General features: G+C 45.8%; 3 protein-coding genes across 6 annotated transcripts; 1 reads left to right on the top strand and 2 right to left on the bottom strand.

Annotated features, from left to right (window-relative positions):
- Positions 1-27,098: 27,098 nt before the first annotated feature.
- LOC115126695 (cytoplasmic FMR1-interacting protein 1 homolog) lies at positions 27,099-156,702 on the top strand. Its single transcript, XM_065009462.1, is given in 27 exon segments — positions 27,099-27,262; positions 30,449-30,545; positions 39,530-39,658; positions 41,981-42,085; positions 43,245-43,336; positions 44,141-44,258; positions 53,488-53,610; positions 59,693-59,818; positions 61,636-61,802; positions 61,985-62,132; positions 84,000-84,153; positions 86,223-86,379; positions 93,299-93,395; positions 94,118-94,194; positions 95,716-95,824; positions 96,971-97,090; positions 97,408-97,607; positions 110,708-110,795; positions 112,216-112,359; positions 117,106-117,196; positions 117,364-117,494; positions 124,559-124,631; positions 124,702-124,796; positions 127,270-127,357; positions 127,360-127,501; positions 155,655-155,802; positions 156,004-156,702. Coding segments are annotated over 27 exon segments (3,255 nt in total). The 5' UTR covers positions 27,099-27,191; the 3' UTR covers positions 156,169-156,702.
- A 3-nt stretch (positions 156,703-156,705) lies between these two features.
- On the bottom strand, positions 156,706-171,032 carry nipa2 (NIPA magnesium transporter 2). 3 transcript variants are annotated; one of them, XR_010461061.1, is made up of 7 exons: positions 170,282-170,376; positions 169,707-169,949; positions 164,773-164,829; positions 164,505-164,595; positions 158,512-158,672; positions 157,598-158,321; positions 156,706-157,550 (listed from the first exon to the last, which is right to left on the bottom strand). XR_010461061.1 is itself a non-coding variant. In XM_065009464.1 (6 exons), exons 2-6 carry the CDS (start codon positions 169,843-169,845, stop codon positions 157,669-157,671), a joined length of 1,101 nt encoding a protein of 366 aa, XP_064865536.1. In that variant the 5' UTR covers positions 169,846-169,949; positions 170,881-171,032; the 3' UTR covers positions 157,579-157,668. The 3 variants fall into 3 exon arrangements, 2 of the variants coding, with proteins under 2 accessions (XP_064865536.1, XP_064865535.1); XM_065009464.1 differs by lacking the exons at positions 156,706-157,550; positions 170,282-170,376 and adding an exon at positions 170,881-171,032 and having other exon boundaries at positions 157,579-158,321; XM_065009463.1 differs by lacking the exon at positions 156,706-157,550 and having other exon boundaries at positions 157,579-158,321.
- Positions 171,033-193,642: 22,610 nt separating this feature from the next.
- Positions 193,643-203,580, bottom strand: nipa1 (NIPA magnesium transporter 1). 2 transcript variants are annotated; one of them, XM_029656960.2, is made up of 5 exons: positions 203,515-203,580; positions 201,968-202,015; positions 201,675-201,765; positions 195,857-196,017; positions 193,643-194,286 (listed from the first exon to the last, which is right to left on the bottom strand). In XM_029656960.2, coding segments are annotated over exons 2-5 (768 nt in total). In that variant the 5' UTR covers positions 201,969-202,015; positions 203,515-203,580; the 3' UTR covers positions 193,643-193,771. The 2 variants fall into 2 exon arrangements, with proteins under 2 accessions (XP_029512820.2, XP_029512819.2); XM_029656959.2 differs by lacking the exon at positions 203,515-203,580 and adding an exon at positions 202,300-202,607.
- Between the last annotated feature and the right edge of the window lie 17,454 nt (positions 203,581-221,034).

Genomic DNA, 221,034 nt, shown 5'->3' on the forward strand with positions numbered 1-221,034 from the left:
CCTCCGTCTGTGATTGGTCAACAGGGATTCTTCAATTAAGTATTTGTCATTCAATGAGAGACGGCTCATTTTCATGCACATGTTTTCATTGAGAAATACTGAACCACACATTACTAGTTAGATGTAAAATTGAGCAACTAAGATCTCCTTGGCAAAAAGTTTTAAATGAATGGCAAATTTCCCCAGAGCCTGTCTGGGTTATCTTAGATTAATTCAGACTATTTTGGCTACGGTGTCTCAAAATGGACAAACGGCTTGAAAAACAACAAACTAACTAAGGTCTTTTGAGGTAGTATGCAAGCACATTCGTTCAGGTCGCCAGCTGAACTGAAGCATGAGGACGCCTTTACTCTGCTCTGGGGCTGCTTTCCAAACTGCACGCTATTCCCTATATAGTGCACTACTTTACACCAGAGTCTTCTGTGTCCACAGAGCCTGTCTGTCTCAGTTAGGGCTAGCTGTGTCCCCAGAGCCTCTTTGTCTGTCTCAGTTAGGGCTAGCTGTGTCCCCAGAGCCTGTCTGTCTGTCTCAGTTAGGGCTAGCTGTGTCCCCAGAGCCTGTCTGTCTGTCTGTCTCAGTTAGGGCTAGCTGTGTCCCCAGAGCCTGTCTGTCTCAGTTAGGGCTAGCTGTGTCCACAGAGCCTGTCTGTCTCAGTTAGGGCTAGCTGTGTCCCCAGAGCCTGTCTGTCTCAGTTAGGGCTAGCTGTGTCCACAGAGCCTGTCTGTCTCAGTTAGGGCTAGCTGTGTCCACAGAGCCTGTCTGTCTCAGTTAGGGCTAGCTGTGTCCCCAGAGCCTGTCTGTCTCAGTTAGAGCTAGCTGTGTCCCCAGAGTCTGTCTGTCTCAGTTAGGGCTAGCTGTGTCCACAGAGCCTGTCTGTCTCAGTTAGGGCTAGCTGTGTCCCCAGAGCCTGTCTGTCTCAGTTAGGGCTAGCTGTGTCCCCAGAGCCTGTCTGTCTCAGTTAGGGCTAGCTGTGTCCCCAGAGCCTGTCTGTCTCAGTTAGGGCTAGCTGTGTCCCCAGAGCCTGTCTGTCTCAGTTAGGGCTAGCTGTGTCCCCAGAGCCTGTCTGTCTCAGTTAGGGCTAGCTGTGTCCCCAGAGCCTGTCTGTCTCAGTTAGGGCTAGCTGTGTCCCCAGAGCCTGTCTGTCTCAGTTAGGGCTAGCTGTGTCCCCAGAGCCTGTCTGTCTCAGTTAGGGCTAGCTGTGTCCCCAGAGCCTGTCTGTCTCAGTTAGGGCTAGCTGTGGCTCTCTGTTTCCTGTGCTGCTTGCTCTCCCCCTCCTAGGGCTATTCCTGGTACCAGGGCAGTTAAGCCTCTTATGGGGGTGAATCCATTTGAATTCAATCACCTTTTTGACAGCACCCCTTTTGATTTGAATGAAACCTTCCAGATATATTTGCTCGTTGTAGAAGTGCACAGAAAGTGACTAAAACATTCAGGAGATCAAGGGGACCTATGGCACACCATGATATTTGGGGGCGGCAGGGTAGCCTAGTGGTTAGAGTGTAGGGGCGGCAGGGTAGCCTAGTGGTTTGAGTGTAGAGGAGGCAGCGTGGCCTAGTGGTTAGAGTGTAGGGGCGGCAGGGTAGCCTAGTGGTTAGAGTGTAGGGGCGGCAGGGTAGCCTAGTGGTTAGAGTGTAGGGGCGGCAGGGTAGCCTAGTGGTTAGAGTGTAGGGGCGGCAGGGTAGCCTAGTGGTTAGAGTGTAGGGGCGGCAGGGTAGCCTAGTGGTTAGAGCGTTGGACTAGTAACCGGAAGGTTGCGAGTTCAAACCCCCGAGCTGACAAGGTACAAAATCTGTCGTTCTGCCCCTGAACAGGCAGTTAACCCACTGTTCCCAGGCCGTCATTGAAAATAAGAATTTGTTCTTAACTGACTTGCCTTGATAAATAAAGGTAATAAAAATAAAATATCCATGTCTTCATCACTGGAAAAGATACATGGTTGTGTTTGATATCATTTAAAAGCTTACAGACAGGGCTGTCGAACTATCTTATCATTTATATATATAATATATAAATATATACATTTTATTTGTCACATGCCCCATATACAACAGGTGTAGTAGACCTTACAGTGAAATGCTGAATACAACAGGTGTAGTAGACCTCACAGTGAAATGCTGAATACAACAGGTGTAGTAGACCTTACAGTGAAATGCTGAATACAACAGGTGTAGTAGACCTCACAGTGAAATGCTGAATACAACAGGTGTAGTAGACCTTACAGTGAAATGCTGAATACAACAGGTGTAGTAGACCTCACAGTGAAATGCTGAATACAACAGGTGTAGTAGACCTTACAGTAGAAATGCTGAATACAACAGGTGTAGTAGACCTTACAGTGAAATGCTGAATACAACAGGTGTAGTAGACCTTACAGTAGAAATGCTGAATACAACAGGTGTAGTAGACCTCACAGTGAAATGCTGAATACAACAGGTGTAGTAGACCTTACAGTGAAATGCTGAATACAACAGGTGTAGTAGACCTTACAGTGAAATGCTGAATACAACAGGTGTAGTAGACCTTACAGTGAAATGCTGAGGTGTAGTAGACCTTACAGTGAAATGCTGAATACAACAGGTGTAGTAGACCTTACAGTGAAATGCTGAATACAACAGGTGTAGTAGACCTTACAGTGAAATGCTGAATACAACAGGTGTAGTAGACCTCACAGTGAAATGCTGAATACAACAGGTGTAGTAGACCTTACAGTGAAATGCTGAATACAACAGGTGTAGTAGACCTCACAGTGAAATGCTGAATACAACAGGTGTAGTAGACCTTACAGTGAAATGCTGAATACAACAGGTGTAGTAGACCTCACAGTGAAATGCTGAATACAACAGGTGTAGTAGACCTTACAGTGAAATGCTGAATACAACAGGTGTAGTAGACCTCACAGTGAAATGCTGAATACAACAGGTGTAGTAGACCTTACAGGTGTAGTAGTAGTGAAATGCTGAATACAACAGGTGTAGTAGACCTTACAGTGAAATGCTGAATACAACAGGTGTAGTAGACCTTACAGTGAAATGCTGAATACAACAGGTGTAGTAGACCTCACAGTGAAATGCTGAATACAACAGGTGTAGTAGACCTTACAGTGAAATGCTGAATACAACAGGTGTAGTAGACCTCACAGTGAAATGCTGAATACAACAGGTGTAGTAGACCTCACAGTGAAATGCTGAATACAACAGGTGTAGTAGACCTCACAGTGAAATGCTGAATACAACAGGTGTAGTAGACCTTACAGTGAAATGCTGAATACAACAGGTGTAGTAGACCTTACAGTGAAATGCTGAATACAACAGGTGTAGTAGACCTTACAGTGAAATGCTGAATACAACAGGTGTAGTAGACCTCACAGTGAAATGCTGAATACAACAGGTGTAGTAGACCTTACAGTGAAATGCTGAATACAACAGGCGTAGTAGACCTTACAGTGAAATGCTGAATACAACAGTTGTAGACGTTACAGTGAAATGCTGAATTACAACAGGTGTAGTAGACCTTACAGTGAAATGCTGAATACAACAGGTGTAGTAGACCTTACAGTGAAATGCTGAATACAACAGGTGTAGTAGACCTCACAGTGAAATGCTGAATACAACAGGTGTAGTAGACCTCACAGTGAAATGCTGAATACAACAGGTGTAGTAGACCTTACAGTGAAATGCTGAATACAACAGGTGTAGTAGACCTTACAGTGAAATGCTGAATACAACAGGTGTAGTAGACCTTACAGTGAAATGCTGAATACAACAGGTGTAGTAGACCTCACAGTGAAATGCTGAATACAACAGATGTAGTAGACCTCACAGTAGAAATGCTGAATACAACAGGTGTAGTAGACCTCACAGTGAAATGCTGAATACAACAGGTGTAGTAGACCTCACAGTGAAATGCTGAATACAACAGGTGTAGTAGACCTTACAGTGAAATGCTGAATACAACAGGTGTAGTAGACCTTACAGTAGAAATGCTGAATACAACAGGTGTAGTAGACCTTACAGTGAAATGCTGAATACAACAGGTGTAGTAGACCTCACCGTGAAATGCTGAATACAACAGGTGTAGTAGACCTCACAGTGAAATGCTGAATACAACAGGTGTAGTAGACCTTACAGTGAAATGCTGAATACAACAGGTGTAGTAGACCTCACAGTGAAATGCTGAATACAACAGATGTAGTAGACCTCACAGTGAAATGCTGAATACAACAGGTGTAGTAGACCTTACAGTAGAAATGCTGAATACAACAGGTGTAGTAGACCTTACAGTGAAATGCTGAATACAACAGGTGTAGTAGACCTTACAGTGAAATGCTGAATACAACAGGTGTAGTAGACCTTACAGTGAAATGCTGAATACAACAGGTGTACTAGACCTTACAGTGAAATGCTGAATACAACAGGTGTAGACCTCACAGTGAAATGCTGACACTCAAGCCCTTAACCAACAATGCAGTTTTAAGAAAACTAAGAAATAAAATTAACATAATTAAAGAGCAGCAGTACAATGGCAATAGCGAGGCTATATACAGGGTGTTACGGTACAGAGTCAATGTGGAGGCTATATACAGGGTGTTACGGTACAGAGTCAATGTGGAGGCTATATACAGGGTGTTACGGTACAGAGTCAATGTGGAGGCTATATACAGGGTATTACGGTACAGAGTCAATGTGGAGGCTATATACAGGGTGTTACGGTACAGAGTCAATGTGGAGGCTATATACAGGGTATTACGGTACAGAGTCAATGTGGAGGCTATATACAGGGTATTACGGTACAGAGTCAACGTGGAGGCTATATACAGGGTATTACGGTACAGAGTCAATGTGGAGGCTATATACAGGGTATTACGGTACAGAATCAATGTGGAGGCTATATACAGAGTATTACGGTACTGAGTCAACGTGGAGGCTATATACAGAGTATTACGGTACATGGTATTACGGTACAGAGTCAATGTGGAGGCTATATACATGGTATTACGGTACAGAGTCAATGTGGAGGCTATATACATGGTATTACGGTACAGAGTCAATGTGGAGGCTATATACATGGTATTACGGTACAGAGTCAATGTGGAGGCTAAATGCAGGGGGTACCGGTACAGAGTCAATGTGGAAGGCTATATACAGGGGGTACCGGTACAGAGTCAATGTGGAGGCTATATACAGGGTATTACGGTACAGAGTCAATGTGGAGGCTATATACAGGGGTACAGAGTCAATATGGAGGCTATATACAGGGGTACAGAGTCAATGTGGAGGCTATATACAGGGGTACAGAGTCAATGTGGAGGCTATATACAGGGGTACAGAGTCAATGTGGAGGCTATATACAGGGGGTACAGAATCAATGTACGGGGGTACCGGTTACTCGGGGTAATATGTACATGTAGCTAGAGTTATTAAAGTCACTATGCATAGATAATAAACATTTGATTAGCTGTTCAGGAGTCTTATGGCTTGGGGGTAGAAGCTGTTGAGAAGCCTCTTGGACCTAGACTTGGCGCTACGGTACCGCTTGCCGTGCGGTAGCAGAGAGAACAGTGTATGACTAGGGTGACTGGAGTCTTTGACCATTTATTAGGGCCTTCCTCTGACACTGCCTGGTATAGAGGTCCTGAATGGCAGGAAGCTTGGGCCCAGTGATGTTCTGGGCCGTATCCACTCGAGGTCATGTTTATGATTTTCAATGCCGAGTAATCGGCCGATTTTGACATGTATTTGTAATAATGATACTGAATGAATGAACACTTATTTTAACTTAATATAATACATCAATAAAATCAATTTAGCATCAAGTAAATAATAAAACATGTTCAATTTGGTTTAACTAATGCACAAACAGTGTTGGAGAAGAAAGTAAAAGTGCAATATGTGCCATGTAAAAAAGCTAATGTTTAAGTTCCTTGCTCAGTTATTATAGTAAATATGATGACGCTTCGACTATTTCTCTCTGTACCATTTGTATTTAATTAACCTTTGACTATTTTGACTATTGGATGTTCTTATAGGCACTTTAGTATTGCCAGTGTAATCTCAGGTGTTGATAGGCTTGAAGTCATAAGCTGGAGACTCAAATCTCGTCGCCAAACCCACCAGGTCATCTACAAGTCTCTGCTAGGTAAAGGCGCGCCTTATCTCAGCTCACTGGTCACCATAGCTGCACCCACCCGTAGCACGCGTTCCAGCAGGTATATCTCACTGGTCACCCCCAAAGCCAATTCCTCCTTTGGCTGCCTTTCCTTCCAGTTCTCTGCTGCCCATGACTGGACCGAACTGCAAAAATCCCTGAAGCTGGAGACTCATATCTTCCTCACTAACTTTAAGCATCAGCTGTCAGAGCAGCTTACAGATCATTGCATCTGTACATAGCCCATCTGTAAACCGCCCGCCCACCCAACTACCTCATCCCTATATTGTTATATATTGTTTTTGCTCCTTTGCACCCCAGTATCTCTACTTGCACATTCATCTTCTGCACATCTATCACTCCAGTGTTTAATTGCTAAATTGTAATTATTTTGCCACTACGGCCTATTTATTGCCTCACCTCCCTAATCTTACCTCATTTCCACACACTGTATAGACTTTTCTATTGTGTTAGTGACTGTATGTTTGTTAATTCCATGTGTAACTTTGTGTTGTTGTATGTGTCGAACTGCTATGCTTTATCTTGGCCAGGTCGCAGTTGCAAATGAGAACTTGTTCTCAACTGGCCTACTTGGTTAAATAAAGGTAAAATAAATAAATAAACTATGCTGTGCTTCAGGCATTGCTAAGAGCTGCTCGCAAACGCAGTAAAGTGCTGTTTGAATGAATGCTTACGAGCCTGCTGCTGCCTACCACCGCTCAGTCAGACTGCTCTATCAAATCATAGACTTAATTATAAAATAATAAACACAGAAATACAAGCCTTTGGTCATTAATATGGTCAAATCCGGAAACTATCATTTTGAAAACAAAACATTTATTCCTTCAGTGAAATACGGAACCATTCCATATTTTGTCGAACGGGTGGCATCCATCAGTCTAAATGTTGCTGTTACATTGTACAACCTTCAATGTTTTGTCATAATTATGTAAAATTCTGGCAAATTAATTACGGTCTTTGTTAGGAAGAAACAGTTCGCAACGAGCCAGGCGGCCCAAACTGTTGCATTTCCCTGACTCCGCACATCCAACCCGGAAGCCAGCCGCACCAATGTGTTGGAGGAAACTGCGCCTGGCCCGCCACATGAGGCGCTGCTGCGCGATGAGACAAGGATATCCCTACCGGCCAAGCCCTCCCTAGCCCGGACGACGCTTGGCCAATTGTGCGTCGCCCCACGGATCTCCTGGTCACCGCCGGTTACGACAGAGCCTGGGCGCGATCCCAGAGTCTCTGGTGGCACAGCTCTGTATTTATTTTTGATGTTGATGTTTATGGTTTTTTCCGCTAATGTGCTTTTGTTAAATCATCCTCCGTTTGATGAAGTAGGCTGTGATTCGATGATAAATTAACAGGCGCCTCATTGATTATATGCAACGCAGGACAAGCTAGTTAAACTAGTAATATCAGCAACCATGTGTAGTTAACTAGTGATTATGTGAAGATTGATACTTTTTTATAAGATAAGTTTAATGCTAGCTAGCAACTTACCTTGGCTCCTTGCAGCCACAAGGTCCTTTTGACGCTGCACTCGCATAACAGGTGGTCAGCCTGCCACGCAGTTTCCTCATGGATTGCAATGTAATCAGCCATAATCGGCGTCCAAAAAGGTTACCGATTGTTACCGAAGGTTACCAATTGCAATGAAAACTTGAAATCAGCCCTAATTAATTGGCCATGCCAGGCAGTTGCCATACCAGGCAGTGATGCAACCAGTCAGGATGCTCTCGATGGTGCAGCTGTAGAACTTTTGAGGATCGAAGGCCCATGCCAAATCTTTTCAGTCTCCTGAGGGGGAATAGGTTTTGTCGTGCCCTCTTCTGTCTTGGTGTGTTTGGTGTGTTTGGACCATGTTAGTTTGTTGGTGATGTGGACACCAAGGTACTTGAAGCTCTCAACATGCTCCACTACAGCCCCATCGATGAGAATGGGGGCGTGCTTGGTCCTCCTTCTCCTGTAGTCCACAATCATCTCCTTTGTCTTGATCACATTGAGGGAGAGATTGTTGTCCTTGCACCACCCTGCCAGGTCTCTGACCTCCTCCCTATAGCCTGTCTCGTCGGGTTCTTAGCTTATTGATGAGCTTGGAGGGCACTATGGTGTTGAACCCTGAGCTGGAGTCAATGAAGAGCAGTCTCACATAGGTTTTCCTTTTGTCCAGGTGTGAAAGGGCAGTATGGAGTGCAATAGAGATTGCGTCATCTATGGATCTGTTGGGGCAGTATGCAAATTGGAGTGGGTCTAGGGTTTCTGAGATAATGGTGTTGATGTGAGCCATGACCAGCCTTTCGAAGCACTTCATGGCTACAGACGTGAGTGCTACGTGTCGGTAGTCATTTAGGCAGGTTACCTTAATGTTCTTGGGCACAGGCACTATGGTGGTCTGCCGCCTCTGGATGAGCGTTTTCCTGTTTGCCGGAATACAGCTCATTCAATGCTGTCTTAGTGCCTCTGACTGTGGTGGTATGTAAACAGCTACGAAAAATAGAAGAATACAGATGAAAACTCTCTCGGTAGATAGTTGGTCTACAGCATATCATTAGCTATTCTACCTCAGGCAAGCAATAGCTTGAGACTTCCTTAGATATCGTACACCAGCTGTTATTTATAAAAATACATAGACCGCCGCCCCTCGTCTTACCAGACGCCACTGTTCTATCCTGCCGGTGCAGCATATAACCAGCCAGCTGTATGTTGATAGTGTCGTCGTTCAGCCACGACTCCGTGAAGCATAAGATGTAACAGTTTTGAATGTCCAGTTGGTAGTTTAATCTTCCGAGAGAAAGCAGTATATCTATCCTTCTCGTCGGGCTCGTCAGAGTCGTGAAAGGAAAAAAAGGATTCTGCTAGTCCGTGGTGAGTAATCACAGTCCTGATGTCTGGATGTTATTTTCGGTCGTAAGAGACGGTCACTTCAACATTATGTACAAAATAGTAAAACAATAAGTTGCAAATAAACAAACCAAAAACCGTCTTATCTGTGTGTTGTTGCAGCGGCATCATATCTCTAACTCCTATATCTGTGTGTTGTTCCAGCAGCATCATATCTCTAACTCCTATATCTGTGTGTTGTTGCAGCGGCATCATATCTCTAACTCCTATAGCTGTCTTGTTCCAGCAGCATCATATCTCTAACTCCTATAGCTGTCTTGTTCCAGCAGCATCATATCTCTAACTCCTATATCTGTGTGTTCCAGCATCATATCTCTAACTCCTATATTGTTTTGTTCCAGCAGCATCATATCTCTAACTCCTATATCTGTGTGTTGTTGCAGCAGCATCATATCTCTAACTCCTATATCTGTCTTGTTCCAGCAGCATCCTATATCTAACTCCTATATCTGTGTGTTGTTGCAGCATCATATCTCTAACTCCTATATCTGTGTGTTGCAGCAGCATCATATCTCTAACTCCTATATCTGTGTTGTTCCAGCGGCATCATATCTCTAACTCCTATATCTGTCTTGTTCCAGCAGCATCATGTCTTTAACTCCCATATCTGTGTGTTCCAGCATCATATCTCTAACTCCTATAGCTGTGTGTTGTTGCAGCAGCATCCTATCTCTAACTCCTATATCTGTGTGTTCCAGCATCATATCTCTAACTCTTATATCTGTGTGTTGTTGCAGCAGCATCATATATCTAACTCCTATATCTGTGTGTTGTTGCAGCGGCATCATATCTCTAACTCCTATATCTGTGTGTTGTTCCAGCAGCATCATATCTCTAACTCCTATATCTGTGTGTTGTTGCAGCGGCATCATATCTCTAACTCCTATAGCTGTCTTGTTCCAGCAGCATCATATCTCTAACTCCTATAGCTGTCTTGTTCCAGCAGCATCATATCTCTAACTCCTATATCTGTGTGTTCCAGCATCATATCTCTAACTCCTATATTGTTTTGTTCCAGCAGCATCATATCTCTAACTCCTATATCTGTGTGTTGTTGCAGCAGCATCATATCTCTAACTCCTATATCTGTCTTGTTCCAGCAGCATCCTATCTCTAACTCCTATATCTGTGTGTTGTTGCAGCATCATATCTCTAACTCCTATATCTGTCTTGTTGCAGCAGCATCATATCTCTAACTCCTATATCTGTGTTGTTCCAGCGGCATCATATCTCTAACTCCTATATCTGTCTTGTTCCAGCAGCATCATGTCTTTAACTCCCATATCTGTGTGTTCCAGCATCATATCTCTAACTCCTATAGCTGTGTGTTGTTGCAGCAGCATCCTATCTCTAACTCCTATATCTGTGTGTTCCAGCATCATATCTCTAACTCCTATATCTGTGTGTTGCAGCATCATATCTCTAACTCCTATATCTGTGTGTTATTCCAGAAGCATCATATCTCTAACTCCTATATCTGCGTGTTCCAGCATCATGTCTCTAACTCCTATATCTGCGTGTTCCAGCATCATATCTCTAACTCCTATATCTGTGTGTTGTTCCAGCAGCATCATATCTCTAACTCCTATATCTATGTGTTGTTGTAGCAGCATCATATCTCTAACTCCTATATCTATGTGTTGTTGCAGCAGCATCATATCTCTAACTCCTATATCTGTCTTGATCCAGCAGCATCCTATCTCTAACTCCTATATATGTGTGTTGTTGCAGCAGCATCATATCTCTAACTCCTATATCTGCGTGTTCCAGCATCATATCTCTAACTCCCATATCTGTGTGTTGTTGCAGCAGCATCATATCTCTAACTCCCATATCTGTGTGTTGTTGCAGCAGCATCGTATCTCTAACTCCTATATCTGTGTGTTGCAGCGGCATCATATCTCTAACTCCTATATCTGTGTGTTGTTGCAGCATCATGTCTCTAACTCCTATATCTGCGTGTTCCAGCATCATATCTCTAACTCCTATATCTGTGTGTTGTTCCAGCAGCATCATATCTCTAACTCCTATATCTATGTGTTGTTGCAGCAGCATCATATCTCTAACTCCTATATCTGTGTGTTGCAGCAGCATCATATCTCTAATTCCTATATCTGTGTGTTCCAGCATCATATCTCTAATTCCTATATCTGTGTGTTCCAGCATCATATCTCTAACTCCTATATCTGTGTGTTGTTCCAGCAGCATCATATCTCTAACTCCTATATCTGTGTGTTCCAGCATCATATCTCTAACTCCTATATTGTTTTGTTCCAGCAGCATCATATCTCTAACTCCTATATCTGTGTGTTGTTGCAGCAGCATCATATCTCTAACTCCTATATCTGTGTGTTGTTCCAGCAGCATCATATCTCTAACTCCTATATCTGCGTGTTCCAGCATCATATCTCTAACTCCTATATCTGCGTGTTCCAGCATCATATCTCTAACTCCTATATCTGTGTGTTCCAGCATCATATCTCTAACTCCTATATCTGTGTGTTGTTGCAGCATCATATCTCCACGGTGACCCTGGAGGATGTCTTGTTCCAGCAGCATCCTATCTCTAACTCCTATCCCAGATCCAGCAGCCCTGCATCGAGCCTAACTGCCCTGCTGTCATGTACCAGCAGCAACTGTTCTCTAACCATATCCCTGTGTTCGAGCATCTATCTCCACCAGGTAATTACAGTTTTTTCCAGCAGCATCATATCTCTAACTCCTATATCTGTGTGTTGTTGCAGCAGCATCATATCTCTAACTCCTACATCTGTCTTGTTCCAGCAGCATCAACACTAACTCCTATATCTGTAATGTTTTGCAGCACGGGATCGCTAACTCCTATATCTGTCTTGTTGCAGCAGCATCATATCTCCACTCCTAGCATCTGTCTTGTTCCAGCCATCCCACTCTAGCTGGTAAGTACCAGGTTCCAGACACATTGCAGCAGGCCATCGTCTAACTCTATCTGTCTTGTTCCAGCAGCATATCTCTAACTCCTGGATAGATTGTGTTGTTCCAGTTATGCATCATATTTAACTGAATAAACTCTGTTCATGAACATCATATCTGTTGAACTCCTATCTCTGTGTTCCAGCAGGGACAAACTGAGAGCTAGAGTTGCAGCAGCATCATATCTCTAACTGGTTTCTGTCTTGTTCCAGCAGCATTTCTCTAACTTATATTTGTCTTGTTCCAGCAGCATCCTATCTCTAACTCCTATATCTGTGTGTTGTTGCAGCATCATATCTCTAACTTTATCTGTGTGTTCCAGCAGCATCATATCTCTAACTCCTATCTAGTGTTTATCATGTCTTTAAGGGTCAAATCTGGATTTATTAGGGTTTATAGCTGTGTCAAATAAGGATTTATTAGTGTTTCCAGTCAAATAATATTTATTACTGTTTATATCTGTGAAATAAGGATTTATTAGGGCATCATAGGGTCAAATAATATTTATTAGGGTTTATAGGGTCAATCTCTAATTTATTAGGGTTTGCATGTTCAAATAAGGATTTATTAGTGTTTATATGGCTGAAATCAGGATTTATTAACTTATATCAAATAAGGTTTATTAGGGTTGTTATAGGGTCAGCATCATATTATTAACTTTATATCAAATAAGGATTTATTAGGGTTTGCAGCAGCATAGGGTTTATCTCTAACTCCTATATATGTCTTGTTCCAGGTCATAAGGATTTAACTCCTATATCTGTGTGTTGTTTAGCAGCATCAATCTCTAAGGATTTATTGTTTATAGGGTGCAAGCATAAGGATTATTAGGGTTTATAGGGTCAGCAAGGATTTATTAACTTTATAGGGTCAAATGTGATTTATTAGGGTTTATAGGGTCAAATAAGGATTTATTAGGGTTTATAGCATCAAATAAGGATTTATTAGGGTTATAGGGTCAAATAAGGATTTATTAGGGTTTATAGGGTCAAATGTGTTAGGGTTTAGCAGCATCAAATAAATTTATTAGGGTTTATAGGTCAAATAAGGATTTATTAGGGTTTGTTGCAGCAGCATTTCTCTAACTCCTATATCTGAAATGATTTATTAGGTTTATCTCTAAATAAGGATTTATTGTGTTTATATGGCAGCAAATAAGGATTTATTAGGGTTTATATCAAATAAGGATTTATTAGGGTTTATAGGGTCTAACTCCTATTTATGTTCCAGCATTATAGGTCTCTAAGGATTTATTAGCGTTTATAGGGTCAAATCAGGATTTATTACTTTATATCAAGTTAGTGTTTATAGGGTCAGCATCAGGATTTATTAGGGTTTATATCTGAAATTGGATTTATTAGGTTTATAGGGTCAAATAAGGATTTATTAGGGTTTATAGGGTCAAATAAGGATTTATTAGGGTTTATACTCAAATAGGATTTATTAGGGTTTATAGGGTCAAATAAGGATTTAACTCCTTATAGGGTGGTTAGGGTTTATAGGTCAAATAAGGATTTATTAGGTTTATAGGGTCAAATAACTTTATTAGGGTTTATATGGCAGCAAATCTCTAATTTATTAGGGTTTATAGGGTCAAATCTCTAATTTATTAGGGTTTCCAGCATCAATCTCTAACTTTATTAGGGTTTATAGCAGCATGAAATAACTTTATTATGTGTTTTGCAGCAGCATCAATCTCTAATTCCTATATCTGGTGTTCCAGCATCATATAAGGACTTTATTAGGGTTTATAGGTTCCAGTTAGGTTTATAGGGTCAAATAAGGATTTATTAGGGTTTATTCCAGTCAAATAATATTTATTACTTATAGGGTCAGCATAAGGATTTATTACTTTATATCTGTGTGTTGTTTAGCAGCATCATATCTCTAACTTAGGTTTATAGGGTCAAATAAGGATTTATTAGGGTTTATAGGGTCAAATCCAGATTTATTAGGGTTTATAGGGTGTTAAGCATTTATTAGGGTTTATATCTGTGTGTTCCAGCATTTATTAGGGTTTATATGGGTTGAAATAAGGATTTATTATGTTTATACTCCTAAATCTGTGATTTATTAGGTTTATATCAAATAAGGATTTATTGGGTTTTGCAGCATTATAGGGTGAAATAACGATTTATTAGGTTTATAGGGTCAAATAAGGATTTATTAGGAGTGCCTCTCCCAGACCAGCAGCCCTGCATCAAATAAGCCTTAGGGCTTATAGGGTACCAGGTAAGGATTTATCAGATTTTTACCAGCAGGGTCAAATAAGGATTTATTAGGTTTACAGTCAAATAAGGATTTATTAGGGTTTATAGGGTCAAATAAGGATTTATTAGGTTTTTGATTCCAAATAAGGATTTATTAGGGTTTATAGGGTCAAATAAGGATTTATTAGGGTTTATAGGGTCAAATAAGGATTTATTAGGGTTTATAGGGTCAAATAAGGATTTATAATATAAATATAAATAAGGCCAGGAGACTTGGCTTAGCATGGTGACAGGTTCCAGGACCGGGACTGGGGTCCATCAGCAAATGGCACCTATTATAGCCCCTAGGGCTCTAGATTGAAAATGTATCAGTTATGCCTTTTGGAATGAATAAACTCTGTTCATGAACTTCCTCTAAATTCTCTGTTGATACTTCATGTGGGAAATGTAGTCCCCAGAACAGGGACAAAAGAGAGGGCTAGAGTTAGAGAGAGAGAGCTGGTGGGATGGTTTATAGGGTGAATAAGGATTTATTAGTGTTTATATGGGTGAAATAAGGATTTATTAGTGTTTATATGGGTGAAATAAGGATTTATTAGGGTTTATAGGGTGAAATAAGGATTTATTAGGGTTTATAGGGTCAAATAAGGATTTATTAGTGTTTATAGGGTGAAATAAGGATTTATTAGGGTTTATAGGGTCAAATAAGGATTTATTAGGGTTTATAGGGTCAAATAAGGATTTATTAGGGTTTATAAGGGTCAAATAAGGATTTATTAGGGTTTATAGGGTAAAATAAGGATTTATTAGGGTTTATAGGGTAAAATAAGGATTTATTAGGGTTTATAGGGTAAAATAAGGATTTATTAGGGTTTATAGGGTCAAATTAGGGTTTATTAGGGTTTATAGGGTCAAATAAGGATTTATTATATAAATATAAATAAGGCTGAGGAGACTTGGCTTCCTGTGACAGGAACGAGGACCCAGACTGGGGTGCATCACAAATGGCACCCTATTCCCTATATAGACCCCTAGGGCTCTGGTCTAAAGCAGTGCACTATATAGGGAATAGGGCTCTGGTCTAAAGTAGTGCACTATATAGGGAATAGAGTTCTGGTCTAAAGTAGTGCACTATATAGGGAATATGGCTCTGGTCTAAAGTAGTGCACTATATAGGGAATAGGGCTCTGGTCTAATGTAGTGCACTATATAGGGAATAGGGCTCTAGTCTAATGTAGTGCACTATATAGGGAATAGGGCTCTGGTCTAATGTAGTGCACTATATAGGGAATAGGGCTCTGGTCTAATGTAGTGCACTATATAGGGAATAGGGCTCTGGTCTAATGTAGTGCACTATATAGGAATAGGGCTCTGGTCTAAAGTAGTGCACTATATAGGGAATAGGGCTCTGGTCTAATGTAGTGCACTATATAGGGAATAGGGCTCTGGTCTAAAGTAGTGCACTATATAGGGAATAGGGCTCTGGTCTAATGTAGTGCACTATATAGGGAATAGGGCTCTGGTCTAATGTAGTGCACTATATAGGGAATAGGGCTCTGGTCTAAAGTAGTGCACTATATAGGGAATAGGGCTCTGGTCTAATGTAGTGCACTATATAGGGAATAGGGCTCTGGTCTAATGTAGTGCACTATATAGGGAATAGGGCTCTGGTCTAATGTAGTGCACTATATAGGAATAGGGCTCTGGTCTAATGTAGGGAATAGGGCACTAATATAGGGAATAGGGCTCTGGTCTAATGTAGTGCACTATATAGGGAATAGGGCTCTGGTCTAATGTAGTGCACTATATAGGGAATAGGGCTCTGGTCTAATGTAGTGCACTCTATAGGGAATGGGGTGCCATTTGGGTGCCACACATACCAGGTCACTCTGCTGCACTGTGACATGTCTGCTTTAGTAGGGGAATAGTGGTGAATAGTGGTGCTTTGTACTCAATTAGTGAGGGGTAATTGATGTTGTAGAGCGCCTGCCCACCTGCCAAGGCTCTATCAAACAGCACTTTGTATGCAGCCAGCCAACCAACCAGGGACCAAGGCTGCTCTGAATGCACTGAAGCACTACAATACCTCAGCAACCTCTGAGAGAGAGGCTAGAATCGGTATTGTACCTCAACAACCTCAGAGAGAGAGAGGGAGAGGCTAGTATCTGTATTGTACCTCAGGACCCTCTGAGAGAGGCTAGTATCTGTATTGTACCTCAGGAACCTCAGAGAGAGGCTAGTATCTGTATTGTACCTCAGGAACCTCAGAGAGGCTAGTAGTTGTATTGTACCTCAGGACCCTCTGAGAGAGGCTAGTAGCTGTATTGTACCTCAGGAACCTCTGAGAGAGAGAGGCTAGTAGCTGTATTGTACCTTAGGAACCTCTGAGAGAGAGAGAGAGAGAGAGGCTAGTAGCTGTATTGTACCTCAGAGAGAGAGGCTCTAGTATCTGTATTGTTCCTCAGGAACCTCAGAGAGAGGCTAGTAGCTGTATTGTTCCTCAGGAACCTCAGGAACCTCAGAGAGGCTAGTATCTGTATTGTTCCTCAGGAACCTCTGAGAGAGAGAGAGAGGCTAGTAGCTGTATTGTACCTCAGGAACCTCAGAGAGGCTAGTATCTGTATTGTACCTCAGGAACCTCAGAGAGAGGCTAGTATCTGTATTGTACCTCAGGAACCTCAGAGAGGCTAGTATCTGTATTGTACCTCAGGAACCTCAGAGAGGCTAGTATCTGTATTGTACCTCAGGAACCTCAGAGAGGTTAGTAGATTGGCTGAGTAGCCTGTAAATTGTTCCTCAGGAACCTTAGAATGAGATGCTGGAGGAGGCTAGTAGCTGTATGCTGAACAGAGAGAGAGAGGCTCAGGAGGAGGCTCTGTATTGTACCTCAGGAACCTCAGAGAGGCTAGTATCTGTATTGTACCTCAGGAACCACAGAGAGGCTGAGATATAGCTGTATTGTATCAGGAACCTCAGGAACCTCTGCATGGCTGACTGAGAGAGGCTAGCTCTGTAACCTCAGAGATGCTGTCCCTCAGGAACCTGCAGAGGCTAGTATCTGTATTGTATCCCTCAGGAACCTCAGAGAGAGGCTAGTATCTGTATTGTACCTCAGGAACCTCTGAGAGAGGCTAGTATCTGTATTGTACCTCAGGAACCTCAGAGAGGCTAGTAGTTGTATTGTACCTCAGGAACCTCAGAGAGGCTAGTAGTTGTATTGTGTTTGAGAGCCTTTTAAATGTCTTCCTTTAGAATGAGATGCTGGAGGAGGGCCAGGAGTATGCTGTGATGCTGTACACGTTGAGGAGCTGCTCTCGAGCTATCCCACAGGTAACCACTGCATGGCTGACTGATATACTGCTCTCATGCTATCCCACAGGTAACCACTGCATGGCTGACTGATATACTGCTCTCATGCTATCCCACAGGTAACCACTGCATGGCTGACTGATGTACTGCTCTCATGCTATCCCACAGGTAACCACTGCATGGCTGACTGATATACTGCTCTCATGCTATCCCACAGGTAACCACTGCATGGCTGACTGATATACTGCTCTCATGCTATCCCACAGGTAACCACTGCATGGCTGACTGATATACTGCTCTCATGCTATCCCACAGGTAACCACTGCATGGCTGACTGATATACTGCTCTCATGCTATCCCACAGGTAACCACTGCATGGCTGACTGATATACTGCTCTCATGCTATCCCACAGGTAACCACTGCATGGCTGACTGATATACTGCTCTCATGCTATCCCACAGGTAACCACTGCATGGCTGACTGATATACTGCTCTCATGCTATCCCACAGGTAACCACTGCATGGCTGACTGATATACTGCTCTCATGCTATCCCACAGGTAACCACTGCATGGCTGACTGATATACTGCTCTCATGCTATCCCACAGGTAACCACTGCATGGCTGACTGATATACTGCTCTCATGCTATCCCACAGGTAACCACTGCATGGCTGACTGATATACTGCTCTCATGCTATCCCACAGGTAACCACTGCATGGCTGACTGATATACTGCTCTCATGCTATCCCACAGGTAACCACTGCATGGCTGACTGATATACTGCTCTCATGCTATCCCACAGGTAACCACTGCATGGCTGACTGATAGACTGCTCTCATGCTATCCCACAGGTAACCACTGCATGGCTGACTGATATGCTATCCCACAGGTAACCACTGCATGGCTGAGGCTGATCTGATACTCCACATAACTCTAACATTACAATCCATTTTTTCATTGTAGTTGCAAACTATTGTAGGTCTTTATGCAATGTATTGCTCCTGATCCCCCCCTGATCCCCCATGTGAATTGCTCCTGATCCCCCCTCCTTCCCCCATGTGAATGGCTCCTGATCCCCCATGTGAATTGCTCCTGATCCCCCATGTGTATTGCTCCTGATCCCCCATGTGTATTGCCCTGATCCCCCCCCATGTGAATGGCTCCTGATCCCCCCTGATCCCCCTGATCCCCATGAATTGCTGATCCCCCCTGATCCCCCATGTGTATTGCTCCTGATCCCCATGTGAATGGCTCCTGATCCCCCTGAACTGATCCCCATGTGTATTGCTCCTGATCCCCCATGTGTATTGCTCCTGATCCCTGATCCCCCATGTGAATATTGCCCTGATCCCCCATGTGTATTGCTCCTGATCCCCCTGATCCCCCATGTATTGCTCCTATTGCATGTGAATCCTGGTCCCCCATGTGAATTGCTCCTGATCCCCCAGAGTGGAGCTCCTATGAGAAGACAGTGGAGGTGCTGGAGCCTGTCAAAGCTCCTGATCCCCCATGTGAATGCTCCTGATCCCCCATGTGTATTGCTCCTGATCCCCCATGTGTATTGCTCACCCTGATCACCCCCATGTGTATTGCTCCTGATCCCCCTGATCCCCCACTGTGTATGGCTCCTGATCCCCCATGTGTATTGCACCCTGATCCCCCATCTGAATGGCTCCTGATCCCCCATGTGAATGGCTCCGGATGGCTCCTGATCCCCCACCAGCCAGAGGCACCCTCATTGCTCCTGGTCAACCCCATGTGAATGGCTCCTGACCCCCTCACCCCCATCTGTCCCACCAACCAGCCAGAGGCTCTCTGATCACCCCTGATCCCCCATGAGGAATGGCTCCTGATCCCCCTGATCTGTCCCACCCCATGAGGTACCTCTCTCACACACCCTCACCTCCTCACACACCCTCACCCCCACTCTGTCCCACCAACCAGCCAGATGGCACCTGATCCCCATGTCACATTGCTCCTGATCCCCATGTGTCTCTCCTGATCCCCCACCCTGTGTATTGCTCCTGATCCCCCATGACCCTCTCTCTGTCACACCAACCAGCCCTGATCCCCCTGATCCCCATGTGACATTGCTCCTGATCCCCCTGATCCCCCTGTCACACCAACCAGTATTGCTCTGTCACATCCCCCATGCTCTGTCCACCAACCAGCACCCTGACCCCTGTCCCACCAACCCATGACCTCTCTGTCCCATTGCACCCTGATCCCCCAGACCCCCATGTGACACCCTGACCTCCTCACACCCCAGACATGACCTCTGTCCCACCCCATGCTCTGTCACACCAACCAGACATTGCTCCTGATCCCCCATGTCCCACCAACCAGACATTGCTCTCTGTCCCCATGTGACACCCTGCTCCTGTCCACCAACCAGACACCCTGACCCCTCCTGACCCCCCTGATCTCCACCAGTGTAATTGCTCTCTGTCCCCATGTGAATGGCTCTCTTCTCCAGACACCCTTCCTCTCCTCTAACCAGGTGAAGTGTAATGACCTCAGCCCAACAGACAGTGGAGATCTGTCCCAGACCAGACACCCTGGAGGTGCTGTCCCACCCACCAGAGCCTGAGGTCACCAAGCTCATGAACTTTATGTACAACCAGGTAACACCAACCAGCCAGAGACACCCTCCCTGACCTCTCTGTCCCACCACCAGACACCTCACCTCTCTGTCCCACCACCACCCTCACCTCTGTCCCACCAACCAGACACCCTCACCTCTCTGTCCCACCAACCAGACACCCTCACCTCTCTCACTGTCCCACCAACCAGCCTGGAAACCACCCTCAGACCTCTCTCACACACCCTCACCTCTCTGTCCCACCCTCACCCCTGACCTCACTGTCCCACCAACCAGCCGGAGGCACCCTCCCTGACCTCTCTGTCCCACCACCAGACTCCCTGACCTCTCTGTCCCCACCAGACACCCTGACCTCTCTGCACCAACCAGACACCCTCTCTCTGTCCCACCAACCAGCCTGACCTCTCTGTCCCACCAACCAGACACCCTCTCTGTCCCACCAACCAGACACCCTGACCTCTCTGTCCCACCAACCAGACTCTCACTCTGTCCCACCAACCAGCCTGACTTTCTCTCTGTCCCACCCACCAGACCTGACCTCTCTGTCCCACACCACCCTCACCTCTGTCTGACCACTCTGTCCCACCAACCAGACACCCTGAGTCCCACCAACCAGACACCCTGACCTCTCTGTCCCACCCACCAGACACCCTGACCTCTCTGTCCCACCCCCAGACCCTGACCTCTCTGTCCCACCAACCAGCCAGACCTCTCTGTCCCACCAACCAGACTCCCTGACCTCTGTCCCACCAACCAGACACCCTCACCCTCTGTCCCACCAACCAGACTCTGACCTCTGTCCCACCAACCAGCCTGACCTCTCTGTCCCACCAACCAGGCACCCTGACCTCTCTGTCCCACCAACCAGACTCCCTCTCTGTCCCACCAACCAGACACCCTCTCTCTGTCCCACCAACCAGACACCCTGTCCCACCAACCAGACTCACCCTGACCTCTCTGTCCCACCACCCTGAACCTCTCTCTGTCCCACCAACCAGACACCCTGACCTCTCTGTCCCACCAACCAGACACCCACCCTGTCCCACCCCCAGACACCCTCTCTGTCCCACACCAGACCAGACACCCTGACCCCTGACCTCTCTGTCCCACCACCAGACCTGAACCAGACACCCTGACCCCTCTCTCTGTCACACCAACCAGACACCCTGACCGTTCTGTCACACCAACCAGACACCCTGACCTCTCTGTCCCACCAACCAGACACCCTGACCGTTCTGTCCCACCAACCAGACACCCTGACCTCTCTGTCCCACCAACCAGACACCCTGACCTCTCTGTCACACCAACCAGACTCCCTGACCTCTCTGTCCCACCCACCAGACTCCCTGACCTCTCTGTCCCACCCACCAGACTCCCTGACCTCTCTGTCCCACCCACCAGACTCCCTGACCTCTCTGTCCCACCCACCAGACTCCCTGACCTCTCTGTCCCACCAACCAGACACCCTGACCTCTCTGTCCCACCAACCAGACTCCCTGACCTCTCTGTCCCACCAACCAGACTCCCTGACCCTCTCTGTCCCACCAACCAGAGACTCCCTGACCTCTCTGTCCCACCAACCAGACACCCTGACCTCTCTGTCCCACCAACCAGACTCCCTGACCTCTGTCCCACCCACCAGACACCCTGACCTCTCTGTCCCACCAACCAGACACCCTGACCTCTCTGTCCCACCAACCAGACACCCTGACCTCTCTGTCCCACCAACCAGACTCCCTGACCTCTCTGTCCCACCCACCAGACTCCTTGACCTCTCTGTCCCACCAACCAGACACCCTGACCTCTCTGTCCCACCAACCAGACACCCTGACCTCTCTGTCCCACCAGACCAGTCCCACACCCTGACCTGACCTCTGTCCCACCAACCAGACACCCTGACCTCTCTGTCCCACCAACCAGACTCCCTGACCTCTCTGTCCCACCCACCAGACTCCCTGACCTCTCTGTCCCACCCACCAGACTCTCTGACCTCTCTGTCCCACCAACCAGACTCCCTGACCTCTCTGTCCCACCAACCAGACTCCCTGACCTCTCTGTCCCACCCACCAGACTCCCTGACCTCTCTGTCCCACCCACCAGACTCCCTGACCTCTCTGTCCCACCCACCAGACACCCTGACCTCTCTGTCCCACCCACCAGACACCCTGACCTCTCTGTCCCACCCACCAGCAACACCATGTCTGTGTGTAGATGTTCTGTCACTGCAGTGTCTTCCAGAAGTACACAGAGTAGCCAGCACATTGATAAAGTAGGCTGCCAGGGAGTTGTTGTTGAACAAGCTCTATTCTGGTGGCTTCTGGTACTTTCTAATGGCTTGATTCCATCCGAAATACACAGTTAAATGATTGAATAAGACTTAACCTGCCCACCGACTTTACATTTGGTGTGTTATTGAGTAGAAATGACTTTACAGTTAAAATTACTGAACATTTCTGTTTTCAGTGTGTTAGTTGTTTTGGATATGAACTAGGCCCAGATATGATCAGGACTATTCTCTATGATCGCCTTTTAACCTGTTTTTTACTTGAGATTTAAGTCCTATTTGCCCTATGAATTGCCCCAATGACGTCTGTTCTTCAAATGATGTATTTGATTGGCTCTGCTGCTGTCGACACTTAGGATAAGGAAACCAGGGTGGCATTTTGTATTGGGTGAATTATAGTTTTAACAGTTTGGCCTGATAACCATTCACTGTGGATGGGATTGTCAGGGGAGGGGCAGGATGTTTTTGAGACCGAGTTGGTAGGGTTTCAGAGCTGTCAATCAATCACTGTGGGTGGGACTTGGAGAGGAGGTAGGTTAGTGATCTAGTCAGAAAAACTCTTTCAATTTAGTTTGTGGCAAAAACCTAAGAGAAAGGTTGTTCTGTCTGGTCAACATGGATTCCCTGTTGAGAAACAATATAGATTTACAGGAAAATAGTTTAAAAAAATTCTAACATTTTCAGACCCCCAGCCAGACCTTCCAGATAAAACCCTCTTGGGCCTCACTCCCCCCCTATCTGAGAAATCTACTGTAGCCCTCATTCTCCACATTACAACCCCCGTTCTGCCAGTCACCTTCTGTTAAAGGTCCCCAAAGCACACACATCTCTGGGTCAAAAATGCAAGCCCTCGCATAATATATGGACAATTGTCGATTTTGCTAAAATAATTCTGTTATTGGTGCTGCAGAATGAGGCTCTTCTCTCATGCAGTGAGAATTCAACATCTTCATCGAATGTTTTTGAATTTATCTGCAGAGAATCGGCAAAAAGCAGTATCAGTATTTGTGAGCCAGACGCCGGATTGAGACATCATAGAGCCTTTATTTGTTTCCCTGGAGTTCTCCATGATCCAGGATACGAACAGGGGTTCAGTTCAATGTTTTAAATCGATTGTTAAATGCTTTATTGACAAATAACACTGTCATTCATGTAAGGAAAGATGGGTAGTGTTTAATGATCTGTGAAGACTTATATTGAATGTAGGCGACCTGTTCGGTGGTGTTGGCGACCTGTTCTGTGGTGTTGGCGACCTGTTCTGTGGTGTTGGCGACCTGTTCGGTGGTGTTGGCGACCTGTTCTGTGGTGTGGGCTGGGCGACCTGTTCTGTGGTGTTGGCGACCTGTTCTGTGGTGTTGGCGACCTGTTCGGTGGTGTTGGCGACCTGTTCGGTGGTGTTGGCGACCTGTTCGGTGGTGTTGGCGACCTGTTCTGTGGTGTTGGCGACCTGTTCTGTGGTGTTGGCGACCTGTTCGGTGGTGTTGGCGACCTGTTCGGTGGTGTTGGTGACCTGTTCTGTGGTGTTGGCTACCTGTTCGGTGGTGTTGGCGACCTGTTCGGTGGTGTTGGCGACCTGTTCGGTGGTGTTGGCGACCTGTTCGGTGGTGTGGGCTGGGCGACCTGTTCTGTGGTGTGGGCTGGGCGACCTGTTCGGTGGTGGGGCTGGGCGACCTGTTCGGTGGTGTTGGCGACCTGTTCTGTGGTGTGGGCTGGGCGACCTGTTCGGTGGTGTGGGCTGGGCGACCTGTTCGGTGGTGTGGGCTGGGCGACCTGTTCGGTGGTGTGGGGTTGGCGACCTGTTCTGTGGTGTGGGCTGGGCGACCTGTTCGGTGGTGTTGGCGACCTGTTCTGTGGTGTGGGCTGGGCGACCTGTTCGGTGGTGTGGTGTTGGCGACCTGTTCTGTGGTGTGGGCTGGGCGACCTGTTCGGTGGTGTGGTGTTGGCGACCTGTTCTGTGGTGTGGGCTGGGCGACCTGTTCGGTGGTGTGGTGTTGGCGACCTGTTCGGTGGTGTTGGCGACCTGTTCGGTGGTGTGGGCTGGGCGACCTGTTCGGTGGTGTTGGCGACCTGTTCTGTGGTGTGGGCTGGGCAACCTGTTCGGTGGTGTTGGCGACCTGTTCTGTGGTGTGGGCTGGGCGACCTGTTCGGTGGTGTTGGCGACCTGTTCTGTGGTGTGGGCTGGGCGACCTGTTCGGTGGTGTGGTGTTGGCGACCTGTTCTGTGGTGTGGGCTGGGCGACCTGTTCGGTGGTGTGGTGTTGGCGACCTGTTCTGTGGTGTGGGCTGGGCGACCTGTTCGGTGGTGTGGTGTTGGCGACCTGTTCTGTGGTGTGGGCTGGGCGACCTGTTCGGTGGTGTGGTGTTGGCGACCTGTTCGGTGGTGTGGGCTGGGCGACCTGTTCGGTGGTGTGGGCTGGGCGACCTGTTCGGTGGTGTTGGCGACCTGTTCTGTGGTGTGGGCTGGGCGACCTGTTCGGTGGTGTTGGCGACCTGTTCTGTGGTGTGGGCTGGGCGACCTGTTCGGTGGTGTTGGCGACCTGTTCTGTGGTGTGGGCTGGGCGACCTGTTCGGTGGTGTGGTGTTGGCGACCTGTTCTGTGGTGTGGGCTGGGCGACCTGTTCGGTGGTGTGGTGTTGGCGACCTGTTCTGTGGTGTGGGCTGGGCGACCTGTTCGGTGGTGTGGTGTGGGCTGGGCGACCTGTTCGGTGGTGTGGTCTGGGCGACCTGTTCGGTGGTGTGGTCTGGGCGACCTGTTCGGTGGTGTGGGCTGGGCGACCTGTTCGGTGGTGTGGGCTGGGCGACCTGTTCGGTGGTGTGGTCTGGGCGACCTGTTCGGTGGTGTTGGCGACCTGTTCTGTGGTGTGGGCTGGGCGACCTGTTCGGTGGTGTGGTGTTGGCGACCTGTTCTGTGGTGTGGGCTGGGCGACCTGTTCGGTGGTGTGGTGTTGGCGACCTGTTCGGTGGTGTGGGCTGGGCGACCTGTTCGGTGGTGTGGTCTGGGCGACCTGTTCGGTGGTGTGGTCTGGGCGACCTGTTCGGTGGTGTGGGCTGGGCGACCTGTTCGGTGGTGTGGGCTGGGCGACCTGTTCGGTGGTGTGGTCTGGGCGACCTGTTCGGTGGTGTGGTCTGGGCGACCTGTTCGGTGGTGTGGTCTGGGCGACCTGTTCGGTGGTGTGGTCTGGGCGACCTGTTCGGTGGTGTGGTCTGGGCGACCTGTTCGGTGGTGTGGTCTGGGCGACCTGTTCGGTGGTGTGGTCTGGGCGACCTGTTCGGTGGTGTGGTCTGGGCGACCTGTTCGGTGGTGTGGTCTGGGCGACCTGTTCGGTGGTGTGGGCTGGGCGACCTGTTCTGTGGTGTGGGCTGGGCGACCTGTTCTGTGGTGTGGGCTGGGCGACCTGTTCGGTGGTGTGGGCTGGGCGACCTGTTCGGTGGTGTGGGCTGGGCGACCTGTTCGGTGGTGTGGTCTGGGCGACCTGTTCGGTGGTGTGGTCTGGGCGACCTGTTCGGTGGTGTGGTCTGGGCGACCGGTTCGGTGGTGTGGGCTGGGCGACCTGTTCGGTGGTGTGGTGTGGGCGACCTGTTCGGTGGTGTGGGCTGGGCGACCTGTTCTGTGGTGTGGGCTGGGCGACCTGTTCTGTGGTGTGGGCTGGGCGACCTGTTCTGTGGTCTGGGCGACCTGTTCGGTGGTCTGGGCGACCTGTTCGGTGGTCTGGGCTGGGCGACCTGTTTGGTGGTGTGGTCTGGGCGACCTGTTCGGTGGTCTGGGCTGGGCGACCTGTTTGGTGGTGTGGTCTGGGCGACCTGTTCGGTGGTGTGGTGTGGTGTGGTCTGGGCGACCGGTTCGGTGGTGTGGGCTGGGCGACCTGTTCGGTGGTGTGGTGTGGGCGACCTGTTCGGTGGTGTGGTGTGGGCGACCTGTTCTGTGGTGTGGGCTGGGCGACCTGTTCGGTGGTGTGGTCTGGGCGACCTGTTCGGTGGTCTGGGCTGGGCGACCTGTTCGGTGGTGTGGGCTGGGCGACCTGTTCGGTGGGCTGGGCTGGGCGACCTGTTCGGTGGGCTGGGCTGGGCGACCTGTTCTGTGGTGTGGGCTGGGCGACCTGTTCGGTGGGCTGGTCTGGGCGACCTGTTCGGTGGTCTGGGCTGGGCGACCTGTTCTGTGGTGTGGGCTGGGCGACCTGTTCGGTGGGCTGGGCTGGGCGACCTGTTCGGTGGTCTGGGCTGGGCGACCTGTTCGGTGGTGTGGGCTGGGCGACCTGTTCGGTGGGCTGGGCTGGGCGACCTGTTCGGTGGGCTGGGCTGGGCGACCTGTTCTGTGGTGTGGGCTGGGCGACCTGTTCGGTGGTGTGGGCTGGGCGACCTGTTCGGTGGTGTGGGCTGGGCGACCTGTTGGGTGGTCTGGGCGACCTGTTCGGTGGTGTGGGCTGGGCGACCTGTTCGGTGGTGTGGGCTGGGCGAACTGTTCGGTGGCGAATTGCAAGTTTTAAATGAAAAGAAGCTGAGTTAAGTCATGAAGTGGAAAACACTGGTCACTGTGTAACATTTTATTAACATTATTACAGATTTTTTCATGTTGCAGTTCTATTTTTCTCAGTGGCCTTTTAAAGCAGTGCATATTTAATGTGCTCTCTTTTGACATTGATATCGACCCACTGTTTCTCCTCCTTCAGCGAACGGCTATAGACCGGTTCTGTGGGGAGGTGCGTCGTCTCTGCCACGCTGAGAGGAGGAAGGACTTTGTCTCCGAGGCCTATCTCCTGACCCTGGGGAAGTTCATCAACATGTTCGCTGTGCTGGATGAACTCAAGAACATGAAGTGTAGCGTCAAGAACGACCACTCTGCCTACAAACGGTACCACACACACACACACACATATATCCAGGGAGACTACAGTAGTGAGTCATTTAGCAGACTCTTATCCAGGGAGACTATAGTAGTGAGTCATTTAGCAGACTCTTATCCAGGGAGACTACAGTAGTGAGTCATTTAGCAGACTCTTATCCAGGGAGACTACAGTAGTGAGTCATTTAGCAGACTCTTATCCAGGGAGACTATAGTAGTGAGTCATTTAGCAGACTCTTATCCAGGGAGACTATAGTAGTGAGTCATTTAGCAGACTCTTATCCAGGGAGACTATAGTAGTGAGTCATTTAGCAGACTCTTATCCAGGGAGACTATAGTAGTGAGTCATTTAGCAGACTCTTATCCAGGGAGACTACAGTAGTGAGTCATTTAGCAGACTCTTATCCAGGGAGACTATAGTAGTGAGTCATTTAGCAGACTCTTATCCAGGGAGACTATAGTAGTGAGTCATTTAGCAGACTCTTATCCAGGGAGACTATAGTAGTGAGTCATTTAGCAGACTCTTATCCAGGGAGACTACAGTAGTGAGTCATTTAGCAGACTCTTATCCAGGGAGACTATAGTAGTGAGTCATTTAGCAGACTCTTATCCAGAGACACTACAGTACTGTGTGCATACATTTTCATTCATACTGGTCCCCCGTGGGGGTAGAAGCTGTTCAGCAGTCTGATGGCTTGGGGGTAGAAGCTGTTCAGCAGTCTGATGGCTTGGGGGTAGAAGCTGTTCAGCAGTCTGATGGCTTGGGGGTAGAAGCTTTTGAGGAGCCTTTTGGTCCTAGACTTGGCCCTTCGGTACCGCTTGACGTGCGGTAGCAGAGAAAACCGTCTACAACTTGGGTGACTGGAGTCTCTGACAATTTTATGGGTTTTCCTCTGACACCGGCGGCCGTTAGCCTAGTGGTTAGAGCTTTGGACTAGCATCCGAAAGGTTGCTAGAATGAATCTCCGAGCTGACAAGGTCAATAAGAATTTGTTCTTAACTGAGTTGCCTAGTTAAATAAAGGTAAAATATAGAGGTCCTGGATGTCAGGAAGCTCGGCCCCAGTGATGTACTGTAGTGCCTTACAGTCAGATGCTGAGCAGTTGCCATACCAGGCGGTGATGCAACAGGTCAGGAGGCTCTCAATGGTGCAGCTGTAGAACCTTTTGAGGATCTGGGGACCCATGTCAAATAATTTCAGTCTCCTGAGGGGGAAAAGGCATTGTTGTGCCCTCTTCACAACTGTCTTGGTATGTTTGGACCATGATAGTTTGTTGGTGATGTGGACACCAAGGGAAACTCTTCTGTCTGCTCTGTGTATGGCCAGGGACTTGTCCTGCTCTGTGTATGGCCAGGGACTTGTCCTGCTCTGTGTATGGCCAGGGACTTGTCCTGCTCTGTGTATGGCCAGGGACTTGTCCTGCTCTGTGTATGGCCAGGGACTTGTCCTGCTCTGTGTATGACCAGGGACTTGTCCTGCTCTGTGTATGGCCAGGGACTTGTCCTGCTCTGTGTATGGCCAGGGACTTGTCCTGCTCTGTGTATGGCCAGGGACTTGTCCTGCTCTGTGTATGACCAGGGACTTGTCCTGCTCTGTGTATGACCAGGGACTTGTCCTGCTCTGTGTATGACCAGGGACTTGTCCTGCTCTGTGTATGGCCAGGGACTTGTCCTGCTCTGTGTATGGCCAGGGACTTGTCCTGCTCTGTGTATGGCCAGGGAGTGTTCTCCCTCCCTCTCTGTGTATGGCCAGGGACTTGTCCTGCTCTGTGTATGGCCAGGGAGTGTTCTCCCTCCCTCTCTGTGTATGGCCAGGGACTTGTCCTGCTCTGTGTATGGCCAGGGAGTGTTCTCCCTCCCTCTCATGCCCCCTGGAGGTGTAGCAGTGGTGATGCCACTCTAGTTTATGCAGTTTGATAAAAGGAGGAGGCCATTTTGTCTGCTAAGTGGCAGTGTTGCAGCATTTTTGGTAGGTAATGCACAGAGTTCCTGTAATGATAAGAGGCCTGTCATTTCTCAGAGTCCGGGTCACCCTGTCTCCTCCATGTCCTTCTGTTCATCAGATAAACTTTCACGTCGGGGCGGTTCTCAGAGGCCCTGTCTCCTCCATGTCCTTCTGTTCATCAGATAAACCTTCACGTCGGGGCGGTTCTCAGAGGCCCTGTCTCCTCCATGTCCTTCTGTTCATCAGATAAACCTTCACGTCGGGGCGGTTCTCAGAGGCCCTGTCTCCTCCATGTCCTTCTGTTCATCAGATAAACCTTCACGTCGGGGCGGTTCTCAGAGGCCCTGTCTCCTCCATGTCCTTCTGTTCATCAGATAAACCTTCACGTAGGGGCGGTTCTCAGAGGCCCTGTCTCCTCCATGTCCTTCTGTTCATCAGATAAACCTTCACGTCGGGGCGGTTCTCAGAGGCCCTGTCTCCTCCATGTCCTTCTGTTCAGCAGATAAACCTTCACGTAGGGATGGTCTTTTGGAACGTAGTCTTGTCCAGACAGAATGCAGGTGGATGTTCTCCACCCATCAGGCAGGAATGAAGAATTGTTATTTGAGTGTTTCCTGTAACTGGTGTCGGTCCTCTCATTGGTCCATCCATACCTCCATCTAGTGGTCCCATTCGCTCCCTACAACTACAATCCTGTCGTGATTATTCTGAGGAAATGCTCACATGGTTCATGTAAAAGCAATAATTTATGATATTTCTCTGTCCGCTTTTGTATATTTGGTATTTAATCGAGGTTATGCGCTCTCTTCTACTAGGTACTGATTCATAGGTTTTCTGTTTTTTTCTTGCTTAATCGTGTGCATTTCTCCTTGAAACAGAAGCCAGGTGTGTGTGCTGATTATGGCCTGAGGACTTTTGGATGTATTCCTTGTTTTTTGTCTCCATGTGGTGATTTCAATGACATGTATGTGTCTGTGTTGGTTGAATAACCTCCCTCTGGGCTGATCTCTCTGTTCTCTATCACTCTCTCCCTCTCCCCTTCCGCTCTCCTCTCCTCTCCTCTCCCCTTTCGCTCTTCCTCTCCCCTTTCGCTCTTCCTCTCCCCTTTCGCTCTTCCTCTCCCCTTTCGCTCTTCCTCTCCCCTTTCGCTCTTCCTCTCCCCTTCCCTCCTCTCCTCTCTCCTCTCCTCTCCTCTCCTCTCCTCTCCCCTTTCGCTCTTCCTCTCCCCTTCCCTCCTCTCCTCTCCATAGAGCTGCCCAGTTCCTCAGGAAAATGTCAGAACCCTCATCCATCCAGGAATCTCAGAACCTCTCCATGTTTTTGGCCAACCACAACAAGATCACTCAGGTAACACACACACCTGGCCAACCACAACAAGATCACTCAGGTAACACACACACCTGGCCAACCACAACAAGATCACTCAGGTAACACACACACCTGGCCAACCACAACAAGATCACTCAGGTAACACACACACACCTGGCCAACCACAACAAGATCACTCAGGTAACACACACACACACCTGGCCAACCACAACAAGATCACTCAGGTAACACACACACACCTGGCCAACCACAACAAGATCACTCAGGTAACACACACACACCTGGCCAACCACAACAAGATCACTCAGGTAACACACACACACCTGGCCAACCACAACAAGATCACTCAGGTAACACACACACACCTGGCCAACCACAACAAGATCACTCTGGGACATTCTACTCGACAATGCTAATTAAATGATGTTCTCTTTCTTTGTACCTGTAAATCAGTTTAATTATTTCATTGAATCTCTTGATCTCCATGACATCACAAGCCAACGTTACTGTTTTTTTTAGCTAACAATAATTACATACATATTTGAGTAGGGTTGGCTACACTTCCAGTATTAATAGCTAGTAATAGATAGCTAGCTATACTAAACACAAATCTAAACGCAACATATAAAGTGTTGGTTCCATGTTTACTGAGCTGAAATAAAAGATCACAGAAATGTTCCATACGCACAAAAAGCTTAGTTCTCTCAAATCTTGTGCAAAAATTAGTTTACATCCTTGTTAGTGAGCATTTCTACTTTGCCAAGATTATCCATCCATCTGACAGGTGTGGCATATGAAGCTGATTAGACAGCATTCTCATTACACAGGTGCACTTTGTGCTGGGTACAATCAAAGGCCTATGCCCTCCCAGGCTCCCCAGTGGGTGGGCCTATGCCCTCCCAGGCTCCCCAGTGGGTGGGCCTATGCCTTCCCAGGCACCCCAGTGGGTGGGCCTATGCCCTCCCAGGCTCCCCAGTGGGTGGGCCTATGCCCTCCCAGGCTCCCCAGTGGGTGGGCCTATGCCCTCCCAGGCTCCCCAGTGGGTGGGGCCTATGCCATCCCAGGCTCCCCAGTGGGTGGGACTATGCCCTCCCAGGCTCCCCCCCAGTGGGTGGGCCTATGCCCTCCCAGGCTCCCCAGTGGGTGGGCCTATGCCTTCCCAGGCTCCCCAGTGGGTGGGCCTATGCCCTCCCAGGCTCCCCAGTGGGTGGGCCTATGCCCTCCCAGGCTCCCCAGTGGGTGGGCCTATGCCCTCCCAGGCTCCCCAGTGGGTGGGCCTATGCCCTCCCAGGCTCCCCAGTGGGTGGGCCTATGCCCTCCCAGGCTCCCCAGTGGGTGGGCCTATGCCCTCCCAGGCTCCCCAGTGGGTGGGCCTATGCCCTCCCAGGCTCCCCAGTGGGTGGGCCTATGCCCTCCCAGGCTCCTCAGTGGGTGGGCCTATGCCTTCCCAGGCTCCCCAGTGGGTGGGCCTATGTCTTCCCAGGCTCCCCAGTGGGTGGGCCTATGCCTTCCCAGGCTCCCCAGTGGGTGGGCCTATGCCTTCTCCCAGGCTCCCCAGTGGGTGGGCCTATGCCTTCCCAGGCCCACCCATGTCTGCGCCCCCCTGCCCAGTCATGTGAAATCCATAGATTAGGACCTAATGAATTTATTATAATTGACTAGTTTCCTTATATGAACTGTAACTCAGTGAAATTGTTGCTTGTTGCGTTTATATTTTTGTTGGGTATAATTAACTTGGAGGTTTCGTGGCCGATCTGATTAAGATATGAGGGGTGTTACGGGACAGAGTCAATATGAGGAAGATATGGAAGTTGTTTTAACTTGTCACTCTGACCAAATTAATATACGGGAAACACTGTGGCTGGTCGTTCTGGCGTGTTCCATCCCAACTCGACTGAGGAAACTGAATCACTGTGGCTGGTCGTTCTGGCGTGTTCCATCCCAACTCGACTGAGGAAACTGAATCACTGTGGCTGGTCGTTCTGGCGTGTTCCATCCCAACTCGACTGAGGAAACTGAATCACTGTGGCTGGTCGTTCTGGCGTGTTCCATCCCAACTCGACTGAGGAAACTGAAACACTGTGGTTGGTCGTTCTGGCGTGTTCCATCCCAACTCGACTGAGGAAACTGAAACACTGTGGTTGGTCGTTCTGGCGTGTTCCATCCCAACTCGACTGAGGAAACTGAAACACTGTGGTTGGTCGTTCTGGCGTGTTCCATCCCAACTCGACTGAGGAAACTGAAACACTGTGGTTGGTCGTTCTGGCGTGTTCCATCCCAACTCGACTGAGGAAACTGAAACACTGTGGTTGGTCGTTCTGGCGTGTTCCATCCCAACTCGACTGAGGAAACTGAAACACTGTGGTTGGTCGTTCTGGCGTGTTCCATCCCAACTCGACTGAGGAAACTGAAACACTGTGGCTGGTCGTTCTGGCGTGTTCCATCCCAACTCGACTGATGGAACTGAAACACTGTGGCTGGTCGTTCTGGCGTGTTCCATCCCAACTCGACTGAGGAAACTGAAACACTGTGGTTGGTCGTTCTGGCGTGTTCCATCCCAACTCAACTGATGGAACTGAAACACTGTGGCTGGTCGTTCTGGCGTGTTCCATCCCAACTCGACTGAGGAAACTGAAACACCAGTTACTAATAAACACCTATTCAGAAAAGGACTGTAAAAACGGTTAAATCCCCGTGGATTTGGCAAACGTACTGTACATTTAGAAATCATGCGGCCAAACAAAGATACATTATATTTAAAGTATAGTAAAAAGCTTTGTAGCACCATAAATGTTGGGCAAAAAGGCTAACTCAGCTCCATCTTTCATTGAATCGGATGGCTCATCACAAAACCCACTGATATTAAGTATTTTAATGATTTGTTTTTCACATTTACATTACATTTAAGTCATTTAGCAGACGCTCTTATCCAGAGCGACTTACAAATTGGTGCATTCACCTTATGACATCCAGTGGAACAGCCACTTTACAATAGTGCATCTAAATCTTTTAAGGGGGGGGGTGAGAAGGATTACTTTATCCTATCCTAGGTATTCCTTAAAGAGGTGGGGTTTCAGGTGTCTCCGGAAGGTGGTGATTGACTCCGCTGTCCTGGCGTCGTGAGGGAGTTTGTTCCACCATTGGGGGGCCAGAGCAGCGAACAGTTTTGACTGGGCTGAGCGGGAACTGTACTTCCTCAGTGGTAGGGAGGCGAGCAGGCCAGAGGTGGATGAACGCAGTGCCCTTGTTTGGGTGTAGGGCCTGATCAGAGCCTGGAGGTACTGAGGTGCCGTTCCCCTCACAGCTCCGTAGGCAAGCACCATGGTCTTGTAGCGGATGCGAGCTTCAACTGGAAGCCAGTGGAGAGAGCGGAGGAGCGGGGTGACGTGAGAGAACTTGGGAAGGTTGAACACCAGACGGGCTGCGGCGTTCTGGATGAGTTGTAGGGGTTTAATGGCACAGGCAGGGAGCCCAGCCAACAGCGAGTTGCAGTAATCCAGACGGGAGATGACAAGTGCCTGGATTAGGACCTGCGCCGCTTCCTGTGTGAGGCAGGGTCGTACTCTGCGGATGTTGTAGAGCATGAACCTACAGGAACGGGCCACCGCCTTGATGTTAGTTGAGAACGACAGGGTGTTGTCCAGGATCACGCCAAGGTTCTTAGCGCTCTGGGAGGAGGACACAGTGGAGTTGTCAACCGTGATGGCGAGATCATGGAACGGGCAGTCCTTCCCCGGGAGGAAGAGCAGCTCCGTCTTGCCGAGGTTCAGCTTGAGGTGGTGATCCGTCATCCACACTGATATGTCTGCCAGACATGCAGAGATGCGATTCGCCACCTGGTCATCAGAAGGGGGAAAGGAGAAGATTAATTGTGTGTCATCTGCATAGCAATGACCATGTGAGGGCACTGCGTTCATCCACCTCTGGCCTGCTCGCCTCCCTACCACCTCTGGCCTGCTCGCCTCCCTACCACTGAGGAAGTACAGTTCCCGCTCAGCCCAGTCAAAACTGTTCGCTGCTCTGGCCCCCCAATGGTGGAACAAACTCCCTCACGACGCCAGGACAGCGGAGTCAATCACCACCTTCCGGAGACACCTGAAACCCCACCTCTTTAAGGAATACCTAGGATAGGATAAAGTAATCCCTCTCACCCCCTTAAAAGATTTAGATGCACTACTGTTCCACTGGATGTCATAAGGTGAATGCACCAATTTGTAATTCGCTCTGGATAAGAGCGTCTGCTAAATGACTTAAATGTAAATGTATGACAGAGCCAAGTGACTTGGTGTATAGCGAGAATAGGAGAGGGCCTAGAACAGAGCCCTGGGGGACACCAGTGGTGAGAGCACGTGGTGAGGAGACGGATTCTCGCCACGCCACCTGGTAGGAGCGACCTGTCAGGTAGGACGCAATCCAAGCGTGGGCCGCGCCGGAGATGCCCAACTCGGAGAGGGTGGAGAGGAGGATCTGATGGTTCACAGTATCGAAGGCAGCCGATAGGTCTAGAAGGATGAGAGCAGAGGAGAGAGAGTTAGCTTTAGCAGTGCGGAGCGCCTCCGTGATACAGAGAAGAGCAGTCTCAGTTGAATGACTAGTCTTGAAACCTGACTGATTTGGATCAAGAAGGTCATTCTGAGAGAGATAGCGGGAGAGCTGGCCAAGGACGGCACGTTCAAGGGTTTTGGAGAGAATAGAAAGAAGGGATACTGGTCTGTAGTTGTTGACATCGGAGGGATCGAGTGTAGGTTTTTTCAGAAGGGGTGCAACTCTCGCTCTCTTGAAGACGGAAGGGACGTAGCCAGCGGTCAGGGATGAGTTGATGAGCGAGGTGAGGTAAGGGAGAAGGTCTCCGGAAATGGTCTGGAGAAGAGAGGAGGGGATAGGGTCAAGCGGGCAGGTTGTTGGGCGGCCGGCCGTCACAAGACGCGAGATTTCATCTGGAGAGAGAGGGGAGAAAGAGGTCAGAGCACAGGGTAGGGCAGTGTGAGCAGAACCAGCGGTGTCGTTTGACTTAGCAAACGAGGATCGGATGTCGTCGACCTTCTTTTCAAAATGGTTGACGAAGTCATCTGCAGAGAGGGAGGAGGGGGAGGGGGAGGAGGATTCAGGAGGGAGGAGAAGGTAGCAAAGAGCTTCCTAGGGTTAGAGGCAGATGCTTGGAATTTAGAGTGGTAGAAAGTGGCTTTAGCAGCAGAGACAGAGGAGGAAAATGTAGAGAGGAGGGAGTGAAAGGATGCCAGGTCCGCAGGGAGGCGAGTTTTCCTCCATTTCCGCTCGGCTGCCCGGAGCCCTGTTCTGTGAGCTCACAATGAGTCGTCGAGCCACGGAGCGGGAGGGGAGGACCGAGCCGGCCTGGAGGATAGGGGACATAGAGAGTCAAAGGATGCAGAAAGGGAGGAGAGGAGGGTTGAGGAGGCAGAATCAGGAGATAGGTTGGAGAAGGTTTGAGCAGAGGGAAGAGATGATAGGATGGATGAGGAGAGAGTAGCGGGGGAGAGAGAGCGAAGGTTGGGACGGCGCGATACCATCCGAGTAGGGGCAGTGTGGGAAGTGTTGGATGAGAGCGGGAGGGAAAAGGATACAAGGTAGTGGTCGGAGACTTGGAGGGGAGTTGCAATGAGGTTAGTGGAAGAACAGCATCTAGTAAAGATGAGGTTGAGCGTATTGCCTGCCTTGTGAGTAGGGGGAAGGTGAGAGGGTGAGGTCAAAAGAGGAGAGGAGTGGAAAGAAGGAGGCAGAGAGGAATGAGTCAAAGGTAGACGTGGGGAGGTTAAAGTCGCCCAGAACTGTGAGAGGTGAGCCGTCCTCAGGAAAGGAGCTTATCAAGGCATCAAGCTCATTGATGAACTCTCCGAGGGAACCTGGAGGGCGATAAATGATAAGGATGTTAAGCTTGAAAGGGCTGGTAACTGTGACAGCATGGAATTCAAAGGAGGCGATAGACAGATGGGTAAGGGGAGAAAGAGAGAATGACCACTTGGGAGAGATGAGGATCCCGGTGCCACCACCCCGCTCACCAGAAGCTCTCGGGGTGTGCGAGAACACGTGGGCGGACGAAGAGAGAGCAGTAGGAGTAGCGGTGTTGTCTGTGGTGATCCATGTTTCCGTCAGTGCCAAGAAGTCGAGGGACTGGAGGGAGGCATAGGCTGAGATGAACTCTGCCTTGTCGGCCGCAGATCGGCAGTTCCAGAGGCTACCGGAGACCTGGAACTCCACGTGGGTCGTGCGCGCTGGGACCACCAGATTAGGGTGGCCGCGCCACGCGGTGTGTGGAGCGTTTGTATGGTCTGTGCAGAGAGGAGAGAACAGGGATAGACAGACACATAGTTGACAGGCTAGAGAAGAGGCTACGCTAATGCAAAGGAGATTGGAATGACAAGTGGACTACACGTCTCGAATGTTCAGAAAGTTAAGCTTACGTAGCAAGAATCTAATTGACTAAAATGATTAAAATGATACAGTACTGCTGAGGTAGGCTAGCTGGCAGTGGCTGCGTTGTTGACACTACACTAATCAAGTCGTTCAGTTGTGTAAAGTTTCTACAATGCTGCTATTCGGGGGCTAGCTGGCTAGCTAGCAGTGTTGATTACGTTACGTTGCGTTAAAAGAACGACAATAGCTGGCTAGCTAACCTAGAAAATCGCTCTAGACTACACAATTATCTTTGAAACAAAGACGGCTATGTAGCTAGCTATGTAGCTAGCTACGATCAAACAAATCACACCGTTGGGACTGTAATGAAATGAAATGAAAATGTGATACTACCTGTGGAGCGAAGCGGAATGCGACCGGAATGCGAAAGTTCTATTCAGTAGACGTTGGCTAGCTGTTGGCTAGCTAGGAGTGACTCCTACGTTAAGGACGACAAATAGCTGGCTAGCTAACCTCGGTAAATTAAGATAATCGCTCTAAGACTACACACTCTAAACTACACAATTATCTTAGATACGAAGACAGCAAAGACAACTATGTAGCTAGCTAACACTACACTAATCAAGTCGTTCAGTTGAGTGTGGTAGTTACTACAGTGCTACGGTAGACGGTGAACGTTAGCTAGCTGGCTAGCTGCTGGGCAGATAGGAGGACGACGAAATACGATAATTACGCAATTATCTTTGATACAAAGACGGCTATGTAGCTAGCTAAGAAGAAATTGCTAAGATTAGACAAATCAAACCGTTGTACTATAATGAAATGTAATGAAAAGTTATACAACCTGCAGACCGAAGCAGACCGAAGCGCGGATGCGACCGCTCGCTCCAACCAATCGGCAACATTAGCGAACTTACCCCAATACATGCTAGCAACAAACTCTAAACCTACACATTCATGCATAACTGACCAAATTAATTATTTTGAATTCCGTAAACTGAAAGAGGTGAAACTATTATTGTCTATCAGCAGTGACAAATCATCTGTGACTGACAACCTGGATGGAAAATGACTGAGGATAATAGCGGACGATATTGACACTCCTATTGGCCATCTCTTCAATTTAAGCCTAGTAGAGATTGTGTGCCCTCAGGCCTGGCGCTCGTCATCAGATGAAAAACAAAGAACACGAACCGATCGTAAAGCTAGTCGTGCAACAAACAAAGACAAGATCCCACAAAACCCAAATGGAAACTGACAACTTATATCTGATTCTCAATCAGAGACAACGATAGACGGCTGCCTCTGATTGGGAATCAAACACACCAACATAGAAACAGAAAACATAGAAGGCCCACCCTAATCACACCCTGACCTAACCAAATAGAGAAATAAAAAGGCTCTCTAAGGTCAGGGCGTGACACCTAGAGGGTAGCAAAGTCATTCCGCTACCCAAGAATAGTAAAGCCCCCTTTACTGGCTCAAATAGCCGACCAATCAGCCTGTTATCACCAACTCTTAGTAAACTTCTGGAAAAAATTGTTTGACCAGATACAATGCTATTTTACAGTAAACAAATTAAGACTTTCAGCACGCTTATAGGGAAGGACATTCAATAAGCACAGCACTTACACAAAATACAGATGATCGGCTGAAAGAAATTAATAAAAATATTGTGGGAGCTGTTTTGTTAGACTTCCGTGCGGCTTTTGACATTATCGATCATAGTCTTCTGCTAGAAAAATATATGTGTTATGACTTTACACCCCTTGCTATATCGTGGATTGAGAGTTACCTGTCAGAACACAGAGGGTGTTCTTTAATGGAGGCCTCTCCAACATAATCCGGGTATTCCCCAGGGCAGCTATCTAGGCCCCTTACTTTTTTTTCAATTTTCACTAATGACCTTCCACGAGCACTGAGTAAAGACAGTGTGTCTATGTTTGCGGATGGCTCAACACTATACACGCCAGCTACTACAGCAAGTAAAATCACTGCTATACTTAACAAAGAGCTGCAGTCAGTTTCAGAAGGTAATAAGAGTCCTAAATATTTCAAAAACTAAAAGCATTGTATTTGAGACAAATCCTTCACTAAACCTCATTAAATCTTGTAATGAAAAATGGATTGTAAACTGTCATGGTCAAAACAAATTGAGCACATTGCTAAGATGGGGGGAGGTATGTACGTAATAAAACGCTGCTCTACTGTCATGACATCGCTATCAACAAAACAAGTCCTACAGGCCCTAGTTTTATCACACCTGGACTACTGCCTAGTCATATGGTTTCACAGAGGGCATTAGATATATTACAGTTGGCCCAGAACAGAGCAGTACGGGCCATTAACTCTTTTCCCTCTGAAATTGAATTAACGTAATACAAAAATCTCCGTCGATATGGCCCTTCCGCATCTGCGGTGAAAGGCTGCCTTGACAGGAACTAATGGGATCCATAACAAACCCCAGGAAGAGTAGCTGCTGCCTTGACAGGAACTAATGGGGATACGTAATATATAATACTGAAGTCATCTAAACATCTCACTCTCTCTCTCTCTTTCTCACTCTGTCTCTCTCTCTGTTTCACTCCTGCTCTGGCTCTCTCTCTCTCTCTCTCTCTCTGTGTCTCCAGTCTCTGCAGCAGCAGTTGGAGGTGATTAACGGCCACGATGAGCTGCTGGCTGACATAGTCAACCTGTGTGTTGATTACTATGAGAACAGGATGTACCTGACCCCCAACGAGAAACACATGCTGCTCAAGGTACGCTACCGTCTGGCTGGCATGCTGGGTCGCGTTCCAAACGGCTCCCTATTCCCTATATAGTGCACTACTTATGACCAGGGCCTATAGGGAATAGGGTGCCATTTGGTATATTGGATAACATCATTTAAGTATTAATTATCTTCAATGTGCTGTACCTGTCTGTTATCTCTAGGTGATGGGGTTAGGTCTGTACCTGTCTGTTATCTCTAGGTGATGGGGTTAGGTCTGTACCTGTCTGTTACCTCTAGGTGATGGGGTTTAGTCTGTACCTGTCTGTTATCTCTAGGTGATGGGGTTAGGTCTGTACCTGTCTGTTATCTCTAGGTGATGGGGTTAGGTCTGTACCTGTCTGTTACCTCTAGGTGATGGGGTTAGGTCTGTACCTGTCTGTTACCTCTAGGTGATGGGGTTTAGTCTGTACCTGTCTATTACCTCTAGGTGATGGGGTTAGGTCTGTACCTGTCTGTTACCTCTAGGTGATGGGGTTAGGTCTGTACCTGTCTGTTACCTCTAGGTGATGGGGTTAGGTCTGTACCTGTCTGTTACCTCTAGGTGCTGGGGTTTAGTCTGTACCTGTCTGTTACCTCTAGGTGATGGGGTTAGGTCTGTACCTGTCTGTTACCTCTAGGTGATGGGGTTTAGTCTGTACCTGTCTGTTACCTCTAGGTGATGGGGTTTGGTCTGTACCTGTCTGTTACCTCTAGGTGATGGGGTTTAGTCTGTACCTGTCTGTTACCTCTAGGTGATGGGGTTTAGTCTGTACCTGTCTGTTACCTCTAGGTGATGGGGTTAGGTCTGTACCTGTCTTACCTCTAGGTGATGGGGTTTAGTCTGTACCTGTCTGTTACCTCTAGGTGATGGGGTTTGGTCTGTTACCTCTAGGTGATGGGTTAGGTCTGTACCTGTCTTACCTCTAGGTGATGGGGTTTAGTCTGTACCTGTCTGTTACCTCTAGGTGATGGGGTTTAGTCTGTACCTGTCTGTTACCTCTAGGTGATGGGGTTTAGTCTGTACCTGTCTGTTACCTCTAGGTGATGGGGTTTAGTCTGTACCTGTCTGTTACCTCTAGGTGATGGGGTTAGGTCTGTACCTGTCTGTTACCTCTAGGTGCTGGGGTTTAGTCTGTACCTGTCTGTTACCTCTAGGTGATGGGGTTTAGTCTGTACCTGTCTGTTACCTCTAGGTGATGGGGTTTAGTCTGTACCTGTCTGTTACCTCTAGGTGATGGGGTTAGGTCTGTACCTGTCTGTTACCTCTAGGTGATGGGGTTAGGTCTGTACCTGTCTGTTACCTCTAGGTGATGGGGTTAGGTCTGTACCTGTCTGTTACCTCTAGGTGATGGGGTTTGGTCTGTACCTGTCTGTTACCTCTAGGTGATGGGGTTAGGTCTGTACCTGTCTGTTACCTCTAGGTGATGGGGTTAGGTCTGTACCTGTCTGTTACCTCTAGGTGATGGGGTTTAGTCTGTACCTGTCTGTTACCTCTAGGTGATGGGGTTAGGTCTGTACCTGTCTGTTACCTCTAGGTGATGGGGTTAGGTCTGTACCTGTCTGTTACCTCTAGGTGATGGGGTTTAGTCTGTACCTGTCTGTTACCTCTAGGTGATGGGGTTAGGTCTGTACCTGTCTGTTACCTCTAGGTGATGGGGTTAGATCTGTACCTGTCTGTTACCTCTAGGTGATGGGGTTTAGTCTGTACCTGTCTGTTACCTCTAGGTGATGGGGTTTAGTCTGTACCTGTCTGTTACCTCTAGGTGATGGGGTTAGGTCTGTACCTGTCTGTTACCTCTAGGTGATGGGGTTTGGTCTGTACCTGTCTGTTACCTCTAGGTGATGGGGTATAGTCTGTACCTGTCTGTTACCTCTAGGTGATGGGGTTTGGTCTGTACCTGTCTGTTACCTCTAGGTGATGGGGTTAGGTCTGTACCTGTCTGTTACCTCTAGGTGATGGGGTTTAGTCTGTACCTGTCTGTTACCTCTAGGTGATGGGGTTAGGTCTGTACCTGTCTTATCTCTAGGTGATGGGGTTTGGTCTGTACCTGTCTGTTACCTCTAGGTGATGGGGTTTAGTCTGTACCTGTCTGTTACCTCTAGGTGATGGGGTTAGGTCTGTACCTGTCTTATCTCTAGGTGATGGGGTTTGGTCTGTACCTGTCTGTTACCTCTAGGTGATGGGGTTAGGTCTGTACCTGTCTGTTACCTCTAGGTGATGGGGTTAGATCTGTACCTGTCTGTTACCTCTAGGTGATGGGGTTTAGTCTGTACCTGTCTGTTACCTCTAGGTGATGGGGTTTAGTCTGTACCTGTCTGTTACCTCTAGGTGATGGGGTTTGGTCTGTACCTGATGGATGGCAGTAACAGCAACATCTACAAAATGGACGCCAAGAAGAGGATCAACCTGATCAAGATTGACAAGTTCTTCAAGGTGAAAGTTTGAGACATATTGATGATGCTGTATGTGTGTGGGTGTTTATCGTTTTGCAGAGTTGTACGTTCTCTAAAAGAAAAGTTTAATGTTGAGACTGGGATGGTCTCAAATGCCTCTGACTAACTGACTGGTCTTCATGTATCTGAAATGGCTCTGACTAACTGACTGGTCTTCATGGCTCTGACTAACTGACTGGTCTTCATGTATCTGAAATGGCTCTGACTAACTGACTGGTCTTCATGGCTCTGACTAACTGACTGGTCTTCATGGCTCTGACTAACTGACTGGTCTTTCACGGCTCTGACTAACTGACTGGTCTTCATGGCTCTGACTAACTGACTGGTCTTCATGGCTCTGACTAACTGACTGGTCTTCATGGCTCTGACTAACTGACTGGTCTTCATGGCTCTGACTAACTGACTGGTCTTCATGGCTCTGACTAACTGACTGGTCTTCATGGCTCTGACTAACTGACTGGTCTTCATGGCTCTGACTAACTGACTGGTCTTCATGTATCTGAAATGGCTCTGACTAACTGACTGGTCTTCGTGGCTCTGACTAACTGACTGGTCTTCGTGGCTCTGACTAACTGACTGGTCTTCGTGGCTCTGACTAACTGACTGGTCTTCGTGGCTCTGACTAACTGACTGGTGTTCGTGGCTCTGACTAACTGACTGGTCTTCGTGGCTCTGACTAACTGACAGGTGTTCATGGCTCTGACTAACTGACTGGTGTTCATGGCTCTGACTAACTGACTGGTCTTCATGGCTCTGACTAACTGATTGGTCTTCATGGCTCTGACTGGTCTTCATGGCTCTGACTGGTCTTCATTGCTCTGACTAACTGACTGGTCTTCATGGCTCTGACTAACTACCTGGTCTTCATGGCTCTGACTAACTGACTGGTCTTCATGGCTCTGACTAACTGACTGGTCTTCATGGCTCTGACTAACTGACTGGTCTTCATGGCTCTGACTAACTGACTGGTCTTCATGGCTCTGACTAACTGACTGGTCTTCATGGCTCTGACTAACTGACTGGTCTTCATGGCTCTGACTAACTGACTGGTCTTCATGGCTCTGACTAACTGACTGGTCTTCATGTATCTGAAATCGCTCTGACTAACTGACTGGTCTTCATGTATCTGTCCCCAACAGCAACTGCAGGTGGTGCCTCTGTTTGGTGACATGCAGATTGAGCTGTCCAGGTACATCAAGACCAGCGCACACTTTGAAGAGAACAAGAACCGGTGAGGCCTTATCCCTCTATTCCTCCACCTCATCTCTCCTCTCTTCTCTATTTCTTTCTCTCCTCTCTCTTCTCCATCCACCTCCTCATCTCTCTTCTCTATTTATCTCTCTCTATCCTTATCTATCCTCTCTCTATCCTCATCTCTTCTCTCTCGCTTCTCTCCTCTCTCTATCCTCATCTCTTCTCTCTCTCTCTTCTCTCTCTCCTCGCTCTATCCTTATCTCTCCTCTCTCTATCCTCATCTCTTCTCTCTCTCTCTTCTCTCTCTCCTCTCTCTATCCTCATCTCTTCTCTCTTCTCTCTCTCCTCTCTCTATCCTCATCTCTTCTCTCTTCTCTCTCTCCTCTCTCTATCCTCATCTCTTCTCTCTCTATCCTCATCTCTTCTCTCTCTATCCTCATCTCTCCTCTCTCTATCCTCATCTCTCCTCTCTCTATCCTCATCTCTCCTCTCTCTATCCTCATCTCTTCTCTCTCTCTCTCTTCTCTCTCCTCATCTCTTCTCTCTCTCTCCTCTCTTTATCCTCATCTCTTCTCTCTCGCTTCTCTCGCTCTATCCTCATCTCTCCTCTCTCTATCCTCATCTCTTCTCTCTCGCTTCTCTCCTCTCTATCCTCATCTCTTCTCTTCTCTCTCTCCTCGCTCTATCCTCATCTCTCCTCTCTCTATCCTCATCTCTTCTCTCCCGCTTCTCTCCTCTCTCTATCCTCATCTCTTCTCTCTCTCTCCTCTCTCCATCCTCATCTCTCTCCTCTCTCTTCTCCATCCACCTCGTCTCACCTCTCTCTCCTCCCCGTTCCCAGGTGGTCATGTACCTCAACAGGCAGCAGTCCTCAGTATAATATCTGTGAGCAGATGGTTCAGATCAGGGAAGACCACATGAGGTTCATCTCTGAGTTGGCTCGCTACAGTAACAGTGAGGTGAGCACCTAGCAACACACCTTGTCCTGTCTGGGTCTGTCAACCTGTTCTGTCCTAATAAAGATGTCTCTCTCTAGGTGGAGAGAGTACCTAGTCCTGTCTCAATCTCTACACCAAACACAACTAACACACCTAGTCCTGTCTCAATCTCTACACCAAACACAACTAGTCCTGTCTCAATCTCTACACCAAACACACCTAGTCCTGTCTCAATCTCTACACCAAACACAACTAACACAACTAACAACTGAAGTTAGTGAGGTAAGAGTCCAACTTCAGTGATTTTTGCAGTTAGTTCCAGTCATTGGCAGCAGAGACCTGGAAGGAAAGACGACCAAAGGAAGAATTGGCTTTGGGGGTGACCAGTGAGATATACCTGCTGGAGAGCGTGCTACGAGTGGGTGCTGCTATGGTGGCCAGTGAGCTGAGATAAGGCGGGCCTTTACCTAGCAGAGACTTGTAGATGACCTGGAGCCAGTGGGTTTGGCAACGAGTATGAAGCGAGGGCCAGCCAACAAGAGCGTACAGGTCGCAGTGGTGGGTGGTATATGGGGCTTTGGTGACAAAACGGATGGCACTGTGATAGACTGCATCCAGTTTGTAGAGTAGAGTGTTGGAGGCTATTTTATAAATGACATCACCAAAGTCAAGGATCGGTAGGAGAGTCAGTTTTACGAGGGTATGTTTGGCAGCATGAGTGAAGGATGCTTTGTTGCGAAATAGGAAGCCAATTCTAGATTTAATTTTGGATTGGAAATGCTTAATGTGAGTCTGGAAGGAGAGTTTACAGTCTAACCAGACACCTAGGTATTTGTAGTTGTCTACATACAGTGGGGCAAAAAGTATTTAGTCAGCCACCAATTGTACAAGTTCTCCCACTTAAAAAGATGAGAGAGGCCTGTAATTTTTTATCATAGGTACACTTCAACTATGACAGACAAAATGAGAAAAAAAAATCCAGGAAATCACATTGTAGGATTTTTATTTAAAAAATAAAATTCAAATTAAAGTTTTCTTGTTTTTCAATCAACCAACAAAACATTCACAGATGTGACAGGCTTAAAAAATAAATTTAAAAAAAGTTTAAAAGTATAGTAATAATAAATTTGAAAAAAAAGAAAAATTAAAAGAAAAAAAAACGTTTTTTATTTATTAATATTTTTTTTCTCCCTTGGTGCATTTTGCTCAAAAAAATAAAGGGAACACTTAAACAACACAATGTAACTCCAAGTCAATCACACTTCTGTGAAATCAAACTGTTCACTTAGGAAGCAACACTGATTGACAATACATTTCACATGCTGTTGTGCAAATGGAATAGACAACAGGTGGAAATTATAGGCAATTAGCAAGACACCCCCAATAAAGGAGTGGTTCTGCAGGTGGTGACCACAGACCACTTCTCAGTTCCTATGCTTCCTGGCTGATGTTTTGGTCACTTTTGAATGCTGGCGGTGCTTTCACTCTAGTGGTAGCATGAGACGGAGTCTCCAACCCACACAAGTGGCTCAGGTAGTGCAGCTCATCCAGGATGGCACATCAATGCGAGCTGTGGCAAGAAGGTTTGCTGTGTCTGTCAGCGTAGTGTCCAGAGCATGGATGCGCTACCAAGAGACAGGCCAGTACATCAGGAGACGTGGAGGAGGCCGTAGGAGGGCAACAACCCAGCAGCAGGACCGCTACCTCCGCCTTTGTGCAAGGAGGAGCAGGAGGAGCACTGCCAGAGCCCTGCAAAATGACCTCCAGCAGGCCACAAATGTGCATGTGTCTGCTCAAACGGTCAGAAACAGACTCCATGAGGGTGGTATGAGGGCCCGACGTCCACAGGTGGGGGTTGTGCTTACAGCCCAACACCGTGCAGGACGTTTGGCATTTGCCAGAGAACACCAAGATTGGCAAATTCGCCACTGGCGCCCTGTGCTCTTCACAGATGAAAGCAGGTTCACACTGAGCACGTGACAGACGTGACAGTCTGGAGACGCCGTGGAGAACGTTCTGCTGCCTGCAACATCCTCCAGCATGACCGGTTTGGTGGTGGGTCAGTCATGGGGTGGCATTTCTTTGGGGGGCCGCACAGCCCTCCATGTGCTCGCTAGAGGTAGCCTGACTGTCATTAGGTACCGAGATGAGATCCTCAGACCCCTTGTGAGACCATATGCTGGTGCGGTTTGCCCTGGGTTCCTCCTAATGCAAGACAATGCTAGACCTCATGTGGCTGGAGTGTGTCAGCAGTTCCTGTAAGAGGAAGGCATTGATGCCATGGACTGGCCCGCCCGTTCCCCAGACCTGAATCCAATTGAGCACATCTGGGACATCATGTCTCGCTCCATCCACCACAGACTGTCCAGGAGTTGGCGGATGCTTTAGTCCAGGTCTGGGAGGAGATCCCTCAGGAGACCATCCGCCACCTCATCAGGAGCATGCCCAGGCGTTGTAGGGAGGTCATACAGGCACGTGGAGGCCACACACACTACTGAGCCTCATTTTGACTTGTTTTAAGGACATTACATCAAAGTTGGATCAGCCTGTAGGGTTTTCCACTTTAATTTTGAGTGTCACTCCAAAACATTGAGTGGCTGCTGCCAACACACTGACACTGACTCAACTCCAGCCACTTTAATAATGGGAATTGATGGGAAATGATGTAAATATATCACTAGCCACTTTAAACAATGCTACCTTATATAATGTTACATTATTAATCTCATATGCATACGTATATACTGTAGTCTATATCATCGACTGCATCCTTATGTAATACATGCATCACTAGCCACTTTAACTATGCCACTTTGTTTACATACTCATCTCATATGTATATACTGCACTCGATACCATCTACTGTATGCTGCTCTGTACCATCACTCATTCATATATCCTTATGTACATATTCTTTATCCCCTTACACTGTGTATAAGACAGTAGTTTAGGAATTGTTAGTTAGATTACTTGTTGGTTATTACTGCATTGTCGGAACTAGAAGCACAAGCATTTCGCTACACTCGCATTAACATCTGCTAACCATGTGTATGTGACAAATACAATTTGATTTGATTTGAAAACCAGACCTCCATGGGTTGATACATTTGATTTCCATTGATAATTTTTGTGTGATTTTGTTGTCAGCACATTCAACTATGTAAAGAAAAAAGTATTTAATAAGAATATTTCATTCATTCAGATGTAGGATGTGTTATTTTAGTGTTCCCTTTATTATTTTGAGCAGTGTATATATACACATACACACCCATATCCCCATATATATACATACGCACACGTACTCAAAAAATAAATAAAATAAAAACATATATAACACTTTCAGCATCACTATCAAAGTTCTTATTTCTAGCCTTCGCTGAGACGACGGGCCGATAATTAGTTTTTAGTTTTTACAGTACCTTACACAACATGTATCTGCACATTTCCCTAGTCACCCCGTTCACTCTGTCCAGTTTGAAATATAGTTGAATTAGTGGAGACCAGAGTCTATCAAACTTGGGCTGTCTCTTGTGGAGGTCATAAGTGAGCTTTTCAAGAGGAAGAAAGTCAACAATCTGGTCAATCCACATTTTAAATGTAGGAGGGAAGGGCAAGACCACCTTTAGATTCAGGTTTCGATAGAGTGGAAAACTTGATCCTAGGTTTTTTATTGTCCCATATAAATTTGGTGATGCTTTGGTTAGTTGTTTTGAAGAAGGAAACTGGGAGATGGCATGGGAGCATCTGAAATAAGTAGTTCAGTCTAGGGAGGACGTTCATACGGATTACATTAATTCTTCCTACTAAGCTAATTGGGAGGGAGATCCAGGTTTGGAGATCGTTCTTGATTTGATTCAGGAGTGGAAGATAATTTTCCTTGAAAAGGCTATTCAGATGTGGTGTTATGAAGATCCCGAGGTATTGAAACCTCTGTGTTTTCCATTGGAAAGGACAAAGTGTCTTCATAGAGCTGGTGAGTGTAATATTGAAAGGGCAGACAGTGGATTTGTTCAAATTGATCTTATAACCTGAAAACTTGCCATACTGAGCAATTGTGTCTAAACTGAGAGGGAGGGATTTCTCAGGGTTGGATATGTAGAGCAAGACATCATCTGCGTAAAGCGAAATCTTGTGCTGCAGGCCGCCTGCAGAAACACCCATAATACTTGGATTGCTCCTGATCAGCTCTGCCAGAGGCTCCGCCCCCAACAAGTAGAGCAGCGGGGACAGCGAGCACCCTTGTCTTGTGCCCCGTTCCAGAGGGAATCTGTCAGAGTTCAGTCCATTAGTAGTCACCATGGCATTTGGATGAGAGTATAGTGATTTGATCCATTTAATAAAATTTGGGCCCATATTGAACTTTTCTAAGACTGAAAACAGAAAGCTCCACTCCATCCTGTCAAACGCCTTCTCAGCATCCAGTGAAGCCAGCAGGACAGGGGTCTTCTGTGCGTTTACTTGATCAATAATATCAAAAAGACGGCGAATGTTATCAGAAGAGTATCTGTCTCTAATAAATCCAGTTTGGTCCGCTTTTATTATTTTTGGAAGAAGAGTGTTTAGTCTTTTGGCGAGCAATTTGGTAATTATTTTATAGTCGAAATCCAACAAGCTTATGGGCCGGAAGGACGAGCAGGATAGGGGGTCCTTGTCCTTTTTTGGCAACACTGTAATGCGAGCTGTGTGCATTGAGTCTGGGAGAACTCCGTTTCTGCAATGTATGGAACGCTTCGTTTGATGGAGGTGTTGAATTTCCAGCTCTTTGACCTCGGGATGTTTTTGCAGAGGTCAAAGCGGAGGTGGACAAAGGCGTGATCTGAGAGTGCTATGGGTCCGATTGTACAAGTGGCTGAATTTATGAAACTCTTTGGGATAAAAATGTAATCTATACGGGAGTAGGTGTTATGGACATTAGAGTAGTATGTATAGTCCATAGATGAGCTATTATTCTCTCTCCAGATATCTATCAGTCCCATCTCTTTAGTAAGAGAGTTCAACATCTTTGCAGATCTAGGATTTGTGGTGGGGACTTGAGATGATTTGTCTAGGGTTGGGTTAAGGGTACAATTAAAATCTCCGGCCACCACGCCAAAGTAGACTACATCTCATGTGTTTTAATGGGTGAGCGACTAGACTACATCTCGTGTTTTTAATGGGTGAGATACTAGACTACATCTCATGTGTTTTTAATGGGTGAGATTCTAGACTACATGTCATGTGTTTTTAATGGGTGAGAGACTACATCTCATGTTTTTTTAATGGGTGAGATACTAGACTACATCTCATGTGTTTTTAATGGGTGAGCGACTAGACTACATCTCATGTGTTTTTAATGGGTGAGATATAAGTGATACTAAGAGCTGTTTTGTAAGGACTCTCAGAGAATTCATTTATAGACACTGAATTGATCTGAGAGTCACAGGGTTGTGATAGAGCTCATAATAATTAAAGATGGACTTTATGATAACTCTGTGTGGTGGTTTGCTCTCATGATTTGGTAAATACAGGAAACTTACACTACAATGTTCACATTGTTGACATCAGCGAACTGCCCGCCCACACGTCTGCGGCCAGTTGGACGTACTGCCAAATTCTCTAAAACGACATTGGAGGTGGCTTATGGTAGATAAATGAACATTCAATTATCTGGCAACAGCTCTGGTGGACATTCCTGCCGTCAGCATAACAATTGCACGCTCCCTCAACTTGAGACATCTGTGGCCTTGTGTTGTGACAACTGCACATTTTACAGTGGCCTTTTATTGTCCCCGGCACAAAGTGCACCTGTGTAATGATCATGCTGTTTTAATTAGCTTCTTGATAGGCCACACCTGTCAGGTGGATGGATTATTTTAGCAAAGGAGAAATGCTCACTAACAGGGATGAAATACAAATTTGTGCACAACATTTGGGACATTTCTGGGATCTTTTATTTCAGCTCATGGAACATGGGACCAACACTTTATGCACAGCTGGAGCCCTGAGCTGGAGATATTTTATTTGGCACATCTTAGATAGTAACTTAAAGTTATAAGCAGTGGCGTAGGACTATGAGGCGAGGGGGCCATGAGCTTTAGGGCCCCCCCCAATAAGACACAAAACATGGGTTGTTGACAGTATTGAAAATCATACCGTGTATATTTCAGAATACCTCGGCATACAGTATACCGCCCAAGCCTAATGTCAAGTGTAACCTGTAATATGAAGGGTTAGGGTTAGTTAACCTGTAATGTGAAGGGTTGGGGATACACGTTCCCATTTAGGAACCCCCCCCCCCACCCCCTCAGCTGGAATGTGGCGCATGGAACGCAAGAAATATTCCTAAAAATATTTAACCTCCACACATTAACAAGTAAAATAGCTCAAATGAAAGATAAACAAGTTGTTTATCTACCCAGCAAGTCAGATTTCTAAAATGTTTTACGGCGAAAACATAGCACATATTTATGTCCAACCACCACTGCAGACATACCTCATTAGCATAGCCAAGTAGGAAAAAATATGCAATCAACAAACGCAGGATTAAAAGAAAAATCATTTCACTAACCTTTTGAAATCTTCATCAGATGACAGTAATATAACATGTTACACAGTACATTCATTTTTTTTTCAATAATCTGCAATATATATCCATAAATCTCTGTTTACAATGACGCATCGTTCAAAAAATGCTACTAAAATGTCAGGAGAAATGCCGATAGCTCCGGCAGATAACGTCAGCTAACAAGGAATACACATCATAAACTTTGACTAAATATGCATGTTTTACATATGTATGGCAAGATACACTTCTTCTAAATGCAATCGCTGTGTTACATTTATTTTTAACGTTACAGGTTGCGTTCACTAGGCTATACTAGGAGTCGGCGCTCCAAAGGTAGCATTATGGCTCCTCTATCTTGGAGTCGACAGAAACCCAAATTTACCACATAAATATTCCCTTACCTTTGCTGTTCTTCCATCAGAAGACCTGGAAGGGATTATACTTACCAAAACAGCGTTTAGTTTTCAAGTCTGTGTCTTTCGGTTCTCAAAAACGACACATTTCGGTCGAAATGTAGCCAAAATTCAAGTGGATGCGCACCAAAACGTCGAAATTACATATTATATGTCGAGTAAACTTGTCAAACTGTGTTCATAATTAAGCTTTAACATGTTATAAAGGTGCACAGAAATCGTGAGGACGAACAGAAACACACTCGTCGTTTAATCGATCCTGAGGAAAAGACATCACCCGACCAGAGCGCGCATAAGCGTAACCATTTTTTTCGCGTGACCGAGACCTTTCGGCACGCTCAAACTCTCGTGAGCGCGCGATTCTCACAATGAGAAGCCCCATTGAAAGCAGGATCCGCGCTGAACACGTACAGACTGTTCCCAGAGCTGTAACTGTTTGGGAAGTGCGTATGCGATGACGTCAAAGTTGGGCCAACTTTTTCCATGACAAGAGAGAGTTTGGGAGAATGCATGCCCTGGGACTTCTGCTTTACATAGAGACAAAATTTAAACGGTTTTAGAAGCTTTAGAGTGTTTTCTATTCGATAATATTTTTTATATGCATATATTAGCAACTTTTGACAAAAATGTATCCTGTTTAATATGGGTACCCAATTCCTCCAGAAGGGGCAGTAATCAGCCCTAGCCCTTTAACCTGTAATGTGAAGGGTTAGGGTTAGTTAACCTGTAATGTGAAGGGTTATGGTTAGTTTACCTGTAATGTGAAGGGTTATGGTTAGTTGAAGGGTTAGGATTATGGTTATGGTTAGTTAACCTGTAATGTGAATCAAATCAAATCAAATTTATTTATATAGCCCTTCGTACATCAGCTGATATCTCAAAGTGCTGTACAGAAACCCAGCCTAAAACCCCAAACAGCAAACAATGCAGGTGTAAAAGCACGGTGGCTAGGAAAAACTCCCTAGAAAGGCCAAAACCTAGGAAGAAACCTAGAGAGGAACCAGGCTATGTGGGGTGACCAGTCCTCTTCTGGCTGTGCCGGGTAGAGATTATAACAGAACATGACCAAGATGTTCAAATGTTCATAAATGACCAGCATGGTCGAATAATAATAAGGCAGAACAGTTGAAACTGGAGCAGCAGCACAGTCAGGTGCACTGGGGACAGCAAGGAGTCATCATGTCAGGTAGTCCTGGGGCACGGTCCAAGGGCTCAGGTCCTCCGAGAGAGAGAAAGAAAGAGAGAATTAGAGAGAGCATATGTGGGGTGGCCAGTCCTCTTCTGGCTGTGCCGGGTGGAGATTATAACAGAACGTGGCCAAGATGTTTAAATGACCAGCATGGTTGAATAATAGTAAGGCAGAACAGTTGAAACTGGAGCAGCAGCATGGCCAGGTGGACTGGGGACAGCAAGGAGTCATCATGTCAGGTAGTCCTGGGACATGGTCCTAGGGCCCAGGCCAGTTGAAACTGGAGCAGCAGCATGGCCAGGTGGACTGGGGACAGCAAGGAGTCATCATGTCAGGTAGTCCTGGGGCATGGTCCTAGGGCTCAGGTCCTCCGAGAGAGAGAAAGAAAGAGAGAAGGAGAGAATTAGAGAACGCACACTTAGATTCACACAGGACACCGAATAGGACAGGAGAAGTACTCCAGATATAACAAACTGACCCTAGCCCCCCGACACATAAACTAATGCAGCATAAATACTGGAGGCTGAGACAGGAGGGGTCAGGAGACACTGTGGCCCCATCCGAGGACACCCCCGGACAGGGCCAAACAGGAAGGATATAACCCCACCCACTTTGCCAAAGCACAGCCCCCACACCACTAGAGGGATATCTTCAACCACCAACTTACCATCCTGAGACAAGGCCGAGTATAGCCCACAAAGATCTCCGCCACGGCACAACCCAAGGGGGGGGCGCCAACCCAGACAGGCCGACCACAACAGTGAATCAACCCACCCAGGTGACACCCCCCCCCCCAGGGACGGCATGAGAGAGCCCCAGTAAGCCAGTGACTCAGCCCCCGTAACAGGGTAGAGGCAGAGAATCCCAGTGGAAAGAGGGGAATCGGCCAGGCAGAGACAGCAAGGGCGGTTCGTTGCTCCAGAGCCTTTCCGTTCACCTTCCCACTCCTGGGCCAGACTACACTCAATCATATGACCCACTGAAGAGATGAGTCTTCAGTAGTTAACCTGTAATGTGAAGGGTTAGTTAACCTGTAATGTGAAGGGTTAGGATTATGGTTATGGTTAGTTAACCTCTTGTCCTAATAAAGGTGTCTCTCTCTAGGTGGTGACGGGGTCCGGTCGTCAGGAGGCCCACAAGACAGACCATGAGTACAGGAAGCTGTTTGACTTGGCTCTGCAGGGGATGCAGCTACTGTCCCAGTGGAGCGCACACGTCATGGAAGTGGTGAGTGACCTCTAACCTTAACCCTGTCCATAACCTGTTGTTTAGAAAACGATTGTGTTATGGGTTTTCAACCTCTGCCATATTGTGGATTCAGAGCTATCTATCTAATAGAACTCAAATGGTTTTCTTTTATGGAAGCTTCTCTAATGTCAAACATATAAAGTGCGGTGTACCGCAGGGCAGCTCTTTTGGCCCTCTACTCTTTTCACCAATAACCTGCCACTGGCATTAAACACAGCATGTGTGTCCATGTATGCTGATGATTCAACCATATACGCATCAGCAACCACAGCTAATGAAGTCACTGAAACCCTTAACAAAGAGTTGCAGTCTGTTTTGGAATGGGTGGCCAGTAATAAACGGGTCTTGAACATCTCTAAAACTAAGAGCAGTGTATTTGGTACAAATCATTCCCTATGTTGTAGACCTCTGCTGAATCTGGTAATGAAGGCTGTTGAACAAGTTGAGGAGAGTAAATTACATGGGGTTTTATCTGTCTTTTTCGTTATGTGTTGGACCCCAGTAAGACTAGCTGTCGCAGTTGGCTAATGGGGATCTTAATAAATCAGATCACACCCTAACCAACACACTTCATGGAAGTGGTGAGGTCCTACATCCCAAGTGATGGTGCCTTTGACGACAAAGACTATAGTGGAGACGACCCTCACAGACAGACACCTGCCAGAGACTTACTATCAGGGTGGGCAAACTGATTTCTCTCCCATATCATCCCAGTTCACACTGTGACTACTGTCAGAGAGGAAGAGGAAGAGAGAGGCGCAAAATCTGTCTCCCTGCGGCAGGTGACATTGTTTCGCCCACCAAGCAAGGAGTTTTTGTATGGAGGACAATGAAAGAGTGTCGAATTTGGCCAACAAACTGAATGGCTTATTTGATTGAATACAAGTTTAGTAAATCTTAAGTTGTTACGAGTGTATTGATATACAGTAAGTGGGACACGTGACATCCCGGAGTTATCTTAATGGCTATGCATATTCATGACATGACATGAGGCTAGGCATAGCATCTCTTTCCAATGAATACAGGCAGTTGATAGCAACAACCCTCATCGAATATTCAAAAAAGGATTACAAAAATGAGCTATCCACCAATCCAAAGAAAGGATAGGCGAGAGCTAGACCGCCTTCCATGCTGTCTTGTGGACAACTGCTCCCATTTTTAGGGCGCAGAGACATCTTGTCAGTATATCCATAATCTTTCCTATTGTCTTCCCTGTTGCCCACAGTCTCTCCTCAAGGTCTTTAAACACACATTTTTTTTTTCAGTTCTCTCTTTCTGCTCTCTCTCTTTCTGCTCTTTCTCTCTCTCTTTCTCTCTTTCTCTCTTTCTGCTCTCTCTCTTTGTGCTCTTTCTCTCTCTCTTTCTTTCTGCTCTCTCTCTTTCTGCTCTTTCTCTCTTTCTGCTCTCTCTTTTGGCTCCACACTGACTCTGTACCGTAACACCCTGTATTTAGCCTCCACATTGACTCTGTACCGGTACCCCTTGTATATAGCCTCCACATTGACTCTGTACCGATACCCCTTGTATATAGCCTCCACTTTGACTCTGTACCGGTACCCCCTGTATATAGCCTCCACATTGACTCTGTACCGGTACCCCCTGTATATAGCCTCCACATTGACTCTGTACCGGTACCCCCTGTATATAGCCTCCACATTGACTCTGTACCGGTACCCCCTGTATATAGCCTCCACACTGACTCTGTACCGGTACCCCCTGTATATAGCCTCCACATTGACTCTGTACCGGTACCCCCTGTATATAGTCTCCACATTGACTCTGTACCGTAATACCCTGTATATAACCTTCACATTGACTCTGTACCAGTACCCCCTGTATATAGCCTCCACATTGACTCTGTACTGGTACCCCCTGTATATAGCCTCCACATTGACTCTGTACCGTAACACCCTGTATATAGCCTCCACGTGGACTCTGTACTGTTACCCCCTGTATATACCCTCCACATTGACTCTGTACCGTAACACCCTGTATATAGCCTCCACATTGACTCTGTACCGGTACCCCCTGTATATAGCCTCCACATTGACTCTGTACCGGTACCCCTGTATATAGCCTCCACATTGACTCTGTACCGGTACCCCCTGTATATAGCCTCCACATTGACTCTGTACTGGTACCACCTGTATATAGCCTCCACATTGACTCTGTAACACCTGTATATAGCCTCCACATTGACTCTGTACCGTTACACCCTGTATATAGCCTCCACATTGACTCTGTACTTTAACACCCTGTATATAGCCACCACATTGACTCTGTACCGGTACCCCCTGTATTTAGCCTCCACATTGACTCTGTACCGGTACCCCCTGTATATAGCCTCCACATTGACTCTGTACCGGTACCCCCTGTATATAGCCTCCACGTTGACTCTGTACCGGTACCCCCTGTATATAACCTCCACATTGACTCTGTACCAGTACCCCCTGTATATAGTCTCCACGTTGACTCTGTACCGGTACCCCCTGTATATAGCCTCCACATTGACTCTGTACCGGTACCCCTGTATATAGCCTCCACATTGACTCTGTACCGGTACCCCTGTATATAGCCTCCACATTGACTCTGTACTGGTACCACCTGTATATAGCCTCCACATTGACTCTGTAACACCTGTATATAGCCTCCACATTGACTCTGTACCGTTACACCCTGTATATAGCCTCCACATTGACTCTGTACTTTAACACCCTGTATATAGCCACCACATTGACTCTGTACCGTTACACCCTGTATATAGCCTCCACATTGACTCTGTACTTTAACACCCTGTATATAGCCACCACATTGACTCTGTACCGGTACCCCCTGTATTTAGCCTCCACATTGACTCTGTACCGGTACCCCCTGTATATAGCCTCCACGTTGACTCTGTACCGGTACCCCCTGTATATAACCTCCACATTGACTCTGTACCAGTACCCCCTGTATATAGTCTCCACGTTGACTCTGTACCGGTACCCCCTGTATATAGTCTCCACATTGACTCTGTACCGGTACCCCCTGTATATAGCCTCCACATTGACTCTGTACCGGTACCCCCTGTATATCGCCTCCACACTGACTCTGTACCGGTACCCCCTGTATATAGCCTCCACATTGACTCTGTACCGGTACCCCCTGTATATAGTCTCCACATTGACTCTGTACCGTAATACCCTGTATATAACCTTCACATTGACTCTGTACCAGTACCCCCTGTATATAGCCTCCACATTGACTCTGTACTGGTACCCCCTGTATATAGCCTCCACATTGACTCTGTACCGTAACACCCTGTATATAGCCTCCACGTGGACTCTGTACTGTTACCCCCTGTATATACCCTCCACATTGACTCTGTACCGTAACACCCTGTATATAGCCTCCACATTGACTCTGTACCGGTACCCCCTGTATATAGCCTCCACATTGACTCTGTACCGGTACCCCCTGTATATAGCCTCCACATTGACTCTGTACCGGTACCCCCTGTATATAGCCTCCACATTGACTCTGTACTGGTACCACCTGTATATAGCCTCCACATTGACTCTGTAACACCTGTATATAGCCTCCACATTGACTCTGTACCGTTACACCCTGTATATAGCCTCCACATTGACTCTGTACTTTAACACCCTGTATATAGCCACCACATTGACTCTGTACCGGTACCCGCTGTATTTAGCCTCCACATTGACTCTGTACCGGTACCCCCTGTATATAGCCTCCACATTGACTCTGTACCGGTACCCCCTGTATATAGCCTCCACGTTGACTCTGTACCGGTACCCCCTGTATATAACCTCCACATTGACTCTGTACCAGTACCCCCTGTATATAGTCTCCACGTTGACTCTGTACCGGTACCCCCTGTATATAGCCTCCACATTGACTCTGTACCGGTACCCCCTGTATATAGCCTCCACATTGACTCTGTACCGGTACCCCCTGTATATAGCCTCCACATTGACTCTGTACTGGTACCACCTGTATATAGCCTCCACATTGACTCTGTAACACCTGTATATAGCCTCCACATTGACTCTGTACCGTTACACCCTGTATATAGCCTCCACATTGACTCTGTACTTTAACACCCTGTATATAGCCACCACATTGACTCTGTACCGTTACACCCTGTATATAGCCTCCACATTGACTCTGTACTTTAACACCCTGTATATAGCCACCACATTGACTCTGTACCGGTACCCCCTGTATTTAGCCTCCACATTGACTCCGTACCGGTACCCCCTGTATATAGCCTCCACGTTGACTCTGTACCGGTACCCCCTGTATATAACCTCCACATTGACTCTGTACCAGTACCCCCTGTATATAGTCTCCACGTTGACTCTGTACCGGTACCCCCTGTATATAGTCTCCACATTGACTCTGTACCGGTACCCCCTTTATATAGTCTCCACATTGACTCTGTACCGTAACACCCTGTATATAGCCTCCACATTGACTCTGTACCGGTACCCCTTGTATATAGCCTCCACATTGACTCTGTACCGTAACACCCTGTATATAGCCTCCACATTGACTCTGTACCGTAATACCCTGTATATAGCCTCCACATTGACTCTGTACTGGTACCCCCTGTATATAGCCTCCACGTTGACTCTGTACCGGTACCCCCTGTATATAGTCTCCACATTGACTCTGTACCGGTACCCCCTGTATATAGTCTCCACATTGACTCTGTACCGGTACCCCCTGTATATAGTCTCCACATTGACTCTGTACCGTAATACCCTGTATATAGCCTCCACATTGACTCTGTACCGTAACACCCTGTATATAGCCTCCACATTGACTCTGTACCGTAACACCCTGTATATAGCCTCCACATTGACTCTGTACCGTAACACCCTGTATATAGCCTCCACATTGACTCTGTACCGTAACACCCTGTATATAGCCTCCACATTGACTCTGTACCGGTACCCCCTGTATATAGCCTCCACATTGACTCTGTACCGTAATACCCTGTATATAGCCTCCACATTGACTCTGTACCAGTACCCCCTGTATATAGCCTCCACATGGGCTCTGTACCAGTATCCCCTGTATATAGCCTCCACATTGGCTCTGTACCGGTACACCCTGTATATAGCCTCCACATTGACTCTGTACCGTAACACCCTGTATATTTCCTCCACATTGACTCTGTACCGTAACACCCTGTATATAGCCTCCACATTGACTCTGTACCGGTACCCCCTGTATATAGCCTCCACATTGACTCTGTACCGTAATACCCTGTATATAGCCTCCACATTGACTCTGTACCAGTACCCCCTGTATATAGCCTCCACATTGGCTCTGTACCAGTACCCCCTGTATATAGCCTCCACATTGACTCTGTACCGGTACCCCCTGTATATAGCCTCCACATTGACTCTGTACCGTAACACCCTGTATATAGCCTCCACATTGACTCTGTACCGTAACACCCTGTATATTTCCTCCACATTGACTCTGTACCGGTACACCCTGTATATAGCCTCCACATTGACTCTGTACCGTAATACCCTGTATATAGTCTCCACATTGACTCTGTACCGTAATACCCTGTATATAGCCTCCACATTGACTCTGTACCGTAATACCCTGTATATAGCCTCCACATTGACTCTGTACCGTAACACCCTGTATATAGCCTTCACATTGACTCTGTACCGTAATACCCTGTATATAGCCTCCACATTGACTCTGTACCGTAATACCCTGTATATAGCCTCCACATTGACTCTGTACTGGTACCCCCTGTATATATCCTCCACATTGACTCTGTACCGTAATACCCTGTATATAGCCCCACTATTGTTATTTACTGTTGCTCTTTAACTATTTGTTATTCTTATCTCTTACTTATTTTGTTGTTGGTATTTTCTTAACTGTATTGTTGGTTAAGGGATTGTAAGTAAGCGTTTCACTGTTGTATTCGGTGCATGTGACACCTTACATTTTTTGGGGGATTTGATAATGTTGATGATGTTGATGATGTTGATAATGATGATGATGAAGACAACTCTTCCTGCAGTACTCGTGGAAGCTGGTTCATCCAACGGATAAGTACTCGAACAAGGAGTGTCCTGACAACGCGGAGGAGTATGAACGAGCTACACGATACAACTACACCATTGAGGAGAAGTTTGCCCTTGTCGAGGTCAGTTTACTACCTTTTCCCTCCACAATCTGTCTGTTGTCCATTCACCCGAGCCTGGTCCTGTCTCTGTTTCTGCTGTCTAGCCATCTGTTCTGGTCATTACCTAGCCTGGTCATTACCTAGCCTGGTCCCATATCTGTTTCTGCTGTCTAGCCAGCTCTTCTGGTCATTACCTATTCTGGTCATTACCTAGCCTGGTCATTACCTAGCCTGGTCCCATATCTGTTTCTGCTGTCTAGCCAGCTGTTCTGGTCATTACCTAGCCTGGTCGTTACCTAGCCTGGTCGTTACCTAGCCTGGTCGTTACCTAGCCTGGTCGTTACCTATTCTGGTCGTTACCTAGCCTGGTCATTACCTAGCCTGGTCATTACCTAGCCTGGTCCCATATCTGTTTCTGCTGTCTAGCCAGCTGTTCTGGTCATTACCTAGCCTGGTCGTTGCCTAGCCTGGTCGTTGCCTAGCCTGGTCATTACCTAGCCTGGTCGTTACCTAGCCTGGTCGTTACCTAGCCTGGTCGTTACCTAGCCTGGTCATTACCTAGCCTGGTCGTTACCTAGCCTGGTCGTTACCTAGCCTGGTCATTACCTAGCCTGGTCGTTACCTATTCTGGTCATTACCTAGCCTGGTCATTACCTAGCCTGGTCCCATATCTGTTTCTGCTGTCTAGCCAGCTGTTCTGGTCATTACCTAGCCTGGTCATTACCTAGCCTGGTCATTACCTAGCCTGGTCGTTACCTAGCCTGGTCGTTACCTAGCCTGGTCGTTACCTATTCTGGTCATTACCTAGCCTGGTCATTACCTAGCCTGGTCGTTACCTAGCCTGGTCGTTACCTAGCCTGGTCGTTACCTATTCTGGTCGTTACCTATTCTGGTCGTTACCTAGCCTGGTCGTTACCTATTCTGGTCGTTACCTAGCCTGGTCGTTACCTAGCCTGGTCGTTATCTAGCCTGGTCGTTACCTAGCCTGGTCGTTATCTAGCCTGGTCGTTATCTAGCCTGGTCGTTATCTAGCCTGGTCGTTACCTAGCCTGGTCGTTACCTAGCCTGGTCGTTACCTATTCTGGTCGTTACCTATTCTGGTCATTATCTAGTCTGGTCATTACCTATTCTGGTCGTTACCTAGCCTGGTCGTTACCTATTCTGGTCGTTACCTATTCTGGTCGTTACCTATTCTGGTCGTTACCTATTCTGGTCGTTACCTATTCTGGTCGTTACCTATTCTGGTCGTTACCTAGCCTGGTCGTTACCTAGCCTGGTCGTTACCTATTCTGGTCGTTACCTATTCTGGTTACCTAGCCTGGTCGTTACCTAGCCTGGTCGTTACCTAGCCTGGTCGTTACCTAGCCTGGACTAACTAACCTGTCTCTAGGTGTGTTAGAGACGAACTAACCTGTCCCTAGGTGTGTTAGAGACTAACTGACCTGTCTCTAGGTGTGTTAGACTAGCTAACCTGTCTCTAGGTGTGTTAGAGACTAACTAACCTGTCTCTAGGTGTGTTAGAGACTCACTAACCTGTCTCTAGGTGTGTTAGAGACTAACTAACCTGTCTCTAGGTGTGTTAGAGACTAACTAACCGTGAGGTGGTCCTTCCCTCCAGGTGATGGCCATGATAAAGGGTTTATAAATGTATGTCTGAGGCGTGTTCCTGTCTCTAGGTGTGTTAGACTAACTAACCTGCCTCTAGGTGTGTTAGACTAACTAACCTGCCTCTAGGTGTGTTAGACTAACTAACCTGTCTCTAGGTGTGTTAGAGACTAACTGACCTGTCTCTAGGTGTGTTAGAGACTAACTAACCGTGAGGTGGTCCTTCCCTCCAGGTGATGGCCATGATAAAGGGTTTACAGGTCCTGATGGGCCGTATGGAGTCGGTGTTTAACCACGCTATCCGCCACACCATCTACTCGGCCCTGCAGGACTTCGCCCAGCTCACCCTGAGAGACCCGCTACGGCAGGCCATCAAGAAGAAGAAGAGCGTGGTGCAGAGGTACTACCGAACACACAGGACCCCACAAAACATCCTTGATGGGGGGGGGGGGGGGGGGCAGAGTTCTCCAGCTAGTGCAGGGTTTTTGTTCCCTACCTGCTTTATCATCTCCAGTGTCAGAGTGTCAGACCCCTGATGTGAACTGAGAGTTTTTCATGTATGTGGTGCTGTTCTCTCCCCAGTGTCCTGCAGGCCATCAGGAAGACCATCTGTGATTGGGAGACAGGGCGTGAGCCCCACAATGACCCTGCCCTGCGAGGAGAGAAAGACCCCAAGGGAGGCTTTGACATCAAGGTCCCCCGCCGTGCCGTCGGCCCCTCCAGCACACAGGTCTGTCACCGCTCTGTGTCTACGATTACTACTACAGACCGCCATCGCTGTAACCTGACTCTCACACGTTGTCTCCTTTTTACCATCACAGCCTCCTATCTTAGTCATGTCATGACGTCATACCATTGTCGTTCTCACAGTGCCTATATAACCTCAACTGTAATCTGACGGAAAATGTATCAGCTGTACCATAGCATTAGCTTTTTCTAGATCACTAATGATCTGTTATGTTATACATGACAGAGTTATCAGCCCAGTCCTGCCCTCTAGGAGTACATCACTAATGATCTGTTATGTTATAAATGACAGAGTTATCAGCCCAGTCCTGCCCTCTAGGAGTACATCACTAATCTCACCGTGCTTCTACACCTGCATTGTTTGCTGTTTGGGGTTTTAGGCTGGGTTTCTGTACAGCACTTTGAGACATCAGCTGATGTACGAAGGGCTATATAAATAAATTTGATTTGATTTGATTTAATCTCCGTTCCAAAGAGAGTGAACCCAGCTAGCACATAGCGTTCTGAGAACCATGTTTCTCAGAGCTTGGTGAGAACGTGATTGTCTATGATTATTTGGCATAGAACCTTCCCACAACATTCTGGAAATGGTGCAGGATAGTTGCTTGGCTTTGGAACATTCTCAATACATTTAAAGAACTAAACATTTATTTTATTTTTTTTATCCTACATTTCCAGACACTAGTTCCTCCATGGAATGAGTTTGACACCCCTGCTTTAACAGAATGTTTAATAAAAGTTCAAACATGGTTACATTTCATTTAAACTTTGATAATGTCCTAGGAAAGTTCTCCAACTGTTTTGACATTGGGAATGTTTTCAAATAGTTCAGAGAACGTTAAGAAACAACGTTGTTCTGTGCGAATATCAGTACTTCCTCATCACGCTTCCTAAAGGTTTCCTTCATGGTTCTTTTTAAAGTCATGTTTTCAAATAGTTCAGAGAACGTTAAGAAACAACGTTGTTCTGTGCGAATATCAGTACTTCCTCATCACGCTTCCTAAAGGTTTCCTTCATGGTTCTTTTTAAAGTCATGTTCTCAAATTGCTCGGAGAACGTTAAGAAACAACGTTGTTCTGTGCGAATATCAGTACTTCCTCATCACGCTTCCTAAAGGTTTCCTTCATGGTTCTTTTTAAAGTCATGTTTTCAAATAGTTCAGAGAACGTTAAGAAACAACGTTGTTCTGTGCGAATATCAGTACTTCCTCATCACGCTTCCTAAAGGTTTCCTCATGGTTCTTTTTAAAGTCATGTTCTCAAATTGCTCGGAGAACGTTAAGAAACAACGTTGTTCTGTGCGAATATCAGTACTTCCTCATCACGCTTCCTAAAGGTTTCCTTCATGGTTCTTTTTAAAGTCATGTTCTCAAATTGCTCGGAGAACGTTAAGAAACAACGTTGTTCTGTGCGAATATCAGTACTTCCTCATCACGCTTCCTAAAGGTTTCCTTCATGGTTCTTTTTAAAGTCATGTTCTCAAATTGCTCAGAGAACGTTAAAGAAACAACGTTGTTTGTACATCCACTGAACAGTCCACCACATTTCTCATGTGGTTCTATTTAAATGTCATGTTTTTGCTACATTCTGGAAAAGATAAAACCATTTTTTTGGACTTTTTTGTTCTCAGAATGTATGTTTCACTTTTATGTCAGTTCTTGACTAAATTCTGTGAAATTTAATTGTGCACATTAAAATCAATAAGCTTTTAAACTCCGTTCTCAGAACATGATAAAATTGTTCCATTAAAAACGACAAGAAAACTTTAGTAAACATTCAGAGAACGTTTTAAGAATGTATTTAAAAACATTCCATTCCGTTCTCAGCATCAACTAAACTCTCTCTGTCCTCCATCTTGTTAATAAGTGTGTTCAGGTGTGTTGACCACACCTGATGTTAATGGTGATTCCTTTGAAATTGGGTCTGTCTGAATAGACCAACATGGCATGCTGTCTCCCCCTCTGAATAGACCAACATGGCATGCTGTCTCCCCCTCTGAATAGACCAACATGGCATGCTGTCTCCCCCTCTGAATAGACCAACATGGCATGCTGTCTCCCTCTCTGAATAGACCAACATGGCATGCTGTCTCCCTCTCGGTGGTGCAGTGGGTCGGGCTCGGCCCCCGCTCCTCTGTCTGAATAGACCAACATGGCATGCTGTCTCCCCCTCTGAATAGACCAACATGGCATGCTGTCTCCCCCTCTGAATAGACCAACATGGCATGCTGTCTCCCCCTCTGAATTGACCAACATGGCATGCTGTCTCCCCCTCTGAATAGACCAACATGGCATGCTGTCTCCCCCTCTGAATAGACCAACATGGCATGCTGTCTCCCCCTCTGAATAGACCAACATGGCATGCTGTCTCCCCCTCTGAATAGACCAACATGGCATGCTGTCTCCCCCTCTGAATAGACCAACATAGCATGCTGTCTCCCCCTCTGAATAGACGAACATGGCATGCTGTCTCTCCCTCTGAATAGACGAACATGGCATGCTGTCTCCCTCTCGGTGGTGCAGTGGGTCGGGGCTCGGCCCCCGCTCCTCTGTCTGAATAGACCAACATGGCATGCTGTCTCCCTCTCGGTGGTGCAGTGGGTCGGGCTCGGCCCCCGCTCCTCTGTCTGAATAGACCAACATGGCATGCTGTCTCCCCCTCTGAATAGACCAACATGGCATGCTGTCTCCCCCTCTGAATAGACCAACATGGCATGCTGTCTCCCCCTCTGAATAGACCAACATGGCATGCTGTCTCCCCCTCTGAATAGACCAACATGGCATGCTGTCTCCCCCTCTGAATAGACCAACATGGCATGCTGTCTCCCCCTCTGAATAGACCAACATGGCATGCTGTCTCCCCCTCTGAATAGACCAACATGGCATGCTGTCTCCCCCTCTGAATAGACCAACATGGCATGCTGTCTCCCTCTCTGAATAGACCAACATGGCATGCTGTCTCCCTCTCTGAATAGACCAACATGGCATGCTGTCTCCCTCTCGGTGGTGCAGTGGGTCGGGCTCGGCCCCCGCTCCTCTGTCTGAATAGACCAACATGGCATGCTGTCTCCCCCTCTGAATAGACCAACATGGCATGCTGTCTCCCCTCTGAATAGACCAACATGGCATGCTGTCTCCTCTGAATTGACCAACATGGCATGCTGTCTCCCCCTCTGAATAGACCAACATGGCATGCTGTCTCCCCCTCTGAATAGACCAACATGGCATGCTGTCTCCCCCTCTGAATAGACCAACATGGCATGCTGTCTCCCCCTCTGAATAGACCAACATGGCATGCTGTCTCCCCCTCTGAATAGACCAACATGGCATGCTGTCTCCCTCTCTGAATAGACCAACATGGCATGCTGTCTCCCCCTCTGAATAGACCAACATAGCATGCTGTCTCCCCCTCTGAATAGACGAACATGGCATGCTGTCTCCCCCTCTGAATAGACGAACATGGCATGCTGTCTCTCCCTCTGAATAGACGAACATGGCATGCTGTCTCCCTCTCGGTGGTGCAGTGGGTCGGGGCTCGGCCCCCGCTCCTCTGTCTGAATAGACCAACATGGCATGCTGTCTCCCTCTCGGTGGTGCAGTGGGTCGGGGCTCGGCCCCCGCTCCTCTGTCTGAATAGACCAACATGGCATGCTGTCTCCCTCTCGGTGGTGCAGTGGGTCGGGCTCGGCCCCCGCTCCTCTGTCTGAATAGACCAACATGGCATGCTGTCTCCCTCTCGGTGGTGCAGTGGGTCGGGCTCGGCCCCCGCTCCTCTGTCTGAATAGACCAACATGGCATGCTGTCTCCCTCTCGGTGGTGCAGTGGGTCGGGGCTCGGCCCCCGCTCCTCTGTCTGAATAGACCAACATGGCATGCTGTCTCCCTCTCGGTGGTGCAGTGGACTAATTCCACAGATAGAGAACAGAAGATCAATAGGTTTGAATCTCACTGATGCCTTGTCACAATAAAAAATGTGTTTTTATTATTAATGTCTGTCTGTGCTTGGAGTTCAAAACAGTTAACCCAAAATAATCTAGCAGTGTTATTAAAAGTCTTTTTGAAACATTCAGTAACGTTTAAGGAAGTTATTCATAAACAACTAAATATAATTTCAGTTCTCAGAGCGGTAATAAAACCTCCCAGGACAACGTTCTCAGAACCTTCCTGGAACCAGAGTAAAACGTTCTCAGAACTTTCCTGGAACCAGAGTAAAACGTTCTCAGAACCTTCCTGGAACCAGAGTAAAACGTTCTCAGAACCTTCCTGGAACCAGAGTAAAACGTTCTCAGAACCTTCCTGGAACCAGAGTAAAACGTTCTCAGAACCTTCCTGGAACCAGAGTAAAACGTTCTCAGAACCTTCCTGGAACCAGAGTAAAACGTTCTCAGAACCTTCCTGGAACCCAAAAATAAATGTTCCTAGAACAGGCAAAATGTTCACTTCTGTTCTCAAAACATTTAAAAAACCTGTCAGGAAACGTATGGCTTCATTCCCACAATCAATGTCAAAGCAAAAACACAAGTTTCCACAACTTCCAAGCTGGGAGAGCTCTATGCAACGGGTGTTGATCCAGCCTGAAGCCATGTTATTTCTCGCTACACTTTGAAGCAGTCTAACGTAATCAAATCAAATGTATTTATAAAGCCCTGTCACGACTTCCTCCGAAGTCGGTTCCTCTCCTTGTTCGGGTGGCGGTCGGCGTCACCGGGCTTCTAGCCATCGTCGATCCACTTTTAATTTTCCATTTATTTTGTCTTGTTTTCCTACACACCTGGTTCTCATTTCCCTCATTAAGTGCTGTTTGTTTCACTGCCACCAGTTACACACCCCCTTACAGAGTCTTGTTTCACTGCAACACACCCCTTTATAGAGTCTTGTTTCACTGCCACCAGTTACACACCCCTTTACAGAGTCTTGTTTCACTGCAACACACCCCTTTACAGAGTCGTGTTTCACTGCCACCAGTTACACACCCCTTTACAGTGTCTTGTTTCACTGCCACCAGTTACACACCCCTTTACAGAGTCTTGTTTCACTGCCACCAGTTACACACCCCTTTACAGAGTCTTGTTTCACTGCCACCGGTTACACACCCCTTTACAGAGTCTTGTTTCACTGCAACACACCCCTTTACAGAGTCTTGTTTCACTGCCACCAGTTACACACCCCTTTACAGAGTCTTGTTTCACTGCCACCAGTTACACACCCCTTTACAGAGTCTTGTTTCACTGCCACCGGTTACACACCCCTTTACAGAGTCTTGTTTCACTGCAACACACCCCTTTACAGAGTCTTGTTTCACTGCCACCGGTTACACACCCCTTTACAGAGTCTTGTTTCACTGCCACCGGTTACACACCCCTTTACAGAGTCTTGTTTCACTGCCACCAGTTACACACCCCTTTACAGAGTCTTGTTTCACTGCCACCGGTTACACACCCCTTTACAGAGTCTTGTTTCACTGCCACCAGTTACACAGCTCTTTACAGAGTCTTGTTTCACTGCCACCAGTTACACACCCCTTTACAGAGTCTTGTTTCACTGCCACCAGTTACACACCCCTTTACAGAGTCTTGTTTCACTGCAACACACCCCTTTACAGAGTCTTGTTTCACTGCCACCGGTTACACACCCCTTTACAGAGTCTTGTTTCACTGCCACCAGTTACACAGCTCTTTACAGAGTCTTGTTTCACTGCCACCAGTTACACCCCTTTACAGAGTCTTGTTTCACTGCCACCAGTTACACACCCCTTTACAGAGTCTTGTTTCACTGCAACACACCCCTTTACAGAGTCTTGTTTCACTGCCACCAGTTACACACCCCTTTACAGAGTCTTGTTTCACTGCCACCAGTTACACACCCCTTTACAGAGTCTTGTTTCACTGCCACCAGTTACACACCCCTTTACAGAGTCTTGTTTCTCTGCCACCAGTTACACACCCCTTTACAGAGTCTTGTTTCACTGCCACCAGTTACACACCCCTTTACAGAGTCTTGTTTCACTGCCACCAGTTACACACCCCTTTACAGAGTCTTGTTTCACTGCAACACACCCCTTTACAGAGTCGTGTTTCACTGCCACCGGTTACACACCCCTTTACAGAGTCTTGTTTCACTGCCACCAGTTACACACCCCTTTACAGAGTCTTGTTTCACTGCAACACACCCCTTTACAGAGTCGTGTTTCACTGCCACCGGTTACACACCCCTTTACAGAGTCTTGTTTCACTGCCACCAGTTACACACCCCTTTACAGAGTCTTGTTTCACTGCCACCAGTTACATACCCCTTTACAGAGTCTTGTTTCTCTGCCACCAGTTACACACCCCTTTACAGAGTCTTGTTTCACTGCAACACACCCCTTTACAGAGTTTTGTTTCACTGCCACCAGTTACACACCCCTTTACAGTCTTGTTTCACTGCCACCAGTTACACACCCCTTTACAGAGTCTTGTTTCACTGCAACACACCCCTTTACAGAGTCTTGTTTCACTGCAACAAAGCTCTTTACAGAGTCTTGTTTCACTGCCACCGGTTACACACCCCTTTACAGAGTCTTGTTTCACTGCCACCGGTTACACACCCCTTTACAGAGTCTTGTTTCACTGCAACACACCCCTTTACAGAGTCTTGTTTCACTGCAACACACCCCTTTACAGAGTCTTGTTTCACTGCAACACACCCCTTTACAGTCTTGTTTCACTGCCACCAGTTACACACCCCTTTACAGAGTCTTGTTTCACTGCAACACACCCCTTTACAGAGTCGTGTTTCACTGCCACCGGTTACACACCCCTTTACAGAGTCTTGTTTCACTGCAACACACCCCTTTACAGAGTTTTGTTTCACTGCCACCAGTTACACACCCCTTTACAGTCTTGTTTCACTGCCACCAGTTACACACCCCTTTACAGAGTCTTGTTTCACTGCAACAAAGCTCTTTACAGAGTCTTGTTTCACTGCCACCGGTTACACACCCCTTTACAGAGTCTTGTTTCACTGCCACCGGTTACACACCCCTTTACAGAGTCTTGTTTCACTGCAACACACCCCTTTACAGAGTCTTGTTTCACTGCAACACACCCCTTTACAGTCTTGTTTCACTGCCACCAGTTACACACCCCTTTACAGAGTCTTGTTTCACTGCCACCAGTTACAAACCCCTTTACAGAGTCTTGTTTCACTGCCACCAGTTGCACACCCCTTTACAGAGTCTTGTTTCACTGCCACCAGTTACACACCCCTTTACAGAGTCTTGTTTCACTGCCACCAGTTACACACCCCTTTACAGTCTTGTTTCACTGCCACCAGTTACACACCCCTTTACAGAGTCTTGTTTCACTGCCACCAGTTACACACCCCTTTACAGAGTCTTGTTTCACTGCCACCAGTTACACACCCCTTTACAGAGTCTTGTTTCACTGCAACACACCCCTTTACAGAGTCGTGTTTCACTGCCACCGGTTACACACCCCTTTACATAGTCTTGTTTCACTGCCACCGGTTACACACCCCTTTACATAGTCTTGTTTCACTGCCACCAGTTACACACCCCTTTACAGAGTCTTGTTTCACTGCAACACACCCCTTTACAGAGTTTTGTTTCACTGCCACCAGTTACACACCCCTTTACAGTCTTGTTTCACTGCAACACACCCCTTTACAGAGTCTTGTTTCACTGCAACACACCCCTTTACAGAGTCTTGTTTCACTGCAACAAAGCTCTTTACAGAGTCTTGTTTCACTGCCACCGGTTACACCCTTTACAGAGTCTTGTTTCACTGCCACAAGTTACACACCCCTTTACAGAGTCTTGTTTCACTGCCACCAGTTACACCCCTTTACAGAGTCTTGTTTCACTGCCACCGGTTACACACCCCTTTACAGAGTCTTGTTTCACTGCAACACACCCCTTTACAGAGTCTTGTTTCACTGCCACATACCCCTTTACAGAGTCTTGTTTCACTGCAACACACCCCTTTACAGAGTCCTTTACCCCTTTACAGAGTCTTGTTTCACTGCAACACACCCTTTACAGAGTCTTGTTTCACTGCAACACACCCCTTTACAGAGTCTTGTTTCACTGCAACACACCCCTTTACAGAGTCTTGTTACACACCCCTTTACAGAGTCTTGTTTCACTGCAATACAGTTACACACCCCTTTACAGAGTCTTGTTTCACTGCCACCAGTTACACACCCCTTTACAGAGTCTTGTTTCACACCCCTTTACAGAGTCTTGTTTCACTGCCAGTTACACACCCCTTTACAGAGTCTTGTTTCACTGCCACCAGTTACACACCCCTTTACAGAGTCTTGTTTCACTGCCACCGGTTACACACCCCTTTACAGAGTCTTGTTTCACTGCCACCGGTTACACACCCCTTTACAGAGTCTTGTTTCACTGCCACCAGTTACACACCCCTTTACAGAGTCTTGTTTCACTGCCACCGGTTACACACCCCTTTACAGAGTCTTGTTTCACTGCCACAGAGTCGGTTACACACCCCTTTACAGAGTCTTGTTTCACTGCCACCAGTTACACACCCCTTTACAGAGTCTTGTTTCACTGCCACCAGTTACACACCCCTTTACAGAGTCTTGTTTCACTGCCACCGGTTACACCCCTTTACAGAGTCTTGTTTCACTGCAACACACCCCTTTACAGAGTCTTGTTTCACTGCCACCGGTTACACACCCCTTTACAGAGTCTTGTTTCACTGCCACCGGTTACACACCCCTTTACAGAGTCTTGTTTCACTGCCACCAGTTACACACCCCTTTACAGAGTCTTGTTTCACTGCCACCGGTTACACACCCCTTTACAGAGTCTTGTTTCACTGCCACCAGTTACACAGCTCTTTACAGAGTCTTGTTTCACTGCCACCAGTTACACACCCCTTTACAGAGTCTTGTTTCACTGCCACCAGTTACACACCCCTTTACAGAGTCTTGTTTCACTGCAACACACCCCTTTACAGAGTCTTGTTTCACTGCCACCGGTTACACACCCCTTTACAGAGTCTTGTTTCACTGCCACCAGTTACACAGCTCTTTACAGAGTCTTGTTTCACTGCCACCAGTTACACACCCCTTTACAGAGTCTTGTTTCACTGCCACCAGTTACACACCCCTTTACAGAGTCTTGTTTCACTGCAACACACCCCTTTACAGAGTCTTGTTTCACTGCCACCAGTTACACACCCCTTTACAGAGTCTTGTTTCACTGCCACCAGTTACACACCCCTTTACAGAGTCTTGTTTCACTGCCACCAGTTACACACCCCTTTACAGAGTCTTGTTTCTCTGCCACCAGTTACACACCCCTTTACAGAGTCTTGTTTCACTGCCACCAGTTACACACCCCTTTACAGAGTCTTGTTTCACTGCCACCAGTTACACACCCCTTTACAGAGTCTTGTTTCACTGCAACACACCCCTTTACAGAGTCGTGTTTCACTGCCACCGGTTACACACCCCTTTACAGAGTCTTGTTTCACTGCCACCAGTTACACACCCCTTTACAGAGTCTTGTTTCACTGCAACACACCCCTTTACAGAGTCGTGTTTCACTGCCACCGGTTACACACCCCTTTACAGAGTCTTGTTTCACTGCCACCAGTTACACACCCCTTTACAGAGTCTTGTTTCACTGCCACCAGTTACATACCCCTTTACAGAGTCTTGTTTCTCTGCCACCAGTTACACACCCCTTTACAGAGTCTTGTTTCACTGCAACACACCCCTTTACAGAGTTTTGTTTCACTGCCACCAGTTACACACCCCTTTACAGTCTTGTTTCACTGCCACCAGTTACACACCCCTTTACAGAGTCTTGTTTCACTGCAACACACCCCTTTACAGAGTCTTGTTTCACTGCAACAAAGCTCTTTACAGAGTCTTGTTTCACTGCCACCGGTTACACACCCCTTTACAGAGTCTTGTTTCACTGCCACCGGTTACACACCCCTTTACAGAGTCTTGTTTCACTGCAACACACCCCTTTACAGAGTCTTGTTTCACTGCAACACACCCCTTTACAGAGTCTTGTTTCACTGCAACACACCCCTTTACAGTCTTGTTTCACTGCCACCAGTTACACACCCCTTTACAGAGTCTTGTTTCACTGCAACACACCCCTTTACAGAGTCGTGTTTCACTGCCACCGGTTACACACCCCTTTACAGAGTCTTGTTTCACTGCCACCAGTTACACACCCCTTTACAGAGTCTTGTTTCACTGCCACCAGTTACATACCCCTTTACAGAGTCTTGTTTCTCTGCCACCAGTTACACACCCCTTTACAGAGTCTTGTTTCACTGCAACACACCCCTTTACAGAGTTTTGTTTCACTGCCACCAGTTACACACCCCTTTACAGTCTTGTTTCACTGCCACCAGTTACACACCCCTTTACAGAGTCTTGTTTCACTGCAACAAAGCTCTTTACAGAGTCTTGTTTCACTGCCACCGGTTACACACCCCTTTACAGAGTCTTGTTTCACTGCCACCGGTTACACACCCCTTTACAGAGTCTTGTTTCACTGCAACACACCCCTTTACAGAGTCTTGTTTCACTGCAACACACCCCTTTACAGTCTTGTTTCACTGCCACCAGTTACACACCCCTTTACAGAGTCTTGTTTCACTGCCACCAGTTACAAACCCCTTTACAGAGTCTTGTTTCACTGCCACCAGTTGCACACCCCTTTACAGAGTCTTGTTTCACTGCCACCAGTTACACACCCCTTTACAGAGTCTTGTTTCACTGCCACCAGTTACACACCCCTTTACAGTCTTGTTTCACTGCCACCAGTTACACACCCCTTTACAGAGTCTTGTTTCACTGCCACCAGTTACACACCCCTTTACAGAGTCTTGTTTCACTGCCACCAGTTACACACCCCTTTACAGAGTCTTGTTTCACTGCAACACACCCCTTTACAGAGTCGTGTTTCACTGCCACCGGTTACACACCCCTTTACATAGTCTTGTTTCACTGCCACCGGTTACACACCCCTTTACATAGTCTTGTTTCACTGCCACCAGTTACACACCCCTTTACAGAGTCTTGTTTCACTGCAACACACCCCTTTACAGAGTTTTGTTTCACTGCCACCAGTTACACACCCCTTTACAGTCTTGTTTCACTGCAACACACCCCTTTACAGAGTCTTGTTTCACTGCAACACACCCCTTTACAGAGTCTTGTTTCACTGCAACAAAGCTCTTTACAGAGTCTTGTTTCACTGCCACCGGTTACACACCCCTTTACAGAGTCTTGTTTCACTGCCACAAGTTACACACCCCTTTACAGAGTCTTGTTTCACTGCCACCAGTTACACCCCTTTACAGAGTCTTGTTTCACTGCCACCGGTTACACACCCCTTTACAGAGTCTTGTTTCACTGCAACATACCCCTTTACAGAGTCTTGTTTCACTGCAACACACCCCTTTACAGAGTCTTGTTTCACTGCAACACACCCCTTTACAGAGTCTTGTTTCACTGCAACACACCCCTTTACAGAGTCTTGTTTCACTGCAACACACCCCTTTACAGAGTCTTGTTTCACTGCAACACACCCCTTTACAGAGTCTTGTTACACACCCCTTTACAGAGTCTTGTTTCACTGCAATACAGTTACACACCCCTTTACAGAGTCTTGTTTCACTGCCACCAGTTACACACCCCTTTACAGAGTCTTGTTTCACTGCCACCGGTTACACACCCCTTTACAGAGTCTTGTTTCACTGCCACCGGTTACACACCCCTTTACAGAGTCTTGTTTCACTGCCACCAGTTACACACCCCTTTACAGAGTCTTGTTTCACTGCCACCGGTTACACACCCCTTTACAGAGTCTTGTTTCACTGCCACCGGTTACACACCCCTTTACAGAGTCTTGTTTCACTGCCACCAGTTACACAGCTCTTTACAGAGTCTTGTTTCACTGCCACCAGTTACACACCCCTTTACAGAGTCTTGTTTCACTGCCACCAGTTACACACCCCTTTACAGAGTCTTGTTTCACTGCAACACACCCCTTTACAGAGTCTTGTTTCACTGCCACCAGTTACACACCCCTTTACAGAGTCTTGTTTCACTGCCACCAGTTACACACCCCTTTACAGAGTCTTGTTTCTCTGCCACCAGTTACACACCCCTTTACAGAGTCTTGTTTCACTGCCACCAGTTACACACCCCTTTACAGAGTCTTGTTTCACTGCCACCAGTTACACACCCCTTTACAGAGTCTTGTTTCACTGCAACACACCCCTTTACAGAGTCGTGTTTCACTGCCACCGGTTACACACCCCTTTACAGAGTCTTGTTTCACTGCCACCAGTTACACACCCCTTTACAGAGTCTTGTTTCACTGCCACCAGTTACATACCCCTTTACAGAGTCTTGTTTCTCTGCCACCAGTTACACACCCCTTTACAGAGTCTTGTTTCACTGCAACACACCCCTTTACAGAGTTTTGTTTCACTGCCACCAGTTACACACCCCTTTACAGTCTTGTTTCACTGCCACCAGTTACACACCCCTTTACAGAGTCCTGTTTCACTGCAACACACCCCTTTACAGAGTCTTGTTTCACTGCAACACACCCCTTTACAGAGTCTTGTTTCACTGCAACAAAGCTCTTTACAGAGTCTTGTTTCACTGCCACCGGTTACACACCCCTTTACAGAGTCTTGTTTCACTGCCACCAGTTACACACCCCTTTACAGAGTCTTGTTTCACTGCAACACACCCCTTTACAGAGTCTTGTTTCACTGCAACAAAGCTCTTTACAGAGTCTTGTTTCACTGCCACCGGTTACACACCCCTTTACAGAGTCTTGTTTCACTGCAACACACCCCTTTACAGAGTCTTGTTTCACTGCCACATACCCCTTTACAGAGTCTTGTTTCACTGCAACACACCCCTTTACAGAGTCTTGTTTCACTGCAACACACCCCTTTACAGAGTCTTGTTTCACTGCAACACACCCCTTTACAGAGTCTTGTTTCACTGCAACACACCCCTTTACAGAGTCTTGTTTCACTGCAACACACCCCTTTACAGAGTCTTGTTTCACTGCAACACACCCCTTTACAGAGTCTTGTTACACACCCCTTTACAGAGTCTTGTTTCACTGCCACCAGTTACACACCCCTTTACAGAGTCTTGTTTCACTGCAATACAGTTACACACCCCTTTACAGAGTCTTGTTTCACTGCCACCAGTTACACACCCCTTTACAGAGTCTTGTTTCACTGCCACCGGTTACACACCCCTTTACAGAGTCTTGTTTCACTGCCACCGGTTACACACCCCTTTACAGAGTCTTGTTTCACTGCCACCAGTTACACACCCCTTTACAGAGTCTTGTTTCACTGCCACCGGTTACACACCCCTTTACAGAGTCTTGTTTCACTGCCACCAGTTACACAGCTCTTTACAGAGTCTTGTTTCACTGCCACCAGTTACACACCCCTTTACAGAGTCTTGTTTCACTGCCACCAGTTACACACCCCTTTACAGAGTCTTGTTTCACTGCAACACACCCCTTTACAGAGTCTTGTTTCACTGCCACCAGTTACACACCCCTTTACAGAGTCTTGTTTCACTGCCACCAGTTACACACCCCTTTACAGAGTCTTGTTTCTCTGCCACCAGTTACACACCCCTTTACAGAGTCTTGTTTCACTGCCACCAGTTACACACCCCTTTACAGAGTCTTGTTTCACTGCAACACACCCCTTTACAGAGTCGTGTTTCACTGCCACCGGTTACACACCCCTTTACAGAGTCTTGTTTCACTGCCACCAGTTACACACCCCTTTACAGAGTCTTGTTTCACTGCCACCAGTTACATACCCCTTTACAGAGTCTTGTTTCTCTGCCACCAGTTACACACCCCTTTACAGAGTCTTGTTTCACTGCAACACACCCCTTTACAGAGTTTTGTTTCACTGCCACCAGTTACACACCCCTTTACAGTCTTGTTTCACTGCCACCAGTTACACACCCCTTTACAGAGTCCTGTTTCACTGCAACACACCCCTTTACAGAGTCTTGTTTCCCTGCAACACACCCCTTTACAGAGTCTTGTTTCACTGCAACAAAGCTCTTTACAGAGTCTTGTTTCACTGCCACCGGTTACACACCCCTTTACAGAGTCTTGTTTCACTGCCACCAGTTACACACCCCTTTACAGAGTCTTGTTTCACTGCAACACACCCCTTTACAGAGTCTTGTTTCACTGCAACAAAGCTCTTTACAGAGTCTTGTTTCACTGCCACCGGTTACACACCCCTTTACAGAGTCTTGTTTCACTGCCACCGGTTACACACCCCTTTACAGAGTCTTGTTTCACTGCAACACACCCCTTTACAGAGTCTTGTTTCACTGCAACACACCCCTTTACAGAGTCTTGTTTCACTGCAACACACCCCTTTACAGTCTTGTTTCACTGCCACCAGTTACACACCCCTTTACAGAGTCTTGTTTCACTGCCACCAGTTACAAACCCCTTTACAGAGTCTTGTTTCACTGCCACCAGTTACACACCCCTTTACAGAGTCTTGTTTCACTGCCACCAGTTACACACCCCTTTACAGAGTCTTGTTTCACTGCCACCAGTTGCACACCCCTTTACAGAGTCTTGTTTCACTGCCACCAGTTACACACCCCTTTACAGAGTCTTGTTTCACTGCCACCAGTTACACACCCCTTTACAGAGTCTTGTTTCACTGCCACCAGTTACACACCCCTTTACAGAGTCTTGTTTCACTGCCACCAGTTACACACCCCTTTACAGAGTCTTGTTTCACTGCCACCAGTTACACACCCCTTTACAGAGTCTTGTTTCACTGCAACACACCCCTTTACAGAGTCGTGTTTCACTGCCACCGGTTACACACCCCTTTACATAGTCTTGTTTCACTGCCACCGGTTACACACCCCTTTACAGAGTCTTGTTTCACTGCCACCAGTTACACACCCCTTTACAGAGTCTTGTTTCACTGCCACCAGTTACATACCCCTTTACAGAGTCTTGTTTCTCTGCCACCAGTTACACACCCCTTTACAGAGTCTTGTTTCACTGCAACACACCCCTTTACAGAGTTTTGTTTCACTGCCACCAGTTACACACCCCTTTACAGTCTTGTTTCACTGCAACACACCCCTTTACAGAGTCTTGTTTCACTGCAACACACCCCTTTACAGAGTCTTGTTTCACTGCAACAAAGCTCTTTACAGAGTGTTGTTTCACTGCCACCGGTTACACACCCCTTTACAGAGTCTTGTTTCACTGCCACCAGTTACACACCCCTTTACAGAGTCTTGTTTCACTGCCACCAGTTACACCCCTTTACAGAGTCTTGTTTCACTGCCACCGGTTACACACCCCTTTACAGAGTCTTGTTTCACTGCAACACACCCCTTTACAGAGTCTTGTTTCACTGCCACATACCCCTTTACAGAGTCTTGTTTCACTGCAACACACCCCTTTACAGAGTCTTGTTTCACTGCAACACACCCCTTTACAGAGTCTTGTTTCACTGCAACACACCCCTTTACAGAGTCGTGTTTCACTGCCACCGGTTACACACCCCTTTACATAGTCTTGTTTCACTGCCACCAGTTACACACCCCTTTACAGAGTCTTGTTTCACTGCCACCAGTTACACACCCCTTACAGAGTCTTGTTTCACTGCCACCAGTTACACCCCTTTACAGAGTCTTGTTTCACTGCAACACACCCCTTTACAGTCTTGTTTCACTGCCACCAGTTACACACCCCTTTACAGAGTCTTGTTTGACTGCCACCAGTTACACACCCCCTTACAGAGTCTTGTTTCACTGCCACCGGTGACACACCCCTTTACAGAGTCTTTGTACACACCCCTTTACAGAGTCTTGTTTCACTGCCACCAGTTACACACCCCTTTACAGAGTCTTGTTTCACTGCCACCAGTTACACACCCCTTTACAGAGTCTTGTTTCACTGCCACCAGTTACACACCCCTTTACAGAGTCTTGTTTCACTGCAACACACCCCTTTACAGAGTCGTGTTTCACTGCCACCGGTTACACACCCCTTTACATAGTCGTGTTTCACTGCCACCAGTTACACACCCCTTTACAGAGTCTTGTTACACTGCCACCAGTTACACACCCCTTTACAGAGTCTTGTTTCACTGCAACACACCCCTTACAGCCCTTTTTGAACCTGTAGACCGATAAGCAATCAAATGTATATCAAATGGACAGTTTGATGGAGACCAACTAGTAGTTACATACAGGACAGTTTTGGTGGAGACCAACTAGTAGTAACATACAGGACAGTTTTGGTGGAGACCAACTAGAAGTTAGTTACATACAGGACAGTTTTGGTGGAGACCAACTAGAAGTTAGTTACATACAGAACAGTTTTGGTGGAGACCAACTAGTAGTTCGTTACATACAGGACAGTGTTGGTGGAGACCAACTAGAAGGTAGTTACATACAGGACAGTGTTGGTGGAGACCAACTAGTAGTTACATACAGGACAGTTTTGGTGGAGACCAACTAGAAGTTACATACAGAACAGTTTTGGTGGAGACCAACTAGAAGTTAGTTACATACAGGACAGTTTTGGTGGAGACCAACTAGTAGTTAGTTACATACAGGACAGTGTTGGTGGAGACCAACTAGAAGTTACATACAGAACAGTTTTGGTGGAGACCAACTAGTAGTTAGTTACATACAGGACAGTTTTGGTGGAGACCAACTAGTAGTAACATACAGGACAGTTTTGGTGGAGACCAACTAGAAGTTAGTTACATACAGGACAGTGTTGGTGGAGACCAACTAGTAGTTAGTTACATACAGAACAGTTTTGGTGGAGACCAACTAGTAGTTAGTTACATACAGGACAGTTTTGGTGGAGACCAACTAGTAGTAACATACAGGACAGTTTTGGTGGAGACCAACTAGTAGTTACATACAGGACAGTTTTGGTGGAGACCAACTAGTAGTTACATACAGGACAGTTTTGGTGGAGACCAACTAGAAGGTAGTTACATACAGGACAGTTTTGGTGGAGACCAACTAGTAGTTAGTTACATACAGAACAGTTTTGGTGGAGACCAACTAGTAGTAACATACAGAACAGTTTTGGTGGAGACCAACTAGTAGTTAGTTACATACAGGACAGTTTTGGTGGAGACCAACTAGTAGTTAGTTACATACAGGACAGTGTTGGTGGAGACCAACTAGTAGTTACATACAGGACAGTTTTGGTGGAGACCAACTAGTAGTTACATACAGGACAGTTTTGGTGGAGACCAACTAGAAGTTAGTTACATACAGGACAGTGTTGGTGGAGACCAACTAGAAGTTAGTTACATACAGGACAGTTTTGGTGGAGACCAACTAGTAGTTACATACAGGACAGTGTTGGTGGAGACCAACTAGTAGTTAGTTACATACAGGACAGTGTTGGTGGAGACCAACTAGAAGTTAGTTACATACAGGACAGTTTTGGTGGAGACCAACTAGAAGTTAGTTACATACAGGACAGTGTTGGTGGAGACCAACTAGTAGTTAGTTACATACAGGACAGTTTTGGTGGAGACCAACTAGTAGTTAGTTACATACAGGACAGTGTTGGTGGAGACCAACTAGAAGTTAGTTACATACAGGACAGTTTTGGTGGAGACCAACTAGTAGTTACATACAGGACAGTTTTGGTGGAGACCAACTAGTAGTTACATACAGGACAGTGTTGGTGGAGACCAACTAGTAGTTACATACAGGACAGTTTTGGTGGAGACCAACTAGAAGTTAGTTACATACAGGACAGTTTTGGTGGAGACCAACTAGTAGTAACATACAGGACAGTTTTGGTGGAGACCAACTAGTAGTTAGTTACATACAGGACAGTTTTGGTGGAGACCAACTAGAAGGTAGTTACATACAGGACAGTTTTGGTGGAGACCAACTAGAAGTTAGTTACATACAGGACAGTTTTGGTGGAGACCAACTAGTAGTTACATACAGAACAGTTTTGGTGGAGACCAACTAGTAGTTAGTTACATACAGGACAGTTTTGGTGGAGACCAACTAGAAGTTACATACAGGACAGTTTTGGTGGAGACCAACTAGTAGTTACATACAGGACAGTTTTGGTGGAGACCAACTAGAAGGTAGTTACATACAGGACAGTTTTGGTGGAGACCAACTAGTAGTTAGTTACATACAGAACAGTTTTGGTGGAGACCAACTAGTAGTAACATACAGAACAGTTTTGGTGGAGACCAACTAGTAGTTAGTTACATACAGGACAGTTTTGGTGGAGACCAACTAGTAGTTAGTTACATACAGGACAGTGTTGGTGGAGACCAACTAGTAGTTACATACAGGACAGTTTTGGTGGAGACCAACTAGTAGTTACATACAGGACAGTTTTGGTGGAGACCAACTAGAAGTTAGTTACATACAGGACAGTGTTGGTGGAGACCAACTAGAAGTTAGTTACATACAGGACAGTTTTGGTGGAGACCAACTAGTAGTTACATACAGGACAGTGTTGGTGGAGACCAACTAGTAGTTAGTTACATACAGGACAGTGTTGGTGGAGACCAACTAGAAGTTAGTTACATACAGGACAGTTTTGGTGGAGACCAACTAGAAGTTAGTTACATACAGGACAGTGTTGGTGGAGACCAACTAGTAGTTAGTTACATACAGGACAGTTTTGGTGGAGACCAACTAGTAGTTAGTTACATACAGGACAGTGTTGGTGGAGACCAACTAGTAGTTAGTTACATACAGGACAGTGTTGGTGGAGACCAACTAGTAGTTACATACAGGACAGTTTTGGTGGAGACCAACTAGTAGTTACATACAGGACAGTGTTGGTGGAGACCAACTAGAAGTTACATACAGGACAGTTTTGGTGGAGACCAACTAGTAGTTACATACAGGACAGTTTTGGTGGAGACCAACTAGAAGGTAGTTACATACAGGACAGTGTTGGTGGAGACCAACTAGTAGTTAGTTACATACAGGACAGTTTTGGTGGAGACCAACTAGTAGTTACATACAGGACAGTTTTGGTGGAGACCAACTAGTAGTTACATACAGGACAGTTTTGGTGGAGACCAACTAGTAGTTACATACAGGACAGTTTTGGTGGAGACCAACTAGAAGGTAGTTACATACAGGACAGTTTTGGTGGAGACCAACTAGTAGTTAGTTACATACAGGACAGTGTTGGTGGAGACCAACTAGTAGTTACATACAGGACAGTTTTGGTGGAGACCAACTAGTAGTTACATACAGGACAGTTTTGGTGGAGACCAACTAGAAGTTAGTTACATACAGGACAGTGTTGGTGGAGACCAACTAGAAGGTAGTTACATACAGGACAGTTTTGGTGGAGACCAACTAGAAGTTAGTTACATACAGGACAGTTTTGGTGGAGACCAACTAGTAGTTACATACAGAACAGTTTTGGTGGAGACCAACTAGTAGTTAGTTACATACAGGACAGTTTTGGTGGAGACCAACTAGAAGTTACATACAGGACAGTTTTGGTGGAGACCAACTAGTAGTTACATACAGGACAGTTTTGGTGGAGACCAACTAGAAGGTAGTTACATACAGGACAGTTTTGGTGGAGACCAACTAGTAGTTAGTTACATACAGAACAGTTTTGGTGGAGACCAACTAGTAGTAACATACAGAACAGTTTTGGTGGAGACCAACTAGTAGTTAGTTACATACAGGACAGTTTTGGTGGAGACCAACTAGTAGTTAGTTACATACAGGACAGTGTTGGTGGAGACCAACTAGTAGTTACATACAGGACAGTTTTGGTGGAGACCAACTAGTAGTTACATACAGGACAGTTTTGGTGGAGACCAACTAGAAGGTAGTTACATACAGGACAGTGTTGGTGGAGACCAACTAGTAGTTAGTTACATACAGGACAGTTTTGGTGGAGACCAACTAGTAGTTACATACAGGACAGTTTTGGTGGAGACCAACTAGTAGTTACATACAGGACAGTTTTGGTGGAGACCAACTAGTAGTTACATACAGGACAGTTTTGGTGGAGACCAACTAGAAGGTAGTTACATACAGGACAGTTTTGGTGGAGACCAACTAGTAGTTAGTTACATACAGGACAGTGTTGGTGGAGACCAACTAGTAGTTACATACAGGACAGTTTTGGTGGAGACCAACTAGTAGTTACATACAGGACAGTTTTGGTGGAGACCAACTAGAAGTTAGTTACATACAGGACAGTGTTGGTGGAGACCAACTAGTAGTTAGTTACATACAGGACAGTTTTGGTGGAGACCAACTAGAAGTTAGTTACATACAGGACAGTGTTGGTGGAGACCAACTAGAAGTTAGTTACATACAGGACAGTTTTGGTGGAGACCAACTAGTAGTTACATACAGGACAGTGTTGGTGGAGACCAACTAGTAGTTAGTTACATACAGGACAGTGTTGGTGGAGACCAACTAGAAGTTAGTTACATACAGGACAGTTTTGGTGGAGACCAACTAGAAGTTAGTTACATACAGGACAGTGTTGGTGGAGACCAACTAGTAGTTAGTTACATACAGGACAGTTTTGGTGGAGACCAACTAGTAGTTAGTTACATACAGGACAGTGTTGGTGGAGACCAACTAGAAGTTAGTTACATACAGGACAGTTTTGGTGGAGACCAACTAGAAGTTAGTTACATACAGGACAGTTTTGGTGGAGACCAACCAGAAGTTAGTTACATACAGGACAGTGTTGGTGGAGACCAACTAGTAGTTAGTTACATACAGGACAGTTTTGGTGGAGACCAACTAGAAGTTAGTTACATACAGGACAGTGTTGGTGGAGACCAACTAGTAGTTAGTTACATACAGGACAGTTTTGGTGGAGACCAACTAGAAGTTAGTTACATACAGGACAGTTTTGGTGGAGACCAACTAGTAGTAACATACAGGACAGTGTTGGTGGAGACCAACTAGAAGTTAGTTACATACAGGACAGTTTTGGTGGAGACCAACTAGAAGTTACATACAGAACAGTTTTGTTGGAGACGAACTAGAAGTTAGTTACATACAGGACAGTTTTGGTGGAGACCAACTAGTAGTTACATACAGGACAGTTTTGGTGGAGACCAACTAGTAGTTAGTTACATACAGGACAGTGTTGGTGGAGACCAACTAGTAGTTACATACAGGACAGTTTTGGTGGAGACCAACTAGTAGTTACATACAGGACAGTGTTGGTGGAGACCAACTAGTAGTTACATACAGGACAGTTTTGGTGGAGACCAACTAGAAGTTAGTTACATACAGGACAGTTTTGGTGGAGACCAACTAGTAGTAACATACAGGACAGTTTTGGTGGAGACCAACTAGTAGTTAGTTACATACAGGACAGTTTTGGTGGAGACCAACTAGAAGTTAGTTACATACAGGACAGTTTTGGTGGAGACCAACTAGAAGTTAGTTACATACAGGACAGTTTTGGTGGAGACCAACTAGTAGTTACATACAGAACAGTTTTGGTGGAGACCAACTAGTAGTTAGTTACATACAGGACAGTTTTGGTGGAGACCAACTAGTAGTTAGTTACATACAGGACAGTTTTGGTGGAGACCAACTTGTAGTAACATACAGGACAGTGTTGGTGGAGACCAACTAGAAGTTAGTTACATACAGAACAGTTTTGGTGGAGACCAAACAGAAATTGAATATTAAACCTTAAACCTAATTTCTCCTCCTCCTCCCCTCTGTGACTTTCCATTCCTCCTCCTCCTCCTCCTCCCCCTCCTCTTCCCCTCCCCCTCCTCTGTAGCTGTACATGGTTCGTACCATGCTGGAGTCTCTGATAGCTGATAAAAGTGGTTCTAAGAAGACTCTCCGCAGCTGTCTGGAGGGACCCAGCATCATGGACATGGAGAAGTTCCACAGAGAGTCCTTCTTCTATACTCACATGCTCAACTTCAGCGGTAAGGAGACCGGTAGAGACAGACTTCAGGGGTAAGGAGACCGGTAGAGACAGACTTCAGGGGTAAGGAGACTGGTAGAGACAGACTTCAGGGGTAAGGAGACTGGTAGAGACAGACTTCAGGGGGAAGGAGACCGGTAGAGACAGACTTCAGGGGTAAGGAGACCGGTAAGGAGACCGGTAAGGAGACCGGTAGAGACAGACTTCAGGGGTAAGGAGACCGGTAGAGACAGACTTCAGGGGTAAGGAGACCGGTAGAGACAGACTTCAGGGGTAAGGAGACCGGTAAAGACAGACTTCAGGGGTAAGGAGACCGGTAGAGACAGACTTCAGGGGGAAGGAGACCGGTAGAGACAGACTTCAGGGGTAAGGAGACCGGTAGAGACAGACTTCAGGGGTAAGGAGACCGGTAGAGACAGACTTCAGGGGGAAGGAGACCGGTAGAGACAGACTTCAGCGGTAAGGAGACCGGTAAGGAGACCGGTAGAGACAGACTTCAGGGGTAAGGAGACCGGTAGAGACAGACTTCAGGGGTAAGGAGACCGGTAGAGACAGACTTCAGGGGTAAGGAGACCGGTAGAGACAGACTTCAGCGGTAAGGAGACCGGTAGAGACCGGTAAGGAGACCGGTAGAGACAGTCTTCAGCGGTAAGGAGACCGGTAAGGAGACCAGTAGAGACAGACTTCAGGGGTAAGGAGACCGGTAAGGAGACCAGTAGAGACAGACTTCAGGGGTAAGGAGACCGGTAAGGAGACCAGTAGAGACAGACTTCAGGGGGAAGGAGACCGGTAGAGACAGACTTCAGGGGTAAGGAGACCGGTAAGGAGACCAGTAGAGACAGACTTCAGGGGTAAGGAGACCAGTAGAGACAGACTTCAGGGGTAAGGAGACCGGTAGAGACAGACTTCAGGGGTAAGGAGAACGGTAGAGACAGACAGGTACCTCCTGCTCCCCCTGTCCGTCCCCTCTGTCTGTCCCCCTGTCCCCTCTCTACCCCTAACCCTCTGTCCTCTCTCTACCCCTAACCCTCTGTCCCCTCTCTACCCCTAACCCTCCGTCTGTCCCCTCTCTACCCCTAACCCTCCGTCTGTCCCCTCTCTACCCCTAACCCTCCGTCTGTCCCTCTCTACCCCTAACCCTCCGTCTGTCCCCTCTCTACCCCTAACCCTCCGTCTGTCCCCTCTTTACCCCTAACCCTCCGTCTGTCCCCTCTCTACCCCTAACCCTCTCTGTCCCCTCTCTAACCCTCTGTCTCCTCCCTAACCCTCTGTCTCCTCCCTAACCCTCTGTCCCCTCTCTAACCCTCTGTCCCCTCTCTAACCCTCTGTCCCCTCTCTAACCCTCTGTCCCCTCTCTAACCCTCTGTCCCCTCTCTAACCCTCTGTCCCCTCTCTAACCCTCTGTCCCCTCTCTAACCCTCTGTCCCTCTCTAACCCTCTGTCCCCTCCCTAACCCTCTGTCCCCTCCCTAACCCTCTGTCCCCTCCTAACCCTCTGTCCCTCCCTAACCCTCTGTCCCCTCCCTAACGCTCTGTCCCTCCCTAACGCTCTGTCCCCTCCCTAACCCTCTGTCCCCTCCCTAACCCTCTGTCCCCTCCCTAACCCTCGGTCCCCTCCCTAACCCTCGGTCCCCTCCCTAACCCTCGGTCCCCTCCCTAACCCTCTGTCCCCTCCCTAACCCTCCGTCTGTCCCCTCCCTAACCCCCTGTCCCCTCTCTAACCCTCTGTCCCCTCTCTAACCCTCTGTCCCCTCTCTAACCCTCTGTCCCCTCCCTAACCCTCTGTCCCCTCCCTAACCCTCTGTCCCCTCCCTAACCCTCTGTCCCCTCCCTAACCCTCTGTCCCCTCCCTAACCCTCTGTCCCCTCCCTAACCCTCTGTCCCCTCCCTAAACCCTCCGCCTGTCCCCTCCCTAACCCCCTGTCCCCTCTCTAACCCTCTGTCCCCTCTCTAACCCTCTGTCCCCTCTCTAACCCTCTGTCCCCTCTCTAACCCTCTGTCCCCTCTCTAACCCTCTGTCCCCTCTCTAACCCTCTGTCCCCTCCCTAACCCTCTGTCCCCTCCCTAACAGAGACCCTACAGCAGTGCTGTGACCTGTCTCAGCTGTGGTTCAGAGAGTTCTTCCTGGAGCTGACCATGGGTGGCAGGATCCAGTTCCCCATCGAGATGTCCATGCCCTGGATCCTCACAGACCACATTCTGGAGACCAAGGAGGCCTCTATGATGGAGTAAGACACTGTTTAGACCACTGTGTGTGTCCGTTCATCTGTCCGTCCCCTGTAACCTCAAGGAGGCCTCTATGATGGCGTAAGATACCATGTTAGAGCAGTGTGTGTGTGTGTCCATCCGACACACACTCCTGTTGGGCGGTTTCCCGATGTTCATACCGTCGAAACTAAAATAAATGAATTGTGAAAAGTTATACATATACAGGTAGGAGCCACATGTCATTTCAAATAAAAATTACTTCGTCTCCTTCACCCAAATCCAGATAGCAGGTGTTCTTAAAGAACTGGAAAATCTGGACCCCTACAAATCAGCCGGACTAGACAATCTGGACCCTCTCTTTCTAAAAATTATCTGCCAAAATTGTTGCAACCCCTATTACTAGCCTGTTCAACCTCTCTTTCGTATCGTCTGAGATCCCCAAAGATTGGAAAGCTGCCGCGGTCATCCCCCTCTTCAAAGGGGGAGACACTCTAGACCCAAACTGCTACAGACCTATATCTAGTGATTCTCTGATCCACCTCTATGCAGACGACACCATTCTGTATACTTCTGGTCCCTCCTTGGACACTGTGTTAACTAACCTCCAGATGAGCTTCAATGCCATACAACTCTCCTTCCGTGGCCTCCAACTGCTTTTAAAGGCAAGTAAAACTAAATGCATGCTATTCAACCGATTGATGCCTGCACCTGCCTGCACATCCAGCATCACTACTCTGGACAGTTCTGACTTGAATATGAATATGTAGACAACTACAAATACCTAGGTGTCTGGTTAGACTATAAACTCTCCTTCCAGACTCACATTAAACATCTCCAATCCAAAATTAAATCTAGAATCAGCTTCCTATTTCGCAACAAAGCATCCTTCACTCATGCTGCCAAACATACCCTCGTAAAACTGACCATCCTACTGATCCTCGACTTCGGCGATGTCATCTATAAAATAGCCTCCAACACTCTACTCAGCAAACTGGATGCAGTCTATCACAGTGCCATCCATCTTGTCACCAAAGCCCCATGTATTACCCACCACTGCGACCTGTATGCTCTCGTTGGCTGGCCCTCGCTTCATACTCCTCGCCAAACCCACTGGCTCCAGGTCATCTATAAGTCTCTGCTAGGTAAAGCCCCGCCTTATCTCAGCTCACTGGTCACCATAGCAGCACCCACCCGTAGCACGCGCTCCAGTAGGTATATCTCACTGGTCAACCCCAAAGCCAATTCCTCCTTTGGCTGCCTTTCCTTCCAGTTCTCTGCTGCCCATTACTGGACCCGAACTGCAAAAATCTTTGAAGCTGGAGACACACATCTCCCTCACTAACTTTAAGCATCAGCTGTCAGAGCAGCTCACAGATCACTGCACCTGTACACAGCCCATCTGTAAACAGCCCATCCAACTACCTCATCCTCATATTGTATTTATTTATTCATCTTGCTCCTTTGCAACCCCAGTATCTCTACTTGCACATTCATCTTCTGCACATCTATCACTCCAGTGTTTAATTGGTATATTGTAATTACTTCACCATCATGGCCTATTTAGTGCCTTACCTCCCTTATCTTACCTCATTTACACACACTGTTTATAGACTTTTTCTATTGTATTATTGACTGTATGTTTGTTTTACTCCCTGTGTAACTCTGTGTTGTTTGTGCTGCACTGCTTTGCTTTATCTTGGCCAGGTCACAGTTGTAAATGGGAACTTGTTCTCAACTAGCCTACCTGGTTAAATAAAGGTGTTCTCAACTAGCCTACCTGGTTAAATAAAGGTGTTCTCAACTAGCCTACCTGGTTAAATAAAGGTGTTCTCAACTAGCCTACCTGGTTAAATAAAGGTGTTCTCAACTAGCCTACCTGGTTAAATAAAGGTGTTCTCAACTAGCCTACCTGGTTAAATAAAGGTGTTCTCAACTAGCCTACCTGGTTAAATAAAGGTGTTCTCAACTAGCCTACCTGGTTAAATAAAGGTGTTCTCAAATAGCCTACCTGGTTAAATAAAGGTGTTCTCAACTAGCCTACCTGGTTAAATAAAGGTGTTCTCAAATAGCCTACCTGGTTAAATAAAGGTGTTCTCAACTAGCCTACCTGGTTAAATAAAGGTGTTCTCAACTAGCCTACCTGGTTAAATAAAGGTGTTCTCAACTAGCCTACCTGGTTAAATAAAGGTGTTCTCAAATAGCCTACCTGGTTAAATAAAGGTGTTCTCAAATAGCCTACCTGGTTAAATAAAGGTGTTCTCAACTAGCCTACCTGGTTAAATAAAGGTGTTCTCAACTAGCCTACCTGGTTAAATAAAGGTGTTCTCAAATAGCCTACCTGGTTAAATAAAGGTGTTCTCAAATAGCCTACCTGGTTAAATAAAGGTGTTCTCAAATAGCCTACCTGGTTAAATAAAGGTGTTCTCAACTAGCCTACCTGGTTAAATAAAGGTGTTCTCAACTAGCCTACCTGGTTAAATAAAGGTGTTCTCAACTAGCCTACCTGGTTAAATAAAGGTGTTCTCAACTAGCCTACCTGGTTAAATAAAGGTGTTCTCAACTAGCCTACCTGGTTAAATAAAGGTGTTCTCAACTAGCCTACCTGGTTAAATAAAGGTGTTCTCAACTAGCCTACCTGGTTAAATAAAGGTGTTCTCAACTAGCCTCCCTGGTTAAATAAAGGTGTTCTCAACTAGCCTACCTGGTTAAATAAAGGTGTTCTCAACTAGCCTACCTGGTTAAATAAAGGTGTTCTCAACTAGCCTACCTGGTTAAATAAAGGTGTTCTCAACTAGCCTACCTGGTTAAATAAAGGTGTTCTCAACTAGCCTACCTGGTTAAATAAAGGTGTTCTCAACTAGCCTACCTGGTTAAATAAAGGTGTTCTCAACTAGCCTACCTGGTTAAATAAAGGTGTTCTCAACTAGCCTACCTGGTTAAATAAAGGTGAAATTAATTTAAAAAACTGTGAAATATTTATATTTTATATACTTACAAGCGTTAAGAAAATATTTACTGAATAAACTAAAGTAAAAAAAATATAAAAAGTAACACAATAAAATAAAAATAACGAGGCTATATACAGGGTGTTACGGTACAGAGTCAATGTGGAGGCTATATACAGGGTGTTACGGTACAGAGTCAATGTGGAGGCTATATACAGGGTGTTACGGTACAGAGTCAATGTGGAGGCTATATACAGGGGGTACTGGTACAGAGTCAATGTGGAGGCTATATACAGGGGGTACCGGTACAGAGTCAATGTGGAGGCTATATACAGGGGGTACCGGTACAGAGTCAATGTGGAGGCTATATACAGGGAGTACTGGTACAGAGTCAATGTGGAGGCTATATACAGGGTATTACGGTACAGAGTCAATGTGGAGGCTATATACAGGGGGTACCGGTACAGAGTCAATGTGGAGGCTATATACAGGGGGTACCGGTACAGAGTCAATGTGGAGGCTATATACAGGGGGTACCGGTACAGAGTCAATGTGGAGGCTATATACAGGGGGTACCGGTACAGAGTCAATATACAGGGTGTTACGGTACAGAGTCAATGTGGAGGCTATATACAGGGAGTACTGGTACAGAGTCAATGTGGAGGCTATATACAGGGGGTACCGGTACAGAGTCAATGTGGAGGCTATATACAGGGGTACTGGTACAGAGTCAATGTGGAGGCTATATACAGGGTGTTACGGTACAGAGTCAATGTGGAGGCTATATACAGGGTGTTACGGTACAGAGTCAATGTGGAGGCTATATACAGGGTGTTACGGTACAGAGTCAATGTGGAGGCTATATACAGGGTGTTACGGTACAGAGTCAATGTGGAGGCTATATACAGGAGTACTGGTACAGAGTCAATGTGGAGGCTATATACAGGGGGTACCGGTACAGAGTCAATGTGGAGGCTATATACAGGGGGTACCGGTACAGAGTCAATGTGGAGGCTATATACAGGGAGTACTGGTACAGAGTCAATGTGGAGGCTATATACAGGGTATTACGGTACAGAGTCAATGTGGAGGCTATATACAGGGGGTACCGGTACAGAGTCAATGTGGAGGCTATATACAGGGGGTACCGGTACAGAGTCAATGTGGAGGCTATATACAGGGGGTACCGGTACAGAGTCAATGTGGAGGCTATATACAGGGGGTACCGGTACAGAGTCAATGTGGAGACTATATACAGGGTGTTACGGTACAGAGTCAATGTGGAGGCTATATACAGGGAGTACTGGTACAGAGTCAATGTGGAGGCTATATACAGGGGGTACCGGTACAGAGTCAATGTGGAGGCTATATACAGGGGGTACTGGTACAGAGTCAACGTGGAGGCTATATACAGGGGGTACCGGTACAGAGTCAATGTGGAGGCTATATACAGGGTATTACGGTACAGAGTCAATGTGGAGGCTATATACAGGGGGTACCGGTACAGAGTCAATGTGGAGGCTATATACAGGGGGTACCGGTACAGAGTCAATGTGGAGGCTATATACAGGGGTACTGGTACAGAGTCAATGTGGAGGCTATATACAGGGAGTACTGGTACAGAGTCAATGTGGAGGCTATATACAGGGTATTACGGTACAGAGTCAATGTGGAGGCTATATACAGGGGGTACCGGTACAGAGTCAATGTGGAGGCTATATACAGGGGGTACCGGTACAGAGTCAATGTGGAGGCTATATACAGGGGGTACCGGTACAGAGTCAATGTGGAGGCTATATACAGGGGTACCGGTACAGAGTCAATGTGGAGGCTATATACAGGGGTACCGGTACAGAGTCAATGTGGAGGCTATATACAGGGTATTACGGTACAGAGTCAATGTGGAGGCTATATACAGGGTATTACGGTACAGAGTCAATGTGGAGGCTATATACAGGGTATTACGGTACAGAGTCAATGTGGAGGCTATATACAGGGTATTACGGTACAGAGTCAATGTGGAGGCTATATACAGGGTATTACGGTACAGAGTCAATGTGGAGGCTATATACAGGGTATTACGGTACAGAGTCAATGTGGAGGCTATATACAAGGGCTACCGGTACCGAGTCAATGTGGAGGCTATATACAGGGGCTACCGGTACAGAGTCAATGTGGAGGCTATATACAGGGGCTACCGGTACCGAGTCAATGTGGAGGCTATATACAGGGGCTACCGGTACCGAGTCAATGTGGAGGCTATATACAAGGGCTACCGGTACCGAGTCAATGTGGAGGCTATATACAGGGGCTACCGGTACCGAGTCAATGTGGAGGCTATATACAAGGGCTACCGGTACCGAGTCAATGTGGAGGCTATATACAAGGGCTACCGGTACCGAGTCAATGTGGAGGCTATATACAAGGGCTACCGGTACCGAGTCAATGTGGAGGCTATATACAAGGGCTACCGGTACCGAGTCAATGTGGAGGCTATATACAAGGGCTACCGGTACCGAGTCAATGTGGAGGCTATATACAAGGGCTACCGGTACCGAGTCAATGTGGAGGCTATATACAAGGGCTACCGGTACCGAGTCAATGTGGAGGCTATATACAAGGGCTACCGGTACCGAGTCAATGTGGAGGCTATATACAAGGGCTACCGGTACCGAGTCAATGTGGAGGCTATATACAAGGGCTACCGGTACCGAGTCAATGTGGAGGCTATATACAAGGGCTACCGGTACCGAGTCAATGTGGAGGCTATATACAAGGGCTACCGGCTACCGAGTCAATGTGGAGGCTATATACAAGGGCTACCGGTACCGAGTCAATGTGGAGGCTATATACAAGGGCTACCGGTACCGAGTCAATGTGGAGGCTATATACAAGGGCTACCGGTACCGAGTCAATGTGGAGGCTATATACAAGGGCTACCGGTACCGAGTCAATGTGGAGGCTATATACAAGGGCTACCGGTACCGAGTCAATGTGGAGGCTATATACAAGGGCTACCGGTACCGAGTCAATGTGGAGGCTATATACAAGGGCTACCGGTACCGAGTCAATGTGGAGGCTATATACAAGGGCTACCGGTACCGAGTCAATGTGGAGGCTATATACAAGGGCTACCGGTACCGAGTCAATGTGGAGGCTATATACAAGGGCTACCGGTACCGAGTCAATGTGGAGGCTATATACAAGGGCTACCGGTACCGAGTCAATGTGTGGGAGTACAGGTTAGTCGAGGTCATTTGTACATGTAGGTAGAGGTAAAGTGACTATGCATAGACAATAAATAGTGAGTAGCAGCAGTGTAAAGACAAAGGGGGGTCAATGTAAATGGTCCGCGTGACCATTTGATGAAATGTTCAGCAGTCATATGGCTTGGGGATAGAAGCTGTTAAGGAGCCTTTTGGACCTAGACTTGGTGCTCTGGTACCGCTTGCCGTGCGGTAGCAGAGAAAACAGTCTATGACTTGGGTGACTGGAGTCTTTGACATTCTTTGGTCTATTATAAAGGTCCTGGATTACAGGAAGTTTGGCCCCAGTGATGTACTGGGCCGTTCGCACTACCCTCTGTAGTGCCTAACGTTCAGATGCTGAGCAGTTGCCGTACCAGGCGGTGATGCAACAGGTCAGGATGCTCTCTCTGGTGCAGCTGTAGAACTTTTTGAGGATCTGAGGACCCATGCCAAATCTTTTCAGTTTCCTGAGGGGGAAAAGGTTGTTGTCGTGCCCTCTTCATGACTGTCTTGGTGCGTTTGGACCATTCTAGTTTGTTGGTGACCTGGACACCAAGGAACTTGAAACTCTCGACCCGCTCCACTACAGCCCCGTCGATGAGACTGGGGCATGCTTGGTCCTCCTTTTCCTGTAGTCCACCATCATCTCCTTTGTCTTGATCACGTTGAGGGAGAGGTTGTCTGACAAAATCTATGTCCTGTCCTCTCTCATTGCTACAAAATGAAATGTATTTTTCGTCCTCCAGGTATGTGCTGTATCCTCTGGACCTCTATAATGACAGTGCCCACTACGCCCTGACCAAGTTCAAGAAGCAGTTCCTCTACGATGAGATAGAAGCAGAGGTATGTAGTTCACCGTTAGACTAGTGCCCACTACGCCCTGACCAAGCAGAGGTAACTAGTCATCACTACAGCAGAGGTATGTAGTTCACCGTTAGACTAGTCATCACTACACCAGAGGTAACTAGTTCACCGTTAGACTAGTCATCACTACAGCAGAGGTAACTAGTTCACCGTTAGACTAGTCATCACTACAGCAGAGGTAACTAGTTCACCGTTAGACTAGTCATCACTACACCAGAGGTAACTAGTTCACCGTTAGACTAGTCATCACTACACCAGAGGTAACTAGTTCACCGTTAGACTAGTCATCACTACAGCAGAGGTAACTAGTTCACCGTTAGACTAGTCATCACTACACCAGAGGTAACTAGTTCACCGTTAGACTAGTCATCACTACAGCAGAGGTAACTAGTTCACCGTTAGACTAGTCATCACTACAGCAGAGGTAACTAGTTCACCGTTAGACTAGTCATCACTACAGCAGAGGTAACTAGTTCACCATTAGACTAGTCATCACTACAGCAGAGGTAACTAGTCATCACTACAGCAGAGGTAACTAGTTCACCATTAGACTAGTCATCACTACAGCAGAGGTAACTAGTCATCACTACATGAGTCTTGATCATTAATGCCCATGTCTTTGTTCCTTGATTCTTGCAGGTCAACCTGTGTTAATCTGTATGATGACTGATACTGTACTTCCTCTATGACTTCCTCTGCAGGTCAATCTGTGTTTTGATCAGTTTGTCTACAAGCTGGCTGATCAGATATTTGCCTACTACAAGATTCTAGCTGGAAGGTACGTGGACTATATCAACGAGAGGTCGACTAGTGCGCTAAATACTAGAGGTCGGCTAGTGCGCTAAATACTAGAGGTTGGCTAGTGCGCTAAATACTAGAGGTCGGCTAGTGCGCTAAATACTAGAGGTCGGCTAGTGCGCTAAATACTAGAGGTCGGCTAGTGCGCTAAATACTAGAGGTCGGCTAGTGCGCTAAATACTAGAGGTCGGCTAGTGCGCTAAATACTAGAGGTCGGCTAGTGCGCTAAATACTAGAGGTCGGCTAGTGCGCTAAATACTAGAGGTCGGCTAGTGCGCTAAATACTAGAGGTCGGCTAGTGCGCTAAATACTAGAGGTCGGCTAGTGCGCTAAATACTAGAGGTCGGCTAGTGCGCTAAATACTAGAGGTCGGCTAGTGCGCTAAATACTAGAGGTCGGCTAGTGCGCTAAATACTAGAGGTCGGCTAGTGCGCTAAATACTAGAGGTCGGCTAGTGCGCTAAATACTAGAGGTCGGCTAGTGCGCTAAATACTAGAGGTCGGCTAGTGCGCTAAATACTAGAGGTCGGCTAGTGAGCTAAATACTAGAGGTCGACTAATTATGATTTTTCAACGCTGATACCGTTTATTGGAGGACCAAAAAAGCCGATACTGATTAATCGGCTGATTTTTTTTATATATTTTTAAAAATATATTTGTATTAATGATAATTACAACAATACTGAATGAACAATGAACACTTTTATTTTAACGTAATATAATACATAAATAAATAATGAAACATGTTCCATTTTTAAATTGTCGTAGAAGAAAGTAAAAGTGCAATATGTGCTATGTAAGAAAGCTAATGTTTCAGTTCCTTGCTCAGAACATATGAAAGCTGGTGGTTCAATATTCCCAATATTATGTCATAATTATGTACAATTCTGGCAAATTAGTTCGCAAAGAGCCAGGCGGCCCAAACTGTTGCATATACCCTGACTCTGCGTGCAATGAACGCAAAATAAGTGATACAATTTCCCTAGTTAATATTGCCTGCTAACCTGGATTTCTTTTAGCAAAATATACAGGTTTAAAAATATATACTTCTGTGTATTGATTTTAAGAAAGTCTGCCTGCCACGCAGTCTCCTCGTGGAGTAACAGGTAGTCAGCCTGCCACGCAGTCTCCTCATGGAGTAACAGGTAGCGTCCAAAAAGGCCGATTACCGATTGTAATGAAAACTTGAAATCGGCCCTAATTAATTGGCCGATTAGTCTGTCGACCTCTAGTATCAACTGTTGAAAAACAAGTGAAAACACTTGAATCGCTCAGAGACAAGCAAGAGCCTCTAACTGGTTAGTCCACCAGACACTGTCAAGTAGATCTGCTTACATTGTTATTGAAAATGTTTGGGCCGGTTGATGAGCTCTTTGTAAAGTGTCTATAATATAGACATTCTTTACCCGCCAAAATTGGCCCGCGAGTGGCGGATGTTAATTTTCTGGAGGCGAGACTCTGATAGGAACATGTGTCAGATAAAAGCTTGATTCCTTCCTCAGTCTGTTGCTGGACAAGCGTCTGAGAGCGGACTGTAAGAACCAGGGAGCCAACATCCCCTGGCCTGCGTCCAACCGCTACGAGACCCTGCTGAAACAACGCCATGTACAGGTAACCCTCTGACCCCTAACCCTGCAACCGCTACGAGACCCTGCTGAAACAACGCCATGTACAGGTGACCCCTGACCCCTAACCCTAACCACTACGAGACCCTTCACTGTGGTAATTCAATGATTCTTCTTCTTCTGGCATTCTCTGTAAATAAATCAATCAATAATAAATACATACATACATAAACAATTAATGCACCTGTGGAAAGGTCGTTAAGACACTAACAGCTTACAGATGGTAGGCAATTAAGGTCACAGTTATGAAAACTTAGGATACTAAAGAAGCCTTTCTACTGACTCTGAAAAACACCAAAAGAAAGATGCCCAGGGACTGAGGGCTTGTAGGTCTGTTGTAAGGCAGGTCCTCACCAGACATCACCGGCAACAACGTCGCCTATGAGCATTACACCGAGGCCTGTACTCTGGAGCGGGATCGATTTGGAGGTGGAGGGTCCGTCATGGTCTGGGGCGGTGTGTCATTGCAGGCAGTCTCAACTCTGTGCGTTACAGGGAAGACATCGACCTGGTCGACCGGGCCCTCATGTGGTACCCTTCCTGCAGGCTCATCCTGACATGACCCTCCAGCATGACAATGCCACCAGCCATACTGCTCGTTCTGTGCATGATTTCCTGCAAGACAGGAATGTCAGTGTTCTGCCATGGCCAGCGAAGAGCCCGGATCCCAATCCCATTGAGCATGTCTGGGACCTGTTGGATCGGAGGGTGAGGACTAGGGCCATTCCCCCCAGAAATGTCTGGAAACTTGCAGGTTCCTTGGTGGAAGAGTGGGGTAACATCTCACAGCAAGAACTGGCAAATCTGGTGCAGTCCATGAGGAGGAGATGCACTGCAGTACTTAATGCAGCTGGTGGCCACACCAGATACTGACTGTTACTTTTGATTTTGACCCCCCCTTTGTTCAGGGACACATTATTCAATGTCTGTGGAACTTGTTCAGTTTATGTCTCAGTTGTTGAATCTTGTTATGTTCATACAAATATTTACACCTGTTAAGTTTGCTGAAAATGTAACGCAGTTGACAGTAAGAGGACGTTTCTTTTTTGATGAGTTTACATTTTTGTATGACTCTCCCTAACACAACCTGGGTTGTGTCTGTCTGTCATGTTGGTCCCTGTCCTCTCTCTAGCTGCTGGGTCGTTCCATAGACCTGAATCGTCTGATCACCCAGAGAGTGTCCGCTGCTCTCTACAAGTCTCTGGAGCTGGCCATCAACCGCTTCGAGAGCGAGGACCTCACATCCATCGTGGTACGACCTGCTTTAAGTGTGTCTGTGTTATTTATTGACTGTCCACTGTGTAACAGGAACGAGAAGGTCTGATTGGACATCATCCGTATGACCCACAAGCTGTCTTCTCCTCCTCCTTGTAACAGGAACTAGAAGGTCTGATGAACATCAACCGTATGACCCACAAACTGTCTTCTCCTTGTAGCAGGAACTAGAAGGTCTGATGAACATCAACCGTATGACCCACAAACTGTCTTCTCCTTGTAACAGGAACTAGAAGGTCTGATGAACATCAACCGTATGACCCACAAGCTGTCTTCTCCTCCTCCTTGTAACAGGAACTAGAAGGTCTGATGAACATCAACCGTATGACCCACAAGTTGCTGTCTAAGTTCCTGACGCTGGACAGTATGGACGCCATGTTCCGGGAGGCCAATCACAATGTCTCCGCCCCCTATGGACGCATCACACTCCATGTCTTCTGGGAACTCAACTACGATTTCCTCCCCAACTACTGCTACAACGGATCTACTAACAGGTAACACAACTACACACAACTACTGCTACAACTACACACAACTACTGCTACAACCACACACAACTACTGCTACAACTATACACAACTAATACTACAACCACACACAACTACACACAACAACTACACACAACTAATACTACAACCACACACAACTACACACAACAACTACACACAACTACTGCTACAACCACACACAACTACTGCTACAACTACACACAACAACTACACACAACTACACACAACTAATACTACAACTACACACAACTAATACTACAACTACACACAACTACACACAACTACTGCTACAACTACACACAACTACTGCTACAACTACACACAACTACTGCTACAACCACACACAACTACTGCTACAACTACACACAACTACACACAACTAATACTACAACTACACACAACTAATACTACAACTACACACAACAACTACACACAACTACTGCTACAACTACTGCTACAACCACACACAACTACTGCTACAACTACACACAACTACACACAACTACACAACTACTGCTACAACGGATCTGATGGATCCCTGATGGGAGAGAGAGAGGGGTAGAAACCAGGTGGATCCCTGATGGGGGGGAGAGAGAGAGGGGGTGGGGTAGAAACCAGGTGGATCCCTGATGGGGGAGAGAGAGAGGGGTAGAAACCAGGTGGACCCCTGATGGGCAGAGAGAGAGAGGGGTAGAAACCAGCTGGATCCCTGATGGGGAGAGAGGGGGCGGGGTAGTAACCAGCTGGATCCCTGATGGGGAGAGAGAGGGGGGGATAGAAACCAGCTGGATCCCTGATGGGGAGAGAGAGAGGGGGGTAGAAACCAGCTGGATCCCTGATGGGGAGAGAGGGGGGGGTAGAAACCAGGTGGATCCCTGATGGGGGAGAGGTACGAACCAGGTGGATCCCTGATGGGGGAGAGAGAGAGAGGGGGTAGAAACCAGGTGGATCCCTGATGGGGGAGAGAGAGGGGGTAGAAACCAGGTGGATCCCTGATGGGGAGAGAGAGAGGGGGTAGAAACCAGGTGGATCCCTGATGGGGAGAGAGAAGAGGGGGTAGAAACCAGGTGGATCCCTGATGGGCAGAGAGAGAGAGAGGGGGGTAGAAACCATGTGGATCCCTGATGGGGGAGAGAGAAGAGGGGTAGAAACCAAGTGGATCCCTGATGGGGAGAGAGAGAGGGGTAGAAACCAAGTGGATCCCTGATGGGGGAGAGAGAGAGGGGGGTAGAAACCAGCTGGATCCCTGATGGGGAGAGAGAGGGAGGGGGGTAGAAACCAGCTGGATCCCTGATGGGCAGAGAGAGAGAGGGGGGTAGAAACCAGCTGGATCCCTGATGGGCAGAGAGAGGGGGGTAGAAACCAGCTGGATCCCTGATGGGCAGAGAGAGGGGTAGAAACCAGCTGGATCCCTGATGGGGAGAGAGGGGGGTAGAAACCAGGTGGATCCCTGATGGGGAGAGAGAGGAGGGGGTAGAAACCAGGTGGATCCCTGATGAGGAGAGAGAGGGGGTTAGAAACCAGGTGGATCCCTGATGGGGAGAGAGAGAGAGGGGTAGAAACCAGGTGGATCCCTGATGGGGAGAGAGAGAGAGAGGGGGGTAGAAACCAGGTGGATCCCTGATGGGCAGAGAGAGAGAGGGGTAGAAACCAGCTGGATCCCTGATGGGGAGAGAGAGTGGGGGGTAGAAACCAGCTGGATCCCTGATGGGGAGAGAGAGAGGGGGAGAGAGAGAGAGGGGGGTAGAAACCAGGTGGATCCCTGATGGGCAGAGAGAGAGGGGTAGAAACCAGGTGGATCCCTGATGGGCAGAGAGAGAGAGGGGGTAGAAACCAGGTGGATCCCTGATGGGGGAGAGAGAGGGGGAGGTAGAAACCAGCTGGATCCCTGATGGGGGAGAGAGAGAGAGGGGGTAGAAACCAGATGGATCCCTGATGGGGAGAGAGGGGGGTAGAAACCAGCTGGATCCCTGATGGGGGTGAGAGAGGGAGGGGGTAGAAACCAGCTGGATCCCTGATGGGGTAGAGAGAGGGAGGGGGAGTTTAACCAGCTGGATCCCTGATGGGGGAGAGGGAGGGGGGTAGAAACCAGGTGGATCCCTGATGGGCAGAGAGAGAGAGGGGTAGAAACCAGGTGGATCCCTGATGGGGAGAGAGAGAGGGGGAGGTAGAAACCAGCTGGATCCCTGATGGGGGAGAGAGAGAGAGGGGGTAGAAACCAGATGGATCCCTGATGGGGAGAGAGGGGGGTAGAAACCAGCTGGATCCCTGATGGGGGTGAGAGAGGGAGGGGGGTAGAAACCAGCTGGATCCCTGATGGGGTAGAGAGAGGAGGGGAGTTTAACCAGATGGATCCCTGATGGGGAGAGGGGGGTTGTAACCAGATGGATCCCTGATGGGGAGAGAGAGGGGGGTAGAAACCAGCTGGATCCCTGATGGGGGAGAGAGGGGGGTAGAAACCAGCTGGATCCCTGATGGGGAGAGAGAGAGGGGGTAGAAACCAGGTGGATCCCTGATGGGGTAGAGAGAGGGAGGGGGAGTTTAACCAGATGGATCCCTGATGGGGAGAGGGAGAGGGGGTTGTAACCAGATGGATCCCTGATGGGGGAGAGAGAGGGGGGGGTAGAAACCAGCTGGATCCCTGATGGGGGAGAGAGAGGGGGGTAGAAACCAGCTGGATCCCTGATGGGGAGAGAGAGAGGGGGTAGAAACCAGGTGGATCCCTGATGGGGTAGAGAGAGAGAGGGGGGGTACGAACCAGGTGGATCCCTGATGGGGAGAGAGAGGGGGAGGAGGGGTAGAAACCAGGTGGATCCCTGATGGGGGAGAGAGAGGAGGGTACGAACCAGGTGGATCCCTGATGGGGGAGAGAGAGGGGGAGGAGGGGTAGAAACCAGGTGGATCCCTGATGGGGAGAGAGAGGGGGTAGAAACCAGGTGGATCCCTGATGGGGGAGAGAGGGAGGGGGTAGAAACCAGCTGGATCCCTGATGGGGAGAGAGAGGGGGAGGAGGGGTAGAAACCAGGTGGATCCCTGATGGGGAGAGAGAGGAGGGGGTACGAACCAGGTGGATCCCTGATGGGGGAGAGAGAGGGGGAGGAGGGGGTAGAAACCAGGTGGATCCCTGATGGGGGAGAGAGAGGGGGGTAGAAACCAGGTGGATCCCTGATGGGGGAGAGAGGGAGGGGGTAGAAACCAGCTGGATCCCTGATGGGGAGAGAGAGAGGGAGGGGGTTAGTAACCAGCTGGATCCCTGATGGGGGAGAGAGGGGGTAGAAACCAGCTGGATCCCTGATGGGGAGAGAGAGAGGGGGAGGAGGGGGTAGAAACCAGGTGGATCCCTGATGGGGAGAGAGAGAGGGGGTAGAAACCAGGTTGATCCCTGATGGGGAGAGAGAGGGAGGGGAGGGGTAGAAACCAGGTGGATCCCTGATGGGGAGAGAGAGAGAGGGGTAGAAACCAGGTGGATCCCTGATGGGGAGAGAGAAGAGGGGGGTAGAAACCAGGTGGATCCCTGATGGGGAGAGAGAGGGGGGTAGAAACCAGGTTGATCCCTGATGGGGAGAGAGAGGAGGGAGGGGGTAGAAACCAGGTGGATCCCTGATGGGGAAGAGAGAGGAGGGGGGGGGGTAGAAACCAGGTGGATCCCTGATGGGGAGGAGAGAGAGGGGTAGAAACCAGGTGGATCCCTGATGGGGAGGAGGGGGTAGAAACCAGGTGGATCCCTGATGGGGAGAGAGAGGGGGTAGAAACCAGGTGGATCCCTGATGGGGGGAGAGAGGGAGGGGGTAGAAACCAGGTGGATCCCTGATGGGGAGAGAGAGGGAGGGGGTAGAAACCAGCTGGATCCCTGATGGGGAGAGAGAGGGGGTTAGAAACCAGCTGGATCCCTGATGGGGGGAGAGGGGGGAGGAGGGGTAGAAACCAGCTGGATCCCTGATGGGGAGAGAGAGGGAGGAGGGGTAGAAACCAGGTGGATCCCTGATGGGGAGAGAGAGGGGGAGGAGGGGTAGAAACCAGGTGGATCCCTGATGGGGAGAGAGGAGGGGTAGAACCAGGTGGATCCCTGATGGGGGAGAGAGAGGGGGAGGAGGGGGTAGAAACCAGGTGGATCCCTGATGGGGGAGAGAGAGGGGGTAGAAACCAGGTGGATCCCTGATGGGGAGAGAGAGGGAGGGGGTAGAAACCAGCTGGATCCCTGATGGGGAGAGAGAGAGGGAGGGGGTTAGTAACCAGCTGGATCCCTGATGGGGAGAGAGAGGGGGTAGAAACCAGCTGGATCCCTGATGGGGGAGAGAGGGGGAGGAGGGGTAGAAACCAGGTGGATCCCTGATGGGGAGAGAGAGGGGGTAGAAACCAGGTTGATCCCTGATGGGGAGGGGGGGTAGAGAGAGGGAGGGAGGGGGGGTAGAAACCAGGTGGATCCCTGATGGGGAGAGAGAGGGAGGGGAGGGGTAGAAACCAGGTGGATCCCTGATGGGGAGAGAGAAGAGGGGGTAGAAACCAGGTGGATCCCTGATGGGGGAGAGAGAAGAGGGGGTAGAAACCAGGTGGATCCCTGATGGGGGGAGAGAGGGAGGGAGGGGGTAGAAACCAGGTGGATCCCTGATGGGGAGAGAGAGAGGGGGTAGAAACCAGGTTGATCCCTGATGGGGAGAGAGAGGGAGGGAGGGGGGTAGAAACCAGGTGGATCCCTGATGGGGAAGAGGGAGGGGAGGGGGTAGAAACCAGGTGGATCCCTGATGGGGGAGAGAGAAGAGGGGTAGAAACCAGGTGGATCCCTGATGGGGGAGAGAGAAGAGGGGGTAGAAACCAGGTGGATCCCTGATGGGGGAGAGAGAGAGGGGGTAGAAACCAGGTGGATCCCTGATGGGGAGAGAGAGGGGGGTAGAAACCAGGTGGATCCCTGATGGGGAGAGAGAGGAGGGAGGGGGGTAGAAACCAGGTGGATCCCTGATGGGGAGAGGGAGGGGAGGGGGTAGAAACCAGGTGGATCCCTGATGGGGGAGAGAGAAGAGGGGCTAGAAACCAGGTGGATCCCTGATGGGGAGAGAGAGGAGGGGGGTAGAAACCAGGTGGATCCCTGATGGGGAGAGAGAGGGAGGAGGGGGGTAGAAACCAGGTGGATCCCTGATGGGAGAGGAGGAGGGGGTAGAAACCAGGTGGATCCCTGATGGGGAGAGAGGAGGGGGGTAGAAACCAGGTGGATCCCTGATGGGGAGAGAGAGAGGGAGGGGGTAGAAACCAGGTGGATCCCTGATGGGAGAGAAGAGGGGCTAGAAACCAGGTGGATCCCTGATGGGGGGAGAGAGAGGAGGGGGTAGAAACCAGGTGGATCCCTGATGGGAGAGAGAAGGGGGAGGTGGAGAGAGGGGAGGGGGTAGAAACCAGGTGGATCCCTGATGGGGGAGAGAGAGGGGGTAGAAACCAGCTGGATCCCTGATGGGGAGAGGGAGAGGGGGGGTAGAAACCAGGTGGATCCCTGATGGGGAGAGAGAGGGAGGGGGTTAGAAACCAGCTGGATCCCTGATGGGAGAGAGAGAGGGGGTAGAAACCAGGTGGATCCCTGATGGGGGAGAGAGCTGGAGGGAGGGGGTAGAAACCAGGTGGATCCCTGATGGGGAGAGAGAGAGGGGGGTAGAAACCAGGTGGATCCCTGATGGGGAGAGAGAGGGAGGGAGGGGGGTAGAAACCAGGTGGATCCCTGATGGGGGGAGAGAGAGAGGAGGGGGTAGAAACCAGGTGGATCCCTGATGGGGGAGGGGGAGAGGAGGTGGATGGGGGGGGGTAGAAACCAGGTGGATCCCTGATGGGAGGAGGGGGTAGAAACCAGGTGGATCCCTGAGAGAGGGGGTAGAAACCAGGTGGATCCCTGATGGGGGAGAGAGGGGGGGTAGAAACCAGGTGGATCCCTGATGGGGAGAGAGAGGAGGGGTAGAAACCAGGTGGATCCCTGATGGGGAGAGAGAGGGAGGGGGGTAGAAACCAGGTGGATCCCTGATGGGGGAGAGAGGGGAGGAGGGGTAGAAACCAGGTGGATCCCTGATGGGGAGGAGGAGGGGAAACCAGGTGGATCCCTGATGGGGGGGGGTAGAAACCAGCTGGATCCCTGATGGGGGAGAGAGAGGAGGGAGGGGGGGGTTAGAAACCAGCTGGATCCCTGATGGGGAGAGAGAGGGGTAGAAACCAGCTGGATCCCTGATGGGGAGAGAGAGGGGGAGGAGGGGTAGAAACCAGGTGGATCCCTGATGATGGGGAGGAGAGAGGGGGGTAGAAACCAGGTGGATCCCTGATGGGGGAGAGAGAGAGAGGGAGGGGGTAGAAACCAGGTGGATCCCTGATGGGGAGAGAGAGGGGGGGTAGAAACCAGGTGGATCCCTGATGGGGGGAGAGAGGGGAGAAACCAGAGAGGGGGAGGGGGGTAGAAACCAGGTGGATCCCTGATGGGGGGAGAGAGGGGTAGAAACCAGGTGGATCCCTGATGGGGAGAGAGAGGGAGGGGGTAGAAACCAGGTGGATCCCTGATGGGGAAGAGAGGGGGTAGAAACCAGCTGGATCCCTGATGGGAGGGGGGGTAGAAACCAGCTGGATCCCTGATGGGGGGAGAGAGAGGGGTAGAAACCAGCTGGATCCCTGATGGGGGGGAGAGAGGGGGGAGGAGGGGGTAGAAACCAGGTGGATCCCTGATGGGGAGAGAGAGGGGGTAGAAACCAGGTGGATCCCTGATGGGAGAGAGAGGGGAGGGGGTAGAAACCAGGTGGATCCCTGATGGGGAGAGAGAGAGGGGGGGTAGAAACCAGGTGGATCCCTGATGGGGAGAGATCCTGAGGGGAGGGAGGGGGTAGAAACCAGGTGGATCCCTGATGGGGGAGAGAGGAGGGGGGTAGAAACCAGCTGGATCCCTGATGGGGAGAGAGAGGGAGGGGGTAGAAACCAGTGGATCCCTGACGGGGAAGGAGGGAGGAGGGGGTAGAAACCAGGTGGATCCCTGATGGGGAGAGAGAAGAGGGGGTAGAAACCAGGTGGATCCCTGATGGGGGAGAGAGAGGGGGAGGAGGGGTAGAAACCAGGTGGATCCCTGATGGGAGAGAGAGGGGGGTAGAAACCAGGTGGATCCCTGATGGGGAGAGAGAGGAGGGGGGTAGAAACCAGCTGGATCCCTGATGGGGAGAGAGAGAGGAGGGGGGTAGTAACCAGCTGGATCCCTGATGGGGAGAGAGAGGGGGGTAGAAACCAGCTGGATCCCTGATGGGGAGAGAGAGAGGGGGAGGAGGGGGTAGAAACCAGGTGGATCCCTGATGGGAGAGAGAGGGAGGGGGGGTAGAAACCAGCTGGATCCCTGATGGGGAGAGAGAGGGGGTAGAAACCAGGTGGAGGGGGTAGAAACCAGGTGGATCCCTGATGGGGGAGAGAGGGGGAGGAGGGGTAGAAACCAGGTGGATCCCTGATGGGGAGAGAGGGGGGTAGAAACCAGGTGGATCCCTGATGGGGAGAGAGAGGGAGGGGGGTAGAAACCAGCTGGATCCCTGATGGGAGAGAGAGAGGAGGGGTTAGTAACCAGCTGGATCCCTGATGGGGGGAGAGGGGTAGAAACCAGCTGGATCCCTGATGGGGGAGAGGAGGGGGAGGAGGGGGTAGAAACCAGGTGGATCCCTGATGGGGAGAGAGAGAGGGGGTAGAAACCAGGTTGATCCCTGATGGGGGGAGAGAGAGGGAGGGAGGGGGGTAGAAACCAGGTGGATCCCTGATGGGGGAGAGAGGAGGGGAGGGGTAGAAACCAGGTGGATCCCTGATGGGGAGAGAGAGGGGGTAGAAACCAGGTGGATCCCTGATGGGGGAGAGAGAAGAGGGGTAGAAACCAGGTGGATCCCTGATGGGGAGAGAGAGGGAGGAGGGGGTAGAAACCAGGTGGATCCCTGATGGGGGAGAGAGAGAAACCAGGTTGAGAGAGGGGGTAGAAACCAGGTGGATCCCTGATGGGGAAGAGAGAGGGAGGGGGGGGGGTAGAAACCAGGTGGATCCCTGATGGGAGAGAGAGGGAGAGGGGGTAGAAACCAGGTGGATCCCTGATGGGGGAGAGAGAAGAGGGGTAGAAACCAGGTGGATCCCTGATGGGGAGAGAGAGGGGGGTAGAAACCAGGTGGATCCCTGATGGGGAGAGAGAGGGAGGGGGGTAGAAACCAGGTGGATCCCTGATGGGGAGAGAGAGAGGGAGGGAGGGGGGTAGAAACCAGGTGGATCCCTGATGGGGAGAGGGAGGAGGGGGGGTAGAAACCAGGTGGATCCCTGATGGGGAGAGAGAAGAGGGGCTAGAAACCAGGTGGATCCCTGATGGGAGAGAGAGGAGGGGTAGAAACCAGGTGGATCCCTGATGGGAGAGAGAGGGAGGAGGGGGTAGAAACCAGGTGGATCCCTGATGGGGAGAGGAGGAGGGGGTAGAAACCAGGTGGATCCCTGATGGGGAGAGAGAGAGAGGAGGGGGGTAGAAACCAGGTGGATCCCTGATGGGGAGAGAGAGAGAGAGAGAGGGAGGGGGTAGAAACCAGGTGGATCCCTGATGGGGAGAGAGAAGAGGGGCTAGAAACCAGGTGGATCCCTGATGGGGAGAGAGAGAGGGGTAGAAACCAGGTGGATCCCTGATGGGGAGAGAGAAGAGGGGGTAGAAACTAGGTGGATCCCTGATGGGGAGAGAGAAGAGGGGTAGAAACCAGGTGGATCCCTGATGGGGAGAGAAGAGGGGTAGAAACCAGGTGGATCCCTGATGGGGAGAGAGAGAGAGGGGGTTAGTAACCAGCTGGATCCCTGATGGGCAGAGAGAGAGGGGGTAGAAACCAGGTGGATCCCTGATGGGGAGAGAGAGGGGGCGTAGAAACCAGCTGGATCCCTGATGGGCAGAGAGAGAGGGGGTAGAAACCAGGTGGATCCCTGATGGGGGAGAGAGAGGAGGGGGTTAGTAACCAGCTGGATCCCTGATGGGGGAGAGAGAGAGGGGGTAGAAACCAGGTGGATCCCTGATGGGGAGAGAGAGAGGGGGGTAGAAACCAGGTTGATCCCTGATGGGGGAGAGAGAGGAGGGAGGGGGGGTAGAAACCAGGTGGATCCCTGATGGGGGAGAGAGGGGAGGAGGGGTAGAAACCAGGTGGATCCCTGATGGGGAGAGAGAGGAGGGGTACGAACCAGGTGGATCCCTGATGGGGAGAGAGAGGGGGGAGGAGGGGTAGAAACCAGGTGGATCCCTGATGGGGAGAGAGAGAGGGGTAGAAACCAGGTGGATCCCTGATGGGGAGAGAGAGAGGGGGGGTAGAAACCAGCTGGATCCCTGATGGGGAGAGAGGGGGTAGAAACCAGGTGGATCCCTGATGGGGAGAGAGAGAGGGGGGTAGAAACCAGGTGGATCCCTGATGGGGAGAGAGAGGGGGGAGGAGGGGTAGAAACCAGGTGGATCCCTGATGGGGGAGAGAGGAGGGGGTACGAACCAGGTGGATCCCTGATGGGGAGAGAGAGGGGGAGGAGGGGGTAGAAACCAGGTGGATCCCTGATGGGGGAGAGAGAGGGGGTAGAAACCAGGTGGATCCCTGATGGGGAGAGAGAGGAGGGGGGGTAGAAACCAGCTGGATCCCTGATGGGGAGAGAGAGAGGAGGGGTTAGTAACCAGCTGGATCCCTGATGGGGGTTAGTAACCAGCTGGATCCCTGATGGGGAGAGAGAGGGGGTAGAAACCAGCTGGATCCCTGATGGGGGGAGAGAGAGGGGGAGGAGGGGGTAGAAACCAGGTGGATCCCTGATGGGGAGAGAGAGAGGGGGTAGAAACCAGGTTGATCCCTGATGGGGAGAGGAGGGAGAGGGGGTAGAAACCAGGTGGATCCCTGATGGGGAGAGAGAGAGAGGGAGGGGGGGTAGAAACCAGGTGGATCCCTGATGGGGAGAGAGAGAGAGGGAGGGGGTAGAAACCAGGTGGGTCCCTGATGGGGAGAGAGAAGAGGGGCTAGAAACCAGGTGGATCCCTGATGGGGAGAGAGAGGAGGGGTAGAAACCAGGTGGATCCCTGATGGGGAGAGAGAAGAGGGGTAGAAACCAGGTGGATCCCTGATGGGGAGAAAGAGGGAGGGGGTAGAAACCAGGTGGATCCCTGATGGGGAGAGAGAGGGGGTAGAAACCAGGTGGATCCCTGATGGGGGAGAGAGAGGGAGGGGGTAGAAACCAGCTGGATCCCTGATGGGGAGAGAGAGGGAGGGGGGTTAGTAACCAGCTGGATCCCTGATGGGGAGAGAGAGGGAGGGGGTTAGTAACCAGCTGGATCCCTGATGGGGAGAGAGAGGGAGGGGGGTAGAAACTAGCTGGATCCCTGATGCGGGGAGAGAGGGGGTAGAAACCAGGTGGATCCCTGATGGGGAGAGAGGAGGAGGGGTAGAAACCAGGTGGATCCCTGATGGGGGAGAGAGAGAGGGGGTAGAAACCAGGTTGATCCCTGATGGGGAGAGAGAGGGAGGGAGGGGGGTAGAAACCAGGTGGATCCCTGATGGGAGAGAGAGAGGGAGGGGGTAGAAACCAGGTGGATCCCTGATGGGGGAGAGAGAAGAGGGGGTAGAAACCAGGTGGATCCCTGATGGGGGAGAGAGAAGAGGGGGTAGAAACTAGGTGGATCCCTGATGGGGAGAGAGAAGAGGGGTAGAAACCAGGTGGATCCCTGATGGGGGAGAGAGAAGAGGGGTAGAAACCAGGTGGATCCCTGATGGGGAGAGAGAGAGAGGGGGTTAGTAACCAGCTGGATCCCTGATGGGGAGAGAGAGCGGGAGGGGGTCGAAACCAGCTGGATCCCTGATGGGCAGAGAGAGAGGGGGGTAGAAACCAGGTGGATCCCTGATGGGGAGAGAGAGGAGGGGGCGTAGAAACCAGCTGGATCCCTGATGGGCAGAGAGAGAGAGGGGTAGAAACCAGGTGGATCCCTGATGGGGAGAGAGAGGGAGGGGGTTAGTAACCAGCTGGATCCCTGATGGGGAGAGAGAGGAGGGGGTTAGTAACCAGCTGGATCCCTGATGGGGGAGAGAGAGGGGGGGTAGAAACCAGGTGGATCCCTGATGGAGGAGAGAGAGAGGGGTAGAAACCAGGTTGATCCCTGATGGGGAGAGAGAGGGAGGGAGGGGGTAGAAACCAGGTGGATCCCTGATGGGGAGAGAGAGGGGGAGGAGGGGTAGAAACCAGGTGGATCCCTGATGGGGGAGAGAGAGGGGGTAGAAACCAGGTGGATCCCTGATGGGTGAGAGAGAGGAGGGGGTTAGTAACCAGCTGGATCCCTGATGGGGGAGAGAGAGGGAGGGAGGGGGGGGTAGAAACCAGGTGGATCCCTGATGGGGGAGAGAGAGGGGGAGGAGGGGTAGAAACCAGGTGGATCCCTGATGGGGGAGAGAGAGGGGGTAGAAACCAGGTGGATCCCTCATGGGTGAGAGAGAGGGAGGGGGTTAGTAACCAGCTGGATCCCTGATGGGGGAGAGAGAGGGAGGGGGTTAGTAACCAGCTGGATCCCTGATGGGGGAGAGAGAGGGAGGGGGGTAGAAACCAGCTGGATCCCTGATGGGGAGAGAGAGGGGGGTAGAAACCAGCTGGATCCCTGATGGGGAGAGAGAGGGGGAGGAGGGGTAGAAACCAGGTGGATCCCTGATGGGGGAGAGAGAGAGGGGGTAGAAACCAGGTTGATCCCTGATGGGGAGAGAGAGGGAGGGAGGGAGGGGGGGGGTAGAAACCAGGTGGATCCCTGATGGGGAGAGAGAGGGAGGGGGAGGGGTAGAAACCAGGTGGATCCCTGATGGGGAGAGAGAAGAGGGGTAGAAACCAGGTGGATCCCTGATGGGGAGAGAGAGGGAGGGGGGTAGAAACCAGGTGGATCCCTGATGGGGGAGAGAGAAGAGGGGCTAGAAACCAGGTGGATCCCTGATGGGGAGAGAGAGGAGGGGGTAGAAACCAGGTGGATCCCTGATGGGGAGAGAGAAGAGGGGTAGAAACCAGGTGGATCCCTGATGGGGAGAAAGAGGGAGGGGGGTAGAAACCAGGTGGATCCCTGATGGGGAGAGAGAGGGGGTAGAAACCAGGTGGATCCCTGATGGGGAGAGAGAGGGAGGGGGGTAGAAACCAGCTGGATCCCTGATGGGGAGAAAGAGGGAGGGGGTTAGTAACCAGCTGGATCCCTGATGGGGAGAGAGAGAGGGAGGGGGTTAGTAACCAGCTGGATCCCTGATGGGGGAGGGAGGGGGTAGAAACTAGCTGGATCCCTGATGGGGAGAGAGAGGAGGGGGGTAGAAACTAGCTGGATCCCTGATGGGGAGAGAGAGGGGGTAGAAACCAGGTGGATCCCTGATGGGGAGAGAGAGGGGGAGGAGGGGTAGAAACCAGGTGGATCCCTGATGGGGGAGAGAGAGAGAGGAGGGAGGGGGGTAGAAACCAGGTGGATCCCTGATGGGGGAGAGAGAGGGAGGGGGGTAGAAACCAGGTGGATCCCTGATGGGAAGGAGAGAAGAGGGGTAGAAACCAGGTGGATCCCTGATGGGGAGAGAGAAGAGGGGTAGAAACCAGGTGGATCCCTGATGGGGGAGAGAGAGAGGGGGGTAGAAACCAGGTGGATCCCTGATGGGGGTAGAAACCAGCTGGATCCCTGATGGGGAGAGAGAGAGAGAGGGGGGTAGAAACCAGCTGGATCCCTGATGGGCAGAGAGAGAGAGGGGTAGAAACCAGCTGGATCCCTGATGGGGAGAGAGAGAGGCGGGGGTAGAAACCAGGTGGATCCCTGATGGGGAGGGAGGGGGGTAGAAACCAGCTGGATCCCTGATGGGCAGAGAGAGAGGGGTTAGAAACCAGGTGGATCCCTGATGGGGGAGAGAGAGGGAGGGGGGGGGGCATAGAAACCAGCTGGATCCCTGATGGGCAGAGAGAGAGAGGGGGTGTAGAAACCAGGTGGACTTGTTTTAAGTTCTTAATCACCATTCTGAAATGTATTCCTGTCTGTCTCCCTGTCGTTGTGAGGGCTCTCTGTGGTTAATGGAAAAATATGAATTATTAATGGGAATATCTCTCTCTTCTCTCTTCCTCTCTAGGTTTGTCCGCACGGTCCTGCCCTTCTCTCAGGAGTTCCAGAGGGACAAGCCGCCCAACGCCCAGCCCCAGTACCTGTATGGGTCAAAGGTCAGTATAACTCTACCCAGCCCCAGTACGGGTCAAAGGTCAATATAACCCTACCCAGCCCCAGTACCTGTACCTGTACGGGTCAAAGGTCAGTATAACTCTACCCAGCCCCAGTACCTGTATGGATCAAAGGTCAGTATAACCCTACCCAGCCCCAGTACGGGTCAAAGGTCAATATAACTCTACCCAGTACCTGTACGGGTCAAAGGTCAGTATAACCCTACCCAGCCCCAGTACCTGTACGGGTCAAAGGTCAGTATAACCCTACCCAGCCCCAGTACCTGTACGGGTCAAAGGTCAGTATAACTCTACCCAGCCCCAGTACCTGTACGGGTCAAAGGTCAGTATTACCCTACCCAGCCCCAGTACCTGTACGGGTCAAAGGTCAGTATTACCCTACCCAGCCCCAGTACCTGTACGGGTCAAAGGTCAGTATTACCCTACCCAGCCCCAGTACCTGTACGGGTCAAAGGTCAGTATTACCCTACCCAGCCCCAGTACCTGTACGGGTCAAAGGTCAGTATAACCCTACCCAGCACCTGTACGGAAAACTGTCTGTTTGACTCCAAGTACCTTGGGGAGGGCCCTGACCTTAAAGATCTCATCCAGGCCTGTCTGTTTGACTCCAAGTACCTTGGGGAGGGCCCTGACCTTAAAGATCTCATCCAGGCCTGTCTGTTTGACTCCAAGTACCTTGGGGAGGAACCTGACCTTAAAGATCTCCTCCAGGCCTGTCTGTTTGACTCCAAGTACCTTGCTTGCTGTGGTGATAATCCTTCTCAGCATATTTCTCTGGCTGACATATGCTAAATACCAAACTAACAAACCATACAACAAGTTAAAATACTCGCAATTAAAGATTTGTAAAACAGAGTCAGAGTCCAGAGTCAAGTCCCCTACAGTGTAGTGGGACACTTCTCCTCCAGTCCCCTACAGTGTAGTGGGACACTTCTGGGGAGCGAGAAAGTGAATATTGTAGGGGAAATTCTGGCATAACTTTCTCTCTCGCTCTCTTTTCTATCCCTCTGTCTCCCTCTCTCCACCCTCTTCAGGCTCTGAACCTGGGGTACAGAAGTATCTTTGGTTTCTACAGGCCCTTAACTTCCTGTCTCCCTCTACCTCTCCCCTCTCTACAGGCCCTTAACTTCCTGTCTCCCTCTACCTCTCCCCTCTCTACAGGCCCTTAACGTCCTGTCTCCCTCTACCTCTCCCCTCTCTACAGGCCCTTAACTTCCTGTCTCCCTCTACCTCTCCCCTCTCTACAGGTCCTTAACTTCCCATCTCCCTCTCCCCTCTCTACAGACTCTGAACCTGGGGTACATCAGTATCTTTGGTTTCTACAGGCCTTTAACTTCCTGTCTCCCTCTACCTCTCCCCTCTACAGGCCCTTAACTTCCTGTCTCCCTCTACCTCTCTACAGGCTCTCAACCTGGCGTACAGCAGTATCTTTGGTTTCTACAGACACTTTGTTGGTCCTCCTCACATCAAGGCCATGTGTCGTCTGCTGGGGTACCAGGGCATCGCTGTGGTCATGGAGGAACTGCTCAAAGTGGTCAAGAGCCTGGTGAGAAAGGAGAAGGGATGGAGGAGGGGTGGGATAAGTGAGGGGGTGGAGGGTAAGTGGGCGAGAGGGGGATGGAGAGTGAGGGTGGGAGGGAGATTGGAGGGAGGAGGAATGGGCAGTGAGGGTGTGGGAATGGAGAGAGAGAGGGAGGGAGGAGGAATGGAGAGAGGGAGGGAGGAGGAATGGAGAGAGAGAGGGAGGGAGGAGGAGTGGAGAGAGGGAGGGAGGAGGGTGGAGAGAGGGAGGGAGGAGGAGTGGAGAGAGGGAGGGAGGAGGAATGGAGAGTGGAGAGAGAGGGAGGAGGAATGGAGATTGGAGAGAGGGAGGGAGGAGGAATGGAGAGGAGGAATAGAGATTGGAGAGGGGGAGGGAGGAGGAATGGAGAGAGGGAGGGAGGAGGAATGGAGGGAGGGAGGAATGGAGAGAGGGAGGGAGGAGGAATGGAGAGAGAGGCAGGAGGAATGGAGAGTGGAGAGAGAGAGGGAGGAGGAATGGAGATTGGAGAGAGGGAGGGAGGAGGAATGGAGATTGGAGAGAGGGAGGGAGGGAGGGAGGGAGGGAGGAGGAATGGAGGGAGGGAGGAGGAATGGAGGGAGGGAGGAGGAATGGAGAGAGGGAGGAGGAATGGAGAGAGGGAGGGAGGGGAGGAGGAGGAATGGAGGGAGGGAGGAGGAATGGAGAGTGGAGGAGGGAGGGAGGGAGGAGGAATGGAGAGAGAGAGGGAGGAGGAAGGAATGGAGAGAGGGAGGGAGGAGGAATAGAGATTGGAGAGGGGAGGGAGGAGGAATGGAGAGAGAGAGGGAGGGAGGAGGAATGGAGAGAGGGAGGGAGGGAGGAGGAATGGAGGGAGGGAGGAGGAATGGAGAGTGGAGAGAGGGAGGGAGGGAGGAGGAATGGAGAGAGAGAGGGAGGAGGAATGGAGATTGGAGAGAGGGAGGGAGGAGGAATGGAGAGGAGGAATAGAGATTGGAGAGGGGAGGGAGGAGGAATGGAGAGTGGAGAGAGGGAGGAGGAATGGAGAGTGGAGAGAGGGAGGGAGGAGGAATGGAGGGAGGAGGAATGGAGGGAGGAGGAATGGAGGGAGGGCGGAATGGAGAGAGGGAGGGAGGAGGAATGGAGAGAGGGAGGGAGGAGGAATGGAGAGTGGAGAGAGGGAGGGAGGAGGAATGGAGAGTGGAGAGAGAGAGGGAGGAGGAATGGAGATTGGAGAGAGGGAGGGAGGAGGAATGGAGAGGAGGAATAGAGAGAGAGGGAGGAGGAATGGAGAGGAGGAATGGAGAGAGAGAGGGAGGAGGAATGGAGAGGAGGAATGGAGAGAGAGAGGGAGGAGGAATGGAGAGTGGAGAGAGGGAGGGAGGAGGAATGGAGATTGGAGAGAGGGAGGGAGGAGGAATGGAGAGAGGGAGGAGGAGTGGAGAGAGAGAGGGAGGAGGAATGGAGATTGGAGAGAGGAGGAATGGAGAGGAGGAATAGAGAGAGAGGGAGGAGGAATGGAGAGGAGGAATGGAGAGAGAGAGGGAGGAGGAATGGAGAGTGGAGAGAGGGAGGGAGGAGGAATGGAGATTGGAGAGAGGGAGGGAGGAGGAATGGAGAGAGGGAGGAGGAGTGGAGAGAGAGAGGGAGGAGGAATGGAGATTGGAGAGAGGAGGAATGGAGAGAGGGAGGGAGGAGGAATGGAGGGAGGAGAAATGGAGGGAGGAGGAATGGAGAGAGGGAGGGAGGGAGCAGGAATGGAGAGAGGGAGGAGGAATGGAGAGAGGGAGGAGGAATGGAGAGTGGAGGGAGAGAGGGAGGAGGAATGGAGATTGGAGAGAGGAGGAATGGAGAGAGGGAGGGAGGAGGAATGGAGGGAGGAGGAATGGAGGGAGGAGGAATGGAGAGAGGGAGGGAGGGAGGAAGAATGGAGAGAGGGAGGAGGAATGGAGAGAGGGAGGGAGGGAGGGAGGAGGAATGGAGAGTGGAGACAGGGAGGGAGGAGGAATGGAGAGTGGAGAGAGGGAGGGAGGAGGAGTGGAGAGTGGAGAGAGGGAGGGAGGAGGAATGGAGAGTGGGAGGGAGGAGGAATGGAGGGAGAGTGGAGAGAGGGAGAGAGGAGGAATGGAGAGTGGAGAGAGGGAGGGAGGAGGAGTGGAGAGAGGGAGGGAGAGTGGAGAGAGGAGGAATGGAGAGTGGAGAGAGGGAGAGCGGAGGAATGGAGAGTGGAGAGAGGAGGAATGGAGAGTGGAGAGGGAGGGAGGAGGAATTATTTACCTTTAATGGAGAGAGGGAGGGAGAGTGGAGAGATGGAGAGTGGAGAGAGGGGGAATGGAGAGTGGAGAGAGGGAGAGAGGAGGAATGGAGAGTGGAGAGAGGGAGAGAGGAGGAATGGAGAGTGGAGAGAGGAGCAATGGAGAGTGGGAGGGAGGAGGAATCCAGCTCCAGGGCACCATCATGCAGTATGTCATTAAACCCCCTCAGCTCCAGGGCACCATCATGCAGTATGTTATTACCCCCTCAGCTCCAGGGCACCATCATGCAGTATGTTATTAACCCCCCCCTCAGCTCCAGGGCACCATCATGCAGTATGTTATTAACCTCCCCCTCAGCTCCAGGGCACCATCATGCAGTATGTTATTACCCCCTCAGCTCCAGGGCACCATCATGCAGTATGTTATTAACCGCCCCCCTCAGCTCCAGGGCACCATCATGCAGTATGTTATTAACCCCCCTCAGCTCCAGGGCACCATCATGCAGTATGTTATTAACCCCCTCAGCTCCAGGGCACCATCATGCAGTATGTTATTAACCCCCTCAGCTCCAGGGCACCATCATGCAGTATGTTATTAACCCCCCCTCAGCTCCAGGGCACCATCATGCAGTATGTTATTAACCCCCTCAGCTCCAGGGCACCATCATGCAGTATGTTATTAACCCCCCTCAGCTCCAGGGCACCATCATGCAGTATGTTGACCCCACCCCCCTCAGCTCCAGGGCACCATCATGCAGTATGTTATTAACCCCCCTCAGCTCCAGGGCACCATCATGCAGTATGTTATTAACCCGCCCCCCTCAGCTCCAGGGCACCATCATGCAGTATGTTATTAACCCCCCTCAGCTCCAGGGCACCATCATGCAGTATGTTATTAACCCCCCTCAGCTCCAGGGCACCATCATGCAGTATGTTATTAACCCCTCCCTCAGCTCCAGGGCACCATCATTGCAGTATGTTATTAACCCCTCCCTCAGCTCCAGGGCACCATCATGCAGTATGTTATTAACCCCCTCCCTCAGCTCCAGGGCACCATCATGCAGTATGTTATTAACCCCCTCCCTCAGCTCCAGGGCACCATCATGCAGTATGTTATTAACCCCCCTCAGCTCCAGGGCACCATCATGCAGTATGTTATTAACCCCCCCCTCAGCTCCAGGGCACCATCATGCAGTATGTTATTAACCCCCTCAGCTCCAGGGCACCATCATGCAGTATGTTATTAACCCCCCTCAGCTCCAGGGCACCATCATGCAGTATGTTATTAACCCCTCCCTCAGCTCCAGGGCACCATCATGCAGTATGTTATTAACCCCCCTCAGCTCCAGGGCACCATCATGCAGTATGTTATTAACCTCCCCCCTCAGCTCCAGGGCACCATCATGCAGTATGTTATTAACCCCCCTCAGCTCCAGGGCACCATCATGCAGTATGTTATTAACCCCCCCTCAGCTCCAGGGCACCATCATGCAGTATGTTATTAACCCCCTCCCTCAGCTCCAGGGCACCATCATGCAGTATGTTATTAACCCCCCTCAGCTCCAGGGCACCATCATGTAGTATGTTATTAACCCCCTCAGCTCCATGGCACCATCATGCAGTATGTTATTAACCCCCCTCAGCTCCAGGGCACCATCATGCAGTATGTTATTACCCCCCCCCTCAGCTCCAGGGCACCATCATGCAGTATGTCATTAAACCCCCTCCCCTCAGCTCCATCATGCAGTATGTTATTAATCCCCCCTCAGCTCCAGGGCACCATCATGCAGTATGTTATTAACCCCCCTCAGCTCCAGGGCACCATTATGCAGTATGTTATTAACCCCCTCAGCTCCAGGGCACCATCATGCAGTATGTTATTAACCCCCCCCCCTCAGCTCCAGGGCACCATCATGCAGTATGTTATTAACCCCCCTCAGCTCCAGGGCACCATCATGCAGTATGTTATTAACCCCCCTCAGCTCCAGGGCACCATCATGCAGTATGTTATTAACCCCCTCAGCTCCAGGGCACCATCATGCAGTATGTTATTAACCCCCCCTCAGCTCCAGGGCACCATCATGCAGTATGTTATTAACCCCTCCCTCAGCCCCAGGGCACCATCATGCAGTATGTTATTAACCCCCTCCCTCAGCTCCAGGGCACCATCATGCAGTATGTTATTAACCCCCCCTCAGCTAGTATGTTATTAACCCCCCTCAGCTCCAGGGCACCATCATGCAGTATGTTATTAACCCCCCTCAGCTCCAGAACACCATCATGCAGTATGTCATTAATCCCCCCTCCCCTCAGCTCCATCATGCAGTATGTTATTAACCCCCCTCAGCTCCAGGGCACCATCATGCAGTATGTTATTAACCCCCCCATCAGCTCCAGGGCACCATCATGCAGTATGTTATTAACCCCCTCCCTCAGCTCCAGGGCACCATCATGCAGTATGTTATTAACCCCCCTCAGCTCCAGGGCACCATCATGCAGTATGTTATTAACCCCCTCAGCTCCAGGGCACCATCATGCAGTATGTGAAGACCCTGATGGAGGTGATGCCTAAGATCTGCCGTCTCCCTCGCCACGAGTACGGCTCGCCGGGTGAGTCCGAGACGAGGAGCTCCCTTCAATGTCTGTTAGATCTTTATATAATTAAAAGTTTTAGCAAGGCGAAGTAGACTACAGTAGCAGGCCATTTAGAGTGTCCTTAATCGATCCTTTGATTTGTTTAGCTGACGTAGCCGTCTCCCGTCTCTCCTCCCCGCCAGGGATCCTGGAGTTTTTCCACCACCAGCTGAAGGACATAGTAGAGTACGCCGAACTGAAGACTGTCTGCTTCCAGAACCTCAGGGAGGTGGGCAATGCCCTGCTCTTCTGTCTGCTCAGCGAACAGAGCCTGGTAAGAACCACGACCCCAACACGTCTACACAACCCCAACACGTCTACACAACCACAACACGTCTACACAACCACAACACGTCTACACAACCACAACCACAACACGTCTACACAACCACAACCACAACACGTCCACAACCACAACACGTCTACACAACCACAACCACAACACGTCTACACAACCACAACCACAACACGTCTACACAACCACAACCACAACACGTCTACACAACCACAACCACAACACGTCTACACAACACGTCTACACAACCACAACCACAACACGTCTACACAACCACAACCACAACACGTCTACACAACCACAACCACAACACGTCTACACAACCACAACCACAACCACAACACGTCTACACAACCACAACCACAACACGTCTACACAACCACAACCACAACACGTCTACACAACCACGACACGTCTACACAACCACAACACGTCTACACAACCACGACACGTCTACACAACCACGACCACAACACGTCTACACAACCACAACACGTCTACACAACCACGACCACAACACGTCTACACAACCACGACCACAACACGTCTACACAACCACGACACGTCTACACAACCACGACACGTCTACACAACCACGACACGTCTACACAACCACGACACGTCTACACAACCACGACCACGACACGTCTACACGACCACAACACGTCTACACGACCACAACACGTCTACACAACCACAACACGTCTACACAACCACAACCACAACACGTCTACACAACCACAACACGTCTACACAACCACAACACGTCTACACAACCACAACACGTCTACACAACCACAACACGTCTACACAACCACGACACGTCTACACAACCACGACACGTCTACACAACCACGACACGTCTACACAACCACAACACGTCTACACAACCACGACCTCAACACGTCTACACAACCACGACACGTCTACACAACCACGACCCCAACACGTCTACACAACCACGACCTCAACACGTCTACACAACCACGACCCCAACACGTCTACACGACCACGACCACAACACGTCTACACAACCACGACACAACCTACACAACCACTACACAACCACCCCAACACGTCTACACAACCACGACCACAACACGTCTACACGACCACAACACGTCTACACAACCACGACACGTCTACACAACCACGACCACAACACGTCTACACAACCACGACACGTCTACACAACCACAACACGTCTACACAACCACAACACGTCTACACAACCACAACACGTCTACACAACCACGACACGTCTACACAACCACGACACGTCTACACAACCACGACACGTCTACACAACCACAACACGTCTACACAACCACAACACGTCTACACAACCACGACACGTCTACACAACCACGACACGTCTACACAACCACGACCACAACACGTCTACACAACCACGACCACAACACGTCTACACAACCACGACACGTCTACACAACCACGACCCCAACACGTCTACACAACCACGACCACAACACGTCTACACGACCACAACACGTCTACACAACCACGACACGTCTACACAACCACGACCACAACACGTCTACACAACCACGACACGTCTACACAACCACAACACGTCTACACAACCACAACACGTCTACACAACCACAACACGTCTACACAACCACAACACGTCTACACAACCACAACACGTCTACACAACCACGACACGTCTACACAACCACAACACGTCTACACAACCACGACACGTCTACACAACCACGACACGTCTACACAACCACGACACGTCTACACAACCACGACCACAACACGTCTACACAACCACGACACGTCTACACAACCACGACACGTCTACACAACCACAACACGTCTACACAACCACGACACGTCTACACAACCACGACACGTCTACACAACCACGACACGTCTACACAACCACGACACGTCTACACAACCACGACACGTCTACACAACCACGACACGTCTACACAACCACAACACGTCTACACAACCACGACCACAACACGTCTACACAACCACAACACGTCTACACAACCACGACACGTCTACACAACCACGACCACAACACGTCTACACAACCACGACACGTCTACACAACCACAACACGTCTACACAACCACAACACGTCTACACAACCACGACCACAACACGTCTACACAACCACGACCACAACACGTCTACACAACCACGACCTCAACACGTCTACACAACCACGACACGTCTACACAACCACGACCACGACACGTCTACACAACCACGACCCCAACACGTCTACACAACCACAACTGTACATTTAAACATACCTGGTGTTATAGACAACATACTCAGAATGTTACCTGGTGATATGGTGCTGATAGACAACATACTCAGAATGTTACCTGGTGATATGGTGCTGCTAGACAACATACTCAGAATGTTACCTGGTGATATGGTGCTGCTAGACAACATACTCAGAATGTTACCTGGTGATATGGTGCTGCTAGACAACATACTCAGAATGTTACCTGGTTATATGGTGCTGCTAGACAACATACTCAGAATGTTACCTGGTGATATGGTGCTGCTAGACAACATACTCAGAATGTTACCTGGTGATATGGTGCTGCTAGACAACATACTCAGAATGTTACCTGTTGATATGGTGCTGCTAGACAACATACTCAGAATGTTACCTGTTGATATGGTGCTGCTAGACAACATACTCAGAATGTTACCTGGTGATATGGTGCTGCTAGTGATAGACAACATACTCAGAATGTTCCCTGGTGATATGGTGCTGCTAGACAACATACTCAGAATGTTACCTGGTGATATGGTGCTGCTAGACAACATACTCAGAATGTTACCTGGTGATATGGTGCTGCTAGACAACATACTCAGAATGTTACCTGGTGATATGGTGCTGCTAGACAACATACTCAGAATGTTACCTGGTGATATGGTGCTGTTAGTGATGGTGCTGTTAGTGATAGACAACATACTCAGAATGTTACCTGGTGATATGGTGCTGCTAGACAACATACTCAGAATGTTACCTGTTGATGTGGTGCTGCTAGACAGCATACTCAGAATGTTACCTGGTGATGTGGTGCTGCTAGACAACATACTCAGAATGTTACCTGGTGATATGGTGCTGCTAGACAACATACTCAGAATGTTACCTGGTGATATGGTGCTGCTAGACAACATACTCAGAATGTTACCTGGTGATATGGTGCTGTTAGTGATAGACAACATACTCAGAATGTTACCTGTTGATATGGTGCTGTTAGTGATAGACAACATACTCAGAATGTTACCTGTTGATATGGTGCTGCTAGACAACATACTCAGAATGTTACCTGGTGATATGGTGCTGCTAGTGATAGACAACATACTCAGAATGTTCCCTGGTGATATGGTGCTGCTAGACAACATACTCAGAATGTTACCTGGTGATATGGTGCTGCTAGACAACATACTCAGAATGTTACCTGGTGATATGGTGCTGCTAGACAACATACTCAGAATGTTACCTGGTGATATGGTGCTGCTAGACAACATACTCAGAATGTTACCTGGTGATATGGTGCTGTTAGTGATAGACAACATACTCAGAATGTTACCTGGTGATATGGTGCTGCTAGACAACATACTCAGAATGTTACCTGTTGATGTGGTGCTGCTAGACAGCATACTCAGAATGTTACCTGGTGATGTGGTGCTGCTAGACAAGATACTCAGAATGTTACCTGGTGATATGGTGCTGCTAGACAACATACTCAGAATGTTACCTGGTGATATGGTGCTGCTAGACAACATACTCAGAATGTTACCTGGTGATATGGTGCTGTTAGTGATAGACAACATACTCAGAATGTTACCTGTTGATATGGTGCTGTTAGTGATAGACAACATACTCAGAATGTTACCTGTTGATATTGTGCTGCTAGACAACATACTCAGAATGTTACCTGTTGATATGGTGCTGTTAGTGATAGACAACATACTCAGAATGTCACCTGGTGATATGGTGCTGATAGACAACATACTCAGAATGTTACCTGGTGATATGGTGCTGTTAGTGATAGACAACATACTCAGAATGTTACCTGGTGATATGGTGCTGATAGTGATAGACAACATACTCAGAATGTTACCTGGTGATATGGTGCTGATAGTGATAGACAACATACTCAGAATGTTACCTGGTGATATGGTGCTGCTAGACAACATACTCAGAATGTTACCTGGTGATATGGTGCTGTTAGACAACATACTCAGAATGTTACCTGGTGAAATGGTGCTGTTAGTGATAGACAACATACTCAGAATGTTACCTGGTGATATGGTGCTGCTAGACAACATACTCAGAATGTTACCTGGTGATATGGTGCTGCTAGTGATAGACAACATACTCAGAATGTTACCTGGTGATATGGTGCTGCTAGACAACATACTCAGTGTTACCTGGTGATATGGTGCTGCTAGTGATAGACAACATACTCAGAATGTTACCTGGTGATATGGTGCTGCTAGACAACATACTCAGAATGTTACCTGGTAATAAGGTGCTGCTAGTGATAGACAACATACTCAGAATGTCACCTGGTGATGTGGTGCTGCTAGACAACATACTCAGAATGTTACCTGGTGATATGGTGCTGCTAGACAACATACTCAGATTGTTACCTGGTGATATGGTGCTGCTAGACAACATACTCAGAATGTTACCTGGTGATATGGTGCTGTTAGTGATAGACAACATACTCAGAATGTTACCTGGTGATATGGTGCTGATAGACAACATACTCAGAATGTTACCTGGTGATGTGGTGCTGCTAGACAACATACTCAGAATGTTACCTGGTGATATGGTGCTGTTAGACAACATACTCAGAATGTTACCTGGTGATATGGTGCTGCTAGACAACATACTCAGAATGTTACCTGGTGATATGGTGCTGCTAGTGATAGACAACATACTCAGAATGTTACCTGGTGATATGGTGCTGCTAGACAACACACAGAATGTTACCTGGTGATATGGTGCTGCTAGACAACATACTCAGAATGTTACCTGGTGATATGGTGCTGCTAGTGATAGACAACATACTCAGAATGTTACCTGGTGATATGGTGCTGCTAGACAACACACAGAATGTTACCTGGTGATATGGTGCTGCTAGACAACACACAGAATGTTACCTGGTGATATGGTGCTGCTAGACAACATACTCAGAATGTTACCTGGTGATGTGGTGCTGCTAGACAACATACTCAGAATGTTACCTGGTGATGTGGTGCTGCTAGACAACATACTCAGAATGTTACCTGGTGATATGGTGCTGCTAGTGATAGACAACATACAAATCAAATCTTATTTGTCACATACACATGGTTAGCAGATGTTAATGCGAGTGTAGCGAAATGCTTGTGCTTCTAGTTCCGACAATGCAGTGATAACCAACAAGTAATCTAACTAACAATTCCAAAACTACTGTCTTATACACAGTGTAAGGGGATAAGGAATATGTACATAAGGATATATGAATGAGTGATAGTACAGAGCAGCATACAGTAGATGGTATCGAGTACAGTATATACATATGAGATGAGTATGTAGACAAAGTAAACAAAGTGGCATAGTTAAAGTGGCTAGTGACATAAGAATGCAGTCGATGATCTAGAGTACAGTATATACATATGCATATGAGATGAATAATGTAGGGTAAGTAACATTATATAAGGTAGCATTGTTTAAAGTGGCTAGTGATATATTTACATCATTTCCCATCAATTCCCATTATTAAAGTGGCTGGAGTTGGGTCAGTGTCAATGACAGTGTGTTGGCAGCAGCCACTCAATGTTAGTGGTGGCTGTTTAACAGTCTGATGGCTTTGAGATAGAAGCTGTTTTTCAGTCTCTCGGTCCCAGCTTTGATGCACCTGTATTGACCTCGCCTTCTGGATGATAGCGGGGTGAACAGGCAGTGGTTCGGGTGGTTGATGTCCTTGATGATCTTTATGGCCTTCCTGTAACATCGGGTGGTGTAGGTGTCCTGGAGGGCAGGTAGTTTGCCCCCGGTGATGCGTTGTGCAGACCTCACTACCCTCTGGAGAGCCTTACGGTTGAGGGCGGAGCAGTTGCCGTACCAGGCGGTGATACAGCCCGCCAGGATGCTCTCGATTGTGCATCTGTAGAAGTTTGTGAGTGCTTTTGGTGACAAGCCGAATTTCTTCAGCCTCCTGAGGTTGAAGAGGCGCTGCTGCGCCTTCTTCACGACGCTGTCAGTGTGAGTGGACCAATTCAGTTTGTCTGTGATGTGTATGCCGAGGAACTTAAAACTTGCTACCCTCTCCACTACTGATCCATCGATGTGGATAGGGGTGTTCCCTCTGCTGTTTCCTGAAGTCCACAATCATCTCCTTAGTTTTGTTGACGTTGAGTGTGAGGTTATTTTCCTGACACCACACTCCGAGGGCCCTCACCTCCTCCCTGTAGGCCGTCTCGTCGTTGTTGGTAATCAAGCCTACCACTGTTGTGTCGTCCGCAAACTTGATGATTGAGTTGGAGGCGTGCATGGCCACACAGTCGTGGGTGAACAGGGAGTACAGGAGAGGGCTCAGAACGCACCCTTGTGGGGCCCCCGTGTTGAGGATCAGCGGGGAGATGTTGTTGCCTACCCTCACCACCTGGGGGCGGCCCGTCAGGAAGTCCAGTACCCAGTTGCACAGGGCGGGGTCGAGACCCAGGGTCTCGAGCTTGATGACGAGCTTGGAGGGTACTATGGTGTTGAATGCGGAGCTGTAGTCGATGAACAGCATTCTCACATATTCTGACCAGCAGCTAGCAGCAACACCTTGTTTCAGAGGAACATCTCTGACCAGTAGCTAGCAGCAACACCTTGTTTCAGAGGAACATCTCTGACCAGCAGCTAGCAGCAACACCTTGTTTCAGAGGAACATCTCTGACCAGTAGCTAGCAGCAACACCTTGTGTCAGTGGAAATACGATGGTTGCTAAAAAATACCATTTAAACTTCTTCTTCTCTTTCACTCTCAGTCTCAGGAGGAGGTGTGTGATCTGCTACATGCCGCACCATTCCAGAACATTCTTCCCAGGGTCCATGTCAAGGGTAAGATTTTCTGTCTGTCTGTCTGTCTGTCTGTCTGGATCAGTGACTCTGTTATCTCTTCTCATTGTAGAGGGTGAGCGTCTTGATGCCAAGATGAAACGTCTGGAGACTAAATACACAGCCCTGCACCTGGTTCCTCTGATAGAACGCCTGGGAACCCCACAGGTACCATCACACTGCCTTAGTGAACCCCACAGGTACCATCACACTGCCTTAGTGAACACCAGCCCTGGGAACCCCACAGGTACCATCACACTGCCTTAGTGAACCCCACAGGTACCATCACACTGCCTTAGTTTAACACCAGCCCTGGGAACCCCACAGGTACCATCACACTGCCTTAGTTAACACCAGCACTGGGAACCCCACAGGTACCATCACACTGCCTTAGTTAACACCAGCCCCGGGAACCCCACAGGTACCATCACACTGCCTTAGTTAACACCAGCCCTGGGAACCCCACAGGTACCATCACACTGCCTTAGTTTAACTCCAGCCCCGGGAACCCCACAGGTACCATCACACTGCCTTAGTTAACACCAGCCCCGGGAACCCCACAGGTACCATCACACTGCCTTAGTTAACACCAGCCCCGGAAACCCCACAGGTACCATCACACTAACTTAGTGAACCCCACAGGTACCATCACACTGCCTTAGTTAACACCAGCCCTGGGAACCCCACAGGTACCATCACACTGCCTTAGTTAACACCAGCCCTGGGAACCCCACAGGTAACATCACACTGCCTTAGTTAACACCAGCCCTGGGAACCCCACAGGTACCATCACACTGCCTTAGTGAACACCAGCCCTGGGAACCGCACAGGTACCATCACACTGCCTTAGTGAACCGCACAGGTACCATCACACTGCCTTAGTGAACCCCACAGGTACCATCACACTGCCTTAGTGAACACCAGCCCTGGGAACCGCACAGGTACCATCACACTGCCTTAGTGAACCCCACAGGTACCATCACACTGCCTTAGTTAACACCAGCCCCGGGAACCCCACAGGTACCATCACACTGCCTTAGTTAACACCAGCCCTGGGAACCCCACAGGTACCATCACACTGCCTTAGTAAACACCAGTACTGGGAACCATCACACTGCCTTAGTTAACACCAGTACTGGGAACCATCACACTGCCTTAGTTAACACCAGTACTGGGAACCATCACACTGCCTTAGTTAACACCAGTACTGGGAACCATCACACTGCCTTAGTTTAACACCAGCCCTGGGAACCCCACAGGTACCATCACACTGCCTTAGTTAACACCAGCCCTGGGAACCCCACAGGTACCATCACACTGCCTTAGTTAACACCAGCCCTGGGAACCCCACAGGTACCATCACACTGCCTTAGTTAACACCAGCCCTGGGAACCCCACAGGTACCATCACACTGCCTTAGTTAACACCAGCCCTGGGAACCCCACAGGTACCATCACACTGCCTTAGTTAACACCAGCCCTGGGAACCCCACAGGTACCATCACACTGCCTTAGTTAACACCAGCCCTGGGAACCCCACAGGTACCATCACACTGCCTTAGTTAACACCAGTACTGGGAACCATCACACTGCCTTAGTTAACACCAGTACTGGGAACCATCACACTGCCTTAGTTAACACCAGTACTGGGAACCATCACACTGCCTTAGTTAACACCAGCCCTGGGAACCCCACAGGTACCATCACACTGCCTTAGTTAACACCAGTACTGGGAACCATCACACTGCCTTAGTTAACACCAGCCCTGGGAACCCCACAGGTACCATCACACTGCCTTAGTTAACACCAGTGCTGGGAACCATCACACTGCCTTAGTTAACACCAGCCCTGGGAACCCCACAGGTACCATCACACTGCCTTAGTTAACACCAGTACTGGGAACCATCACACTGCCTTAGTTAACACCAGCCCTGGGAACCCCACAGGTACCATCACACTGCCTTAGTTAACACCAGCCCTGGGAACCCCACAGGTACCATCACACTGCCTTAGTTAACACCAGCCCTGGGAACCATCACACTGCCTTAGTTAACACCAGTACTGGGAACCATCACACTGCCTTAGTTAACACCAGCCCTGGGAACCCCACAGGTACCATCACACTGCCTTAGTAAACACCAGCCCTGGGAACCCCACAGGTACCATCACACTGCCTTAGTTAACACCAGTACTGGGAACCATCACACTGCCTTAGTTAACACCAGTACTGGGAACCATCACACTGCCTTAGTTTAACACCAGCCCTGGGAACCCCACAGGTACCATCACACTGCCTTAGTTAACACCAGTACTGGGAACCATCACACTGCCTTAGTTAACACCAGCCCCGGGAACCCCACAGGTACCATCACACTGCCTTAGTTAACACCAGCCCTGGGAACCCCACAGGTACCATCACACTGCCTTAGTTAACACCAGCCCTGGGAACCCCACAGGTACCATCACACTGCCTTAGTTAACACCAGCCCTGGGAACCCCACAGGTACCATCACACTGCCTTAGTTAACACCAGCCCTGGGAACCCCACAGGTACCATCACACTGCCTTAGTGAACACCAGCCCTCCCTCTTCGCCACCCATTCTCCTTCCCCACTCTTTCTCCCCCCTCTCTTCCACTGTAGCAAATAGCCATTACCCGTGAAGGTGACCTGCTGACCAAAGAGCGTCTGTGCTGTGGCCTGTCCATGTTCGAGGTCATCCTCACACGTGTCCCGGTTTCCTGGAAACCCCATCTGGTACCATGCCCAGCAACGGCGTGATGCACGTGGACGAGTGTGTGGAGTTTCACCGGCTGTGGAGCGCCATGCAGTTTGTTTACTGCATCCCTGTAGGAGCACACGAGTTCACCGTGGAGTGAGTAGTGACACAGCATCGGTCTAGAAGGATCCCTGAGGGGTTTACACTGCTCTGTATAGAGGGGGGGGATCTCTGCCTGTATAGAGGGGGGATCTCTGCTCTGTATAGAGGGGGGGACCTATAGAGGGGGGCTCTGTATAGAGGGGGATCTCTGCTCTGTATAGAGGGGGGATCTCTGCTCTGTATAGAGGGGGTGATCTCTCTGTATAGAGGGGGTGATCTCTGCTCTGTATAGAGGGGGTGATCTCTGCTCTGTATAGAGGGGGTGATCTCTGCTCTGTATAGAGGGGGGAATCTCTGCTCTGTATAGGGGGATCTCTGCTCTGTATAGAGGGGGATGATCTCTGCTCTGTATAGAGGGGGTGATCTCTGCTCTGTATAGAGGGGGTGATCTCTGCCTGTATAGAGGGGGTGATCTCTGCTCTGTATAGAGGGGGGATCTCTGCTCTGTATAGAGGGGGATCTCTGCTCTGTATAGGGGGTGATCTCTGCTCTGTATAGGGGTGATCTCTGCTCTGTATAGAGGGGTGATCTCTGCTCTGTATAGAGGGGGTGATCACTGCTCTGTATAGAGAGGGGGTGATCTCTGCTCTGTATAGAGGGGGTGATCTCTGCTCTGTACAGAGGGGGGTGATCTCTGCTCTGTATAGAGGGGGTGATCTCTGCTCTGTATAGGGGGATCTCTGCTCTGTATAGAGGGGGTGATCACTGCTCTGTATAGAGGGGGTGATCTCTGCTCTGTATAGAGGGGGTGATCTCTGCTCTGTATAGAGGGGGTGATCTCTGCTCTGTATAGAGGGGGTGATCTCTGCTCTGTATAGAGGGGGGATCTCTGCTCTGTATAGAGGGGGGTGATCTCTGCTCTGTATAGAGGGGGATCTCGGCTCTGTATAGAGAGGGGTGATCTCTGCTCTGTATAGAGGGGGGATCTCTGCTCTGTATAGAGGGGGTGATCTCTGCTCTGTATAGAGGGGGTGATCTCTGCTCTGTATAGAGGGGGTGATCTCTGCTCTGTATAGAGGGGGGTGATCTCTGCTCTGTATAGAGGGGGTGATCTCTGCTCTGTATAGAGGGGGGTGATCTCTGCTCTGTATAGAGAGGGGGTGATCTCTGCTCTGTATAGAGGGGGTGATCTCTGCTCTGTATAGAGGGGGGTGATCTCTGCTCTGTATAGAGGGGGGGTGATCTCTGCTCTGTATAGGGGGGGTGATCTCTGCTCTGTATAGAGGGGGTGATCTCTGCTCTGTATAGGGGTGATCTCTGCTCTGTATAGAGGGGGTGATCTCTGCTCTGTATAGAGGGGGTGATCTCTGCTCTGTATAGAGGGGGGTGATCTCTGCTCTGTATAGAGGGGGGTGATCTCTGCTCTGTATAGAGGGGGTGATCTCTGCTCTGTATAGAGGGGGGATCTCTGCTCTGTATAGAGGGGGTGATCTCTGCTCTGTATAGAGGGGGTGATCTCTGCTCTGTATAGAGGGGGGAGTGGATCTCTGCTCTGTATAGAGGGGGATGATCTCTGCTCTGTATAGAGGGGGGGGGATCTCTGCTCTGTATAGAGGGGGGTGATCTCTGCTCTGTATAGGGGGGTGATCTCTGCTCTGTATAGGGGGGGATCTCTGCTCTGTATAGAGGGGGTGATCTCTGCTCTGTATAGAGGGGGTGATCTCTGCTCTGTATAGAGGGGGGTGATCTCTGCTCTGTATAGAGGGGGTGATCTCTGCTCTGTATAGAGGGGGGTGATCACTGCTCTGTATAGAGGGGGTGATCTCTGCTCTGTATAGAGGGGGGTGATCTCTGCTCTGTATAGAGGGGGTGATCTCTGCTCTGTATAGAGGGGGGTGGATCTCTGCTCTGTATAGAGGGGGTGATCTCTGCTCTGTATAGAGAGGGGTGATCTCTGCTCTGTATAGAGGGGGTGATCTCTGCTCTGTATAGAGGGGGTGATCACTGCTCTGTATAGAGGGGGTGGATCTCTGCTCTGTATAGAGGGGGTGGATCTCTGCTCTGTATAGAGGGGTGATCTCTGCTCTGTATAGAGGGGGGGATCTCTGCTCTGTATAGAGGGGGGATCTCTGCTCTGTATAGAGGGGTGGATCTCTGCTCTGTATAGAGGGGGTGATCTCTGCTCTGTATAGAGGGGGTGATCTCTGCTCTGTATAGAGGGGGTGATCTCTGCTCTGTATAGAGGGGGGTGATCTCTGCTCTGTATAGGGGGTGATCTCTGCTCTGTATAGAGGGGGGGTGATCTCTGCTCTGTATAGAGGGGGTGATCTCTGCTCTGTATAGAGGGGGTGATCACTGCTCTGTATAGAGGGGGGTGATCTCTGCTCTGTATAGAGGGGGTGATCTCTGCTCTGTATAGAGGGGGTGATCTCTGCTCTGTATAGAGGGGTGATCTCTGCTCTGTATAGAGGGGGGGTGGATCTCTGCTCTGTATAGAGGGGGTGATCTCTGCTCTGTATAGGGGTGATCTCTGCTCTGTATAGAGGGGGTGATCTCTGCTCTGTATAGAGGGGGTGATCTCTGCTCTGTATAGAGGGGGTGATCTCTGCTCTGTATAGAGGGGGTGATCTCTGCTCTGTATAGAGGGGGTGATCTCTGCTCTGTATAGAGGGGGTGATCTCGGCTCTGTATAGAGGGGGATCTCTGCTCTGTATAGAGAGGGGTGATTTCTGCTCTGTATAGGGGGGGGGATCTCTGCTCTGTATAGAGGGGGTGGATCTCTGCTCTGTATAGAGGGGGATCTCTGCTCTGTATAGAGGGGGTGATCTCTGCTCTGTATAGAGGGGGTGATCTCTGCTCTGTATAGAGGGGGTGATCTCTGCTCTGTATAGAGGGGGTGATCTCTGCTCTGTATAGAGGGGGTGATCTCTGCTCTGTATAGAGGGGGTGATCTCTGCTCTGTATAGAGGGGGTGATCTCTGCTCTGTATAGAGGGGGTGATCTCTGCTCTGTATAGAGGGGGTGATCTCTGCTCTGTATAGGGGGTGATCTCTGCTCTGTATAGAGGGGGGGAATCTCTGCTCTGTATAGGGGGTGATCTCTGTATATTCAGATAGCTAGGTGAGACAACCACATATCACAGTAGTTAGTATATTTAGATAGCTAGGTGGACAACCACATATTACAGTAGTTAGTATATTCAGATAGCTAGGTGGGACAACCACATATCACAGTAGTTAGTATATTTAGATAGCTAGGTGGGACAACCACATATTACAGTAGTTAGTATATTCAGATAGCTAGGTGGGACAACCACATATCACAGTAGTTAGTATATTTAGATAGCTAGGTGAGACAACCACATATCACAGTAGTTAGTATATTCAGATAGCTAGGTGGGACAACCACATATCACAGTATATTCAGATAGCTAGGTGGACAACCACATATCACAGTAGTTAGTATATTCAGATAGCTAGGTGGACAACCACATATCACAGTAGTTAGTATATTCAGATAGCTAGGTGAGACAACCACATATCACAGTAGTTAGTATATTCAAATAGCTAGGTGGGGGGGGGGAGGGGTCTGATAGAGCCTGAGACACCCAGCCCTCTCCATGTCACCTGGTAGGAGCGGCCTGCCAAGTAGGATGCAATCCAATAGTGTGTAGAGCCTGAGACGCCTAGCCCTGAGAGGGTGGAGAGGAGGATCTGATAGAGCCTGAGACACCCAGCCCTGAGAGGGTGGAGAGGAGGATATCATAGAGCCTGAGACGCCCAGCCCTGAGAGGGTGGAGAGGAGGATCTGATGGAGCCTGAGACACCCAGCCCTGAGAGGGTGGAGAGGAGGATCTGACAGAGCCTGAGACTCCCAGCCCTGAGAGGGTGGAGAGGAGGATATCATAGAGCCTGAGACACCCAGCCCTGAGAGGGTGGAGAGGAGGATCTGATAGAGCCTGAGACGCCTAGCCCTGAGAGGGTGGAGAGGAGGATATCATAGAGCCTGAGACGCCCAGCCCTGAGAGGGTGGAGAGGAGGATCTGATAGAGCCTGAGACACCCAGCCCTGAGAGGGTGGAGAGGAGGATCTGATGGAGCCTGAGACACCCAGCCCTGAGAGGGTGGAGAGGAGGATCTGACAGAGCCTGAGACACCCAGCCCTGAGAGGGTGGAGAGGAGGATCTGATAGAGACTGAGACGCCCAGCCCTGAGAGGGTGGAGAGGAGGATCTGATAGAGCCTGAGACACCCAGCCCTGAGAGGGTGGAGAGGAGGATCTGATAGAGCCTGAGACACCCAGCCCTGAGAGGGTGGAGAGGAGGCAGAGCCTGAGACTCCCAGCCCTGAGAGGGTGGAGAGGAGGATCTGATAGAGCCTGAGAGTAGGAGTAGGGTAGTTCTGGAGAAAGAGGGAGAAAGAGGGCATAGGAGTAGGGTAGGTCGGGAGAGAGAGGGAGAAAGAGGGCAAAGGAGTAGGGTAGTTCTGGAGAAAGATGGCATAGGAGTAGGGTAGTTCTGGAGAGAGAGGGCATAGGAGTAGGGTAGTTCTGGAGAAAGATGGCATAGGAGTAGGGTAGTTCTGGAGAGAGCGGGCATAGTGGTAGGGTAGTTCTGGAGAAAGAGGGCATAGGAGTAGGGTAGTTCTGGAGAAAGAGGGCATAGGAGTAGGGTAGTTCTGGAGAGAGAGGGAGAAAGAGGGCAAAGGAGTAGGGTAGTTCTGGAGAAAGAGGGCATAGGAGTAGGGTAGTTCTGGAGTGAGAGGGAGAAAGAGGTCAAAGGAGTAGGATAGTTCTGGAGAGAGAGGGCATAGGAGTAGGGTAGTTCTGGAGAAAGATGGCATAGGAGTAGGGTAGTTCTGGAGAGAGAGGGCATAGGAGTAGGGTAGTTCTGGAGAGAGAGTGAGAAAGAGGGCAAAGGAGTAGGGTAGTTCTGGAGAAAGAGGGAGAGAGAGGGAATAGGAGTAGTGTAGTTCTGGAGAAAGAGGGAATAGGAGTAGGGTAGTTCTGGAGAGAGAGTGAGAAAGAGGGCATAGGAGTAGGGTAGTTCTGGAGAAAGATGGCATAGGAGTAGGGTAGTTCTGGAGAGAGAGGGCATAGGAGTAGGGTAGTTCTGGAGAAAGAGGGCATAGGAGTAGGGTAGTTCTGGAGAGAGAGTGAGAAAGAGGGCAAAGGAGTAGGGTAGTTCTGGAGAAAGAGGGAGAGAGAGGGAATAGGAGTAGTGTAGTTCTGGAGAAAGAGGGAATAGGAGTAGGGTAGTTCTGAGAGAGAGTGAGAAAGAGGGCATAGGAGTAGGGTAGTTCTGGAGAAAGATGGCATAGGAGTAGGGTAGTTCTGGAGAGAGAGGGCATAGGAGTAGGGTAGTTCTGGAGAAAGAGGGCATAGGAGTAGGGTAGTTCTGGAGAGAGAGTGAGAAAGAGGGCATAGGAGTAGGGTAGTTCTGGAGAGAGAGTGAGAAAGAGGGCATAGGAGTAGGGTAGTTCTGGAGAGAGAGGGCATAGGAGTAGGGTAGTTCTGGAGAGAGAGTGAGAAAGAGGGCATAGGAGTAGGGTAGTTCTGGAAAAAGAGGGAGAGAGAGGGCATAGGAGTAGGGTAGTTCTGGAGAGAGAGGGAATAGGAGTAGTGTAGTTCTGGAGAGAGCGGGAGAAAGAGGGCATAGGAGTAGGGTAGTTCTGGAGAGAGAGGGAGAAATAGGGCATAGGAGTAGGGTAGTTCTGGAGAAAGAGGGCATAGGAGTAGGGTAGTTCTGGAGAAAGAGTGAGAGAGAGGGCATAGGAGTAGGGTAGTTCTGGAGAGAGGGCATAGGAGTAGGGTAGTTCTGGAGAGAGAGGGCATAGGAGTAGGGTAGTTCTGGAGAGAGAGGGCATAGGAGTAGGGTAGTTCTGGAGAGAGAGGGCATAGGAGTAGGGTAGTTCTGGAGAGAGAGGGCATGGGAGTAGGGTAGTTCTGGAGAGAGAGGGCATGGGAGTAGGGTAGTTCTGGAGAGAGAGGGCATGGGAGTAGGGTAGTTCTGGAGAGAGAGGGCATAGGAGTAGGGTAGTTCTGGAGAGAGAGTGAGAAAGAGGGCATAGGAGTAGGGTAGTTCTGGAGAGAGAGTGAGAAAGAGGGCATAGGAGTAGGGTAGTTCTGGAGAGAGAGGGCATAGGAGTAGGGTAGTTCTGGAGAGAGAGTGAGAAAGAGGGCATAGGAGTAGGGTAGTTCTGGAAAAAGAGGGAGAGAGAGGGCATAGGAGTAGGGTAGTTCTGGAGAGAGAGGGAATAGGAGTAGTGTAGTTCTGGAGAGAGCGGGAGAAAGAGGGCATATAGGAGTAGGGTAGTTCTGGAGAAAGATGGCATAGGAGTAGGGTAGTTCTGGAGAGAGAGGGAGAAATAGGGCATAGGAGTAGGGTAGTTCTGGAGAAAGAGGGCATAGGAGTAGGGTAGTTCTGGAGAAAGAGTGAGAGAGAGGGCATAGGAGTAGGGTAGTTCTGGAGAGAGAGGGCATAGGAGTAGGGTAGTTCTGGAGAGAGAGGGCATAGGAGTAGGGTAGTTCTGGAGAGAGAGGGCATAGGAGTAGGGTAGTTCTGGAGAGAGAGGGCATAGGAGTAGGGTAGTTCTGGAGAGAGAGGGCATGGGAGTAGGGTAGTTCTGGAGAGAGAGGGCATGGGAGTAGGGTAGTTCTGGAGAGAGAGGGCATGGGAGTAGGGTAGTTCTGGAGAGAGAGGGCATAGGAGTAGGGTAGTTCTGGAGAGAGAGGGAGAAAGAGGGCATAGGAGTAGGGTAGTTCTGGAGAGAGAGGGCATAGGAGTAGGGTAGTTCTGGAGAGAGAGGGCATAGGAGTAGGGTAGTTCTGGAGAGAGAGGGAGAAAGAGGGCATAGGAGTAGGGTAGTTCTGGAGAGAGAGGGCATAGGAGTAGGGTAGTTCTGGAGAGAGAGGGCATAGGAGTAGGGTAGTTCTGGAGAGAGAGGGCATAGGAGTAGGGTAGTTCTGGAGAGAGAGGGAGAAAGAGGGCATAGGAGTAGGGTAGTTCTGGAGAAAGAGGGAGAGAGAGGGCATAGGAGTAGGGTAGTTCTGGAGAAAGAGGGAGAGAGAGGGCATAGGAGTAGGGTAGTTCTGGAGAAAGAGGGCATAGGAGTAGGGTAGTTCTGTGTGAGTGAGACTAGTGGACTCAATAGGCTGAGACCAGTGGACTCAACAGGCTGAGACCAGTGGACTCAATAGGCTGAGTGAATGAGACCAGTGGACTCAATAGGCTGAGACCAGTGGACTCAATAGGCTGAATGAATGAGACCAGTGGACTCAATAGGATGAGACCAGTCGACTCAACAGGCTGAGTGAATGAGACCAGTGGACTCAATAGGCTGAGACCAGTGGACTCAATAGGCTGAGACCAGTGGACTCAACAGGCTGAGACCAGTGGACTCAATAGGCTGAGTGAATGAGACCAGTGGACTCAATAGGCTGAGACCAGTGGACTCAATAGGCTGAGTGAATGAGACCAGTCGACTCAACAGGCTGAGTGAATGAGACCAGTGGACTCAATAGGCTGAGTGAATGAGACCAGTGGACTCAATAGGCTGAGTGAATGAGACCAGTGGACTCAATAGGCTGAGTGAATGAGACCAGTGGACTCAATAGGCTGAATGAATGAGACCAGTGGACTCAACAGGCTGAGTGAATGAGACCAGTGGACTCAATAGGCTGAGTGAGTGAGACCAGTGGACGCAATAGGCTGAGTGAATGAGACCAGTGGACGCAATAGGCTGAGACCAGTGGACGCAATAGGCTGAGTGAATGAGACCAGTGGACGCAATAGGCTGAGTGAATGAGACCAGTGGACGCAATAGGCTGAGTGAATGAGACCAGTGGGCGCAATAGGCTGAGACCAGTGGACTCAACAGGCTGAGTGAATGAGACCAGTGGACGCAATAGGCTGAGACCAGTGGACTCAATAGGCTGAGTGAATGAGACCAGTGGACGCAATAGGCTGAGTGAATGAGACCAGTGGACTCAATAGGCTGAGTGAATGAGACCAGTGGATTCAATAGGCTGAGTGAATGAGACCAGTGGACTCAATAGGCTGAATGAATGAGACCAGTGGACTCAATAGGCTGAGTGAATGAGACCAGTGGACTCAATAGGCTGAGTGAATGAGACCAGTGGACTCAATAGGCTGAGTGAATGAGACCAGTGGACTCAATAGGCTGAGTGAATGAGACCAGTGGACTCAATAGGCTGAATGAATGAGACCAGTCGACTCAACAGGCTGAGACCAGTCGACTCAACAGGCTGAGACCAGTCGACTCAACAGGCTGAGACCAGTGGACTCAATAGGCTGAGTGAATGAGACCAGTGGACTCAATAGGCTGAGTGGATGAGACCAGTGGACTCAATAGGATGAGACCAGTCGACTCAACAGGCTGAGTGAATGAGACCAGTGGACTCAATAGGCTGAGACCAGTGGACTCAATAGGCTGAGACCAGTGGACTCAACAGGCTGAGACCAGTGGACTCAACAGGCTGAGACCAGTGGACTCAATAGGCTGAGTGAATGAGACCAGTGGACTCAATAGGCTGAGACCAGTGGACTCAATAGGCTGAGTGAATGAGACCAGTGGACTCAATAGGCTGAGTGAATGAGACCAGTGGACTCAATAGGCTGAGTGAATGAGACCAGTGGACTCAATAGGCTGAGTGAATGAGACCAGTGGACTCAATAGGCTGAATGAATGAGACCAGTGGACTCAATAGGCTGAGTGAATGAGACCAGTGGACTCAATAGGCTGAATGAATGAGACCAGTGGACTCAACAGGCTGAGTGAATGAGACCAGTGGACTCAATAGGCTGAGTGAGTGAGACCAGTGGACGCAATAGGCTGAGTGAATGAGACCAGTGGACTCAATAGGCTGAGACCAGTGGACTCAATAGGCTGAGTGAATGAGACCAGTGGACTCAATAGGCTGAGTGAATGAGACCAGTGGACTCAATAGGCTGAGTGAATGAGACCAGTGGACTCAATAGGCTGAGACCAGTGGACTCAACAGGCTGAGTGAATGAGACCAGTGGACGCAATAGGCTGAGACCAGTGGACTCAATAGGCTGAGTGAATGAGACCAGTGGACGCAATAGGCTGAGTGAATGAGACCAGTGGACTCAATAGGCTGAGTGAATGAGACCAGTGGATTCAATAGGCTGAGTGAATGAGACCAGTGGACTCAATAGGCTGAATGAATGAGACCAGTGGACTCAATAGGCTGAGTGAATGAGACCAGTGGACTCAATAGGCTGAGTGAATGAGACCAGTGGACTCAATAGGCTGAGTGAATGAGACCAGTGGACTCAATAGGCTGAGTGAATGAGACCAGTGGACTCAATAGGCTGAATGAATGAGACCAGTCGACTCAACAGGCTGAGACCAGTCGACTCAACAGGCTGAGACCAGTGGACTCAATAGGCTGAGTGAATGAGACCAGTGGACTCAATAGGCTGAGTGGATGAGACCAGTGGACTCAATAGGCTGAGACCAGTGGACTCAATAGGCTGAGTGAGTGAGAACAATGGACTCAATAGGCTGAGTGAGTGAGACCAGTGGACTCAATAGGCTGAGACCAGTGGACTCAATAGGCTGAGTGAATGAGACCAGTGGACTCAATAGGCCGAATGAATGAGACCAGTGGACTCAATAGGCTGAGTGAATGAGACCAGTGGACTCAATAGGCCGAGTGAATGAGACCAGTGGACTCAATAGGCTGAGTGGATGAGACCAGTGGACTCAATAGGCTGAGTGGATGAGACCAGTGGACTCAATAGGCTGAGACCAGTGGACTCAATAGGCTGAGTGAATGAGACCAGTGGAATCAATAGGCTGAGACCAGTGGACTCAATAGGCTGAGTGAGTGAGACCAGTGGACTCAATAGGCTGAGTGAATGAGACCAGTGGACTCAATAGGCCGAGTGAATGAGACCAGTGGACTCAATAGGCTGAGACCAGTGGACTCAACAGGCTGAGTGAATGAGACCAGTGGAATCAATAGGCTGAGACCAGTGGACTCAATAGGCTGAGTGAATGAGACCAGTGGACTCAATAGGCTGAGTGAATGAGACTAGTGGACTCAATAGGCTGAGACCAGTGGACTCAATAGGCTGAGTGAATGAGACCAGTGGACTCAATAGGCTGAATGAATGAGACCAGTGGACTCAATAGGCTGAGTGAATGAGACCAGTGGACTCAATAGGCTGAGACCAGTGGACTCAATAGGCTGAGTGAGTGAGACCAGTGGACTCAATAGGCTGAGACCAGTGGACTCAATAGGCTGAGTGAGTGAGACCAGTGGACTCAATAGGCTGAGTGAGTGAGACCAGTGGACTCAACAGGCTGAGTGAATGAGACCAGTGGACTCAATAGGCTGAGTGAATGAGACCAGTGGTCTCAACAGGCTGAGTGAATGAGACCAGTGGACTCAATAGGCTGAGAATGAATGAGACCAGTGGACTCAATAGGCTGAGTGAATGAGACCAGTGGACTCAATAGGCTGAATGAATGAGACCAGTGGACTCAATAGGCTGAGTGAATGAGACCAGTGGACTCAATAGGCTGAGACCAGTGGACTCAATAGGCTGAGACCAGTGGACTCAATAGGCTGAGTGAATGAGACCAGTGGACTCAATAGGCCGAATGAATGAGACCAGTGGACTCAATAGGCTGAGTGGATGAGACCAGTGGACTCAATAGGCTGAGTGGATGAGACCAGTGGACTCAATAGGCTGAGACCAGTGGACTCAATAGGCTGAGACCAGTGGACTCAATAGGCTGAGTGAGTGAGACCAGTGGACTCAATAGGCTGAGACCAGTGGACTCAACAGGCTGAGTGAATGAGACCAGTGGAATCAATAGGCTGAGACCAGTGGACTCAATAGGCTGAGTGAATGAGACCAGTGGACTCAATAGGCTGAGTGAATGAGACTAGTGGACTCAATAGGCTGAGACCAGTGGACTCAATAGGCTGAGTGAATGAGACCAGTGGACTCAATAGGCTGAATGAATGAGACCAGTGGACTCAATAGGCTGAGTGAATGAGACCAGTGGACTCAATAGGCTGAGACCAGTGGACTCAATAGGCTGAGTGAGTGAGACCAGTGGACTCAATAGGCTGAGACCAGTGGACTCAATAGGCTGAGTGAGTAAGACCAGTGGACTCAACAGGCTGAGTGAATGAGACCAGTGGACTCAATAGGCTGAGTGAGTGAGACCAGTGGACTCAATAGGCTGAGTGAGTGAGACCAGTGGACTCAATAGGCTGAGTGAGTGAGACCAGTGGACTCAACAGGCTGAGACCAGTGGACTCAATAGGCTGAGTGAGTGAGACCAGTGGACTCAATAGGCTGAGTGAGTGAGACCAGTGGACTCAACAGGCTGAGTGAATGAGACCAGTGGACTCAATAGGCTGAGTGAATGAGACCAGTGGTCTCAACAGGCTGAGTGAATGAGACTAGTGGACTCAATAGGCTGAGACCAGTGGACTCAATAGGCTGAGTGAATGAGACCAGTGGACTCAATAGGCTGAATGAATGAGACCAGTGGACTCAATAGGCTGAGTGAATGAGACCAGTGGACTCAATAGGCTGAGACCAGTGGACTCAATAGGCTGAGACCAGTGGACTCAATAGGCTGAGTGAATGAGACCAGTGGACTCAATAGGCTGAGTGAATGAGACCAGTGGTCTCAACAGGCTGAGTGAATGAGACTAGTGGACTCAATAGGCTGAGACCAGTGGACTCAATAGGCTGAGTGAATGAGACCAGTGGACTCAATAGGCCGAGTGAATGAAAACCAGTGGACTCAATAGGCTGAGACCAGTGGACTCAACAGGCTGAGTGAATGAGACCAGTGGAATCAATAGGCTGAGACCAGTGGACTCAATAGGCTGAGTGAATGAGACCAGTGGACTCAATAGGCTGAGTGAATGAGACCAGTGGTCTCAACAGGCTGAGTGAATGAGACTAGTGGACTCATTAGGCTGAGACCAGTGGACTCAATAGGCTGAGTGAATGAGACCAGTGGACTCAATAGGCTGAATGAATGAGACCAGTGGACTCAATAGGCTGAGTGAATGAGACCAGTGGACTCAATAGGCTGAGACCAGTGGACTCAATAGGCTGAGTGAGTGAGACCAGTGGACTCAATAGGCTGAGACCAGTGGACTCAATAGGCTGAGTGAGTAAGACCAGTTGACTCAACAGGCTGAGTGAATGAGACCAGTGGACTCAATAGGCTGAGTGAGTGAGACCAGTGGACTCAATAGGCTGAGTGAGTGAGACCAGTGGACTCAATAGGCTGAGTGAGTGAGACCAGTGGACTCAACAGGCTGAGTGAGTGAGAACAATGGACTCAATAGGCTGAGTGAGTGAGACCAGTGGACTCAATAGGCTGAGTGAGTGAGAACAATGGACTCAATAGGCTGAGTGAGTGAGACCAGTGGACTCAATAGGCTGAGACCAGTGGACTCAATAGGCGAGTGAATGAGACCAGTGGACTCAATAGGCTGAGTGAATGAGACCAGTGGACTCAATAGGCTGAGTGGATGAGACCAGTGGACTCAATAGGCTGAGACCAGTGGACTCAATAGGCTGAGTGAATGAGACCAGTGGAATCAATAGGCTGAGACCAGTGGACTCAATAGGCTGAGTGAGTGAGACCAGTGGACTCAATAGGCTGAGTGAATGAGACCAGTGGACTCAATAGGCCGAGTGAATGAGACCAGTGGACTCAATAGGCTGAGACCAGTGGACTCAACAGGCTGAGTGAATGAGACCAGTGGAATCAATAGGCTGAGACCAGTGGACTCAATAGGCTGAGTGAATGAGACCAGTGGACTCAATAGGCTGAGACCAGTGGACTCAATAGGCTGAGTGAGTGAGACCAGTGGACTCAATAGGCTGAGACCAGTGGACTCAATAGGCTGAGTGAGTAAGACCAGTGGACTCAACAGGCTGAGTGAATGAGACCAGTGGACTCAATAGGCTGAGTGAGTGAGACCAGTGGACTCAATAGGCTGAGTGAGTGAGACCAGTGGACTCAATAGGCTGAGTGAGTGAGACCAGTGGACTCAACAGGCTGAGACCAGTGGACTCAATAGGCTGAGTGAGTGAGACCAGTGGACTCAATAGGCTGAGACCAGTGGACTCAATAGGCTGAGTGAGTGAGACCAGTGGACTCAACAGGCTGAGTGAATGAGACCAGTGGACTGAATAGGCTGAGACCAGTGGACTCAATAGGCTGAGTGAGTGAGACCAGTGGACTCAATAGGCTGAGTGAGTGAGACCAGTGGACTCAACAGGCTGAGTGAATGAGACCAGTGGACTCAATAGGCTGAGAGCAGTGGACTCAATAGGCTGAGTGAGTGAGACCAGTGGACTCAACAGGCTGAGTGAGTGAGACCAGTGGACTCAACAGGCTGAGACCAGTGGACTCAATAGGCTGAGTGAGTGAGACCAGTGGACTCAACAGGCTGAGTGAGTGAGACCAGTGGACTCAATAGGCTGAGTGAGTGAGACCAGTGGACTCAACAGGCTGAGTGAGTGAGACCAGTGAACTCAACAGGCTGAATGAATGAGACCAGTGGACTCAATATGCTGAGTGAATGAGACCAGTGGACTCAATAGGCTGAGTGAATGAGACCAGTGGACTCAATAGGCTGAATGAGTGAGACTAGTGGACTCAATAGGCTGAGTGAATGAGACCAGTGGACTCAATAGGCTGAATGAGTGAGACTAGTGGACTCAATGAGACCGGTGGACTCAATAGGCTGAGTGAGTAAGACCGGTGGACTCAATAGGCTGAGTGAATGAGACCAGTGGTCTCAATAGGCTGAGTGAATGAGACCAGTGGTCTCAATAGGCTGAGTGAGTGAGACCAGTGGTCTCAACAGGCTGAGTGAGTGAGACCAGTGGACTCAATAGGCTGAGACCAGTGGACTCAATAGGCTGAGTGAATGAGTCCAGTGGTCTCAATAGGCTGAGTGAGTGAGACCAGTGGTCTCAACAGGCTGTGAGTGAGACCAGTGGACTCAATAGGCTGAGTGAATGAGACCAGTGGACTCAATAGGCTGAGTGAATGAGACCAGTGGACTCAATAGGCTGAGACCAGTGGACTCAATAGGCTGAGTGAATGAGACCAGTGGACTCAATAGGCTGAGTGAATGAGACCAGTGGACTCAATAGGCTGAGTGAATGAGACCAGTGGACTCAATAGGCTGAGTGAATGAGACCAGTGGACTCAATAGGCTGAATGAATGAGACCAGTGGACTCAATAGGCTGAGTGAATGAGAACAGTGGACTCAACAGGCTGAATGAATGAGAACAGTGGACTCAACAGGCTGAGACCAGTGGACTCAATAGGCTGAGACCAGTGGACTCAATAGGCTGAGACCAGTGGACTCAATAGGCTGAGACCAGTGGACTCAATAGGCTGAGACCAGTGGACTCAATAGGCTGAGACCAGTGGACTCAATAGGCTGAGACCAGTGGACTCAATAGGCTGAGTGAATGAGACCAGTGGAATCAATAGGCTGAGACCAGTGGACTCAATAGGCTGAGTGAATGAGACCAGTGGACTCAATAGGCTGAGACCAGTGGACTCAATAGGCTGAGTGAGTGAGACCAGTGGACTCAATAGGCTGAGACCAGTGGACTCAATAGGCTGAGTGAGTAAGACCAGTGGACTCAACAGGCTGAGTGAATGAGACCAGTGGACTCAATAGGCTGAGTGAGTGAGACCAGTGGACTCAATAGGCTGAGTGAGTGAGACCAGTGGACTCAATAGGCTGAGTGAGTGAGACCAGTGGACTCCAGGCTGAGACCAGTGGACTCAATAGGCTGAGTGAATGAGACCAGTGGACTCAATAGGCTGAGACCAGTGGACTCAATAGGCTGAGTGAGTGAGACCAGTGGACTCAACAGGCTGAGTGAATGAGACCAGTGGACTGAATAGGCTGAGACCAGTGGACTCAATAGGCTGAGTGAGTGAGACCAGTGGACTCAATAGGCTGAGTGAGTGAGACCAGTGGACTCAACAGGCTGAGTGAATGAGACCAGTGGACTCAATAGGCTGAGAGCAGTGGACTCAATAGGCTGAGTGAGTGAGACCAGTGGACTCAACAGGCTGAGTGAGTGAGACCAGTGGACTCAACAGGCTGAGACCAGTGGACTCAATAGGCTGAGTGAGTGAGACCAGTGGACTCAACAGGCTGAGTGAGTGAGACCAGTGGACTCAATAGGCTGAGTGAGTGAGACCAGTGGACTCAACAGGCTGAGTGAGTGAGACCAGTGAACTCAACAGGCTGAATGAATGAGACCAGTGGACTCAATATGCTGAGTGAATGAGACCAGTGGACTCAATAGGCTGAGTGAATGAGACCAGTGGACTCAATAGGCTGAATGAGTGAGACTAGTGGACTCAATAGGCTGAGTGAATGAGACCAGTGGACTCAATAGGCTGAATGAGTGAGACTAGTGGACTCAATGAGACCGGTGGACTCAATAGGCTGAGTGAGTAAGACCGGTGGACTCAATAGGCTGAGTGAATGAGACCAGTGGTCTCAATAGGCTGAGTGAATGAGACCAGTGGTCTCAATAGGCTGAGTGAGTGAGACCAGTGGTCTCAACAGGCTGAGTGAGTGAGACCAGTGGACTCAATAGGCTGAGACCAGTGGACTCAATAGGCTGAGTGAATGAGTCCAGTGGTCTCAATAGGCTGAGTGAGTGAGACCAGTGGTCTCAACAGGCTGTGAGTGAGACCAGTGGACTCAATAGGCTGAGTGAATGAGACCAGTGGACTCAATAGGCTGAGTGAATGAGACCAGTGGACTCAATAGGCTGAGACCAGTGGACTCAATAGGCTGAGTGAATGAGACCAGTGGACTCAATAGGCTGAGTGAATGAGACCAGTGGACTCAATAGGCTGAGTGAATGAGACCAGTGGACTCAATAGGCTGAGTGAATGAGACCAGTGGACTCAATAGGCTGAATGAATGAGACCAGTGGACTCAATAGGCTGAGTGAATGAGAACAGTGGACTCAACAGGCTGAATGAATGAGAACAGTGGACTCAACAGGCTGAGACCAGTGGACTCAATAGGCTGAGACCAGTGGACTCAATAGGCTGAGACCAGTGGACTCAATAGGCTGAGACCAGTGGACTCAATAGGCTGAGACCAGTGGACTCAATAGGCTGAGACCAGTGGACTCAATAGGCTGAGACCAGTGGACTCAATAGGCTGAGTGAATGAGACCAGTGGACTCAATAGGCTGAGTGAATGAGACCAGTGGACGCAATAGGCTGAGTGAATGAGACCAGTGGACTCAATAGGCTGAGTGAGTGAGACCAGTGGACTCAATAGGCTGAATGAATGAGACCAGTGGACTCAACAGGCTGAGTGAATGAGACCAGTGGACTCAATAGGCTGAGTGAATGAGACCAGTGGACTCAACAGGCTGAGTGAATGAGACCAGTGGACGCAATAGGCTGAGTGAATGAGACCAGTGGACTCAATAGGCTGAGACCAGTGGACTCAATAGGCTGAGTGAATGAGACCAGTGGACTCAATAGGCTGAGTGAATGAGACCAGTGGACTCAATAGGCTGAGTGAATGAGACCAGTGGACTCAATAGGCTGAGTGAATGAGACCAGTGGACTCAATAGGCTGAGACCAGTGGACTCAATAGGCTGAATGAATGAGACCAGTGGACTCAATAGGCTGAGTGAATGAGACCAGTGGACTCAATAGGCTGAGTGAATGAGACCAGTGGACTCAATAGGCTGAGTGAATGAGACCAGTGGACTCAATAGGCTGAATGAATGAGACCAGTGGACTCAATAGGCTGAGAGAATGAGACCAGTGGACTCAATAGGCTGAGTGAATGAGACCAGTGGACTCAATAGGCTGAGTGGATGAGACCAGTGGACTCAATAGGCTGAGACCAGTGGACTCAATAGGCTGAGTGAATGAGACCAGTGGAATCAATAGGCTGAGACCAGTGGACTCAATAGGCTGAGTGAGTGAGACCAGTGGACTCAATAGGCTGAGTGAATGAGACCAGTGGACTCAATAGGCTGAATGAATGAGACCAGTGGACTCAATAGGCTGAGTGAATGAGAACAGTGGACTCAACAGGCTGAATGAATGAGAACAGTGGACTCAACAGGCTGAGACCAGTGGACTCAATAGGCTGAGACCAGTGGACTCAATAGGCTGAGACCAGTGGACTCAATAGGCTGAGACCAGTGGACTCAATAGGCTGAGACCAGTGGACTCAATAGGCTGAGACCAGTGGACTCAATAGGCTGAGACCAGTGGACTCAATAGGCTGAGACCAGTGGACTCAATAGGCTGAGTGAATGAGACCAGTGGACTCAATAGGCTGAGTGAATGAGACCAGTGGACGCAATAGGCTGAGTGAATGAGACCAGTGGACTCAATAGGCTGAGTGAGTGAGACCAGTGGACTCAATAGGCTGAATGAATGAGACCAGTGGACTCAACAGGCTGAGTGAATGAGACCAGTGGACTCAACAGGCTGAGTGAATGAGACCAGTGGACGCAATAGGCTGAGTGAATGAGACCAGTGGACGCAATAGGCTGAGTGAATGAGACCAGTGGACTCAATAGGCTGAGACCAGTGGACTCAATAGGCTGAGTGAATGAGACCAGTGGACTCAATAGGCTGAGTGAATGAGACCAGTGGACTCAATAGGCTGAGTGAATGAGACCAGTGGACTCAATAGGCTGAGTGAATGAGACCAGTGGACTCAATAGGCTGAGACCAGTGGACTCAATAGGCTGAATGAATGAGACCAGTGGACTCAATAGGCTGAGTGAATGAGACCAGTGGACTCAATAGGCTGAGTGAATGAGACCAGTGGACTCAATAGGCTGAGTGAATGAGACCAGTGGACTCAATAGGCTGAATGAATGAGACCAGTGGACTCAATAGGCTGAGAGAATGAGACCAGTGGACTCAATAGGCTGAGTGAATGAGACCAGTGGACTCAATAGGCTGAGTGAATGAGACCAGTAAACTCAATAGGCTGAATGAATGAGACCAGTGGACTCAATAGGCTGAGTGAATGAGACCAGTGGACTCAATAGGCTGAGTGAATGAGACCAGTGGACTCAATAGGCTGAGTGAATGAGACCAGTGGACTCAATAGGCTGAGTGAGTGAGACCAGTGGACTCAATAGGCTGAGTGAATGAGACCAGTGGACTCAATAGGCTGAATGAATGAGACCAGTGGACTCAATAGGCTGAATGAATGAGACCAGTGGACTCAATAGGCTGAGTGAATGAGACCAGTGGACTCAATAGGCTGAGTGAATGAGACCAGTGGACTCAATAGGCTGAGTGAATGAGACCAGTGGACTCAATAGGCTGAGTGAATGAGACCAGTGGACTCAATAGGCTGAATGAATGAGACCAGTGGACTCAATAGGCTGAGACCAGTGGACTCAATAGGCTGAGTGAATGAGACCAGTGGACTCAATAGGCTGAGTGAATGAGACCAGTGGACTCAATAGGCTGAGTGAGTGAGACCAGTGGACTCAATAGGCTGAGTGAATGAGACCAGTGGACTCAACAGGCTGAGTGAATGAGACCAGTGGACTCAATAGGCTGAGACCAGTGGACTCAATAGGCTGAGACCAGTGGACTCAATAGGCTGAGACCAGTGGACTCAATAGGCTGAGACCAGTGGACTCAATAGGCTGAGACCAGTGGACTCAATAGGCTGAGACCAGTGGACTCAATAGGCTGAGACCAGTGGACTCAATAGGCTGAATGAATGAGACCAGTGGACTCAATGAGACCAGTGGACTCAATAGGCTGAGTGAGTGAGACCAGTGGACTCAATAGGCTGAATGAATGAGACCAGTGGACTCAATAGGCTGAGTGAGTGAGACCAGTGGACTCAATAGGCTGAGTGAATGAGACCAGTGGTCTCAATAGGCTGAGTGAGTGAGACCAGTGGACTCAACAGGCTGAGTGAGTGAGACCAGTGGACTCAATAGGCTGAGTGAATGAGACCAGTGGACTCAATAGGCTGAGTGAGTGAGACCAGTGGACTCAATAGGCTGAGTGAGTGAGACCAGTGGACTCAATAGGCTGAGTGAATGAGACCAGTGGTCTCAATAGGCTGAGTGAGTGAGACCAGTGGTCTCAATAGGCTGAGTGAGTGAGACCAGTGGACTCAACAGGCTGAGTGAGTGAGACCAGTGGTCTCAACAGGCTGTGAGTGAGACCAGTGGACTCAATAGGCTGAGTGAATGAGACCAGTGGACTCAATAGGCTGAGTGAATGAGACCAGTGGACTCAATAGGCTGAGACCAGTGGACTCAATAGGCTGAGTGAATGAGACCAGTGGACTCAATAGGCTGAGTGAATGAGACCAGTGGACTCAATAGGCTGAGTGAATGAGACCAGTGGACTCAATAGGCTGAGTGAATGAGACCAGTGGACTCAATAGGCTGAATGAATGAGACCAGTGGACTCAATAGGCTGAGTGAATGAGAACAGTGGACTCAACAGGCTGAATGAATGAGAACAGTGGACTCAACAGGCTGAGACCAGTGGACTCAATAGGCTGAGACCAGTGGACTCAATAGGCTGAGACCAGTGGACTCAATAGGCTGAGACCAGTGGACTCAATAGGCTGAGACCAGTGGACTCAATAGGCTGAGACCAGTGGACTCAATAGGCTGAGACCAGTGGACTCAACAGGCTGAGACCAGTGGACTCAATAGGCTGAGTGAATGAGACCAGTGGACTCAAGGCTGAGTGAATGAGACCAGTGGACTCAATAGGCTGAGTGAATGAGACCAGTGGACTCAATAGGCTGAGTGAGTGAGACCAGTGGACTCAATAGGCTGAATGAATGAGACCAGTGGACTCAACAGGCTGAGTGAATGAGACCAGTGGACTCAATAGGCTGAGTGAATGAGACCAGTGGACGCAATAGGCTGAGTGAATGAGACCAGTGGACTCAATAGGCTGAGACCAGTGGACTCAATAGGCTGAGTGAATGAGACCAGTGGACTCAATAGGCTGAGTGAATGAGACCAGTGGACTCAATAGGCTGAGTGAATGAGACCAGTGGACTCAATAGGCTGAGTGAATGAGACCAGTGGACTCAATAGGCTGAGACCAGTGGACTCAATAGGCTGAATGAATGAGACCAGTGGACTCAATAGGCTGAGTGAATGAGACCAGTGGACTCAATAGGCTGAGTGAATGAGACCAGTGGACTCAATAGGCTGAGTGAATGAGACCAGTGGACTCAATAGGCTGAATGAATGAGACCAGTGGACTCAATAGGCTGAGACCAGTGGACTCAATAGGCTGAGTGAATGAGACCAGTGGACTCAATAGGCTGAGTGAATGAGACCAGTAAACTCAATAGGCTGAATGAATGAGACCAGTGGACTCAATAGGCTGAGTGAATGAGACCAGTGGACTCAATAGGCTGAGTGAATGAGACCAGTGGACTCAATAGGCTGAGTGAATGAGACCAGTGGACTCAATAGGCTGAGTGAATGAGACCAGTGGACTCAATAGGCTGAGTGAGTGAGACCAGTGGACTCAATAGGCTGAGTGAATGAGACCAGTGGACTCAATAGGCTGAATGAATGAGACCAGTGGACTCAATAGGCTGAATGAATGAGACCAGTGGACTCAATAGGCTGAGTGAATGAGACCAGTGGACTCAATAGGCTGAGTGAATGAGACCAGTGGACTCAATAGGCTGAGTGAATGAGACCAGTGGACTCAATAGGCTGAGTGAATGAGACCAGTGGACTCAATAGGCTGAATGAATGAGACCAGTGGACTCAACAGGCTGAGACCAGTGGACTCAACAGGCTGAGTGAATGAGACCAGTGGACTCAATAGGCTGAGTGAATGAGACCAGTGGACTCTAGGCTGAGTGAGTGAGACCAGTGGACTCAATAGGCTGAGTGAATGAGACCAGTGGACTCAACAGGCTGAGACCAGTGGACTCACAGGCTGAGACCAGTGGACTCAATGAGGCTGAGACCAGTGGACTCAATAGGCTGAGACCAGTGGACTCAATAGGCTGAGACCAGTGGACTCAATAGGCTGAGACCAGTGGACTCAATAGGCTGAGACCAGTGGACTCAATAGGCTGAGTGAATGAGACCAGTGGACTCAATAGGCTGAGACCAGTGGACTCAATAGGCTGAATGAATGAGACCAGTGGACTCAATGAGACCAGTGGACTCAATAGGCTGAGTGAGTGAGACCAGTGGACTCAATAGGCTGAATGAATGAGACCAGTGGACTCAATAGGCTGAGTGAGTGAGACCAGTGGACTCAATAGGCTGAGTGAATGAGACCAGTGGTCTCAATAGGCTGAGTGAGTGAGACCAGTGGACTCAACAGGCTGAGTGAGTGAGACCAGTGGACTCAATAGGCTGAGTGAGTGAGACCAGTGGACTCAATAGGCTGAGTGAGTGAGACCAGTGGACTCAATAGGCTGAGTGAATGAGACCAGTGGTCTCAATAGGCTGAGTGAGTGAGACCAGTGGTCTCAATAGGCTGAGTGAGTGAGACCAGTGGACTCAACAGGCTGAGTGAGTGAGACCAGTGGACTCAATAGGCTGAGTGAATGAGACCAGTGGACTCAATAGGCTGAGTGAATGAGACCAGTGGACTCAATAGGCTGGATGAATGAGACCAGTGGACTCAATAGGCTGAGTGAGTGAGACCAGTGGACTCAATAGGCTGAGTGAATGAGACCAGTGGTCTCAATAGGCTGAGTGAGTGAGACCAGTGGACTCAACAGGCTGAGTGAGTGAGACCAGTGGACTCAATAGGCTGAGTGAATGAGACCAGTGGACTCAATAGGCTGAGTGAATGAGACCAGTGGTCTCAATAGGCTGAGTGAGTGAGACCAGTGGACTCAACAGGCTGAATGAATGAGACCAGTGGACTCAATAGGCTGGATGAATGAGACCAGTGGACTCAATAGGCTGAGACCAGTGGACTCAATAGGCTGAGACCCGTCGACTCAACAGGCTGAGACCAATGGACTCAACAGGCTGAGACCAATGGACTCAACAGGCTGAGACCAATGGACTCAACAGGCTGAGACCAGTGGACTCAATGGGCTGAGACCCGTCGACTCAACAGGCTGAGACCAGTGGACTCAATAGGCTGAGACCCGTCGACTCAACAGGCTGAGACCCGTCGACTCAATAGGCTGAGACCCGTCGACTCAACAGGCTGAGAGAATGAGACCAGTGGACTCAATAGGCTGAGACCAGTGGACTCAATAGGCTGAGTGAATGAGACCAGTGGACTCAATAGGCTGAGTGAATGAGACCAGTGGACTCAATAGGCTGAGTGAATGAGACCAGTGGACTCAACAGGCTGAGTGAATGAGACCAGTGGACTCAATAGGCTGAATGAATGAGACCAGTGGACTCAATAGGCTGAGACCAGTGGACTCAATAGGCTGAATGAATGAGACCAGTGGACTCAATAGGCTGAGACCAGTGGACTCAAAAGGCTGAATGAATGAGACCAGTGGACTCAATGAGACCAGTGGACTCAGCCTATTGAGTCCACTGGTCTCACTCACTCAGCCTATTGAGTGAGTGAGACCAGTGGACTCAATAGGCTGAATGAATGAGACCAGTGGACTCAATAGGCTGAGTGAATGAGACCAGTAAACTCAATAGGCTGAGTGAGTGAGACCAGTGGACTCAATAGGCTGAATGAATGAGACCATTGGACTCAATAGGCTGAGACCAGTGGACTCAATAGGCTGAGACCCGTCGACTCAACAGGCTGAGACCAATGGACTCAACAGGCTGAGACCCGTCGACTCAACAGGCTGAGACCCGTGGACTCAACAGGCTGAGTGAGTGAGACCAGTGGACTCAATAGGCTGAGACCCGTCGACTCCACAGGCTGAGACTAGTGGACTCAATAGGCTGAGACCCGTCGACTCAACAGGCTGAGACCAGTGGACTCAACAGGCTGAGTGAGTGAGACCAGTGGACTCAATAGGCTGAGACCCGTCGACTCAACAGGCTGAGACCAGTGGACTCAATAGGCTGAGACCCGTCGACTCAACAGGATGAGACCAGTGGACTCAATAGGCTGAGACCAGTGGACTCAAAAGGCTGAATGAATGAGACCAGTGGACTCAATGAGACCAGTGGACTCAATAGGCTGAGTGAATGAGACCAGTGGACTCAACAGGCTGAGTGAGTGAGACCAGTGGACTCAACAGGCTGAGTGAGTGAGACCAGTGGACTCAATAGGCTGAGTGAATGAGACCAGTAAACTCAATAGGCTGAGTGAGTGAGACCAGTGGACTCAATAGGCTGAGTGAATGAGACCAGTGGTCTCAATAGGCTGAGTGAGTGAGACCAGTGGACTCAACAGGCTGAATGAATGAGACCAGTGGACTCAATAGGCTGAGTGAATGAGACCAGTGGACTCAATAGGCTGGATGAATGAGACCAGTGGACTCAATAGGCTGAGACCAGTGGACTCAATAGGCTGAGACCCGTCGACTCAACAGGCTGAGACCAATGGACTCAACAGGCTGAGACCAGTGGACTCAATAGGCTGAGACCCGTCGACTCAACAGGCTGAGACTAGTGGACTCAACAGGCTGAGACCAGTGGACTCAATAGGCTGAGACCCGTCGACTCAACAGGCTGAGACCCGTCGACTCAACAGGCTAAGACTAGTGGACTCAATAGGCTGAGACCCGTCGACTCAACAGGCTGAGACCAGTGGACTCAACAGGCTGAGTGAGTGAGACCAGTGGACTCAATAGGCTGAGACCCGTGGACTCAATAGGCTGAGACCCGTCGACTCAACAGGCTGAGACTAGTGGACTCAACAGGCTGCGTGAGGAGCGATTGATAATGTGGTGGACAGTAGTCCACTGAGAGGGAGTTGGGGGGGGTGGAGGATTAAGGATGGAGGAGGAGGAAAAGGGTTAGAGGCAGAAGGTTCAAATGTATAGTATTAGAAAGTGGCTTAAGCACCAGATACGGGACTGGAAGGATGATTGGTCCTCTGAAAGTTTACTTTTCCTAGATTTTCACTCTGTGCCCCCCGTCCTGTTCTGTTAGCTCACAATGAGTCACTCGGATCAGGAGGGGAGGGGCTGACCCGGCCGGGAGGGGAGGGGCTGACCCGGGAGGGGAGGGGCTGACCCGGCCGGGAGGAGAGGGGCTGACCCGGCCGGGAGGGGAGGGGACCGTGTGAGTCATAGGATGTGGAAAGGGAGGAGTAGGGTCGAAGAGGCAGAATCAGGAGACAAAAGGGAGAAGGATTTAGCAGAAGGGAGAGATGATAGGATAGAAGAGGAGAGAGTAGTGGGAGAGAAAGAGAGCCCCTTAAATTGAAATTGAATTGAGAGAGCGGTGACTGCGACGACGTTTCAGGGACTGTCTCCACTGGGCTGGGTGTATAACCTGTGTTTCGGGGACTGTCTCCACTGGGCTGGGTGTATAACCTGTGTGTCAGGGACGGTCTCCACTGGGCTGGGTATATAACCTGTGTGTCAGGGACGGTCTCCACTGGGCTGGGTATATAACCTGTGTGTCTGGGACGGTCTCCACTGGGCTGGGTATATAACCTGTGTGTCAGGGACGGTCTCCACTGGGCTGGGTATATAACCTGTGTGTCGGGGACGGTCTCCACTGGGCTGGGTATATAACCTGTGTGTCAGGGACGGTCTCCACTGGGCTGGATGTATAACCTGTGTTTCGGGGACGGTCTCCGCTGGGCTGGGTGTATAACCTGTGTGTCGGGGACTGTCTCCACTGGGCTGGGTGTATAACCTGTGTGTCGGGGGCGGTCTCCACTGGGCTGGGTGTATAACCTGTGTTTCGGGGACTGTCTCTACTGGGCTGGGTATATAACCTGTGTGTCGGGGACGGTCTCCACTGGGCTGGGTGTATAGCCTGTGTTTCGGGGACGGTCTCCACTGGGCTGGGTATATAACCTGTGTGTCGGGGACGGTCTCCACTGGGCTGGGTATATAACCTGTGTGTCAGGGACGGTCTCCACTGGGCTGGGTGTATAACCTGTGTGTCGGGGACTGTCTCCACTGGGCTGGGTATATAAACTGTGTGTCAGGGACGGTCTCCACTGCGCTGGGTATATAACCTGTGTGTCGGGGACGGTCTCCACTGGACCGGGTATATAACCTGTGTTTCGGGGACTGTCTCCACTGGGCTGGGTATATAACCTGTGTGTCGGGGACTGTCTCCACTGGGCTGGGTATATAACCTGTGTTTCGGGGGCGGTCTCCACTGGGCTGGGTATATAACCTGTGTGTCGAGGACGGTCTCCACTGGGCTGGGTATATAACCTGTGTGTCAGGGACTGTCTCCACTGGGTTGGGTATATAACCTGTGTTTCGGGGACGGTCTCCACTGGGCTGGGTATATAACCTGTGTGTCGGGGACGGTCTCCACTGGGCTGGGTGTATAACCTGTGTTTCGGGGACTGTCTACTGGGCTGGGTGTATAACCTGTGTTTCGGGGACTGTCTCTACTGGGCTGGGTGTATAACCTGTGTTTCGGGGACGGTCTCCACTGGGCTGGGTGTATAACCTGTGTTTCGGGGACGGTCTCCACTGGGCTGGGTGTATAACCTGTGTGTCAGGGACGGTCTCCACTGGGCTGGGTATATAACCTGTGTGTCGAGGACGGTCTCCACTGGGCTGGGTATATAACCTGTGTGTCAGGGACGGTCTCCACTGGGCTGGGTATATAACCTGTGTGTCAGGGACGGTCTCCACTGGGCTGGGTATATAACCTGTGTTTCGGGGACTGTCTCCACTGGGCTGGGTATATAACCTGTGTTTCGGGGACGGTCTCCACTGGGCTGGGTATATAACCTGTGTTTCGGGGACTGTCTCCACTGGGCTGGGTATATAACCTGTGTTTCGGGGACGGTCTCCACTGGGCTGGGTATATAACCTGTGTGTCGGGGACGGTCTCCACTGGGCTGGGTATATAACCTGTGTGTCAGGGACGGTCTCCACTGGGCTGGATGTATAACCTGTGTTTCGGGGACGGTCTCCGCTGGGCTGGGTGTATAACCTGTGTGTCGGGGACTGTCTCCACTGGGCTGGGTGTATAACCTGTGTGTCGGGGGCGGTCTCCACTGGGCTGGGTGTATAACCTGTGTTTCGGGGACTGTCTCTACTGGGCTGGGTATATAACCTGTGTGTCGGGGACGGTCTCCACTGGGCTGGGTGTATAGCCTGTGTTTCGGGGACGGTCTCCACTGGGCTGGGTATATAACCTGTGTGTCGGGGACGGTCTCCACTGGGCTGGGTATATAACCTGTGTGTCAGGGACGGTCTCCACTGGGCTGGGTGTATAACCTGTGTGTCAGGGACGGTCTCCACTGGGCTGGGTATATAACCTGTGTGTCGGGGACGGTCTCCACTGGGCTGGGTATATAACCTGTGTGTCGGGGACGGGTGTATAACCTGTGTGTCAGGGACGGTCTCCACTGGGCTGGGTATATAACCTGTGTTTCAGGGACGGTCTCCACTGGGCTGGGTGTATAACCTGTGTGTCAGGGACGGTCTCCACTGGGCTGGGTATATAACCTGTGTGTCAGGGACGGTCTCCACTGGGCTGGGTGTATAACCTGTGTGTCAGGGACGGTCTCCACTGGGCTGGGTGTATAACCTGTGTGTCAGGGACGGTCTCCACTGGGCTGGGTATATAACCTGTGTTTCAGGGACGGTCTCCACTGGGCTGGGTGTATAACCTGTGTGTCTGGGACGGTATCCGCTGGGCTGGGTATATAACCTGTGTGTCAGGGACGGTCTCCACTGGGCTGGGTGTATAACCTGTGTGTCGGGGACTGTCTCCACTGGGCTGGGTGTATAACCTGTGTGTCGGGGGCGGTCTCCACTGGGCTGGGTGTATAACCTGTGTGTCGGGGACGGTCTCCACTGGGCTGGGTATATAACCTGTGTGTCGGGGACTGTCTCCACTGGGCTGGGTATATAACCTGTGTTTCGGGGGCGGTCTCCACTGGGCTGGGTATATAACCTGTGTTTCAGGGACTGTCTCCACTGGGCTGGGTATATAACCTGTGTGTCGAGGACGGTCTCCACTGGGCTGGGTATATAACCTGTGTGTCAGGGACGGTCTCCACTGGGCTGGGTGTATAACCTGTGTGTCGGGGACGGTCTCCACTGGGCTGGGTATATAACCTGTGTTTCGGGGACGGTCTCCACTGGGCTGGGTATATAACCTGTGTTTCGGGGACTGTCTCTACTGGGCTGGGTGTATAACCTGTGTTTCGGGGACTGTCTCTACTGGGCTGGGTATATAACCTGTGTTTCGGGGACGGTCTCCACTGGGCTGGGTGTATAACCTGTGTTTCGGGGACTCTCTCTACTGGGCTGGGTGTATAACCTGTGTTTCGGGGACGGTCTCCACTGGGCTGGGTGTATAACCTGTGTTTCGGGGACTGTCTCCACTGGGCTGGGTATATAACCTGTGTTTCGGGGACTGTCTTCACTGGGCTGGGTATATAACCTGTGTTTCGGGGGCGGTCTCCACTGGGCTGGGTATATAACCTGTGTGTCTGGGACGGTCTCCACTGGGCTGGGTGTATAACCTGTGTGTCTGGGACGGTCTCCGCTGGGCTGGGTATATAACCGGTGTGTCGGGGGCGGTCTCCACTGGGCTGGGTGTATAACCTGTGTGTCTGGGACAGTCTCCACTGGGCTGGGTATATAACCTGTGTTGTATTTTCCAGGCAGTGTTTCGGGGACGGTCTCCACTGGGCTGGGTGTATAACCTGTGTGTCTGGGACAGTCTCCACTGGGCTGGGTATATAACCTGTGTTTCGGGGACTGTCTCCACTGGGCTGGGTATATAACCTGTGTTTCGGGGACTGTCTCCACTGGGCTGGGTATATAACCTGTGTTTCGGGGACTGTCTCCACTGGGCTGGGTGTATAACCTGTGTTGTATTTTCCAGGCAGTGTTTCGGGGACTGTCTCCACTGGGCTGGGTGTATAACCTGTGTTGTATTTTCCAGGCAGTGTTTCGGGGACGGTCTCCACTGGGCTGGGTATATAACCTGTGTTGTATTTTCCAGGCAGTGTTTCGGGGACGGTCTCCACTGGGCTGGGTATATAACCTGTGTTGTATTTTCTAGGCAGTGTTTCGGGGACGGTCTCCACTGGGCTGGCTGTATGATCATCTCCCTACTGGGTCAACAGAGACGCTTTGACATCCTGGACTTCAGCTATCACCTGCTGAAGGTGCAGAAACACGATGGAAAGGATGAGATCATCAAGAGTGTGGTGAGTGGAAGGTCAGGGGTCAGCGACACTGGAACCTTCAGATCCCAAACATCTGAGTTGTTCGTATTCATTAGCAAAATTGGTTCTTAGTGAATACAACCATGGGTGTCACGTTTAGGGTCATCTCTGGTCTTTTAGATCCGGGCCAAAACAATGACTTATATTATCATTAGTCTGAATGATGTCTCATTCCTTCCTCAGCCTCTTAAAAAGATGGTGGACAGAATCCACAAGTTCCAGGTTCTCAACGATGAGATCTACGCCATTCTGAACAAGTACCTGAAGTCAGGCGATGGGGAAAACATGCCAGTGGAGCACGTCCGGTGTTTCCAGCCTCCTATCCACCAATCACTGGCCAGCAACTGAGATTGACCATCCACTTATGTAGAACAAAGGATGCATCTCAAACGTTTTATATAAGTGCACTACCTAGGGAATAGGGTGCCTTTTTGGAGGCACATAAGAAATATTCTTCCCCCTTTTAAACTAGATGATAGGAACACCGTGGACCATTTTCAGCAAGTTGAAATCATGAAAAACAGAAATAAATCATGTTTGATCTGTAAGTATTTATGTTTTTAAGCAGCAGTGGCCCAACTTTCCTTACATAATGTTTGTCAGGATGATTTTTGTGCCTTAAGTAGTAATCAATCGCAAAACTGTGTTTCATATATCTGGAACACTGTAGACCAGGGAATGATTTATTTAAAGGGGTTTGGGGGATATCGTTGTAGCCTGTACTCAATGAAGGGGAATTGGACAGAGTAGAGTATATTTGGTGCTAAAAACCTATCAATCTGTAAAGTAACCAAGTTTCTTAATGATAAAGCATTTATTCACTTTGCCTTTTTGTGTTGGAATTATTTTAATCATTTTCATTCAATAAATATGTAACAAATATCGTCTTGTTCTTGAGTGCATTTATGTAAAAGATACACAAAAAAAACAGTTGGTGATTTAACTCTTCAGGTATCACAATTAAGAACACGTATCAGTTTACGTTCCAAATGACCCCCTATTCCCTATATAGTGCACTACTTCTGACCAGATCCATAGGGGTAGTGCACTGTGTAGGGAATAGGGTGCCACATATCCTTATTGACCTGCCAAACTCAGAACTGGACCCAAAATTTAAAAAAAATCAGACCTGGGATCTCCAAGAATATTACAAAAACAAAGCTGTTGATTTGTAGAAGGAAATACAGACTGTATAACATAGTATGAATATTGCCTGCTTCTGAGGATGAGATGAACCCCTGTCTCCAGAGAACAGAAGGCAAATCTAATCCAAGTACAATCAGTGGGTCCATCTAAATCAAGAGTTGATTGTTTTAATGTAGGACACAACCATCCACACCAGTGTAGTCCTAGGCAAACCCCAAATAGCACCCTATCCTCTATAGTGCACTAGTTTTGACCAGAGTAGTGCACTATAAAGGGAAAAGGGTGCCATTTGGGACGTAATCCTAGTCAGTCGGGGGGGTCTGCAGGACCTGGCAGCTAGGTCCTAAGAGGCAGGGTGGGGGGGTGCAGGACCTGGCAGCTAGGTCCTCTAAGAGGCCGTCAGTAGGATGGGGGGGTCTGCAGGACCTGGCAGCTAGGTCCTCTAAGAGGCCGTCAGTAGGGTGGGGGGTCTGCAGGACCTGGCAGCTAGGTCCTCTAAGAGGCCGTCAGTAGGATGGGGGTCTGCAGGACCTGGCAGCTAGGTCCTCTAAGAGGCCGTCAGTAGGGTGGGGGGTCTGCAGGACCTGGCAGCAGGTCCTCTAAGACCAGTAGGGTGGGGGGTCTGCAGGACCTGGCAGCTAGGTCCTCTAAGAGGCTGTCAGTGGGATGGGGGGGGGGGGGAAGAGTCTGCTGCTAGGTCCTCTAAGAGGCTGTCATGGTACCATTCCTCCGGGACAGACTGTCAAACGGCAGGCCCACCTCCCTCTCCTCCAGGTTCATGTCTGTGGAGTCATTACGCAGCAGTTCGTAGCTGCCGTGTGTTGCCACTCCGTTAGCTGCCGGCCCGAGCCTCTCGTCCTTCCTGATGGACACCGCCAGCGTGGACAGGCTCACACTAAGGTCCTTAAAGGCATGGAGCAGAAAGATACCAACTATAATGGTCAGGAACCCACTCAGAGTCCCGATAACATCAGCAGTAGCCATGTGCTCCCACTCCTTGAAGAGGATGGCAGAGCAGGAGAGGACTGAGGTGGTGAAGAACACGTAGTAGATGGGTGTGACCAGGGAGGTGTTGAAGATATCCAGAGCCTTGTTCAGGTAGTTGATCTGAGTGGAGACGCAGGCCACCAGCCCGAGCAGTAACACCCAGGATAAAGGGTTCCCCACCACGGACCTCCCAGCTATGGCCTCTTTGATGGCGATGCCCAACCCCTTCACACACGACACCGACAGAGCTCCTATCACAGAGCAGATGGTAATATACACCATGATGTTGGTCTGGCCGTGCCGAGGGCCCACCACCAAGATGAAGATGAGCGCTACGATGATGACGAAGGTGGCAAACACCAGGAAACCTGAGACAGACAGAGGACGGCTTAGCTCGCAGGAAGTTAAAACAGAAGAATGAAGTGTCTGAAGTTAGTAGAGGAGAGAATAAAGTCTCAGACCACCTCCTCCAAAGAGCTTTAAGGAGGACTTGAGGAAGCAGCTTTTCAGAACACAGTAACTCATGTAGTTGAGGGGGAGGGTCTGTCCGGTACTGACCTGGGTCCACCAGTTTCCGAGCCATGTGGTCCAGACTGTTGATCTCTTCCTCCTGAGGGGCGTGGATCACCATGGTAGTAGAGCCCAAGATACTGAGCAGACAGCCCAGCTTCCCGTGCAGGTTCAGACGCTCGGTCAGGAAGTACGAGGACAGCACCGCACTGCCGCAAAACATAGAAAACACACAGTTATATTACAGTAACTCAGTAACCTAAAATACATAACCAATGTTCCCTCAATATTAACAGGCACTGAGCAAATTTTAGGTCTGCTGAGCGCAAAGTTGAAAGCAACTTCCAGCGAACGTTTACTGTGAACACTGAGGCCGCACCTGCTTAAAGTTAGTTTTACTGTGAACACTGAGGCTGTACCTGCTTTAAGTTACAGTTTTACTGTGAACACTGAGGCTGTACCTGCTTTAAGTTAGTTTTACTGTGAACACTGAGGCCGCACCTGCTTTAAGTTACAGTTTTACTGTGAACACTGAGGCTGCACCTGCTTTAAGTTAGTTTTACTGTGAACACTGAGGCTGCACCTGCTTTAAGTTAGTTTTACTGTGAACACTGAGGCTCTACCTGCTTTAAGTTACAGTTTTTACTGTGAACACTGAGGCTGTACCCACTTTAAGTTAGTTTTAACAGTGGTCAAGTAGGCTACTGTGGCTGTTTGATCATAATGTAGGCCTACCATCAGAAACAATGGAGAAAATGCATCCCATAATATTTTAACATGGAAATAGCTGTTCTATCATTCAGCCTTCAGTAGCAGCCAATGTGTGGTGTTAAATGTAGGGCAACATTCCATGAGACTTTTGAAAAAAACATGCAGGGCTTGACATGAACCTGTTTATCCACTTGTCCTTCAGACAAGGAAATGACTGAGAAATGTTGTTTGATGCAATAAAACGACATTGTTTCATACCATTACAGAGAATCAGACAAATCATGCTACTCTCTGCCTATTGGCTACTTCACTTATTCAAGCCCGTCTCCAAATACAACACTGCCCCTTTAAGACAACAAAAAGCCATTTACCTGACTGGCTTTTCAAAGATGGCTAGAAATGTGTTCTTGTGGGAACTACTTCCTCATTGCTGACTACAAATGATCCATAACTGGGCTAATAACTCACTAACTAGCGACGGATAAGAACAAACGAGCACACATGGCTACATGTAGCTCTCACTTTGATCTCAAAACAAGCACATCTACTCATGACCACTCATGCTGTAAACACAGTCCAGTTTCCAATGAATGGCACAGAGCCATATATGGCAATGGTCTATTTGCAGATCTGATTGGTTATACGGGCTGAGTCAGGCGTGTCAATGCTGTAGAATCCTACTCCGATGAGTTCTGCCTATAACAAAATCTATTGCATGGTTCGTTTGGTTTCGGTATTTTGCATTAAAAGTGGCTAATATTGCGTTGATTTAATCCATGTTCGCACAGTAAAGGAAAACATTGAATCTTGTTCTTCACTCTGTGGGCTGATACAGTATTTATATTGCAGTCTCAGGGAACATGGGTTATAACCTAAAATACAGTACCACACTGTTGACCTAAAATACAGTACCACACAGTTGACCTAAAATACAGTACCACACTGCAATGAGATGAAGCATTACATCAAACCCACAGCCTCACACTGAACAAAAATAAAACGCAACAGTTGGTCCCATGTTTCATCAGCTGAAATAAAATATCTAAAATTTAGTTTCCCTCTCTGTTAGTGAGCATTCCTCCTCTGCCAAGATAATCCATCCACTTGACAGGTGTGGCATATCAAGAAGCTGATTAAACAGCATGATCATTGCATAGGTGCACCTTGTGCTGGGGGCAATAAAAGGCCACTCTTAGATGTGCCGTTTTGTCACAACACAATGCCACAGATGTCTCAAGTTTTGAAGGAGGGTGCAATTGACATGCTGACTGCAGGAATGTCCACCAGAGCTGTTGCCAAATAATTAAATGTTCATTTCTCTACCATAAGCAATCGCCAACGCCGTTTTAGAGAATTTGGCAGCATCTCCAACCGGCCTCACAACCGCAGACTAATTTCTGCATGAACTGTCAGAAACCGTCCCAGGGAAGCTCATCTGCATGCTCGTCATCCTCACCAGGGACTTGACCTGACTGCAGTTCAGCGTCATGACCGACTTCAGTGGACAAATGTTCACCTTTGACTGGCACTTTGGAGAAGTGTGCTCTTCACAATGAATCGCGGTTTCAGCTGGGCAGAAAACAGACCGTGTGGGGCGAGCGGTTTGCTGATGTCAACGTTGTGAACAAAGTGCCCCGTGGTGGCGGTGGGGTTATGGTATGGACAGGCATAAACTACGGACAACAAACGATTGCATTTTAGCGATGGCAATTTGAATGAGTCTCCATCTCCTCATGTTTCAGCATGATAATGCACGGCTCCATGTCGCAAGGATCTGGACACAATTCCTGGAAGCTGTAAATGTCCCAGTTCTTCCTTGGCCTGCAGACTCACCAGACATATCACCCATTGAGCATGTTTGGAATGCTCTGGTGGAACTACTAACTCAGTAAAATGTTTGAAATTGTTGCATGTTGTGTTCATACAGTGGGGAGAACAAGTATTTGATAACCTGCAAAATCGGCAGTGTTTCCTACTTACAAAGCATGTAGAGGTCTGTAATTTTTTTATCATAGGTACACTTCAACTGTGAGAGACGGAATCTAAAACAAAAATCCAGAAAATCACATTGTATGATTTTTAAGTCATTAATTTGCATTTTATTGCATGACATAAGTATTTGATACATCAGAAAAGCAGAACTTAATATTTGTTTGCAATTACAGAGATCATACGTTTCCTGTAGTTCTTGACCAGGTTTGCACACACTGCAGCAGGGATTTTGGCCCAATCCTCCATACAGACCTTCTCCAGATCCTTCACGTTTCGGGACTTTCAGCTCCCTCCAAAGATATCTATTGGGTTCAGGTCTGGAGACTGGCTAGGCCACTCCAGGACCATGAGTGGAGTTTAGACCAAAAAGCTCTATTTTTGTCTCATCAGACCACATGACCTTCTCCCATTCCTCCTCTGGATCATCCAGATGGTCATTGGCAAACTTCAGACGGGCCTGGACATGCGCTGGCTTGAGCAGGGGGACCTTGCGTGCGCTGCAGGATTTTAATCCATGACGGCGTAGTGTGTTACGAATGTTTTTTTTTGTGACTGTGGTCCCAGCTCTCTTCAGGTCATTGACCAGGTCCTGCCGTGTAGTTCTGGGCTGATCCCTCACCTTCCTCATGATCATTGATGCCCCACAAGGTGAGATCTTGCATGGAGCCCCAGACCGAGGGTGATTGACCGTCATCTTGACCTTCTTCCATTTTCTAATAATTGCGCCAACAGTTGTTGCCTTCTCACCAAGCTGCTTGCCTATTGTCCTGTAGCCCATCCCAGCCTTGTGCAGGTCTACAATTTTATCCCTGATGTCCTTACACCCTCTCCTGTCTTGGCCATTGTGGAGAGGTTGGAGTCTGTTTGATTGAGTGTGTGGACAGGTGTCTTTTATACAGGTAACGAGTTCAAACAGGTGCAGTTAATACAGGTAATGAGTGGAGAACAGGAGGGCTTCTTAAAGAAAAACTAACAGGTCTGTGAGAGCCGGAATTCTTACTGTTTGGTAGGTGATCAAATACTTATGTCATGCAATAAAATGCAAATTAATTACTTAAAAATCATACAATGTGATTTTCTGGATTTTTGTTTTAGATTCCGTCTCTCACCGTTGAAGTGTATCTATGATAAAAAATTACAGACCTCTACATGCTTTGTAAGTAGGAGAACCTGCAAAATCAGCAGTGTATCAAATACTTGTTCTCCCCACTGTATCTTTGTTCAGTGTTTAACAGTTCACACACACAGCTCAATCACGGACAGAAGTAGAAGACAAACATTGTCACACCTCTACAGGACAGCATGGCAACAACACACACACGGTTCAGTCATCCACACACCTGGTACAACTTCATTAACTATAACATCTATTATATACTGTAAGGTCAAACATGTAGAACCAGTGGGCCCCCAGAAGAGTGACCTACCTGACCAGCACACTGAGGGCCCCCAGAGGGGTGACCTACCTGACCAGTACACTGAGGGCCCCCAGAGGAGTGACCTACCTGACCAGCACACTGAGGGCCCCCAGAGGGGTGACCTACCTGACCAGTACACTGAGGGCCCCCAGAAGAGTGACCTACCTGACCAGCACACAGAGGGCCCCCAGAGGGGTGACCTACCTGACCAGCACACTGAGGGCCCCCAGAGGGGTGACCTACCTGACCAGCACACTGAGGGCCCCCAGAGGGGTGACCTACCTGACCAGCACACTGAGGGCCCCCAGAGGGGTGACCTACCTGACCAGCACACTGAGGGCCCCCAGAGGGGTGACCTACCTGACCAGCACACTGAGGACCCCCAGAGGGGTGACCTACCTGACCAGCACACTGAGGGCCCCCAGAGGGGTGACCTACCTGACCAACACACTGAGGGCCCCCAGAGGGTGACCTACCTGACCAGCACACTGAGGGCCCCCAGAGGGGTGACCTACCTGACCAGCACACTGAGGACCCCCAGAGGGGTGACCTACCTGACCAGCACACTGAGGGCCCCCAGAGGGGTGACCTACCTGACCAACACACTGAGGGCCCCCAGAGGGGTGACCTACCTGACCAGCACACTGAGGGCCCCCAGAGGGGTGACCTACCTGACCAGCACACTGAGGGCCCCCAGAGGGGTGACCTACCTGACAAGTACACTGAGGGCCCCCAGAGGAGTGACCTACCTGACCAGTACACTGAGGGCCCCCAGAGGAGTGACCTACCTGACCAGTACACTGAGGGCCCCCAGAGGAGTGACCTACCTGACCAGTACACTGAGGGCCCCCAGAGGAGTGACCTACCTGACCAGTACACTGAGGGCCCCCAGAGGGGTGACCTACCTGACCAGTACACTGAGGGCCCCCAGAGGGGTGACCTACCTGACCAGCACACTGAGGGCCCCCAGAGGGGTGACCTACCTGACCAACACACTGGCCCCCAGAGGGGTGACCTACCTGACCAGCACACTGAGGGCCCCCAGAGGGGTGACCTACCTGACCAACACACTGAGGGCCCCCAGAGGGGTGACCTACCTGACCAGCACACTGAGGGCCCCCAGAGGGGTGACCTACCTGACCAACACACTGAGGGCCCCCAGAGGGGTGACCTACCTGACCAGCACACTGAGGGCCCCCAGAGGGGTGACCTACCTGACCAACACACTGAGGGCCCCCAGAGGGGTGACCTACCTGACCAGCACACTGAGGGCCCCCAGAGGGTGACCTACCTGACCAGCACACTGGCCCCCAGAGGGGCCCCCAGAGAGGGTGACCTACCTGACCAGCACACTGAGGGCCCCCAGAGGGGTGACCTACCTGACCAGCACACTGAGGGCCCCCAGAGGGGTGACCTACCTGACCAGTACACTGAGGGCCCCCAGAGGAGTGACCTACACTGAGGGCCCCCAGTACACTGACCAGCACACTGGCCCCCAGAGGAGTGACCTACCTGAGGGCCCCCAGGGGTGACCTACCTACACTGAGGGCCCCCAGAGGGGTGACCTACCTGACCAGTACACTGAGGGCCCCCAGAGGGGTGACCTACCTGACCAGCACACTGAGGGCCCCCAGAGGGGTGACCTACCTGACCAGCACACTGAGGGCCCCCAGAGGGGTGACCTACCTGACCAGCACACTGAGGGCCCCCAGAGGGGTGACCTACCTGACCAGCACACTGAGGGCCCCCAGAGGGGTGACCTACCTGACCAACACACTGAGGGCCCCCAGAGGGGTGACCTACCTGACCAACACACTGAGGGCCCCCAGAGGGGTGACCTACCTGACCAGCACACTGAGGGCCCCCAGAGGGGTGACCTACCTGACCAGCACACTGAGGGCCCCCAGAGGGGTGACCTACCTGACCAGCACACTGAGGGCCCCCAGAGGGGTGACGAGAGTAGCAGGAGCGAAGGCATACGCCGCAAAGTTCGCCCCTTCACCAGCCGCCACTGTGAAAACACACAGAACAGGAACACGAGCCCACGTGTTTATATGTTACCAGGTAAGCTGACTGAGAACAGAACGACCTGGGGAATAGTTACAGGGGAGAGGGGGGGGGTTATAGAAACTGAGGTGAACTGAATCACATATCAAGAGGAAGATTTTATCCATAAGTCCTCACTTACTTGATAATAAGCCAGCCCACCAGAGACATTCTTTAAGATATGCGTGTCCGCCTTGTCCTAGACAAAAGACGAAAACAAGTTCAGTAGCTAGCAACAGTTCAGTAGCACTAGCTTTGATTAGTTACTCAAAACAGTCTAACTGTGTGTTCAATAAAATGTCCCGCAGTCACACCATATAATCACGGAGGTAATTCTAGGGCGTTATGGTAACACCCAGCGGTACACGTTCGGATGTTACACACGGTAGGTTTAACAGCAGTGCACTTTGACCCTATATGACACGAGCTGCATGCGTCCTTTCTGCTTGTTCTTGGACTGTGTCCCAAATGACAGTACACTACCCCTATGGGCCCTGGTCAACACTACCCCTATGGGCCCTGGTCAACACTACCCCTATGGGCCCTGGTCAACACTACCCCTATGGGCCCTGGTCAACACTACCCCTATGGGCCCTGGTCAACACTACCCCTATGGGCCCTGGTCAACACTACCCCTATGGGCCCTGGTCAACACTACCCCTATGGGCCCTGGTCAACACTACCCCTACGGGCCCTGGTCAACACTACCCCTACGGGCCCTGGTCAACACTATCCCTATGGGCCCTGGTCAACACTACCCCTATGGGCCCTGGCCAACACTACCCCTATGGGCCCTGGTCAACACTACCCCTATGGGCCCTGGTCAACACTACCCCTACTAGTTACTGATTGGGTGTTATATATAAGACAAGGTGCAGCAGAGAGTCTAGTAGTTAATGATTGCTGTGTGTATATAAGACAAGGTGCAGCAGAGAGTCTACTAGTTAATGATTGGGTGTGTATATAAGACAAGGTGCAGCAGAGTCTAGTAGTTAATGATTGGGTGTTATATATAAGACAAGGTGCAGCAGAGAGTCTACTAGTTAATGATTGCTGTGTGTATATAAGACAAGGTGCAGCAGAGAGACTACTAGTTAATGATTGGGTGTTATATATAAGACAAGGTGCAGCAGAGAGTCTACTAGTTAATGATTGGGTGTGTATATAAGACAAGGTGCAGCAGAGTCTAGTAGTTAATGATTGGGTGTGTATATAAGACAAGGTGCAGCAGAGAGTCTAGTAGTTAATGATTGGGTGTTATATATAAGACAAGGTGCAGCAGAGAGTCTACTAGTTAATGATTGGGTGTGTATATAAGACAAGGTGCAGCAGAGTCTAGTAGTTAATGATTGGGTGTTATATATAAGACAAGGTGCAGCAGAGAGTCTACTAGTTAATGATTGCTGTGTGTATATAAGACAAGGTGCAGCAGAGAGACTACTAGTTAATGATTGGGTGTTATATATAAGACAAGGTGCAGCAGAGAGTCTAGTAGTTAATGATTGCTGTGTGTATATAAGACAAGGTGCAGCAGAGAGTCTACTAGTTAATGATTGGGTGTGTATATAAGACAAGGTGCAGCAGAGTCTACTAGTTAATGATTGGGTGTTATATATAAGACAAGGTGCAGCAGAGAGTCTACTAGTTAATGATTGGGTGTGTATATAAGACAAGGTGCAGCAGAGCCTACTAGTTAATGATTGCTGTGTGTATATAAGACAAGGTGCAGCAGAGAGTCTACTAGTTAATGATTGCTGTGTGTATATAAGACAAGGTGCAGCAGAGAGACTACTAGTTAATGATTGGGTGTTATATATAAGACAAGGTGCAGCAGAGAGTCTACTAGTTAATGATTGGGTGTGTATATAAGACAAGGTGCAGCAGAGCCTACTAGTTAATGATTGCTGTGTGTATATAAGACAAGGTGCAGCAGAGAGTCTACTAGTTAATGATTGCTGTGTGTATATAAGACAAGGTGCAGCAGAGAGCCTACTAGTTAATGATTGGGTGTGTATATAAGACAAGGTGCAGCAGAGAGCCTACTGGTTAATGATTGGGTGTGTATATAAGACAAGGTGCAGCAGAGAGTCTACTAGTTAATGATTGCTGTGTGTATAAGACAAGGTGCAGCAGAGAGCCTACTGGTTAATGATTGGGTGTGTATATAAGACAAGGTGCAGCAGAGAGCCTACTGGTTAATGATTGGGTGTGTATATAAGACAAGGTGCAGCAGAGAGTCTACTAGTTAATGATTGCTGTGTGTATATAAGACAAGGTGCAGCAGAGTCTACTAGTTAATGATTGGGTGTGTATATAAGACAAGGTGCAGCAGAGCCTACTGGTTAATGATTGGGTGTGTATATAAGACAAGGTGCAGCAGTCTACTGGTTAATGATTGCTGTGTGTATATAAGACAAGGTGCAGCAGAGTCTACTAGTTAATGATTGGGTGTGTATATAAGACTAGGTGCAGCAGAGAGCCTACTAGTTAATGATTGCTGTGTGTATATAAGACAAGGTGCAGCAGAGTCTACTAGTTAATGATTGGGTGTGTATATAAGACAAGGTGCAGCAGTCTACTGGTTAATGATTGCTGTGTGTATATAAGACAAGGTGCAGCAGAGCCTACTAGTTAATGATTGCTGTGTGTATATAAGACAAGTTGCAGCAGAGTCTACTGGTTAATGATTGCTGTGTGTATATAAGACAAGGTGCAGCAGAGTCTACTGGTTAATGATTGGGTGTGTAATAAAAGCAGAAGGGTGACAAACTGATCAAGTGTTCAACTCTGCCTCACCCTTCTGCATCCTAGCACCAGTCAGTTACTACCACATTCTGAGCTGAACTCGCAAGACAAGTTGTCAACAATTCCATTCACACCCAGTTACACAGCCACACCTGGCAGATCCTTAAGATATTAACTCCCCCTGAGACACCCTCATGGCCCCTCTGAGGGGTGGGATAATGGCTGGCCATGAGCCCTCTGAGGGGTGGGATAATGGCTGGACATGAGCCCTCTGAGGGGTGGGATAATGGCTGGACATGAGCCCTCTGAGGGTGTCTCAGAGGGTGTCTCAGGGGGAGTTGGGATATGCAAAAATACACATTTCCAATTCACACATGAATATCTTAAGGATCTGCCAGGTGTGGCTGTGTAACTGGGTGTGAATGGAATTGTTGACAACTTGTCTTGCGAGTTCAGCTCAGAATGTCCCACCCCCTGGGAGGGCTCATGGCCAGCCATTATCCCACCCCTCGGGAGGGCTCATGGCCAGCCATTATCCCACCCCTCGGGAGGGCTCATGGCCAGCCATTATCCCACCCCTCGGGAGGGCTCATGGCCAGCCATTATCCCACCCCTCGGGAGGGCTCATGGCCAGCCATTATCCCACCCCTCGGGAGGGCTCATGGCCAGCCATTATCCCACCCCTCGGGAGGGCTCATGGCCAGCCATTATCCCACCCCTGGGAGGGCTCATGGCCAGGAATTATCCCACCCCCTGGGAGGGCTCATGGCCAGCCATTATCCCACCCCTGGGAGGGCTCATGGCCAGCCATTATCCCACCCCTCAGAGGAGTCATGGCCAGCCATTATCCCATCCCCCCCTCAGCCATTATCCCACCCCTCCCAGAATTATCCCCCCTCAGAGGGGTCATGGCCAGGAATTATCCCACCCCTCAGAGGGGTCATGGCCAGGAATTATCCCACCCCTCAGAGGGGTCATGGCCAGGAATTATCCCACCCCTCAGAGGGGTCATGGCCAGGAATTATCCCACCCCTCAGAGGGGTCATGGCCAGGAATTATCCCACCCCTCAGAGGGGTCATGGCCAGGAATTATCCCACCCCTCAGAGGGGAATTATCAGGGGTCATGGCAGAGGGGTCATGGGAATTATCCCACCCCTCAGAGGGTCATGGCCAGGAATTATCCCACCCCTCAGAGGGGTCATGGCCAGTAATTATCCCACCCTCAGAGGGGTCATGGCCAGGAATTATCCCACCCCTCAGAGGGTCATGGCCAGAATTATCCCACCCTTATCCCCCACCCTCAGAGGGTCATGGCCAGCCATTATCCCACCCCATTATCCCACCCCTCAGAGGGTCATGGCCAGCCATTATCCCACCCCTCAGAGGGGTCATGGCCAGCCATTATCCCACCCCTCAGAGGGTCATGGCCAGCCATTATCCCACCCCTCAGAGGGTCATGGCCAGCCATTATCCCACCCCTCAGAGGGTCATGGCCAGCCATTATCCCACCCCTCAGAGGGGTCATGGCCATGGCCATTATCCCACCCCTCAGAGGGTCATGGCCAGCCATTATCCCACCCTCAGAGGGTCATGGCCAGCCATTATCCCACCCCTCAGAGGGTCATGGCCAGCCATTATCCCACCCCTCAGAGGGTCATGGCCAGCCATTATCCCACCCCCACCCCTCAGAGGGGTCATGGCCAGCCATTATCCCACCCCCACCCCTCCCACCCCTCAGAGGGTCATGGCCAGCCATTATCCCACCCCTCAGAGGGGTCATGGCCAGCCATTATCCCACCCCTCAGAGGGGTCATGGCCAGCCATTATCCCACCCCTCAGAGGGGTCATGGCCAGCCATTATCCCACCCCTCAGAGGGGTCATGGCCAGCCATTATCCCACCCCTCAGAGGGTCATGGCCAGCCATTATCCCACCCCTCAGAGGGGTCATGGCCAGCCATTATCCCACCCCTCAGAGGGGTCATGGCCAGCCATTATCCCACCCCTCAGAGGGGTCATGGCCAGCCATTATCCCACCCCTCAGAGGGGTCATGACCTAGGAGCAATTAGGGTTATGCGCAGATTTGTTTCGTCGGCTCAGGGATTCGAACTAGCAACCTTTCGGTTACTGTCCAAATACTCTAACAGCTAGGCTACCTGACATCAATCTATGCGTACAGTACATATAAACAAAATGACCTGCTCTCTTGATCTCTTTCTCTAATGTACAAATTCACCCAAACGATACTGTGTACTCTACTTTACATATTAGTCATTTAGTAGACACTTATCTAGAGTAGCAGTTGGTGACTGAACATAAACATGACCTTACCTGCCCTACACTGTCCCTTCCTGGCCAGGCGGAGTAGTCCTTTCTTCTTGAGAATGAAGCTTCCTCCTATGAAGATGCTGGAGCTGATGGCTAGTCCCAGGCCGATGTAGAAATCATACTTCCCTCTGTCCTGGCCCATGGTGACGCTGGATGTGTTGTTCGTACTGTTTGTTACATTGACCACAACACACAGGAGTTGCTGACCAGCCGAACACCCGTCACCAACCTGTGTCACCACTCTACCTTTAGTGAGACAGCAAAACGACAAGAGACAAACAAATATTCAACTCATACATCAATGTACATAGTACATAAATAATAATAATAATAATAATTATTATTATTATTATAAATAATAATAATAACAATGTACATAAATAATGTACTTACTACGACTGTGATATGTGGCCTCACCTAGCTTTAAGACGAATGCACTAAGTTGCTCGGGATAAAAGTGTCTGCTAAATTACAAATGTAAATTGAAATCGATATGCCTAGGTAAAATATACCTAAAGTTTACAACTGTTAGTAATTCAATTGTAGAATCTGATTTCCTCCCAGTTAGGCTAACTTACCATTTCGACAAGTTAAATCACAGAGTGAACAACCCTGATCCAAAATAGTTGGTTCCATTATAGAAATGGCACATTGACAATCCGTATGCTAGGTGGACCAAACCCTGTCTACCACTTCCGCAACCTGAGTCAAGAACTCTGCAGGTGACTAAGAATGCAGTAATCAAAGATTCAATGTTCAATGTTGCCGTCATGAAATACCGGGTTGTCATCCACACCTGCACGATGACAACAATAACATGATCTGATTTGTTCATACGATAACTAGGTACTGTAGCTAGCTAACGTTCACTAGCTAACGTTAGCCAGTTAGCTAATTGGGCAACTAGCTAACTAAATGACTACCTTCAATTTCCTAGCATCGCTATCAGTTTACTAACTAGCATAGCTATCATTTTGAGATTAAGCTCAAGCCTTCTTTTGTCCATCTCAGAATCAGATCAAAACTAGCTAGCTTTTTAGCATAACAAGCTAGCTAACTCGGTTGGTAATTGTACCAGCTAGCTAGCTATGTGAAAACCTACGGCCAAATAACTAACTAGCAAGCTGGCATGCTATCGTAAACATGAATATCATCTGTATGTTTCCATGCGAAATACCTGGTGAAAAGATCCCTGGTTTTCCCAGGAAAACAGTGGTAGTTAGCTAGCTATGTGATAAATAGCAAGTTATAGCTATGTAGCTCTCTCATTTTGTTACGACCTAATTTGAAGGCAAGGTTGACGCTGTCCGCCCACACATGGTGAAAGGCCGATTCTTCACGCATGCGTACAAATAGGTCCTGAGAAGTTGGACTCGTTCTACCAGAAATTCTCTAGATGAATATTTTAGTGAAAACTTTAATAAAGTGCCCTATTTGATTGCCACATTCTAAATGGACTGTTACACCTCGAAATGTTTTAAAGCATTTTTAACTAAGCCTATACAGTTTAGTGAAATGTTCTTGTCAGTCATATCATACTGTATCGTATCATACTATATCATACTGTATCATATCATACTGTATCATATCATACTATATCATATCATACTATATCATATCATACTGTATCATATCGTACTGTATCATATTATACTCTATCATATCATACTGTATCATATCATACTCTTATCATATCATACTGTATCATATCATACTCTTATCATATCATACTGTATCATATCATACTGTATCATATCATAATATATCATATCATACTGTATCATACTGTATCATACTGTATCATATCATACTGTATCATATCATACTCTTATCATATCATACTGTATCATATCATATCTTATCATATCATACTGTATCATATCATACTGTATCATATCATATCATACTGTATCATATCATACTGTATCATATCGTACTGTATCATAACATACTGTATCATACTGTATCATACTGTATCATATCATACTGTATCATACTATATCATATCATACTATATCATATCATACTGTATCATACTGTATCGTATCATATTATACTGTATCATATCATACTGTATCATATCATACTGTATCATACTGTATCGTATCATATTATACTGTATCATATCATACTGTATCATATCATACTGTATCATACTGTATCGTATCATATTATACTGTATCATATCATACTGTATCATATCATACTGTATCATATCATACTGTATCATACTGTATCATATCATACTATATCATATCATACTGTATCATATCAAACTATCATATCATACTATATCATATCATACTGTATCATATCATACTGTATCATACTGTATCATATCAAACTATCATATCATACTGTATCATACTGTATCATATTATACTCTATCATATCATACTGTATCATATCATACTATCATATCATACTATATCATATTATACTGTATCATACTGTATCGTATCATATTATACTGTATCATATCATACTGTATCATACGGTATCATACTCTTATCATATTGTATCATATCATATTCTATCATACTCTGTCGTATCTTACCTCATCATACTGTATCGTATCATATCATACTATATCATATCATACTGTAACATACTGTATCGTATCAGACTATCATATCATACTGTATATCATACTGTATCATATCATACTGTATCGTATCAGACTATCATATCATACTGTATATCATACTGTATCATATCATACTGTATCGTATCAGACTATCATATCATACTGTATATCATACTGTATCATATCATACTGTATCGTATCAGACTATCATATCATACTGTATCATATCATACTGTATCATATCATACTATATCATATCATATCATACTGTATCATACTGTATCATATCATACTGTATCGTATCAGACTATCATATCATACTGTATATCATACTGTATCATATCATACTGTATCGTATCAGACTATCATATCATACTGTATCATATCATACTGTATCATATCATACTGTATCATATCATAATATATCATATCATACTGTAACATACTGTATCGTATCAGACTATCATATCATACTGTATATCATACTGTATCATATCATACTGTATCGTATCAGACTATCATATCATACTGTATCATATCATACTATATCATATCATAATATATCATATCATACTGTATCATACTGTATCATATCATACTGTATCGTATCAGACTATCATATCATACTGTATCATATCATACTCTATCATATCATACTGTATCATATCATATCATACTGTATATATCATATCATACTGTATCATACTGTATCATATCATATCATCTATATCATATCATACTATCATATCATATATCATATCATACTATATCATATCATACTGTATCATACTGTATCATATCATACTGTATATCATACTGTATCATATCATACTGTATCATATCAGACTATCATATCATACTGTATCATATCATACTATATCATATCATAATATATCATATCATACTGTATCATACTGTATCATATCATACTGTATCGTATCAGACTATCATATCATACTGTATCATATCATACTCTATCATATCATACTATATCATATCATACTGTATCATACTGTATCATATCATACTATATCATACTATATCATATCATACTGTATCATACTGTATCATATCATACTGTATCATATCATACTGCATCATATCATACTGTATCATATCATACTGTATATCATACTGCATCGTATCAGACTATCATATCATACTGTATATCATACTATATCATATCAGACTATCATATCATACTGTATATCATACTATATCATATCATACTGCATCATATCATACTGTATCATATCATACTGTATATCATACTGTATCATATCATACTGTATATCATACTGTATCATATCATACTGTATCATATCATACTGTATCATATCATACTGTATCATATCATACTGTATCATACTGTATACTATATCATACTGTATCATATCATACTGTATCATATCATACTGTATCATATCATACTGTATCATATCATACTGTATATCATACTATATCATATCATACTGTATCATATCATACTGTATCATATCATACTGTATCATATCATACTGTATCATATCATACTATATCATATCATACTATATCATATCATACTGTATCATATCATACTGTATCATATCATACTGTATATCATACTATATCATATCATACTGTATCATATCATACTGTATCATATCATACTGCATCATATCATACTGTATCATATCATACTGTATCATATCATACTGTATCATACTGTATCATATCATACTGTATCATACTGTATCATATCATACTATATCATATCATACTGTATCATATCAAACTATCATATCATACTATATCATATCATACTGTATCATATCATACTGTATCATACTGTATCATATTATACTCTATCATATCATACTGTATCATATCAAACTATCATATCATACTGTATCATACTGTATCATATCATATTATACTCTATCATATCATACTGTATCATATCATACTATCATATCATACTATATCATATTATACTGTATCATACTGTATCGTATCATATTATACTGTATCATATCATACTGTATCATACGGTATCATACTCTTATCATATTGTATCATATCATATTCTATCATACTCTGTCGTATCTTACCTCATCATACTGTATCGTATCATATCATACTATATCATATCATACTGTAACATACTGTATCGTATCAGACTATCATATCATACTGTATATCATACTGTATCATATCATACTGTATCGTATCAGACTATCATATCATACTGTATATCATACTGTATCATATCATACTGTATCGTATCAGACTATCATATCATACTGTATATCATACTGTATCATATCATACTGTATCGTATCAGACTATCATATCATACTGTATCATATCATACTGTATCATATCATACTATATCATATCATATCATACTGTATCATACTGTATCATATCATACTGTATCGTATCAGACTATCATATCATACTGTATCATATCATACTGTATCATATCATACTATATCATATCATATCATATCATGTATCATACTGTATCATATCATACTGTATCATATCATAATATATCATATCATACTGTATATCATACTGTATCATATCATACTGTATCGTATCAGACTATCATATCATACTGTATCATATCATACTATATCATATCATAATATATCATATCATACTGTATCATACTGTATCATATCATACTGTATCGTATCAGACTATCATATCATACTGTATCATATCATACTCTATCATATCATACTATATCATATCATACTGTATCATACTGTATCATATCATACTATATCATACTATATCATATCATACTGTATCATACTGTATCATATCATACTATATCATACTATATCATATCATACTGTATCATACTGTATCATATCAGACTATCATATCATACTGTATATCATACTATATCATATCAGACTATCATATCATACTGTATATCATACTATATCATATCATACTGCATCATATCATACTGTATCATATCATACTGTATATCATACTGTATCATATCATACTGTATATCATACTGTATCATATCATACTGTATCATATCATACTGTATATCATACTGTATCATATCATACTGTATCATATCATACTGTATATCATACTGTATCATATCATACTGTATCATATCATACTGTATCATATCATACTGTATCATATCATACTGTATCATATCATACTGTATCATATATCATACTGTATATATCATACTATATCATATCATACTGTATCATATCATACTGTATCATATCATATATCATACTGTATCATATCATACTGTATATCATACTATATCATATCATACTGTATCATATCATACTGTATCATATCATACTGTATATCATACTATATCATATCATACTGTATCATATCATACTGTATCATATCATACTGCATCATATCATACTGTATCATATCATACTGTATCATATCATACTTATCATACTGTATCATATCATACTGTATCATACTGTATCATATCATATCATATATATCATATCATACTGTATCATATCAAACTATCATATCATACTATATCATATCATACTGTATCATATCATACTGTATCATACTGTATCATATATCATACATCTATCATATCATACTGTATCATATCAATACTATCATATCATACTGTATCATATCTGTATCATATTATACTCTATCATATCATACTGTATCATATCATACTGTATCATATCATACTATATCATATTATACTGTATCATATCATATCATATCATATCATATTCATACTGTATCATATCATACTGTATCATATCATACTGTATCATATCATACTTATCATATTGTATCATATCATATTATCATACTATCATATCATACTGTATCATATCATATTATCATATATCTTATATCATATCATACTATCATACTGTATCATATCATACTATATCATATCATATCATACTGTATCATATATATCATACTGTATCATATCAGACTATCATATCATACTCATATCATATCATACTGTATCATATCATACTGTATATATATCTGTATCAGACTATCATATCATACTGTATATCATACTGTATCATATCATACTGTATCATATCATACTGTATCATATCATACTGTATATCATACTGTATCATATCATACTGTATCATATCATACTGTATCATATCATACTGTATCATATCATACTGTATCATATCATACTATATCATATCATATCATACTGTATCATATCATACTGTATCATATCATACTGTATCATATCATACTGTATCATATCATACTGTATATCATACTGTATCATATCATACTGTATCGTATCAGACTATCATATCATACTGTATCATATCTATCATATCATACTGTATCATATCATACTCATATCATATCATATCATAATATATCATATCATACTCATATCATATATCATATCATACTGTATCATATCATACTGTATCATATCATACTGTATATCATACTGTATCATATCATACTGTATCATATCATACATATATCATATCATACTGTATCATATCATACTGTATCATATCATACTATCATATCATACTGTATCATATCATACTGTATCATATCATACTGTATCATATCATACTATCATATCATACTATCATATCATACTGTATCATATCATACTGTATCATACTGTATCATACTATCATATCATACTATATATCATACTGTATCATATCATACTGCATATCATACTATCATATCATACTGTATATCATACTATCATATCATACTATCATATCATACTATCATATCATACTATATCATATCATACTGTATCATATCATACTGTATCGTATCAGACTATCATATCATACTGTATATCTGTATCATATCATACTGTATCGTATCAGACTATCATATCATACTGTATCATATCATACTGTATCATATCATACTGTATCATATCATATGTATCGTATACTATCATATCATACTGTATATCATACTGTATCATATCATACTGTATATATCATACTGTATCATATCATATATCATACATATCATATCATACTGTATCATATCATATATCATATCATACTGTATCATATCATACTGTATCATATCATACTATCATATCATACTGTATCATATCATATACTGTATCATATATCATACTGTATCATATCATATACTCATCATATCATACTCATATCATATCTGTATCATATCATACTGTATCATATCATACTGTATCATATATCATATCATACTGTATCATATCATACTGTATCATATCATACTCATACTGTATCATATCATACTGTATCATATCATACTCATATCATACTGTATCATATCATACTGTATCATATCATACTGTATGTATCATATCATACTGTATCATATCATACTGACTATCATATCATACTGTATCATATCATACTGTATCATATCATATATCGTATCAGACTATCATATCATACTGTATCATATGTATCATATCATACTGTATCATATCATATTATCATATCATACATATCATATCATACTGTATCATATCATACTATATCATATCATACTGTATCATACTGTATCATATCATACTGACTATCATATCATATCATATCATACTGTATCATATCATACTGTATCATATCATACTATCATATCATACTGTATATCATACTGTATCATATCATACTGTATCATATCATACTATCATATCATACTGTATATCATACTGTATCATATCATACTGCGTATCATATCAGACTATCATATCATACTGTATATCATACATGTATCATATCATATCTGTATCATATCATACTGTATCATATCATACTCTATCATATCATACTGTATCATATCATACTGTATCATATCATCATACTGTATCATATCATACTGTATCATATCATACTATATCATATCATACTGTATCATATCATATCATATGTATCATATCATACTGTATCATATCATACTGTATCATACTGAATATATATCATATCATACTGTATCATATCATACTGTATCATATGTATCATATCATACTGTATATCATCTGTATCATATCATACTGTATCATATCAGACTATCATATCATACTGTATCATATCATACTCATATCATATCATACTGTATCATATATCATATCATACTGTCATCATATCATACTGTATCATATCATACTGTATCATATCATACTATATATCATACTGTATCATATCATACTGTATCATATCAGACTATCATATCATACTGTATATCATACTGTATCATATCATACTATCATATCATATCATACTGTATCATACTATCATATCATACTGTATCATATCATACTGTATATCATACTGTATCATATCATACTGTATCATATCATACTGTATCATATCATATCATACTGTATCATATCATACTGTATCATATCATACTATATCATACTGTATCGTATCATACTGTATCATATATACTGTATCATATCATACTGTATCATATCATACTGTATCATATCATATGTATCATATCATACTGTATCATATCATACTGTATCATATCATACTGTATCATATCATACTGTATATCATATCATACTGTATCATATCATACTGTATCATATCATACTGTATCATATCATACTGTATCATATATCATATCATACTGTATATACTGTATCATATCATACTGTATCATATCATATCATACTGTATCATATCATACTATATCATATCATACTATATCATATCATACTGTATCATATGTATCATACTGTATCATATATCATATCATACTGTATCATATCATATCATACTGTATCATATCATACTCATATCATACTGTATCATACTCATATCATATCATACTGTATCATATCATATATCATATCATACTGTATCATATATCATATCATACTTATCATATCATACTGTATCATATCATATTCTATCATATCATACTGTATCATACTGTATCATACTGTATCATATCATACTATATCATATCATGTATCATATCATACTGTATCATATCATACTGTATCATACTGTATCATATCATACTGTATCATATCATACTGTATCATATCATACTGTATCATATCATACTGTATCATATCACTATCTGTATATCATACTGTATCATATCATACTGTATCATATCATACTATATCATATCATATCATATATCATATCATACTGTATCATATCATACTGTATCATATCTATATATCATACTGTATCATATCATACTGTATCATATCATACTGTATCATATCATATCATATATCTGTATATCATACTGTATCATATCATATATCGTATCAGACTATCATATCATACTGTATCATATCATACTGTATCGTATCATATATACTGTATCATATCATACTGTATCATATCATACTGTATCATATCATACTGTATCATACTGTATCATATCATACTATATCATATCATACTGTATCATATCATACTATATCATATCATATCATATCTATATCATATCATACTGTATCATATCATACTGTATCATACTGTATCATATTATACTCTATCATATCATACTGTATCATATCAAACTATCATATCATACTGTATCATACTGTATCATATTATACTCTATCATATCATACTGTATCATATCATACTATCATATCATACTATATCATATTATACTGTATCATACTGTATCGTATCATATTATACTGTATCATATCATACTGTATCATACTGGTATCATACTGTATCATATCATATTGTATCATATCATATTCATATCATACTGTATCGTATCTTACTATCATATCATACTGTATCATATCATCATATCATACTATATCATATCATACTGTAACATACTGTATCGTATCAGACTATCATATCATACTGTATATCATACTGTATCATATCATACTGTATATCATATCAGACTATCATATCATACTGTATCATATCATACTATATCATATCATACATATCATATCAGACTATCATATCATACTGTATATCATACTGTATCATATCATACTGTATCGTATCAGACTATCATATCATACTGTATCATATCATACTGTATCATATCATACTATATATCATACTGTATCATATCATATCATATCATACTGTATCATATCAGACTATCATATATCATACTGTATCATATCATACTGTATCATATCATACTATCATATCATACTGTATCATATCATACTGTATCATATCAGATACTGTATCATATCATACTGTATCATATCATACTGTATCATATCATACTGTATCATATTAATTATATCATATACATATCATACTGTATCATATCATATCATATCATATATCATCATATCATACTGTATCATATCATAATATATCATATCATCTATAACATACTGTATCATATCATATCATACTGTATATCATACTGTATCATATCATACTATCGTATCAGACTATCATATCATACTGTATATCATACTGTATCATATCATACTATATCGTATCAGACTATCATATCATACTGTATATCATACTGTATCATATATCATACTGTATCATATCATACTGTATCATATCATACTGTATATCATACTGTATCATATCATATACGTATCATATCATATCATACTGTATCATATCATACTGTATCATATCATACTGTATCATATCATACTGTATCATATCATACTATATCATATCATACTGTATCATATCATATCATACTGTATCATATCATACTGTATCATATATCTGTATACTATCATATCATACTGTATCATATCATACTGTATCATATCATATCATACTGTATCATATCATACTGTATCATATCATATATCATACTATATCATATCATATCATACTGTATCATATCATACTGTATCATATCATACTGTATCATATCATACTGTATCATATCATACTGTATCATATCATACTGTATCATATCATACTGTATCATATCATATATCATATATACTGTATATCATAATATATCATATCATACTGTATCATATCATACTGTATCATATCATACTGTATATATACTGTATCATATCATACTGTATCATATCATACTGTATCATATCATACTATATCATATCATACTGTATCATATCATACTGTATCATATCATACTGTATCATACTGTATCATATCATACTATATCATACTGTATCATATCATACTATATCATATCATACTGTATCATATCATACTATCATATCATACTATATCATATCATACTGTATCATATATCATACTGTATCATACTGTATGTATCAGACATATATCATACTCATATCATATCATACTGTATCATATCAATACTATCATATCATACTGTATATCATACTGTATCATATCATATACTCTATCATATCATACTGTATCATATCATACTATCATATCATACTGTATATCATATTATACTGTATCATACTGTATCATATCATATATATACTGTATCATATCATACTGTATCATACGTATATCATACTGTATCATATCATACTCTTATCATATTATCATATCATATCATATTCTATCATACTATATCATACTGTATCTCATACTGTATCATATCATACTGTATCGTATCATATCATACTATATCATATCATACTGTAATCATACTGTATCATATCAGACTATCATATCATACTGTATATCATACTGTATCATATCATACTGTATCATATCAGACTATCATATCATACTGTATATCATACTGTATCATATCATACTGTATCGTATCAGACTATCATATCATACTGTATATCATACTGTATCATATCATACTGTATCGTATCAGACTATCATATCATACTGTATCATATCATACTATATCATATCATACTATATCATATCATATCATACTGTATCGTATCAGACTATCATATCATACTGTATATCATACTGTATCATATCATACTGTATCGTATCAGACTATCATATCATACTGTATCATATCATACTGTATCATATCATACTGTATCATATCATAATATATCATATCATACTGTATATCATACTGTATCATATCATACTGTATCGTATCAGACTATCATATCATACTGTATCATATCATACTGTATCATATCATACTGCATCGTATCAGACTATCATATCATACTGTATCATATCATACTCTATCATATCATACTATATCATATCATATCATACTGTATCATATCATACTGTATCATACTGTATCATATCATACTGTATCATATCATACTATCATATCATACTGTATCATATCATATCTGTATCATATCATACTGTATATATCATATCATATCATACTGTATCATATCATATCATACTGTATCATATCATACATACTGCATATCATATCATACTGTATCATCATACTGTATCATATCATACTGTATCATATCATACTGTATCATATCATATCATACTATCATATCATACTGTATCATATCATACATACATATATCATACTATCATATCATATCTGTATCATATCATACTGTATATCATACTGTATCATATCATACTGTATCATATCATACTACTATCATATCATACTGTATCATATCATACTGTATCATATCATACTGTATCATATATATCATATCATATCATATCATATATATACATCATATCATACTGCATCATATCATATCATACTGCATCATATCATACTGTATATCATACTGTATCATATCATACTGCATCGTATCATACTGTATATCATACTGCATCGTATCAGACTATCATATCATACTGTATATCATACTGTATCATATCATACTGCATCGTATCAGACTATCATATCATACTGTATCATATCATACTGTATATCATACTGTATCATATCATACTGCATCGTATCAGACTATCATATCATACTGTATCATATCATACTGTATCATATCATACTATCATATCATACTGTATCATATCATACTGTATCATATCATACTGTATCATATCATACTGTATCATATCATACTGTATATCATACTGTATCATATCATACTGCATCGTATCATACTGTATCATATCATATATCATATATCATATCATACTGTATCATATCATACTGTATCATATCATACTGTATCATATCATATACTATATCATATCATACTGTATATCATATCATATCATATCATACTGTATCGTATCAGACTATCATATCATACTGTATCATATCATACTGTATCATATCATACTGTATCATATCAGACTATCATATCATACTGTATCATATCATACTGTATCATATCATATCATATCATACTGTATATCATACTATATCATATCATACTGTATCATATCATACTGTATCGTATCATACTATCATATCATATCATATCATATCATACTGTATCATATCATACTGTATCATATCATACTGTATCATATCATACTGTATCATATCATACTGTATCATATCATACTGTATCATATCATATCATACTGTATCATATCATACTGTATCATATCATACTATCATATCATACTGTATCATATCATACTGTATCGTATCATATCATACTGTATCATATCATACTATCATATCATACTGTATCATATCATATCATATCATACTGTATCATATCATACTGTATCATACTATCATATCATACTGTATGTATATCATACTGTATCATATCATACTGTATCATATCAGACTATCATATCATACTGTATCATATCATACTGTATCATATCATACTGTATCATATCATACATATCATATCATATACTGTATCATATCATACTGTATCATATCATACTATATCATATCATACTGTATCATATCATACTGTATCATATCATACTATATCATATCATACTGCATCGTATCATACTGTATATCATACTCATCATACTGTATCATACTGTATCATATCATACTGTATCATATGTATCATATCATATCATATATCATACTATCATATCATACTATATCATATCATACTGTATCATACTGTATCATATCATACTGTATCATATCATACTGTATCATACTGTATATCAGACTATCATATCATACTGTATCATATCATACTGTATCATATCATACTGTATCATATCATACTGTATCATATCATACTGTATCATATCATACTGTATCATATCATACTGTATCATATCATACTGTATCATATCATACTGTATCATATCATACTATATCATATCATACTGTATCATATCATACTGTATCATATCATACTGTATCATATCATACTGTATCATACTGTATCATACTGTATCATATCATACTCTATCATATCATACTCTATCATATCATACTGTATCATATCATACTGTATCATATCATACTGTATCATATCATATCATACTGTATCATATCATCATACTATATCATATCATACTGTATCATACTGTATCATATCATGTATCATATCATACTGTATCATATCATACTGTATCATATCATACTATCATATCATACTGTATCATATCATACTGTATCATATCATACTGTATCATATCATACTGTATCATATCATACTGTATCATATCATACTGTATCATATCATACTATCATACTATATCATATCATACTGTATCATATCATATCATACTGTATCATATCATACTGTATCATATCATACTGTATCATAACATACTGTATCATACTGTATCATACTGTATCATATCATACTATATCTATCATATCATACTGTATATCATATCATACTGTATCATATCATACTATATCATATCATACTGTATCATATCATACTGTATCATATCATACTATCATATCATATATCATATCATACTGTATCATATCATACTGTATCATATCATATATCATATCATACTGTATCATACTATCATATATCATATCATACTGTATCATATCAAACTATCATATCATACTGTATCATATCATACTGTATCATATCATATTATACATATCATCTATCATATCATACTGTATCATATCATACTATCATATCATACTATATCATATCATACTGTATCATATCATATATATATCATACTGTATCATATTATACTGTATCATATCATACTGTATCATATCATACTGTATCATATCATACTATATCATATCATACTAAATATCATATCATATCATATCATACATATCATACTGTATCATATCATACTCATCATATCTATCGTATCATATCATACTGTATCGTATCATATCATATCTATATCATATCATACTGTAACATACTGTATCGTATCAGACTATCATATCATACTGTATATCATCTGTATCATATCATACTGTATCATATCATATGTATATCATACTGTATCATATCATACTGTATCATATCATACTGTATCATATCATACTGTATCATATCATACTATATCATATCATATCATACTGTATCATATCATACTGTATCATATCATACTGTATCATATCAGACTATCATATCATACTGTATATCATACTGTATCATATCATACTGTATGTATCAGACTGTATCATATCATACTGTATATCGTATCATATCATACTGTATATCATATCATATCTGTATATCATACTGTATCATATCATACTGTATCATATCATACTGTATCATATCATACTGTATCATATCATACTGTATCATATCATACTGTATCATATATCATATATCATATCATACTGTATATCATACTGTATCATATCATACTGTATCATATCATACTATCATATCATACTGTATCATATCATACTGTATCATATCATACTGTATCATATCATATATACTATCATACTGTATTATATCATATCATACTGTATCATATCATACTGTATCATATCATACTATCATATCATACTGTATTATATCATATCATACTGTATCATATCATACTGTATCATATCATACTGTATCATATCATACTGTATCATATCATACTGTATCATATCATACTGTATATATCATATCATACTGTATCATATCATACTATATCATATCATACTGTATCATCATATCATACTGTATCATATATCATATCATACTATATCATACATATCATATGTATCATATCATACTGTATATCATACTGTATCATATCATACTGCGTATCATATCATACTGTATCATATCATACTATCATATCATACTCATATATATCATATCATATCATATCATACTGTATCATATCATACTGTATCATATCATACTGTATATCATATTATCATATCATACTGTATCATACTGTATCATATCATACTGTATATCATACTGTATCATATCATACTGTATCATATCATACTGTATCATATCATACTGTATCATATCATACTGTATCATATCATACTGTATCATATCATACTGTATCATATCATACTGTATCATATCATACTGTATCATATCATACTGTATCATATCATACTGTATCATATCATACTGTATCATACTCTTATCATATCATACTGTATCATATCATACTGTATCATATCATACTGTATCATATCATATCATACTACTATCATATCATACTGTATCATATCATACTGTATCATATCATACTGTATCATATCATACTATATCATATCATATCATATCATACTGTATCATATCATACTGTATCATATCATACTGTATCGTATCATATCATACTGTATCATATCATACTGTATCATATCATACTGTATCATATCATACTGTATCATATCATACTGTATCATACTGTATCATATCATACTATATCATATCATACTGTATCATATCAAACTATCATATCATACTATATCATATCATACTGTATCATATCATACTGTATCATACTGTATCATATTATACTCTATCATATCATACTGTATCATATCAAACTATCATATCATACTGTATCATACTGTATCATATTATACTCTATCATATCATACTGTATCATATCATACTATCATATCATACTATATCATATTATACTGTATCATACTGTATCGTATCATATTATACTGTATCATATCATACTGTATCATACGGTATCATACTCTTATCATATTGTATCATATCATATTCTATCATACTCTGTCGTATCTTACCTCATCATACTGTATCGTATCATATCATACTATATCATATCATACTGTAACATACTGTATCGTATCAGACTATCATATCATACTGTATATCATACTGTATCATATCATACTGTATCATATCAGACTATCATATCATACTGTATATCATACTGTATCATATCATACTGTATCGTATCAGACTATCATATCATACTGTATATCATACTGTATCATATCATACTGTATCGTATCAGACTATCATATCATACTGTATCATATCATACTATATCATATCATATCATACTGTATCATACTGTATCATATCATACTGTATCGTATCAGACTATCATATCATACTGTATATCATACTGTATCATATCATACTGTATCGTATCAGACTATCATATCATACTGTATCATATCATACTGTATCATATCATACTGTATCATATCATACTATATCATATCATACTGTATATCATACTGTATCATATCATATATCATATCATATGTATATCATACTATCATATCATACTGTATCATATCATACTATCATATCATATGTATATCATATATCATATCATATATCATATCATACTGTATGTATCATACTGTATCATATCATACTGTATACTGTATCAGACTATCATATCATACTGTATCATATCATACTGTATCATATCATACATCGTATACTATCATATCATACTGTATATCATACTGTATCATATCATACTATATCGTATACAGACTATCATATCATACTGTATCATACTGTATCATACTGTATCATATCATACTGTATATATATCATACTATATCATATCAGACTATCATATCATACTGTATATCATACTGTATCATATCATACTGCATCGTATCATACTATCATATCATACTGTATCATATCATACTGTATCATATCATACTGTATCATATCATACTGTATCATATCATACTGTATATCATACTGTATCATATCATACTGTATCATATCATACTGTATATCATACTGTATCATATCATACTGTATCATATCATACTGTATCATATCATACTGTATCATATCATACTGTATCATATCATACTGTATATCATACTATATCATATCATACTGTATCATATCATACTGTATCATATCATACTGTATCATATCATACTGTATATCATACTATATCATATCATACTGTATCATATCATACTGTATCATATCATACTGTATCATATCATACTATCATATCATACTGTATCATATCATACTGTATCATATCATACTGTATCATATCATACTGTATCATATCATACTGTATCATACTGTATCATATCATACTGTATCATATCATACTGTATCATATCATACTGTATCATATCATACTGTATCATATCATACTGTATCATATCATACTGTATCATATCATACTGTATCATATCATACTGTATCATATTATATATCATACTATACTCATATCATACTGTATCATATCATACTGTATCATACTATATCATATCATACTGTATCATATCATACTGTATCATATCATACTATATCATATATCATATCATACTGTATCATATCATACTGTATCATATCATACTGTATATCATACTGTATCATATCATACTGTATATCATACTGTATCATATCATACTGTATATCATACTGTATCATATCATACTGTATCATATCATATCATATCATACTGTATATCATACTGTATCATATCATACTGTATATCATACTATCATATCATACTGTATCATATCATACTGTATCATATCATACTGTATCATATCATACTGTATCATATCATATCATATCATACATATCATATCATACTGTATCATATCATACTGTATCATATCATACTGTATCATATCATACTGTATCATATCATACTGTATCATATCATACTCTTATCATATCATACTGTATCATATCATACTGTATCATATCATACTGTATCATATCATACTGTATCATATCATACTGTATCATATCATACTATATCATATCATACTGTATCATATCATACTGTATCATATCATACTGTATCATATCATACTGTATCATATCATACTGTATCATATCATACTGTATCATACTGTATATCATACTGTATCATATCATTGTATCATGTATCATATCATACTGTATCATATCATACTGTATCATATCATATCATATCATACTGTATCATATCATACTGTATATCATACTGTATCGTATCAGACATATCATACTGTATCATATCATACTGTATCATATCATACTACTATATCATATCATACTGCATCATATCATACTGTATCATATCATACTGTATCATATACTGTATCTGTATATCATACTGTATCATATCATACTGTATCATATCATACTGTATCATATCATACTGTATCATATCATACTGTATCATATCATCATATCATACTGTATCATATCATACTATATCATATCATACTATATCATACTGTATCATATCATACTGTATCATATATATCATATATCTGTATATCATACTGTATCATATCATACTATATCATATCATATTGTCATATATATCATATCATACTGTATCATATCATACTGTATCATATCATACTGTATCATATCATAGATATACTGTATCATATCATACTGTATCATATCATATCTTATCATATCATACTGTATCATATCATACTGTATCATATCATATCATACTGTATCATATCATACTGTATCATACTATATCATATCATACTGTATCATATATCTGTATATCATACTGTATCATATCATACTGTATCATATCATACTGTATCATATCATACTGTATCATATCATACTGTATCATATCATATCATATCATACTATATCATATCATATCATACTATATCATATCATACTGTATCATATCATACTGTATCATATCATACTGTATCATATCATACTGTATCATATCATATATCATACTGTATCATATCATACTGTATCATATCATACTGTATCATATCATACTGTATCATATCATATATCATATCATACTGTATCATATCATACTCATATCATACTGTATCATATCATACTGTATCATATCATACTGTATCATATCATACTGTATCATACTGTATCATATCATACTGTATCATATCATATATATCATATCATACTGTATCATATCATACTGTATCATATCATATCATATCATATCATACTGTATCATATCATACTGTATCATATCATACTATCGTAATATATCATATCATACTGTATCATATCATACTGTATCATATCATACTGTATCATATCATACTATATCATATCATACTGTATCATATCATACTGTATATCTGTATCATACTGTATCATATCATACTGTATCATATCATACATGTATCATATCATATCTGTATCATATCATACTGTATCATATCATACTGTATCATATCATACTGTATCATATCATACTGTATCATATCATACTGTATCATATCATACTATCATATATCATACTGTATCATATCATACTGTATCATATCATACTGTATCATATCATACTGTATCATATCATACTGTATCATATCATACTGTATCATATCATACTGTATCATATCATACTGTATCATATCATACTGTATCATATCATACTGTATCATATCATACTGTATCATATCATATCATACTGTATCATATCATACTGTATCATATCATACTATATCATATCATACTGTATCATACTGTATCATATCATACTATATCATATCATATCATACTGTATCATATCATACTATATCATATCATATCATACTGTATCATATCATACTGTATCATATCATACTGTATCATATCATACTGTATCATATCATACTGTATCATATCATATCATCATATCATACTGTATCATATCATACTGTATCATATCATACTGTATCATATCATACTGTATCATATCATATCATACTGTATCATATCATACTGTATCATATCATACTGTATCATATCATACTGTATCATATCATATCATACTGTATCATATCATACTGTATCATATCATACTGTATCATATCATACTATATCATATCATATCATATCATATCATATCATATCATACTGTATCATATCATACTGTATCATATCATACTGTATCATATCATATCATACTGTATCATATCATACTGTATCATATCATACTGTATCATATCATATCATACTGTATCATATCATACTGTATCATATCATACTGTATCATATCATATCATATCATACTGTATCATATCATACTGTATCATATCATACTGTATCATATCATACTGTATCATATCATACTGTATCATATCATACTGTATCATATCATACTATATCGTATCATATCATACTATATCATATCATACTGTATCATATCATACTGTATCATATCATACTGTATCATATCATACTGTATCATATCATATCGTACTGTATCATATCATACTGTATCATATCATACTCTATCATATCATATCATATCATACTGTATCATATCATACTGTATCATATCATACTGTATCATATCATACTGTATCATACTGTATCATATCATACTGTATCATATCATACTGTATCATATCATACTATATCATATCATACTGTATCATATCATACTGTATCATATCATACTGTATTTTTATATCAAACTTATAGTTTCTCTGATATTCAACAAACAGTGCTTCTTCAGAGCTGCAATGTATTTACCAAGCAATAACACAAATCCAAATATAATACCTACAGTTATTGAATTAGTGAGAACAATATCTAACATTACCTGCCGAGATTCAACCAAAACGTTGTCACTTTTCTCTCCAGCCTTTGTGAGTCCTTCGATCCAACGTTACAAAAAAAAAAAGAGTCCCAGTTCCCCCGCCACACTGTTATGACTGTCTAGAATTACTCTCTAAATAATTCAACGACCCACAATGCTTATGTGAATAGGCATAGTTCTAAGGTTTACAAATGGACTGAATGGTCATCGGACATGAAGGGAGTCCAAACGGACTGAAGAAGACTCTAAAAGAATGAAATGTTATTTTGGTAGTTTCTCACAGAGGACGTGTGGGTAGCTGTCATAATAACCTGTTATGTGGGTGAGAACACATCATCTGGTCCACATTTAGAAGGTCTGCTGTAGTGAAATGGTGGTTGAACTACTCTTCCCCTGTGAAGGGGAAACGTAGTCAGTTGCAGCACAGAGTGGTGGTTGAACTACTCTCCCCGTGAAGGGGAAACGTAGTCAGTTGCAGCACAGAGTGGTGGTTGCACAGAGTGCATTTAACCAACTCTCTGAATAAGAGATGCATGGGGCTGCCTAATCGACAGCCACGTGGAGGGGATACGTAGTCAGTTGCAGCACAGAGTGCATTTAACCAACTCTCTGAATAAGAGATGCATGGGGCTGCCTAATCGACAGCCACGTGGAGGGGATACGTAGTCAGTTGCAGCACAGAGTGCATTTAACCAACTCTCTGAATAAGAGATGCATGGGGCTGCCTTATCGACAGCCACGTGGAGGATACTCTCTGTAGTCAGTTGCAGCACAGAGTGCATTTAACCAACTCTCTGAATAAGAGATGCATGGGGCTGCCTAATCGACAGCCACGTGGAGGGGATACGTAGTCAGTTGCAGCACAGAGTGCATTTAACCAACTCTCTGAATAAGAGATGCATGGGGCTGCCTTATCGACAGCCACGTGGAGGGGATACGTAGTCAGTTGCAGCACAGAGTGCATTTAACCAACTCTCTGAATAAGAGATGCATGGGGCTGCCTAATCGACAGCCACGTGGAGGGGATACGTAGTCAGTTGCAGCACAGAGTGCATTTAACCAACTCTCTGAATAAGAGATGCATGGGGCTGCCTAATCGACAGCCACGTGGAGGGGATACGTAGTCAGTTGCAGCACAGAGTGCATTTAACCAACTCTCTGAATAAGAGATGCATGGGGCTGCCTAATCGACAGCCACGTCATCGGAACAGTTGTTGGGAGGTTAACTGCCTTGCAAACACGTCACAGGATAAGAATTTTTTTATTTTTTTGCCTTTTATTGTAGTAAAATACAAAATATCATTGAGTTAATTTCACTTAATTATAAAAGACGACCCCATACTGACAAAGTTGACCACGTTGTAAGTTAAGACTTTTCAATCGGACACACGAGTTAGGTTATTTTGGTTTTACAGCCAGTCCACGTGGATTGACACTGACTGACAAGTGTTAGAATAGCAAACATCTAGCACATTAAACAGCAACAATGCTGCTTAGTGTGTTTGAACACAACAGGACGATCATTGAGCCCTTGAGAATGGCGAGCAACAAATATTGCACAACAGATTATGTTGTTCGCAAATCCACCGGTAAGATTCTTCAACTTATATTCAAGTATTTTATTAGATACAAATGCAATTCACAATATATATGTTATTCAAGATAAAAAAAATATGGCCCCAAATGAACCAATAAACACTGCATTAATCCCCCTGAGACTGACAAGCCTCTGATTAATCCATTTTATCTGGTCCTGTAGCAGCTGGTTTCCAGGTGAGTGAGGCCTCTGAGGAGACACGGAGCAGCAGGACCCCAACAGCCACAGTGGTTAGCCCACACAGCATGCCCAGGCAGTCTACTAAACCCACTGTGGTCCACTCTCTGAACAAGATGGCTGAAGCTATGAGGACTGTAGATGTGAAGGTCACATAGTAAATGGCTTCAAACGTGTTGGAGCTGTAGTGCTCCAGAGCCTTGTTGATGAAGGTGAACTGGATGAGGATGCTGACGGACAGGGTTCCCAGTAGACCCAGGAAGAGACCTAGGGCTCGGCTGCTGGAAGGTCCCCCCCCGCCGAAGGCATCCTGAGCAGCCAGGCCCAGCCCCTTACAGCTGGTGACTGTGAAACTCCCCAGGAGGGAGCAGATGGACACGTACACCATGATGTTGGACGTGCCGTGAGCTGGGGCCACCCACACCATCAGCACAACCAGTAGTAGGACCACCAACAAGGAATAGGTGACGAACACTGCATGGAGAGAACACATTCACACACCTCAGAATTACTCTCAATTGAACTTAGATGCAAAGTTGTTATTCAGAGGACTTTGAGCAGTTCTGGGCTGGGTCAAACTATCATGTCCGTGTACAGAGCACTCTGAACAGTGCAACGTATATATAGGGAATAGGGCTCTAGTCTAATGTAGTGCACTATATAGGGAATAGGGCTCTAGTCTAATGTAGTGCACTATATAGGGAATAGGGCTCTAGTCTAATGTAGTGCACTATATAGGGAATAGGGCTCTAGTCTAATGTAGTGCACGATATAGGGAATAGGGCTCTAGTCTAATGTAGTGCACTATATAGGGAATAGGGCTCTAGTCTAATGTAGTGCACTATATAGGGAATAGGGCTCTAGTCTAATGTAGTGCGCTATATAGGGAATAGGGCTCTAGTCTAATGTAGTGCACTATATAGGGAATAGGGCTCTAGTCTAATGTAGTGCACTATATAGGGAATAGGGCTCTAGTCTAATGTAGTGCACTATATAGGGAATAGGGCTCTAGTCTAATGTAGTGCACTATATAGGGAATAGGGCTCTAGTCTAATGTAGTGCACTATATAGGGAATAGGGCTCTAGTCTAATGTAGTGCACTATATAGGGAATAGGGCTCTAGTCTAATGTAGTGCACTATATAGGGAATAGGGCTCTAGTCTAATGTAGTGCACTATATAGGGAATAGGGCTCTAGTCTAATGTAGTGCACTATATAGGGAATAGGGCTCTAGTCTAATGTAGTGCACTATATAGGGAATAGGGCTCTAGTCTAATGTAGTGCGCTATATAGGGAATAGGGCTCTAGTCTAATGTAGTGCACTATATAGGGAATAGGGCTCTAGTCTAATGTAGTGCACTATATAGGGAATAGGGCTCTAGTCTAATGTAGTGCACTATATAGGGAATAGGGCTCTAGTCTAATGTAGTGCACTATATAGGGAATAGGGCTCTAGTCTAATGTAGTGCACTATATAGGGAATAGGGCTCTAGTCTAATGTAGTGCACTATATAGGGAATAGGGCTCTAGTCTAATGTAGTGCACTATATAGGGAATAGGGCTCTAGTCTAATGTAGTGCGCTATATAGGGAATAGGGCTCTAGTCTAATGTAGTGCACTATATAGGAATAGGGCTCTAGTCTAATGTAGTGCACTATATAGGGAATAGGGCTCTAGTCTAATGTAGTGCACTATATAGGGAATAGGGCTCTAGTCTAATGTAGTGCACTATATAGGGAATAGGGCTCTAGTCTAATGTAGTGCACTATATAGGGAATAGGGCTCTAGTCTAATGTAGTGCGCTATATAGGGAATAGGGCTCTAGTCTAATGTAGTGCACTATATAGGGAATAGGGCTCTAGTCTAATGTAGTGCACTATATAGGGAATAGGGCTCTAGTCTAATGTAGTGCACTATATAGGGAATAGGGCTCTGGTCTAAAATAGTGCACTATATAGGGAATAGGGCTCTGGTCTAAAGTAGTGCACTATATAGAGAATAGGGTGCATTTGGGATGTAATAACCATGTCCAGGTCCCACCCACCTGGATCAGCAAGCCTCTCTTCCAGCTCCAGACTAGAGGTGACGCTCTCTGATTTAGGGGAGTGAATGATGAGCACGACAGAACCACAGCAACACAACACACAGCCCAGCTTCCCCAGGACATTCAGCTGTTCCTGGAGGATATAGGAGGCCAGAACAGCCCTGGATCACAAAGCAAACATTTCAGTGGTCAAAACAGGGAGGCATGCAGTTAGCTAGCTAGGCAAAGATCACATCACTGTAAACACTCCTGTACTGTAGCAAACATCACTGTAAACACCCCTGTACTGTAGCAAACATCACTGTAAACACCCCTGTACTGTAGCAAACATCACTGTAAACACCCCTGTACTGTAGCAAACATCACTGTAAACACCCCTGTACTGTAGCAAAGATCACATCACTGTAAACACCCATGTACTGTAGCAAACATCACATCACTGTAAACACCCCTGTACTGTAGCAAACATCACTGTAAACACCCCTGTACTGTAGCAAACATCACTGTAAACACTCCTGTACTGTAGCAAACATCACATCACTGTAAACACCCCTGTACTGTAGCAAACATCACATCACTGTAAACACCCCTGTACTGTAGCAAACATCACTGTAAACACTCCTGTACTGTAGCAAACATCACTGTAAACACCCCTGTACTGTAGCAAAGATCACATCACTGTAAACACCCCTGTACTGTAGCAAACATCACTGTAAACACCCCTGTACTGTAGCAAACATCACTGTAAACACCCCTGTACTGTAGCAAACATCACTGTAAACACCCCTGTACTGTAGCAAACATCACTGTAAACACCCCTGTACTGTAGCAAACATCACATCACTGTAAACACTCCTGTACTGTAGCAAACATCACTGTAAACACCCCTTACTGTAGCAAACATCACATCACTGTAAACACTCCTGTACTGTAGCAAACATCACTGTAAACACCCCTGTACTGTAGCAAACATCACATCACTGTAAACACAAACATCACATCACTGTAAACACTCCTGTACTGTAGCAAACATCACTGTAAACACCCCTGTACTGTAGCAAACATCACTGTAAACACCCCTGTACTGTAGCAAACATCACTGTAAACACCCCTGTACTGTAGCAAAGATCACATCACTGTAAACACCCATGTACTGTAGCAAACATCACATCACTGTAAACACCCCTGTACTGTAGCAAACATCACTGTAAACACCCCTGTACTGTAGCAAACATCACTGTAAACACTCCTGTACTGTAGCAAACATCACATCACTGTAAACACCCCTGTACTGTAGCAAACATCACATCACTGTAAACACCCCTGTACTGTAGCAAACATCACTGTAAACACTCCTGTACTGTAGCAAACATCACTGTAAACACCCCTGTACTGTAGCAAAGATCACATCACTGTAAACACCCCTGTACTGTAGCAAACATCACTGTAAACACCCCTGTACTGTAGCAAACATCACTGTAAACACCCCTGTACTGTAGCAAACATCACTGTAAACACCCCTGTACTGTAGCAAACATCACTGTAAACACCCCTGTACTGTAGCAAACATCACATCACTGTAAACACTCCTGTACTGTAGCAAACATCACTGTAAACACCCCTTACTGTAGCAAACATCACATCACTGTAAACACTCCTGTACTGTAGCAAACATCACTGTAAACACCCCTGTACTGTAGCAAACATCACATCACTGTAAACACAAACATCACATCACTGTAAACACTCCTGTACTGTAGCAAACATCACTGTAAACACCCCTGTACTGTAGCAAACATCACTGTAAACACCCCTGTACTGTAGCAAACATCACTGTAAACACTCCTGTACTGTAGCAAACATCACTGTAAACACCCCTGTACTGTAGCAAACATCACTGTAAACACCCCTGTACTGTAGCAAACATCACTGTAAACACCCCTGTACTGTAGCAAACATCACTGTAAACACCCCTGTACTGTAGCAAACATCACTGTAAACACCCCTGTACTGTAGCAAACATCACAGTAAACACTCCTGTACTGTAGCAAACATCACTGTAAACACCCCTGTACTGTAGCAAACATCACATCACTGTAAACACTCCTGTACTGTAGCAAACATCACTGTAAACACCCCTGTACTGTAGCAAACATCACATCACTGTAAACACAAACATCACATCACTGTAAACACTCCTGTACTGTAGCAAACATCACTGTAAACACCGCTGTACTGTAGCAAACATCACTGTAAACACCCCTGTACTGTAGCAAACATCACTGTAAACACTCCTGTACTGTAGCAAACATCACTGTAAACACCCCTGTACTGTAGCAAACATCACTGTAAACACTCCTGTACTGTAGCAAACATCACTGTAAACACCCCTGTACTGTAGCAAACATCACTGTAAACACCCCTGTACTGTAGCAAACATCACTGTAAACACTCCTGTACTGTAGCAAACATCACTGTAAACACCCCTGTACTGTAGCAAACATCACATCACTGTAAACACTCCTGTACTGTAGCAAACATCACTGTAAACACCCCTGTACTGTAGCAAACATCACTGTAAACACTCCTGTACTGTAGCAAACATCACTGTAAACACCCCTGTACTGTAGCAAACATCACATCACTGTAAACACAAACATCACATCACTGTAAACACCCCTGTACTGTAGCAAACATCACTGTAAACACCCCTGTACTGTAGCAAACATCACTGTAAACACCCCTGTACTGTAGCAAACATCACTGTAAACACCCCTGTACTGTAGCAAACATCACATCACTGTAAACACAAACATCACATCACTGTAAACACTCCTGTACTGTAGCAAACATCACTGTAAACACCCCTGTACTGTAGCAAACATCACTGTAAACACTCCTGTACTGTAGCAAACATCACTGTAAACACCCCTGTACTGTAGCAAACATCACTGTAAACACCCCTGTACTGTAGCAAACATCACTGTAAACACCCCTGTACTGTAGCAAACATCACTGTAAACACCCCTGTACTGTAGCAAACATCACTGTAAACACCCCTGTACTGTAGCAAACATCACATCACTGTAAACACTCCTGTACTGTAGCAAACATCACTGTAAACACCCCTGTACTGTAGCAAACATCACTGTAAACACCCCTGTACTGTAGCAAACATCACTGTAAACACCCCTGTACTGTAGCAAACATCACAGTAAACACTCCTGTACTGTAGCAAACATCACTGTAAACACCCCTGTACTGTAGCAAACATCACATCACTGTAAACACTCCTGTACTGTAGCAAACATCACTGTAAACACCCCTGTACTGTAGCAAACATCACATCACTGTAAACACAAACATCACATCACTGTAAACACTCCTGTACTGTAGCAAACATCACTGTAAACACCGCTGTACTGTAGCAAACATCACTGTAAACACCCCTGTACTGTAGCAAACATCACTGTAAACACTCCTGTACTGTAGCAAACATCACTGTAAACACCCTGTACTGTAGCAAACATCACTGTAAACACTCCTGTACTGTAGCAAACATCACTGTAAACACCCCTGTACTGTAGCAAACATCACTGTAAACACCCCTGTACTGTAGCAAACATCACTGTAAACACTCCTGTACTGTAGCAAACATCACTGTAAACACCCCTGTACTGTAGCAAACATCACATCACTGTAAACACTCCTGTACTGTAGCAAACATCACTGTAAACACCCCTGTACTGTAGCAAACATCACTGTAAACACTCCTGTACTGTAGCAAACATCACTGTAAACACCCCTGTACTGTAGCAAACATCACATCACTGTAAACACAAACATCACATCACTGTAAACACCCCTGTACTGTAGCAAACATCACTGTAAACACCCCTGTACTGTAGCAAACATCACTGTAAACACCCCTGTACTGTAGCAAACATCACTGTAAACACCCCTGTACTGTAGCAAACATCACATCACTGTAAACACAAACATCACATCACTGTAAACACTCCTGTACTGTAGCAAACATCACTGTAAACACCCCTGTACTGTAGCAAACATCACTGTAAACACTCCTGTACTGTAGCAAACATCACTGTAAACACCCCTGTACTGTAGCAAACATCACTGTAAACACCCCTGTACTGTAGCAAACATCACTGTAAACACCCCTGTACTGTAGCAAACATCACTGTAAACACCCCTGTACTGTAGCAAACATCACTGTAAACACCCCTGTACTGTAGCAAACATCACATCACTGTAAACACTCCTGTACTGTAGCAAACATCACTGTAAACACCCCTTACTGTAGCAAACATCACATCACTGTAAACACTCCTGTACTGTAGCAAACATCACTGTAAACACCCCTGTACTGTAGCAAACATCACATCACTGTAAACACAAACATCACATCACTGTAAACACTCCTGTACTGTAGCAAACATCACTGTAAACACCCCTGTACTGTAGCAAACATCACTGTAAACACCCCTGTACTGTAGCAAACATCACTGTAAACACTCCTGTACTGTAGCAAACATCACTGTAAACACCCCTGTACTGTAGCAAACATCACTGTAAACACCCCTGTACTGTAGCAAACATCACTGTAAACACCCCTGTACTGTAGCAAACATCACTGTAAACACCCCTGTACTGTAGCAAACATCACTGTAAACACCCCTGTACTGTAGCAAACATCACAGTAAACACTCCTGTACTGTAGCAAACATCACTGTAAACACCCCTGTACTGTAGCAAACATCACATCACTGTAAACACTCCTGTACTGTAGCAAACATCACTGTAAACACCCCTGTACTGTAGCAAACATCACATCACTGTAAACACAAACATCACATCACTGTAAACACTCCTGTACTGTAGCAAACATCACTGTAAACACCGCTGTACTGTAGCAAACATCACTGTAAACACCCCTGTACTGTAGCAAACATCACTGTAAACACTCCTGTACTGTAGCAAACATCACTGTAAACACCCCTGTACTGTAGCAAACATCACTGTAAACACTCCTGTACTGTAGCAAACATCACTGTAAACACCCCTGTACTGTAGCAAACATCACTGTAAACACCCCTGTACTGTAGCAAACATCACTGTAAACACTCCTGTACTGTAGCAAACATCACTGTAAACACCCCTGTACTGTAGCAAACATCACATCACTGTAAACACTCCTGTACTGTAGCAAACATCACTGTAAACACCCCTGTACTGTAGCAAACATCACTGTAAACACTCCTGTACTGTAGCAAACATCACTGTAAACACCCCTGTACTGTAGCAAACATCACATCACTGTAAACACAAACATCACATCACTGTAAACACCCCTGTACTGTAGCAAACATCACTGTAAACACCCCTGTACTGTAGCAAACATCACTGTAAACACCCCTGTACTGTAGCAAACATCACTGTAAACACCCCTGTACTGTAGCAAACATCACATCACTGTAAACACAAACATCACATCACTGTAAACACTCCTGTACTGTAGCAAACATCACTGTAAACACCCCTGTACTGTAGCAAACATCACTGTAAACACTCCTGTACTGTAGCAAACATCACTGTAAACACCCCTGTACTGTAGCAAACATCACATCACTGTAAACACAAACATCACATCACTGTAAACACTCCTGTACTGTAGCAAACATCACTGTAAAAACTCCTGTACTGTAGCAAACATCACATCACTGTAAACACCCCCACCAGAAAACAAAATACAATAGTAGTCACCCACTGAATGATAACATGCCAATCAATAACTCACCCAAACAGCACCCCCAGGGCTCCTAAAGGTGTGACCACCACAGCAGGGGTTGCGTTATAGGCCAGGAAGTTCCCAATCTGTCCCGCAATCACTTGTTCGGAGGAGTTCAGAGGTCAATTGAATTCATGAAATATGATCAATCACATAAACGCAATCGGTGAGTAGTGATAGTTAATGTAGTAGTTAGTACAATGTCTTTATTATTAGGAGAATCCTGTGTGGTGACAGAAATATCCATGAGGATGTACTACAGTTAATAAATGCCAGGTGGCGCTGTTAACTCGGCTACTTACTGGAGAGTGTACCGCTCCACCATACGCCATCTTTTAGATAGGACCCACCTAAAAAAAGAATGACATTACATACAGTGTTTGTGTTATTAACAGTACAGTAGTCACCCTCTGATTTCCATGTCCTATTCTAGTTATGCCACGAAAGCAGCATTAATTTTCTTTTGCAGAAATATCACGAAAATTCAAGAGGAACCGAATGAAGTTAAAAGAGATGTGGTGTATTTACTGTACAGTAGTAATGTTACTGTGTCTGAGGATATTACAACATTGTAGCCAACAAATGACCCTACAAACATGATAATACATGGGATTCTTTCCCCCCAGCACTCTACCTCTTTTACGGGATCGTAATATTCCCTTTTTTTGAAGCACAAACGTCGATCCATTGATGAAACTTGATATGACAGCTATCCATACACCAGCAGCAATTGGCGGGGAAGTCTCTCTCATTTCTGAAGTCATCATTAATCACACATTTTCCCATAAGTGACACAAATGGTGGGCTTAAATTAAATTTGTGACTAGGCGAGGCAAGTCCAAAGCACACTGTACATATGTATATATATATATTAGACGCAGGTTGATTTGTTGCTAAAAGTTGCTAGATGACGTTGTGATGTCATTGCGTGATAACGTAAAACTGCGTCATTACGTAGAATAAACAATAACGTTACTCAATTTGACTGGCAAAAAAACCAGACAGACTCCTACTCTTTTCTGTACACTTTTGACATGTTGATTGATGTTGTAAATTCTGTTCAAGATCAAGATTCTATTCATTGGGTTTGTCTCGTCGAACCCGTACTACTGCTGCTGCAGTCAGCCAACAATGATGTGCAATTTACTCAAATTGCTGCAGATGTCACTCACAATGCACTTTTGCAGCCAGGTACATGTGTTGTGACAGAAAATGTTTTTTTTTTGTGTGTGTCATTTAGAGGGAAAATGCGTGCATTTTAGCGTTTGAGTCACTTTTCAAAAGTTGCTAAAAGTTTCCTTCTTTAAAAAAAAAAGTAGCTAAATTTGTTGCTAGGTGCTGCATATAGCGCCCTCCATAGGTTGTAGTCGACAATGCAGGTAAAGATCTTTATTCTGGATGATTTAAAGCGAGAATATCAGTGAAAAGACGAACCGGCAGGTACGTATCAGTCACATAATGGCACATTGATATCTATTCAAAAGTCTATTAAACATTTAGGGCTACACATCTACAAAGTCAGGGAGAGGATAGCAAATCAATATATGTATCAATTCATTTATAATGATACCATTTCCGATATGGGATGCACCTGTTGGTTGATGGATAGGTGAAAGTTATGTGCTTACACCTACAGCAGATCAATCATTAAGCTTCTTCAAGGGAGGAACGCAGGATGCTTTCAATTCGAAAACGCCCCGTGACAAGGCTAAAAATCTAGCTACGTCATCTGTTTTCATGTCTTGTTTAGCTGTCAATCATTTGGATCCAACGTGGAGGATTTATAAAGGCAATCGACGCCGGTGATAATAGGACTGTAGCGACGCTAATAGAAATAAGAACAACTCACACGATTATTTCAGGAGGCTGTTGCTGAGTGAGAGGTGTGTGTTGAGACTGAGTGCTGTAGGAGGCAGCAGAATGTGAGCAAGTGTTGCCAACTCCTCAGTGAGGAAAGTAGCTATTGGCTGTCGTAAAAGTCGCTAAATTGGCAACACTGAGTGTGAGTGAGAGGAGACAAGGCAGCACGAGTGCACATCGTGACAACATTTGACCAGTTGTAGGCCATTTAGATTGTCATTATGGAAACACCTACTTTCAACCCTTTTTCCATAAAACTTATTATCGGGCCAGCAGAACCGATGTGCAAGTTGTAAAGACATTTCATAACCCTAACCCATTGTAAGCTTCGATACAACTACAGGAAACAGTTGATACCGTCCTGGTTGAGGGCAGTGTCTCAAACATACCACAGGACTCCTCTATCAAATACAGATGGAGCTCTGAATGAGCATTAATCTATGTTTATGAGAGTTTAATTGACAAGTTATCTTCTGATTGCTGATACCTGACGTGTTGATTTCATGGTGTACGACTGCAACCAATTAGATGAGGATAAAATCCTTGTGTCTATGATGAAAAAGTCATGATACATGTGCTGACTGACCTCATGGCTGTCCTGTTGTCATAGCAGTTTGTTGGGCGGGGAGGGGTCATGTTGTGGGGTTAGGGTTCATGTTATTTTATTGTCATGACTGGCCCGGTCGAGTCAGGTTACCGTGGACCACAGTCCGACAGAGATATCTCTCACACCCACCAGAGGTGGGGAGATAGACAGGTGGGGGTTTTATAACACCTCACGCCCGTTGTAAATCTTAAGGCAGCAGACACAATCAAATCAAATGTTATTGGTCACATATACATGGTTAGTAGATGTTAATGGTCACATACACATGGTTAGTAGATGTTATTGGTCACATACACATGGTTAGCAGATGTTAATGGTCACATACACATGGTTAGTAGATGTTATTGGTCACATGGTTAGCAGATGTTATTGGTCACATACACATGGTTAGTAGATGTTATTGGTCACATGGTTAGTAGATGTTATTGGTCACATACACATGGTTAGCAGATGTTATTGGTCACATACACATGGTTAGTAGATGTTATTGGTCACATGGTTAGCAGATGTTATTGGTCACATATACATGGTTAGCAGATGTTATTGGTCACATACACATGGTTAGCAGATGTTATTGGTCACATACACATGGTTAGCAGATGTTATTGGTCACATACACATGGTTAGCAGATGTTAATGGTCACATACACATGGTTAGCAGATGTTATTGGTCACATGGTTAGCAGATGTTATTGGTCACATATACATGGTTAGCAGATGTTATTGGTCACATACACATGGTTAGCAGATGTTATTGGTCACATGGTTAGCAGATGTTATTGGTCACATACACATGGTTAGCAGATGTTATTGGTCACATACACATGGTTAGCAGATGTTATTGGTCACATACACATGGTTAGCAGATGTTATTGGTCACATATACATGGTTAGTAGATGTTATAATATCTAAACAATTCCACAACAAAACCTAATATCTAACAATTCCACACCAAAACCTAATATCTAACAATTCCACAACAAAACCTAATATCTAACAATTCCACAACAAAAGTAATCCGTAAGTAGAGGTCGACCAATTATGATTTTTCAACGCCGATACTGATTATTGGATTATTACCAAAAAAAGACGATACCTATTAATCGACCAGAAAAGAATTGTAATAATAACAATTACAACAATACTGAATGAACACTTTTATTTTAACTTAATATAATACATAAATAAAATCTATTTAGTCTCAAATAAATAATGAAACATGTTCAATTTGGTTTAAATAATGCAAAAACAGTGTTGGAGAAGAAAGTAAAAGTGCAATATGTGCCATGTAATAAAGCTAATGTTTAAGTTCCTTGCTCAGAACATGAGAACATATGAAAGCTGGTGGTTCAATATTCTCAGTTTAAGAAGTTTTAGGTTGTAGTTATTATAGGACTATTTCTCTCTATACCATTTGTATTTCATATACCTTTGACTATTGGATGTTCTAATAGGTACTTTAGTATTGCCAGCCTAATCTATCTCTGGAGTTGATAGGCTTGAAGTCATAAACAGCCCTGTGATTCAAGCATTGAATGAATGCTTACAAGCCTGCTGCCGCTCAGTCAGACTGCTCTATCAAATATCAAATCATGGACTTATTTATACATAATAAATACAGAAATAGGAGCCTTTGGTCATTAATATGGTCAAATCCAGAAACGATCCTTTTGAAAACAAAACGTTTATTCTTTCAGTGAAATACAGAACCATTCCGTATTTTATCCATCAGTCTAAATATTACTGTTACATTGTACAACCTTCAATATTATGTCATAATTATTGTACAATTCTGGCAAATTAGTTCACAATGAGCCAGGCGGCCCAAACTGTTGCATATACCCTGACTCTGCGTGCAATGAACGCAAAAGAAGTGATACAATTTCCCTAGTTAATATTGCCTGCTAACCTGGATTTCTTTGAACTAAATATGCAGGTTTAAAAAATAAATACTTCTGTGTATTGATTTTAAGAAAGTCATTGATGTTAATGGTTAGGTACATTCGCACAACGATTGCGCTTTTGTTAAATCATCCCCCGTTTGGCGACGTAGGCTGTGATTTGATGATAAATTAACAGGCACCACATCGTTTATATGCAACGCAGGACAAGCTAGTTAAACTAGTAATATCAGCAATCATGTGTAGTTAACTAGTGATTATGTTAAGATTGATTGTTTTTAATTAGATAAGTTTAATGCTAGCTAGCAACATACCTTGGTTCCTTGCTGCACTCGCGTAACAGGCAGTCAGCCTGCCACGCAGTCTCCTCGTGGATTGCAATGTAATCGGCCATAATCGGCATCCAAAAATGCAGATTAACGATTGTTATGAAAACTTGAAATCGGCCCTAATTAATCAGCCATGCCGATTAATCGGTCGATCTCTAATCCAGAGTAGGGGCAAAGGCACAGAACGGCAGGCAGGCTCAGAGTCAGGACAGACAAAAGACAAAACCTGGAGGACGCGAAAAAGAGAGACTGGTGAAAAACAGGAGCTGAGACAAAAAGCTGGTTGACTTGAACAAACAAGACAAACAGACAGACAGAAAAAACTGGTATAAATACACAAGGGGATAATGGGGAAGATGGGCGAAACCTGGAGGGGGGGGTGACAATCACAAAGACAGGTGAAACAGATCAGGGCGTTCCACCTGGGCGCCTACCTGGTTGAGCGGGATGTTGGTGTTGGAACTCAGAGATGAGGCCTAGGTCCAGGTGACCCAGCACCTCTCCTCCGAAGACATGGCTTTAATTCTAAACACAGGAAAGGTAGGAAGTATACGGAGGGTACGGGGCAACAGAGGGGCTAATAATCTTGGAACAGGGGGGAAGTGTCTCGGCTTCAGGGGGTGTAGCTGCGGGGCTATAGCGGCATTCCATATCTGGCTTGACCATCTTGGATACCGGTCGGTGCAGCGGAAGCGAAGTGGCCCAAGCCTTACTGAACCCCTCCCGGAGGTCCTGGTACTCAGTGAGGCTGGAGGAGAGATCCGGGGTAATTTCCAAGCCCCCAGGAAGACGCCCAGGGGCAGGCAGAGCTGACTTCAGGCAATGAGTGTGGCAGGACGGGCTCCAGTAGCCCAGTCAATAGGGGAATTGTGTTGCTGGAGCCAAGCGAATCCCAATACCACGGGAATCTGCGGAGACTCAATTAGCAGGAACTGGATCGTCTTGCTGTGGTTCCCCAACACTCATGGGTTGATGGGGGTGGTCGGGTGGGTGATCCAGCCTATGGAGCGCCCGTCCAGCACTCTAACATCCATAGGAATGGAGAGAGGTTGAGTGGGGATACACAGGGGATAATGGGGGTGATGGGTGACACCTGGAGGAGGGTGGAGACAAGCACAAAGACAGGTGAAACAGATCAGGGCGTGACAATAATGCTGTAATTATCAATGCTAAGATAATGGAGTAATTATGGATGATACGCTAATGCAGTAAGGATCAATGATAAGGTAATAGAGTAATTACGGATGGAAAGATAATGCAGTAAGGAGCAATGATCATGTAATTTAGTAATTATGGATGTAAAGATAATGCAGTAAGGATCTATGCTAAGATAATAGAGTAATTATGGATGGAAGGATAATGCAGTAAGTATCAATGCTAAGATAATAGAGTAAGTGTGAATGGAAAGATAATGCAGTAAGGATCAATGATGAGGTAATAGAGTAAGTGTGAATGGAAAGATAATGCAGTAAGGATCAATGATAAGGTAATAGTGTCACGCCCTGGTCTAAGTATTTAGTGTTTTCTTCATGTATTGGGTCAGGCCAGGGTGTGGCATAGAGTTTTTGTATTGTGGTGTGTTTTGTCTTGGGATTTTGGTATGTGTGTATAGTGGGATTGTAGCTTAGTGGGGTGTTCTAGGAGAGTCTATGGCTGTCTGAAGTGGTTCTCAATCAGAGGCAGGTGTTTACCGTTGTCTCTGATTGGGAACCATATTTAGGCAGCCATATGCTTTGGTTGTATTGTGGGTGATTGTCCTGTGTGTCTTGATGTCCTGGTTAGAGGTTGGTAGACACTTGTATAGGCTGTTTTCGGTTTTCGTTTTGTAGTGTTAGTGTTTTGTTGTGTGTTACGTTTGTTTATTAAAGATGAATCACAATAGACACGCTGCAGTTTGGTCCGACTCTCCTTCACCATTAGAAAGCCGTTACAAATAGAGTAATTACGGATGGAAAGAATGCAGCAAGGAGCAATGATAACGTAATATAGTAACTATGGATGGAAAGATAATGCAGTAATTATAGATGATAAGATAATTCAATGCTATCAAAGATCAAATAAATATTTTTCATCCCTTTGACTTTCTGACTGCCTTTAAGAAATTACATGAACCCACTACACATTCAGCAACGTTAGGTTTATCTCTATAGAACCACTGTAAATTAACATGTTGAGGTTGATCTCTATAGAACCACTGTAAATTAACATGTTGAGGTTTATCTCTATAGAACCACTGTAAATTAACATGTTGAGGTTGATCTCTATAGAACCACTGTAAATTAACATGTTGAGGTTGATCTCTATAGAACCACTGTAAATTAACATGTTGAGGTTGATCTCTATAGAACCACTGTAAATTAACATGTTGAGGTTGATCTCTATAGAACCACTGTAAATTAACATGTTGAGGTTTATCTCTATAGAACCACTGTAAATTAACATGTTGAGGTTGATCTCTATAGAACCACTGTAAATTACATGTTGAGGTTGATCTCTATAGAACCACTGTAAATTAACATGTTGAGGTTGATCTCTATAGAACCACTGTAAATTAACATGTTGAGGTTGATCTCTATAGAACCACTGTAAATTAACATGTTGAGGTTGATCTCTATAGAACCACTGTAAATTACATGTTGAGGTTGATCTCTATAGAACCACTGTAAATTACATGTTGAGGTTGATCTCTATAGAACCACTGTAAATTAACATGTTGAGGTTGATCTCTATAGAACCACTGTAAATTAACATGTTGAGGTTGATCTCTATAGAACCACTGTAAATTAACATGTTGAGGTTGATCTCTATAGAACCACTGTAAATTAACATGTTGAGGTTGATCTCTATAGAACCACTGTAAATTAACATGTTGAGGTTGATCTCTATAGAACCACTGTAAATTAACATGTTGAGGTTGATCTCTATAGAACCACTGTAAATTAACATGTTGAGGTTGATCTCTATAGAACCACTGTAAATTAACATGTTGAGGTTGATCTCTATAGAACCACTGTAAATTAACATGTTGAGGTTGATCTCTATAGAACCACTGTAAATTAACATGTTGAGGTTGATCTCTATAGAACCACTGTAAATTAACATGTTGAGGTTGATCTCTATAGAACCACTGTAAATTAACATGTTGAGGTTGATCTCTATAGAACCACTGTAAATTAACATGTTGAGGTTGATCTCTATAGAACCACTGTAAATTAACATGTTGAGGTTGATCTCTATAGAACCACTGCAAATTAACATGTTGAGGTTGAGAAACTCAAAACCACTTTAAAAAAAATTTGATTTAAAAAGAATGTAGATGATGTTTTATTCAAGATTGTCAGTCATTTCCAAACGAAGTATCTGACAAATACTGGTTTCTATTAGCAGAGGGAGTGGTCCTCTCTAAACATGGTTGACTCTCTCAGAGCTGTGGAATGACTCAGTGTGGTTGTTCCTGGAATCAGACCAACGCCTCCATCTTTTCCAGAGGCACTCATATAAGCACATTAGTCCTCTACACTAATGGAGTGTGTATAGGGACTTAGATGGTCTCTACTCTGAGCCACTTCTCTGTCTGTCTGGTCCACACAGCAATGCCCATGTGCAGTCTGACAATTATCAACTAAAGTCATTCAAATGAACACAAATCGACTTACTGTAGCAATATTGGTGCTCTGTGCTAAATGTTCAGGGTTTCAAATCAGCCATTTCATGAAAGTTGAATACCCAGTGAAATGTCTCTGTTAGAATCTGATGGATTGTTGTCTCTCTTGTCGTGATGTGTGTTTTGTCCTATATTTGTATTTAATTTATTTTTTTATCCCAGCCCCCGTCCCTGCAGGAGGCCTTTTGGTAGGCCGTCATTGTAAATAAGAATGTGTTCTTAACTGACTTGCCTAGTTAAATAAAGGTTCAATAAAATAAATCAAATAAAAATGATGACATGGTCTGGAGACATAGAAGTTTTATATCCAACATGACCTTATCAACAGTCTATTGATGGTAATTGGTTTGATCACTGAGACTATCACTGAGCCCATCACAGAGCAGAGACCACCACAGAGGCCACCACAGAGACCACCACAGAGGCCACCACAGAGACCACCACAGAGGCCACCACAGAGACCACCACAGAGACCACCACAGAGACCATCACAGAGACCACCACTGAGACCATCACAGAGACCATCACTGATACCATCACTAAGGCCATCACAGAGACCACCACAGAGACCATCACTGATATCATCACCTAGACCACCACAGAGACCATCACTGAGACCACCAGAAGACCTCATCTCCACGAGTATCATTATTAGCATAGTAGTGTGGAGGACTGGTAACATATTGGACTGCTACATAGTAGTGTGGAGGACTGGTAGCATAATGGACTGCTACATAGTAGTGTGGAGGACTGGTAACATAATGGACTGCTACATAGTAGTGTGGAGGACTGGTAACATATTGGACTGCTACATAGTAGTGTGGAGGACTGGTAGCATAATGGACTGCTACATAGTAGTGTGGAGGACTGGTAGCATATTGGACTGCTACATAGTAGTGTGGAGGACTGGTAGCATATTGGACTGCTACATAGTAGTGTGGAGGACTGGTAGCATAATGGACTGCTACATAGTAGTGTGGAGGACTGGTAACATAATGGACTGCTACATAGTAGTGTGGAGGACTGGTAACATATTGGACTGCTACATAGTAGTGTGGAGGACTGGTAACATAATGGACTGCTACATAGTAGTGTGGAGGACTGGTAACATAATGGACTGCTACATAGTAGTGTGGAGGACTGGTAACATATTGGACTGCTACATAGTAGTGTGGAGGACTGGTAACATAATGGACTGCTACATAGTAGTGTGGAGGACTGGTAACATAATGGACTGCTACATAGTAGTGTGGAGGACTGGTAACATAATGGACTGCTACATACTGTGATGTCTGTCTGTCTCACTGTCTGTCTGTTTGTAATGTGATGCTGCTAGACCCCCCATTAGTGCTCAGAATCAATATGATGGCTCCCTATCTTTCACAGTGTCCCCTGTCTGCACCTTGACATCCAAATGGCACCCTATTCCCTATTTAGTGCACTTTTTTCCAGGGGCCATAGGTTTAAAGTAGTGCACTATTAGGGAATAGGGTGCCATTTGGGACACACACTTAGGACACTACCTCGTTGAATGATAGACTACTACCTCGTTGGATGATAGAGTACTACCTCGTTAAATGGTAGGCTACTACCTCGTTGAATGATAGAGTACTACCTCGTTAAATGGTAGGCTACTACCTCGTTGAATGATAGGCTACTACCTCGTTGAATGATAGAGTACTACCTCATTGAATGATAGGCTACTACCTCGTTGAATGATAGGATACTACCTTGTTGAATGATAGAGTACTACCTCGTTGAATGATAGAGTACTACCTCATTGAATGATAGGATACTACCTCGTTGAATGATAGGATACTACCTCGTTGAATGATAGGATACTACCTCATTGAATGATAGAGTACTACCTCGTTAAATGATAGGATACTACCTCGTTGAATGATAGAGTACTACCTCGTTGAATGATAGAGTACTACCTCGTTGAATGATAGGATACTACCTCGTTGAATGATAGAGTACTACCTCGTTGAATGATAGGATACTACCCCATTGAATGATAGGATACTACCTTGTTGAATGATAGAGTACTACCTCGTTGAATGATAGGCTACTACCCCATTGAATGATAGAGTACTACCTCGTTGAATGATAGAGTACTACCTCGTTGAATGATAGAGTACTACCTCGTTGAATTATAGAGTACTACCCCATTGAATGATAGAGTACTACCTCATTGAATGATAGGCTACTACCCCGTTGAATGATAGAGTACTACCTCGTTGAATGATAGAGTACTACCTCGTTGAATGATAGAGTACTACCTCGTTGAATGATAGGCTACTACCCCGTTGAATGATAGAGTACTACCTCGTTGAATGATAGAGTACTACCCCATTGAATGATAGGATACTACCTCGTTGAATGATAGGCTACTACCTCGTTGAATGATAGGATACTACCTCGTTGAATGATAGGCTACTACCTCGTTGAATGATAGAGTACTACCTCGTTGAATGATAGAGTACTACCTCGTTGAATGATAGGCTACTACCTCGTTGAATGATAGAGTACTACCTCGTTGAATGATAGAGTACTACCTCGTTGAATGATAGGATACTACCTCATTGAATGATAGGCTACTACCTCGTTGAATGATAGAGTACTACCTCGTTGAATGATAGGCTACTACCTTGTTGAATGATAGAGTACTACCTCGTTGAATGATAGGATACTACCTCGTTGAATGATAGGATACTACCTCATTGAATGATAGGCTACTACCTCGTTGAATGATAGAGTACTACCTCGTTGAATGATAGGCTACTACCTTGTTGAATGATAGAGTACTACCTCGTTGAATGATAGGATACTACCTCGTTGAATGATAGGATACTACCTCATTGAATGATAGGCTACTACCTCGTTGAATGATAGAGTACTACCTCGTTGAATGATAGGCTACTACCTCGTTGAATGATAGAGTACTACCTTGTTGAATGATAGAGTACTACCTCGTTGAATGATAGGCTACTACCTCATTGAATGATAGAGTACTACCTCGTTGAATGATAGGCTACTACCTTGTTGAATGATAGAGTACTACCTCGTTGAATGATAGGATACTACCCCATTGAATGATAGGATACTACCTTGTTGAATGATAGAGTACTACCTCGTTGAATGATAGAGTACTACCCCATTGAATGATAGAGTACTACCTCGTTGAATGATAGGCTACTACCCCATTGAATGATAGAGTACTACCTCGTTGAATGATAGGCTACTACCTCGTTAAATGATAGGCTACTACCTCGTTGAATGATAGAGTACTACCTCGTTGAATGATAGGATACTACCTCGTTGAATGATAGAGTACTACCTCGTTGAATGATAGAGTACTACCTCATTGAATGATAGAGTACTACCCCATTGAATGATAGGATACTACCTCGTTGAATGATAGAGTACTACCTCGTTGAATGATAGGATACTACCCCATTGAATGATAGGATACTACCTTGTTGAATGATAGAGTACTACCTCATTGAATGATAGGCTACTACCTCGTTGAATGATAGGATACTACCTTGTTGAATGATAGAGTACTACCTCGTTGAATGATAGAGTACTACCTCATTGAATGATAGGATACTACCTCGTTGAATGATAGGATACTACCTCGTTGAATGATAGGATACTACCTCATTGAATGATAGAGTACTACCTCGTTAAATGATAGGATACTACCTCGTTGAATGATAGAGTACTACCTCGTTGAATGATAGATTACTACCTCGTTGAATGATAGGATACTACCCCATTGAATGATAGGATACTACCTTGTTGAATGATAGAGTACTACCTCGTTGAATGATAGGCTACTACCCCATTGAATGATAGAGTACTACCTCGTTGAATGATAGAGTACTACCTCGTTGAATGATAGAGTACTACCTCGTTGAATGATAGGCTACTACCCCATTGAATGATAGGCTACTACCCCATTGAATGATAGAGTACTACCTCATTGAATGATAGAGTACTACCTCGTTGAATGATAGGGTACTACCTCGTTGAATGATAGAGTACTACCTCGTTGAATGATAGGATACTACCTCGTTGAATGATAGGCTACTACCTCGTTGAATGATAGAGTACTACCTCGTTGAATGATAGAGTACTACCTCGTTGAATGATAGGCTACTACCTCGTTGAATGATAGAGTACTACCTCGTTGAATGATAGAGTACTACCTCGTTGAATGATAGGATACTACCTCATTGAATGATAGGCTACTACCCGTTGAATGATAGAGTCGTTGAATGATAGGTTGAATGATGAATGATAGGATACTACCTCGTTGAATGATAGGATACTACTACTACTTGTTGAAATGATACCTCGTTGAATGATAGTACTACCTCGTTGAATGATAGGATACTACCTCGTTGAATGATAGGATACTACCTCATTGAATGATAGGCTACTACCTCGTTGAATGATAGAGTACTACCTCGTTGAATGATAGGCTACTACCTTGTTGAATGATAGAGTACTACCTCGTTGAATGATAGGATACTACCTCGTTGAATGATAGGATACTACCTCATTGAATGATAGGCTACTACCTCGTTGAATGATAGATGACTACCTCGTTGAATGATAGGCTACTACCTCGTTGAATGATAGAGTACTACCTTGTTGAATGATAGAGTACTACCTCGTTAAATGGTAGGCTACTACCTCGTTGAATGATAGGCTACTACCTCGTTGAATGATAGAGTACTACCTCATTGAATGATAGGCTACTACCTCGTTGAATGATAGGATACTACCTCGTTGAATGATAGGATACTACCTCATTGAATGATAGAGTACTACCTCGTTAAATGATAGGATACTACCTTGTTGAATGATAGAGTACTACCTCGTTGAATGATAGAGTACTACCTCATTGAATGATAGGATACTACCTCGTTGAATGATAGGATACTACCTCGTTGAATGATAGGATACTACCTCATTGAATGATAGAGTACTACCTCGTTAAATGATAGGATACTACCTCGTTGAATGATAGAGTACTACCTCGTTGAATGATAGAGATACTACCTCGTTGAATGATAGGATACTACCGTTGAATTGAATGATGAATGATAGATACTACCCATTGAATGATAGGATACTACCTTGTTGAATGATAGAGTACTACCTCGTTGAATGATAGGCTACTACCCCATTGAATTGAATGATAGAGTACTACCTCGTTGAATTATAGAGTACTACCCCATTGAATGATAGAGTACTACCTCATTGAATGATAGGCTACTACCCCGTTGAATGATAGAGTACTACCTCGTTGAATGATAGAGTACTACCTCGTTGAATGATAGAGTACTACCTCGTTGAATGATAGGCTACTACCCCATTGAATGATAGAGTACTACCTCGTTGAATGATAGAGTACTACCCCATTGAATGATAGGATACTACCTCGTTGAATGATAGGCTACTACCTCGTTGAATGATAGGATACTACCTCGTTGAATGATAGGCTACTACCTCGTTGAATGATAGGTACTACCTCGTTGAATGATGATGAATGATAGGCTACTACCTCGTTGAATGATAGAGTACTACCTCGTTGAATGATAGAGCTACTACCTCGTTGAAATGATATTGAATGATACTACCTCGTTGAATGATAGAGTACTACCTCGTTGAATGATAGGCTACTACCTTGTTGAATGATAGAGTACTACCTCGTTGAATGATAGGATACTACCTCGTTGAATGATAGGATACTACCTCATTGAATGATAGGCTACTACCTCGTTGAATGATAGAGTACTACCTCGTTGAATGATAGGCTACTACCTTGTTGAATGATAGAGTACTACCTCGTTGAATGATAGGATACTACCTCGTTGAATGATAGGATACTACCTCATTGAATGATAGAGTACTTGAATGATAGTTGCTACTACCTTGTTGAATGATAGAGTACTACCTCGTTGAATGATAGGCGTTGAATGATACTACTACCTCGTTGAATGATACCTCGTTGAATGAGTACTACCTTGTTGAATGATAGAGTACTACCTCGTTGAATGATAGGCTACTACCTCATTGAATGATAGGCGTTGAATGATAGAGTACTACCTGAATGATAGGCTACTACCTCGTTGAATGATAGAGTACTACCTCGTTGAATGATAGGATACTACCTCGTTGAATGATAGGATACTACCTCGTTGAATACTACCTCGTTGAATGATGAATGAGTACTACCTCATTGAATGATAGGATACTACCTCGTTGAATGATAGATACTAGTTGAATGATAGAGTACTACCTCATTGAATGATAGGATACTACCTCGTTGAATGATAGGATACTACCTTGTTGAATGATAGGATACTACCTCATTGAATGATAGAGTACTACCTCGTTAAATGATAGGATACTACCTCGTTGAATGATAGAGTACTACCTCGTTGAATGATAGAGTACTACCTCGTTGAATGATAGGATACTACCCCATTGAATGATAGGATACTACCTTGTTGAATGATAGAGTACTACCTCGTTGAATGATAGGCTACTACCCCATTGAATGATAGAGTACTACCTCGTTGAATGATAGAGTACTACCTCGTTGAATGATAGAGTACTACCTTGTTGAATGATAGAGTACTACCTCGTTGAATGATAGAGTACTACCTCGTTGAATGATAGGCTACTACCCCATTGAATGATAGAGTACTACCTCATTGAATGATAGAGTACTACCTCGTTGAATGATAGGTACTACCTCGTTGAAATGATAGAGTACTACCCCATTGAATGATAGAGTACTACCTCGTTGAATGATAGAGTACTACCCCATTGAATGATAGGATACTACCTCGTTGAATGATAGGCTACTACCTCGTTAAATGATAGGCTACTACCTCGTTGAATGATAGAGTACTACCTCGTTGAATGATAGGATACTACCTCGTTGAATGATAGAGTACTACCTCGTTGAATGATAGAGTACTACCTCATTGAATGATAGGATACTACCTCGTTGAATGATAGAGTACTACCTCGTTGAATGATAGGATACTACCCCATTGAATGATAGGATACTACCTTGTTGAATGATAGAGTACTACCTCATTGAATGATAGGCTACTACCTCGTTGAATGATAGGATACTACCTTGTTGAATGATAGAGTACTACCTCGTTGAATGATAGAGTACTACCTCATTGAATGATAGGATACTACCTCGTTGAATGATAGGATACTACCTCGTTGAATGATAGGATACTACCTCATTGAATGATAGAGTACTACCTCGTTAAATGATAGGATACTACCTCGTTGAATGATAGAGTACTACCTCGTTGAATGATAGAGTACTACCTCGTTGAATGATAGGATACTACCCCATTGAATGATAGGATACTACCTTGTTGAATGATAGAGTACTACCTCGTTGAATGATAGGCTACTACCCCATTGAATGATAGAGTACTACCTCGTTGAATGATAGAGTACTACCTCGTTGAATGATAGAGTACTACCTTGTTGAATGATAGAGTACTACCTCGTTGAATGATAGAGTACTACCTCGTTGAATGATAGGCTACTACCCCATTGAATGATAGAGTACTACCTCATTGAATGATAGAGTACTACCTCGTTGAATGATAGGGTACTACCTCGTTGAATGATAGAGTACTACCCCATTGAATGATAGAGTACTACCTCGTTGAATGATAGAGTACTACCCCATTGAATGATAGGATACTACCTCGTTGAATGATAGGCTACTACCTCGTTGAATGATAGGATACTACCTCGTTGAATGATAGGCTACTACCTCGTTGAATGATAGAGTACTACCTCGTTGAATGATAGAGTACTACCTCGTTGAATGATAGGCTACTACCTCGTTGAATGATAGAGTACTACCTCGTTGAATGATAGAGTACTACCTCGTTGAATGATAGGATACTACCTCATTGAATGATAGGCTACTACCTCGTTGAATGATAGAGTACTACCTCGTTGAATGATAGGCTACTACCTTGTTGAATGATAGAGTACTACCTCGTTGAATGATAGGATACTACCTCGTTGAATGATAGGATACTACCTCATTGAATGATAGGCTACTACCTCGTTGAATGATAGAGTACTACCTCGTTGAATGATAGGCTACTACCTTGTTGAATGATAGAGTACTACCTCGTTGAATGATAGGATACTACCTCGTTGAATGATAGGATACTACCTCATTGAATGATAGGCTACTACCTCGTTGAATGATAGAGTACTACCTCGTTGAATGATAGGCTACTACCTCGTTGAATGATAGAGTACTACCTTGTTGAATGATAGAGTACTACCTCGTTGAATGATAGGCTACTACCTCATTGAATGATAGAGTACTACCTCGTTGAATGATAGGCTACTACCTTGTTGAATGATAGAGTACTACCTCGTTGAATGATAGGATACTACCCCATTGAATGATAGGATACTACCTTGTTGAATGATAGAGTACTACCTCGTTGAATGATAGAGTACTACCCCATTGAATGATAGAGTACTACCTCGTTGAATGATAGGCTACTACCCCATTGAATGATAGAGTACTACCTCGTTGAATGATAGGCTACTACCTCGTTAAATGATAGGCTACTACCTCGTTGAATGATAGAGTACTACCTCGTTGAATGATAGGATACTACCTCGTTGAATGATAGAGTACTACCTCGTTGAATGATAGAGTACTACCTCATTGAATGATAGGATACTACCTCGTTGAATGATAGAGTACTACCTCGTTGAATGATAGGATACTACCCCATTGAATGATAGGATACTACCTTGTTGAATGATAGAGTACTACCTCATTGAATGATAGGCTACTACCTCGTTGAATGATAGGATACTACCTTGTTGAATGATAGAGTACTACCTCGTTGAATGATAGAGTACTACCTCATTGAATGATAGGATACTACCTCGTTGAATGATAGGATACTACCTCGTTGAATGATAGGATACTACCTCATTGAATGATAGAGTACTACCTCGTTAAATGATAGGATACTACCTCGTTGAATGATAGAGTACTACCTCGTTGAATGATAGAGTACTACCTCGTTGAATGATAGGATACTACCCCATTGAATGATAGGATACTACCTTGTTGAATGATAGAGTACTACCTCGTTGAATGATAGGCTACTACCCCATTGAATGATAGAGTACTACCTCGTTGAATGATAGAGTACTACCTCGTTGAATGATAGAGTACTACCTTGTTGAATGATAGAGTACTACCTCATTGAATGATAGAGTACTACCTCGTTGAATGATAGGCTACTACCCCATTGAATGATAGAGTACTACCTCATTGAATGATAGAGTACTACCTCGTTGAATGATAGGTACTACCTCGTTGAATGATAGAGTACTACCCCATTGAATGATAGAGTACTACCTCGTTGAATGATAGAGTACTACCCCATTGAATGATAGGATACTACCTCGTTGAATGATAGGCTACTACCTCGTTAAATGATAGGCTACTACCTCGTTGAATGATAGAGTACTACCTCGTTGAATGATAGGATACTACCTCGTTGAATGATAGAGTACTACCTCGTTGAATGATAGAGTACTACCTCATTGAATGATAGGATACTACCTCGTTGAATGATAGAGTACTACCTCGTTGAATGATAGGATACTACCCCATTGAATGATAGGATACTACCTTGTTGAATGATAGAGTACTACCTCATTGAATGATAGGCTACTACCTCGTTGAATGATAGGATACTACCTTGTTGAATGATAGAGTACTACCTCGTTGAATGATAGAGTACTACCTCATTGAATGATAGGATACTACCTCGTTGAATGATAGGATACTACCTCGTTGAATGATAGGATACTACCTCATTGAATGATAGAGTACTACCTCGTTAAATGATAGGATACTACCTCGTTGAATGATAGAGTACTACCTCGTTGAATGATAGAGTACTACCTCGTTGAATGATAGGATACTACCCCATTGAATGATAGGATACTACCTTGTTGAATGATAGAGTACTACCTCGTTGAATGATAGGCTACTACCCCATTGAATGATAGAGTACTACCTCGTTGAATGATAGAGTACTACCTCGTTGAATGATAGAGTACTACCTTGTTGAATGATAGAGTACTACCTCGTTGAATGATAGAGTACTACCTCGTTGAATGATAGGCTACTACCCCATTGAATGATAGAGTACTACCTCATTGAATGATAGAGTACTACCTCGTTGAATGATAGGATACTACCTCGTTGAATGATAGGATACTACCTCATTGAATGATAGAGTACTACCTCGTTAAATGATAGGATACTACCTCGTTGAATGATAGAGTACTACCTCGTTGAATGATAGAGTACTACCTCGTTGAATGATAGGATACTACCCCATTGAATGATAGGATACTACCTTGTTGAATGATAGAGTACTACCTCGTTGAATGATAGGCTACTACCCCATTGAATGATAGAGTACTACCTCGTTGAATGATAGAGTACTACCTCGTTGAATGATAGAGTACTACCTTGTTGAATGATAGAGTACTACCTCGTTGAATGATAGAGTACTACCTCGTTGAATGATAGGCTACTACCCCATTGAATGATAGAGTACTACCTCATTGAATGATAGAGTACTACCTCGTTGAATGATAGGGTACTACCTCGTTGAATGATAGAGTACTACCCCATTGAATGATAGAGTACTACCTCGTTGAATGATAGAGTACTACCCCATTGAATGATAGGATACTACCTCGTTGAATGATAGGCTACTACCTCGTTGAATGATAGGATACTACCTCGTTGAATGATAGGCTACTACCTCGTTGAATGATAGAGTACTACCTCGTTGAATGATAGAGTACTACCTCGTTGAATGATAGGCTACTACCTCGTTGAATGATAGAGTACTACCTCGTTGAATGATAGAGTACTAC

Source organism: Oncorhynchus nerka, linkage group LG25 (genome assembly GCF_034236695.1).
Source record: "Oncorhynchus nerka isolate Pitt River linkage group LG25, Oner_Uvic_2.0, whole genome shotgun sequence".
Lineage (NCBI taxonomy): Eukaryota > Metazoa > Chordata > Actinopteri > Salmoniformes > Salmonidae > Oncorhynchus > Oncorhynchus nerka.

Bases quoted from the DNA above. Each gene is read 5' to 3' on its own strand.
- nipa2 (XM_065009463.1), bottom strand. From the start codon at position 170,339: ATGGAACCAACTATTTTGGATCAGGGTTGTTCACTCTGTGATTTAACT. The intron at 169,950-170,281 runs GTAAGTTAGCCT...GTCTCACTAAAG, and splicing joins TGATTTAACTTGTCGAAATG to GTAGAGTGGTGACACAGGTT. The intron at 164,830-169,706 runs GTAAGGTCATGT...TCTTTTGTCTAG, and splicing joins GAAGGGACAGTGTAGGGCAG to GACAAGGCGGACACGCATAT.
- nipa1 (XM_029656959.2), bottom strand. From the start codon at position 202,432: ATGATGACTTCAGAAATGAGAGAGACTTCCCCGCCAATTGCTGCTGGT. The intron at 201,766-201,967 runs GTAAGTAGCCGA...CCTCCGAACAAG, and splicing joins GTGGAGCGGTACACTCTCCA to TGATTGCGGGACAGATTGGG. The intron at 194,287-195,856 runs GTGGGTGGGACC...CTCTCCATGCAG, and splicing joins AGAGAGGCTTGCTGATCCAG to TGTTCGTCACCTATTCCTTG.